The 240,439-nt window shown below is 45.4% G+C and overlaps 6 protein-coding genes and 1 long non-coding RNA gene across 35 annotated transcripts; 1 reads left to right on the top strand and 6 right to left on the bottom strand.

Moving 5' to 3' along the window:
• Positions 1–41,739: 41,739 nt before the first annotated feature.
• REP15 (RAB15 effector protein) lies at positions 41,740–43,535 on the bottom strand. Its single transcript, XM_039721574.1, is given in 4 exon segments — positions 41,740–43,134; positions 43,137–43,237; positions 43,239–43,396; positions 43,398–43,535. Coding segments are annotated over 4 exon segments (732 nt in total). The 3' UTR covers positions 41,740–42,799.
• Positions 43,536–44,305: 770 nt separating this feature from the next.
• Positions 44,306–149,843, bottom strand: PPFIBP1 (PPFIA binding protein 1). 22 transcript variants are annotated; one of them, XM_039721425.1, is made up of 31 exons: positions 149,702–149,788; positions 140,033–140,094; positions 92,511–92,671; positions 90,442–90,647; positions 79,735–79,821; positions 78,312–78,425; positions 77,636–77,767; positions 72,220–72,312; positions 71,652–71,744; positions 69,757–69,871; positions 68,529–68,561; positions 67,178–67,239; positions 66,383–66,467; positions 65,106–65,260; positions 64,027–64,157; positions 62,704–62,757; positions 62,020–62,080; positions 60,930–60,959; positions 58,695–58,869; positions 57,333–57,365; positions 55,000–55,135; positions 54,589–54,717; positions 53,890–54,040; positions 52,551–52,662; positions 52,319–52,407; positions 50,409–50,531; positions 49,501–49,626; positions 48,494–48,682; positions 47,797–47,976; positions 47,129–47,194; positions 44,306–46,661 (listed from the first exon to the last, which is right to left on the bottom strand). In XM_039721425.1, the coding sequence occupies exons 3-31, from the start codon at positions 92,572–92,574 to the stop codon at positions 46,575–46,577; spliced, it is 3,111 nt and encodes a 1,036-aa protein (XP_039577359.1). In that variant the 5' UTR covers positions 92,575–92,671; positions 140,033–140,094; positions 149,702–149,788; the 3' UTR covers positions 44,306–46,574. The 22 variants fall into 22 exon arrangements, with proteins under 22 accessions (XP_039577359.1, XP_039577388.1, XP_039577342.1 ...); XM_039721454.1 differs by having other exon boundaries at positions 92,511–92,602; positions 149,702–149,780; XM_039721408.1 differs by lacking the exon at positions 140,033–140,094 and having other exon boundaries at positions 149,702–149,843.
• Positions 149,844–170,911: 21,068 nt separating this feature from the next.
• On the bottom strand, positions 170,912–187,291 carry LOC120507493 (NADH-cytochrome b5 reductase 3-like). 2 transcript variants are annotated; one of them, XM_039720238.1, is made up of 9 exons: positions 187,137–187,291; positions 183,635–183,766; positions 180,518–180,590; positions 178,349–178,455; positions 177,448–177,577; positions 176,515–176,598; positions 176,311–176,396; positions 173,924–174,023; positions 170,912–172,892 (listed from the first exon to the last, which is right to left on the bottom strand). In XM_039720238.1, the coding sequence occupies exons 1-9, from the start codon at positions 187,155–187,157 to the stop codon at positions 172,720–172,722; spliced, it is 906 nt and encodes a 301-aa protein (XP_039576172.1). In that variant the 5' UTR covers positions 187,158–187,291; the 3' UTR covers positions 170,912–172,719. The 2 variants fall into 2 exon arrangements, with proteins under 2 accessions (XP_039576172.1, XP_039576181.1); XM_039720247.1 differs by lacking the exons at positions 170,912–172,892; positions 173,924–174,023 and adding an exon at positions 175,393–175,977.
• An 8,581-nt stretch (positions 187,292–195,872) lies between these two features.
• LOC120507726 lies at positions 195,873–198,645 on the bottom strand. Of its 3 annotated transcripts, none has more exons than XR_005628835.1 (3): positions 197,559–198,645; positions 196,749–196,949; positions 195,873–196,009 (listed from the first exon to the last, which is right to left on the bottom strand). It is a non-coding gene; the product is annotated as an uncharacterized LOC120507726 (long non-coding RNA). The 3 variants fall into 3 exon arrangements; XR_005628833.1 differs by having other exon boundaries at positions 195,892–196,013; XR_005628834.1 differs by having other exon boundaries at positions 195,908–196,046.
• Positions 196,043–201,794, top strand: LOC120507720 (poly(U)-specific endoribonuclease-like). The gene is given in 7 exon segments (XM_039720738.1): positions 196,043–196,580; positions 198,088–198,166; positions 198,169–198,195; positions 199,784–199,905; positions 199,990–200,104; positions 200,723–200,874; positions 201,300–201,794. Coding segments are annotated over 7 exon segments (1,092 nt in total). The 5' UTR covers positions 196,043–196,454; the 3' UTR covers positions 201,771–201,794.
• Positions 200,609–222,515, bottom strand: LOC120507714 (lactosylceramide 4-alpha-galactosyltransferase-like). The gene is made up of 3 exons (XM_039720723.1): positions 222,454–222,515; positions 208,596–208,705; positions 200,609–206,941 (listed from the first exon to the last, which is right to left on the bottom strand). The coding sequence occupies exon 3, from the start codon at positions 206,936–206,938 to the stop codon at positions 205,811–205,813; it is 1,128 nt and encodes a 375-aa protein (XP_039576657.1). The 5' UTR covers positions 206,939–206,941; positions 208,596–208,705; positions 222,454–222,515; the 3' UTR covers positions 200,609–205,810.
• LOC120507702 (lactosylceramide 4-alpha-galactosyltransferase-like) lies at positions 212,011–232,376 on the bottom strand. Of its 5 annotated transcripts, none has more exons than XM_039720670.1 (4): positions 232,289–232,362; positions 225,507–225,637; positions 222,454–222,571; positions 212,011–216,065 (listed from the first exon to the last, which is right to left on the bottom strand). In XM_039720670.1, the coding sequence occupies exons 3-4, from the start codon at positions 222,520–222,522 to the stop codon at positions 214,944–214,946; spliced, it is 1,191 nt and encodes a 396-aa protein (XP_039576604.1). In that variant the 5' UTR covers positions 222,523–222,571; positions 225,507–225,637; positions 232,289–232,362; the 3' UTR covers positions 212,011–214,943. The 5 variants fall into 5 exon arrangements, with proteins under 5 accessions (XP_039576604.1, XP_039576625.1, XP_039576615.1 ...); XM_039720691.1 differs by having other exon boundaries at positions 232,193–232,312; XM_039720681.1 differs by lacking the exon at positions 232,289–232,362 and adding an exon at positions 231,937–232,069.
• Positions 232,377–240,439: the final 8,063 nt, after the last annotated feature.

Here is a 240,439-nt window from a genome sequence, read left to right as displayed (position 1 = left end):
GCTGGCACAGTTTCTGCTTGCTAGACACACTGGAAAAGGTTTTTGCTGAGATGTAGAAGATGAGAAATGCGGAATACAGAGACACGGAGCTGTCCAAAGTTAAGGGCAGCTGCCAGGCATCTTTTGGCAGAAGGAGCGCCCCGGAGAGCACTGCAACCGGCACCGTAATCTCTGCGTGAAGAGCTGCTTCCCTTCTGTCCAGGAAACATGAAACACCATCCTGGTTCCTGATGTCCGTTTGCAGCAGGCAGGTGGCACTTAAAATCCAGCCACAGTTGCTTGGGGTGTCACCTTCTTCTCAGAGGCATCCCGATATTTTCGGATTTTCTGCCGGGAAACAGTCACTCTGTGGCACTGGTCGTTGGACACAAATGACGTCATTTTTCACTGGGAAACAAAACATACCAAGCCAGGTTCCTGATGTCAATTTGCAGGAGGGTCTTGGCAATGTCAAGACTCACAATTGCTGACAGTGGCACCTTGCATCCAGGAGACATCCTGAGACATTTGGAATTTCATCAGGCACCGATCCTCTCTGGGCCACTGGCCCCTGGACACAAAAGTTGGCTGTTTTCAGTGGGAAATGAAGAGCCCAGATTCCTGTTTTCAGTTTGCAGGAGGCACTTGGCGCTGTCCAACTAGCCATAGTTGCTGATGGTGGCCCCTTGCGTCTAAGAGGCATCCTGTGAGATTTAGAATTACAACAGGCAGCTGCCCACTCAGTGCCACTGGTCCCTGGACACGAAGGCTGTCCCTTTTCCCTGGGAAAGGAAACTCACTAGCCCAAGTTCCTGATGTCCGTTTACAGGAGGCACTTGGCACTATCAAAGTAGCCACAGTTGACTCTGGTGTCACCTTAAGTCCGGGAGGAATCCTGCAACGTTTGGAATTTCAGCAGCCACCAATCCTCTCTGGGCCACTGGCCAATAGCTAAAAACGAGGGCCCATTCACCCGGGAAATGAAACTGACCAGCCCTTTTTTGTGAAGTTTTGGAGTATTTGGAATACTCCAAATACTTGGAGTTTTGGTATATTTCGGTTCCTTTTGGCTGGTTTGGAAATATTTTGCCCGTATTTTTAAAATGTTTTTATTTGTGTTTATTATTTTTTGTCAAGTTTTTTCATGTTTTGATCAGTTTTGGCTGGTTTTCTAGTATTTTGGGGTGTTTTTTCCGAATGTTTTGATCACTTTTGGCCGGTTCTAAAGTATTTTGTCTGGTGTTTAGATTGTTGTAGTTTGTTTTGATTTATTTTTCTTATATTTTGGTGGGTTCTTGGAAATGTTTGGTTCATTTTTGCGTATTTTTAATTATTTTAGCGGGTTTTTGGAATGTTTTGATTTGTTTTGATTTGTTTTTACAATATTTCGGCTGGGTTAGGAAATTTTGATTACTTTTGATTTGTTTTACAATATTTTGTCTGGGGTTGCGAGTTTTTTGGTTTGTTTTGATTTGTTTTTACAATATTTCGGCTGGGTTAGGAAATTTTGATTACTTTTGATTTGTTTTACAATATTTTGGCTGGTGTTGCGAGTTTTTTGGTTTGTTTTGATTTGTTTTTATGCTGTTTTGGCAAGCTTTTTGAAATATTTGGATCAGTTCTGGCTGATTTTCTAGTATTTTGGCATCTCTTCAGTATGTTTTGAACCGTTTTGGCAGGTTTTAACATATTTTGGCAGGTTTTTAGAATATTTTGTTTGGTTTTCCTATGTCTTTATTATGTTTTGGAGGGATTTTAGAATGTTTACATTACTTTGGGCGGGTTTTTAGAATTTTTTTGTTGGTTTTGATTTGTTTTTGTTATGTTTAGTCAGGTTTTTGGTGTGTTTGGATTAGTTTTGGTGGGCTTTATCATGTTTTGGCGGGTTTTTTGAATGTTTTGTTTACTTCTGACTAATTTCATAATATTTTGGCAGGTTTTTGGAATGTTTTGGTTGGTTTTGATTTGTTTTTGTTATGTTAGAAAGCTGCGGACACAGTCCGGGTGTTGTGCCGCTTCACTCTTCGCATCCTAGAAGGTACCGCGCTCTCCGTCTCTCGGATGCCATCCAGCGGCTATTCGCGCAGAGAGCACTGTGCCGGTCACTGTGCGCTCCGGGGCTCTCTTTCTGCCGAAAGACGCCTGGCAGCGGCACTTACTTCGGACAGCTCCGTATCTCCGTATTCTGCATTTCTTGTCTTCTAAATCACAGGAAAATGCTTTTGCACTCTGTCTAGCAAGGAGAAACTGTGCCAGCACAGTATACATCCCCGCACTTGTGTTCTCAATTCCCGAGTTCGACGCATCTCAGAAACTAAAGGGAAGAGCAATGTTATCTATGGTGGGCTAAGGTTTTTGCTGTGTTTGGATTAGTTTTGGTGGTCTTTATCATGTTTTGGTGGGTTTTTGAATGATTTGTTCACTTCTGACTAATTTTATAATATTTTGTCAGGTTTTCGGGATGTTTTGATCAGTTTTCGGGGAGTTCTAAAATAGTTTGGCTAGTTTTTTGTTAATTGTTTAGATTTGTTTTATGTTTTGGCCAGTTTTTTGAATGTTTTGATCATTTCTGGCTGGTTTTATAGTATTTTTTGTTATCTTTTCAATATATTTTTAATCAGTTTTGGAGGATTTTAAAATATTTTAGCAGGTTTTTGGAATGTCTTGATATATTTTGATTCGTTTTTATTATGTTTTGGTGGGTTTTCGGAATATTTTGGTGGGGGTTTAGAATGTTTTGTATTCTCTTGAGTTGTTTTGATTGTCTTGGCAGGTCTTTACTTGTTTTGACAATGTTTTGTCGAGTTTTTTGAATGTTTTGATCAATTCTGGCTGTTTTGATAATATTTAGTCATATTTTGGAATGTTTTGGCTTTTTTAGATTTGTTTTTATTATGTTTATTTGGGTTTTTGGTGTGTTTGGGTTAGTTTTGGTGGGCTTTATCATGTGTTGGCTGGTATTTATTATTGTTTGGCTGGGTTTTAGAATGTGTTGATTACTTTTGACGGGTTTTGAAAGATTTTTGTTGGTTTTTAGAATGTTTTGGTTTGTTTAGATTTGTTTTTATGATGCTTTGGCTAGTTTTTTGAATGTTTTGATCAGTTCTGGCTGTTTTTATAATATTTTGGCATCTTTTCAGAATGTTTTGATCTGTCTTGGCAGATTCTAAACTATTTTGTGTGGTGTTTGGAATGTTTTGGTTGATTTTCATTTGTTCTTATTATGTTTTGGCTGGTTTTCGGTATATTTTGGTGGGGTTTTTAGAATGCTTTGGTTGGTTTTCATTTGTTTTTAATATGGTTTGGAGGGTTTTAGAATATTTTGATTCATTTAGGCAAGTTTAAAAATATTTTGGTGGGTTTGGCCTCTTAAATTCACATTAACATTCGAATGGATGGTATTCTTGGACAACTTTTCTGTGTTTGCTGCTGGTTCTACTCCAGCTTACAGCAGATAACCCTGGTCTTCCCTTTAGGCTGAGAGATGCCGAAAAATGGGGAACTTTAAAACACAAGTCGGGGGACATATACTGTGCTGGCGCAGTTTCTGCTTGCTAGACACAGTGGAAAAGCTTTTTGCTGAGATGCAGAAGACGAGAAATGCAGAATACGGAGACACGGAGCTGTCCGAAGTTAAGGGCAGCTGCCAGGCATCTTTTGGCAGAAGGAGCGCCCCGGAGCGCACTGCAACCGGCACCGTAATCTCTGCGTGAAGAGCCGCTTCTCTTCTGTCCAGGAAACATAAAACACCATCCCTGGTTCCTGATGTCCGTTTGCAGCAGGCACTTGGCACTTAAAATCCAGCCACAGTTGCTTGGGGTGTCACCTTCTTCTCGGAGGCATCCCGCGATTTTCGGATTTTCTGCAGGGAAACAGCCACTCTGTGGCACTGGTCGTTGGACACAAATGACGTCACTTTTCACTGGGAAACAAAACATACCAGGCCAGGTTACAGATGTCAATTTGCAGGAGGCTCTTGGCACTGTCAACACTCACAGTTGCTGACACTGATGTCAGTTTACAGGAGACGCTTGGCACTGTCAAGCCAGCCACAGTTGCATTTGTTGCATCCTTGCATATGGGACCCATCCTGTGACGTTTGGAATTTCAGCAGGCACCCGGCCTCTCCGGGCCACTGGCCCATGGACACAAAGGCTGGCCCTTTACCCTGGGAAAAGAAACTGACCAACCCGTTTGCAGGAGGCACTTGGCACTGTCAATCCAGCCACAATTGCATGTCATTGCACATTACGTCTGGGAGGCATCCTGCAATGTTCGCAATTTCTACAGGGAAACGGCCACTCTAGGGCACTGGTCATTGGACAAAAACAACCGCCCTTTTCACAGGGAAACAAAATCCACACGCTTAGATTCCTGATGTCAGTTTGCAGGAGGCACTTGACACTGTCAAACCACTCACAGTTGCTGATGTTGGCACCTTGCCTCTGGAAGGCATCCTGTGACGTTTGGAATTTCAGCCGGCAGCAGGCCACTCACGGCCACTGAACCCTGCTTAAGAACGCCGGCACTTTTCCCTGGGAAACAAAACTCATGAGCCTACGTTCCTGATGTCAGTTTGTTGAAGGCACTTGGCACTGTCAGTTCAGCCACAGTTGCTGATTGTGGCACTGTGCGTCTGGGAGACATCCTGCGACGTTTGGAATTTCAGCAGCCAAAAGGCCACTCCATGCCACTGGCCCATGGACACGAACGCTGGCCCTTTTCCCAGCGAAATGTAACTCAAAAGGCCAAGTTCCTGATGTCAGTTAACAGGAGGACTTGGCACTGTCACACCAGCCACAGATGCATTTGGAGGCAGCTTGTGTCTGGGAGGCATCCTGCGACGTTGGGAATTTCAGAAGGCAGCAGGCCACTAGGGGCCACCTGAACCGGGACATGAACAATGGCCTTTTTCTGTGAGAACCAAAACTCAGCAGGCCAGGTTCCTGATGTCCCTTTGCAGGAGGCACTTGGCACTGTCAATCCAGCCACAATTGCATGTCATTGCACATTACGTCTGGGAGGCATCCTGCAATGTTCGCAATTTCTACAGGGAAACGGCCACTCTAGGGCACTGGTCATTGGACAAAAACAACCGCCCTTTTCACAGGGAAACAAAATCCACACGCTTAGATTCCTGATGTCAGTTTGCAGGAGGCACTTGACACTGTCAAACCACTCACAGTTGCTGATGTTGGCACCTTGCCTCTGGAAGGCATCCTGTGACGTTTGGAAGTTCAGCCAGCAGCAGGCCACTCACGGCCACTGAACCCTGCTTAAGAACGCCGGCACTTTTCCCTGGGAAACAAAACTCACGAGCCTACGTTCCTGATGTCAGTTTGTGGGAGGCACTTGGCACTGTCATACCAGCCACAGCTGTCTGCGATGGCACCTTGCGTCTGCGAGGCATCCTGAGATGTTCGGTATTTCAGCAGGCAGCTGGCCGCTCTGCACGACAGGACACTATACAGGAATGATGGCCATTTCCCTTAGGAACAAAACTCACCAGGCCTGATTTCTGATGTCAGTTTCCAGGAGGCACTCGGCACTGTCCAACCAGCCTCAGTTGACTGTGGTGGCCTCTTGCGTCTGGGAAGCATCCTGAGACATTCAGAAGTTCAAAATGCAGCCGGCCACTCCGGACCACCGCCACATGGACACGAACGGTGGCCTTTCCCCAGAGAAACAAAACTCACCAGGCCAGGTTCCTGAAGTCCGTTTGCAGGAGGCACTTGGCACTGTCAAACCAGCCATACTTGCCTCTGGTGGAACATTACGTCTGGTAGGCATCCTGAGATGAGCGGAATTTCAGCTGGCCCCCGGCGACTGCAGGCCGCCGGAACCTGGACAGGAGCAATGGCCTTTCCCCGGAGAAGCAAAACTCAGCAGGCCAGGTTCCTGATATCAGTTTGCAGGAGGCACTGGGCACTGTGAGACAAGCCACAGGTGCCTGTGGTGGCGCTCTGATTCTGGGAGGCATCCTGAGATGTTTGGAATTTTAAGAGACGCCCGGCCATGCCGGGCTACCTCAACCTGGACACGAACGATGGCCTTTTTCTGACAGAAAGAAATCTCAGCAGGCCAGGCTCCTGATGTCAGTTTGCAGGAGGCATGTGTCACTGTCAAATCTGCCACAGTTGCCTGTTGTGGAGCCTTCCTTCTAGGATGTATATTGAGACGTTCGGAATTACGGCACGCAGCGGCCACTGCTGGCTACAGGAGAAGAACAATGGCTTTTACTCTGAGAAACAGAACTCACCAGGCCAGGTTCCTGATGTCAGTTTGCAGGAGGCACTTGGCACTGTCCAACCAGCCACGGTTGCCAGTGGTGACGCCTTACTTCTGGGAGGTATATGGAGACATTCGGAATTTCAACACACAGTCAGCCACTGCGGGAGACCGGAACCTGGCCAGGAACGATGGCATTTCCCCAGAGAAACAGAACTCAGCAGGCCAGGTTCCTGATGTCAAGTTTGGGGGAGGCACTTGGCACTTTCAAGCCAGCCACATTTACCTCTGGCGGCACCTTGTTTCTGGGAGGCATCCTGAGATATTTGGAATTTTAAGAGGCACCAGGCCACGCTGGGCCACCTGAACTGGGACGGGAACAATGGCATTTTTCTGTGAGAAATAAAACTCAGCAGGCGAGGTTCATGATGTCCGTTTGCAGAAGGCACTTGGCACTCTCAAACCAGCCATAGTTGCCTGTGCTGGCATCTTGCTTCAGGGAGGCATCCTGAGACATTTGGAAGTTCAAAATCCACACGGCCACTACGGGCCACCGGAAGCTGGACACGGTCTATGTCCTTTTCTCTGAGAAACAAAACTCAGCAGACCAGGGTCCTGATGTCAGTTTGCAGGAGGCACTTGGCACTGTCAAAGCAGTCACAGTTGCCTCTGATGGCACCTTGCTTCTGGGAGGTATATGGAGACTTTGGGAATTTCAGCACACAGCCGGCCACTGCAGAAGACCGGAACCTGGCCAGGAACGAGGGCCTTTCCCCAGAGAAACAAAACTCACCAAGCCAGGTTCCTGACGTCATTTTGCCAGAGGCACTTGGCACTTTCAAGCCAGCCACACTTGCCTCTGGCGGCACCTTGCTTCCTTAAGGCATCCTGAGATGTTCGGAATTTTAAGAGACACCAGGCCACGCTGGGCCACCGGAACCTGGACACCATCAATGGCCTTTTTCAGTGAGAAACAAAACTCCGCAGGCCAGGGTCCTGATGTCCGTTTGCAGGAGGCACTTGGCACTCTCAAACCAGCCACATTTGCCCGTGGTGGCATCTGGCTTCCGCAAGGTATCCGGAGACGTGCGGAATTTCGGCAGGCAGCTTGCCGCCCCGGGCCACGGGAATCAGCAGGCCACGTTCCTGATGTCAGTTTGCGGGAGGCACTTGCCACTGTCAAATCAGCCACACTTGCCTCTGGTGGAACGTTGCCTCTGGTAGGCGTCCCGAGATGAGCGGAATTTCAGCTGGCACCCAGCCACACAGGGCCACCAGAAACCGTACATAAATAATGGCCTTTCCCCAGAGTAGAAAAACTCAGCAGGCCAGGTTCCTGATGTCCGTTTGCAGGAGGCACTTGCTACTGTGAAATCCGCCACAGGTGCATCTGGTGGAGCCTTGCAACTTGAAAGCATCCTGAGACATGCTGAATTTCAGTAGACAGCTTGCCATGCCGGGCAACGGGAACCAGGACACCAACAATGGCCTTTCCTATGAGAAACAAAACTCACCAGACCAGGTTCGTGATGTCCGTTTGCTGCAGGCACTTGGCACTATCAAATCAACCACACTTGCCTGTGATGGCGCCTTGCATCTGAAAGCATCCAAAGATGTTTGGAATTTCAGCAGGCAGCCGGCCATCTGGGACTGTGGTCCTAGACAGGAATGATGGCCTTTCCCCAGACAAACAAAACTCAGCAGGCCAGGTTCCTGATGTCCGTTTGCAGGAGGCACTTGGCACTATCAAATCAACCACACTTTCCTGTGATGGCACCTTGCGTCTGGGAAGCATCCAAAGATGTTTGGAATTTCAGCAGGCAGCCGGCCATCTGGGACTGTGGTCCTAGGCTTTTGCTCTGAGAAACAAAACTCACCAGGCCAGGTTCCTGATGTCCGTTTGCAGGAGGCACTTGGCACTGTCAAACCAGCCACACTTGGCTCTGGTGACACCTTGCATGTGAGAGGTGTATTGAGATGAGTGGAATTCCAGCAGGCAGTTGGCTGCTTCAGGCCACAGGATCCTGGGGAAGAAAGATAGCCGTTTCTCTGCGAAAAAAATCTCACAAGGCCAGGTTCCTGATGTCACTTTGCAGGAGGCACTTGGCACTGTCAAACCAGCCACTGTTGCCTAAGGAGGCATCTTGCTTCTAGGAGGCATCCTGAGCCATTTGGAATTCCAGCAGACACCTGGCCACTTTGGGCCAGAGGGTCCTGGACAAGAACATTGGCCTTTCTCCTTGGAAACAAAACTCAACAGGCCAGGTTCCTGATGTCACTTTGCAGGAGGCACTTGGAACTCTCAAACCAGCCACAGTGGACTATGGTGGCCCCTTGCATGTGAGATGTATATTGAGATGTGTGGAACTCCAGCAGGCAGTTGGCTGCTTCAGGCCACAGGATTCTGGACAAAAAGTTAGCCGTTTCTCTGCGAAACAGAAGTCACCAGGCCAGGTTCCTGATGTCAGTTTGCAGGAGGCACTTGGCACTGTCAAACCAGCCATAGTTTCCTATGGTGGCACCTTGCGTTTGGGAGGCATCCTGAGGCATTCAAAATGCCAGCAAACGCATGGCCACTTCGGTCCAGAGGGTCCTGGACAAAAACATTGGCCTTTCCCCTTGGAAACAAAACTCACCAGGCCAGGTTCCTGATGTCAGTTTGCAGGAGGCACTTGGCACTGTCAAACCAGCCATAGTTTCCTATGGTGGCACCTTGCGTTTGAGAGGTGTATTGAGATGAGTGGAATTCCAGAAGGCAGTTGGATGCTTCTGGCTAAAGGATCCGGGGCAAATGTTAGCCGTTTCTCTGCGAAACAAAAGTCACCAGGCCAGGATCCTGATGTCAGTTTCCAGGAGGCACTTGGCACTGTCAAACCACCCATAGTTGCCTATGGTGGCACCTTGCGTCTGGGAGGCTTCCTGAGACATTCAGAATGCCAGCAGACACATGGCCTCTGGCCACCGGGCCCTGGACAAAAACAATGGCCTTTCCCCTGAGAAACAAAAGTCACCAGGCCAGGTTCCTGATGTCACTTTGCAGGAGGTACTTGGCACCGTCAGACCATCCACAGTTGCCTAATGAGGCACCGTGCGTCTGGGAGGCCTTCTACGACTTTTGCCAGGTTCCTGATGTGAGTTTGCAGTTGGCACTTGGCACTGTGAAAACAGGCACTGTTGCCTATGGTGGCACCTTGCATGTGATAGGTATATTGAGATGTGTGGAACTGCAGCAAGCAGTTGGCTGCTTCTGGCAACAGGATCCTGGACAAAAATTTCTCCGTTTCCCTGCGAAACAAATCTCACAAGGCCAGGGTCCCAGGGTTTGCAGGAGGCACTTGGCACTGTCAAACCAGGCACTGTTGCCTAATGAGGCACCTTGCTTCTGGGAGGCATCCTGAGACATTCGGAATGCCAGCAGACACATGGCCACTTCGGGCCAGAGGGCCCTGGACAAGAACCTTGGCCTTTCCCCTTGGAAACAAAAGTCACCAGGCCAGGTTCCTGATATCAATTTCCAGGAGGCACGTGGCACTGTCAAACCAGACACACTTGCCACTGGTGGCACCTTGCATCTGGGAGGCATCCTGAGACATTCAGAATGCCAGCAGACACATGGCCACGTTGCGCCAGATGGTCCTGGACAAGAACATTGGCCTTGCCCCTTGGAAACAAAACTCACCAAGCCAGGTTTGTGGTGTCACTTTGCAGGAGGACCTTGGCACTGTCAAACCAGCCACTGATGCCTATGGAGGCACCTTGCGTCTGGGAGGCCTCATGAGACATTTGGAATTTCAGCACACAGCCGGCCTCTTCGGGCCACAGGAACTGGGAAAAGAACGATGGCCTTTTCCCAGAGAAACAAAAGTCACCAGCCCAGGTTCCTGATGTCAGTTTCCTGGAGGCACTTGGCACTGTCAAACCAGCCACAGGAGCCTATGGTGGATTCTTCCATGTGAGAGGTATATTGAGATGTGTGGAATTGCAGCAGGCAGTTGGCTGCTTCAGGCGACAGGATCTAGGGCAAAATTTAGCCGTTTCTCTGCGAAACAAAAGTCACCACGCCAGGTTCCTGATGTCAGTTTGCAGGAGGCACTTGACACTGTCAAACCAGCCACACTTGCCACTTGTAGCATGTTTCGTCTTGGAGGCATCCTGAGACGTTCTGAAATTAGAGCAGACACCTGGCCACTTCGTGCCAGAGGGTCCTGGACAAGAACATTGGCCTTTCCCCGTGGAAACAAAACTGACCAAGCCAGGTTCGTGGTGTCAGTTTGCAAAAGGACCTTGGCACTGTCAAACTAGCCACTGTTGCCAGTGGTGGCATCTTCCATGTGAGCGATATATTGAGATGCGTGGAATTCCAGCAGGCAGTTGGCTGCTTCAGGCCACAGGATCCAGGGCAAAATTTAGCCGTTTCTCTGCGAAACAAATCTCAACAGGCCAGGTTCCTGATGTCAGTTTACTGGAGGCATTTGGCACTGTCAAACCAGCCACTGTTGCCTATGGTGCCACCTTTCATGTGATAGGTATATTGTTGAGATGAGTGGAATTCCAGCAGGCAGTTGGCTGCGTCCGGCCACAGGATCCTGGACAAAATGTTAGCCGTTTCTCTGTGAAACAAAACTCACCAGGCCAGGTTCCTGATGTCAGTTTCCTGGAGGCACTTGGCACTTTTAAACCAGCCACAGGTGCGTATGGTGGATTCTTCCATGTGAGAGGTATATTGAGGTGTGTGGAATTGCAGCAAGCAGTTGGCTGCTTCAGGCCATAGGATCCAGGGCAAAATTTAGGCGTTTCTCTGCGAAACAAAAGTCATAAGGCCAGGTTCCTGATGTCACTTTGCAGGAGGCACTTGGCACTGTCAAACCAGCCACTGTTGCCTAATGAGGCACCTTGCGTCAGGGAGGCATCCTGAGACATTCAGAATGCCAGCAGACACATGGCCACTTTGGGCCACCGGGCCCTGGACAAGAACATTGGCCTTTCCCCTTGGAAACAAAACTCACCAAGGCAGGTTCCTGGTGTCACTTTGCAGGAGGACCTTGGCACTGTCAAACCAGCAACTGTTGCTTATGGAGGCACCATGCGTCTGGGAGGCCTCATGAGACATTTGGAATTTCAGCACATAGCCAGCCTCTTCGGGCCACAGGAACTGGGAAAAGAATGATGGCCTTTTCCCAGAGAAAGAAAACTCACCAGGCCAGGTTCCTGATGTCAGTTTCCTGGAGGCACTTGGCACTGTCAAACCAGCCACTGTTGCCTAATGAGGCACCTTGCGTCAGGGAGGCATCGTGAGGACGTATATTGAGATGTGTGGAATTCCAATAGGCAGTTGGAGGCTTCTGGCAACAGGATCCTGGACAAAAAGTTCTCCGTTTCCCTGCGAAACAAAACTAACCAGGCCAGGTTCCTGATGTCACTTTGCGGGAGGCACTTGGCACTGTCAAACCAGGCACTGTTGCCTAATGAGGTACCTTGCGTCTGGGAGGCATCCTGAGCCATTTGGAATTCCAGCAGACACATGGCCACTTCGGGCCAGAGGGCCCTGGACAAGAATATTGGCCTTTCCCCTTGGAAACAAAAGTCACCAGGCCAGGTTCCTGATGTCAGTTTCCAGGAGGCACTTGGCACTGTCAAACCAGCCACTGTTGCCTAATGAGGTCCCTTGCGTCTGGGAGGCATCCTGAGCCATTTGGAATTCCAGCAGACACATGGCCACTTCGGGCCAGAGGGCCCTGGACAAGAATATTGGCCTTTCCCCTTGGAAACAAAAGTCACCAGGCCAGGTTCCTGATGTCAGTTTCCAGGAGGCACTTGGCACTGTCAAACCAGCCACTGTTGCCTAATGAGGTCCCTTGCGTCTGGGAGGCATCCTGAGCCATTTGGAATTCCAGCAGACACATGGCCACTTCGGGCCAGAGGGCCCTGGACAAGAATATTGGCCTTTCCCCTTGGAAACAAAAGTCACCAGGCCAGGTTCCTGATGTCAGTTTCCAGGAGGCACTTGGCACTGTCAAACCAGCCACTGTTGCCTAATGAGGTCCCTTGCGTCTGGGAGGCATCCTGAGCCATTTGGAATTCCAGCAGACACATGGCCACTTCGGGCCAGAGGGCCCTGGACAAGAATATTGGCCTTTCCCCTTGGAAACAAAAGTCACCAGGCCAGGTTCCTGATGTCAGTTTCCAGGAGGCACTTGGCACTGTCAAACCAGCCACTGTTGCCTAATGAGGTCCCTTGCGTCTGGGAGGCATCCTGAGCCATTTGGAATTCCAGCAGACACATGGCCACTTCGGGCCAGAGGGCCCTGGACAAGAATATTGGCCTTTCCCCTTGGAAACAAAAGTCACCAGGCCAGGTTCCTGATGTCAGTTTCCAGGAGGCACTTGGCACTGTCAAACCAGCCACTGTTGCCTAATGAGGTCCCTTGCGTCTGGGAGGCATCCTGAGCCATTTGGAATTCCAGCAGACACATGGCCACTTCGGGCCAGAGGGCCCTGGACAAGAATATTGGCCTTTCCCCTTGGAAACAAAAGTCACCAGGCCAGGTTCCTGATGTCAGTTTCCAGGAGGCACTTGGCACTGTCAAACCAGCCACTGTTGCCTAATGAGGTCCCTTGCGTCTGGGAGGCATCCTGAGCCATTTGGAATTCCAGCAGACACATGGCCACTTCGGGCCAGAGGGCCCTGGACAAGAATATTGGCCTTTCCCCTTGGAAACAAAAGTCACCAGGCCAGGTTCCTGATGTCAGTTTCCAGGAGGCACTTGGCACTGTCAAACCAGCCACTGTTGCCTAATGAGGCACGGTGCGTCTGGGAGGCATGCTAAGACATTTGGGAATTCCAGCACACAGCCGGCCACTTCGGGCACGATGGCCTTTTCCCAGAGAAAGTAAACTCGCCAGGCAAGGTTACTGATGTCAGTTTGCAGGAGGCACTTGGCACTGTCAAACCAGCCACTGTTGCCTAATGAGGCACCGTGCGTCTGGGAGGCATGCTAAGACATTTGGGAATTCCAGCACACAGCCGGCCACTTCGGGCCACTGGACCCAGGAAAAGAACGATGGCCTTTTCCCAGAGAAAGTAAACTCACCAGGCAAGGTTACTGATGTCAGTTTGCAGGAGGCACTTGGCACTGTCAAACCAGCCACTGTTGTCTAATGAGGCATCTTGCTTCTAGGAGGCATCCTGAGACGTTCCGAATTCCAGGAGACACATGGCCACTTCGGGCCAGAGGGTCCTGGACAAGAACATTGGTCTTTCCCCTTGGAAACAAAACTCACCAGGTCAGGTTCCTGATGTCAATTTCCAGGAGGCACTTGGCACTGTGAAACCACTCACAGTTGCCTCTGGTGGCACTTTGCATCTGGGAGCCATCCTGTGACCTTTGGAATTTCAGAAGGTAAAGGGCCACTCTGTGCTACTGGGCCCTGGAGACGAACTCTGGCCCTTTTCCCTATGAAACAAAACTCACGAGCCGAGATTCGTGATGTCCGTTTGCAGGAGGCACTTGGCACTGTAAAAAGAGCCACAATTGCCTCTGGTGGCACCTTGCGTCTGGAAGGCATCCTGAGACATTCGGAATTTCAGCAGGCACCCGGCCTCACCCGGCCACTGGTGCATGGACACAAACCCTGGCCCTGTTGTCCAGGAAATGAAACTCAGCAGCCCAGGTTCCTGATGTAAGTTTGCAGGAGGCACTTGTCACTGTCAAACCAGACACAGTTGCCAGTCATGGCACCTTGCATCTGGGAGGCATCCTGTGACGTTCGTAATTTCAGCAGGCAGCCGACCATTCCTAGTCATTGGCACCTGGATTTAAACTCTGGTCCTTTTCCCTGGGAAACGAAACTCTCCAGGCCACGTTCCTGATGTCACTTTGTAGGAAGCCCTTGGCACTGTCAAAACATCTAGGTGGTATTGCATTTTATTTAAATGGTATGCTCTGTCTCACCCCTCTAAAAGTTATTGTCTAGCCTAAGCCTGTGGTCCTGCCCTGAAGCATCCCGTATCTGTAATCCCATTGGCACAAATCTGATTCCACACCCACTTTCAATCTGCCTTATAAAATGTGTGAGCAAAACCAGTCGCTCTCTTAGCCTTTCCTCCCTCTTAGCCTTCCTACCGTCTTGGCCCTTCCCTCCCCTAGGCTCCCCCTCCTTCCCCCTCCCCTTCCCCCTTTTTCCCTCAGTAACCATGCTGTTCCCGGGGATGGGACCCCCAATAAACCCTAATTTAATCAGCACCCTCAGAATCCGTGTGGAGTCTCCTTGCCTGCCTGCTGCTGCCAGTTTTCTCACAGCCTAGGGGGCCCTCCGGTGACTCCCTGGGGTGCCTCCTCCCAAAAGAAACTGTGACAAATGGCGCCCAATGTCCGGCAAGTACACCGACAGCCCTGAGACGAAAATGGACTGTGCCAGCACAGCGCAGAACCCCGCAGAACACCGCTTCCCTGCCACCTTTGACACTGTGGGGCGGCCCCTCCTCCACCACCCAGAGGCCCCGTGAGACATCGTGCCTCCATTCTGCCGGCATCAGCCCGCTGCTGCTGCGTGGAGCGCACCCGGCCCGCCGCTTGCGGCTCTGTCACCGTGTGGTCGCCACGCGGCCGCTCGGAGCCCGCTCACCCGGAGCCGCCGCCGCGTCAGGGCTGACCCCCCACTCCCTGCCCGGAGGTGGCGGGGGGAGGGGTGGCCGCAGAGCGGTCGGGTCGTGTGGATTGCCAAGCCCCAGCAGCCGATGCCCTGGACCACAGCAGTGGCGAAAGAAGGAACCCAAGCCCACCCGTTTCCTCAGGGGAGCCACCAGACCATCAAAATGCAGTTATCAGCTTTGTCCGAGCCCTGCATCTCTCCAAAACTGTATTCCCCAGTTCTGTGACCTCCTGTCATGGTCTTTCTCTCCCCTCGCTGCTCCTTCTTCCTAATTCCATCCCTAACCTGCCCTCCCCTTAACAAACCCTCGGGAATCCACTCCATCCTTCTAAACCCAACACTGCAGCCACATGACTAAGCTTCAACATTTCACTGAATTGAAAATTCTACTTTATTATCTCCTTCCCCTGTTATTCCAAAAGCAGGATAATATCCTTCTCTGCAATCCGTACCCCTTTTTTCCTTATTTTGGGTAGATCACCAGGAGCAAACCACTTGAAGGCGGAGGGTACCCCCAAAAGGTTTTTCTTTCGCAGAGTTCCCCGGCTCCCCGTAACCTCCCCAGCTCCCAATCCCTACCCACTTGTTCTAGCTGAAAAGAGGGTTTCAGCTAGAACTTTTATCCTAAAACCCTCTAACCTTTTTATCATTCTTATCCAATACCTGTCCTCCCTCCACTTCCTTCCTGTCCCCATGAAGTAGTTTTTACAATTATGCTTTTCTAGTTTGTGTGTGTTCATATTGCAGATTGTCCTGTTTTCAGTATTAGAAAGCAGGGGCCTGTCAGGTCACAAGGGTAGATCCGACGAGAAGCAGTTTTGGATTGTTTCTTTAATAGCGAGGGTTCAGACAGTATTAGACTGATGAATCAAAATCGTTGTTGGGTTTATGCTGTCCTCAGTAGGTTCTGAGGGTGACTGACAACCTAAAATGATGTCTAGGAAAGTATTTTGATGGTTTTTGTGGTGAATGCTCCCTGAGTATAAGTTGTAGCTGGAGCCAAATTTCTTTTTTTTCTTTTTGTTTTTCTTTTAATGACCTAAAACCAGGGGTCTTCTGGGTTAAACTGGTTGGAAGGTGAAAACCCTGAGAGAGGGAGCAAAGTCAGCGCCTCAGCCTAAACTGGGGACTGTGGTGGTCCGAAAAGCCAGTTGGAAAAGGTAAGACACCATTGGACCAGTCACGCTGAAAAGGCCAATCCTAGAGTGGCCTTCCAAAGGTTGAAATTTGGCATGGTGTGCAGGATGGCTGCCAGTTCCAAGCTGCTAGCATGGCCAATTTGGGCTGCTTTGACAGTGCCATGTGCCTCCTGCAAAGGGACATCAGGAACCTGGGCTGTGGAGTTTTGTTTCCCAGGGAAACAGTCCATCATTCGTGTTCAGTGGCCTCTGTTCTAGAGTGGCAGGCTGCCTGCAGAAAGCCAGCATCGTAGAGGATGCCTCTCAGACCCAAACTGCCAGCACTGCCAACTGTGGCTGCTTTGATAGTGCCAATTGCCTCCTGCGAACTGACATCAGGAACCTGGGCTGCTGAGTTTGGTTTCCAAGGGAAAAAAGCCAGCATTGATGTTAAACTTCAGCTGGCCTAGAGTGGTCTTCCAAAGGTTGAAATTTGGCATAGTGTGCAGGATGGCTCCCAGGTCCAAGCTGCCAGAACGGCCACCATGGGCTGCTTTGACAGTGTTAAGTGCCTTTTGCCAACTGACATCAGCAACCTGGGCTGGTGACTGTGGTGTCTCAGGGATTAGGGATGGTGTTCAGTACAGGGGCCTGTGGTCAGGCGTGGCTGGCTGCATGCTGATATTTAGCATTGCACAGAATGCCTCCCAGACTAACGCTGCCACCGCTGACAATTCAGGCTGCTTTGAGAGTGCCAAGTGCCTTCTGCAAACTTGCATCTGAAATCTGGTCTGGTGAGTTTGGTTTCCCAGGGAAACAGTCCGGAGCTTGTGTTCAGGTGCCGGTGGTCCGGCATGGCTGGCTGCCTGCAGAAATTCATCCATGCACAGGATGCCTCTCAGACCCAAGCTGCCAGCACTGCCAACTCAGACTGCTTTGATAGTGCCAAATGCCTTTTGCAAACTGATGCTAGGAACCTGGGCTGTTGAGTTTGGTTTCCCTGGGAAAGAGTCCAGAGCTTTTGTTCAAGTGCCAGTGGTCTGGCATGGCTGGCTGCATGCTGAAATTCATCCATGCACAGGATGCCTCTCAGATCCAAGCTGCCACCACTGCCACCTCAGGCTGCTTTGACAGTGCCAACTGCCTCCTGCAAAGTGACATCAGGCACCTGGGCTGCTGAGTGTTGATTCTCAGGGAAAATGGGTGGCATTTCTGTTCAGGGGCCTGTGGTCCAAAGGGGCTGGCTGCATTCTGAAATTCCACATTGGGCAGGATGCCTCCCAGACCCACCTGCCACCAGTGCCAACTGTGGCTGCTTTGACAGTGCCAAATGCCTCCTGCATAGTGACCTCAGAAACCTGGGCTGCTGAGTTTGGTTTCCAAGGGAAAAGGCCAGTCTTGATGTTAAATTTCAGCAGGCCCAGAGTGGCCAGCTGAAGGTCGAAATTTGGCATTGTGTGCAGGATGGCTCCCCTATCCAAGCTGCTACCACTGCCAAATATGGCTGCTTTGACAGTGCGAAGTGCCTCCTGCACAGTGACATCAGGAACCTGGGCTGCTGAGTTTGGTTTCCAAGGAAAAAATGCCGGTGTTAGCTTTTAGGGGCCTGAGGGTCGCAGTAGAGAGCTGCCTACTGAAATTCAGCATTGTGCAAAGGATATCTCCCAGACCCCAACTGCCACCACTGACAACTTGGGCTCCGTTGACAATGCCAAGTGCCTCCTGCAAAGTGACATCAGGCACCTGGGCTGCTGAGTGTTGGTTCGCAGGGAAAATGGCTGGCATTTCTGTTTAGGGGCCTGTGGTCCAAAGGGGCTGGCTGCATTCTGAAATTCCGCATTGGGCAGGATGCCTCCCAGACCCACCTGCCACCAGTGCCTCGCAGGAGGCAATTGGCACTATCAAAGCAGCCCGAGTTGGCAGTGCTGGCAGCTTGGGTCTGAGAGGCATCCTCTAAAATGCGGGATTTCTGCAGGCAGCCTGCCACTCTAGAACAGAGGCCTCTGCACATGAATGATGGACTGTTTCCCTAGGAAACAAAACTCCACAGCCCAGGTTCCTGATGTCCCTTTTAGGCTTTGAGATGCAAAGAATTGGTGAACTCCTACGGCAGGGTCAGGGGAGGTCTGCTGGGCTGGCACAGTATCTCCTTGCCAGACTTAGTGGAAAAGCTTTTCACTGAGAGGCAGACTGAATACGGAGATGCGGAGCTGTCTGAAGGTAAGTGTCGCTGCCGGGCGTCTTTCAGCAGAAGCGGCGTCCCGGAGCGCACCGCGACTGGCACAGAGATCTCTGCACGAAGAAGCCGCTTCTTCGCATCCGAAGGACGGAGAGCGCGGCAGCTTCCAGGAGGCAAAGAACGAAGCCACGAAACACCCGGACTGTGTGTGCAGCTTTCTTACAGCAAGAGGATGGCGCCCTGCTCCTCGCTTGCCTCTTAACTTCGCATTAGCATTCCAATGGTGGGTATACTTGGACAACTTTTCTGTGCCTGCTGCTAGGTCTGTTGCAGCCCTACGGAGAAAATCATGCTCTTTCCTTTTAGGCTTTGAGATGCAAAGAACTGGTGAACTCCTATGGCAAGGTCGGGGCATGTGTGCTGTGCTGGCACATTTTCTCCTTGCTAGACGTAGTCGAAAAGCTTTTCGCTAAGACGCATTCTGCAAGAGACGCAGAATACCGAGATAGGGAGCTGTCTGAAGGTCAGTGCCGCTGCTGCGCGTCTTTTGGCAGAAGCAGGGTCCCGGAGCGCTCTGTGACCGGCATGGAGATCTGTGTGCGAAGAAGAAGCTGCTTCGTCGCATGTGGAACACAGAGAGCGCAGCAGCTTCCAGGAGGCGCAGGACGAAGCCACGCAACTCCCAGGCTGTGTGCGCAGCTTTCTTAGTGCTAAAGGAAGGTGGCCTGCTGCTTGCCTGCCCTTTAAATTCGCCATAGCTTTCGAACGGAATGTATCCTTGGACAACATTTCTGTGCTTGCTGCTAGTTCTGCTGCAGCCTTCCATGGATAATCTTGCTCTCCCCTTTAGGCTCTGAGCTGCAAAGAACTTGTGAAATCCTAGGGCAAGGTCGGGGGACGTGTGCTGTGCTGGCACAGTTTCTCCTTGCTAGACTTAGTGGAAAAGCTTTTCACTGAGACGCAGACGGCAAGAGACACTGAATACAGAGATGCGGAGCTGTCTAAAGGTAAGTGCCTCTGCTGGGCTTTTTTCGGCAGAAGCGGCGTCCTGGAGCGCAATGTGACCTTCACAGAGATCTGTGCGCGAAGAAGCCGCTTCTTCGCAAGCGGATGACGGAGACCACTGCGGCTTCCGAGAGGGAAGAACGGAGCCGCGTAACACCCGGACTGTGTGAGCAGCTTTCTTACTGCAAGAGGATGGTGCCCTGCTCCTCGCCTTCCTCTTAACATCGCATTAGCATTAAAATGGAGGGTATACTTGGACAACTTTTCTGTGCTTCCTGCTATGTCTGCTGCAGCCCTACAAAGAAAATTTTGCTCTTTCTTTTTAGGCTTTGAGATGCAAAGAATTGGTGAGCTCCTAGGGCAGGGTCGGGGGACGTGTGCTTTGCTGGCACAGTATCTTCTTGCCAGACTTAGTGGAAATGCTTTTCGCTGAGAGGCAGGCGGCAAGAGACACTGAATACGAAAATGTGGAGCTGTCCGAAGGTAAGTGTCGCTGCCGGGCGTCTTTCAGCAGAAGTGGCGTCCCGGAGCGCACTGCGACCGGCAGGGAGATCTGTGCGTGAAGAAACCGCTTCTTCACATCCGAAGGACGGAGAGTGCGGCAGCTTCCAGGAGGAGAAGAACGAAGCCGTGCAACACCCGGACTGTGTGAGCAGCTTTCTTACAGCAAGAGGATGGCGCCCTGCTCCTCGCTTGCCTCTTAACTTCGCATTAGCAATCAAATGGAAGGTATACTTGGACAATTTTTCTGTGCTTCCTGCTATGTCCACTGCAGCCCTACACAGAAAATTTTGCTCTTTCCTTTTAGGCTTTGAGATGCAAAGAATTGGTGAGCTCCTAGGGCAAGGTCGCGGGAGGTGTGCTGTGCTCGCACAGTTTCTTCTTGCTAGACTTAGGGGAAAAGCTTTTCGCTGAGAGGCAGACGGCAAGAGATGCTGAACACGGAGGTGAGGAGGTGTCCAATGCTGAGTGCCGCTGCCGGGCGTCTTTCAGCAGAAGCGGCGTCCCGGAGCTCACCGCGACCGGCACAGATACCTGTGCGTGAAGAAGCCGCTTCTTTGCATCCGGAACAAACAGAGTGAGGCAGCTATCAGGAGGCCAAGAACCAAGCCACACAACACCCGGACTGTGTGCGCAGCTTTCTTAGTGCTAGAGGAAGGTGGTCTGCCGCTCAGCCTGCCTCTTAACTTCGCATTAGCATTCCAGTGGAAGGTAATCTTGGACCATTTTTCTGCATTTCCTGCTAGTTCTGTGGAGCCCTCAGGGGATAATCTTGCTCTTCCTTTTAGGGTCTGAAATACCAAGAAATTCTGAACTCCTTGGGCATGGTCGGGGGACGTGGGCTGAGCAGGCACAGTTTCTCATTCCTAGACATGTTGGAAAAGCTTTTCTTTAAGACACAGACGGCAAGAGAAGCAGAATACGGAGATAGGGAGCTGTCCAACGATAAGTGCGGCTGCTGGTCATCTTTTAGCAGAAGTGGTGCATTGGAGCACACCGCTACCAGAACGGAGATCTGTGTGCGAAGTAGCCGCTTCGTCGCATCCGGATAACAGAGAGCATGGCGCCTCGCATGAGGTGAACAACGAAGCCACAAAACACCCAGATTGTGTGTGAAGCTTTCTTACTGCAAGAGGAATCTGGCCTGCCACTCGCCTCCCTCTTAAATTCTCATTAGCATTCCAATGGAAGGTATTCTTGGACAAATTTTCTGTGCTTACTGCTAGTTCTGCTGCAGCCCTCCGTGGATAATCTTGCTCTTCTCTTTTAGCTCTGAGATGCCAAGAACTTCTGAACTCCTAGGGTGACGTTGGGGGACGTGTGCTGTGCTGGCACAGTTTCTCCTTGCTAGACGTAGTGGAAAAGAGTTTCACTGCGACGAAGACGGCAAGAGATGCAGAATACCAAGATCGGCAGCTGTCCAAAGGTAAGTGCCGCTGCTGGGAGTCTTTCACAATAAGCGGCGTATAGGAGTACATCGCCACCAACACGGAGATGTGTGCGAAGAAACAGCTTCTTCACATCCGGAACACAGAGAGTGAGGCAGCTTCCAGGAGGCCAAGAACAATGCCGCGCAACACCCAGACTGTGTGCACAGCTTTCTTAGTTCTACAGGAAAGCGGCCTGCCCCTCGCCTGCCTCTTACATTTGCATCAGCATTCCAATGGAAGGTATTCTTGGACAACTTTTCTGTGCTTGCTGCTAGTTCTGCTGCAGCCCTCTGGGGATGATCTTGCTCTTCCCTTTAGGCTCTGAGATGCAAAGAACTTGTGAACTCCTAGGGCAACTTTGGGGGACTTGTTCTGTGCTGGCACAGTTTCTCCTTGTTAGACGTAGTGGAAAAGCTTTTCCCTAAGACGCACATGCAGGAGACGCAGAATACTGAGATACGCATCTGTCCAAAGGTCAGTGCCGCTGCAGGGCGTCTTTCAGCAGAAGCAGGGTCCAGGAGTGCACTCTGACAGGCACGGAGATCTGTGTGCGAGGAATCCGCTTCGTCACATCTGGACGATGGAGAGCATGGCAGCTTGTGTGTGGTGAACAAAGAAGCTGCACAACACCCGGATTGTGTGCGTGGCTTTCTTACAGCAAGTGGACGGTGGCCTGCTGCTCGCCTGCCTCTTAAATTCACATCATCATTCCAATCGAAGGTATTCTTGGACAACTTCTCTGTGCTTCCTGCTAATTCTGCTGCAGGCTTCCATGGGTAATCTTGCTCTTCCCTTTAGGCTCTGAGATGCAAAGTTCTTGTGAACTCCTAGGGCAAGGTTGGGGAACATTTGCTGTGCTGGCACAGTTTCTCCTGCTAGATGTAGTGGAAAAGCTTTACACTAAGACGCATTCTGCAAGTGACGCAGAATACCGAGATAGGGAGCTGTCCGGAGATCAGTGCCGCTGCTGGGCGTCTTTCGTCAGAAGCAGGGTCCCAGAGTGCACTCTGACAGGCACGGAGATCTGTGTGCGAGGAATCCGCTTCGTCGGATCTGGATGACGGAGAGTGCAGCAGCTTGTATGAAGTGAACAACGAAGCCGCACAACACCCGGACTGTGTGCGCAGCTTTCTTACAGCAAGTGGACGGTGGCCTGCTGCTCGCCTGCCTCTTAAATTCACATCATCATTCCAATGGAAGGTATTCTTGGACAACTTCTGTGTGCTTCCTGCTAATTCTGCTGCACCCCTCCGTGGATAATCTTGCTCCTTCTTTAGGCTCTGAGATGCAAAAACATGTGAATTCCTAGGGCAGCTTTGGGGGACTTGTGCTGTGCTGGCACAGTTTCTCCTTGCTAGACGTATTGGAAAAGCTTTTCGTTAAGACACATATTGGAAGAGACGCAGAATACCGAGATGCGGAGCTCTCCGAAGGTCAGTGCTGCTGCTGGGCATCTCTCAGCCAAAGCCCTGCCCTGGAGCACACCACGACCGGCATGCATATCTGTGTGCGAAGAAACAGCTTCTTCGCATCCGGACGAACGGAGAGTGGCGGCCCATTCCAGGAAGCCAGGAACGAAACCGCGCAACACCTAGACTGTGTGCGCAGCTTTCTTAGTGCTAGAGGAAGGTGGCCTGCCGCTCACCTGCCTCTTAAATCCGCATTAGCATTCCAATGGAAGGTATTCTTGGACAACTTTTCTGTGCTTGTTGCTAATTCTGCTGCAGCCCTCCATGGATAAGGCTCTGAGCTGCAAAGAACTTGTGAACTCCTAGGGCAAGACTGGGGGACGTGTGCTGTGCTGGCACAGGTCCTCCTTGCAAGACATAGTGGAAAAGCATTTCAGTTAGATGCAGACTGCAAGAGACGCAGAATACCGAGATAGGGAGCTGTCTGAAGGTAAGTTCTGCTGCTGCGCATCTTTCGTCAGTAGCGTCGCCTCGGAGCGCTCTGCGACCGGCACGAAGATCTGTGGGTGAATAAGCTGTGGCACAGAAGAGGAGAAATAGTATTCATTTAACACATAGATTGCCAGGTTTCCATGACAATGTGTCGCATTCCCATCCTTTCCACCTTTGAGGTGGTACATGAGCTAACTTGATTTCCTTTGTTATTTGTTTGACCACTTTTCCATTGCTTTGCATGCAGCAGTTTGAATAATTTCGTTTTCCACAAACTCCTCCTTTTGCTAATATATAATCATATAACATCCAATGCTTTCTTCATTTGAGTGTATTGGTCATCAAGAAGGTCAAGAGCCGTAGGTGTCTGGTTGGTTATTATTTCAAAGGCAGCCTGTAACCTAAATATCCCATTCAAATTATGATTGGGTTCTCTGGCACCTCATACTAATTCATAAGCATTCCAAGCGACTGGTCCATAGAGCGGTATCATTTTTTCTGGTGGCCATTCATCTTTTCCCCATTTTGGGATGCTCCCTCCAGTCAGAGCTGCATCAGTTGATTGCTTTCACTAAATAAATCATCATAGATTTTGATTCCTAAGTGATTTCCCTGAACTTGTTGTAGGTCTAATATGCCCCATATAACATCCCTGAGCAGTTTGGAGGTAAGCTGCGAAACTCATGTTGGCTGCAATTCCAGTGGTGTCTTTTCAAAGCCCATGTTCTGTTAGCAAAGGGGCCTTTCTACCCTCTGTCATTAATTGGTGAGTCAAAAGACTGCTCATTTCCAGGCCTTAGCAGTCCTCCAACAGTAGTTACCCCACCCGAAGCATTACAATGTTTTTGCACAATTTCCAAGCTCCCCTCCAGGATTCCTAGCTACATTTATGCCTGCAATTTGTTTGCTTGGATTTGGAGAAGAACTCACTAAAAACGGCTCAAGTTTCATTCCGGTGTTGACATTTCCACTGATAATCATAAACAACATGGGTTCTACTTATGGAACTTTCCCAGATGCAGCTAAAAAATAGGTGGTCAAAAAAACCCTTGTCCCTCCCCACTGCTTTATAGCCTTCAAAATCTTTTTGGTAATGATGGTAGGAACACCTCAGCCAGCTACCATTAGTGAGCTTCAAAGGCATTTGATTGTGTTTGCTTGATGTTTGGAATAACTGCAAGGAGGGTAATTGGGAGTCCAAACCAAGTTGTTTAAACCCAAAGATAAAGTTAAATCAGAAACTCTTTTCCTATGTAGACACCCCCTGTCCTATTTAGGCAATAAGTGCCTGATTCAGAAGAATGAAGTCACCATGGACTTCCTTCTTTGTCCCCAAATCCTGTCCCATTGTGGACAGCAGTTTTATCCAACCCACTATAAGCACACGTACCTTCGGTTAAAACAATGCTTGCTTATTTTGAATACAATACCTGTTTGTAAGCCTTAAAACACAATGCACAGAGCTCCATTATTAAGCTTAGAACTTCCTAATATCTTGCTAGATATACCTTTCTGCAGATTAGGGAGTTATTCTAGACAAGTGTTAATATACAGACCATTGTTCCATTTGTCCTTACTTTTCTACTTTTTGCATAATTTTTCTGCTAACTGCTTTATGACTACTGCTTAGCTCTAATCACAGTTCTGCTGTCTCTGAGGCCTGCCTTTCACAGCTTTCCCACACACATTATGGTTGAAAGAAACACATTCCCACCTCTTTTCCACTTACCCCCAGAAAAATTAAAGAACTTCTTGACAATTTTTCCTTGTAAGGGATAAAATTCAAAGTGGATGGAGAGGCCGCTATGTCTCCTCCCATTCTGGACCCACCGTATATGTTATCAAGGGCTCCAGTGTAGTGGAGTCTCTGGTATAACAGGAACCCCTGACACCCCTAACAATCCATCTCCATTTATCACTGGACTTGATCCTCCTGAGGATGTAGTTGTTTCTGCAGGAAATCTTGCTTTCAGTGTCCTGGCAGATAGTACACTGATTCCTTCCAAGACACTGCTTGGGTGGTCCTTGTTACATAGGAAAACTAAACATGTATGCTGCTAGCATGCGCGAAATGCTGAATCAGACTATTTTGAGAGTGGGACATAGCAAGAGAACTGAAAGAGCAATCACAAGCTTAAGACCTGATTGTGACAATCGTGTAGAGTTTTGGGGTGCTCCAGCATGAATAATAGCATGATTCCTTACTCCAGCTGTTGCTGCTGCTCAAGCTTTGGCTACGCTTAATAAGTTGGGATGCTGGACGGTCAAACAACTAAATGTAACTTCAACAATGCTTGCTTATTTTGAATACAATACCTGTTTGTAAGCCTTAAAACACAATGCACAGAGCTCCATTATTAAGCTTAGAACTTCCTAATATCTTGCTAGATATACCTTTCTGCAGATTAGGGAGTTATTCTAGACAAGTGTTAATATACAGACCATTGTTCCATTTGTCCTTACTTTTCTACTTTTTGCATAATTTTTCTGCTAACTGCTTTATGACTACTGCTTAGCTCTAATCACAGTTCTGCTGTCTCTGAGGCCTGCCTTTCACAGCTTTCCCACACACATTATGGTTGAAAGAAACACATTCCCACCTCTTTTCCACTTACCCCCAGAAAAATTAAAGAACTTCTTGACAATTTTTCCTTGTAAGGGATAAAATTCAAAGTGGATGGAGAGGCCGCTATGTCTCCTCCCATTCTGGACCCACCGTATATGTTATCAAGGGCTCCAGTGTAGTGGAGTCTCTGGTATAACAGGAACCCCTGACACCCCTAACAATCCATCTCCATTTATCACTGGACTTGATCCTCCTGAGGATGTAGTTGTTTCTGCAGGAAATCTTGCTTTCAGTGTCCTGGCAGATAGTACACTGATTCCTTCCAAGACACTGCTTGGGTGGTCCTTGTTACATAGGAAAACTAAACATGTATGCTGCTAGCATGCGCGAAATGCTGAATCAGACTATTTTGAGAGTGGGACATAGCAAGAGAACTGAAAGAGCAATCACAAGCTTAAGACCTGATTGTGACAATCGTGTAGAGTTTTGGGGTGCTCCAGCATGAATAATAGCATGATTCCTTACTCCAGCTGTTGCTGCTGCTCAAGCTTTGGCTACGCTTAATAAGTTGGGATGCTGGACGGTCAAACAACTAAATGTAACTTCAGCTATTTTAAATCAGGTGCTCACTGATGTAGATAGCATTAGACATGGCACACTGCAAAATAGAGCTGCTATTGATTTGTTGTTAGCACATGGGCATGAGTGTGAAGAATGTGTTGTATGAAACTCTCTGATCATTCTGCATCTATTCACAAGAAACTCAAACAACTAGAAGATAACATGAAGAAATTGATTGCGAATGACTGGGGTTTGGATGAATGGTTTTAGGGAAGGGGAATAAGTGGATGTTTGAAAGATATCGTAAAGGGAGCTTTGTTACTATTAGTAGTCATTATTATATTGCTTTGTGTTATTCCATGCATAATGAAATTGGAGAGCCATTTGGTAGAAAATATGGTGGAAAGAGTCTGGCTGATGCAAGAAGAAGGGAGAGTTGTAGCAATGTATCTGAACCACTTAGATTACTGTGTGCACCAGCCATCCAGCTTGTAATTGTTCTTATCAGAATTTTCTCAGGACCCTCTGGAATTCATCAAGGTTACTAAGACATAAGCTGTGCTAAAATAACAAAGAAGAAGCTGAGAAACCAAATTCCAAGGCCACAAGAATTCGATAACAGAGGGGCAGCAAAGCACCTGAACTGTAACCAAATGCATATTTTGAAAGGTGCACGCAGAACGCGTGGACAAGACAAAGGCACCAATAAGAAATGCGTTATAGGGCTCGCTTCAGGTGGGTTTTGGGGTGTCCCCAGCAGGCTGCCACAGGGACCAGATAGTGCAGTCCTGTTCAGCACAGCCTGTCTGAGTTCCCTGGCAGCTCCCAGGTGCAGGCAACCTTAGCAAGTTCAGCTATTAAGTGATTTCAGCTCTTTAATGATTATTAGCTCATTAGGTGATTTCTGCTCTTCAGCTTGCTAAGTGCCTTTGGCAGACACAGGGAGAGGAGAAGCACTGTGTGAAGTTCCACAGAGATGTCCTTTATTGATCTTCTGCAAAGGTCTCAGGCACAGCATCTTCTGACAAACTGGGCAAAAGTAGCTCTTTATGTAGGGTACAGGGGTTTTAGAAATTGTCCAATAGTAAGGGTCAAAAGGAAAGTGACCTATAGTCTTACAGAGAGATAAGCAAGGGTCCGAAGGCAGGGAGAAAGGGGCTTCTAAGGTCCAGTCACCATGATTTAGTATTTCCTGTCTTAGACTGCAGAACACCAGGGAGGCCTTGCAGGCCCTGTGCCTGCTACAATGTGTGCAGAGAGTTAGAATGTATAAGTGCATCATGTAAACAATAAATGGCTTCTGCATAATCATGTTGATCAGTTGTCCAGGAGTTCTGATTTTCCCACAAGTGATACTTATTAAAAGGGCTTCAATTTTAATGATAGAGTTACTGTCTATATGATGATTATTGGGAATAGTTCTTTAAAATCCTTCCCTTGCTGACATCAGTAAGTTTCATCTTTTCTTGATTGTACTGACGGCTATACATTAGTTATGAATATAAGGGAATGAGTTTTAGGGATATGTTGCAAGTAAGCAGATTGGTGGCTCTAGTTCTATTTCCATTGTCTAAAAAGAACTCCAATTATTTTTTGGACCTTTCATAGACCTCTGACTAGATTAGCATTTGTCTTTGATTTACCCCATAAATTTTAGGCTACTAGGCTTGACCAATGAGTGGAAAAGGGAAAGTCACAGAGCTTAGGTGGTTCCTGTGTCAGCAACTGCTCAGTAGCAGGGAGATTTCTGTCCTCAGGTTTGTTACTTCAGCTACCAGATTATGCTCACTCCAAAAGAAGATGAGAAGATTGCTTCCCTAAAAATGGTGAAATAAATCTTCCTGCTATTTGTGACTTTTTGTATTAGTGGATTTTGTACTAATGGAGTTTGTTACAGAAAGTTTGATTAAATTGCATGCACCTGGTCTTGGGGGAAACAGAGTATTCTTTAGGCAATAGCATGTAGGCTTTTATCAAACTGAGATTGCCTTAATGGACCAGACCCTTAAAACACAATAATTCCTGCTAGTTCCAATTCCGTTTTTAGGCTCAACAAACCGAATGGTAAACCTGCACCAGTAGAGAGGGAAATTTACTTGGACTTTCCCCTTTTCAGACGGAACATAATTAAAAAGTTTCATCAGAATCAGAGCAGTCTGTAAAACAAGAAGAGCATCATGAAAAGAGGCTAATCCTATTCTCTTAGTATTACTCTTTGTGATTGGACTTGAATGAAATTTGTCAAATCTGTGTTCCTGGGTATCACATCAGTAACAGGTACTTCAGCTGCTGTACTTCTCCTAAAGCTAAGAATAGAATCCAAATAATCATGACTCCATGGTCACAATTCACACTATGATGCTGCTAGGTGAAAAAGGAGTGGAAGGTGCACCCGTAAATTAACTCGAATGGCCTGTCTAAATCAGCAGTCACTGATTTCCTGTAGGCTTGAACAGGTCAGTTGCCCATGTTTTTCTTGGGATTCTTTTAATCTTTCCCCGTTAGTTCAGCCTCTGCTCTCAATCCTTTGCTGACATTTGAAGTATCTTGATAGCCTGGAAATCTGTTGTCTTTATTTATCACGTCATTATTCCCTTCAAAGGGTTGTTTGCCTCAAGTCTCATTTTTGCTGATTTTCTGCTAGTTCATTGTCAGATGGCAGCAGGTGTTTTGTCATAGCAAATACACAATCCTATAGCTTGCTTTTCTTTTTATTCTGCCTGTCTAGAAAATGGAATGACTGAACATCTCCGACAGGATTTTCTCTCCACAGTATTTTTTACTTGAAGGGCAGATGCAAATCATCTACCTAATCTCTTGGCACTGAAAAAACTAGTGGTTTGCTGTTGCATATAGATATAACCTTACAAAAGGAAGGCCTTGTAAAACCATGGCTGAGGCCTGTTACTTTGGCTAAGTAAAAAAGGACTATGGGAAGTGACATCTCTGAATTAGAGGTAGATAAACAAGTTCTATAACCATCATATGTTTGCAGCATGTTGTATGGTTGTTGTTTTAATTATTCGTGGTATGGCTTAAAGCTATGTAACTGATAAAGGCCTGACTTCTTCAAAAGCCTGATTTTTGCAGTAAAAACAGCTCTCCTTTGTACCTGCCTGGGGATTCTGTGTCACTACGAACCCTCACTCCCAGTTTGCCAAGGAGATGATCAGTAGGAATGTTGCAGAGCTGCTATGTGCATATTAATGGAATGGCAGTGAAGTGGTTGGTGGACATTTCTGGGGTTTAGTACAATGCTGCTGCATTGGTGCCAGTTTAGTCTGTTTTCTGTCAGTGGCATTTCTGTCTATAAGTACACTGCCCAGAGTCTTTCTAGCATTTGATGCCATTTCCTTACTGTCATTTTAATGCCTTTGTCCAATTTAAAGGATGACACAGTATTTACATTTTGAAGATCCCTATTAGGAAACACTATGCCAGAGTAGTCATTGCTCCCTTTTCTTTTGTGTCATTTGTAATTTTCATGGACTCATTTCAAATTTCTGTTAATGTCAATAAGAATACTGAGACTACTTAACAGGGTTGATGCTCTCAGCTGCTTTCTTCTTTCATACTGCTTCATCTGTATGTGACTTAAGGGCCTCGTTTTGTCATCTGCATTTTGCTGTGGTTTGCTAAAAACTGGCATACACTGGCAACTCACAACTTGTATGTTGGGATTTCAAGGGCTTTGATGGGCTCCTTTCTGAGATTTCCATGCACTGGACTTTCACATTCACAAAGACTTCATCTTCTATAGGTCGTATTTCAGTATTTAATACTCTTTCCTGGAATGTAGGCAATATACCAGCAAGTACTAAATTCCTTGCAAGCCCTGTCTTCCTGAAGGACCATTTAAAAAGATTGCTTTTCTCCTCTGACTAATCTGCCAGTATTTGGATGGAGAATTTTGTACCTTAAGTGAACCTCTTAGAATGCATCTCATCACAGGTAATATCTCAGCTTTCTTGAAATACTCACTCCTTTGGATCCTAACTCCATTCGGAGTGCATTTAAGATTTTTTTTTACTGAAGCCATTCAACAATGCCTCTTCTCTTATAAAACGTGATGCGCAAGATAAAGATGGATCCCCATGAAAGGTTATACACATATAAAGGTTAATTGTAAGAATGGTGGCTCCCTCCTGCAGTTACATTTGTAACTGAATTGATATTCTAAAGCTAAATATTCCAGGCCTGTGAACACAAAAGGAAGTCTCTGTCTTTTGCAATAATTACCCCGGGAGAATTTGTGTTAATTTTGATTTCCACAGTGTTAGCCCTGTTGCAGAAAAAAAGTAGATTGTACTGTCTTCTTGTGTGCTGTCTTCTTGTGCTCTCATTCCCTCCTCTCTGCTTTGCATGCCCTAGTTAATCCACCAGTGTGATTCATTTGGTATCATCTCCTAGTGCAAATTCTGCATAGTTTCATGTACTTACAAATGCCAGTTGCCAAGGAGCATAACCTTTCAAGGGGAAAAGAATTGTAGGGCTGGGCAACTTCAGGTGTTGAAACTGTGAGTGGTCAAAGTCATGCAATATTAAAGTAACAGAACAGATCAGTTGATACAGGACTTTCAGCTGGACACCTCTGAGAATAGCAGCTTGTCAGCAGTGACACAGCGATCTTTCTAGCTGTATTCCAGAAAGAGAAAAGGGATGCCTTTGTTTAGTTAAGACTGGGTCAAAGACATGGTCCTGCTCTAGAAAGAGATGAGAAGGTTTCTGCAGTCTTAGTCATCTCTACTGCTTGTGATTGCTATACAAAACCAGTGGGAAGTTTTCTGAAGGTAGTCCTAAAGCTGGCAATACAGACAGCTTAGAACTGAACACTTGCTGCAGTGCTTCCATGGTGATAACAGAATGGACTTAAAAAATTAAAAAGGGCAAACAAAGCAGTTGGAAGGAAAAGAACATTAACTACTATTCTATTCTTCTAATATATCCTTCTTTAAATCATCATTTTCATGCAGCTTCATGGCTTGAGTTGGTATCCCTGAAAAGGAATCTGAGACAGAGTAAGCTTTTTAAATGAGTAGATGTGACAAATGCAGGCCAAGTTTCCTTTTTCTTACATCAAATATGAGTTATGCTTGAGCTAGCCTTTGCTTAAGGTACTTAGTTCACACAAAGAATTTTACTCATGATTGAGTAAATTTTGCTGTCACTCAGAATTTTATTGTCATGATTGTCATTAAAACTTTTCAAGGAAAGCTATGAATAGCAATGTTTGTATAAAAATAGTGTTTTATCTCCTGTATTTGTGTGAAGCAGGTAAGCCTTTTTCTCTCACCAGTGTTGCTTAACCTTTTATGTCATATCCCTCTTCATATCCATATTGTGCTTAAGGGTTATTAATCTACTTTAGAATTGGCAAGTGGAATAAGACTACTTTTTCTTTTTGAAAGCTAATGTAATTTGACCTACTTACAGCAAATAATTCATCAATTATAAGTCCCCAGCTAGCATCTATTACACATATTCTATCCTCCTAAACAAGTAACAAAAGCACCCTCCAATAATTTACTTTTTTTAAGCACAAAAAATGCTTCCCTCCTTTGCAATTGGCAACTTTAAAATGAATGACATATCTGCAGCATTTTAACATGCGCCATATTTAGCCAAGTAATTCAAAACAAATAAAAAGTAGTCCCTTCAATTTGGAAATACTTTTAAATTGTTTTGAATATACAAAACATACCTTTACCTTACACATTATATGCAGATTTAATTGCTGTGAAAGCAACTCAAATGTTTCTGGTTTGGATAGCACAGTTTTCCACAGTCTTCCACAATTGTTCTTGGCATAGTTTTATACTTACATGACCATTAGGACACTCGAAGGTACTTCTAAGGTACTGTAGTAAGCAGAGAAGGAAGAGAGGTTGTGCCTTATTTCTGGCTTCCTTTGGTTGTTGGGGTTTTTTTTTGTTTTTTTGGTTTTTTTTTTTGTTTTTTTTTGGTGGGTTTTTTGTTTGTTTTTGTTTTGTTTTGTTTTGTTTTCTTCCTCTTGCTTTTTTTCATGTCACTTTTCTAGACACCATGATTTAGATTTGCAGTTTACTAAGGTATGTTTTTTGTCTGGAATTCTTGCAAATTTTGAAAGGAATCCAACCTGTAAATATGCATTTTTTTATGATTTGCTAGCTATATATAAAATCTTCCTGCTGTTCTAAAATGCTTTTATTTGATATGCATTTTTATCACCATTCAAATTGAAAGAGAACAGTTCCTATATTCACTTCTTTTGTACTGGATTCAGTTCAATGTGTGCTAACGGTGCAAAAAAGTCCTGCTGGAAGAAAGGATCTGCATACAAATTGACCAAGACACGTGGTACAAAGGTCTTGTAAAGGCTCAAAGTTTCTCTACCTTTCTGGCAGTCTGTCTTCACAACCAGACTTGATGAGGTATTTCACTAGCATTTATTTGACACAAAGTGATAGCAAAGCAAGCAAAATGTAGCAGCAAAAGAAGATAGCAGCAAAATGTACATTATCCCCTCTGTTATTTATCATTGTCTAAACAATTTTTTTCTTGCCATTTTACATAAAATACCTTAGTAGAGCTGAAGACTGGAAAAATGCAACTCTGTTCTGGATTCATTAAAACCAAAGCTATCAGAATTGCCCAGCATGATGCTGGGAACTCCTAGCTGGTTTCAGTGAGCTGTCTGGAGAACTGCATTTTTGGTGTCACCTTCAAACAGCTCAGTGTGCCAGGACAGAAAGCTTTCACTGACCTGTCCCCTTGCTTTTTCCTTGCAACCTTCTATTTTCAGAGCATGCACTGAGGCATTGCACTTTGCTTCTCAGCTGAGTGTATTGTCATATTGCTGGAGTCCCACACATCCATCTCCTTCTCACACAAACTGCTTCTGTTAAAACATGCTGCTGCTATGTGCTTTCCTGCTCAGCTATTGTCACAATCCGCCCTATCAGCAGGGAGTCGTGATGGTTTGTTTTACTGATCTCAGAGTGCAAAACACAACACGGAAAGGGGATTGCAGAATGAATCAAAACAAATGCACCTTTATTGAATGACCACAGCAAATGCGTTAAAGGAATTGGGGAAAGGGAAAAAATAGGGAAAGAGAGGGAGAAAGGGGGTATAGCTACCAAACATAGAAAGACAAAGTCCTTGTAGTCCAGTCAATGGAGTTCGCCTAGTCACATCGGGGAGATCTTGAAAATACTGGTTAACTCAAGGTTCTATTATAGTCCATTGCTGAGCAGGGGGGGAGCAGATCTTGAAATCATTGAGGGGGATCAGATAAAATAAAGAATAAGTCTATTGAAATCACTGAGGGGGAATAAAGGTATTGGAGATGGGTACAGACAGTCCATGTTCTCAGCAGGATAAGTCAGTATCAGCAGTGAGCGGGACCCATTGTTTCAGGACTGGTTTCTATGGGAAACCAGTCTAGGTCCAGCGAACACATCTGCAGGCAACACTTAGCAGGCATCTTGCTTCAGTCAGGCCAGCACCCCTGTATCAGAGTTAAGGGGGTCTCAGTCCTTGGGAGGGGGCTTCTCCCATCTCAGTCCATCCATCGCAGTGGTTAAAAAGCAGATGAAGGGTCTTCCATGGGGGGACCATGAAACGTTACCCCAGAAAAGTCCAACCAGGCCAAACGGTGAGGAAATTCCTGGGCTATTATCGTGAAGCAGGCGCAAGCAGGTAGCACAAGTCGCCCACCCTCTTTTACCATTCTATCTCTTTTTCTCTATATTTCCTCTACATTTCTTTTCTTCTGCACTTCTTTTTCTCTATACCTCTCCTTTCTCCCCTCCCTGGCTTCTCCCCCCCCCAACACCCCTCACTCCTCCCACAGCTGTGTCCCCCTGCCATGCCCCTGGTTTATCTGCTGGTGGGCAACCATGGGACTGGTTTTGGCCAGTAGCATCTGTCTCTCAAGGGGCAGCTTTGTGAATATGAGAAGCCCCAGGGCAGAGAAACCCATGCTGATGGGGAGAGAGCCACATTCCTCTGTGCATTCCCACAGCCCTCACTTCCTCCTTACCCACTGGGGGTGGAACTGGGCTTTATGTGCTGAACTTAAAAAGCAACTGATTTTTTCTAGTTCTCATTCCTCCCTTGTTTGTCTAACACCCCGGGGTGTCTCTTTAATCAGTATCTTTTCAGGTTAGGGTGAGAAGCAAAAAGGGTACAAGCAGGTACGGGACTACGCTCCCATCCTTAGACGTCACTTAAGTCACTTGTTGGCTCGTGATTTTAGGGGTTTTTCTTGTAAAATCTGTAAAAATTCGGGGCGCAGTGCATTTCTCATCTGCATACTGGCTCTGATGTCACTCCTATTCTGGGTCTGTCTCCATGTCCGTCCCTGGCAAGCAGTGAGCATCAGGGAAACAATGGTTAATCACCGGCCATTAACGGGTAATTAAGGAGCCCCTCTCCGGCAGCGAAACCAAAGAGGTCTGACTGGTCTGACTTGTTTCTAACTCTGAAACTCAAAAAAAAAAAAATAAAAAAAATACAACTTTCTATTCATAACACCTCCTCCTTCCACTGTTCCTTTCCCCCAACCAAACCCAGATCCCCCCTGCTCCCCTTCCTACCCATCTCCACCCTCCTGCCTTCAATTCTTCCATTCCTACCTCCACTCTTCCTTCCCCCCTCACCCCGGCTCCTCCCGTCCCTTCTCCATGATACCTTCCCCCCCACACACCATCCTCCTCCTTCCCCCCAACCTACCTTCAATCCTCCCCTCCTTCCTCCACCCTGCCTTCCCCCCAGCCCCCTGCCCTGATGCCCCGACCTCTCCCACCTGCCCTCTGTCCTTGTCACCCTTCCATCAACCACCCCCTCTGCCCCGCTACTCCCATTCTCCATTCCCCGTTCTCCTTTCCCCACAGCCGTGGAGCTTGGGGTGCCGGAGTACAAAGTCCAGAAGGCCAGAGCCCTCACTGCCCTTGCTGGACTTCCCCCGACATGGGGCCTGACCCACTCAGTGGGTCTGCCTGTTAAGGATATAGTTAGTAACTCATGCAGATAAAATATATATATAGTTGTATAGAATATATGAAGCAAACCGACTGTACATAGGGAAAGGGGAGGGGAAGAATTTCATTCTCAGGATGGCGAAACCGTGGCAGACTTGCAAGGAGACACCATGACATTTACATACGAAGGAAACCTCCGCTGCACAGATGGGCATTCATGGAGGCATGTGTCCAGCAACACCCAGACGTGATATCCATCTGAGATAATTGGAGCCATCAACACCTGCCGTCTGAATACCAGATTCCGGGAATTGGGGAAACGCATTGTTCAATTCCCGGATCAATTCCAATTCCCGGACGAAGGCTTTGTGCAGCCCGGACTGAAGAAAAGACCCAACTTGAATATGAAGAACGCTAAAAAGAGACAAAGGGACTCTGCCGCGGACAAAATAAGAACTGCAGCCTCGGAACAACCAGTGTAGACGAAGGGGGATTTGGTGGGCTAGATACCAGATCTACGTCCACCCAGCCTATCTCCTGGGGGTGTTGCGCTGTCCGTTTGATTGTCGGCTGTCGGGACTGCAATACGGTCACAAATAAATTCCTTATTTTATTAGAATTGGGCATATATCATTTTTACCTATAACATGCCCATACTGGTCTAATACACCGCCCGACACTGCCAGGGTTGCGGCTTTCCCAACATCACACTGGGGGGTCGTGGGGTTAGGAAGGTCCCCCTCCGGAGTAGGGGTTTCGGGGGCCCTCCTGCCCTTCCAGGCTTCACCCTCTCCTCTGGACTCCCACCTCCGGATGGAGGGTGGGGGGGAAGCAGAAGGGGTCACGTAACTCTGCAACGTGAATACACATTAAAAAATAGGCAGAAAAACGAACAGCCCCCCCTATTCTGCCACCCCACCCGGCCCCCTCCCTCCCCCCGGGCCCCTGTCTGGAGCAAGGGGGTCCCCAGCAGGGGGCCAGGGCGGAGCCCATCCACCAGAGAGGCAGGTCCGGGGGAGGGCAACGCCTGCAGGAGGGAAGGCCCCTCCTCCTCCGGAGGGAGCCCTCCCTAACTGCCGGGGTCGGCTGTGATTTGTCTCTGCCCCAGCACGGGAAAAGGTGGTTCTGGGCAGGCCGCGCTCTCGAAGAAGGAGTCTGGACTCTTGCTTTTGGTCTTCAGTTGCGTTTATTGTTCCTTATCTACAAAGTTTTTCTGTCTGTCCAGCCGAGGTCTGATCAGCAAGACAGCCAAGGGCACTCTCTCCCGCCCACGGGGGTGGTTGTCTCTTTTATAGTAAAAACTACTCCGGCAGCCCGAGGCCCGCGGCTGTGGGAAAGAGGGAGAGGGAAGGACGGGGAGGGGAGATGTGGGGAGGGTGAGGAGGGATAGAGAGGGGGGGTCGGGGTGAGGAGGGAAGCGGGAGGGGAAGGGAAAGGCCAGCTGGGGGGAAGACGGAGGGTGGACAGAAGAGGGGAAGAGGAGGCTAGAAGGGGACAGCGGGACAGGGACAGCAGAGGAAGGAATGATGGGGTCGGGTCTGGGCGGAGAGAAGGGAAGGGTTTCGGGGTGAGAGGGGAAGGGGAGAAAGGAGCAGAAAGAAAAGGAATACGGGGAGAAGGAATGAGGGGTAGAGGGGGGGACAGGAAGGGAGGCCGAAGCCCCCGGGCTTCATCTGCGGAGCCCGCACAGGAAGCTGCGACCCACACCGTGCTCTGAGCGAGCAAATGGCGGGCGAAACGATTTCCGGGAATTAAATGACGTCGGCCCCGCCCCGCGCACCTGATCCGGGCTCGGCCCCACCCTCGAAGCAACAGCCCCGCCTGACCCCGCCCCGGCTCCACCCCGGCCCCGCCTCACGGAGCCCCGGCTCCACTCCGGTATGGCCCGTCGCTAACGGCTCCGCGCTCTCGCACGTGGGCCGAACCGGGGCTGGGACCGGCAGTAGGACAGGGACTTCGGGTCCGGGTCCTGCCCGTGTTCGCTGGGAGTCCCGGGGCCGGAGGACCGGAGCAAGACTGGAGCTGAGATGGGGACCGGGCTCGCCGCGGGCCCGAGGAGCCGCTCCGGGACGGACCCCGCAGAGCTGGGGGAATTTGTTTTGAATTTTTTATCCAGCCTAGACAGGTAATTCTCATGGGGAAACCCCAAAAATAAAAGAGTATGGGGTCGGGGGACGGGGGGTCGGGACACGGCCAGTGTTCTGCTTTAAATTAAAAACCCATTGGGAAAAATAAATTTGTGGAACAGCTCGTTTCCTGTCCTGGACCGGCTTCTGTGTGATCGGCTGTGATTCCAGCTGCTCCCATGGGATTTTAAGCCTGTGAGTCTCTAATGAAGTGTCAAGTGCTGAGCACGACAGAAGATAATGGGAAAACACTCGGGATCAGGCAGTGTCGCAAAGAGCTGGCAGTGCCCAGCATTCCTGGCTGGAATTTGGAGGTGACAGCCCCCACTTCCATAGTGTTCCTGTGTCTCTGGCACTGCTCTTCATCCCTGCCCAGGGTTTGGAGGCTCCAGCACAGCCCCCCCAGCACATCCTGCTGCTTCCTGAAGTTCCTTTTAACCAGGATCATTTTTTGGGGGGTTGGGGCACCCAAACCCAGCAGAATTTGCTTTAACCAGTTTTGGGGGATCTCCCCGCCCCTCTCCTCTCCTTCCTCACTGAATTCCCACTGCCAAATCCCAGCCTGAGGCTCAGCTCCCTGTTCCCTCGATCCCTCTGAGGAACTGGACTTGGATTTCCCAATCCAGCAGGGTAGAAATGCTGTTTCTCCTCACTGTGTATCTTGATTGCAGTAACTACTTATGAAATAACTCAAAGCAATTCAGAGAATGAAGAGACAATAAAGAAGAGCTGCCAGCTCCAACCAAGGGCTGCCCAGCCCCCTTCTCAATGATTTGCTTTAATTAACCAATGCAAATGAACCAATACAAATCACATTGATACGGTTTTATTCTTTTTAATCAAATTATAAATACTGCAGAATATAAAAGAATACTTTTAACACCAAAACTCTTCTAGGAGATACACAGGGCAGGGCTGCACTGCATCCCCAAAGTGACAACTGGGAGAACCGGGAGAAAAGAAAATCCAGACTGACATTCCTGGGAGATTGGTGCAGCTTCTGCCAGCCAGAACAATCCTTGGTCTGAGCACACACCTGCAGGATGTCATCAGTAGCCTCCTGGGCCTTTTCATTAAAAGCAGATTTCCACACATAATTAATGAAATACAGAAAATTAAATGGAAACAAAAAGGAGCAGCTCCCTCAGGACAGCAGGCTGCAGCATCCAAAATAAAATTAACAGAAAGATTAGGGATTGGGACCATCCCAAATTCTCCTTGTGAGATACCACAGGCTTTGCTCTATAAATCACCACTTCTCTCGATGGACAAACCCTTCAGCTTTGCTTCCAGTTTATCGAGTTCCCAACTGTGACCATCGAGAACAGTGGAAAGGCTGTCCAGCTTGGCACAGCTTCTCAGGGCAGTGGTGGAGGCCTCATTCCTGGAGGGATTTAAAGCTGTGTGGATGTGGCACCTGGGAACATGGGGCAGTGGTGGCCTCAGCAGCACCGGGTATGGTGGTTGCGAGGGTCCCAGGATGAGGGAAGAGATGAATCTGACTCCATATTCTTAAAAGGCTGATTTATTATATTTTATTATAAGAAATGATGTACTAGAACTATACTAAACTATAGAGAAAGGGATACATCAGAAGGCTAGAAAAGAATGAATAATAAAAACTCGTGACTTCTCAGAGAGTCCAACACAGCTGGCTTTTTGATTGGTCATTAAGTAAAAACAATTCACATGCTGGATAAACAATCTCCATATTGCATTCCAAAGCAGCAAAACACTATCTGAGGCTTCTCAGGTTCTCAGGAGAAACATCCTGGGCAAAGAGGATTTTTCAGAAAATATCATGGGGACAACTGGGGAATGGTTGGGCACCGTGATCTCAGAGGGCTTCTCCAGCCTGAAGGATTCCACGATTCCAAGGTCACCCTGTACACGGCCAGCACAGACACACCTATGCCTGCTGCAAGCATAATTTCTCTTCCTCTCCTTCGCTTGGCTGCCAAACATTCCCTGGCAGCAGGGAACACAGGAGCAGTCCTTGCTGTGGGAGAAGCCAGCAGGATTAGATCCAATTCCCTTCAGAAAGAGCTGACAGGATCCAGCCAGTCTGTCCCCAGCTGCTCAGGAAGCTCCCAGTCCCTTCCAGTAGCAAGAGAGAGAAATCACCTCATGCCAAGGGACAATGACACGAGAGCTGTGGGGAGACAGTGGGAGAGGGAGCAACAGCAGAGATGGGAGAGGAGCAACAGCAGAGCTTTGCAAAGGGAATACCTGCCAGATCAACCTCCAGGACCTGTGGAAAACATTTTCCAGCTGAGCTGTGGGTCCATGTACTCCTGTCTTCCACTCACTGACCTTTCAGCCACAGCCAGAAGCTGCTCTGGATGGAAGGTCCCCTCTGTGTCCATGGATGTGGCTTTTCTCTCACTGAGCCCATGGTCTATGGGGAGCTAAAGGAGAAGAAAAGGATTGAACAGGGAATAAAGTATCCATAAGTACAGCAGATATGGCCACATGCCCTCACTGAGGTCATATGACATTGCGATTAAATTCCCTTTTAGCTGGGAAAAGCAAGAGGAAAAAGAGGAAACATTCCTGGTCTCTTAGTTCGGAGTGCCAGCTATTGCCGGCGGCTACCCACCGGGCTGATGCCCAGCAGGGAGTGCTGGAAGCCGGGATAGCTCAGCGGGAGCTCAGGCAACCTAGGCAAGCTATAGTGATTTTCAGCTCTCAGTGATTATCAGCTCTCAGTGATTTCCAGCTCTTTAGCTTGCTAGGTACCGCAGCAGCAGACGCAGGGAGAGAGAGGAGAAGTGCTATATGAGGTTCCGCAGGGTTCTTTCATTCGGGTGTTCCGCGAAGGTTCCCATTGACAGCTCTTCTACCGAACCCGGCAGAATCAGGGGTTTTTTATACCCTACAGGGGTTTTGAAAACTGTCCAATAGTAAGGGTCAGGGGAAAGTGACCTATGGGCTTACAGAGAGATAAGCAGGGTCCGAAGGAGGAAGAGAGGGGCTGCTAGGGTCCAGTCATGCTGACTTGGCATTTCCTAGCTTTTAGGCCTCTGACCGCCAAGGCCTCGCAGGCCCTGAGCCTGCTACACTGGTCCCCATCCCTGACACCTTCCCTTTGCTGTGCCTGTCACCCTGGAGTGCCAGGAAAACAGGGAATGGTTTCCCACTGACTCAGGGCAGGGACAGATGGCATCTTGGGAAGAAATTCTTTCCTGTGAGGGGCCTGAGGCACAGGATGTCCAGAGAAGCTGGGGCTGCCCCTGGATCTCTGGCAGTGTCCAAGGTCAGGCCGGACTGGGCTTGGAGCAACCTGGGATAGTGGAAGGTGTCCCTACCCCTGGCAGGGAGTGGAGCAGGATGAGCTTTTAAGGTCCCTTCCACCCCAAGCCATTCCAGCATCCCACGGCTCCAGCTCTGGCGGGGCCCTGCCGGAGCCAGCAGCGCCTGCTGGGTCCCCCAGCCCGCAGTCTGAAGTTCCCCACGTTCCCTGCCCGGGGTCCCCTCCCAGTGCCCAATTCCAGCTGCTTCCCCAGCTCTCCCTCTCGACACATCCCTGGGGCTGTGTTGGCCCTTTCCGATCCTCTGCCCTGAGCTGACACCCTTTGCTTTGCCACCCCAGGGGCCACCCCAGCGATCGCTCCCGCTGGAATATCCCCCCACGCTGGGTGTGTGGCTGCTGGAAGCTGGGAGGTGCCTCAGGGTTGGGTTTTTGGAAGGACGATGGAGATTTAGCACCTATTGCAAGCGCTTGAGGGACTGCACATGTTTGTACAAAAATGCTGATTTGTGCCCAGGGCTGCCTAAACACCCATCCTGAAGAATCCCAGGGCTTCTTCCTTCTTTCTCCACCACCATTCAGTTAAACTGCAACCTCTGGGAGATGGAAGGCTCCCACAGAGAAATGGAGGATTGCAGGGAGAGCAGAGTTCATCTAATCCCACTTGACCTCTGGTTCTTCAGCTCCTCCACGTAGATCCCTCAAAGGCCCAGGAGCTGGGGACCCAGAGCAGCGGGAGCCGGGGCTGGCAGGACTCTGCTGGATGCTCCTCGTGGTTCAGCCCTGTTTGCAGCTGAGAGCAGGCAGGGGATGGACACGGGGCTGGCAGGCAGGTGCTGTGCCCCGGCAGGACTTAATCAGCATCTCCAGTCACCTCCTGCTCCTTGGGGTGTCCCGAGGTGCCCTCACAACCCAGAACAAACACCCAAGCTGGGAGCTACCACCCCATGGATCCCTGCCTTTGGGAGAGCCCATTTCCAAAGGTTGGAAATGGGATTGTTTTTAAACAGTCCTGTTTCAGGACTGAAAGGTCACCCTCCTTCAAACTCAGCTATGTTTGTGACTCAGCAAAAATGTCACAGTTCTCTGTGTTTGTTTTTATTTCAGTTCCCCTTTCAGATTTCCTGCCTCTGCCATGGAATGCTGCAAACACTCCTGGCACTGATGCCTCAGCCTCTTTAGGCTCTTTTTTTAATGGCTCTTTAAGTAACAGCCTCTGATTCTCAGCTCTCACAGCTTCCCCCATCTTACAACTTGAACAGTAAATAGTGAAAGATGAATGTGTTTTCAGTATTATTTTTATTCTGTTAAATGACTGAATTTATATGAAGATTAGTGGCAGATGAGTTTTGGACTGACAAGACTATTCAGACAGCTATAACCAAAGTGAGTTTACCAGTTTAAATATGGATCAGGTTGTCCTTCACTAGTTAAAGCAAGTAATTATAACTCTATAACCCCAAAGCCTTAGTACAGTATAAGCTGAAGGAAATAGAATAAATCAAGCCCATAAATACCATCAGCTGCTAAGCTAGTGAAAAAATTTTCCAAGTGACATAATCATGCCTCCTCCAGATTTGCTCTCTGCTGTGAATGGTCAGGGGTTGCCTCTGTTGCTATGAAAAGGTCCCACCTACATCAGGCCTGGTTTTTGTCCCTGTGGCTTGATTTTTCCCAAGTGTTCTTGAACACCTGCCCCTGGCTTTTGCCACATCTTGCCCTGACACAGCCACTCAGTGAGAAAAGCTTTGAAGTTGGCTCCAGCCCTGCCTTTTGTTCACAGCTCCAAGGCCCTGTGGAGCCTGGCACCAATTAGGCAGCAGGTAATTAATAAGTCTCTCTCAGAGAAAGAGAAATTTCTGGCACTGGGAAGGGCTTTTCCTCTTAACTGAAACCAGCTCACTGGTATTGTCCTTCACACTCATAGCAACTCTTCTGACAAGCACCAGCACATTTCCATTATTACAGACTCACCCTCCTAGGACAGAAAAAAAGTCTGCCACACTGCAAACAAAGACTCTCAGTCAAATTCACCAGGACCTCCCCAGAGCTCTGGCTGATAAAGCTTTCAGCAGCTCCAGCCAAAACTTAATGTCTGGCGAACAAAATGTTCTGGGAAAACTTTGTGCCTTCTATAAATGCATTTTTCTGCCAGATCCATCCTGTTTGTTTTAAAATCTGGAGAGGCTGACTCAGCCTGGCTTCTACAGGAGCTAAGAGAACATGATGGATTGAGGGGAAGGTGGAGGGAATGGAGTGTGGGGAGGGGAGACAGAGGGGCAGAGCTGAGCCTCACTTGGCCCCTGCTGCTGCACGGAGCTGCTGCTCCTGCCCAGCTGCTCACACAAAGTTTAAGTACACATTGCCCACATCCTTCAGCCTGTTTTTGGTGTCCAGGCAATTTTCCAGCATGTCTTTTGTGGGCAGGGAGCTGTCAGTGCTGGTGGCAAATTGCCGCGGGGCATTCCTGCCCAACAGGTGGCATTTTTGCTCCTCCTTGGCAACTCTGTTCAGCAAGACTCCTCAGATGTCCTTGGGCGTCCCTGGCATGCCAAACATGCTGAACAAGCCCAGGCAGTCCTGTCCCACCAGGCGGCAGAACTTGGCCAGCTTCTCAAACCTGCTCGTGTTCTGGAAGCACTCATTGACCAGACCAGCCTCCCGGCAGCAATCCTTGGCAAGGCTGTCACTATGGAAAGCTCAGCCGGCTGCAAAGCGTGCATGGGGATCTGCATCTTGATCTGTTTGTCGGAACCCCACAGAGTCCAGATCCAGTCCAAACAGGGAGGACTGCTGCTTGGTCATTTTGCTGGTCATGATCTGCTCTGCCATCACCTTTCCCACGCAGAAGACGATGAAGTTGACCAGGAAGATCTCGCTCAGTGTGTTCGTGGCTGGCTGAAATTTGCTTTGAGGATCCACGAAACCCAGATAGTCCCTTCAGCCTTTGAGATGCATAGAACACACCTTGGCTGAAGACTTCACAGATGACCAGCATTTCAGCCTTGTTCTCCTGGTTGTCCTACTGGGAGACCTTCTGGCCCATTTTCTCTGCCAGAGGAGGTTGTTTCCACATGTAGACTGCCTCAGGGACAAACCTTTATTTTCTAGCAAAGGCTCTGCAGGTGCTGGGCTCAGCCAGACCTATTCAGCTGCACATGGATACCTGCAGCCTTCCCAGTGAAGGTGATGGCAGAACTGAGCTCTGTGCGCCCACAGGGCAGCCGGGCTTTCTCCTGGGTGTGTTTCTCCACAGCTGACTGAGCAGTGACAAGCCCAACAGGTCCCATAGCTTTCACACTTAGTGAATTCATCTGTGCTTGTTTTCCTTATTGTTAATTTTGGCACTATTTCTTTGGCTGATGTTATCTCATTCCAGTATGATCTTATCTCCTTGGATCTCCTTTTTAGGACTATTGCACAGAAACCAGGTTTTTTGCACAGGGTGTTGCCTGGAGATAAAACCACCTTCTTCTTTTTATGTCCAGAGAAGGGAGATTAACACTTGGGACCAGAGAGAGTCTCTTTCACAGCAAGAAGGGACAGAACACCCTGGGAGGGCTCCATCTGGAGAACACATACTGAGCAATGATCATGTAACTTCTCACCACACCAAACCCAAGATGGTTCAAATCTGGACCCCAGAAATAACTAAAAAGTCTTGATATAGTTGATTTCTTAGCTGTTAGTCGAGCCCTGCTGCAGACACTACTGACAAACTAATTAATGAGTCAACAAAAAAATGTGTAATTTTGCCCCTTCCATGGGGCAAGAACAAGCTTCCATAGAAAATTAAAAGGAAAAAAAAAAGAGGATGTGAAAAAGGAAACCAGCTTCCAGAAACACTTGGCATTTTCCACAGACTTTACTGGATTTCACATGGTAATACACAGCAGTTACAATGTCCTCTCCAAAGAGGCAACAATTAAACACCTCGATGGTATGGACAGTGTGCACACAAACACCAAACACCTAAAAACCTCCTGACTTCATCGCCTCTCTCGTGTCTCCACCCTGTAAGAGAACCAGGGCCCAGATGGTAGCTCTGAGGGGATGACCTGGCTGCCAGCAAAGTGTTGTTTGGAGCAGAATGCTGCTTACACTGCACTTCAATAAATGATCATAAATGATCACTGCCCTCACTAATAACACTCTAGATAAACTGGAGAGTGTTTGTGGCTATTTCAGGACACAGTATTGTGTCACTGGCTCCCTTTTCCCCGGCTGTGAATTCCCAGTCCTGTCCAGCAGCCAGTGACTAGTGAGAGCCATCCAGAGGAATATTTTTGTTTGGAAGCCTGTACCACATTTCCCAATGCTTCCACAGGGTTTTATGTTCAACTTCCTCGTAAATAATAACAATATTGCAGAATATTCACAAAAAGGGAGGCCTGAATCCACATCCCAAGTACCCTAAACCTTCCCACATTAAATTTTGCATCTTGGTACATCAATACTCACCTACACTGCACATTCTTCAAAAGTCCTTACATTATTCATACATTATTCTAAAGCTGGAATATGCCTCTGATCCAACAGGAGCTCCCTGAAAATCCTAGGAAGAACCTTTCTTCCTTTCCTAGCTTTTTTAACAGTGTTTCAGAAACACCCCTGAAGTCAGCACAAACCCCAAATCCCCTGCATGACACCAGGAATGATTTCACTTCCAGTAAGGAGAGTGACAAAACAAGCGACAAAAATTTGGCAAAGCAACACCACTGCAAGGAACAATTCCAGCTGGACTTTTGTTTGCCTTTTATAGAGCAAAGCAGCTTCATGCCATTGTGCTAAAATACATGCAACATTCAACCCCATACAAATGACCACTAGAATAAAAAGTTACTTTTGTTTGTGTGCTTGCTTTTGGCTAGGACACCTTGCAATACTAGAAGTCTGACACAAGATTCCCACTGGCTAGTTAGGAATTTTAAAACCTGATGATCCTCAAGAGCAGAGGAGCTGTGCTTTAAGAAGGTAAAATGATGAGCAACACATTTGATATCTGAATTTTGGAGGAGATGTCTCACCTTAGGCTTAATAACATGAAATAATATCTTTCCTATACATTTCTCTATATAACTATTTTTCTTGCAACTACACCATCTTCGTGTTAGTCACAGCACAGAAATATCCCTTCCATATGCAGGGAGTACTTTCAACTTTAAGGATTTTTTTTTAAATCATGGAAGTGTTAATAACCTTGTTGAACGCACTAACTACTGCTGCTGGGGACAAGAAAGAAGAAGACATTTTAAAATGTGCAGTTCCTGGATGAGTCACTGCTAGAAAAAACATGCTTTAGAATAGTTTCATCTCAAATGGAAAATCATTAAACTATACACTCAGTAAAAAGCAATGAAAGCAAACAGTTCCAAAGGTCAGCCTGCCTTTCCCAGTAACCAGCTGGTATGCAAACTGGCATAATTTTTTTACAATCTTCTCCCCTTCCCTCGCACACTTTCAACTTTCCATCACTCTATCTCACAAAATTTAAATTTTTGCTTTTATATGTACTTCATAGACTTATTTTTTCTATTTTTTCTACTTTTTTAATAAAACAGTATAAAAATAGGAGCAACAGTCAAGAGCTACCAGGGAGCTTACAGAGGGCACGGATGACTAAAATCCTACATTGGATAGGGCTGAACTGGTGTTTGTGCCAAAGAAAAGCACTTAGAAAAGAGAAGTAACTTCTATTTTTCAGCTGTGAGCGCAGAGAGAGCTGATGTGTGCTATCTACAGACGCAACACCTTCACCTAACACATTCTGTTCTTTTCAAACAGTACAAAGGATTATCTGAGGCCAGGAATAAGCAAAAGGAGCACTAGCATACCACATCAATTTCAACACAACACTCTGAAACATATTACCAGTTTGTACATTAAATAGAGTTAAAACAATTACCATTCACCAGTGTCTGGGTGGTTTTTATGGCAACTTAAGTAGGCACATTGATTTTCTCCTTTTCTCTTTAAAATTCTTCACCCCTCACTGTTACTTCTAACAAACAGAAGCAAGAGCAATGTAAAGAACATGATCTTCTGCCCATCATATGGAACAGGGATGTCCTTGCATGCAGGAGAATGAGCCTTTGTCAGTGCCTGGTGGTGACTGTCACACGTTGGAGTCCTCATCTGTTATACTGGTGCTAGGAGAGCGAGTGGCAAAGTCTTTGAACATTTCATCTTCCTTCAGCATGTGCTGGAAAGGGAAGGAGGAAAGAGTCAAGGTTTCTCAAAACTGGAGTCAGTCACCTGTCCTGTGCTGGGCAGCAAACACTGCCTGCCAGTCACTGCTTTGTTCTGCTGAGGGAGGTTTTCACCCACCCTGTTGCAAAACCAGTTCACTGCTGTCTGCTGGCCCCAGTGGCTAGGGCTTTCCACCCAGAAAATGCAGCCTGACTCCCAGCTGGAAACGCCCTGACCATGGGCAATGGGGCTGTGTCCTCTGCCCTCCCTGGTGTGTGGGGAGCCAGCACAGGCCACCAAACCTACCCACCAGGATGGATAGGTACCTTCCTGAACCATTTGGGTTTTTTGTGCCCTCTGTCCCTGCAGGAGACCCAAAGGACCTCACTGACACTGTTTAACGTGAATGACTGCCAAGGGGTTCGCACCCATCGCACAGAAACAGAGACCTTACTGCACAGACCTCATTCACAGACTTACTGTCAGGTTGTTGATGCCTTCAGAAAATGCTCCTATTTGCCTCACCGTCCCTTCTGAATCTTCCATCTATAAAAACCAAAATGAATAATGAATTAATAACAACTTATTTGTATCATAGAGTGGAATCACAGAATGGACTGGGTTGGAAAAGACCTTAAAAATCATCTCAGCTTCCACTATCCCAGGTTGCTCCAAGCTCTGTCCATCGTGGCCTTGGACACTGGCAGGGATGGGGCAGCCACAGCTTCTCTAGGCAACCTGTGCCAGGGCCTCACAACCCTCACAGAGAAGAACATTCTTCTAATATCCCAAACCTCCTGAGATCCAAACCCACTCTCTGTCAGTGTGAAACCACTCCACCTTGTCCTGCAAGGACAGAGTGACAATTAAGTGCAGCACACAATTTACTGATTACACCTGAGATGTTCAGACCAAGGGAGAGGCACGGGCTGTCAGCAGGGGAGAGTTACTCCAGAACAGGCCCTAAAGGTGATGCATTCACAGCTTCAACCTCCTTGGAAGCAGACCCTTTTATCACTAATGCAGTGTGACAGCAAGAGGTCAGGGCCTTCACGGGCCAAAGCAAAAGGAAGACTTCCCTGGGAAATGGAAGGTTTTCCCACCAAACCTGACAGCTCAAAGACACAGAATTGTTAGAAGTGGCTTACCTGCTCTAGCTTGTCCAAATCATCATCATCATATACTCGGATATCCAGGCCAGGCTTAAAGCCCTTCTTCGATGCACTCCCAGATGCCCGCCCTAGCTCCATAGAACACACATACTCCTCTACATCATCCTGCTTCTTCTTCCTCAGGTTCCCAAAATTGCTGAAGGTAAGTTTCTTTGGCTTAAAAGTGAAGAGAAATTTTCCAAGGAGTTAGAGAATCAGCAAAGAACAGGCCTACTCGTTCCCTTGTTTCCATGACAAAGGGTCAAAACACCAATGCTCTAGTACACAGATCTTCTGAATTTCATTTCAATGGCATCTGAAAGGAGAATGTGCTCTCTCATTCTACCACTCTTAAGACACCACCATTTAAACGATCCCAAATGAGGTGAAAATTTCACATTAAACCATGAGTCTGTAAACAGTAAGGGACAGTCTCCCTCCCAAACATCTCTCAGTACAGACAGAAGGACAACATGAGTGCTACCTCTTGTATCTGCAAGAGGCTGAAAAGAGGCCTGTTCTTGGTAGACACAAGTGTCAGCTCCAGATCTCCCAGATCCTGCTCTCATACTTCTTTCCTTAGGAACCAACCCCTTTTATCAGACCTTACTGATGCACTCTCCCAGCATGGATAAAACCGGAGATCCAAATGCTTCCCTGGAACCTCCCACCCCTCCCAGAACAAGTGGTCTACCTTGACTTTGGCAGTTGCTGTCAGGAGGACGTAGTCTGGGGACTCCATGGCTTCACGCTTCTGCTGCTGGGCCTCCTGCCCCACCAGGAGGTTGAAATGAGTGGCCAAGTGCCGCCTCAGCAGCGTCTTGTTGGGTGGGATGTTCAGGATCTGGGCCATGGTTTCTACATTGAAACGGGGCTCCAAAACCTGGGAATCCAATCACAGAGAATCCAGCTGAAGCCAGTACTGTCTGATGAGATCTCAAGGGCATCCAGGCCTATCTTGGTCACTCCCTAAGGCTGCTTCAGGATTTTTGTTTGTATTTTAGAGGAAATATACAACAAAGGAGGAGGAAAGAATGTTAGCTAATTAAGGATTCCTAAAATACTACCTCCAGGCTTTCCTTCTGGAGTTATAAATAGGAACAATAGGCAGGTAAGAAGAAATGAACAGATAAATCCACCCTTAACTGAAGTACTGTGTGAAGCTGCCACAAAATGTTCACCCAGTATCATCTTCCAATTCTGAAAAAGGTAGCCAGAGGAATCATGGAAAATAAACAGACACAGAATGTCTGGAGCAGGGATATAACTCCTAATCACCACAACAAACTTCTGCAGATATAAGTCTCTTGTCTGGAGTATGTGATGCTAGAGCAATTAAAAACAATCCTGGTTTGATGGTGTAATCCCAAATTTTATAAAGGTAACAAGCTTCCCCCACAAAAGAAAACCATACCCAGGTTAGGAAGGCAGAAAGTGGCTGTTCCAACAGCATGGCAGCACTGTAGGACAGGAGTTGGAGAATGCCATACCAAAATAGAATTGTGAGGGGAATAGAGTGTATTAAACCACACTACTTCCCCTCGAGACATTCATATCCTTTAAACCATAAGGTAAGAAACTTCTTATTAAGCAGAATAAGCAGAAAAGGCATGTGCAGCAAAGAAAATGTCAGAACATTGACCTAGTGGTTCCCAGATATCTTTTTTTTCCTAAAATGGAAGAAGCCACCCAAAAGCTCACCATCAGCCCCCCGTGCACTCCGCTGCCCCGCAGGTTGGGCGCGTACTCTGCCAGATCCACAGAGCGCAGCCACTCCATCACACGGTGGTTGGTCCACTGGGTGACCTCAGAAGGTGTCACATTATTCTGCCAACAGAAGGGACAGGCAGGTAAGGAGACATCCCAAATCAGCTGAATCCTAGCCCCAATCTTTACTGAAACATACTTCTCCTGCCCTTAAGGAATACAATCCTACTTTGCACTTGAGAAAAGAATCTCTTTCTGGATTGCTACCTCACAGCAAGAGCAGTGTAGGGATGGGTCTGGGCAGGGGTGTGTCAGGTCATTTGATTATTGTGCTGTGCACTAGGGTTATTTGCCATTTCTACCAGTAGAGCTGAAAATTCAGCTGGTTCCATGAGATGCTGCGCTGTTCTTGCAAATACACATTGTGGATCTAAATCCAAGAGTCTGGGTTGCTCTATCATCCATTGCCCTATCCAGCATTTGCTGCTTCCAAAACAGATGGCAGTCTCCTGTCTGGTAATGGAGCCAAGCTCCTTTTACACAGAAAATTTTGACTCAACCATCAGTTTTCTAGAGAGTTGCACAAGACTTATGGCAAGAGTGCACCGAATTCAAGATTATTTGTTTTCCAGACAGCACATCAGACACTGGGCCAAAACAGCCAGGTGTTGGCTTGGAGGAGAAGCGGGAGACTTGGAAAGGGGGACATGAGTTTGGGGTCATGGCAGGTAGAGAAAAGTAAGTGATGTCAGAGCTTGAGGTTAAAAGAACAACATGAGAAACAGGAAACTAAAAATGAAGCAGAATGAGGAGACAGGAGGAGAGAGCAGAGCAGGAGTAATCAAACACCAGGGATAAAGCCCTAGAGGACTCCTCTTCACAGCTTCCTCGTAAAGCAGTACCTCATCAGATGGCCTCCTGCGCAGGCAGTTGGGCTCAAAGTTGTTTATTCTCAAAACCTGAATGGCTCTTTTGATGCTGAGGTGGTGAAGGACACTGATGACCTTCAAGGAGAGCAGATCATCCTGTCAAAGAGCAAGAGGGAGTTAATAAACAGAGACATACTTATTCATGGGAGCAGCATCCTCCTGGAGGGGACTGCCTTAGCCTCTGGCTTAAAATGGCAAATCTGACACATCTGGGGGAAGATTTTAATATGTCAGAGAGATTATTTATACCAAACCATTGTCCCAAAATAAAAACTTCCTGTGTTGCACTGCACTACCTCTTGGGGAATGTTTTTCACACAGGGTACAGAGCTTAGTACAAGAAACATGGAGGGAAAAAGGGTGAGATGACACATCCTCAGTGACAGGTTAAGAGCCAGGAGAGCACCAACACACTACACTAGACTCAGCTGGCATTTAATCCTGCCAGAAATTACCTCAAATGTCCAGTGAGAAGTTTAACTGAAAAAATAAATTACCCTGAAAACTGGGACATTCTCTATGGTTAGAATAAAAAAGAGAGAAGAAGAAAGTGTCTCAAAGTCCAAGTGTAATTTGGCTAACTTAAATTTATGCACCCTTGTTCCAGGGTTATCCTGGCTTAATCTTTCAGTTTTACTTATAAGTTATGAGCACTGGAATCTATTTTGTCAGATATTTAAGACAAGATTCTTTGCTTACCCAAACATCCCACTGCGTTCACCTAACTTTGTGATGAATCTGACAGTAGGTTACTATGTCATGGTTTGCTATTTCATTTATTATAAAATAATAAATGTTCCTTATTATTTATTTTGAGTCGGAGTAACTTCAAAAGATCATAAGTATTAGTTTAATATTTTGCATATTCTGTTTGGTTATTTACGGTGAATCTGTTGTCATAATCTGATGGTTAAACTTGCTCTAAAAATATCCCCAGTGATCTAGAGTTACAGGGCAGTGACAATGGTAGTAAAGTCTTCCAACACAACGTCAAACTTAATGGAGGCTGCTGGCATCACACCTCCCAGGGTCAAGAAGGAGAAGATAATAATAAGGAGAAGAAATAATCTTATAATAAAATAAAATTGCAAACCATTACATAAAACCTATGCAAAACACATGCAAGTGTGGCATGAAAAGGTAACTCATGGTTCATGAGACAGCAGGGCTGTGATTGATTTCTTCTTTGTTGTGCAGAAAGAATTAATATTAGCAATGTTCAATTTGCATTTCTGTCCCTAGAGAAAGAAAGTCTTATCTCATCTTACCTGAGCCCTTACACAGAGGAAACCTGACTGGCAGTGAAGTGGGGAGAGGGGAGGTGATGCCTGTGCTAAGCACTTTGAAATGCAAAAGCTGTTAAGTGTAGCCTGCTTTCAAACAAGCTGGCTCTCAGAACTGCAATTTTCTTCAAAGGAAATTGCTTGGGTTTTCTTCACCTAAGCATCCATGTAAGAAAGCAAGCAAGCTGATAGAATACTTGCTAACTGAAGAAAAAGATTCCACCTGCTTCCATTAATTAATAACAATATGAACAACAAAAGCATAAATGGCAACCACAGCATTTGCACACCTTTGTGTACAAAAGCCCTGCCTCAGCACACCAGTGTCACACACAGCTGTTAAGCTCAGGATTGTCCATTTCTCATGCATGAGTCCAAATTCTTGCATACTGTGTTTGCTCTTCCACCGGAATCTAGTAGCTCTAGAGATGAAAAGAACTTAGGAAATGTTTGCAGGTGAGCCATTAGTATCTGATTTCTATAGGTTACAGCTATTGGCATGAACACAGGACACTCGTTAGGGTTTAAAGGGGTCATTTGAACACTGAGAAGCCAAGAACATGGAAAGGATGTCAGGAGAGGAAGAAACCATTTACTCACCACAGTCATGTAATGGAGCATGCGGCCATCCACCTTCCCCCCATCAAACTGGGTCTTATACTGGGGCAGGCCAATGTCATCCAGCCACCCTAGGGCAGGACAGACACTCCTGTTAAGAGTGGCAGCCACATTACCCAGCACCACTTACTGCGCCCATCCTCAGTGCCCCAAATTAGTCATGGTTAAGGACCCCTATCCAAAGCTACTGCTTCAGCATGTAGTAAAATCTTACTGGTAACCCAGTGGTAATCCAATTTTCCATGGTTGTTCTCCTCTTCAGATCCCAGTGCCTGCAGAGCAAGCTGGAGCTTCTTCCGATGCAAAGGGTGCTTTATCCCAAGCTCCTGTGAAAGGAGGAAAGGCAGTAAATCTAGAGACAATACTGTTTTATTCCTCACTCTGCTGAGTGACAAAGGGTTTCTGAGAGTCACACTTTCACAGCATTGCTGGTGACCTGGCAGGTGCATTTTCTTTTTGCTGAATTTCAGTGTTGTTTTAGCAGACATTCAGCACTGGGAAAGGCGCACTTACTGGGGTGGATTAGTTTCAAAGTGTGACAGATTAATTTAAGGAGTGGTGGATTCTAAACTGCATTAAAATGTTGGCTACAATATTTTCATACCAGGTTAAAAAAATTCCCACAATATAATAAAAATGTTAGCATTCAAAAATACTTGCTAGGATTAATTAATCCTCTCCCACTTAGGTAGATGAAGTTAAAATAATTATTTAGTTAAGAGCATAGGAATGTCCCAGGAATTACTGAAATTTATGAATGTTTCCAAATGTGTAACATAATTTCGCAGTTTAGTTGCAAGTGCAGCCATTCCAGGACCTCTTTAATCCCATTTCACTTTCAGGAGTGCCTTGTGATTAATGTTACCTCTGATAGCACTATTATAAGCCATTATGTTCATAATACACTTCTCTTATTCAGCTGTAGTCTAACTACACAGTTGAGAAAACAGGCTTACTATTTGGTGAAGAGAGTGATTTTTTTAAAAGCTGAAAATTCCAACTTTATCAAATACTATGGATTACAAGTTTAAATTGAATAAATTTCTTCTTTGTTTCTCATTTTTAAAATCAGACAAGCAATTCTGCAACAATTAGAGACTGATCAACCTGTGTGTAACAAATCCTCCTTCCTCTTTGTATAAAGTGGACAGAAAACAATCAGAACAAAACAGCACTGTTTTACACCCTTCTCACATAGGCATAAAATAACTGTAGCATATATGGGTGCTAATGAAGCAGGGCTACAAACCTATATATAATGAGGCAGTCTCACATATATATTTTGAGAGGGTGCTACAGTCAATTGATGTGTCCAAGCTTAATAAAGTTAAATCACATATTTCTAATTATTAGCTTCATTACAGAGCATTAAATTTCTACAAAACTTCAGCTAAAAAAAATTGATTTGGCATCACTGCAGGTGACAGTATTTTGAAAACTCATCTAGTTTACATTTTTTACCAGGTGCACTTTACAGACCTGATTTACATGCACAGAAATGGTGATTTTTTTTGATACCTTTATTTGAAAGGGGTGTTTCTGGTATTCCTCACCTTTTCCAGATCCTGCTGAGAAGCCTGCAGAAGTGTTTGCCCAGACAATATCCAGTGCCTGCCATTACTGATGTAGGAGCCAAGCCCTTGGTCCTGGAGCCAGTTGCAAACCTGCTCCTTGGTCCACTTAGCAAATGGCATGTCCAGCTCACTGCAGGAGATGTTACCCAAAATAGACTGATAAATCCTGTGCTTGCAATCTCCTGTTCTCATAAATAATGAGAAAGCCAAAAGCTAAGCCTAATTCACACCTTGTGGCAGCTGGGACAACCTCTGAGGGGGAACCATCAGCACGAAAAAGTGCTGGCACTGCTGATCTGTTGCCACTGTCACAATAGCCATCTCTGCTGCCTAGCATGGCTACAGCTCTGGAGTGAGACTGGAATGTTTCACTTTCTCCTTTACTCCCTGAAAGTGCAGCAGGAAAGGCACAGAAGGAGTATCTGTCAGTGTCACATGAGGGTTCACACGCTGCCTCATGGCCCCATCCTGCAAAGGCGAGAGCTTAACAGCAGGACCCCACCACCCAGCCCACCTCAGCCCTGCAGGGACCCTCTCTCAGAGGAGGAAGCGGCCTTGTTTTGCCCAGTCAGGAGAGGGGATGTTTCATTTTGGCACTGCCCTTCTCCTCTGGGCCCTGTGCTTGGCTGGAGCTGCTGGGACCCAAGCACTGACACGTTGGCCACACTTGTGCCTGACCTGTGGGACTGCCCCAGGTCCCGAGACCAGCCCAGGCGGGGCCCTGCAGTTGCTCTTGTCCCTCCTCTTTTGAACTCTGTCTCAGACATGTCATCTGGGTTGAAGGTGGTGGACTGACTTCTTTTAAGCCTAAAGAAAGAAAGCAAGCACATTCACATTTGGCTAAGGAAAAGGCATGTTGCTGCTGCCACTGCAACCAACACAGGCAAGATCTCCCCCAGGGCTTGCAGACCCTCTTCTATCTGTTACCCAATCCACTGTTACCTCTCCCAAATACCACATGGGCTGCTGCTCTTGGGATATTAAACCACAGAGCCACACACTGGCAGAGGAGAAAGGAAGGTATGTCCACAGCAAACCCCTGCCCAAGCCCCAGCTCTGGAGAATGGTCATCTCTCATCTTTTACTTACCTTCCAAACAACTTCTTGATTCCTCTGGCCTTTTTCCTGGAATCTGGAGAAGGTGGTGTCATCTGCAAACTATCTTTTGGGCAAGGGGGCAAGCCAGCCAGATCCAAGTGGTCTGCAGATCCCTTCTCCGTTTCAGCTGTTAGAAAACAAAAGTTTTGTCAAGACCCTCTTGTGCAGGACTGTACAGACATGCTCCTGACCTTGGGAATGACTCCTGCTAAATTACTGACAGCCACCATGTCAATAAAATGGGGCAAAGAGGGATGGGAAAATCTATGAGAAATGCCACATGTTCCTCCTTCATGAGCCTGGCTGGTAGTACTCGGCAATGCTTCGCTTCAGTTAAGCGCCTTGCACCCAAGGTGGGAAAATCCACCTCATGAATCAAGCAGTGACTTAAATCCCAAATTTACTCTCCCTCAGGGAGTGCTCCTATAGTGCTTTCACAGACAGAGCCAAGGCACATGGGTACCCAGAAACAATTCAGTGCAGTGGCAGGGAACTAAACCAGGAGTCTCCAAAGCACAGAAAGCCAAGTAACTTCCCTGAAGATATCCATCCTGTAGTACTTAATTCCCTGGCCAGGAAATTCCAGCAACAAAACTCCTGCCCCAGAAGGAGGGCTCTCTTCCTCCCACTTCTTCAAATTGTGGAATATTTTGTTCCTCCTCAGAGGAACACCATGGAGTTTAGGCTCTGCCTGAACTGTATCTTCTGGGTGAACAAAACAACTCTGATCAGATACTCTCAACATTACCACCTACTCTAAAAGCATTAAATCCTTGATCTGTAGCTGTTTTCCATCACTACAAACCTGAGGGCTCTTGTCCCCAAAGGGGAAGTTGCCACAAAAGCTAAACTATTAAAGAAAAAGACAATTTAAACATAATTTAAAAAGAAAACTAATAGAATTGCAGTATCTACTAGACTACATAAGCAGAAATGTGCTAGCAAGTGCCAGATAGCTGAATAAAACTACTATGCCAGTTGCTTGCTGGGGAAGTGAGAGCACGAGCTTATTCAGCTGAAGCCGCTGTGGCAAGGCAGTCAGGCCTGGAATGACTTGCAACATCTTTTAATATAGCTCTGTAATTAAATGACCATCACTTGTGTTTTAAATGGACTTTCAGACTTCCATGAGAAAAGTAAGCAATGCATCAAGGCAGAGCTTATATTGCTAGGACATGTGGTCTCAAGCCACAGAGTTAATGCTGAGATGGCCACAAAAGGGCTGTGACCAGCAACAAACTGTAGGCTTTGCCAGTGTATCCTTCTGCTGGGCAAACTTTAGATGGTTCAGCCAGAACACCTATCAACATGTCCCATTTTCCACCTTGTCAAACCTTGCAGTGAAGCAACAAGGTCGAAAGACCATTTCCAGGCACTTTGATTTGGCCACTATTGAGCACAGGGATGTTGCCAATGACAAAGACAGTATTAACATCAAACCAGGCTGTGGCATTCGTAATTTTTGCTTTACCTGTAGAAGGTAAAGTGAAAAAATCCCAAACCATGGAAATGGCATTCTGGAGAGAGAACACTAGGACAAGGTTGGGTGCATTAGTAGCAGAGATTTGCAGGAATTGTGTGTTTGCTCCTCATACCCGGCTCCTTTTCATGCATTGATACAACCCTGAAGAACAGGTAACATTTAGGGGGCCATGTGAGAAAAAGAGAGGGTCCAGAGCACTTGGTCTCTTTGCCACCCCATGTGGTTGTACCACCACCCCACTCACATAGCTTGGCTTCCTAAGGCAGGTCTCACCTGTCCTTGCCAGAACCATCCAGAGAATGCTCACATCACAAGAATGGCTCTTATTTACTGTGTGAACAGCTCCTTCCCCATCTGCCCCAATTATTTCTCATTTGTTTTACTGAATCATAAACACAACTACATCTAGAAGACAAATTACACATGCCTTCCCTCAGAACTCCCATAAATGAATGTCTGGGAAATTCAGCTCATTCCCTACTTCACCACCCTTTAAACTCCTCTAGTGGATCCAGGGCAGGTGGCAGCACTAAGGTAACTACTAAGCATCACCAGTTCTCACCTGGTACCTCGGTCTGTGGTAACTTTGTGCTCAAAGTCACAGCAAAATTCTCTGCAAATTGACCCGCAATCTCTCATTAGTAGCAGCTACTCAGGAACAGCACAGCTGACTTCTAGCAGAGGGCAGATGTTATGTGAAAACTCCTTTTAGTGATGGGCAGAAGCTCTGATGCAGAGCTCTGGTGCCTGGCTGTGGTTTGGGAAGTGTGTGGCCACAACCAGCTGTTAGCAGCAGTCAGGGCACAGGGCTGGCACAGGCAGATATGCAGGATTACTGTACCTAAAGTAGGTGCACTGGCACTTCGAGTGCGATCTTCAGATATCCACACAAGGCACAAACCCACACGCAGCACAACAGGAGAGAACACGCAGAGGCACAAGGTCAAACACAATTCAAAACTCATGGCAACACAGTAGGGACAAAAGGAGGCAGGGACGGGAGACACAAGCACCACACAAATGCTGAATTCACATGGGATTAGGAGCACCAAGTCACTGGGAAACTCCCTTTCACAACAAAGGAGTGGAGCAGAGTTCTGTGGTGGGGAGGGAAAAATGGCACCGCAGTCACTTCAGTGCAAGGAAGTCATCTGCTCCAGGACCCACTGCTCCTGTGAAGTGGCAAATACCTGGAGAGCAGCTTTACAGATGGGGGCACTGAAATCTGGGTAACATAAATAACTTACTCAAAGTCATGGCACCCTGATTTACATGGCACATCTTCCAGTCCTTCACAACAGCCACAAGTACTGTGTTTTGTTAGACAAATCAATTTCAGGACAATACAGGGGATAACACAAAAGCAAAGATGAAATAAACCAAAGTGAACAGTCTAACCCTCAGAATAGGGTAAGCTAGCAACTCCCCAGGCTGTATGTCACAGGCAAATATGGACAGCATATCATCAATGTGTAGGTATGTTACTTGTTTTGAACAAAAATCTAAAATTCTCTTGGAGTAAGTAACAAAGCAGAAGCTATCCCCCTTCAGGCTTCTGAAATAGAGAGCTAAATTCCTGAATCTCATGCAAGAGAAAAACAAAAACCTCAGATGTCTGGCAGTAGATCTGATGCAGGGATTCACTGGATGCTTGAACTGGATCAGTGGAAAGACTGTTAGAGCGCAGCAGTAAATGCAAGTAGAATTCCAATTAGCGGCAACAGTAACTTCTGCATTAAGCAGAACATTTTGTTTCTTCGTCATATGCAAATGTCACCAAATGACAATACCAAAATAACCCCTCCACCAACACTACAGGTAAAACTTGAGTTTGAATGACTTTCCTAGACTGAGTGCTGCTGTCCTATTTCTGTATATCTGAAAATCAGATATACAGGACTCGGGGGAAAAAAAGCCCACAAATCCCACGTGTGAACTACTGCCAGACAGCATTTCATGCAGCAGCAAGCCCCTACAAGGCCCAGGGGAGATACCACAGCAGAGTCTGAACCACATCAAGTATTTTCTTACATCAATAATTTTCTTTTCTTGCTGTTTAATATTTTCCAAACATTCTACTATCAGAAGTGCCACCAAGTCACAGTGAGACTAAGGCTGGCTTTTCTGCTTCTTAAGGCAGTTACAGCTCTTGTTAAGATGCTTCAAAATGCACAGAATCTGAATGCAGAGGCAGCGTACCTACCCAGATTCGGGGCACTTGCAGTCCTCTTGTTATTTTTTATCTTGAAAAAGCCTCGGCCAAAGGAAGATCTGGCTTTGCGGGTGCCAAAACTGTCTTCGTCACCTGTGCCACTGTGAGAAGGAGACTTGGGAGGGAGGGTTGCAAAATTATTGCCTTCCATAGGAGGTTTAACCTGCTTGAATTAGGGAAATAAAAAGTCTATATAAGGGAATTGCAGAAGGCCTTTTGAGAGCCTACAAAGTGTCTGCTGGCAGGTAATCTGGGAAGTCCTTCTCATCTGTCAGCACAAGAATACAAAATGTAAAAACCATAATGAAAAACATAAACAAGATCTTCATTTGAATACATTGTCCTGGTTTGGGCTGGGATGGAGTTAACTTTTTCTTAGTTCAACACTGTGTACAGGTTCAGTGCTGTGTTTTGGATTTAGTAGGGAATAACACTGGGATGTTTGGGTTGTTGCTGAGCCCTGAGTTAAGGACCTTCCATTTTCCCATGCTCTGTCAGCAGAGGAAGTGCACAAGAAGCGGGGATGCACCATGTCCAGAATAGCTGACCTGAACTACCAAAGAAATATTCCACACCACAGAATTCCACGCCCAGTATATAAGCTGGGAGGGTTACTGGGAAGCGGAGCCAATCGGGGGCGTTACTGGGAAGGGGAGCCAATCAAATTTTGTAGATGGGCTGCATATTGGTCAGTGGGGGTGAGCAGTAGTATTGTGGTGCATCACTTGTCTTTTTTGGGTTTACTCTCTGTCTTCCTCTCCCTATTATTATTATTACTACTACTATTAGATGATGATGATTTTACTTTGTTTCAATTATTAAACTGTTTGTACCTAAACCCCTAAGTTTCTTTTTTTTTTTTTTTTTTTTTTTTTTCCTCCCCTCAATCGGGGGCGTTACTGGGAAGGGGAGCCAATCAAATTTTGTAGATGGGCTGCATATTGGTCAGTGGGGGTGAGCAGTAGTATTGTGGTGCATCACTTGTCTTTTTTGGGTTTACTCTCTGTCTTCCTCTCCCTATTATTATTATTACTACTACTATTAGATGATGATGATTTTACTTTGTTTCAATTATTAAACTGTTTGTACCTAAACCCCTAAGTTTCTTTTTTTTTTTTTTTTTTTTTTTTTTTTTTTTTTTTTTTTTTGTTGATTCTCCTCCCCATCCCACTGGGGCAGGGAGGGGGTCTTTTGCTGTCAGCTGGGATTGAACCCTGACATATGTTCAGGATCCAGGATTACTATCACTACCTGCTAAGAGTAAATTGTGCTCTTTAAGATGTTCCTCAATTTCTGTAAGGCTGACTTAAAAGTATGGAAAAGGTAAAAATTAAGTTCTGCAAGGCTTTGAACTTCTCCAGCTTTCCAGAGTCTCTGTCTCACCCACTGGCAGCTGTAGGGGTAATAAGTGGGAAGCAGAGAGACAACATCCCTCAGTACATTGGTTCTCTGCCAAGTGTCAGAGAGCTCTGTCTGTCATTGTTCTGCAATTTCTTAATTAATGGATTAATTACTGTATCCACTGCCAAAGCAAAGAGGAAATTTCAGATCAAGCAAGCAGTTTAAATGCCAAGAGAGATATCAGACACTCCAGTTAGCCAATTTAAAGCAGTACTTTAACTTTGCCAGCTGTTTCACTGTCTCTTTGAAAGAAGGAAGCAAAACTATTCACAGCTCAAATACGATCCTTAGGTTTTTGCTGAATCAATAGAGCATTCATCCTATGAGTGGTATCTGAAGTCTGTCACCTCCGCTCAGGTGTTTGTAGAGGTAAGAACTGTAAGATGCGGCCTTAAGGTAACACAGGGTGACTGTTCTGCAATGACAGGCTTTTCAGAAACACACTTGCTACTCACAGAAAACAATTCAGAAACCCAAATGTTTTTTAAGAGACACTAATTGAAGATAATTACAGAGTCGGTAAAATGCTTAATGGTTAGTTTTGCTAATTATGTAGTGGGGGAAAAACATTAGCGTAGCTGGTAAACTTATGCCCAATTGGACTGGAAGATAATCCATGTGTGAGGAGGCAAGGAGGTGCTGAACACTGAGCAATGCCACCAATGGTGAAAGCCACCAGAGACTCCTCCCTGTCCTGTCTGCAGGACTTCCATTTCCCCACTGGAACTGTGTGTGACAATTCCACACCTCCCAGCCTGCCAACACCTCCTCTCTGCCCATGTTTCTCCGAGGACACACATCACCACACACACACACACACATTACCTCTGCTGGCTTCTGTGCACAGTCTCTGTCCTGTTTGGGAAAGATTAAGGCATTTAAAAAGTCATGTTTTATAGCCAGTAATCAATTCATTATGGTTACTCCCAGTTAAGTTCTGACAGAAATACCCTTCCCTGACTGTTCCTTTTCCCCAAAATAAATCTCTTCAGAGCTGTATTTCACACAGATTAAGCCTTGCTTGCTTTGAGGTCAGTGAGCTGACATGGAAAGAGAGTTGCTTTGGTTCACTTTGAGAAGGATTAGCTGTGCACATGATTAGTGACACACAGAATATTAAGGCACTCACAGGCAGAGATGCCTGAGAGGACCCGGAGCAGGGAGCAGACAGGGTAGAAGCCAAGTAGATGAAACACCCACAGCCTCTACTCCTGTCTGTCCAAACAAACAAAAAACCCATTAACTCCAGCTCTTATCAGATTCTGGTGACATTTTCAGTCCTGTCAGCCTCCCCGCTACACTGCAAGGTACAGGAGGTATCAGGGAATCCAGGAGCTTCCTGCAGTTCGGGCTGTCACAAAAGAGTACCTGAATTGCACTGATTTGATTGCATTGCCAGAGATTAGCTGCTTTTGGTCACTTCCACAGGAACCTAAACTGAAGCTATCCCCAGACATCCAACAGCTCAGTATTTTGTTTCTGACTACCTAAAACATACAGTCAACCCAGACTGTATTTTACAATGCATTAATTACATGGCCTGTCAAAATTATTCACCTTAGACACAGGTAGGAAGTGGTAGTGGTAGTTATTTTTTTCTTGTCTTAAATCAGAAAGGCATATCCAATAAAAAAATCCCACCTCATTCTCTGGGCAAAAACACAGCAAGACAGTCTCAGGTAAAAGCCTCATACAAAAAGGAAAAAAAACCAGCACTTGTGTTTTCAAGCACAGCTTTTCTTCTTTAATAGAATGTGAAAGATGTCATATATGTGTGACCACTGTCAGCACATGCCACAAGGAGCCCTGCTCTGACTCAAAATTTCTCAGAAGGCAACACAACACCCACAGGGTCACAATAGAGATGTCACACCTATGTGCAAGGAGATGGGAGGAAGTAAGAGATCAAACCTACCCCTTCAGATGCCTCCTTCCTCAAACTGCTCAGACTGCTGGACTTCTGCAGTGTGGAAATTCTGAAACAATAACATAAAAACCAAGCTCAGTTATTAGAATTAAACTTGCTAAGATAAAGACACTCAAAGAAATCAGCTTTAAAGACAGCATTATAATACATGATGAGATATACTAAACCAAATGATATTTTGAATTAAGATGCAATAATCAGTGCAGCAAATTCAGTAATCAGAGCCCATGGAATTTAATGAGATACCGTAAGAACTTCCACACTGGAATAACTGCTGCTTTAGGGAATATGGATATGTGGCAGAAACGAAAATTATTTTCTCATTGTAGTCAGCTGATCACCTTCCCCCCACTACCAAAAGAAAAAAGCAAATCATGTGTGCATGTGCTGTGGAAAACTATAAATTTCAACATATATTGACAGTCTACCACCAAATTAGAGATGCTTCACAGTGTAACAGGAAGTACCATGTGCCCAGATAAAGCATTGGAAAATAATGATCATAAAAGCATGAGACATAAGCAGAAATCTACAATCACCAAATATCATCTTGACTAAAATTAACTGACCTATTTACATATGTATGTAAAATAAGGGGGGTGCTTTGTGGGGGTTCAAGTTGACCATCACATTTAAATCTGTCCCCTGAACAGATCTGATTATGGCACTTACACTGGACTATCACATAGATGAGTCTCAGGGGAAGAACCTGTTGATCTTCCTTCACTGTAAAGCAAAAAAGATATGAAAAAAGGCTGAGACACTTCAGCTCTTAAGATACTAACACACAGCAAATTTTCCCTGCTATGGTCGCAAGTCTTGTAAAAGCTAAAGGACAAAGGCGAGCTCAAGAGCCTCAGGAAAGACAACTGTCACTGTAAGATGATGACAATACTGATGATTGAACTGAACTATTCAGCTTCAATAAATACAGAGATTCCAGCAGGGTCTGCAGCAGTACAAGGAGTGGAGGTCACCATCTCCTGGTCACCACCCACGGCAGGGAGCACTTTGCTGGAGTTTAGTGCTCGCTTTGGATTTTGCCAAGAGGAGACACAGGTGAAATCCCTGCTGGTGATGGCTCAAGCTGCATGAGGAACATGCGCAGCACAAACTGAGCAAAGCTGGGCTTCTGGACAGGATTCTTTCCTCAACTGGAACTGGAAAAATCACACATCAAATTGAGCTTGCACTTTTGCTTCACATTGAGATTGATGATTGTTTCAAGTCAACAACATCTCCTTGCCTCTGGATTCTTAGTATTTGATACTTCTTAAGATAATGCCAGGGATTTGGACCCAGAAGAAAAAAACCCAAGCACAGTCTTTGTTGAGCTGTGAGTGCTTTTCTGTACTCCCTGCATTGCCAGTGCAGGTCTGCAGGGACTGGGTTTCCTCCCAGGACAAGGAGGGTGCAGGATTAGAAATGCTGATGAAAGGTGACAGCCACTCCTCACCCAGCAGCTGCCATTGGTTATAAGCACGGGGACCCCTGGGTGCTACAGCTCAGCCACAGCCCCAGAGAGCAGCCACACATCCCTTGGGTTTCCTCCTCTCCTCCGGTTAGAGCTGGAAGCTCTTTTGTTCTGGCAGTGCCCTACAACCATCTTTAGCAGCTGTGGAAAATGTCTGAGCACAAATCACCAACGTGGTCAGAGCCAGCCAGACTTCCATGATGCAAACATAGACAAAAATAATGATTCTGTGACCTTCATATATTAGATCAGCTTCCCTCTCCCTCTGTTCATTCCTTGTGAAGCAGCTGGTACAGACCATGAGTGCTGCTACAACAGCAACCAAACCAGCCCTTGCTTACTCAGGATTTAATCAATGCATTTCAGGAACATTAGCTTGGTTTGCTGCAGCTAGCCAAGGGACTCCTAGCCTTGTTTAACTGGCTAATGACTTGATAATTCAGTGACTGACAGATTATTGCTCTCCTTAAATGTCATAGAATATTGGATTTACAACTGAAAAAACATGGAACCCATAATACCTCATTTCACTTGCAGGATCTGGCCTAGGGTGTGTTTTCAGTCTCTCTGCAACAGTTTCTGAGCTCTTGGATGCTGATGAAAAGGAAGGCATTGAAATCTGTAAAATGCTTGCATGGATCTGTAAGGAATTCTGAAAAGAAGGAAGAATATGTGTTACAATCTTCTGAGCTGAAATTAAGCAATCATAAATAAAAAGAGTAACAGATAAATCATGAAGAAAAGGATCTGAAATAAGGTTTCAAAAGTGATTTTTTTTTCCTTATTCTAATAGAATGATTTACCACTTGAAAAATGGCACTGCAGATAAAACATTAATCATTGCACAGCTAAGCTACAGCATAGACAACAATCTCACAAGTCTCCCAAGGCTGCCTGCTACATCTGTCTCTACCACAGACACCATGAAAAGTAGTCCACTTTTCAGGTTTAATCCTGTCTTCAGACACTCAGAGAATACAAAAAAGATGTTAAACCTTTAATTTAATTTCATTTTCTTCAGAGTGTGTTCTTGCTGTTTAAGTAAGTCAAGACCCTGCTCCGACTCAGAGTTTAGAGAAGAGCTCTATAGTTTTTGTACTGGAAAATCTCATTATAAAAATCAGAGATTGAACCACAACCTATGTATCATTTAACTAAATGGATGCCATTATGATTGCATCCACTTAAATATGACAAGATGTATTTAGTAAGTCCTAACATATTTACTTCAGGTTTGTGCCAAAGTATATGTAGCTCCTAAAGCAGCTATGTTTGATAAGAAAAATAACTTCTTATGACTTAATTATGACTAACAGAAAAAGTAATTTAGATCTGTTCTCACAATAAATACAGCTATTTCTGTCTCCTGATCCCATCTGAGGATTAAGAAAAATAAGTTTAATTGAAATTCCTCAGCAGCTTTCACAAGAAAACTACTTTCCCCAAAAGGCTATGAGACACTACAAAAAACTGTGAAACCCAGAAAAAAGTAGTTTCAGAAATTTGAGTTTTGTCATCTACAATATGAATCCAGCACAAGCAGCGTTTTCAAGGAACGATGGTATTAAATAAAGCAAAAAAAACCCCGGAACCAACCTACCTCTTCATGAATGCTCACGTTGAACCTATCATGGATTGGAGATGCTGTTACTGGTGTTGGGGATAGGCTTTTCTCCGGGTCAGTCAGACTTGGTGTGTCTGATAAACCCACAGATACAGACCCTGAATTCAAGTCTTCACTTTCAGTTTCCTTGCCTGAAGGGAGAGAACACAAAAACCCGTTGGTTTCACAGCCCTCACTCCCAAAGAAGCTGCAGCCAGTGTGCTCAGTTATGGGCCAAAACTGGAAGGATTTGATTGCTGGGTGTTTTTAGTTTTGAGAAAGGGAGCCACAGCCAAGTGTCATTTCCCAATTCAACCATCACGACACAGCAGGGTTGGAACAGAGGGAGGTCAAAAAGTCCAGCAAACACCCTCAGGGTATTTAGTGGCACCAGTTTCAACAAGCTGAATAAACTGGAGTACTTAATTCCTGTCTGTTCTGGAATTTTGTTCTAAATACTTTGTTTCCCTTATTTACTAAGGAAAAGTAAGAAGGTCCGGTCTCCCTGAAACTTAAGATGTCTCTGTGGTATCTTCAAGGTACCCTGAGGAAAAATGCAGCCCACTGCTCAGAGCCTATCACCACCCTGGAAGTGACTACATCAGGTCTGCAGCCTGCCACAAACTGAGTATGTCTCATTTAGGTAGTACTGAAGCCCACATCAGTGTTGGCATCCTCTGCTTCTTCCACCCTGGATGCTCCTGAACTGCCTCAGTGCTACCAAGAGGCTTGGACTGGTTCTGAAAGATAACCAATACTTTCTAAAAGGTGAGCAGAAATCCAGTGTTTGTTGCCAAAGACCTGAGGCAAGCACAAACCAAAGTCTGCTCACAGCAAAATCCTCTCTTGCCCTCTCTCTTTGTCACTGCCTGAAATCTCTGTCCATGCTCCATGAAGTGACCATGGAGCAGAGATCCCAGAGAATCAAGGTCTGTTCTAACACCCTCCTGTGCCTGAAGCCACAGCACTGCAAGAAAGGGCAATACCTATTTAAAAAATGCTTCCTCTCCAACAATCAGCATTGTGTGAACCCAACACAACAAAAACACATTTTGCTTCCTCACTCTTGCTGGGCTGTTGACAACCTTCACCCTCTCTGAAAGGGTCTGGAAACCCCCACCAGTCTTAGAACATATGCAACGGGCCATTACATATTGTGATACAGATATAGCTTCTGCTTCAGTCACATGGTTAAGCTCACCACTATAACACACCTGGAGTTTAAATGAGTAGCATTTTTTTTGGTTTTTTTTTGGTTTTCGGTTGTACTATACCTTTTTTACCTTGAGCCAGTATCACCATGTCTTGGACTTTCTTGTACCTATTCAGAGATTGCCGAAGCTCTTCTATCTTCCGATCCTAAAATAAAAGGAAATTGTGACTGTACTTCCTCCCCCAGAAATAAGAAGTACAAATACTAGATCCTTTCGTTTAACTGGCTATGAGACTAAAAGAAATAGGAAGTGTGGATGGGACAGGACTCAGAATGCTGAGAGGCTTTGAAATATCAAAAGTTGTATTTAGAAAAAACTATCATATGGTTAATCATCAGAACTGTCTCAGCCTTGAAAGTGGATTTCAGCTCCCTTATTAAGTCAAAGGTAGAGCATAATAAATTTGACATGTACTAAGGATTTAGGGCTTTGGTGATCGAAATGCACATGCATATGAAAGCATAAAAACCATGTATGAAACTAATTCATACTTCACAGAAAAGCCCTTTTGGAAATGCAGCCTGTGATCTGGCACTTGTACAGAGATCTTTACATTTGCAGAACACAGTGCAAATTAACCACACTGAATTCAACAGAGTAAGGACTCTGAACAGATCCTGTGCACATGCACAGAGCTCATAAATGCTCATAGCCCCTGAAAGGCACTGCAGTGCTTCTGACTGCAGAAAATCATAGATTTGTACAAACCTTGTACAAATTTTTCTGACGGCAAAAATCATTGATTCTTACAAATTTGGTTTTTAGTTGAATTGTGAAAAGCTCACACGTGAAGGTTTTCTTAGAGATTTAAATCAATCTGATGAATGATTACTGAAAAAATAATGACTTTGCTACCTTCTCTTCATTTGCTGCCATTAGAGATTCTACCGCCTTCTTCATTTTCTGTACCTCTATATCTAAAAACACAATAGAGTTCTCCAAGTCAATTTAAATAAGACAGTGTAAGGAAGTAAGAAAAACAAAAAATCTAGAAGCAACTCAGTAATATCTGAAAGTAGATTTACATAGTTACAGACAAAACATAAGCCACTTAAATTCTTTTTTAGATGCAAACACAAAGAAGGAAGCTATTTTTCTTCAAAATCTCTGCTCTGACATTTTTATCAAGGAAATTATGAAATCCAGGAAATTTCCTTCCTCCCCCCACACCTCTCCAAGCCTTATAAGAATGAAAAACTGAAAAGCAAAACTACTGCTTGACTTTCACTAGCTCCATCTTTAAAATAACCAAATATCTGCAAAACAAGAAGTTCAAAATAAACAATATACTACATTTGGAATGCAATAAAACACATCCTCAGTATAACAGTCAATGACCACCCCAAACAGCATGTCTCAAGTCCACTCAACAAAGCCAGGGGATTAATGGATGTGATGAAGGAAGCATTGTGCAGTGATGCTCAGCCCTAATCGAGCATGGATGGAGCAACGAACAGGAGACAGTGGAATGACACAAGTGTTTGCTGTGATGAGCAGTCATGCTGGAATATTATGTGGCAGTTCAGGCCTGGGAAAGGTTCCTAACATAGACAACAGTGCTTCATCTATAATCCTTATTTAACAAGAAGTATAAATAGTATGTTCTGGAGGAGTTCTGGGCTAGGAATTCAAAAAGAATGGAAATAATCTCAATTTTTTTCCTAAATATGTACTTTGCATGAATGGCGTAAAAGTCAAATTTCACTACAAATGTAGGCAGGTAGCCAAACTCACAGGCAAAAAAGCCCTGTTTCAACTTCCTAAAAATTAATGGAAAGCAAACAGAGCAGGAAAAACATTCTCCTCCTTAATGAAATACAAGAAAAGAGGCAGCCTGGCTGGCTTTCTAGATGAAAGACATTTAGACATATCAGGCTAAACCAGCACCTGATCCAGTTCCAGTGATTTTCCCTCAGTTATGCTGGCTGAAAATCTGGTCTGCTCGATTGCAACTGCATTGCAATTGCTTTGTGAGCCTTCCCGAGACCCAATCTTCCTTTATCTATACGATTTTCTTCAGAAAACTTTGTGTTTCAAGTGTGAAACTCACCGTTGCTCTCAAGCTTTACTCTAAGTGTAACTAAGGGTTATAGATTATGCAACCTAACAATGTTTGTTAAAGAAGTTTTGCAAATACATGCAGAAAGCTATTCTGGAAAGCACTTCTGGAATGCAAATAGTCATGGAAAGACACCAGGAACCTTACTTTTATCTTTGAGCTTCTTCTTACAATTTTCATCTGTGTGGGGAAAACCCATTGGATTGGAAATTAGCATTAAGGTTATGACATGAAATCACTTTTAAGACATTATTGATACTTTATGAGTCAACTCTTCCTCACTTCATTCAGCTAATGAGGCAGATAATTTGTTATCTGGAAACGGCATTTTTTAATATCAGTGCAAGATAGATAAAACATATTTCATCACAGCAAAAGATCTTCTGCTGAGCTACACTGAAAACCATAAAGCTGAGGACCAGAGGGTAATGAGAGTTCAAGTAGTTCCCCAGGGAAAAAAAGCCTGCTATAAGTAGTCATGAAGAATGAAGTCAGACCCTGCTCACATTTAAATGTTCTTTTAAAAAATGGAATCACAGTTCATTGTGATCACTTTTAGTGATCTTAGTCAGTGGTTTTGAAAACACCATTTCATGAAATAAAATGTGACAATCTACACACAGCATATTCCTCCTCAGATCAGGGGAGGAGACTAATCTCTTGTGCATTTTTTTTCTAAAAAGCATACCTTAAAAGCACAATCTTAAAATCAGCAACAACTATCAGTAAGATATATTTAGAATTGAAATTGCATCAGGTAAAAAAAGTCTGTGGAAAATTTCTGTGATTTTTAATTAAAAATGTCTGGGTTTAAATAAGTCCCCAATCTAAGATTCCCACAAATAAATACTAACAGTTTCTTCTTTACAAGCTAATAAAAGAATTACCCAGCATGTAAAATTGTTGTGCTTATTCAAGCCTAATTAAGGTTTAGACTTTATGAGCACACAAATCCAGAATCAATCCTTGATTTCACCTACTTACAGCTAGGTCAAGATTATACTTTGGTCTGCAGTATGGCTTTTCCCCTTCCTTACCAGGAAGTTTCCTTTTCAACACAATGTTTTTGGAGCATTTGTAGAAATTAGTTAAAAAATTTCTCAGCCAGTATAAACTGTATATTTTGAGGCCCCATGCAAGCCATATAAGGAGCTAATTAGAGAATTTCTTGGTGTTGTTTAAATTTGACCAAGATCTTGCTGTGACAGAAAGTTTAGCACTTGCATCATCAACACCCTCTAAATATGTTTAAAGAGGTAAACTCAAGACAAAGTTCAGGAAAATTCAGGCTTTTATCACTTATTTACTGTATAAGGAAACATGACCTCAGGTAAAGTGATTTAGAGGACATGGTGAGAGTCTCCTTTTTTCTTACCTCTGTCCAGTATTTCAATCCCTTCTACTTTCAGCTGGGAAACCAGTTTTTCGTGCAACCTTTTCACCTCAGCTTCCTTCTGCTCTAGTTTGCCTTTCAGAGCTGACAGCTCATCCTGTAAAGACACAGAGCCACTCAGTGACAGCTTCCACAGGCAGCTGAGATGTTTCCACAACTCCCTCCTAGGAAGCACAATGGACAGGTCCTCAGCTGGTGGAAGTGACTGAGAGCCCCTGACATTTAACACTGCCTGAGGGTGCACCAAAGTGACTTTGAACACCCCAACAGACTTCTGAGCCCACAACAGAGCAAAATCAGGGGGTCTGTGGTCTGAAATTGTTGGTTTTGTGTATAATTGGAAAGAAACTTTGCATCAAAATTTAAAGACGAAAGAGCAAAAGGTGGAAAAACACCAAACATTTTTCTTATTTGTTTAACCTTGCAGAGATAGAAAAAACACAGGTGAAAAGGCTGAATGCTAACATTTCCATACATTTTTTTTTGTATTTATAGGGCATGTTGCATGTTTGAAGCTGAAAAATTCCGAAGCTGTGCTTATACCAGGCTGAGGACAGTTTCAGAATTAACTACTGCTTCTGTGGAAGAAAAATCAATCACAACACCAGCAAGCACATGGACACATACTGGAAAGCAGTTCAGACAAAAACGTGGTACCTCTGCCACAGTTTGGGTTTGCTGATCATGCATTAGGAAAGAAAGCTTGGAGCTGAGATTCTTGGGAATAAGACAGATGGCGTTTGGGGGAGTTGGGGTGTATTAGAAAAATGCTGTCAAGTTTTAACTTAGATCTAATCATCTGCACTAGCAAGTGACTGGCACAGATCCATGCATTTAACTTTTTTAAATTTGAGTCAAATCCCACCCAGTTTAGTAACAACTTTCTTTGATGTCCGAGTATATCTTGTACAACAGCATCATCAAGACAGGACCCCCACTGCAACTGCACCCAACACTGAAAATTTAATTTGTTCAGTTTGTAAACAAAGCAAAACAAGGCAAGACTCATTATTTTGGCACTTACAGCTTCTAAAAGACGTTTCAAATCCTTAATGGAATAAACCAAACTAGAATACTGTGGCTTAGGTATTTTCCTGAACTACCCTCAGACAATCTGTTGCAAATTACATAGTGACATTTGCAACCCAAACTATGGGGCAGCTACAGAATTTCCTGAAATTGGTTCCTGTTTGCTCTAAAGCATCATTTAAAAAAATAGATCAATTTTAAAACTGTCAAGAAATCAAAGCTTTTTCCACAACAGTGGTTGGGGAATAACTACAATTCCCCAGTGCTCCAAGTTAGCACTGATTATGATGGGATTTCTGCTAGTGTAGGATCCATGCTACTCCAAAACAAGATAATTTCTTGGTCACTTGAGAAGCTGCTGTTATATCCACAGGCAACTAGAGCTGCATGTGGTTGTCAATGTGCATTTCTTTTCCTGAATTAGAAGTACGATATGCAAATTTACACGTGGGAGAAGGGACAGTATAAAAGAGTCACTATTTCCCAGACAGTTTTCCTGAATACATTTTCTCTAAAAGGGTGATAAAAAGTTCTGTTTGAATAATGGATGTAAGCTACAGACAAGGCAATCTTCCCTTGGAAGGGGGAATGATTTTAACCCACGTCTAATGCCATTATGTGTAACTTACGCAAGGTTCAGAAGGAAAATCCTCTCCCCTGCGTTATAAAAACTGTTTACAAGGAATATCTACAGGAAGAGCTTTCCAAATCTAAGGAGGAAGGGCACACTGCATAACAACACACAGCAATTAATGAAGAACAGAGCATGACAGCACAATGCAGGAGCAGCAAAGGGTGGAACATGGAGGACTCAAAACAGGCCCAGCATTACCCAAAAACTACCACACCTTTAGCATCTGGCTTTTTTGCTCCATCCGCTGCTTTTCATACTGCATCTGACCCACTTTGATTTTCATGCTAGAAAGTTTGGCCATTAAAGACTGGTAACAGAGACAGAAGAGTGAAAGGAAACTAAAGGTAGAAAGGAGACAAGGCTAAATGGCAAAGAGAAGTTAGACACTTAGAGAAACAGGCTGCTAGAAGTACTTAGGTGAATGCTTTCACTTCAGAAGTGGTTTTTTTTTAGCACATTTAGGAGGAAATAAATGCTATTTGGCATACACCATACATACTGCAACCGATATTTCTTGACACACATGAAAAACAAAGGTCTAAACAGGTAATAAATTTATTGTTTACAGCATGGTATGTTACCCTTCATAAAAAACAATGCTCAAACTGAAAACCACAGCACAAAATTTGGGAATAGCCACTGCTGCTAACTGACAACCATGAAACCCCAGGATCTGAGAGTGCTCAGGATTTTGCAGGGTGAAGGCAAGGATTAGGGAAAAGAGTGAATTCCTAAAGCCTGATTTACATCTATCTCTGCCTCTTCCCTTCAGCCTCACTTACTTTGGTTGTTTTCAGTTTTTTTTCATACTGCAGTCTTTCATTGTCCATTTCTCCCACCCTCAAGCGCAATTCATTTATTTCCTGGATCAAATCCTGAGTGGAGGGAAAAAGACAACCAGAAACAGCAAAGAACTTCAGTAAACAAAACAGAAGAATAGCTATGACTGTAACAACAAGAAAAGCAGGCATAAAAGGAACTCAGTACACAAAACCACACCACCCAAATCGATGACTAAGTCAGGCAACTCAGAGCTTCCTAAATATCCAGGGACCGAGTTTCTCAGTCTGTGTTACTGCACCAGATGTAAGAGGGCAGAGGACTAAGGGAGACATAAATTCATGAACTGAAGTTGTGTTCGCTGTGCCGGGGGCCAGGAAAATCCTGCTTCTCTGTTCAGCTGCTGGAGCCCAATACTAAGGATGGGCAATGGAAAACAGTGGCAGACATCCTTCAACATGCAGCAGCCACATCGTCCCCTCTGCAGTCCCTCCTGTCCCAGGCTCACCAGCCATCACCTGCTTTTTCAAAATAAGAAGTGATTACACTGTAAAAATGCAAGTTTCCATCACTTAAAAGAGCCCTCTCACTGAGGGCTGAACAGAGGAACCATGACTGGTTTCTACAAGAAAAGTCATCTGTGTTTAAGCATCAATGGCACCACTACATCTGCGCTTTCCAAATTCAGCCTGGCTTGGAATAAACTCTGAACCATCACAAACTCACATCTGAGCTCTTTAGGAGACCAGCTCCACCTCCTGGCTATCCTGATGGATCCTGCCAGGTTTGGGGGTCAGACTTGAGTGCCCCCAGCTCCCTTGGTCAAACAAACCCTGAGTCTGACTGCTCCACCAAGCCTCCTCATCCTCTAAGTCAGAGAATGGTTTGGGTTGGGAGGGGCCTTAAAACCCATCTTGTTCGACCCCCTGCCATGGGCAGGGACACCTTCCATTGTCCCAGGTTGCTCAGAGCCCTGTCCAACGTGGCCTTGGACACTTCCAGGGATAGGGTAGCCACATGTGAAATACAAAGCTGTGTTTCGTGTCAGGTACATACAGGCAACCTGTGTATCTGTGATTGTGATATGTATGGAAACTGACCATGAGACAGTTATAAAGACAATTCTAATAAATAACTGAGGAAGTAAAGCATGGAAGAAGGCCTTTGAACCTATCCTTTATTTGCAATTAACCTTTATAAGTCTTAAGTTGATTTAGGAGCATTCGAATTAAAGCTTTAAGGATGGTGCTGTTTGACAAGAACTTTCTGCTTCTAGCTAAAAAGAGTTTTGCAATAATAACCTTTTGAAGTATAATTTTAGAATATTACTTGTAGTAAGGATCTTTGAAACTATAGCTTTAGAATATATAAAAAGGAAACATTATCTCGATGCCTTAACAAAATATTGAAAAGCAGCTTGAAAAAGGAAGATGAACATCAACTCAAGGATTGATATTTTGACCAAGGGAAGCTGGACATCACTGTTATGAGATTTATAGTCCTTGCAATTAAAAAGTGAACCCGCATCTAGAATCTGGACCTCACCAGCTGGGAGACTTCTTTCTTCTTTCAGAAGCTGGACCCCACCATCTGGGGATACTCCTTTCTGGGATACATTCTGAGAAAAACTAAATCACAATAGTGTATAGAATTGTGACGTAAAAATTGAGAATGGAAACTGCTGAGAAAGCTTATGAGTACCCCTATAAATATCTGTAAGCCCCAACTATCGGTGTGCAGTTGGAGAGAAAATTTCCCCCACTGTACACAGCGCTGTATTGCTCATACTTTACCATCTTAAGTAATAAATTGATTGCTACTTGAATATTGGCCTAGTCAAGCTTCTCATTTATAACACACAGCTTCTCTGAAAAACCTGTGCCAGGACCTCAGCACCCTCAAATAAAAATTTTTATGGTCCTTATGTTTGCTTTCCTTCCTTCATCTGAAGCAAACCCTATCCATTGGGTTACATCCAATGATTACCATGTACATCCAAGCTGTACATTAAGCTAATAGCACTAAGCACAGTTTCTCAGAGCTAATACTACAATTAACAGAGATTTATATTTATAAATTAACAAGCCAGAAGCTGACATTTAGAAGGTATTCATGGGTCCCTGGTAACACCTGCCTTTCAGCCCCACACCACACCTCCTAAGCTTACAAACCTCTGGTTATTATTTTGTGTTTAATAAACCGGATGCTAAGAGAGCAGCATCTGTATTTCTTCAGAAAGATCCAAGTTCAATTCTCAGAACTACAAGGAAAATGAAAATACTGAACATGTTAATGTTTTTAGTAATTACTGCTTTTAATCTATGACTTTCTAATTCAGGTACACCTGAAATTCCTCAACAATTGATTTGTTTGGGGCTTTTCTCTCCTGCAGCATGATCCAATGTCTAAATATGCTGGGTTGAACTCACTGCTGAGGCTGTTCTCCACGTATTTGTCTCTTGAACTACATGACTTTTAAAATACTCAGTGTCACACAGAAAACAGAACAATCTTGCAACCAGATTGGAGGTGATGGTGGATAAATCACAAAGAATTCCCTGTGAGTGAGCCAGTTTTAGCCTCTGGCTGCTGCTTCAAAGGCCCAGTCTGGCTACGGACTCCTTCCCAAATAAACTCCCTCGCAGGGTATTTCCTTACATAAACTCAACCCAACTCAGACCACCTGCGCTCCTCAAGGAAAATAATGCTAGCGTCTGCTGAGAAAGTGGAAATACTGGAATAATCCAAAGAACAGAACAACTAGAATCTCTATTAAGTACACAATTAGCTTTGAAAAAGCTGTGCGTTTGTGAACATCTAGACAGAAAATCCTAGAGCACAAAGATCTAGTGAGGCATCTGTTTAGACAAAGAATAGGGAATATGAGTAACCAACCAAGCTGGAATGGGAAGTTGCGATGACAGACATAGGAACAAATGGATAATATGAAGGATTTAATCAGAATGGTAATTCTGTAGAAGACAGTAGCTGCACAAGTTGTCAGACATCAATTTTTTTCTTTTCCCTAAATAAAACCAGAAGCAATATTTACAGTTTTGCTTTCCCAGTCTGGGTATGAATCTTTTTCCATTTCAATCACTCCACATAAATGCCCTAACATGTTTTAGGGTGAAATATTTAAAATATTCATTTAAATACTCAGCTCTTCTAAAATAATTGATATACAGCAATATAATTAGATCAACACTGAATAAAATATTGCGTACTTCTTAGTAAGTACTGCCTCCAAAATATCTCTTAGAGATTCTGTAAGGGCTGAGACCCTCCAACTAATTAGACATCCATATTTTCACTGAACTAAATGGAAATTAAGACATAATATCCCTTCCAGCATTTACACCTAAGCATTTTTACAGCTATAAAGTGTTGAAATAAAGAAGAAACAATATAATAATATATATGACACTAAAATACATCATTCTGGATTTCAAATGAAGGAAGAAACATTTTAGTAATAGTTAATTAGTTCTGGCATAAATATCCTTGATATAAATCCATACAGTCCCTAATTACAGTAACTACAATTTAAATAAAATGTAGGTGATTTTTATCAAAGGCATTTAGTGTCTTTCAAAGTATTTAAAAGAGGAAGGTCTTCATAGAGGATAAGCCTCTTGCACAGAGATTACAGATTTGCAGTTTGTGGTGTATTCCCCACATTGTAACCATTTTTCTGGGAACCTGCGGCTTCATGTCCACCTTCCTGGTATGCTGAGCTGTGCTATGAAGTAATGGAGAGACTGCAGTTCAGGGGGGAAACAAAGAAAGAGGGAGACCAGGAGAACTCTACAATATTCAGTAAAAATAAGGGCAGAAATAGAGAAAGCAAATCAGTCAAAGCCCAGTCACTCTTTGTTAGCAGTTCTGAAAAGCAGAAGAAACTACAGGGTGTTTGCAAATGAAGATTCAACAGAACCCAGGTCAGAAAGCACCTGCTCCCTGTGGTCATCTGGACCAAACCTTGCTTCCCCACAGCCATTTACTGCTGGTGCCAGCTCGTTTATCCCTCATTTGGGCTGCTTAGAGTAAGTGTCAGCACACAGAGAGTAATTTGCTGTGTGCTGTAATTCATGAAAGAGCTGAGCTCTGCGTAGGCAGAGTCCCAGAAGAGTTGTGAGAGCAGCCAGCTCTTACACACACTTCCCATGGGTGCAGGAGACCTTCAGTGATTCCCTCCACTATTTCCCCTGCCAATTTCTCCAGCAATGCCATGCACAGAGCTTGTCTGCACTACCAAATCAGCTGCTTTGAAGGCAGTGCTCTGATACTGCCACATAACATCTGTTACCAACTAGAGGCAAAGGTAACAGGAAGCGACAGGAATCCATCCCAGAGCTTGGCAGCACCCAAGGAAATGTGCTGCACTGCAGGAATGAACACTGCTGTCACTACCTAAAGAAACACTTCCAAATCTGAAAGTGATACAAGGCATTAGTTTTCAACCTGTGGCTTTCTTTGGGTCTGCAGATTACTTCAGACAGGCACAAAGACCAATCCAAAAGCAAGACTGACTTTTGGTTTTGTGCTTGCAATACAAGTGAGGAATGGTGCTTTACTGGAAACTGAGCAGTTGGGAAACCACTGGCAGAAGTGCAAAGGGCAATTTGTGTCCTGTCATGACAATATGGCTTCTTTCCTTCTAGAAATGAATGACACCTGGAACATCCACAATCATAACAAACACTTGACATTTCAGCTCATTTATGAATCCAGAACTGGAAATTTTGTTCTGCTTCATAGGCAGGCTCTGAGATATTTCTGATATGGGCTCCATCATCCTGTCAGGACAGCTTAGCTGATACTTGGAGTTCCCTGTGTTTGCCCACCTGCTTTGAGCATTTCTGGCTTGCAACATGAGTGAGTTTGAGCTGCATACACCTGCAGCACGGAGTGAAATGCCACAGGAGAGCACTGCCAGGGATGGCAGCTCCACCTGGCGCTGTTCCCAGGCTCCCATAAGGCTGGGCTCTGAAGTCAGGCTTCCCAAGAGCCCCACAGCAAGTTAGCTCACTCTCTGCTAGCAACCCCAGAAGTTCTGTTCCTGGGCAGTGTCTTTGCACATGGCTGCTTTTTGTACTTGCCTTAGACATGCCTTACTCAGAAGGTGACAGTTTTATGTGGGGTCAGGAGAGTGCAGTATGTTAATTTTCTTAAAGTCCAGCCTAAATCCAATCCTCCTGAGACCTAACAGCCAGAACCAAAAACTGCCTTTGGAAATCTTTCTTTGTAAAACCAGAATTTAACAAAGAGGACACTTTTTGCTTCAAAACGAACATGTTCTAACCTTAAAGATTAGTTCCCCTTCTTGCCTGACACAAAAAAAATCCCAGAAAATGTGAAGGTGAAGGTGAAGACACCTCACAGCTTTCACAGTTTATCCTGTCAGGGTTTACTCACCTCTGTGTCTCTGAATCTGTCCTCATAATCCAATCTATCCTTCTCTACAGATGTAAGCTTTAATTTCAGAGTGGAAATCTCTGCCATAAGATCCAGCTTCTGAGTTTCAAGGGTTGTTCTGCTTAGAAGCTCCTGATTCAAGACAAAGAGGAAGAGAATGGAATTATTTACCCAAGGGGAAGAGACCAGCAATTTATTTTGACAGCCAAAGGTCTCCTTCATGGGGAATAGCATCACCCTCATTCTTGTACTACGTGAAACCCTGAGACACAGTTATTATCCATCTGACAGATTCCAGGCACCTAGGATGCATCTGGGATCACAGGGGCACTAACATGCGCTGGCTGCCAGGACAAGAAAAAAGCCTGTCTGTTATCACAGTCGCTCTGCGCAGAAAGGAGCTGTGAGGGGAATCCACCCATCCTGCCAGAGGCTTTCATCTAAGGCTCTTGGAAGTTCAGTGGGGAAGGACTCAAAGGAGGGCAGAACTGGATTCCTGCATTAAGCAGTACAGTCATTACTAAGTAGAAAGACTTTAAAGCCAATATGGTAGAAAATGATCCCTTAGTTAAGAGACATCAAAGGATTCAACACCTTGAAGGGCACTGCTCCCACCAAAGTTTGTTAAGACAGAAGGAAGGCAAGACAGCAAGACAGACATGGAGCTGTGAAATACCTGCTGCAGCATCTCCTCCGTGGCATTTAGCTTCTCCCTGTGCTCCTCCAGGCAGAATTCCAGATCCCGGATCTTTTCTCCCTGGGCCTCCACCTGGTCTGTAAGCACACTTACCTGGACAGCAGGAAAAAAGGGATACATGTTTAACACCTTGCACCTGTGCCATATGTGTCAGCTGAAGAACTGCAGGTGAACAACACTGCTGGTTGGGCCAAAGATTACCTGGGACAATGGCGGGGGCGGGGGGGTGGGAGGAGGAGGAGAAGAAAGGAAGAAAGGAGAAGAGGAAGAAGAAGAAGAGGAAGAAGAAGAAGAGGAAGAAGAGGAAGAGAAAGAAGAAGAAGAGGAGGAAGAGGAAGAAGAGCAGAGGAAGAGGAGGAGCAGAGCTCTGCAGTGGACACATCACTTGGCAAAGAAAACAGAGAGGAGGGAAGGCGCTCCCCTCACACTTACTAGAATTTCAGTCAAAGTTCTGGCAGACACATTGCAATTCTGCAACTCCCCTCCTCACTGGAGGTTTTCACAAGGGTTGGCTGCCGCATTTTACTGCCAATAAGTATGCCTTTGATGTGACAAGACATTAACTCAACCCATTAGCTCCTACCTTAAGCACCACATAAACCTCCCTACTTATAATTTATTCTCCTTCCCAAGTGATTGTACACAGTGTACCATAACAAGCACTTCCCCCTTTTCAGAACAATAAAAGCAAAGAAGGTTAAAACACACAGCCAGGGGCTGGGTAAGACCAAGACAACACTTTTAAGATAGCAGACAGATTCTCATTTTACCTTTTCTGAATTGATTTTTTCATTTTCAACAGGCTCTTCCTGCAGTACTGCTGGGAAAGAGGGTGAGCTCAGTGCTGTCACAGCCCCAAAGTTGGGTTTACATCAGGGGATAGACCTGTGCAGTGCAAGGGGTGCCAGGTATTCTGGCTCCAACAGCAAGAGGAAGCCAGCAGTCAGAGTAGCCAGGGCTGACCCCGTCCAGCCCAGCAGCAGGTGAGCAGGACCACCAAGGAGCTGCTTGTCTCCTTCTGCTGGCTAGCCAGTCCTGCAGCTTTTGTTACCTTTCCTAAGGACAGGACAACTGTCTCCTGATACAGACATCATGTGAATGGCCCTGGGGAATGGTGATCTTAAGGATACACATGGATGTATGTAGGTGGCTGCTCTGCAGACCAGCTCTGCTAACCAAATTCAAAGAAAACAGATATACAGACAGAAAGACCTTTAGATTTTTCCTGCAATCTAAATTCACACCTTTCTCTAATCTGGGTTAATTCTCACATACCAGCAAGTCCTTTGAACACTGTCTAAGACATCACAACTCCAAATAAATTCTCAGAGGTTTTACCACATACTTTCAGACAGTCTCATGAATTCAAGAGCAGAAAAAAATAATTTGGATGACAACTCACTTGCAGAACAAGAGATTCCTTATCATTTTCCAGACGAGCCAGCCTTTCTTGATAGACATCTCCATTCCCAGATATGTGTCCATTAGTCTGGAAAAGACACAAATATTGCATAGTCAGCCATTGTGCCACATTATCATCCAATGTTATCAAAACACTTTATGAGAGCATTTTTAGTCTGACAGTTTAAGAACATGTTTGAAATATTCTCCAGCCCTCTAAGAGTTACAAATCAAATAAACAAAGGACGCATGACCGCCATTCAGGAGAGAATTCTTAAGGGGCTTAAAGATGAGAAAGGAAGAGCCTTCTGGTGACTCAGTTCTGCAAAATTCACCTACTGTGCATTCAGCATTTTGCTAACAAAACTTGGATTCATTGCTACACCATGCTAAGCCATACTTGCAAAGAGACAAATACCCTGAGACATTCAGCAAGTGAATAAAGCCAAACATACAATCTACAAAATGTGTATTATGCTTCTCTCAAGTCACACACAGTCAGAGACATCCTTTTACATCAGACACATTCTACGGGGTATGGGTAAACGTCTGCACTCTAAACACAGCTCTTTGTAAAACTGCCTGAGGCTAGAGAGAAACAAGAATACATGTTAATGCTATCAGAGAGTTCAGAGGAATCAGCAACTTTCTTCTTAATAACTTCAATTCTCTTGAGCAGCAGAAAGGATTTTGTTCTATCCATATTCAAACATGTCTCAAAGCACTTCATGATCCAGGCCACAATCACATCTTGGCTCAGAAAATGAAGCCTTGTTCCCATCATGGCATAAATCGCTTAGAGGAGTCTGAGAAGCTGCTCTGAAATCCAGGGCACTTAGCAGAGACACCCAACAACGTTGAGGAGCCCTAATTTATTCCTGAATGTGTAATGAAAAGAAATTGTGTGACTGATCCTTGTGCTCCCATGAGCCTGCAGCACAACCCTGCCTTGAGAGGCCGTCACCACTCAGGAGGTCCAAGCCTCCAGCTCCTGCTTTGAATCTCCCCTGATTACAGAGGATACCTCAGGAAACCTCCTGGCTAAAACTCCTCTAAATTACATGTCTGGCCTTGGGTGGTGGTAGAAACTGCCTTATTTGAGCCTGAAACAATAGAACTCCCTTCAGCATCACTTAAAAGATCTGACATAAAGCAAACAAGAGGAGGTAAAAGTGTCTGACCTCACCTCAGTGCTCTCAAGAAACCAGGCTGCGTCCTGGCAAGTCTTAAATCACTGAGCAGTATCAAAAGTGTCTCACAAACATGAAATTTCACTTGGTGACCATAATATCTCCCCCGAAATTTGCTCCGGCAGACTAAGAAAGGATGCTCTCTAGTAATTTGTACCAGTACCTCATCACAATGATATAACTTATTGAAATTTTTAGCAGCACAATACTAAGCCACCTGTCCACCCAGACACAAAACCCCAGGGCAAAATTCCTCTAAACTTCTGAGTTTGCCACATCTTCCCCCTGACCTCTACCAGAATTTAGCTCATGCCATTCAAGATCAGTGAGATCTTCCATTTTGTAACACTTCAATTTAGGTGAAAGAATTCAAAATGAAATAAACCTTTTAGCTGTTCAACCAGTAGATTATGCTTTGGATTTTGTCACCTGAGTTGTTTGTGAAAACAGAACTGAGGTTTTTGTCTACTTTTGCTTCTCTGCAGCTCTCATGTCCTTTAAGAGCTCCAGAACATCTCAAGCACTTACTCAGTCTGCATAAGAACAGCATCTATATTTTGTAATACACAATGCATTTATCAGTCCGGTGCATGTATCTGATGTGGGAAAGTGGTATCCAACCCTCACCACAGGCAGCAGAGCTGCAAAGACACTCTTCCATACTGCTGGGGCTAACATGGAATTCCTTGCCAAAGCACAGACTTGACTCCCTGCCTCCCAACCACCACATCAACACCTGAACCACTGACCCTCCTGATAGCTCCAGTCAGCTTAACCAGACACAAATGAACTAAAACCAAGACTGCAGGAGGAAAATGTGGGGAGGACAGTCTTGGTTTCACAGCACGATTAAAATGTCTGTGAAAACCAACAAGGTGTGAAAGCAGAACATTAGTCATTGTGCACAGCATCTTGCCAAGACACCTTTGTTGTTAAACTCCGCTCACATTTCTCAGAAAAAATCTGCTTGGTTCAGCACACCAGCCTTGCCTTTAGAGTAGGAGTGTTGGGAGAGGTAGAGTTCAGGTTGCCGCTGCGCCCTGCCATTACAAAGACATGATGGGAACCCCAAGGAGGACAAGTGAAATGGCTGTTCTCCCACAAAACAAAAATTAATACTAATAGAATCACAGACTCCTTAAGGCTGGAAAATACCTCTAAAATCATCAAGCCCAACCATGAACCCAGAACCTCTACCATGTTCGCCACTAAACCATGTTCTCAAATGCCATATCCACACATTTTTAAAATCCCTCCAGGGAGGATGACTCTACCACGTCCCTGGACAGCCTATTCCAATTTTTAATAATTCCTTCAGGAAAGAAACTTTTCATAATATCTGACCTAATCCCACCACGGCACAACTAGAGGCCATTTCCTCTCATCCTGTCAAACACTTAGGGCAGTTCATCTATTCTCTGGGAGAAACCTTGCAGAGATGTCTTGGTTTTGCAAGCTGTGTGTACTGGGTGCAAAGAACTCTTTTCTGGGTATTGCCAGTAATATTTTCTAAAATCTGCATGAAACCAGACCTCCTGTAGCACACCAAACCCAGAAAATTCTGTGTACAACACAAGAGTGCTTGCTTTTTGCCTGAAGTAACTTCTATATAATACTTGTGACTGACTCTTAATTTGAGGTATGAAAAGGCTAGAAAGCCCCTGACTTTGGTTTCAGTGGAGAAAATGATGATAGTTGAAGAATGGATGATAGAGAAAGACCTTAGCAGCTATTTCCAAGAGCAGCAGCCTAAGCACTGCTTACAGTGGTGCACAGACCCAGGACCTGCAGGCACTGGACACATGACACCTTCCCAGATATTTGCTCTGGACTGTCTTCACGGGTAAAAAGTTGATTCCTGGCATGATCTTCTTCCCAGAGAGATGAGCAAAGAAGAAGGGAGATGAAATATATGAGAAGAACAGAGCAATAATGATAGTGAGCAGGACTGAAGAGAAATGGAGCGGGAATATGTTCAAACACTGGATTTAGGAAAGTAGTGCATCAGGAGATGGGGTGGAAGGAGCCCCAGTGGGAAGGAATGGGCTTCAGGGAGGTCTGAAAAATGCCAGGAGACCTGGTGTGTCCAAAACCTGGGTAAGCACACAGTGTGTCCCTCCAGAGCACTTCTCCACCAGGGAATCTGCATCCTCCCCTGCGACTGAGCCCAGCATTCACCCTGCAGAGCAACAGCTCCTCTTTGGGAGAGGAGGGGGAGGGAAAGAAATGAAACAGCAAGAGAAGCAAAAAAGAAAAGCAAATATTTAATTGAACAGCAACTGCAAGCATATTTAGGGCATTTGGTAGTTCTGGATCCAGTTTGTATCATTTAAATCTATAAAGCATTAACATACTTTACTAGCTGTGTAAGAAAGGCTTTCCATTTCCCGAAGAAGGTTCTTTTCATCAGTAACTTAAAACCTATCTTCAGTTAAGCAGCTAGATTTTGCTTGTGTTTTCAATGTTAGTGATTAATTGCAGAACACTATATGGGAAGAGAATGCAGATTTACCAATAGTGATTTTAATCCTAAAAACAAAAGAACAGTTGTCATAATGCCACTGAGGCTTCACAGAAGTCTGAGGTCAAGCATTTACTTAAAATGCCTTGTAAGATCAGACCCAGTGCACTTATAAACTCTGCAACATCAATACACAGTTAATTTGTTAAACACGTGTGAAAAGCTTTGTCTGTAATCATCTAAGTGTAAAAATCCATGCTGCTCTGGAGGGAATTACTCCTGTGGCAAGTACAAGCATCACCAAACTTCCACAGCTTGCCTGCCTTCAGTCTTTAAACCCTTTACCCTGGAAATGAGTTAGAATTCTAAACCACAGAAGGTTTCTAGTGGCTGCTGGTTTAAACCTAACAATAAAAAAAAAAAAAAATTAAAAAAACCAGTTTCCTCTCAGTTGCTGAATTCTCCTTTCAAAAATAAACCTCATTTTTAGCTTACCACAGCTGATACCCTCATTTTCCTTCATTTTCTCTTCTGCTTTGGAGATGAAATAAGCAGCACAAATCACACTGCTCTTGCTGTATGTGTAAGTTTGATTTGTAAGAAGGAACTGCAACTCCACAGCATCATTTCCCTGTACAGCAGATTGCACTGACTGTTTTGACCACCACAGTCAAGTCAACAGTTGGGCAAGTGAGCCTTTCTCAACACCTCTTTCCTGACCATCAATACATATTACCTATGCTCAGTTAAACAAAGCTGCTGCTTGTTCCCTCATCTTTAGAGCCCCTTGCAAGAAGGTTCCTCCAGTCTCAGCTTCCTCAGTATCAACTGGTGTGCCTTGGGCAGAGCCTCTGGGTTTCTCAAGACAAGCACCACTACCTGTGATACAGACCTGTAGCAGACTTTGTCAGCATCAATCCCATCCCAAGTTCATACTGGTCACACTCTCTGAGCTGGCGTGTAACCAGTTTATGTGGGAGCCCACCTCTGCCCTCCCAAACCAGCCTCTCCTGCACTTCCCGCTTCCCTCCTCAAAATACTTGGAGCCCTTTCCACATACTCCAGCAGCAGACCTACTGCAAAGCTTTTCCTAAAGTTTGCAGGTTACTTCCTCCCCAGAGAATAAGAAGGGGAAAAATAAAAACAACCATACACCCACTCAAAGTCCCCCACATGATATTTTAAAAAATAGAAGTGAATTCTGAAAGAAAAGCAGCTGAACACAGCCCTTCACTTTGAGGCATTTACCTGAAACATTTTGTAAGCATAAATAACACATTGCTGAGCAGTGAAGATGCAATCTTTCCACAATATTCCGTTTCCTCAACAGCAGCCCAGCTGGTGCCTGGTGCAGAAGAAGGATGAGAGGCTCATTCCCAGCGTTGCCCAGCTATGACTTCTCATCGGGAGAAATGCAGGAGCCAGCACAGGCAGAGATCTCCTTACCTTATTTAGCCAGATGCAGTGCCCGTGAATGTCCCAGCTATACTCCATGCTGGTCATGACTGTTTTCATGCATTCACGGACGGACGCCAGAAGCCGAGGCTGAGGGCTCCGGGCTCCTCTGAGCCGAGGTTAGTTGACAGCAGGTCCCCTTGCCCAGCCGAGGATGGAGGCGAGCGGAGGGGAAGACGTGGGAAGCAGCAGCGCTCCTCAGGCGGAGCAAGCAGCTCTGGGGAATTAACACATCAAAGCCCGGCACGCAACTTCTCCAATCCGGCACATACAGGAGGGGGATGCAGGCAGGGAGGTGCAAAGCAGCATAAACCCGACCGGGAGCAAGGACAGCCCCACGAAGGTGGCACCCGGCCACCTCCACCCTCGCTCTTGTCACCAGCACAGCTCCCTCCTCCGGACCCTCCTGGAAAGTATCCGACCCAACAGCACAGGAGAAAAGAGCAATTCCCACCCCTTCACCTGAGCACAAAGTAAACAGGAGGGGCCTTCCTAGTAATTAGAAAAGCTGCAGGAACGCATGCAATTAATTCACGTGTACACGCCAAGAAAAAATGGAAGAGTTGACTCAGCTGTCCCAGGTCTCACAAGTGGCTTGTCCCAAGTTTATGTCATACTTCAGAGTGATGTAAGAAGCAACAATAACAACGAACCTCTGTCCTCGGGTTCAGGTTTCAATTGACCCACTACCAGCAGCAGCATGACAAATTCTTAGTATTTCTGACCACAGAGCCCAGCTCTGAGGGTCCTGTGATTAGCTCAAAAACCAGTTTTATTATTATAATGAAATGTCTACAACTACCATTGATAGAGAAAATCTCAAAACCATGAATGCTGAATAACTCAGGAGATATCAGGAGAACAAAGGACATGCAGAAGCTGTGCTTTTTAAGCCAAACTGATTAATTTTGGATGGGGAATGGTGATTTTTGATGGGTTGTTCTTACTGCCAAAGAACTCATCCCTGATGCCTGAAGATGCAACAGCAAGGCATACCATAAATGAGCCCATATTATCTTCCAGCATTAAAAACACACCAATCTGGATGATCACCTTTAGCAAGAAGTAGGGTTCTGTGTTTCCAGAAACTTGGGTGGTGCATCTCTCAGAGACAAAATGCATTGCCAGTAGGGAATGGATGATGACAGGCTGACACAATATCACAAGATACTTCCATACTGCAACTCGAGGAGAGATCTCAAACTGTTTGGTGGTAACACCCTGGTGCCACACATTAGCATAGGACCTTTTTATACACAAACTCAACATAAGCAGAAGCTGAATCAAATGACTGCACTGCACACCCACACCAGGATAATCAAACAACAAACTTGAGTTTGAAGACAAGATTTATTTTTTCCCCATGAATAAGAGATGATTTCTGGCTAACCAAACCACATCCTCCACTTGGGAATCACCCTCTTGCTCAAATAGGTCAGTGTAAGATTACAAAGCTATGTCTATCCAGCAAGGAAAATTCCTCTCTGAAAGCTAATATTCCGTCATATTAACTCATTACTCCCAGCTACTCTCTGGAACAACCAACTTAAAGGAAAAATGTCAAAATCTGAATCTGGTCTTTGAGGCAGCAGCAACACATTGGACTGCAGGAGGCACGATGGATACCTCAGCTCAATCATCATCCTGAGATGAGCTGAAAATGTTCTGTGGCTGGACTTGATCATGATCTTAAAGGTCTTTTCCAACCTTAATGATTCTATGATTCTACATGATTCAACAAGCCTTTGGAGGACATAAAGTTTTGCTTGACCCTAAAGTCAATTTCAGAAATTCACTTATGGAGTGAAAATAATTATTAAAATATGCCTTATAATATACATATTTAAATTCAGAAAGTCACTTCCAAAGCTGCACTTGCTGTGGGTTTTAAAGAAAAAATCTTATGTTATCCTGGCTGTTTCACTTCAGGAGCACATACTTTAAAGAGGAGAAGGCACACACGAGGACCCATATACATGTTCAGATGAGAAGCATGGGAAAAATGGCTCTGAGGTGTGGGAAGGCACTGTCCACCCACTCCTACCCTTCACTCTTCTTTTTAACAAAACATAGTTGGTTTCCTCTTTCTGGGAAAGTAGTTGCATAAGATGTATTTTTTAGAAATGCAAAAAATCCCCCAACCACTTTCAAGAAAAGTAATAACCAGAAGGAAGACTGTCTCTTGTTTGTTTCAACTGAAGAAAAACTGGAGCAATGCTCACAGTTGGGAGCAAGGTTTGTGAGAATTACTCTTCAAGAGATGGATCTATCAGCTTTCAGCTGGACACAACAAAGCTGCCTTGGTCTTGCAAAATGTGGAGTTTTGTTTAAAATGGTTTTGTTACTGGTGCTGATGTTAGAGATTACTCACACACTGCCTGTACTGAAGCCAGAAGCTCCATTTTCACAGAGTACAGCACATGCCTTATTACGGCGCACATTGAAATACACCAAACATTTCTCCTAACCAAGAGTATTCTGAAAAAACTCCAGAACTCTGGAATTGCTATGATCTGGCCACGGATTTCAGGGGCTTGGCTCCCAGTGAAAGCATGGAGTCCAAACATGTTTGAGCTCAGAAAGGTCTCAGTCCCTTTTCAGACTTGGAACAAATGGTCTCTTTTGTATTTTCACCAACGACATTCACCATTTGCACATGGAGATGTGAGCAGGGTTTCAGCAGCAGAGGCCAGTTTGAGCTGCAACGCCATGTTACAGTGAAACTGACTTCTTTGTGCAGCAGAGAGCTACACGTACAACTTTTCCCAGCCCGCCTTGGGGACCATATGATGGTTTCTGTTGGAAGAGCTGTGCCAGATGTCCAGGCACTGTACGTATACTCTGGTGTCACATGGCCATCTGGCACCCACTTGTTAAAAACAAAAAGCAGCACAGACTGTTTTAACCCACTGGCCCTTTTTGAGTGATTGCACACTGAGAGGAGCAGAAAGGAAGAGGCATGGCAGCCCATTCTGGTATGGCAGGAGTGAATGCTCTACCCTATTTCACAGAAACTTTGGGTGACTGCTGTCATCCCCTTTTGCCAATGTGGGCACCAGTGGTTTGGCTGCAGGAGGCAGGAGAGGATTTTTTTCCTGTGACACACTGTCTGGCAGCAGCAAACACTATTTTTCTTTTCCTCTGAGACACAAAAGGCTTGCTTACAGCCCCACATGGGATGTCACACACCAGTTCCAGCATCCTAGGTGATGCACCTTCATGTATGGAGGATTAAACTAGTTTCAAACAAAGAAGATGTCTGCCCTTCGTCTCTAAGGAGGGGCATAGCTGCAAAAAACTTTCCTGCAAATCATCCAGACACTTCATATGACACCTCCCTGCTCAGGAACTGGTGACATCGGTGACACCTGGAAATCCTGTGGCTGTAGCACACTGTAAGTGGAATGATAAGTTTTTCCTACCAGGGGCTTTAAGGATGACAGAAAATACAGGGTAATAATTTGAAGCAGACTAAGGAGTAATTGAGGCATAGATGGAATAGCAATTTTCTGCAATCTTTGGTACTCACAACCCCTGCACATCTTTTCCAGTGGTTGGGAGGCACTAAACTGAATGGTACAGCAGAGCCCTTCCTCTTCCACATAGCCCTTGGATGCAATAAAAACCCACTGCTGTCTCATTGCCATTAGGTGATCCACACTGTGTGAGTCTGAAGGGCCCCATTCCAGACCCTACCAGACAGGCACCCCTAAATCACACATCTGCCATCACAAGAGTCTCCACCTCATTAATCTCAGCAGTCACTGCAGCCTCAGCCATGCTGCTGGGCCCCATTACTCCAGAATAACCTGCAGGAAATCAGCACCACTAAACATGGCCTACAGATGACTGTGAACACCATGAGAGATAACAGTTTCCAAGACTGTTTATTTGGTGTACTTTTTGTTTATCAAGGCCAGAGTTGCATGAAACCTGTTATGTCCACTGAGAGCAGTGAGCAGTTACAGCAATGTTCACAGCTGTACGTTAGACAGACAGAGAATGCTGATGTTAGCAGGAACTCTGCCCATTTTAAAGATCTGACTTCAATGTCACTCCTGCCTCTTCCTCCTGATCTCAGCATTGGCTGCTACACTTTGACAGTGGAGGCAAGATCCAAATCCCACTGGAGGCAGTGGGAGAGCTTCCATGTGGTTCATTAACTTTCAAGCATTTCCAAATGAGTAGTTCAAAGCAAAGACTTAAAAAAAGGAAAAAGAAGGCTCTTCCTTCAGATCTTTCTGCAAGGGCTACAGAAGCCAGTCCAAGGTGCCCATCTGTCCCTGCATTGCTGTGCTCATCCTCCATGACAGCAGATGGCACAAAGGGTTGCCCAGCACCAGCCGCAGCAAACATGGCCCTGCACCCGGCAGTCCTCTGGGCTGCGACTGAGTGTTGAGATCAAGCCATTTGTCGAGATAGAAATGCCTTCTGCAAGACCAGCCATGACTCCAGGGAGACTGAGTCTTTCCCAGGGCATGCAGTGGCCATCCTGGCAAGGGAGCAGGCGATGGTGGCTGTCTGTCCCCACAGCAGCAGCACATGGAACACAGAGCCACCACAGTCCTCCCGCAGCCCCAGCCTTCACCAGGGCTGGACCCCAATTTCAGCAGCACGGTGTGACCTTGGCCAACACCCAGCGTGTGACACACAGGACCTGGCCACGGCTGCAAGACAGATTTGACAGATTATGCGGCAGTGCCCACTCACTGCTGTCACTATGACAGCTGCAATGAGGCTGGCTGAAAAACCAAAGTGTGGCCTCTGGCAGCAACTCCTGACTTCCACTGCTGGAGCTTCCCCAAAACCTGCACACACCTGGACCTCCGCAACACAAACCCTGCCACACACAAGCACAAGGATTATTCCTTGGCCCTTGGTGGCTTGGAAGTCACCAATCACAGGGCATCTGGAGGCAAACCCAGCAGCTTCTTCAAAAATGATGCTGTTTTAACTCACCCTTTGGTAAGTACAATATTTTTTTTCCCAGAGCAGTCTTTGGGTAACCTACACTAGGATAATTGTTGATTCTTTTGGGAAAACCAAGTCTTGGGAAAATAACTGCCTTCTCAGTTATATTTCTGTGTATTTTTAAAGTAAGGTGACAAAAACTGGCCAATTTACAAACAGAGAAAATAGAAGTTTGGTTTGGTATCCAGATTGAAGGGATGCAGAGCTTACACCATTCCCTTATGTTATAAATCAGGTGAGGAAGCTCTGTAATAACACTGATCCCCATGGGGAATAAAAACCACTGTCAAAAATGCTTTTTACTGAAAAGTATTCAAAACCACTTATTTTCCCCCACCTAAACATCTGATTCTTAAAAAAAAAAAGGTCTTTCCCCAGCCCTCTGAGATGAAACTGCAGTTACCAAGTATTGTTTGCCCCCTAGATTGAGGCACATCAAAGACAGCAAAGGCCAACCCACTGCAAGAGGCATTTGAGCAACAGCTTTTCCAAGACTCCACAGCAGTATCTCAAAAACAAAATCTCTTCCCTGATATCCACTCTAAGCTTTATGAATAGCTGTGTGAAACAGAGCCAGTCTACCCAACACCCCAAATGAGCCTGGTAGAGGTAAAACAAGGTGAGACTGTACCATTTGACTTTGGAGCCATTCGATGAGAGCCTCTGCTGTGGAGTCCGGGACCTGGGAGCGCAGCCCCTCCCTCTCGTCTGCTTCCATCATCTCCAGCAAGCCCCGCAAGTCCTCCACAAGGTGTAGCGCCCGCAGGCCCCCCATGAATGGGGAGGTGGGGGACTGGCAGTCAAAGATGCCATTGGAGTACTCCAGTGCCTTGGAACCTGCAGGGAGCAAAATCACAAGGGGTCAGGCACAGGACGAGGATTGGGTGCACCCCGAAGCTGGGAAAGGGCAGGGGTTGTTCCTGGCAGGGTTTATCCCAGCCAAATTCAGCACTGGTGCTTGGGGAGGGAAGCTCCAGCAGGAACAAGGTGGGCTGGTCCTCAGAGAATGGGAATGCCACAACCTGCTGATGGGGTTGAGGCGTGGACTGGGCTCCTGCTCCCTGGGATGAATTCCCAAGGTAGAAGGTGCTGCCAGGGATGGAACACACTCTGCCAATGTCCTGAGACACCCTGTAGGCACTGAATGATCCAAGTCACATTCCAGTGATGGTGTCCAGAGGAAACCATGCCCTGCATTTTCCACGTAGGAGTATGTTATGCTGCTCCAAGGTACTGGAAAATTTTTAAAATAATAAAAAAGATGAAGATAAATTAAAAGACCAAATCACTTCTGCACGGGAATAAATTTTAAACCCAGCAATTTGACACAGTAGCACTGACATTTGCATGTTAATAAAGAGAAAAATATCTCATTTGCATAAACTCACAGGATGCATATTTGACCTACATTAGAAGGTGCTATATATTAAGTTAGAAAGGCAACTATGAATTTAGGATTAAGGGTGATATAAGTCAACCTAGCTAATTCCAACCATAATTCCAGTACACTGATTTGTGACCTTAATTCTGTAATACCTCGACACAATGAGACGTGTTCATGACAGACCTTCATTTATGCTGTCAACTTTTAGAAACTACAAGGATATGCCATATATGCACTTCCATGAACTTTCATTCACCCCATGTGGCAAGCCACAAAAATCCAAGTATTCTGCTAAATTCCCACTGAAAACAATAAAGAGAAAAATAACCTCAACAGCACATGAGCTGATATCCCTTTGTTGTAATATTCCTTTATAGATCTATTCACAGACATGGGTAAATGAAGTCTGTGGTGACTTAAATCTTCCAACATCACATTTTGTTTTTATATTAAACCTCATCCTGCCATAACCAACTTGGGCTCTTGGAAACACAAATACATGATCGGATCTAAATACCAGTGTCTACTTATGGAAATTACTGAAGTCACAGCTTACATGTATTTTTAGAGACCATCATGATCAAACTGAATCCCCTTTACATTTGTTCCTGCTATGTGTCCTTAATATCTTTAGGCAGAGACGAGTCATTGCTCTAACAAAGCACACACTGTATGATTATTTTTTCCCTAAGGAAAATTGCTTAAGTGGAACTACTAAAAATTTTATAACTGTGTTGTTACACTTGCAACGGCATTTTTGACTGCTGACTTCTTGATCTTTCCCTCCTATGTGTTGGATATTTATATTATTTTCTAACTCATTAGACTCAGCTTAAAAGCAGAGGTTGTGTTCTTTGCAATGCCTCTCCCTGGGCAACTTACAATTTACAGGTACTTATAAAAAATTCTAATGTTCAAGGCAGTTCCAAAATTTGGACCCAAAGCATTCCAATTTTGAAAATATAAAAAAAAAAAAAGAAAAAAAAATTCAATTAATGTTTTAACTCTTCTGAGTTGAGGGAAGTTCAGAGTAGCCACTATTGTCCTTGACTCTCCTCATGCTCCATGCAGGAGCTGAACTGCATCACTCAGCCATTTCCAGCAGCCCTCTGAGAGAGGGTAGAAGAAAACCCAATCCATGGAGTCTATGAGAGTCTGTGCAATCCCTCCACTTTGGTTACTTGTTAACTCTAAGCTAGAATGGAAGGCACCAAAAGCAATTCCCAGCATATTCCCTTCTCTGTCTGAAACTCTGTCCTCCAGTAGGAGGAAGGAGGACCCAAAAAAGCAAAATAAACACCTGCCCAAGTGTTTACCTGCTATAATGCCATCCATCTGCTCCAGGGCCGCAGCGAGCATGTCACTTGCATCACTCATCATCTTCTCTCTTCTCAGGACCAATCACCAGCTATACCAAAAGGAGCAGTAAAATGTCAATGGTGTGAGTTGGTCCAGAGCCTCAAGCCTGCAATTTAATCTGCAAAAGAGAATTTAATTTCATTGCATGTTCTCTGAATTCAGGCATGACTGTTGACAGATCAGAAAGCAGATCTGGGTCATTTGCTGGCCACAATAAAACCCTTAGGCATGGACTGAGATCGAGGAATCAAAGCACCAACCTGATGACCCAGTTTCAAGTGGCCCATGGCCTGCTCTGCCCACAGGTCCGTGCCACTGACAGGGCATCCCACAGAACACCTCAGAAATCCCACATGGCACTTCCAGAAAACTCATAGAGAAGACACAGGCCTTCTATCACTAAAGGGAGCTGCAACTCAGCAACAAAACACCTGTGTGTCTGCTGTAATTTTCTCCCCAAGCAATAGAAAAAGAGAACTGACCACTTGTCTGAGATTTCTGGATGTCTGACAATCCAGAAGTTCCTGGCATGGAACTGTCTGCCTACAGGCAGGATCTCTCAGATGCCCACAGCTCACTGGATGAGCATGAGTGCCTGGACTATCCCTGCTCTGAGTTTAGCAGATTCACATCATAACAACACAATCTGATCTGACTCTCCCACTTCTACAAGCCAGAAGTGGTCCCCAAAGGAGTATTTCCAGCAGGCTGGAAAAACAAGCCAGCACAACATGCTGCCTGTAGGTGAGCTAGTAAACCAGAAATCCTGATGGGCTACAAGTTAATTTAAGCAGGTGCTTAGTAGCCTGGCTGAAGTGGAGCTGCAGGGGTCAGAGGCATTCCCAATCCCTCCAGCCCACCGCAACAGACGCACAAAACATCAACATGGCCCAGATTGCCTTGGCTTTAATCTGATACACATAAGATGAATTCTGCTATAAATACAGCTAGGGAACAAAGCTAAACAAACACCAGGAAGGAAAACTCGCTTTAACCTTCGCATGCCCTGCCATTTGGTTTTCGTATTAGGCCACACCACTGCTGACATTTGCTCCAACATGAGCAATTAAGAAAGTTGTTCACGGTATCTCTGGCATAAAGTCTGGAAAAGAGTCTACTAAAAAGCAAATCTAAACAAAAATCCCTGTTATAAACTGATTTTTCCCTCCTACGAGTCACCTTATTGGTCTGACCCAGATGGGAGGTGGCTCTTATTAGAAGCTGCCAGCTGGCTTTGCTGAAACATTATCCTTAAAATGCCAACAAACATTTCATCTTCCACAACAACATTTTTATTACATGAAGTAGGTCCAAACCCTAAGGTAACCTTTGAACAACAGCACAAAGACTGCTACGCTTTTGGCAAACGCCTGGTTTTACTATGTGGTTGTCAGAGACAGAAAAACCAAGAGAACTTTAAACAGTCAAAATACCTGTAAGTGAAGATGTTGCAAATCTTAAAAAGTGCAGTAGTATTGTAACTGAAGACTTTCAGCCTTCAAGGAGGAAGCCCCCAGTTTTAAACACAATGTAAACATTCAGCTTCAATCAGTGTAAGACCTACCAGAATATGCAGATCCTACAAGACAACTGATTCTGTGTCTCCACATCTGATAAAAATGAGCAGAAAATGCAGTTTTTGCACACACATTCACTTGGACAACACTGAAGACAGTCTCCTTTTTTAGCTGCTTAAGATTTTCTGGCTCTAATATCAGGTCCTGCTCAAATATGGGAGTCTATGAAGGCAGGGTGTGAACAATCTGCTGTGGATTTCCCCCCAAGGGCAAAGAATACAGAGAAAGCCTGGGGCTTCTACAGTCCCAGGCAAAACACCGATTCCTCACAGCTCTAAGTGGGAAAAGACCAACAGCATAAAGCAACCACAAAGCCACAGAAGCCAATCAGTGTTTGGCAATCAGAAGTGTACATGAGCTTTTCAAAGTGCTTTTTTTCAAAGTGCTTTTCAAACACCTCATAGGGCTAGTGAAGAATACAGAGCCAGGCTCTTCTCAGAGGTGCCCAGTGACATGGCAAGAGGCAATGGGCACATGTGAAAACACAGGGAGTTCACCTTAGAATTAAAAAGGGGAGAGGAAAAAAAAGCCTAAATAAGAATAAATCATTTTAAAAAGCTTTTTTACTATGAGAATAGCAAGTAATAGAAAGGGTTGCCCTTTTGGGGTCTCCAACCCTGGAGCTACTCACAGCCCAACTGGACCCTACATGGCACAGCTTGTCCTGGGTGTTATGAATAAAAAGGTTATCAATTTTTTTTAAGGTTGCAAAGTTAAACAAGTTGAACCAATTGCTGTTAAATTGAAGGTTACCTGCATGTTGCAGCCACCTATTGTTAAGAGTTATTCTTCAATTACAGGTTATTAGCCATTGTCCCACTTGATGCTTGCCAGGGGTGACACCAGACCCCCCGCAGGTAGCAGGGGGGGAGTGACATCAGAGCTAGTATGCAGATGAGAATGCATTTCACCAGATTTTGTAACGTTCCAGGAAAAAAACCCCTAAAAACAATGAGCCAACATGGAATTAAGAGACCTAAGTGATGTCTAAAGATGAGGAACTTAATCCAGTATCTGCTAAGATCCTTTTACTTCTCACCCTAACCTCAAAAGGTCTTAACTAGAAAGAGGACCTGGAATGTTAGACCGAAAAAGTGGAATTTCCTACTCTCCCGTGAGGACAGAACTACAAGACAACTGATTCTGTGTCTCCACATCTGATAAAAATGAGCAGAAAATGCAGTTTTTGCACACACATTCACTTGGACAACACTGAAGACAGTCTCCTTTTTTAGCTGCTTAAGATTTTCTGGCTCTAATATCAGGTCCTGCTCAAATATGGGAGTCTATGAAGGCAGGGTGTGAACAATCTGCTGTGGATTTCCCCCCAAGGGCAAAGAATACAGAGAAAGCCTGGGGCTTCTACAGTCCCAGGCAAAACACCGATTCCTCACAGCTCTAAGTGGGAAAAGACCAACAGCATAAAGCAACCACAAAGCCACAGAAGCCAATCAGTGTTTGGCAATCAGAAGTGTACATGAGCTTTTCAAAGTGCTTTTTTTCAAAGTGCTTTTCAAACACCTCATAGGGCTAGTGAAGAATACAGAGCCAGGCTCTTCTCAGAGGTGCCCAGTGACATGGCAAGAGGCAATGGGCACATGTGAAAACACAGGGAGTTCACCTTAGAATTAAAAAGGGGAGAGGAAAAAAAAGCCTAAATAAGAATAAATCATTTTAAAAAGCTTTTTTACTATGAGAATAGCAAGTAATAGAAAGGGTTGCCCTTTTGGGGTCTCCAACCCTGGAGCTACTCACAGCCCAACTGGACCCTACATGGCACAGCTTGTCCTGGGTGTTATGAATAAAAAGGTTATCAATTTTTTTTAAGGTTGCAAAGTTAAACAAGTTGAACCAATTGCTGTTAAATTGAAGGTTACCTGCATGTTGCAGCCACCTATTGTTAAGAGTTATTCTTCAATTACAGGTTATTAGCCATTGTCCCACTTGATGCTTGCCAGGGGTGACACCAGACCCCCCGCAGGTAGCAGGGGGGGAGTGACATCAGAGCTAGTATGCAGATGAGAATGCATTTCACCAGATTTTGTAACGTTCCAGGAAAAAAACCCCTAAAAACAATGAGCCAACATGGAATTAAGAGACCTAAGTGATGTCTAAAGATGAGGAACTTAATCCAGTATCTGCTAAGATCCTTTTACTTCTCACCCTAACCTCAAAAGGTCTTAACTAGAAAGAGGACCTGGAATGTTAGACCGAAAAAGTGGAATTTCCTACTCTCCCGTGAGGACAGAAGCCCCAGCTCTGCCTGCAGACCAGCAGACACAGCTGCATCATCCTCCTCCTCTGTGCCACTCCCGGGAGCAACAGCGGCATGGGTGTGACCCATCGATTTCTCCCCACCTGAGCTGATTCTTTTCCATAAAGGCATTAAGAAGGAGAAAGATCTCCTGCCCCATTTATTTCAACAGCACACCCCTTGATTCTTACCTTCTGGCTAGGAAATGCATGAACTGGGGACAAGTTCTGTTAATCTGTACAACTACAACTGCTAATTTGTACAACTACAACTGCTAATTTGTACAACTACAACTGCTAATTTGTACTTGCACAATATAGTCATTGCTTGTAGTCACAGAAAAATCACTATCCTTGCACTTCATCCAGGTGCAACCACCTCTGATGTCTGCCAAAAGCACTCCTTGCTTTCCTAAACAAGGGTTTTTTCCATGGTTGTCAAAAATCCCTAAGGCAGCCCTACTGAAGGGAGCAGACAGTGGTATCAACAAAATCCAAGAGACTTCCAGGTTACCTGCCTCTGACTCCAAGGAAAGACACATCAGTTTGCACAGAGCTTCCTCCACTGCTACTCCCAAAGGAGCTGCACTGCTGAGAGCAGCAGGGAGAAATTTTAAGATAAAACTTACTGAAGCAAGACCCTGCAAACACTCAGACTTCCAAAAACTCTTCCACCACCCACAGAGCATCTGCTTAGCAGCCTGACCAAGCCCACAGCTGAGAAACTTGGAGAGGTGAAATGAAAAAGAACAAAAAGCCCCCAAGCTGAACAGTTGGGGATGACAAAATAAAATCCCATTTCCCTGGTTATTTGGTCCTAAAAGTGGCCACTGAAAACCAGCCTGGAACAGCACATCCTGCTCTGGCCATCTTCCCCGCACAGTGGAGCACATCCACCAGTCAGGAAGTAAAATTACTGTAACAGAAAAATAACATTGGAATTATCCTTCCCAAGCAAAGGCATAGAATTATTTTTGGTCTTTGCACAACTATCACCAACATGCATGGAGGGAGTGGGCAGAGGGCAAAGAGGACCTCTATACACCAGCGGAGCAAAGGACCAAACTTTCATGGGCTAGAGGAAAGAAAGAGGACAACAGTAAAACACCAGCAGATTAATGCCTGTGCCTCCTGAAGGGCACCCTCTGACTTCACAAACTTTGAAAAAAGCCTCAGCTGTCCACTGATGCAGCAGAGGTTTTCCAATATGTATATTCCACTCTTCCCTCTTTACGGCTTTGGTCTAATACAAATAAAACCTAAGAGAAAACTCAAGGCTTTGGGGTTTTTTTCTTGGCAGTGATTAAGGAAAACCACACAGATAACATGAACAAAAATCCATCTTGGAGGAGTGCAGTGGAGCTCCTTAGGAAAATAATGCATGGCAAGCAGTTTCACCTCCCTTCATCCACAAAAGCAGGAAGGGGAAAAAGCATAATTTTAACACAGATTGATCTATGGCATGGCAGATAAATGAGATATCAAGGCGCACACAGGAGACAGAGAAGCAGATGCATGAAATCCACCCCTGATATAACATCACTGACGACACACCTGAGAGGCAAGTACTGACAGTGCCCTGCCTGACAGACAAATTAAAATAAGTTTTCTCTTGCTTTCCAAGAAAATGACAACACTTACCTTCCCGCGTGCACAACCAGTGCCAGGTGGGGTGTGGGGGGCTGTTTGTACAGAGGCAGATCCCCCTTTTAGAGCTCCCAGCTGAATACCCTGCTCATGCCGACAAGAACAAGCATCGCTTCATCAAGCCTGTATTTACAAGCCACCATTAAAAAACCCAAAATTAAAATACAAATGCAGCTCTCTACACTATCATTTATGATTAATCTTCTTACTAGCTGGCACTTCTACCCCATCTCTGGCTGTAACAGAGAAAATATAATGTGGTCTTACTTGTTTAATGTCCCTTCCTCTGGTTCAAATGCACCAGCCAGTTGCTAGGGCTGTGCTGTTCACTTTTCAGTAGGTGGAGATTTTTTTATTTTTATTTTTGAATGACATACAAACCCTCTGGCTACAGTGCTGGTGAAGACGTATTCCAAACAGCTTACAGAGAAAACAAAACGCTGCCCTGCAAATAAACACGAGGAAAGCTGGGGAAAAAAACTCAAAAAGAGGCTCTATGAATGGAACTGCAGTTTGTTGGATGCAAACCAGAAAGCTGCCTGGATATGGATTTCAAAATCTGGTATTTAATTAAGATGGCAGACTTCAAAAAGAAGATAAAAAGTGCTTAAGCATTTTACATATGTAGGAAATGGTAGTTTTCCCATCCAGAGGCTGCCTCTTTCCTAGATCAAACAGCACACACAGAGGCATCGAGGGCCAACATCTTCGAGCCTTTTTTTTTTTGTTATTTTGGGGGTGGTCTCATTCTGCATCTCCACCTGCAAAACACACCACACTTTAAAGCCCAGAGGTTCACAGAGTTAAAGGGAATCAGCTGCCTGCTGGCAGGTCAGGAGGCCCAGAGGACACACCATGCCCTGGATGTCACTGCAGAGCTCTGAGGAAGGGAGGGCTGGCCTTTTGTCCCACTTGCCTTCCTCTTCGTGCACATGGGCTGCAAATGCTCAGCGCAGGGAAATAAAGCATCAGCTACAGATTATTTTTATGACATGATTCAGTAAGACAGATGACTTAAGTTTCCCAGCTCTCCCATTCACACATAACACTACTTAAGCCAGGAAATTATGATACACAGAAATTAAAAACCTTGATTAGGGCTTGTTTCTGAGGGCTATTGAGAGTAAAAGAGGACCCCCAAGAGCTGGCTGTCACCCCAGAGTAGCCTACCATGAAAGTAAACTGAAAAAGCTAAGAAGCTGCAGTCATCTTTTCTGGGGAGAATGGAGGGAAAGAACCTGTTCCACAGCAAAAGTACGACGCTAAATGCCGTCAAAATCCATGTCCTGCCTTCTTAGTGCTATATGGACCAGACGACGGCAGGAGAGATCTAAAGCAACATCTGAATTCATCTCTCATGCCTCACTACACTAAAACAACACATCCTTAGCAATTAACTTTACAAAATAAAGCTCTATTTAATGAAGACAAAGGTCATTTCAGACACATCTATTTCTGCTTTTCCTGGCAGGTCAGAAGAGAAATACAAACACCCGGAGACTTATTTACAAAATACATTTCACTCACAATTGCAAACAGTTTCAAATTACTTCAATCCAAATCCCTGGCACAGTTTCTCATGGGATGTTTTGAAGAAGCTCAACTACAGTGTCATCAGTCAGTAGTAGTTTACTAATGAATATATTTTGGTAATTTATACTACGAGTCATTAACATTTCTTTTAATGTAAATGACAACTCCATTTCATTCCTTCCAGGCCTGGAAGAAGAAACTAAAAAAGAAAATGGATGCTAGCTGAATACATTGCTCTGAGATGTTTTGAAAGAAAAGAACAAATTAAATGTTAAAAGTCAAGTTAGGAAATGCTGGAAATACCTCAATGGGAATAATATAAAGAAATATCTTCATTTGAGGCAGGGATGGGAATCTAGTAAGGTCCCAGATATGCTTTTAGCCAAGTAATTCAGACATTGTCCCCCTTACCCAAGGTCATCAGGTGGAGCCAGGTGTATCCATAACATTATTATGGATAAAAACAACCCAAATGTTGGCAAAGGCTTAGTTTAAACTGATTATGTCTATTTACTTTTATAACTAAAATTATTTTTTAATTTGCTGAGCTGTAGTCAATGACATCAAAGCAACACTGCTCTCCTATATACGCAGGACTACAAACAAAGCAACAAATGTCCCTTTGTTCCCTAAGTCTAGATCCTTTGTTCCCTGAATTTCCTTATTTCTTTATTATACACAAATGCTATTTATTTCCTTTAACTGATAAAAATGAGTGGAAGCACACTAAGGATAAAAGCCCATCCCATAAGTACGCAAGAAATGTGTTGAGATAAAAGGTTTCAAGCTGTAGAAATTACTTTAAAGTACTTTAAGAGGACAAAACACAGAAGTCTTTTCAAAATAGAAATGTTTATACCTGGGAAAAACTTACATCAAATCACACAACTTTTACTACAAACCAGCTGAGTCGCATTCTGCACTTTGCCTTAACATTTGTTAAACACTCTGGTCATAAATCAAAAGCTCAGCCTCAACAAGATAAGCATCCTTGAGATCCTTTGACAGAGATGAATACAGAGCGAACAGTTTATGTAAACACCCAAAGTCTCTGAGTCAAGGTTTATGGCTTAGACGCATATCCACTTACAAAACAAACCCTTTATTTAGTTCTCCAGTACTGAAATCACTCTGGTTGCTTATCTCTGCTACCCTACTTCAGCAGCTCTTTTGTTGTTGTTGTTGTTGCAACTGAAAAGGAAATTTAGAAACCCAGGTTTTACACTGGCAGGTGATGTTGTTCTGTGGGCTCTGAGTGTTGTGACAGAGAGGCGGCTCCTCACCTGCACAGCAGCTCTGTGATGCTAATACCTGTTTGCACACCCTCGTCAGACTCACTTTTACTCTTTTTCACAAAAGCAATCCAAGGTCAAATGAAGCCTTGTTAAAAAACAAGACAAAACAAAAACCACCCTCCACAGACCACTTCAAGCTGTTCCTGTTTTACTGGTTAACTGTTTAATAGTCTTCAGCTTCTCACCTCAGAGAGCCTGAGAACCAGTACATTATTTTCTCACTTGTTTTCCTTGGGTCCACTGATTAGAAAAACAAATTAGATATGTTTCCCTGACTCCAAGACTGCTAATTCAAGCAAGAAAATGCCTAACATTCCCCAGCAACATGTTACTGACATACTGTGGCCACACAGGCTACTAAACAAAAAGGGCACTGTTGGGTGAGAGGCCAAAGGTAGTTCTCAAAAATACCTTAAAACACACCTAGTCCTGAGCACTGATCCACATTTAGATCCCATTTCATTCCTTGTGCCACTTTCTTCCAATGAGCTCCATCCAAAGGTCAAATTCACAAGCCTCCAGATTTGAAAGGATTTGACACTAGATTTTGGACCTTCATGTCTAAGAGTTTCCAGATGCACACTTTCAGAGCTGACACCCCATAAAGCAGAGGTAGAGGGCACCACCCATAAAAAGTCCATAAATAAATAAAATACATTTAGTCTGAACAGTGTTTTAATGTGTCTGCAGAAAACAACAAAAAATCCAATGCCTTGTAATTTTACAGCATCAACTGTTACAAATGGAAAATCTGTGTATGTATTGCATCTTTCCCCTTCTATCTGCCTCTGATTTTGCTGTGTTAAGATTTCCTTTTCAGGAGTGATATGTAAAACAAGAGTGTGATATCTGAAGCACATGTTTGTGTGTGAGGATACTTTTGTTTTTCAAAGACTTGTGATCTCTGAGAACTTGAGGCTGCCACTACCACCACTGCACCACTGCCACAACATGATTTACCATCTCAACTCTCCTGGCATTTTAAGAATGACGCAGGGTAAAATTCATTGTGGTTAAGGAATCTTTTTTTTGCCATGTAATAGAATGGGACTGAATTTTAATGAGTAAAAAATACGGGGAAAGTGAAAACCAATGAATTGTAGGCTAACTTTCCCTCAGATTTTCTCTTCTTCTCCTCAAAAACTTGTGGACTTCATCTTCTCCCAAACTGGAGCCCTTTGCCAAAAACTCACACTGGAGCTTTGCCAACAGCCTTTGTTTAGGTAGCACAATTGGGAGTCTGAGAGAGTCCACATCAAGACAAGCTGCTTTAGGCAGCACATGGACTTTAATCACTATTAAAAACGGACATTCTACCTTTGACATTCCTGAAATACTCAAAGGGGGTTCAAAACAGACTTTGAATTTTGCATTAGTTCTCAGCTTCGAAAAGGGACAAGTGGTTCATGGGCAAAACACTCTGAAAAGTGTGTTTATTCTCCCCAAACAGTTACCTCTGACATTTGATAACTGTGGAGTGTGTTATCCCACTGCCAGCCAGAGCTGCCACAGACCCTGCAGAGCAAGGCACTGCCCGGCTGCACTGCAGTGGGATACCTCTAGCACAGGAAGTGTGGCTCTGTGGGGATGCACTCCCTCATCTCCTTAGGACCATCCTCTCCTTGCTCTGGGACACAGCCTGTGCTGACTGCCCAGCTCCAGAGTCTCTCATTGATGTTAGGGTGACGAAGAGGCACACACAGAGAGGGCATTTTCCCACCGTGGCCCTTCCCACACTTTCTCTCAATACTTCTCTTCCCCACATCCCTTCTCCAATCCCTAGGGAAAGCACAGTTCCAGGGATTTCAGTAATGCTGAAGAAAGCAAAGTTTTTTATTATTTTTTTATTTTCAGCCAGGGAGCAGAGCACTGTTGATTTTGTCTTGCTTTTTCAACACCAAAGTCCCAGTGTCAAGAGATGGAGGACAAAAGCTGCGTGCTCTCAGCTCCAAGAGAGGGCCTTTCTCTTCTGAATGCTGCACTGGTCAGTAGCAAGCAAACAAATCCTCAAACCCCCACTACCACTACAGTGCAGCTTTAAGGAACCATGCTGCCCCCACCACTGCTTGGCTGGGGAGCTGTGTGTCCTGCCTACCCTTGTGCCAGCTTTGCACCTCAGCACAGAAGCAATTTAGCAGCCAGGAGACAGGAATCAGCTCTTCTGCTGCTCATTCCTTTCTCCTGAAAGCCTACAGATGGCTCTTGGGGGTAGAAATGTTGTCCTCTCCATCCTCCTCTTGTACAAATGACACCTCCTCACCATCTCTTGCAGAAAGATGGTTTCAGTCTTGGTGCCCTGCAGCTTCCAGCATCACCCAAGGCTAAAAAACTCAGTGAAGCAGGGGCTGAACTGTGCTTGGGGCTCAAAGTTCACAAGACAGACATCAGTGCTAGGGGAATGGAAACAATGCTGGGGTGGGCTGGAGAGTTACATGGGTAAAGATAATACATTCATGGTTGATACTGAAGGGTAGGAGGGCTTCACCAGCAAGGCAGAGGGAGGAAGCAGATCAGCAGCAAGCCAGAGCTGTGGCCTCTGCAGGAACAGAGCTTTAAACGCAACTGGGCCCAGCCCTACACTCTCCTCTTTCTCCTGCAGCAGGAAGAGGAGAGAAACTGGGGAAAAAAAAGACCAGAAGAGAAGAAAGTGTCTTGTTACTGCTGCTTCCCCTGTAAGAGAGAAAGATCTGGGAATGAAAGGGAGCAGCCACTGTCCATTCAATGGCCAAACCTCTGGGCATATGTAGGAGGGAAAAATATCCCATCCCTCACCCCATCAACAAGATGAGCAGAAAGTGGCTTTGCAGCTGTGGAAGATGCAGTCCATGGGATGAAGACAAATCATAGCACTCAGAAAATTAAGACATGCTTGCATCAAGAGATGTCTGATAGCCAGTTGGGGCAGAAATGCAGCTTCTGTGGGATAACAAGGTACTGAGACTGGAGTTATTCGCTACAGGCATTCTAAGCGTGAAACAATTTTTTTTTTTTATTACATAGAACAATGAAAAATGCCTGTTTCTTTAGATACAGCAATAAACTGTGGTTTATTACTGACCCTACAAATAGTGGGCTGCCTTTAGCAGACAGGGCTGTAACACATTAAAATGGAGAAGAAGATAACTTGTAAGAGCAGTTTACAAGAAAATTTACAGCCCAATTGCAGCAGTTCAGTGTGAATACACCTATAAATCACCTGGTATGGGTATCCAGAGCAGTCCAACTGAAGCAAGGGGCTACAAAGCTTTCTTTGTAGGCACAGGATCAGCAGCGGATGGGTTAGCACAGAGCACCAGTCGGGCCATGATCCAGGTCAACAAGTCTGAAGCAAACTTAGGTGTGACTAAATCCCACGACAACAATAATCTAAAAATACTATCAGGTGCAAGAGCTGAACTGCCCCTCTCCATTATTAAATATTTGCCACATGTTTAAGTCAGTCAGGTTTACAGACTCTTGGAAAGCCAGTTTTACCCCTCAAACTCTCTCAAAACTCAAGGTCTTCCAGAGGAGTCATTCCACCAGGATATTAGTTTTCATAAAGAAAGAAAACATTATTGAGGCACATGGTTGCTGAAGGAAGTTTTGTGATCTATGAATATCCTGAAAGTTTGAACACAGAAAGGCCCTTATTTGACATTAAATATAGCAAGGCATAGAAGGGAAGGAAGGCACGGGGAAGCAAGATCACCTGACTTTTTTTAAGTCTGTAATAAAAAAAATCTGACTGTTGAACTGTTTCCTTTCCCTCAACCTACAGATCTAATTAAAATAAACATTCAAAAACAATATTAAAAAATTAATAATATTCTAAGATGTTTTAATTAAAACACTGAATAAATTCAAAGATATTTTTATGACATAGAAAGACCAAAAGCAACCTCACTGTTGTTTCAAAGTTGTACTGTGAGAAAGTGGTTCTTGTGTAACTTCATATTTTTCTAACTTTCAACAGTTTCACTGTAAGAAATAATAGCAAGGACGGAACAATACATCTAAGACTAAAAGCTCCCAAGCCCATTATTTACACACATCTAATTAGCTCCTCCTGTGCACATACACAGACATCCCCACCTTGAGCACTGGGAACTGCTAATATAACTCCTGCAATTAAAAACTTCAATGCCAGAATCCTTGTCTGCCAAAAGGAAAAACAACAACCACTCTCCTCCAGCACAGCTGGGCATGTTTGTACAGGAGTGGATGAACCCTAAAACAAAGCTCAGCTCCAAGATCTGAACTCTCCCAAAGTTCAAGGAATTTATTAGAAACCTGTAGTCCAGCACCACAGACCACCTTGGACTCCAGCAGAGCAGCCAATGCAAATCAGAAGTTTGGGGGGTTTACACACTGTGGTTTTGTTCAGCCATACCAGAGACCTCTGCTGATCATGGGATAACAGCGCTGAACAAGTCTCACTCAGCAACAGCTTTTACTTTGGTTTCCCCCTCAGAGACCATGTTAACTTTTGTTGTGTCAGGGACACTGGCAGTGCAGACAGATGGGTGAAGAACAACTTGCCTGCCACCATGTGAAAGCAAAACTAGCACACAATAGTTCAAGGACAGCATTCATAAAGGCTTGGATATATTAATGACCCTCAGTATTTCCATACAAATCTTCCTCTCAATAATCTCAAAATAAAGCTTCAAAAACCTTGAGGCATCAGATACACTTAAAATGTTACATTTCTTTGAAGTACTTTTCCCTTTGTATTTTGACCACACTTCAAAGTTTTCCTACTTACATACAAATCAAATTAGACATCTGACGCTAAAAGAAGCAGACACTGAGTGTTTCACACTTTCCCAGCCTTTGGGGGTGGTGGGGCAAGACTCAGTCTTGTAGAAAGAAAAGTATATATTAACCATAGGCTGATTTTCACTATACTAGCTGGCCAAGGAGGAGTTCTTCCTGTATCAAAGGTCTAAGAGAACCAGGGTACACCTCCAGCCCCCACCTGTGGCTGAAGAACCTGGTCCCAAAGAACAACACAAGTTTAACCTGTAGGACTCAAACTGACTTGCTGCCATCAAGAAGGAATTTGTGATTAATAGAAGCTCCCAGTGCATGAAGGCAACAGGAGGGAGGAAGCTGGGACAAAACCAAGGTACACCAGCATTGGCAAAGCCCTTATGTGTTTTAATTGGGGTGAGCTGATTGTCTTCAATGGTTTTCTTAAGAGGCAAAGGGAAAAACTCAACCCAACTCCCAAACATTGCCAAAGTTGCCACGGAAACTGATAGGGAGTGGCTGGCAAGATGCACCAGGTTTTGTGCTTCCATCGAAGACCTTTTTGGAGCCATTGAAATAAAAGAGTGATCCTAGAACTGTCCTCTACTACCATGCCAAAAAAACCCACAGGAAACAAACCAATCAGAAAAATGCAAAACCCCACCCCAAAGAACAGAAGTACACAAATCATTGCATTTTCTCATCATGAACTACCAGCTTCCTCAGCAACCACATGAACATCTGGGGCCAAATCCTTTGCGGTATACAAGGAGACACTGGAATTACCTGGAGATAATCTTGCATGTTCTCAAGCACTAAATGAGTTTTAAAATGTTGGTTCTTGCTTCATACATAACAGATCTATACAAGTAACTATTTAAAACTATTGCCTCCTGTGCTTCCCATTTTGGGGCTGAGTATTTTCCCATGGGTTTACTGAACCATCACTGGAGAGACAGTTTCAGGCAGGTTATATTTACCTATGAAGGACTAAAGACATTTTTCCCTGGCTAAAGTTAGGAAGGGATCTTACACTAACCCTGCTGAACATAAAAAAGCACGGAGACAAGTCTAGTTTGGGCTTGCAGAAGACCCTGGGGATGCCAAGGCCTCAGCCATGATTATCTTGCTGTTTGAAATGGGAAAAGTAAATCCAAAACTGGCACAACGGTTTGCTTCACATATACAACAGAACTACAGTTACATCCCTGTTTAGGAAAATAAACATCACTTATTTCAGGGGGGAATTGTCATACATCTTCACAGAGGATATGTGTCAGTACAGCTCCTCTCAGGGACAGCTCAACGTTTATTTACCACTCCATGGAAACAGGCTGCAGCAGGGGCATTTTAGCAGCTCTGCATGCTGCCACTTCAGTCACTGGACAGAAATGGAGACAGCTCTACATCACAAGCACATTGAACTGCTCAGAGAAAAATCCATTGCTGCACCCACCACTTCAGCAGTGCTACAAAACCCCTTCAGTTGCCATCCTCCTTACAGTACAAAACTGCCACTTATCCACATGGATTCATCCACTTCAAGATTTTGCTGGTAAGACACAGCAAAACCACAGACCATGGTGGTTTACCTCAGAGAAGTTCAGGTCTTGTTGATAAACTCTGTTATTTTTGCAAATTAATTCCTATCATAGAACCAGAGAATGGTTTGGGATGGAAGGGATGTTAAAGATCATCTTGTTTCACCCCCCTGCCATGATCAGGGACAACATCCACTATCCCACGTTGTTCAGAGCCCCATCCAGCCTGGCCTTGGACGCTGCCAGGGCTGGGGCAGCCACAGTTTCTCTGGGCAACCTGTGCCAGGGCTTCCCCCACCCTCACAGGGAAGATTTTTTTTTTTCAATATCCCATTATAAACCTCCTATCTATCAGTGTGAAGCCACTCCCCCTTGTCCTGTCACTCCAGGCCCTTGTCAAGAGTCTCTCTCCATCTTTCCTGTGAGCTCTCTTCAGGCACTAGAAGGCCACACTGAGGCCACCCCAAAGCCTTCTCTTCTCCAGGCTGAACAATCCAAATTCTTTCAGCCTTTCCTCCCTGCAGAGCTGCTCCATCCCTCTGATCCTCTTGGTGTCCCTGCTCTGGCCTGGCTCCAGCAGCTCCCCGTCCTTCCTGTGCTGGGTCCAGGGCTGGATGCAGCCCTGTATTGTATCTGCAGGGTGCCCTGATGAAGGAAGGAATGATGAATCTGACTCCATGTTCTCAGAAGGCTAACTTATGATTTTATGATACTATATTATATTAGACGAATACAGAAAGGATACTTACAGAAGGCTAAAAAGATAATAATGAAAACTTGGGACTCACGCCAGAGTCCCGACATAGCTTGGCACTGATTGGCCAATGAGTGAAAACAACTCACACCAGAACTCAATGAAACAATCACTTGTGGATAAACAATCTCTAAACACATTCCATATGTGCAAAACAGAGGAGAAGCAAATGAGATAAAAAATTGTTTTCCTTTTTCTCTGAGGCTTCTCAGCTTCCCAGGAGAAAAATCCTGGGCAAACGGAATTTTCAGAAAATGTGAATGTGACAGCCCTGCAGGGGGGTCTCAGTAGAGCGAGGCAGAGGGGCATCCCTGCTGCCCTGGATGCAGCCCAGGATGCATCCCTTAACATGAATGTGCTCCCTCCTGGTACACTACAGCTTTGGAAGTACTGAAATACATTGGAAATCTTGCACTACTGAAATGTTATTTAGTGTGTTTCAGACAATGATCTCTTCTCTCTGGTGACCAGGGACAAGACCTGAGGGAGCAGTACAGACCTGTGTCATGAAGTTTAGACTGGGGCTTTTACAAGCACACACAGAAAAAGGAGGGGAAAAAATGTCAGAACAGGTATCTCTGAGTGATAACATGCAGAGATCTCTGGCAGAGGAAGTATCCAAGTCATGCTTTTGGATTTTGGGATTTGTTTTTTGCCCTTTATTAAAACTTTTGGCAGTTCTATGTTTCTGTTTCCTGCAAAAGTCTCAATGATCATAAATGCATTTAGGCCTCTCCCAGTATTTTAATGAAATATCAGTTCCTGCTCCTCTACTTGACTTGCAGGCGAAATCTGCCATTTTAAGGAGATAATCATAAGCAGCTTTCTGAGAAATGTCAAGAATTCTAGATTGCTATTTCTGTGCTCTGGTTTGGGGTGGATTTTTTTTTCCTCTCCCCTAATATTCTATTTAAATTGTCCTTAAAAAGAAAATGGAGTATTACCCAAGATGTAGCAGCATGATGTGCAGTATTTTACAGATTGCAAGATCTTAATCCATATTTTCAGCTAATTAAAAACCTTCCAAAAAGTAGGGGTTTAATTCCCTGTCACATTATTGTGTCTCAAGAATCAAGACTTAGGAAAGCAACATGAAAAAGACAATTATTTCCATGGCATCCTGTTTTTCTAAACTAAGCCTCAGTATCAATGAAACAAGAGCTGCTGTCCAGTCACACTCATAACCATTGATGAAGAGTGGAAGGAAGTGATTTAGCACAAGTGTGTGCACTTGGCAGGGAAGAAAGAGGTGTGAGTAAGGTACCTGGGATGTCTCCAAAGGCAGCCTGTTTGAGTACACAGGTAATGAAGTCAGCCTGATCTGATCATGCACCTGAGGGGCTTGAGGAGGAGACATTTACCACCGGCTTTACAGTGAGTGACCAGAGACTTGTGACCAGAGTGCAGTGCCCTGGCTTCCTGGGCTGCTCAGGGAACTTGCAGGGGGAAGGAGGAAAACAAACAGATCATGGGACAGAGGACTTCTTCAGGCCTGAAACCAATACTGAGAAGCCAGACCATGGCCAGACAGCTGCAAACCTCCTTCCAGCTAGAGGAAACAATTCCACATGGTTGCTGGTGAGTTCCCATGCCACAGGCACTCCTCAGGCTGTACTCAGCAGTGGTTCTGGCAACTGAGACCACCTGCTATGTACTCACACAGCACCTCAACCTGTGGTAACCCTGGCCAAGAGGCTCTCCTGGTACTGCAGCACTGTGGGCCAAGGTAGGAAACTTCCATCTTAGTCAATTTTTAACTTGTACACAGCAGTGTGCCAATAATATGCTGTAAAACAGCCATTATTTTCCCAATTCCAGCTGCCAAACTCAAGAGAGCTAACCTGACTGAAGACAGACATGAAGGTGAAGTAAACTGGGCATTAAATCAAAGGAAACAGCTTAGCTAAACCAGTCACCCTGAAGGGCTTAGGTTAAAAGTTGCTCACCTGAGCTGGGGCTCCTGTTTCTCTGGTCTTCATGGCTATTTTAAGGGATGAGCCTACCCAGGTAGAGCACACATTCAACTTAGTGCAAAATTCTTAACAGTGGGAACTTCTCACTTGTAGGAACTTTGCACCAGTGAGGAAAAAAGACAGCATTCCATGTAGCAATAGCATCCAGGAATCTGAAGCATGGCTCCATATTTCTGCTAAAGCCAAGCTCAGTGCAAGTGGATATTCAACTTGTGCTTGAGCAATTTTTATCTCATAGACAATCAACACTATACCCCTCTGCTGATTTTAAACCACTCATTTCAAATCCTTTACAACTGGCCATGGTACTGGGGAGAGAAGAGTCAACTGATTTCTCACTGACACTAGAACTGTAGTAGTGTTCTTTTGAAGTCAGAAAATACCAAGTAACAACAGAAACAGAGGAACACACCCAGCATGCATGTCAGAATGCACAGGGCACCACAAGGACGTCAGTGGTATCTCTGCATCAGCTGTTTGTTCCCTGGAAACCTCCTGTCCAAGAACTGTGACCCAGCCTGGTGGTCCTTTGCTTGCAAGATCTGACAAGATCCCAAGATGCCGGTGTGGCTGCAGGCCAGCAAGCTGGTGCTCCAAAGAGCCACACGCAAATGTCTACTGAGGGTAACATGACCACACATGCTCCCTCTCCTGCTGTAATGCCAGCAAGGCTCCAAACTCCTCCTGGACAACACAGGAGATAAAGCAGCTCTGTCCTAGTGCTCCCCGCGTGGATCACAGCACTCGCTACGGCTGTCACAACACTGTGAATTATACACACCCTTAACAGCACAAACCTCAGAGCTGTCTCCGTGTTCTGTGGCAGCAGAGATTAACACATGTTGACAACTGATCAGATAGAGGAAGCATTAGAGGAGATAGACACAGCCCATTACTGCTGTTTGTTGTGTACCTACACGGTTTCTCGCTGTCAGAACTGACTGCACTCATAGTTTCTCCTGATGTAGCAATGTTGTTGGGCTTCCCTTTCCCATCCTCCCAACAGGCAGCTATTTCAGTTGCTCAAAGCAGTGCTGCACCTACCTTTAGCGACAGGGGGATGGATAATCACTGGCTGACAATGTCCTGCTAACTAGAAAACACAACATCACACCCAGGCACCAGGAAACCCCTTGGCATGAGGCATCTGATCCAGGTGAGCGCTTGCATGAACTATCCGGAGGACACAGTACCACATTTGTGCTGGACTGTGCACATCACTCCTCTCAATTCCATTCTGTGAATGGCAGCACAGCTGCAAAGAAGGTCCCCAAGGGTAATTACAAGATAGGCTACAGAGGAGTGGGAACATTCAAGTTCACAGCATGCAAATGTGTTAAGTTTATAAAAGACACACTCCTTGATCAAAAAATATGAGAAGAGAAGGTTTCATACAGATCTCATAGCAGCCTTCTAGTATCTGAAGGGGGCCTACAAGGAAGCTGAAGAGGAAGTCTTCATTAGGAACTGGAGTGACAGATAAGGGGGAATGGCTTCACACTGAGAGGAGGTTTAGATTAGATATTAAGAAACAATTGTTCCCTGCAAGAGTGATGAGGCCCTGGCACAGATTGCCTAGAGAAGCTGTGGCTGCTCCTGGATCCCTGAAAGTGCCTACAACCAGGCTGGACAGGGCTCTGAGCAACCCATGATAGTGGAAGATGTCCCTGCCCATGGCAGGGGGCTGGAACTGGATGGCCTTTCATGTCTTTTCAAACCCAAACCATTCTATGATTCTAGAAATTCCATTAGTGCCCAAAATCTCAAAGGGAAGCAATAAAACACTAGGGTATTGTGGTGCTTTGAAGGACAGGGTGCAAAAGGGCAACAGCCAGGACAAGGGCAAGGGAGGAACGATGGAAATCTCTGCTGAGGTCTTGGAGCAAAATGCAACCAAATCCACAGAGATTCCTGCAAGCACTTGCAAGCTGTCAATCTGCTCTGTTGCCAGACTATTCTGGGGCTGAAACACTGACAGTCAACAAAGCTATTCCTCAGACAGGGATGCAGAGGAATAGCTATCCACCTATCAGAGCTTCATCTCCTGTTGGGAGCTGGGAACAGATACTAGGAGACAGAGCTGCTGGAAGCTCAGCTTTGGTATTCCTGGCAATGCTGCAGCACCTGATGAGATACACCACCCTATTTTCTGTCCTCACAGGAACAGACAGCTGTTCACTGCCCAGATGGCAGAACCAGGATGGCTGCTTTACTACTGCCATCCCCCAGTGTCCGTCAGGCACAGTGACACCGGGGGCACGTCAAAGCCTCGGCTGCTCAGCATCCAGCCAAGCAGGCAAACCAGCCAAAACGCTCCTGGCACTGAGCCCTGAGAGTCAAGTCAGGAATGATTGTCCAGTCCCACAGCAGAGTTGAACTTTCCAAATATTTTGAACAGCTCCTTATCAGCAAAGCAGCTTTGCACCAGCTCAGCATTTCACAGTGTTTATAACCTGGTCCGCTTAAATTGGATTGACAGCCAAGCAGAACCACAGCCTGAAACAGCAACAGTCGCTCTGTCGGCACAGGAGCTTTCCAGCAAGATCCACCCAGCCTGAGATCAGCAAGTTGCACAAGCCCACATTTGATGTCAAGCGTGTTTCTAATGCCACTGAAGTCAAAGCTGCTGAGAACATGCTTAACACTGGATTCCTGTTTGACCAAGTGACCAAAACAGGACCTCAAAATACAGATCCTGGCAGCTTTGCAATCTGTAGGTGCTATCAGTAATAAATAGCAGCCCTCTCCTCACCTTGACAGACTTCAGACCATCTGCCAGACATAGCCTCTGCCACAAACACAACATGAGCAAATTTCCACAAAGATCCTGATCATTGTTGTGACAATCTATCTTCCTTCTCCACTTAGAGACACCACCAGAGCACAGCTCTGGGGGTGTGTGTGGCTGCGTGTGTGTCTGGGACCACAAGAAGCACTGAAGTTCCAAAACTCACACCAAGTCAGCAACAAAGACATGTTCACTTCCAACACGGATCCTGCTCCACATCACTCTGGTTCAGTGTGACAGCACCATCACATAGAAAGGTAACTTCTTTACCAAGATACTTCAAGGCAAAATTTACTTAGGGTTACACAGAGCCATTGTTACTGCATACAGAACACAAACTAAAAATCACTCAACGAATCAGGGCAAACAAGTGCTGGTCTGTTGCACTGACGGAGCTCACAGGATGGGAGAACAGGCTGTGTCTGGGAAAGGCAATGAGCCACAGAAAGCCTCCACCAAACTAAGTTCACCCATCTGCCCAGTGCTCAGACAGCACCTGAGCTAAAAGTTAACAGCCTATGCCTCTCATGGTGTAGATGGGGACATCCTGCAGTATTACCACCCTTAGTGTATCAGGGACTGACTTTATTAGCCACTGATGCCTATATGACTATTGGTTACACTGGTGTTACTTAAGAACAATTGCTAAGGGCACAAGAATAACTGTTGGCTTGGAAGGTGGTCCAGACATTAGAGATCTTGGATGATGCCCACCTGCCACAGTAAGTATGATTCCACTCCCAAACTCTCATCTTATCCCAGCCAGCGCTGCTCACTGTAGGTCTTAGAAGAATAATTTCATCTACCTCAAACAGGGTGTTGGAGGGCATCAGCCTAAATCCCTACTGCTTAATGCACTTCCAGTTAGTGGGCACTGACCTCCTCAGGGTGTGGAAAGAAGGGTGTTTCCCAGCTACCCTATTATACACCTCAGAAGCGGTATACCACAGGAGGATCAGGCCTTTGGAATATGGCAATTGTTTTGCCATCCTAGGGAAACAGACAGAATTCTCTGGCCTTACCATTACACTAAATACTAGATGAGTCAACTGCCCTCATGAGGTAAGGCTATTTCCTACTTTCTTCCAGTAACTCAGATTTGTCTATGTCCTATTTTTGGTTTCTAAATTAAGAATATTGCTCATTACCAGATTATATGGCATTTATTCTGAGGAGCAAGAGATACTGATGCAGCTAGAGATTCAATATAAACACCCTGTGGATGTAAGGCATGACATTTATATACTAGATTAATAAGCACTAAGAGGAATTTCTGATGTAGGACACATGACCCTCTCCTCATTTCAAAAGCAATTATTTTAATACCACAGTTTCAAAGTGTGACGTGTCCTTGGAAACAGTGGCAGACAGAGAGCTTTAACAAAAACCTTCCAAATCCTGGAAGGACAATTTCAGATGCATCTCTGATTTTGAGATAAGAACATCTGGAGTGAGTGTGTGGGTGGGCCCAGCAGATAAGCAGGCTGAGCCAAACACCAATATAATGCAGAGTGGGTCTGAGCCTCCCTTAGAAAGAGGGGAAAGACTGGACACAGAGTTCCTGCTCCAGCCCACCTCCAGCTACATGCAGTTCCTCCCCCACTGCTGTCACTGTCAGGTTTCTGGAGTGCTCTCACTGCTTGGAGTGGCCCTTGCCTTTCACAACTTGTCACCTCTCCCTTGATATTTTCCAGATACCTCAGCCTGGAAGCCACTTCCTTGCTCATTTTAGAGGGCCAGCTTACAGCTGGAATCCCCAAAGAGAACACAGCCAGGCTCCTTAGTTATCACTTGTCAGACTTGGGCTGCACCACCTCAGCCTTTCAAACACAAGAGAAATTGGGAGCTCACCAATTTGCAGTGAGGAGAGCTGAAATTCCTCTTAGTTTTCCACTGAAGACCTTAGTGCTTTCTGACAGTAGTTTGATGCCCTAGGGGGGAAGAAAAAAAAATAGCAGCCCCATCCAACCCTCCCCAGGCAATCACTTTCCAGCCACTTGGCCCCCTCCTCTTAATTTCAAATACCTAAGGAACACCCAGAGATCCTAAAAGATCTCAACAAAATTCCTTGGGTATCAGCATGATCTGGGCAATTTGCCCTGGGCCTGTTCTTGGAGGTGCTCACCACTTTTGGATGCAATACCTCAAAAAATTTCAGAACACAAAATTAAAGCAAACACAACAGAACAACCCCAGATGCACATGCAGCTCCCCACATGCTGAGCTGCTGACATTTTTCCTAAGCAGCTGAAATCAAAATCTAGTGAGAAAAGCTACCAGACAACAAAGGAGAGACACCAAGACCCCACCACAAGTACTCATACCCTGCAGGCAAGGCATGAAAGCCTTCACCAGTTGCTCTGCACTCACTCCTGCAAAGTCCAGGTCCCAACTCAGCCCTGAGGGCTTCCCAAGCCCAACAAAGGAAAAACATCCGGACTCATGAAAAGCCACATTCAGATCCTTAAAAAGTCAGCAGACAAGGAATCAGTAATTTGGGTGTCATGAGAAGCAGAGGATGAAACCAGAGGCCTGGGAGCATAGAGTGGTTCAGGACAGCTCTGCCCAGCACTGGGAAGGAGCATGCACAAATGAGGTATCAGCCATATAAGAAAGTCAAAGAAAAATTAAAATACAAATACTGTCTATGATGCCTTGGTGCTGCTGTCCATCACTGAAGGTCTCATCTAAGGCATCAGGATATCTGTCCTACCCATCAGAAACAGAAAACTAAATATGATCTTGGAACTAAATCTTGAGCTCCTAAAAAAGTTTTGCATCCCCAAAAAGAGCACATGGCTGGTGCTTTCTCCACTGCCTTCACTAGCATGGTATGCCCAGAATAAAGCTGTGTTAAGGCAAGAAAAGCTTTTTGCCAAAAAGCTTATCAAACAAGGCATCTGAAGCCAGTCAGAAGGTGGCCAGGGAACCTCTGAGAGCCTGCAGAGAAGCAGCCACGAGATTTTCCTAAGGAAGATGAAGGAATTCTTCATGTGATTTCCATGCTCCTCTGCATCTAGCAGATTATCTATTCTCCCCAAGAGGTCTAAACTGTCCTAACACTCTGCAGTGCTCCAAAGCAACTTTGTAAAAAACCAGAATTTCTGGGGGAAAAAAAAAAAAAAAAAAAAAAGAAGTTTTAACTAACTTCTGCCAAGTAGGCAACAAAATTGTTACCATGACTTCCTCTGTAACAGAGTGACTAATTCCATAGTTTACTGCCTACAGCACTCACCTTTTCTACATGCCATGCAATGCATTTGGGAATTAAGCAGCTGTAAATCAAGGCCTATAGCCTAGTGCAGTTGTATGAAATTATTTCTGCAAATGACATCATTCCAGACACCACTCTGAGCCAACAACTTCCACTACATGTTATGAATAGAAAGTTGTATTTTTTTTTAAGTTTCAGAGTTAAAAAAAAACAAGTCAAACCGGTCAGACTTCTTTGGGTGTGCTGCCAAAGAAAAAGTTCTTAATTACCTGTTAATGGCCGGTGATTAACTATTGTTCCTCTGATGCTGGCCGTTTGCCAAGAAGATACCAAGAGAAAACAAGCCAAGGACTCCACGACTCTCCCGTGAGGACAGAGTCCCCAGTTCTGTCTGCAGACCAGTGGACAAAGCTGCATCATCCTCCTTCTTCGTGCCACGCCTGGGAGCAACCGCGGTGTGGGCGCAACCCGTCGATTTCTCCCCACCTGAGCGGATTCTTCTTAATAAAGAAGAATTATATATATTAAAATAAAAAGGAGAAAGATCTCCTGCCCATTTATTTCACTACAGTTCCTGGGAGGGGGAAAAAAATGTTAGCATGGCACATGGTGGATGAAACAACAAAGATCAGCTTCTGTGTATTGACACAGTTCCCATTTTGAGGCTCACTTTTCCCGTCTTAGTCTCAGATGAAAACAAGATGGGGAAAAAATATTCCCAAATAATACAGAAAAGGTCTCCCCTGCCTCTGGTTTGAGAGGAAAGAGGAGGGGAGGAGCAGAGAGATCCCCCAAGACAGCAGTGAGTGACACCCCACAAACCTAACCCCATTAACCTGCTGCTTCACCTTTATAAAACTTCAGACAATTCCTCACACACCTCCAACCACTCACTGAGAAGGGACAACCACATCAGTCAGTGAGAAAACTTATTTAGGGATACAAAAACAAACCATAAAAAAACACCACTAGAAAATGCACTTAAGTAAGTAATGAAGAAGGCTAAGAAAGATCATAACATTTCCCTTTGTGTTTCTTTTGCTCTAGTAGAAGTCAGGAAGGTAGGAACTCAAATTGACCTTGTTTCTCTTTCCATGGCCTAAGCTCACTTGACTTTTTGTTCACTTTGTCCATCTGCAGAACACAGGAAACTCTAATGAGAAGGTACTACACAATGTTATAGGACTTATTCAACCTGTAGCCACAAAGTTCTTTGAAGATGCAAAGTGCCAAGCATTATTACTAGATAAAGAAATTATGTATTTTCTCCCCCAAGCTATACAGAGGAAGAAAAAAGCCATGCCAACAGCCAACTGTATTCCTAATGAGATGCAATACTCAAAAAGTAGGGCACTTTAAAACAGACTGGACAATCTTTTTCCAGCTCACAAAAATTATTCCCAATACATAAATCTCAGAGGATTATAAATGGAAGCAAAGAAACTTAGCTTTAGAGAAGATTTCTGCAAACAAAATAAGCTTGTCTAAATAAACAGGGAAAATGTACATTTTCGGTCTTAAAGAGAGCAAAAAGAGTTTTTCAAAGAACAAGGGAAGAACTGAAATTGGGTTTGCAAGCTTTGTGAGGGATAAATTTATGTTTTTTGAATAGAAAGCAGTTTCCAGGACTGGGAAAGTCAATAAAATAAGAACCGGATGGGAGGGAGGCAGGAAGATGCTGTGTGCAGCAGGAGGGGTCACATGCTGGACAAACAGGGCAGGCTGCTCAGTGTTTATAGATAAATACATCCCCCACTCTGCAGAGGTTCTGTATTACAGAGCCACCGTCAGAACTGTGGGTGAGCAGAACTTTAAGTTACATTAAGGTTACCCAAACCACATCACATAAAGTGTAAGGAGCAAAAGCACAATAAAATACTTATTTTCTGCAAGCAGCAATATTTCCTCTGAAAAGAAGGGGAGGAAAAAGACACCAGAAAAATCCCATCACAGTTTGCCTGGGGACCCTCCCCTGCCCCAGCCATGGGCAGTGCTGCACCTCCTATAAATATGCAGAGCAGCCACAGGCTCTGGGGAAATGTTTGAAATTATTACTATTTTGAGTACAATTTAGTTTAGCACAACTATTAAAAGCCCAAGAAAAGCTGTGTGTGGGCTGGGCCCTGCAGAACAAGCCATCAAGTGCCAATAAATGGAATACATAGAAGTAGCCTTCGCTTCTTTCCCTCCTGTATTCAATGCAACATTGAGGGCCGGAAACCCAACAAAAACTGATTTTTGCCTCTTGCACACAGGCACTGTAAGAGGGTGGACTGGATACTATTTCAGTGCTGCATGTCTCAGCTTTAGACACACCAAAAATCTGCTGCCACTGAGCACAGACCTAACTCAGAACTGGTGGAGGAGGGTGAAGACACACCTGCAAACCTGCAGGATTTTGCTAAGAAAGAGCAGGAGCTGCAGGGTGTACAACTGACTGGCTACACGAACTTAGCCAGGTTTCTGTGCCTTCATGGCACCACACTGAAGCAGCTGTTTCTGCTAAGGCTTATTTTAAAAGCCTTATTTAGTTTTTCTGGATTATTTATACATGTGGCCTTACTGCAGGGCAAGGCTGAACTGGCAGCAGTATATTTAACATGGAGCTAGCCAAGGAGGGAAGATGGAAATCCATGCTGTTATGGATAAATAGAGGCCGTGGGCAGAAACTCTACTCTGAGCACTTTGGTGTATTCTATGTGATGAGACTGGAGATCAGACATCTGTGCTGAACTTGTGGTAACCCAGCAAAGAAGCCCATGTTCCTCTCCATCTGGGAGAAGCAGCCAGCAGCCCCAAACCCATTCCCTGCCCCTGTCTGTCAGTGCTGAGTCAGGCACGGGAATTTCCTGCCACCTCGTTAGGAGAGGCTCTTATTTATCTGTTTAATGGGGAAAGCAAGCAGCAGCTGAAGAAATCAGGCTTTTCAGACTGATTGCTGAAGGCAACAGGTCTGACTCCTCCAAATGCCAGTCCTGGAGCCACAGGAATGGAGAAGGGAGGACTGAGCACCTGCTACTACAGTCCTGCATGGGCATGGATACACACACCCCCTCCCAGGGAGCAGGAGCACCAGTGACAGGGAAAACCAGGCAGATTTATGTTATGTTACCAGGCCTTCTGCTGCTCCTGGGTAGGGGGAATCAGCACAGCATCTGGGGAGCAAGGAGGGAGAGACTTCCAGCAAAGGCGAGACATTTACACAGTGATGCCAGCAGATTGAAAGTCTCCAAACACACATCCAGCAGAACATGGCTGCTAGCCAGCATCAAACTTTTAACCATGTTTTTACATGGATTCAAATGATGGATGCAAATCCAGCTGGAGTGTAATCCCATCAAGCCTGATAAGCAGTGATAAAACTGACCAAATGTGACCAGGACGGGAGACAACAGGTGGCAACCACTTCCAGCGCCAGCAGACCTCTGATTAAAAACCTGGGTACTAAAAGCTTTTGGCAGTGGAGTTTAGGGCTTCTGACAAACAAGGAGCAACAACACCCACTTCTTTCTAAGTCTAGTGCAAGACCTTGGGCAGCTGTGAATCCCAGAGAGAGCTCATACACAGTGATTTAGGGTGGGAAGCGTTGGAGAGCCACGAAGAAGCACTCCAAGGGCTATGGAAAGGGTAAGGGAGTAAAATAAGAGAAATGGTATTTTAAATGAGACACCAGTCCTCATATCCTGTAGGACTGGGAGCCCAGCTGTGGAGTTATGGGATGCGCACATCCCAGCCAAGGGTTGCACAGATCAAGTGCTCACTCAGCAATCTGACCCAGCTCTCCAGCTGGAATTTAGGAAGCTAAATCATACCATAATATCCAAAACAAAGTAGATGAGGGAAAACCATTCCCAAAACAAGACTGCCAGCTCTGACATGCACTAGGCTACTTGGATCAAATCAGTCTAGACCAAATGCAAAATGCTGCTCCTTGAAGCCAACAGAATTGGGACATTTCCAAAGGATCTCACAACACATACTCTGTTTTGCTGAATGCATTTTCTCATAAACTTGCCCCAGTAATCTGAAAGCCCTTGGTAGTTTCTCTGCACATTGCAATAGACCTGCTGAGTGAGACTCACTGCACATGCACAGCTGCATCGCTCAGTCACAGCATGTCCAGGGGGATCTTGTGCTGGAGCCGAACCCTCCAAACTGGGGTGCACTGGTACTACTTGAACCCTTCACATGCCACAGAACAGGTCATTTCAGTTTTGCTTCTTGGATAATCCAAATATACTTCATTACTCTGGCACAGTCCACACGTTAGCCCTAAATCTATTGTCATTAAAAACAGTTTCCACAATTCTCTGACAGTAAACAACAGCTTAGACTGTGTTAAGTAAGGACCATCCTTTAAAAGATGCAAAACCAATGGATATCCGCAGAAACAGACTGACATTCTTTTACAACGCTTACTGGAAGTCATATACAGCATCATTTTAATGATATTTGAAATGAAAGCCCAAAGGAGCTGTTGTGTAAGATATCAAAAAGCAAAAAAAAAAAGCAGCAGATAGTAGATAATAGATATCAGCAATGCAGTGGGTTTAGATTACCCACTCAGAAGAACAGACTTAGTGTTGATCTCCACTGTCACTCTTGAGCAAGTACCACTGATCCATATAAACATCCAACACTGAGAAAAAGAGAAATAGAGATTTGGATTAATCACTCAAAGCCTGAGATGACTTAACAGTGATATCTTGTAGAAGTTTATTACCAAGTGACACAGGATACAGGAAGCATTGTGAATTACATACATAACAGCATTTTAAAAAAGCTAATACCAAGAGATTAAAGGATGACAAATTATGTACAAAAAGGAAATTAGCTTGTTAATTCCAAATAATTCCCAGCAACATTATTTCTTAGTATCTCTACATTACACAGTTGGCCTGTGCCTGCCCTTGACCTCCCCAGCTGATCACACACATATAGCACAAAACAAAGGCGAATAATGCCTAGCAAGGCTTCCTTCTCACTACTGCGACAAAAACAGACCCCAAACAAGCACCCAAGGTTGCTGAACATTTGAAAATCATGGTGTGAAGTAAAGCCAGTGGAAGTCAGAGCAGCCTATAGCACTGAACCAACACCACAACTCACTCCCAACAACTATTCCTGAGTCTCTTTACTGTGATTATTTTGGTAAATCAAAGATGTTCTCTGTTCCTGTGGTTTGACAGGAAGTTTTAGTCTCAGATACTCCCATCTACAGACTGTGGACAAAAGAGGAGCTATTTGGTATGGGAAATCTTACAGAACTGTTACAGGAGAAGGTTCTGGGTAGGCTTTGAATCTGAAATGCAAATGGGAAGTTTGGGGAATAAAACTTCATGCTAATAACTAAAAACTTCCAAACCTATGCAGTTACATGAGTTCCCATTAGAAGAGGCTTAAGAATAAGTGACTCAAACACAAATGCTCAGTGAAATATGGTTGGTAGAAGGATGGAAACAACCAGGAACACCCCAGTGTACCCCCACCTGCAACACTTCACTGGCACACTGAGATACTGCTCTCCAAACAAAAAATCATGACAAGAGCAAGAGCAGGAGTTTAAGACAAACAAGTAACATGACTGGAAAGCAAAGAATCAGCTGAAAAATGTAAGAATAAAGTAAAGGCACACTGACTAACTAGTCGTTGACTTGTGGCAACAAACTGCAAACATCCAGAGGTTGTAAACTGGAAGAGAGAGAATTCAGCCCTTGTATGACTGGGAGGGAAAAATCCCCAAACATTTTCAGGGCTATATAGTAAAAAGCTACAATAGACTATCTCATAGCACACAAATGATTAGGTGCTTGTTACTTCTCAGAACAGTTTTTTTAGAGTAGATTGAACAAAACCACCAGGGGAAAAAAATGACAGAGAACCAAGCAGGACATAGGAGTCTGTGCAAGCAGACTCTGTCACAGGGCTGGGGCTCCAGGCTACTGCAACAGAGTAATTATGTACAGAGCCCTGTGCAACACAGCGAAAAAACATCTGCCAAATGGAAAAATACACAAAATGTGGTAGGCAGGGGGAAAAAAATATTTGATGTTTCTATAAAGGGCACTGCAGAATGTCATGTATAAAACTGCAAAGCCAGGGAAAAGAAGTTAGTTAACAGTATTATTTTAAGCCTGCCTAAAGTAATATGAAGGGCCGAAATGGAAAACCTATAATTAGATGGAGCTTCTCCCTTTCATTACAAATATCGGACTGGAGCTGAGGCTCCCAGATTGACAGGACCTTTGGGATTGCTGTTGCCTGGGCTGCCAGGACACGCAGGCAGTAGTTAGGCAGGGGGAAGGAGACGTGGAGCACAGCGGCCATAGGATTCTGCAGCTGCATCTTTGCTGTGTGGGACTGGCCACCTTTGCCCGTCACAGATGACCTGGCCCTCCTGCTGCAGTCACAGTGCTGCCCAACTGTCTCAGCATCCTCTGCAGCACAGGGAAGCCCCAGCAGAACCTGAGGCTGTTCAGAACCAAACTCCCTGCTGCAGTATTGCAATTTATTTAAATGGTATGCTCTGTCTCACCCCTCCAAGATATATGATATATCCCAAGCCTGTGGTCCTGCCCTGAACCATCATGTATCTGTAATCCAATTAGCACAAGTCTGATTGCATGCCCATTTTCATTCTCCCTCTCAACCGTACGAGAGAGACCAGTTGCTCTTAGCCTTTTCCCTTCTCTTAGCCTTCCTCCCCTCTTGCCCCTTCCCTCCCCTAGGCTCCCCCTTCTTCCCCCTCCCCCTTCACCCCTTTTCCCTCAGTAACTATGCTGTTCCTGGGGACGGGACCCCAAATAAATTCTCATCTAATTAGCACCCTCAGAAGCCTTGTGGAGTCTCCTTGCCTGCCTGCTGCTGCCAGCGAACTCACAGCCTAGGGGGCCCTCCAGGGACACCCCGAGGTGCACCCCCCCCCAAAACGAATCGCAACACCCTGCCAGGTCCGTCTCCCTCCACCATTGCAGGAGACTCACACTCCCCACGAGGGTTAATCTCCAGACTGATTTGCTACTCCCAGCACGGGTGGCAGCACTACAGCTACTCCCAAGCCTCTCCACCACCACTATTTTGGTAAATCAAAGATGTTCTTTGTTACCATGGTTTGACAGCAAGTTTAGTAATTTCCTTCTTGACACAGTCAGAGCTACACGCTCAGCCCACACCTCGGGCAAGCTGTACAGCCACTGGCTAACTGATGAGGAAGGGAATGTGTCCCTGCATTCCTCAAAAGGGATCTAATTGCCTCAGACCCTGGCAACACAAGGATTCAGTTTGTTCCCAAGGCTGCTACGGAAGTGGGCTTCATTTCCCATTGCCCCATGTCCTTCCTTCCTCAAACTCAATTTAATTTTGACTAATGAACTTCTGGTGCTGGTTTTGGCTGGGATAGAGTTAATTTTCTTCATGGCAGGTAGCATGGGCTAAATTTTGGATTTGTGCTGCAAACAGTGGGGATAAGATAGGGATGGCTTAGTTACTACCAAGCAGGGCTTGAACAGAGCCAAGGCCTTTCTGCCTCTCACCTCACCCCATTGAGGGGCTGGGGGTGCACAGGGAGTTGAGAGGGGACACAGCTGGGACTGTTGAGCCCAACTGACCAAAGGGGCACTCCAGACCTTATGGGATCATGCTCGCTATATGAAGCTGGGGAAGGATGTTCAGAGTGCTGGCATTTGCCTTTTCAAGTAACTGCTACTTGTGATGGGGCCCTGCTCTTCTGGGGATGACTGAACTCCTGCCTGCCCATGGAAAGTTGTCAATGAATTCCTTGCTTTGCTTGTGTGCACAGCTTTTGCTCTCTTGGTCCCAACCAACAACCTTTGTCACTTCTACCCTTCCAGTTCTCTCCTTGATCTCACCAGGAAAGGAGTGAATAAGTGACTTTTTGGGGTTTAGCTGCTGGTTGGGGTTAAACCCCAACACTACCCTAGCAGACATCCTCTAACCCCAAGCTAAAGAAAGCCCTCTTGCACACCCTCACCTCTGAAGACTGTTTACAAAAATATTTCCTATAGCACTGGCTGTAATGTTCATCCCAGCATTTCTCCAACCTGAACAGGGCCCATGACACACAGATCCAGGGGCTTCACCTCATGCTCTGCATTGGGATGCCAGGAAAAGTCTGGAGTTCAGGACAATGAGTGAAAACTGGGACTTGTTGGGACTTCTGGAAAAGGGTGGGGCTTTTTCTGGTTTAACTGCAAAGGTAAATTACCATCCAAGAACAAGAGCTGAGAGAATAGCCATGTCACACACAGACCTGACCTGAGAGAACACCGGTGGCCAGGGGCTCTCCAGCCTTGACAGCAAGACCAAAGCCCTCCATCAAGTTCAATCAAAGTTCACTTCCGGTATGAAGAAAACAACCTCCCAGAAAACCATACTCATAACCAAGAGGCAGTTGTTACGAATGATCATTTTACATGAGCAGGATTAGGCAAATCAGGTGAGAGTTAATTGGGTTTTAGCTTTCACAGAGAGAACATCACAAAGTATAAACACCGTGGGGGAACCTCACCAGTATCCTCAGGAAAGAAAGGTGCACGATATGGTTTTCTTTTTCTTTTCCAGACTCCAATTTCTTAACCAGGAAGAAAATGCAAATTCTAATCCCAAAATCTTGCATGTTCAGCAGTAATATTTTGCCTTGCCAATCAAATGTTTTCTGCAATAGCCACCCATTTCTTTTTTGAATCCAAGATGCACAACTGCATGCGATTAATCACACACTGTGTGAATTTAAACAGGACACAGCCTTGTGCTCAGAGACCTGAAAAAAATCACATGTTGCACTGTGTTTAGGGGCACAGCTTAACAAGAAAGGTGCAGTGAAATAAATGGGCAGGAGATCTTTCTCCTTTTTAATGCCTTTATTAAGAAGAATCAGCTCAGGTGGGGAGAAATCGACGGGTTGCGCCCTCACCGCTGTTGCTCCCAAGCGTGGCACGAAGAAGGAGGATGATGCAGTTTTGTCCGCTGGTCTGCAGACAGAACTGGGGACTCTGTCCTCCCGGGAGAGTAGTTGAGTCCTTTTTTTGTTTGTTTACAAACCCGGGGGGTCTCTTTAATCAGTTTCTTTTCAGGTTAGGGTGAGAAATAAAAAGATTCAAGCAGGTACGGGACAATGCTCCCATCCTTAAGACGTCACTTTAAGTCACTTTGTTGGCTCGTGATTTTAGGGGTTTTTCTTATAAAAACTGTAAAACTGTAAAAATCCAGGGTGCACTGCGTTTCTTATTTGCATGTTGTCTCTGGTGTCACTGCCCATTGTCTTTACCCTGGAGGGTTTCCCTTGGTATCTTCTTGGCATACGGCTAGCATCAGGGAAACAATCAGTTAATCACCCGCCATTAACTGGTGATTAAGGGCTTTTCTTCGGCAGGGAACCTAAAGGAGTCTGACTCGGTCTGGCTTGGTTTTTTTAACTCTGAAACTTAAAAAAAATTACAATTTTCTATTCATAACATGCAGCACTATTTCTTTGCTTTGTGACTCCTAGAAGCTTTGTTTCAGGAACATTTCCAGAAGAATGCAAGAGCACTGCAAGCAAATAGTCTGATTCATGTCTGTTCTTTATGAGATAAAAATAAAGATATGTTTTGCCTAATCATTTCTGATCAAGAAAAGCAGGGCTTTGAGATACAAGATCTGAAAGAGCCCCTCCTCTCTACTGACAGCCAAAAAATTACTCTAACATGGGACCCGGGTAGTCACAGCACAATTCAGATTACTGCTCCTTCCCACACACTTGCCTCATGTCCGTCTGTTTGTGCTTCAATTAAAAAGCTACTATGACATTCTTCCTACGTTTTAAAAAGAAATTTCCACAGGCAACAGGATTCAAAATTACTAAGGAAAAATTATTAACATATAGAATTCGAAGGAAGTCACTGATGCAATCTGATTTGTGTTCAACTAATCAAACAGTTGAAAAGGTGGGAGGAGGATTTAAAGCCAAGAAGCAAAGCAAGCAAGAGCAACTAACAGTTTGAATGCTCTGGAGAGTTAATGGTTTTCCATGGAAAAAGCCATTGACACGTGTCTTACACTAATGGCAATATTTTTTGTGAAAGGCCTTTGGGCAAAGGCTGGTTTGAATCTGAATGGAAGCAATCAGGACTGCAGCTTGAATGATTTCCTCACATCTGTATACAGCATCCATCCATGACAAATATCACCCACCAACACAGCCTCCTTCACCTTTAAGTCACCCTGTCCAAGGTTGCATTTTTCCGTCCCTGCAGACCATGTAGCAGACACCTTATTTATGCTGGGACGGGCTAGCTGCACTCAGACAAATTAGACAAGAACAAAAAACATATATGTTTGAGCCCTTATCTTTATTTTTGATTTCTGCAAGGCCACAGACATTTTGACACAGACAAAAATCACACAGCATCCACAGTAACCAGGCAGTCTGGTTTTGGGTCTTACTGCACCCACAGCTGAAACTCAAAGCTTATGCATTTACAAGTGCCAGCCTCGAGCTTAAACAAAAAGTTTTGATCCCAGGGGGGCTGACACAACTGAACAAAACTAACCACATAATTAACTCCAGTGACCCAACTAGCTGATAGCTCACACATTTCCTACCACATTTGAACAATGTACATGCACAGAAGTCACTGGATCCATACAGCAGCACTGGAGGATACAGACAAACAATATAGCAAATCACCACAGCAAAGAAACATTTTCTGGAAGCGTAATAAAATAGTCTGAATCCTCTCATGAGTCAGAGATGAATAACACAAGATAGACCATTCAATGAAGTACTCGTAAGACCAGCAGCAAGAACAAACTGCAGAAGGTTTAAATAAAAGCTTTCAAATCACTGATTTATCAGATATTAAGTGAAACTAGACATGATTTACACAAAGAAAAAATATGACTCATCTATGACTAATTTTATATTAATCACTGTGTCCATCTCTGGAGTGCCACTGCATGCAGTTTCTGTCAGCTAGTGCTTTGTTTTAATTCTACAAGCCAAAGCAACAAATTACACAGTTCACCATCTGTGAAAACACAGATGTTAGTTGATGGAAGATGCAGAACTGTCTGAAAAATATGGAAGACTGCTTCATTCATTTAACTGAAGATCTCATGCCCCAAAGCCTATGTTATTGAAGCAGGGTGATGATAAGTCTGTGGAATCAGATATGAGAGAATGACAGATCTGAGAGCACCAAGTGCTGGTGCTGTCAGTGTTCTCCCCTCACAGTTGTCTCACTTTTGCTGACACTGAGGTGACTAAAGCCATGGATCCTGTTAATCAGACAGCAGACCAAAGCAGCAGAGGCTGCAAGAGCTCTGTTAGAGGAGACTGCATTTTCTTTAGGCCAAGATATCACAGTGAAGCACTGCTATCACTAAATGAACACAGAAAGATTATCAGTGTTTTCTCTCTCAGGCACCAGTTTGGTTTTATTCTACTACGTATGCAAAAGAGCCAGGAAAAGCCTCCAAAAGTTGATCCCTTCAACCCTGGCACACTCCATCAAATGCAAAAGGCACTGCTCTATCAGTGGTGTTCATCTCCTAAACCTCACTGGTGTTGCCACACTGCTTTCTGTCTTACTTCTCTACTCTGCCCAAAATAAGCACAAGATATTCCTTGAAAAAAAAGGCATCAGGCTCTCACATAAGGTTTCCCATAACACTTTCCAGGAACACGCCTGCCCTTCAATTACCCTTAATTGTTCTGGGCATTCTTCACATTTGCAGCAATACTTTGATATTCCTCAAAGGAACTTAAACAGCTCCAATCACCACAAGCTTACAGGACCCTGTTACTGAAGCACACACAGCCCAATTCTGTGTTTCCAGAGCTGGGAAGTGAGGAGGAAGGGTTGCAAGAAGCAAAACCCAAAAGCGCTTACCAAGAAAAAGAACAAAATTATATCCTTTTGCTGCTGTCAAGAGGAGGCAGCCAAAGGATTAGAGTTTAAAATCCTAGAAATTAGAATCAACTTAACTAGATGTTTTGCCAACTTCACAAATAAGTTTTATTACCTGTATTTTGCTTTCTCTCCATGCAGACACCTGGGCTGTTTTGGCACTTTCAAGTTGGTTACATGCTAATACACACACACACAACAGGTTTCAGCTGTTGTGCACTGCAAATGATCCTGAAAATACCATTTCTACTAATCATATTGTTCCACACAGTTTTAAAGCTCATGATTGCAGAATAAAACCCTCAGCACATATTTCTGGCCTGAATTATTAAGGAAATTAGGCTTATGTGGTAGTGTTGTTTGCCAATCCTCACCCTATTAAATTTTCAATATGCTTGTCAGTTTTGACCACATTTGGCTGAAGACAAAGAAATCCAAACAGGTGTCACATTCCTACACCTTTGGGGAAAATTATTGTGCAGGTAGGGAAGACACATCCATATTCGCCTCTCACAGGATCAGATTCTGCTGCAGGAACTCAGCAATTCCCTCCTTTGGCTGGCCCATCAGCTGCACCATCAGCAACCTCGGGGCAAGTCCCACAGCCACCAGTGGCAAATATAGTTAGTCCCAATTACTCATTTTATTTAGGAATCTGCTTTATAACAAACCTATTACAGCACTTTAGTTAAGAAACAAACAAGGATGTTGCCACCAATATTAAAAACCGTTTCACTGTTTCATTCTCAGAGGAAAAACTTCATCAGCTTTCAGTCTGCCCTTTTTTAAACAGGTCACTGTCTTGCAACAACAGAAAAAGCAGCTTTTCACTCAGAGAAAATAGCATTGAGGCAGTTCATGAAGCAGAAAAGATGCAGGCAGAGTACAAGACTCAGGGCCTAAACAAGATGCAAAATCATGTTCCACTTCTAGACCACCACTCCAAGTGCATACCAATTACACAGCAAGTTAAAAAGTCACCAGCAGCAGCTTCCCCCCAAGCTTTCCAGGGTCATAATATGCAAAACCACATCCACCATTTGTCAGAGGGCACTTTAGCCAGCCTGCAGACAGGAAGACAGCCACAACAGCTCCACTGCTCCTGCAAACGCCTCAGGTCAGGATCAACACGTGCCCTGATGGCAGCATGAAGAAAATGCTGGTCCTGCCAGGAGCTCTTTGATGAGAGCATCTCTCTCCAGTTGGGATAGTCTGGCTCCACTTATTAATAGCAAGTGCTGGCATCCACAGCCCAGGGCTCTAAGCCAAGCACTGCACTGTGTCAGGAGCAAGGTGGTAAGGTTTATGGAAAAGAGGTTCCAAACACTGGGCCTGGGAACAAGACAGAGCCTGGGCAGAAAAGTAAAGGTACCCCACAAAAACAATCAATTAATTTCTACCAACAAAATTCATTGTACCACATTCTGAAACAGAGTCAGATGGGGATATCAAGGCCAGGCTAGGTGGGGCTCTGGGCAACCTGGGATAGTGAGAGATGTCCTTGCCCACAACAGGGGGTTGGAACTGGGTGATCTTTGAGGCCTCTTCAAACCCAAACCAGTCTATGATTGTGTATCTGACCCCAGAAAACAGCAGCTTCACCTATGAGCTTTCCACTCAGCTTAGTCCAATAAACTCTCCTACTTCATCCACTCAGTTTCCACTCTCATGGAAAAACAAGCCCTAGCCACCATAGCAGCCAAGCAGAAACCAGCTCAGTGAGAGCCACTTTCATATTTCACATGAAATGTGGATAAGTAACTATTTCATACTTAACTGGTTGGTCTGTTTTGTGGAACAGCAGTTGCTTCTTTAAGGAAAGAGGTGAACTTTAGACTCCAAAATGAAAGGTCAGATGTGAAAGAACTACTTAGAAGATGCTGAGGGTAAACAAGTGCACCATTAAGTATTTGTTGTGTTATATCTTCATTTAGACATCACCTAATAACCATCTTTCCCACAAGGAAGAGCTAATATTAGAAGCAGGATACATCTCACCCAAGGATGCTTCTATTAAACATCCCACAAACAGATGTTCCTAGAATCCAACAATTCAACCAAACAGATTTTTAACTGCTCTGTAAAATTTGGGAGACAGCAAAAAATACTTCAGTATCACCTAAACTGATTATTTTCCAAGAGGGAAACTGGGGAAGGGACCATTGTCAGGAGAGGTAGTGGAGCACAGGGAGATCCATTCCCTGTGCTGAAGGGCTGGGTGAAACCTAAGCCCCTCACTGGAAGGCTGCAGGGTCTGTCCCTTTGAGCCATACCCAGGAGTACGTGCTGCTGTCCCATGGAGGGGATGGTGGAAGTAATGGAGATGGGAGAAGGTCTTTCCAAGAGGTCTTTTCTGGGCAAAAGACTCTCACCTCCTGCAATCCAAACCCACCCTCATTACTGTACACAGTCATTTAGTCTCATTAGAGACCCCTCCACACACAACATGAGAGACTGATTCAATGATTTGGTTTCTGTCTCAGTTCCTTTTAACTTGAAATTTCCTCTAAGAATCCCACAAAACTTATGAGGGGAGGAAATAGCCTTCCATATTTGACTAAACAGTAAAACACAGCTCCTGCTTTATCTACAGGGCAAGTCATCACTTGCAAAAACACTGCAACAACTTTGATTTCTATGAAACCCCTTAGCTGCTGAGCTGCAACACAACTTTCACTTCCCACACATTCTTTGTTTACTATCCTTAGGTACCTAGCATCTCTCTAACCCAGCAAAGACAAGGTCTAGGACACATTGAACTGGCACCCTCTTCTAAATGTGGGGCTCTGCAGGTCAAGACAAGCAATAAAACAGGACTACATCAATGCAGTGTTCTACAGATAAACCAGGTCTAGATGAAGCAGGAGAACACAAGAAATGAAGTGTAGGGACGATAAGGACAAATTGGGAAGATCTGTATGAGCTGTGTGTGCAGCAGAGCACAACTTGCCACATGGAGATACCTGCTACCTCTCTTCTGCAGAGAAGGCATCTCAAGCACAAGGGTTCCCAACATGCAACACCACATTGTTTTTTAATTCAGGATTTCCCCCCCCTGCTCTTCATGCAAGCTAGGGACCTGCAGGATGAGATCACCTCCTGCAAGATGGAATTATGGAAAGAGCTTCCTGCAGGTCTCATTAAACCCGAGTAATCCTCAGAGACATGGCAGCAATGCAGCTGGTGATAATGCATTTCCCCTTTCTGCTTTCATCACTGATTATTACTCATTAGGGCACTTATAATCTTTATACAGAGCTCTTTTATGTAGCCTAATTTGCTAAGAAGTAATCACTCACCTCCTCCTCTGGTAATACAAAAGAGGGCTGTAAAGTTATTTCATTTGCTGTTTCTTCCATGGCTCTCCTTTCCAGAAGTTTCTTTCTGATGTTCAGTCTGAAGCCAGATACATTTGGTCATTAGAAAATGTCTGAGACAAGCCCTACGTTTTACCCAGTTTTGTGTGGAAAAGATGAGTAATTTAGGAAGCTTTACATCCCTGAGTTTACTTTGAGATGCTTGCCAAAAGAAATCCATGAACTTCCTTCTTAAAAAAAAAAACAAAACACCACTGCAGCACTGAAGAATTCAACTCTCCAGGCAGAGCAGGGTAAATGGAGTTTACCTAATGCTCAAAATGAGCACAGGACAGGAGAGCAGGACAGACACCAGCACCACACACCACAGGAGAGTGATGCACTTCTGTGTTTGCCCAGAGCTGTGGCTCCAGAATTACTGCCTGGTGATCACACCACAGCATGCTCTGGCTTCTGGCTTTGTGTTCAGGGCTCTGATGCCAAACAGCACATCTCTTCACCTCATTGTTCCAGGCTTCCCTCAGGGAAAGCAACAAAAGACAGCCTAAACCCAGAGCTGCTATTCTGTGTTAGATTCCAGTCCTGTGCATGCAATCCAGACTTTAAAGACCCATCTCACTATAGCTTTTCCAACAGTTCTTGGACAATAAATATGCTGGATGCTGAAAAGGTCACTGCTGAAATTGTTCTGATATAATGCACTGTGTTGCACTGACTACCACTCCCTACAAGTTTATTGAAAACAGGGAATACAGATTTCCAGCCTTCCCTGTAATCCAAGAGTGTTCACCACAGATGATTTTGCTTCTGGATGAGTCCAAGTCCTCTCTGAGCCCTCAAAATTTCCGTAAACACTCACCAAGGAAGAGAAAATGAATGACTGGATGGCAGCACCTCATGACCCACAAACCTCAAAGTTTTACCTGTTTAAAACTATGCATGCCAAGCAAAGGAATAGGCTGTAGTTACAAACTCCAAACAGCAAAAATAGTACTATTTAAGACAAAAGGGACAAAATGTTTTTTTTAAGAGTAGAACAATTCAGGCAGTTGGTATTTGCAAAAGTCTCCTTCTACACACCTCTATGCTTCTGTTTCCAGTCTTTCCATACGGCAATGAATTTTGTGTAATTACTAGCTAGATACCGAGAAATTTAATTGTACTGTATTAATAATAGAGATTTTGACTTCCTATCCAAAGGCTCTACTACTTTAATTAAACTTGTACGTTTTACCCTTGTTTAGCTTATGCAAATCCAACACTGTGAAGTTGGCTGTAATAAATCCAGAGGTAATACTAGAGCCCCCATAAAAGGATGCTGATACAGAATTCAAAACAAACTTTGTTAGTACAGACAAAACCTAACAAACACACCAGAGCATGGGATATGGTTTTGAAGACTGAATTTTGCCCAATCCATCCTCAGTGTGTTTTCAAAGGGTCAATGAACCACTATAAGTCTCCTCAACTCCTTGGTTAAACCAAACACCAAAGTTTTCCATTAGATTAGCAGCAGATGGAGGATTGCAGCTGATTTCCCACATGGCAGCCATGCAAACCACAGGAACCAAGTGAGGTATGATCCGACAGCACTGTAAAGTCAAGAAGGGAAGATAGTATTGAAAAAGATAAGGAGAGTCTGCTAATCCAGGCCATTCTCTCTGTCTGAACATAAAGGAACCAGGTTTGATTCAAAGGGCACTTTTTACAAAGTCATAGCACTGACTTAATGGAGCAGCATCTAAATATCCATTTCCTTGAGCCAAGGCTGGATTAGTCACAGAAAGCCAAGTTCTGATGTTTACACTTGCATGTCATGAAAGCAGAGGGAGAAGGCGCCAGAGTAGGGCTAAACCAATGTTTTCCAAGTTCTTTCATGTCAGTCACAGATCCTTTACAGTCAGTGTTGTGGAGATGCAGTCTAGTCCCAAACCCTGAGGGAGCATGATCCAGACATGCATGTGCCCACTGATTCAGCAGCAGGAGCTCTCTGCTCCCCCAAACAGCTGCAATTACCCCCAAGATGATGTCAAAGGGCAGGGTGGGGTGGGAAAAGGAAGGAAGTATGGCCACCTGAGAGCCCTCCCCAAGGATGCTGCCCTTAACCTGGGCTGCAAGGAGAGGTTATCCCCATGGCCCACTGCCCTCCTGCTCCAGACTGCCTGGCCAGGGGGGAAGAAGGGCTGTGCTGCGGGCAAGCACATCTGGCAGGCAGCTCCAGTGGGGTGAGATTGCTCTGGGATAGATGAGACAGCAGGGAACTCTACTGCAACCCCTCACCAGTTGTCCCTTCTGCCTTTGCTCAATCTAAATTTGATGGAACTGATCATTTGGGTGAGGGCAGATATCAAAGCAAACTTAAAGCCTCATGTGGCACTATAGTTGCACTGGCTAAGAGCCAACTTTGGCAAAGCACGGGGCTTTCTGGAAAGCGGAGCCAGGAAAACAACAAGTAAAAGGCCATGTGATTGTTGCCACTGATTCTTCTCAGTAGCCATTTCATTACCTCACTATCTTCCTAACTAATAAAGATCAAACTGTATTTTTGGTTATTTTAGATATATAGTTTCTCTTAAAGGTATTCTTAAGAAGAAGCAAAAAGGAGACTTATTTGCCTTACAGATTACCATGGCAAACTTAGTTCAGAATTAAAAAAAAAAGTAAATCATTATTTCCCCAGCCTCCTTAAAAAGGGAGAGAACTGTGAACAAGAAGCCAAGATTATTAGCAGGCAGAAGAAAAAAAAAACAAACCAAATTGAAGAACAAGATAAATAAGAGCCTTTGTTCCCAGGAAATCCTTTTAAAGAATTGAGGAGACTCCAAGCAATGCAGCTGTACTTCCTGTGACCTGCAGCACTCGTTTGCGAACACTGGGAAGGTCACAGCCTGGGGACAGCTCAGTACAGCCACGCTGCACACACCGAGAGCTCAGCACAGGAACCCCTCACACCAGCTGGAACATCCTGGGCTGCAGGGGCAGGGAACCACACAGCTTTAGAGCTGTCTTGCAAATGGGAACCTGCTCAGGTCACACGTGGTAGCAGGATTCTCTCAGGACTCAGAGCTGGGGCTGCTCAGCCCTTAGAAAAGGCAGCTCCAGGGAGACCTTAAAGCACCTTCTGGGACTACAAGAGAGTGACTTTTGACAAGGACACGGCAAGGGGGAATGGCTTTAAACTGAAAGAATATGGGGTTACATTAGAAATTAGGAGGAAATTGTTCCCTGTGAGGGGACTGAGCCCCTGGCACAGGCTGCCCATGGAAGGCTGTCCCATCCCTGAAAGTGTCCAAGGCCAGGATGGACAGGGCTTGGAGCAACCTTGGAGACAGGGATAGTGGAAGGTGTCCACTTGGCAGGAGGGTTGGAACTGGGTGTTGTTTAAGATCCCTTCTAACCTAGGCCATTCTATGACTTCTCTAGAGCAGAGTAGGCAGCAGCAGGAGACACCAAATCTCTTTAACAACAGCCAGTAAATAAAACACCAGCTGGATAGACACACACCAACCTCGCTCCCAGGGTTGGGTATTTGTAAGAGAAATATCACTATGTGATAAATTCAGTTCACTATGAACCATGCTGCATTAGCAGGCTTCTTGCAAGGAAAAGCATTTGGAAATGATACAAGCACCTATCCACACAATACACTTTATAAAGCACACACAGCCCCAGGAACATCACTTCTTGTATTATTGACCGGCAGAGTCACTACTGAGGCAAGACGGACTTTGAACAGCAGTGCAGCAGGAGGGGAGAGTACAGGCAATTGGAACGACAGAACAGGAATGCTAAACTGCTGCAGGACTTAGATAAACAGACTGATTACCAGAGAGTTTGTCTACATGAAGAACTAACTCCAGCACTGTCCCCGACTTGCCCTCCCATCCACATCTTGAATTATAGCACAACACTTAACTTCAATTGACAGGAGACACAGGCAAATGCTTGATTAAGCACATTTAAGCAGTGCCTACACACCACTGCAGGCAACCAACACTCAGGGACTCCAAAACTCTCCACGTATTCCCCCAATATTTTCAACACAACTCCATCATACCCTGTGGACAAACTCAGAAAGCAACACAACATTTGTACACATATTTTTATATATTTGTTTTAAAAGTTTAGTGCTGCATTTAATTAAAACAGAGTTCTCAGACCCCTTGGCATCCTTAAAAGCACACCTACTGCTATCCAGAGCAGCATTCTTCCTTCTAAGGATGCCCAAGATTGTTCATGTTTGATTCATTTGAGAGGGACCAGCTCCACCAGGACACACAGCTGAGAACACCTCTCCTCAGCCGCTCACTACAGGAAGAGTGGCCAGACAATCATTCAGTATTTTGGGCACACAAGCCCTTCACTGCCAGCAGGAGTCAAGTTCAATATATATGGGTGAGATCACTAGATCTTAACTCAGTTCTGAAGGACATCAGCATTAAAAAAATGGGAGGAGAGGTTGCCTGTCCCTGAGGAACAGGAGGGGGAGGCAACAGTTATGCTTGCCTATAGCAAGGAGGCATTCAACCCCAACTGAGACCCCTTGAGCTGGAACTCAGCCGAAGCCGAAATAATAGCCCTTCTGCTCACAAAACCACCCCTGAATTTTGGTTGTAAACAAGCTGTCTGGAACACAGTTTTAAACTCATTTAAAATACAGTGAGGGGGAAATTTCCTGCTTCTCAACACTCAGAGAAGATATTAAAGCAATGTTTTCTTCATTCCTGCTTTGCCTGGGTTTCATTACTCATTTTCCAGCTTTCTTCAAAACTGACAAGTTTTAAAGTGCAGGTGTTTTATGTGCAATTTTTTACTTTGTCCCTGCACAGGATGTCATTAGAAGTACGCAATATTTAAGCACTGCATATGCACAGATATGAAGATTTTGCTTTTACCTTGATTAAGTATTTGCTTTGTTTCTTTAAATCACGCAGCTTGTGTCTTTTACAGGAAATTAAATTACTTTTAATAATCATAACAGCTTTCCAGCAATTCAATTTGCAAAATGACAGACCAGCATTCTGCATCACAGAAAGCAGTCTATCAAGCTGTTTTGACAGCAGATCTTGTTCAAAGCCTTGTCCAGAAATGTAACAATACCTCCTACTATTCCAGGCCCGTAGTGACAGAAAACAGTTATGAACACACAGCCAAGCAAAGGCTCTCTCTTCACAACACTAAAATCTGGAAATCTCTCTCTCTCTCTCTCTACCAGCTATGGCCCAGCTAAGTAAGTTGCAGCCAGGATCAGCTCTGTGAAGACAAATTTATACCAACCTGCTTTATTCTGTTTTCCTGGAAACAAAGCCAGCTCTGCATTTGCCAGAGGCCCCAGCCTTGCGTAGGAGGGAGTCTGGCACTTCCACTCCCAAAACCTGCACGAGGTCTTGGCAGGGACTCCTCAGCACAGGAGGATGCACATAAGAGGAAGAGATGCAGGGAAAGACAGCATCAAGGTATGGAAAGACTTGAAACCACCAAGTAGCTCAGGGGGAAAGGTTGCTACGTGTGTGTGAGGAAATGCCCCTACCAAACCCATAAAACATGGCCAGGGCCAGCAGCCCAAACCACAGGGAAGGAGGTCTTGCTGTGACACACTGACCTCTTCACATGCCACTTGACTGGCAGTGCCTCCCCAAAAAGTGTTGCTTCTGCTCAGACACGACTTCTGTCTGCCCTCATACAGCGCAGAGGCTTCAAGAAGCCAGACAAAAGCCCTGATAGCTGGAAAGCACTGAAAATAAGGAAGGCAACTTATCCCAGCCTCAAAGGCAATGAGTGGTGGAGTTAAGAGCTCAGTCTGGCCCCATCCACACAGAAGCAGCTCCAGCATGAGCACAACTGGCTTTTCAGCAAACGCTGAAACATGAAGCATACTCCAAACAAATATTCCTCACGGCAGAAGAAAAACAAAGATGCATCAAGTGAGAATTATGGGACAACTACTTTCACTCTCGGGTTCAGGAGCTTTAGCCTATTTTTAGTAAAATGCCTTTGCAGATGCCAAAATAACATCTCTCCCCCTCTGTACATACACAGCTGAACACGAACCCCCACAGTCTGGCTGGCAGCATCTGCATTCAGCTTCACAGATGTGAACTGCAAGAGGAAGTGTAGAAGGGAAGCCTCTTCTTTGGAATTTCAAACACAAGTAGTTAATATGGTCCAAGTGCCAAGCAGGTGCCAAGTGACAGGTGGTGCTGTAAACCTTCCAGAGAAGCACAGTTCAAGGCCAGAACAAACCCATCTGCACAATTACACTAGTCCACCTCTTGTCTCTACTGCTCCTAGCACACCTTCCTGAACACTTTTTGTTCTTTGAGAGGCCTAAAAATCTCATTGGGAGAAATCTGTCCACTCCAAAGACACAAGCCAGCAAAGCCCCATGCCTCTGGGAGCTGTCTCTGGCTCCATCCAGGGAAAATCATTCCAGCCTACAATGGCTCCTTAATGCCACTACTGTTGGGATGTCCAAAACACCCTCACCACAGTGCTTGGAAAAGGGGGCTAGGGCCAGAGACAGTCCCAGCAACATGTTTTCACACTGTCCTGGGGAATGCCAAGCTTCCCATTGAGAGTCTGGTCATTAATCAACCTCCAGCATTTCCTGAGCCTCACCAGAGGCTCCGCAACAAGAACAAGGCTGTCACCCACTCACTGGAAAGCTGCCCTAACCAGACTGCTCTCCCCTGCCTTCCACATCCCAGCCACATGCTCCATGGCTGCGGAGCACCAGGAGGAAGCTGGCATACAGACTAGCATACAAAATCCCATCATGTAGGCAAAGTAGCGCCAGTTTGGCCCACACTGGCAGGACACACAGCCTAACTTCTCCCTCCTCCACAGGGAGAAGTTTGCAGGTCCACAGATTCATTTTGAGCAGCCCCACAGATTTTATTACTTTAGTTCATCTCCACTCCTCCTTCAGCACTCCTCTGCCTCCCTGTACCCACAGTTCCCTCCCAAAAATCTGCCTCATTTCCTACAAATGCCTACACAGTGAGCTTGGTGTACTGGCTTGTCTCAAAACCTCATCAGGCCTCAAACAGGGACAGCCAACTTTCAGAGGAGGATTCACGCTTTATTTTTCATAGTCTCAAAGCTATACTACATGTTGAGGCTGTGCTGTAACCTCCTGTTTAACAGAGAACTGCTAACTGTTTAATTTGGATTAATTTCATGTATGGCTTCTATCAGACCCAGCAGAACTTCTGGCTGCCCTCATGCTTCTGTATAAACACCAACAGAATCCAGGCATGAGGACCTGATACCAAAGGAAAATGTCTGCCTCAAAACTCTGCAGCACAGGCAAGACAGGAAGGATTGAAGGAAGGACACCACAAATTACAGCACTCTGAATTTCCCTGCGTGCCTGTGGGAGGGCAGGGACATGCACTGAGAAGATGGACCCTATGGCAGGTGGCACTGCCCGCTTCAAAAGCTAGCAGGGTCTCCTGCTCTGAGCAGCTCAGGTGGGGCTCTCACCACCCAACAAGCCCTGTCCAGTCCCCCTACACTCTCTGGGGGCCCTGCTTCCTTGCCCAAGGACTTCAGCAGCAGAAACCCCACCATCCCTTCGGTACCAGGGTGTCCTCCTCTCTTCCCCAGACATACTCCTAACAGCTTGCCCAGACAAAAGGGACATCAGGAAAGGCATCTCTATTTAGACCATCACTGGGTCTCCATCCCCAACCACCTCTCTCTTCCAAAAACATGTGGCAAGTAAAAGAATGCAAAGTGGAACTCTGACTAGATGCAGAAATAGTACTTTCACTGGCTCCAGGAGGTTTTTAATGGAAAGCACTCCTATTTCTCACTCTGCTTGCAGCGAGTAACACCTCACCCACAAATGGCTCCACAGCCTAGGGCAAAGAGCCCACAAAGTAAGGCTCAGAGGGAAGGTGATAAGACCCCATTCCTTCCTTTTAACACAGACAAACAGAGACATATCCCCTGTTCTGCTCCTAAATGCACGCTCTGCAGGAGCTACATGAACACAGCTGGATCTGAGAACAGAAAAGTTGTTCCTCACCATGTGCAACAGCAAAGCCAGGTCTAATTACCACAGCCATAGGAAAATTATATAGAACATTTTTTTGTAAGAAGAGAAATTAACTGCAATATCACAGCCAAATTCCAATTTAGCATCAGCAGTCCATCTGGTACACTGCCCTAAACAATGGGTGGCTAATCCCAAACTACCGCACGTGCTATAACTAAAACAGGTAGCTTCCCTACCTGTTTTAGTTATAGAATGAGCTGAGTAGGGAGGGACTCACAAGAATCACCAAAGTCCAATTCCTGGTCTGCACAGGACAGCCCCAAGAATGCCCCCCTGCACCTGAGGTTGTTGTCCAAATGCTCCTGGAGTTCTGGCAGCCTTGAGACCGTGATCACTCCCTGGAGAGCCTGTTCAGTGCCCCACTGCCCTCTGGGGGAAGAACCTTTTCCCAATATCCACCCTAACCCTCCCCTGACACAGCTCCAGCTGTTTCCTGGGTCCTGTCCCTGGTCACACAGAGCAGAGATCAGGGCCTGCCCCTCCCTTTCCCCTCGTGAGGAAGCTGCAGAACTGCTGTGAGCTGTGACCTCAGTCTGCTCTTCTCCAGCTGAACAGACCAAGTGCCCTCAGCTGCTTCTCATGTGGCTTCTCTTCCAGGCCCTTCACCATCTTCAAAACCCTACTTTGGACATTGCTTCAAATCCTTCTTATGTTGTGGCTCTCAAAACTGCAGAGTCCTTCCCCTCTGAAAGAGGCACAGAGATACACCAGCATACCAAGGCAAGCCCCTACAGAAATATCCCCTAGTTTCAACTCCTTTTGCATGTCCAGGTGCTCCACAGTCAGCTCAGCCCTGCCTAAACAGGGCAGGCCCAACTCTGCCGCCTGTTTTTCTGCTGCCATTGCCCAGAGTAAGGCATGCACACACACCGAACACAATACCTCTGTTCTGACAACAGCATGTCCACACCAGCAACAGGTCCCACCAGGAGCAAAATCACCGCCTAGGACAGCATAGGAAAGAGTGTCAGCCAGCTTCTCTGCACAGAAACACAACAGGTGTCTCTCACACCTGTTGCAAGAAAGCCAAATACACAGCAACTGCAGTTTTTGTCCATCATAACTCTGTGGTATTTTCACTGGTGAATGAATAAATCATCATTTACAGCAAAAGCAAGATTTCCAGTTGGAGGCTATTTACTTTCACCTCCATCACAGCAGCCCTGGCAAGCCAGATGATGTGCAAGCCAAGCAGCAAGTGCTCGCATGCTGGGAACTGTTCAAACAGGAATAATTCAATCTTTTTGTAGCCTCACCCTGGCTAATTTGCCAAAAGCTGTCTCTTTTCAGATGCTACATGAAACACGAGGAAAGAAAAAAGCTGGATTAAGCTGGTCCATTTACAATCAGTTAATCTACAGAGTTCAGGTCAGTTCATTTTCTATATAAAACAAATTCATTTTTTCAGCATCACAGGGTTTAAAGAACAAAAATTTATTGCAGTAACCAAACATTGCTCCCCGGACAAGCTTGCAGCAATTACTTAACTAATGCAAATGATTTGCAGTCTGTGTGCAAGGCATGCATGGGATAATTCCAGGGCACCCTCTTCCACCAGCATTTTACAAGTACTTTTTAGGTAGCTATGGAGATGTTACAGCCTTTTACATTTTGCTGTCATAACTAGACAGCTAATGATTTCTTAGCAAAATTCCTTGGAAAAGTGGGGAAGGGAGGAGGAGTTTCAAGCACCATGAGGTCTGAGAGCAACAAGAAGAAAATTTCACAACAGTTTTCAGATGGAGACATCAGCCCAGAGGCTCCGTGCAAAAGATAGCCTTGAACCTGGTCCTGCTTTGGTACTTCTGCAAAAAAGGAGGTAAACCTACCCACATGTCACAAGGATTGTCTTCCAACAAGCTCCAAAAGGATAAACATTTCCAGCTACCACTGCCATCACCCTGTAGAAAAGGAGGCCCTCCCCTAGGCCAGGCTGTGTTTTTGCTCCAACACAAATCTCTCTGGAGGCATGGAGGGCCTCTATCCTCATAGTCATGCTGGGCTACAAGATGTTTCCCTCTCCCTGTGAGCAGGTTACATGAAAGTCTTAGCAGGCACTAAGCTTTGTGATGGACAGGATGAACAACTCTGCATTTCACTCTCCTTCCAACAACAGCCCAAGAGCTTGCTGTGAGTTCAGCACTACTGGTCCTCAGCAGCTGATTCTGCCAAAATGATGCCAAGAGAAATGCCTTTCATCTTATTGACCCTTCAAGAGAAATCATTCCTGCATATGCAGATTTAAGACTGCACACCATGACAAGAGGAGACATAGAGAAGTCTGAAACATGAGATACCAACCTGAAGAACCCTGTGTCAGATAAGGATGTGCAAATAATCATGGATTTAGGTCTCACTCAGAAACTAATGAGAACAACAGATCAGGCTCTGAACAGATACTTCCCTTTGGATAAAACAGAAAGTCTGTTAAATTAAAACATTTTTCTTAAATTCACTTTAGACCCAGCCACAACAATGGCACCAGAATCTGTAGAATTATCTCTACCACAAGCTGCAGGAAGTTTACCAGCACCACCCTGAACATAAATCTCAATCTTCTCATCTCCATGCTGTGTTTACAGCCTCATGACTGCTCACCAAAAGGACACAACCTCTACTGCAAATGGAAAGAGAGCAAGATGCTGCCACTGCAGAACAAACCCATGAGTGCTCTGTCCACCTAATGGCCATCCAGAAATGCAGCAGCATCTTAAGTGCTGCTTTTTTAACTCTTGTGAAGTCTTGAAAGGCAGGAAGAATTAACCATCCTCTAAGCTACCCAAGAAGCTAACTGAGGACAGGCAATGCCATGGGGAAGCCCCAGGACTCACCCCATCTCGAAGCCAGCTGCCCCCAGATGTCTCCACCACCCCAACACTGCCAGTAGCATCCCAGAATTAGAGAAGTACCACAAATCTGGTCACACCAGCCACCAGCTGCCAGCAACAAGCCATGAGATTGCAGTGTCCCTGCACCATGGGACACAGTTCCAGCCTCAACCACTGCTGCTGGATGGCTGCATGCCCCCACCAGGGCACCGGGGAGGGAGGGGGGCACATCTGCACCCCAAACCCAGCCACAGTCCTCCCCTCAACCAAAGCAGGGCACACACCTCCCTAGGATCCTTCACCAACACAGGCTCCAGTCCTCCCAAGGAGAGGGGCAGGGAATGGTGCAACTCCCCCACAGCATCCAAATTCCTGCTGCACACCCTACAAATATTCCAGAAAATTCAGTTCTGTCCAGCACCATCAGAGATTACAGTGGCCCTGCTCAGCACAGGAGGTCCAACACCAGCTCCACCATGAGTGTGGAAACCTCTGAGAAGATGCTTCTGGTTATGAGCTGTTAGTTACATGTTTCACATCAAAGAGAAGATAGACATCAAGGTAAGTCACTCCACACTCCTTCTGGAGAAGAAAACAAACAATAAACAAAAAAAAAAGTGATATAGAAAAAAAAATCCAGCCTTTCTTTATAAAAATACAGAAACCAAATTTTTAGAACAAATTTAAGCTCAGGCAAGAAATATAAATATGCATTTCTGAACTTTGCCCTGTGATGTTTCCTTTACAAACATAACAAATTAAAAGTGTGTCACAAATTAAGCCAGCTTTGGTTAAGTGGAGGGGGAAAAATGCTGATGGCTCTGAGATCCAACTGACAAGCCTCTTCAAGTCTACTCTGATACAAAATCAACTCCCCAGGGATATAAATTAAGAGTAAAGAAATATTTTTCTTGGCTTAATCCTGGTTTGGAAGCAGGAGACAGAGGATACTACAACAAAGCCAGCACCTGAATCCACCGGGAGCTACCCAGGTGCCACAAGCCTTTCCTGAAGACCAGGTGCTCAACACACCCACCTCTTCTTCAGCAAGAGCATGGAGCACCTTGCTTTGCCTGAGGAGGATAAAATTTCTGTCTGGCTCTTCCAAAGGAAGCTCTGTGTACCATCCCTCCCCCACTCCTGAACAAAAAGTCTGCCAGAGATGCTTCCAGTGCATGAGGGAGAGCAAAAAAGTTGAGCATCAAGGCTATCAAACCACCACCTCCCACATGTTTTCCTGCTTGGAATGCAGGTCCCAGCACCAGGAATGTTCCTTACTCCCACACAACCACAGCCTCACCCTTGCCTGCCCCAGAATCCTGCACACAGCAGCTCTCAGAAACAGCACACTCCCCCTGAGGACAAAAATGAATCCATCCTACTTTTAGCACAGGTCTAGAACTTAAACCAGGAGAACAGAGGAGATGGATGCTTCGAAGACACAAGGAAATGTTCCAAAATCATGCAAAACACAACCACACAACCGACATCTTGAGTACACGCTCATCCTCACACTAGAAAATCCCAAGGTATTTGCTCCCTTTCCGTGTCTCCACAGCACTTGCTCCATAGGAGCAGCCCACCTGATCCAAGCCAGAGAACAGACTCTGACAGTCTCCATATGGCCAAAGGGATTTTTACCAACCCATAGCAGCTGTGTAAGGATATGGCAAAGCTGCACAGAAGCCAAGATCACAAGGGCTACAACCACATGAGATCATAACTATTTTTGGAAACACAACAGCAGCTCAGGGTATTTTTACAAAAAAGATACTCTTCTCACCTGCACTTCAAGACAGACATTAATTAGCAGCACTACACTCTGCAGAACCTTAATTTGATCCTACAAACATCTTCACATGCCAACCTCATGACACCCAAAAACACGGAGACCAGCCTCCAAACAGAATGCAGGTTCTTCTCCCCATTCCTTACACTATGCATGACTTGGACAAGTCTAAACAGCCAATTTCCTCCAACAGTCCTCACACCTTTCCCATGTTTCACAAAGGCTGTATTTCTGTCAAAATGTCTTATCTGGCTGTAGCTAGGGAGTACACACACTCCAGAGAGAAAATGTGAAGTCAAGATTCAGCAAAACAGCCTTTCTGGAACACTCTCAACTCTTTGGACAGACTAGCCCATAAACCACAAAGCTGTGAGAGAATCAGACCCCCATGGCTATGCCTGCTGACAGAGCAGATGGACAGTTGTGTGCACAGTTGCCACAACACCAAGGAAAGGAACTGCCCTCCCTCGTCCCCAAAACAGATCCTGGTGCTGATTGGGTAAATGCATTTGTGTTCTTGTTTCTGTCCTCCATAATAGAGCACAACAAGGGAAAGATTTGAGAACGAAGAGGTTAGGGGATTGGTTGTTTGGCAGTTTGTATACTTTTACAGTTACTTTTACAGTTATTTTTCTGTTACCAACCATAAACTGTGTGTGTTGTATCTCCCTTCACTACCACTATGAACTATCTGGGGTTAATTCTACAATGACATACATAATATATCTTGGTTTTCCCTATGCTTTTGCTTCAGAACTGATCAGTCTGAAGACAAGGCAGGGAAGACCAGACCATTATACTTTCCTCTTATTTTGCCATATCTGTAACAAAGCAAGAAAGCAAAGTTCTTCTCCCAAATCCATCACATTTGGAGCCATGTTGGATTTAAAAAATGCTGATTCACACTAGTGGTTATCCGATTTTTCCCATCTGTGACACAATTCAACAGCTGTCTGGCAGCACAGAAAACTTTGGAGTTCAGATGCTGCAGCAGCTGGCTCCAGTCTCAGCCTTCACTTCTCCACTAATATTTAGGGGAAAAGCCTATAAAGAGAGATGCAAGTGCAAACTAACTTTTGCATCAGCACACCTGACCTCGGAGCCTTTTGTGCACAGGTACCATTTGGCAAGGGGATTTTATTCATGCAAGACTTACAACACTGTGCCTGCTGGAACAGGGATTACCATCAAAATGTAAGCAAAGGGCTGCTTAAAGTCACTGGGTTTGTTATTTTTATCTCCCCTCAAACACCACAAGCCAGAAACTGTTGAAGTGGCCTCTGGTGCTGTTCCTTGACACAACTTGCACTGCTTAATGAGTCAGAGGCACAGAAGGGAACACGAGCATCCTCACCTTACCACAAACAATTCCTCCCAGGCAGCAGCTCTGTCAACACAAAGGGACCAAGCACTCCATGGCAAGAGCTCACAGGATTCACAGCCAGCAGATACATTGGTTTGGCAAGGCTGGACTACACAGCCCAACATTTCCCAAGTTCTCCACATGCCTCGTCCATTGCGTTGCTCCAGGCTGGAGCAGAGTGGCTGCAAAGTGTCCAGCAGAAAAGGACCTGGAGGTGCTGGTCAACAGCAGCTGAACATCATCCAACACCTGCTCAGGTGGGCAAGAAGGCTGCTGGGCTGGGTCAGCAATGGTGTGGCCAGGAAGACCAGGGCAGTGACTGTCCCTCTGTCATGGGCACTGGGGAGGCCTCACCCCAAGTGCTGTGTCCAGTTCTGGGCCTGGCATGCAAGATGGATTGAGGTTTGAAGTCCCCATCCAAGGAGGTATCCAAGCAAGGACTGGTTGTGGCACTCAGTACTCTGGGCTGGGTGACAAGGTGGGTATTGGTCAAAGGTTGGGCTCATTGACCTTGGAGGTCTTTTCCAACCTAACAAAAGCTGTGATTCTGTGATTAACAATAAAGATGACCCTGGCAGGGGCAGAGAATATAAAGGCTTTGCCTACAATGGGCTGCAAAACTTGTATCTAAATATAGTTCTACTGAGTAAAGACATCAGCTTTTTACACAATTGGTTTATCTTAGCCTTTTAACAGAAACAGAAGGACAGCCAATGGAAAAAGGAGACAGCTTTAACCCAGCACACTTTCCTCATGTACTGCAGGAGTCACAGAAAAACAAAGTGGTCTGGAAGCTAAAGGACACCAGAAAATTGTACGTACCCATAGCAAGAGCAATACACAGCCTGAGCAAGCAACTGTGAATCCAGTGAGATGACTGAATCATTAATTGAAAATTCCATCCTTTAAGCACAAATAAAGTACTATTTTGGCAGCAAGCACTACTAGAAAAGTAACTAACAGCCACTGTCTTCAGTATGAGCTGAGTCAATACACAGGTCAATTTGTGAGCAAGAGAAAGGGGGAATAAAAAGGAGAGAATATAAAAATGCATCATTCCCTGCATCTCAAGGTATGTTCCCAGCTAAGAACCCTACCTAGGGAGAGAGAGATCCAAAACAAAGATTCCACAACAGACCACTGAGAGGTGTCAGAACTTATCGTGATCTCTGCTGAAGTCACCTCAAAATGGAAACACACAACAAGTGCAGGTAACAAACATGGCAAGAGAAACACTGACCTCTAAGATGACCAGGTTTTCATTCTGGATTAGTTGCTAACGTTTCCAAATGCAGAGAGAGAGATGTAATCTCTGGGGAGTAGTACAGAGCCTTTTCTGCATGATGCAAAGGTTAATGGTTGCAACCCAGACATCTCCAAAGGGCTACCTGTGACTTCTGAAGCTGTCATTAAATGATCACCCTGTCTTCACTCAGCCAGGGTGGGAATTTACAGTAAATGTTAAATAAACATGTGGGCATAAACATCAGCAGTAAGCATGAGGCAAAGAAACAGTAGTTCACCTTTCCTGGGCTGGATTCAAAAGCAAAGTCACTAATGGGATCACTAATGGGATTTCACAATTACTAATGGGGGAAGGGGTTCACTATTCAGCCTAAGTATAGGAAGGTATTAAATAGTTTTACCTATGAAGATATTAAGTGGTTTTATGTATCCTCAATGCACAGCTGCATGTACATGTTCCACACAAGAGAAATGTATACAATAAAACTTGCCTGAACCTTCCAATAAACCTGTTCCTTGCTTCTGTAAGTTTAGAGATGTGGTTTGGCCAGGCAGAAATGGGTCAGATCATAATTGCACACTTTAAAGCAGCCACATAACTTCAGTTTTGCTTTGAAGCCCTGATAATCACCAAGGTAAGTACAAGAAGAAGCTATCTCAGATATACTAACCTAACTTGCACATCACCATTTAGCAGCTGAGGCAAAAGTTACTAGCACCTCCTTGAGGAAGGACATGAAAATTCAGCAGTGGGGCAGGAGCTTTACTAACCACCCCTAACACCACAGGATATTTTATCAACCACCTAAATCCTGCCTAATATTTCGTTCCTACCTTCTCTATTGAAAACAACTGCAAAACAGCAGACTCCCCAGGGATATGTTTTTGGAACATCTGTCCCAGATTTGGGATTTGGTCCCCTCTGTGCTCCCTCCACCTTCCCAGAAAAAAACACACAAAGCACAACAAAGAAAACCAGTCAGATCCTCAAAGGAGTTCACAGCAACTTCCTTGTGCTTAGCAAGCCAAAGGCCCGGTTTTATGCAATTGCAGCACTGACAAGAAAGTGACTAAACCTTTGCTGGCTTCAAAGATCTTCAGGGGAAGGATTTCCACTTCACTGGAAGTGTTTCTTTAGGTGGGGAAAGAAACATCAGAGAAGTCCCACTTGCATGGACTAAAGAGATTTAACCTCCTAAAGGACACTGCACTGAGCACCTCCTCACACACAGCTCTGCCTGTCCTCAGGCCACCCTGAGCTGGCCAGTCAGTAGTGACCAGACTTTGTCCTGCTCATCACCAGGGACCAATGGGACCAGCCAGGCCGGCAGCACCACCTGGGAACCTCAGCCTCCTGGGAATGGCTGTCATTTCAGGAATGTTAACAATTACCCTCCTGTTGCCAGGGTCACAGGCAAAGCCTCCCCATGCACCTCCACAGACATTTCCAGTGACACCCCTCTCCTTCCTGCAGTGTGTGTCACACTGCCCTGGCAGCACAACCCAGAAAGGAAATAGGACTCACATCTAAGTAGGAAAAAAGATGGAATTCACCATGGTTCCTGCCCCATGGTACAGCCCTGCCTTCAAGTCACTCCACCCTGCATGTCAGGGACAAAGCAGACCCTGGATCTGCTGCAGACACAAGTGCTCCGGACAAACCAACTTCAACATTCCTCAGCACAACTCTTACACCCAGATGCAGCAAATGGATGAAATCCCAGGGCTCAAGGCAGGAGATGGGCTGCCGAAGAGGGAACCTGCTCCTCAGGGCCCCCCTCACAGCCGGGCAAACAGGTGAGGCTCCTGTTGCCTTCAGGGAGGAGAGGAACACCAACTTCATCCTCCTGGCATGGGAACATCAATCCTCATGTGTGAGCACCATAGCACACCACTGACAGCCACTGTCACTGCCAGCAGCTGATCTCTGATACAGCTTTTCAAGAAGCTGTGCTAAATCCAAAACTCCACTGGGACGGGTATTTAGCTAAAGCAGGGAGTGCTCTTGCTCTTCATTTCTTAGTGATCTGATGAAGTTAAGAGACCAAAATCCTTGCTACACTTGAAACAGAGAGTTGAAGCAGATTTCTGTTTTTCTACTTTCTAGAACACCTCCCAAACCAACCTGCCATGCTGCCTCACTGAGAGCACCTACTCTTACATCCTTCACAAACGTAAATCCTCAACATACAGCTGCTCCCTTTAAGAGAGGCAATAAATGCCGAGCTGACATTCTGGGACATCTTCCCCAAAGCTCCACGGTGTAAGCATGGAGAATATTTCCACTCCTGACCCATTTCAGCTGTTTACTTTTTGGAATGCAGCTACACTTGTATTGCTCAATGTGCTGCTGGTGCAATCACACAGAGCCTACACACGGTACTGCTGGCAGTGGCTGTGCTCGGGCCAGAATGAGGAGAGCCTGCAGTCTCTGTAGGCTCAGGCACAGCCAAACCCAGCCTGAAACTTCCTTGTGCTCCTCACTCACACGACGGAGCACACACATGTTATAGCACAGCCAAGCATCGAACATTTCCTCCCCAGAAACAGCCAAAGAGGTGAAAAGCAGCTTTTTATAGTTCCAGCTGCAGCCAGCCACGGTGTGAGCAAGCACAGCTATTTCAGCTGGTAGAAGTCACGGCTCGAACAGAAACAGACCTCGAAAAAGTAATTACAGGATGTAAGAACTCCAGGCCTTAAATCAAACCACATTTGTTAGCTCTAGATAAAACTCATAACTGCACCTTCACAGCATCAGTGCCTGAAGCGTCCTACTAGAGCCTGAAAAGATGAAACCGGACAAGGCCAACCTCTCCCCAGAACTTCCCGAAAAGTTACGTCAGATCCAGCACAGAAAGTCGGGAGTGCTGAAAGCACTGGGAGACGGCAGGGGGACAGTGACATGCCGGGGGGACCATGGACACGCAGGAGGAGCAGGGGGCTGGGACACGGCACGGGGACAGGGACACGAAGCGGGGACAGAGGCTGGCGGGATGTGGCGGGGCACGGGGACAGGGACAGGAAGCGGGGACAGAGACTGGCGGGATGTGGAAGGGCACGGGGACAGGGACACGAAGCGGGGACAGAGACTGGCGGGATGTGGTGGCGCAGCAGCCCCCCGGCCCCCCCCGTTGTCCCTCGCTCCGGGCACACGCGGCGCTCCCGTCCACGGGCGGCCCCGGCCCCGCTGCCGGGGCCCCGGGCCTTGGCGGCGGCAGAGGAGGAGCCGCCGGAGCAGGGCACGGCGGGGCTCATCTCGCCGGGACACCAAGTTGCCGCAGTCGTTTCCGAGCGGTCTCGGAGCCGAACCCGCGAGCTTCCCTTACCTGCGGCCGAAACGCGCAGAGCCCTCCGGGGCGGCCGCGCCTCCGCCGGCTCCGGGCAGCCCCCACCGCCGTCCCGCCCGCGCCGCTCCGCTCGGTGCCCGCCCCGCTCCGCCCCACTCCGCCGGCGGCCCCGGGACCGGCCCCGAGCCGCTGCTCTGCCCCGCCCGGCCGAGGCACCGCCCGCCGCGGCTGCCGGGGCTGGCCATGAGGGAGCCGGCGGGGGGTGGTGCGAGTGTTCGAGTTGCCAGTGCCCCTCACGGGTAATCACAGCATCGCTGGGGCTGTACGAGATCTCAGAGATCATGGAGCACAGCATGTGACTGAACAGTACGGCGCGAACCTCACCCTGGTACCAAGCGACACGTCCAGGCTTAAACACCCACAGGAACCGTGACTCTGCCAGCTCCCTTGGAGCAGCCCAGGATGCTCTGCCTGGGACCCGGCCTTCCCTGCCCACCTCGGGATCCCGACGAATGTCCCCGGTCTGCGCTGCGCTGAAGCGGCCCGAGATCACTCCTCGGCAAGGGAAGGGGTCTGGCCGCAGCCCCCGAGAGCGAGCCCGGTGCTGCAGCTGGCAGGAGGCAGCACCGCAGCACTGAGTGACACCCCGGTTAAATCTGCAGTGCGCCCATGCCAGCGCTTTGCCTCAGTGCTGAGGATAAACATGGTGCAAGTTTTAATACAGTGATCCTTGCTACATTTGCACGAGCATTACTCTCATTTATACAGAGTAAGGGGCTCAGTGCACTCAATCAACAGCCTCGCAGCCACGCCAAAAACCAGCCTTGGCTTTACCAGCTCCATGGCAGAAAGGCTCCTTCAGGAGTGGAGCCATACAAGTAACAGACCAAGAGGTTCAGCCAACTAACTCTCAGTTTTGTTTGGAGTTGACTCAAAGCTCTTCCTCCCATCCCTTCTCCAAGAGCTGGGTAAGAGAAAACAAAATGTTTTGTTCATGGAAAAGACAATTTGCTTGTGCTCTGTTTCCGACCATAACATACAGAGAAGTGGAAGTTTACATTCAAAATGGGAAAAGTATTGGTGACATGTTGAAAGCATTAAACATTTTGAATTCCTAGCAAAAGTGGGAAGGTATAATTTGCTTTTTGAGCACAGTTTGCAAAGAGGACAAGACAATCCAAACCACTTTTTTTTTTCTGGCAAGTTACCAGCCTGTCACATTGTCCACACAGTTCCAGTGTGTTTCAGGTTAAACAGCAGGACTAAATTTCAGACTATGAGAAGAGAAAGGCAATTTTAAAATACCTGGGTTTCTTTGGTATCTTCTATTTCTAGTACCTCTGTTTCAAAACTTTGGTGTCTACCTATGGTTCTGATGCTCTGCAGCAGGTCTTTTGGCCCATTTTCCTCAAATTTTCATCAATTCTGCAGCAAATCTTACCAGTTTGCTGTCAGCTGATGGGTGAGTGCTGATCACACTCCAGGTCACACCAGGCTGAATCACAGGGATCCCATTCCAGCACTCCATCCTTCCTGAAATGGCTGGGCTTGGACTTGCCCAAGAACAAGCACTCAGAACAAATATGGATCTGCTATTCTTCAGCCTTTGTTTTTTTGAACTGAATTTTCTGTTGATTGCATTTTTTGCACTTTGAATTTTTAATTCAGAAAGTGAAGATGTTTATTAAAAAACCTAATGCAGAAGGGTTTTATTTGTCAGGATGGCATGAGAGAGATCTCTGAAAACAAATCTTAGCAGAGAGAACATTTCAAACAACTGTTTGGATTCTTTCATCAAAGAAAATACCTTTGCAAGTTAAGACAAATCTCTGATAAAGCTTTCTGCTGTGCTGATCTCTCATCTCCCAGAATAGCGTAGACCTTTTTGCTCCAGGCTGGTTTACAAGGAATGGTTGATTTTCTCCACCTTTGTGAAAATGCAGCAGCCTCTGAGACGGCAAACAACTTACTGGTCCCTCCTGTGCAGGCTTGGGGAGCTTACAAGGAGTAAGAGCATTTTTCAGCATTGCTCATTCCATGAGGAGGTGAAGGAAAAGAGCTTTTCCCTCACTGCACTGGGAACACACACCATCTCCATGGTAACAAATCAATAAATGGCATTAAGCCCAGAATTTTGAGAGCTGTCAGAAGCATTTTGAAGGAGCCATGTGCACTTTCTAACAGGATTTTCTTTGGGCGGTACATCCCATCTCCCACACACTCACAGCCAGGAGTAATGTCCTAGTGCAGTTAATTTTCAGGGTCAGTGGGGTGAGCAGATGAGCTCCAAGATCCCTATTACAAAACAGGTGATTTTAAGAAAAAATTCTTCACCTATTCAGGGCCAGGTGAGGCCCTGGCACAGGGTACCCAGAGAAGCTGTGGCTGCCCCATCCCTGGAAGTGTCCAAGGCCAGGCTGGCTGGGGCTCTGAGCAACCTGGGATAGTGGAAGGTGTCCCTGCCTATGGTAGGGGGTGGGAACTGGATGATCCTTGAGGTGGCTTCCAACTCAACCCATTCTATAATTCTGTGATTCTATCAGTGCTAGCTCATGAGGAAGGCACTGAAAGACAATTACAAGCCATGTACATCACAGCCAATTCTTAAGAACTTTTTGTAAATAAATTCAGCATTTTGTTGGGCCCCAAAGGTTTTCCTTTAGATCAAACCTGTTCCCCAAAATACAATAGCTGAAAGAGATGAGGGATCTCCTTCCCAAAGAACAATGGTTTCCCACCCGGGCTGTGCATGGCTTTCACTTCAGGACAGCTCAGAAAGTGGACTCAGTGACTCCTTTTTTTTTTTTTTTTTTTTTTTTTTTTTTTTTTTTTTCTCCCAGCCAGCTATTAACCCCACAGCTAAGCCAGGGTGTTTTCAGGTCAGGGCTCCACCACTGACTCTCCTGGCACAGTTGTATCGTCAGGGCTGTGCTAAGATCCTCTGAAGGCAGAGCTATGCCAGCAAAAGCACCTTGTACAGATGGAGGTATAAGCAGAGAAAATGGTGCTTTTGTCCTGAGAGCATCTTTCACATGAGGGAGCTGGAATTCACTCTCTCAGCAGCAGTACAGTTTTACTGTTAGAAGCCATTACCTTGGAAATATTTGCTCTTCTGACCAAGTATTGTAGCTGGGCTGTAGAAGTTGTCCTGGTTTTCATAATCTAGAGCAGCTGAAGTATAAAATGCTCCCAAACTGTACCCCCAAAACAGGCAAATGTCTGACCTCAGCTGTTCCATCCCTGGCTCTTCCCACAGTGTTTAAAAATATGAGGAAAAGCCCCGCACACTGAAGCTGCTGCTAAACTGATGGAAGAGATGCTGTCCTGTCTTGGCTCTGCTGCAAAGTTTCTGGTCTAAAGTTTCTCTGTCCTGAAGTTTCTGGTTTCAACTCCCCAAAAAGCAGAAAGTCGTTTAAGAAGTGACCAATCTGCCCCAGCACTTGGGACCCTTCTGGGTGCCCAGTTTCAGATGATCAGTCTTGTGTATTTGATCTGGAATGATGTGTAATTAACCCCTGAAAATCAAGAAAAAGCAAACTCCAGTTCCTTTTCCAGTAGACAAGGAAGATTTCCATAAAATTTCACATACCTATGAGGGTGAAAATGTAATTAGCTGGAGAAACCTCTCCAGCATGAACCTCAGAGATGTGTCAGTGTGGATCTGGAAATCACAAAGAGCAGTGTTACAAATCAGAAGATGCTGCATATTTTGTGTAAAATGTAAGCAAGAGAAAACCTCTTGACATGAGCAGGAATCACATCAGGGTCAGTTGGAGGAATCCATACCATAGCAATAGCACAGCTGCTTGAAAAGATTGGGTGTTCCAGACCAATGTCTTCCCATTACTCTGAATCGTTGTAATCAAAAGCAGGACAGGAAAGGTTACACTTTGAGAAAGTTTTACATTCTTAAATTTCTGCAGGTCTACCAAACATTTTTTTCCTCTCCCTGGAGGTCTCCCACTCACTAATTTGGGTATAAATGCACCTTAACTGGGCTGAAATCTTCATTAGCTTCACATACGTGTACCTGTTACAGCATTCTCTCAATTTCAGTATCAGCAGATAATTGTTGCTCACACTAAGGAGAGGATTTCTGGTATAGTCAGTATTTGATGGAGCTGAAGAGAAGCCCTTTGCGTAAGTGTTTAACTTCTAACACCGGATAAAATGTTTAGCAGAGGAGTCAGGAACTGGCATAGAGGTGCCAGCAGTAACTTTTCCCACACACTGGAATGTCCCAGATAAGCACCTCTCCACTGAAATGCACACACACGGCTGCCACAGCAAGGCACATACCCGAGTCTGTGAAGCACAGCAAAGTGTTATCAGAGCAAAGCAGGCGTGCTGGATGCAGCAGGATATAACAACCCTACCAGAGACTCTCTTTGTAGCATCTGCCTAATCTGGAGGAGACCTGCCTTCTAGCCACAGCCAAACTCATCCCTTGAACAAGCACATTGTTAATCACAGCTGACCTCACTGCCACCATTCATCCATGCCTGGCTGTTGATGACATCCTACACCTAAGCTTTGCTCTCCAGCCACCAGGATAACTCTCAGTTTTCACTGCCCACTAGTTCTGAGCACATATTTCTTTCATTCCTTTCAAAACTTTCCACATCCCATTGCCTGGGGAATTGTGTGAATATTTTCCTGAATTTTCTCAGATACCCAAGCACATCTCCTGGCTTGTTCTTGGCATCAACTTTGAGCTGGTAATGAAGAACCACTTGAAGTGCTGCTCAAGGTGATCTTTGCACAATCCTGACAGAACCAGGCTGACAGGCACTCCCCAAATCGCCCCAGCACCGGGACAGCCATGAAGCACCTCTCTGAGGGGAATCTCAAACAGTGCGAGGCTGTGATGCTGCAGAGCAGCCGAAGGGTTTGTTCCCCCCGAGCATTCCCTGCAGGAGCAGCCATGCTGAGTGCAGATGTCGCATGCTGCAACAACCGCAGCCACTCTGTGCAGCTCACACAATGAAGCAGTGTCAGAGCCGGCTCGGCCAGCCAGGCCCTGGGCTCGGGCTTTAAGTGGCCTCGGGGAATGGGAAAACAACGCGCTTCAGACATTCCTAAAATATTTGGGCTGAGAGGCTGTGGAGGAAGGCGACAGCATCCTGCCCAGATGGGAGCAGGGACTGCGTTTTCTTCCCATCTCCAAGAGATGCATTCACATTGTTTGTTCCTGGACTGACCTCTCTGGAAATGCCTTTTGCTGGTGACTCACTGAGGTGGGAAGCCAAACCAGGCTCCCCAGCTGAGTCAATCAGGTGGCAGGACCCAAGAAAGTTAATCACTTGAGATTACTGGAATCTTCTGCTCTGGAGAGACAAGAAGTGATAAGGAAAGTCTTAGGGGCTGACTGGAGTAGTCACTGAGCTGTCTCACTGTAGCAGTCATCAGGGTGCTTGCCATGCTCTGAGCAAAGAGACAGCCAGCCAGAAAATAGGGATTATTTTGTCCTGAAAGAAGAGACAAACATGTAAAATACAGCTCCAAGGGAGCACAAAGAAATGGTTATCATCAATTTAGGTACTATTGGTTTTGATCTCCCCGTCTCTCTCTCTCTCTCCCCCTCTCCACAGAAGTGGAGAATAAAACTTTCATTCATGGAAGATATCTATTTTTTAGGTAGAAAAGACATAAAAATTATCTTTATTCTCCACTTCACTTGTGAGCCCTGTCTTTTTGTGTTAAGGATAAGTAGAAGAAGAAACAAAGGGATTTTGTTTAAGTGGGGAGTAAGTAATGTCTGAGTGAGTATGGCTGATAGGAATAGTTTATAACTAGAACTTTACTAAGGCTATAAAAATAAAATATTTACATTCTATACCTAAATCAAATTACTTGAGGACCATGCATGAGACAAACAACGGGGTAAAAACTAAAATTACCCTTCAGCCTTCCTGCTGGAAGGTGTGCAGGATGACTGAATTTCAGTTGTCTGCCTGTGAATTGGAGAAATAGTTGCCTCTTCCCGTTGCAAAAATGCCTGAATATCTCACTGAAGTCATTACACAGTTGAAATCTGGATGTCACCAAATCACAGAATGGTTTGGGTTGGAAGGGACCTTAAAGCCCATCCAGTTTGAGCCCCCTGCCATGGGCAGGGACACCTTCGACTATCCCAGGTTGCTCAGATCCCCATCCAGCCTGGCCTGAAACACTTCCAGGGATGGAGCATCCACAACTTCTCCAGGAAACCTGTGCCAGGGCCTCACCACCCTCACAGTGAAGAGTTTCTTCTTTTAGATTTTTTAGATTGCACTTATTCAACAATGTCCCTGTTAAAGCTGGTCAAACATTCTAACTTCCACCCCTGACAAAGAATTGATTTTAACATTTTGAGAGAAACAGAGCAATGCATTTCAGATGAAGAGATGGATATTTAGGATTTTCATGAAAGCAAATATTCCAAGAACAGTAGCTAAGCAAAATAATAAGAAAATCACAATATAAACATTGAGCTATTTCATGGGAATGCATGTGTTCATCCACAGATTAGCCTGGAAAAGGTGATGGAGACCAAGTTAGGAGTTGAAGGCTAGGACAAAGAGCACAGGAGTTCTGCCAGGCTGCAGGGTCTCTCTGTCTTGTTCAGCTGTACCTTCTGCACCCATTTAATGTGTCCTGCTGCCACTGCAGCTCCTGCACAGGGACAAGAACAGCCTGGATGCAACACATGTTGTGAGTGATAAAAGTTCAAACTCGTGCAGCAGAAAAAGGAAGGCACAGGAAGCAGGCGAGCACAACATAAGGGCAGATAAGCAAACATGCACCTCAGATGAGATTCATGCAAACATGCACCTTAGATGAGATTAATGACATCCCGAGTCTGACCTTACTGAGGATGGGAGCCACACCTCCTCTGGCAGCTTGCTTCACGGCAATGCCTGCAGCGATCACGTCTGCTTGGCTAAATGCATCCCGCCAAACTTTACAAGCCCTATCAGCTCATTAATGCCCAATTTGCTAATGCACAGGCACGAGGGATCCTGCATGAGCGGTCCTATGGTGTTTTGTCTTCCTGCCAAAAGCTCCTGAGAACTTCTTTAAAGAGACAGTGGTAAGAGTGCACCAAGCAGGTTTCACCAAGGCCTCCGGGAGCAGAAGGTCTGCTTCAGTTTCAGAGAACAGCCATGTGCATCTTCTAGTAAAGCAGCTTTGGTTCCTAAAAGAATAGTTTTCTCTTACAAAGGTTCTTTAAAGAAGTTTCAAATGTAAGTGATCAAAGTCAGTGCTGAGGGTATTTTTTTTCTAATCCTGGGTTCTGGAAATAACTATTGCAGCATTTCCAAATAATTTAGTTTCCACTTCCCCTTACTCAGATTAATTCTTGTGTACTTTCATACAGCACTGCTATATTTGTACACAAACCACCTGAAAATAATAATAAAAAAAAAAGGCGGGAAATTACTGTATGAGGCCTTTAATTTATACACAAATCACATGCAGGGGACATTAAAAGATGTTTTAGTCGATCTCAGGCATCTGAGGAATGATATTTTCCCTTTTAAGATAAAACAAGTCAGAAGTAATCATTATCTTCCGGCAAGTGTTTTTCAAACACAAATGTCCTCTTTCATGTTTGGGAATCAGGGGTTTAGACTGGATGATTTTTAAAAATCTTGTTTTCTTTTAAAGCATATGTCTATATTTTTACATATACAGAAGTAAACACTTAAGCTGGATTCATAATAATTAAATAGCATACTTAACATAACATACATAACATAACATACATAACAAATAGCCTATTTAAAATAAAGTGTGAAATTTTTACATTGAGTATAAAAGGTAAGTTTAGTATGTATATTTTAAAATTAAATTTAGGGTGAAAATAATGAGCATTTGCTACTAAAGTTTTAAAGAACATAAAATCAGCCCAGCTGATGGAATTACCATCTGAACATCTGGAAGAAGAATTGGCTGCAGTGAACCAGCTTTTGATAAAGGGATTTTTCTACACGTGCAGAAAGGATATTGGAGCTGAAAAAGCTGAATAATCTGAAACAGAAATAATTCAAAGCTGAGAACTAACTGGAGCCTACCCACGAAAAGCTTGTGTTCCTGGCTGAATGGTGAATGAAGGCAGGGAATGGAAGTGCCACCTCTCCTCAGGATTAGGTCTTGAGGGGTACTGACCAGCAGCAAGCATTTTGATTCAACACCTCTAAATGGTCTGTCTAAATCAGCTATGCTTTATGAAAAAGATACAGTGATGAGCTTTGCATGGTTTCTTCTGCAGACAGCATGCCTGTAATGGTCTGCCAGGTTAGTCAATATAATTAATAAATAAACATTTATAAACAGGCATGTCCCTGCAGGGGACAAACTGAACTCCCCCTCTCCTGCAAACACAGGAGATCATGGGAATGTTCCAGTAACACAGGACAAACTATGTTGTGTTTCTTATTGATAAAGTATGATGGATAAAGGACTTAAAAATCACAGGTCCTTCCTGTCCCCTATTGTCACTCAGCCAACAGAATCCCTATAGGCTGCAACAATCAGTGTGGGCCTCCACAGTGAGCTACCAAAGCTGCACTAAGTGTGTAGGGGCATTTTAAAATTCAACATGTCTTTTTTGGCATGTAGGAAGACATTAAGGCAAGCTGCCCTCCTTCTTCCCATAAAAATGATGCAGCTGATTGCTCCTGCATTAACAAGCTGGGAAACACACATCAAAGGAGAGCTGGAGACTGACATGGGCCCCAAGTGATTTCAACCAACATGGGTTTCAGGCAGTTTCAAATATTTGTCTCATCCAACCCAAAAGCAGCCATGGCATTCCCAAAAAGGGGGTGTCAAAAGTGAGATCTTGCTCTGCTCAGAGCTCACATCCCCTTCTCTGCCCCAGGTCTCAAGACTGATCAACCTGGAATTTGCTTTCCTTGTGAAGGCAGCTGGCACAAGTGCCGTGCAGGCCTGCCGGCAGCTTTTGGAGTGTCACAGGGGGAAGTAATATCTGTAAATAATGATCTGAACTTCCAGCATAAATACAGTGTTATTGTGAAATGGCTGAATGAGATTCCATGGGCTATTGCTGTGGGGAGGATGAGAATGAGAGGAAGGAGCTTGGAAGGAAGCCAGCAGGGGGGACAAGCATAACACACTTCCAGACTGGGAGGGGTTGTGCTCATGTGCACCTCAGATGGACACACACCCTTTCCAGGGACTCCAGGACTGTGGGAAAAGTTGGTTTACATGTCCTGATGTCCCTCACCAGGCCTGGGCCAGGGGCAGCAGCTCCTCCAGCAGGGCAGGATAAGGAGGGGGTTGAGCACACAAAGATAATGTATCTTTGAACAAAACCCAGAAAGAAGAGATGCCAAGAGACAAAATGGCAACCTCCAGTCATATTATGCTTGTCTTTCCCCTCCATCCCTTGTTGTAGGTATTTGTCTTAGATTTGAAACCTACACAAGCAGCTTCTGAAGGCAAGAACCTACAGGTGAAGGACATCAGAGTGCCTCTGTCTTGGTGAGGTAAATACCATGCTGGTGCAGGAGGAACAAGAATATCTCTGTGACAGCTGAAATTTCCATCTGCACTCTGTTTCATGAGGGCTGGTATCATTTATTTGTTGGTGCCCTGCAGCAGATCTGCCTCTCTGCTTGAATGCTCCCACTTCACAAAAAAAAAGGCCCCTCCAGCTTTCTAGACCAGCTCTGTAGCTGGCAGGAGGGGGAAATGGCAAGCTAGCACAGAATGATATTTTAAAAGAGAAGCATTACCCAGTAGAGCAGGCAGATCTGCAGGGGATATTTCTGAACTGGAGCTAGGACAAATTCTGGAATAACATTTCCCTGCATGTGCACTGGTGCCCTCACTAGGGATTTACCTGTCTCTGTGGCCATCCCTGTCTGTCACTTAAATGAGAGGTTCCCCGTGGTGACAATACCAGCCCAGATGCTGAGGAATACAATGCCACTGCTGTGATTTTTCTGGCTCTGTGGCCTGGGGAGCAGGTGCAGCCCCAGGGAGGATCTCCCTCTGAGACATTTGGATTCCTTGCATATTCCCAGTTTCTGCTACACACACCATGGTGAATCTTCTGTTCCCACTTACTTTCTGGTAATGAGGACCACCATCTGGTCTAATCTGAGCTCTGCCTGGTGGATATGTTCTGGAGGACTCTTTCAAGGGCAGCACTGCTCAGCACAGTGACTGACAAGGCACTGACAAGGCACAAACAAGGCACTGGAAGTCCCGACTTCAGAAATCTCCTTTAGTAAAAGCTGGGATTTTTGAAAGAATCCCTTAATCCAAGATATATAGTAGCTGTCTGGACAGTAATAGCTGATGAGGAAGAATGGAGAAGAGACAACTGAGATGGGATATTACCAATATGTCCAAATATTTTGAGGGTGTGTGTCAAGAAGAGGGGAACAGGCTCTTTTCAGTGGTGCCCAGTGATAAGACAAAGGGCAATGGGCACAAACTTGAACACAGAAAGTTCCATTTGAACATGAGGAAAAATTTTTTACTATGCGGGTGACAGAGCACTGGAAAAGGCTGTCCAGAGAGAGTGTAGAATCTCTTTCTCTAGAGACATTTAAAACTCATCTGGATGTGATCCTCTGCAACCTGCTCCAAGTGAACCTGCTTGAGCAGGGGGCTTGGACTGGGTGATCTCCAGAGGTCCCTTCCAGCTCCATCTGTTCTGTGATCAAGGCCAGGAGCAAAACAGAGGTTAGTTCCATCCCCCTGAGAGAAATGTGCAGAATCAGGTATTTCTACATATGACTTTCTCCAAGAGATTTCAAGCATCTCTCAGCCTGAGAGAGGTTTGAATTGATTGTTACATCAATGTACACTTTGCACACCACAGGGAACGTGCTAAAATCACTTGAAGGAACAATTACAAGTAAAAGCCCGGCAACGACCCAGGTACGCCTGCAAGAAGGGTGCTTTGACCACACAATTCTTTGTAGCGGGACGCTGAAACCTCTGTGTTCTGTACTAACATGGGGGGACAGCAAATCTACAGCTGCTATTGGCACTCTGCTGCATTACAGAATTCATCTTCTGTGCATCATTACTTGGGGATTGTTATAAGTAAAAATAAAAATTGACTCAATCGTAATGAAATAAAAACAAAAAAATTTATTCACGACTGTATTACAGTCCCGACAGCCACCAAAAAAAAAATGACAGCGCAGATCCCGGGATACAGGCTGGGTGGACGCAGATCCGGCCTCTATCGCACCGAATGCCCCTTCATCCACACTTGCTGCTTCGCAGGGACAATTCTTATACTTGCCCACGGCTGAGTCTCTTTGTCTCCTTTCGAAGTTTATCATATTCATGTTGGTTCCTTTCTTCACTCGAAGCTGCACAAAACCCTGTCTCGGAAGAGATTGATGTTCCTTCCCCGATTCCCAGAATCCTGTATTCATATGGCAGGTGCTGATGGTCCTGGTTATCTGGGATGTGTTCATCTTCATGTATCTTCATCATCACTGGGTGTCCTCTGGTACATGACACCATGAACGACCATATCCTGTGCAGCCGAGTTTCCTTCATACGTTAATGCCGCGTTTCTCCCCCACCCCCGTCAGCCAGCCGTGGTCTCGTCATCCTAGGATTACACCTTGGTCCCCCCCTTTAATACCATATTTAATACATATACCTATATTTCATAGGCACGAATTTCTATCATATCCCTAACAGGGATGAATATTCAGCTATAGAGAAGACAACTGGGTGGGCTATTGTGAGACAGGAAATCCTATAGATAGCACAAGCTCATCTCCACATGCCATTTTCTCCAAAAACCTTCAAAAGTCAAGTCACAGTAAGAACTCAGACTTACTGTCAATCTGATGAGTTTTAAATATAAACAGCAATTGATGTAACAGTGGTGCAGGGCCAATGTGTGCACAACTTCTTATTTTCTTCAGATGATCACAGATCAGTTCCATATGCTGGTTTTCTAGTCAGCAGCTGTGTCCCAGCTATTGATTAATTTTAATTAATTAAAGCTGAAAAAGGGTGTCACTGCTTGCAAGTTCAGCTTCTCAGGCTCAAGTTTGGTTCATCGTGCTTATTTTGCTTTTCAGGAAGAGCTACCAACAAAATCATTACTGTGAGGCTGCAGCAGCATTCCTTGTCAGGAAAGGAGAGCCAGCTGCAGGAAACAACTGACTTCTCCAGGCCTTGAAGTCCAGCCACTCCACTGTTCTGTGATACTGCTCATTTTTTTTTTCTCCTAATGGTACACCAATTCATTAACAAATTGACAAGAACTTTCCATCTCATACCTGGGCTACAGCACAAGCTGTGACACTGATTTCCTTATAGCATTAACTGTCTGCTCTGTACATTGCTCAGGCAGCCTCAGCTTGACTGTAATTACATCTGGCAATTATTAATTCCCCATATGTGCAGCCTTCCCAGGTAGGATAAGCCTTCCCTCAGCTTTGAGCACTTTATGATTGTTCTTACTATAACAGTGAATAGATTCTTCTCAAGGAAAGACTTTTGAAGAGTGGAGTGCTTTAGGCTGTCTTTTCACAGGTGGGAAACAGAGATAATGTATGAAGACCAAAGGTCACCCAGGATGCAAAGCTGAAGGACTAAACACAGAGATCCCAACACCAGGCTTGTTGTTTAAAATGCGCAATGGCTGAACTCAATATCCATGTATATGTGATGCAAGACAGAATAAAAATAGCAGTGGAAAGAGCTCCCTCCATTTTCCTTTTCTTTCATGGGTTTATAACAGCATCTACACCAACACCCATCCTTGAATGCATAGTGTGCCCATGGAGCCTGCTCCAGCTCCTTGTGAGGCTGAGGAACAGCTCTTAGTAGCCATTATGAGACAAATGATCTTGTAGACACTAATTTTAAAGCACTGAAGTTCATCCATCTCCCCAGCCACTGCCAAGAAGCAAAGCTAGTGCAGTCAGAACAGTTCCCTCATGGCCCATACCTAGTCATGGGACTTTATGAGAAATAGAGCTTTGCATGGTTGGTGGTTTCAGCCTTATCATGCCAATGAAAATAGCAAATAGGTTCTTGATGTTAGCTCCAGGGTCCTGGTTTTCAAACAAAAATCTGAGGAATCCCAGTCCCAAGAGTTTTCTTACCTTGTTTTGTCTCAGCTCAGCATTTTTCTTTCCTGCCTGCTCTCAGAAGCTCCAGTGGAAGGGATTACCCTTTACCTGGAGAGTCTCAGAACCAAGAATTACAAATTACTCCTCTGCACAGCACCCATTGACTACCAACCTGCTACATAAGTGAGGATCCAAACCAGCATCGTTATTTATTATTATTTCACATATATTATATATGAATATATATAATATATATATGAATACATATATATGTAATATGTTATTATTTAATATAATATTTCAGCATTAGTAACAGATTAAGAAGCAAAGACCTCCCTTTCCCAAAGTCTAGGTGAACCCCACATCACTGGGATTCAGTGAGCTCCAAATAGCAGAGACACCCATACTATCTTAGCAGGGTTTCAGATTTGATGGCCTAATTCCTGTACCCAGCACTACACTCATTTAAGTGGTGTTGTTCTGCCACAGCACTGACAAATCACCCCAAATGAAAAGCCAGATAATGAGATTTTGCAGATTCTCATTATAAAGACTAAGTAGAAACCCATTGGAATCCTCCTTATTTCAGAAGGCAGATGAGGTGAGACACTGAGGTACCACTGCTACACCACTCAGTGAAGCTGGGGGTAGGACAACACTCAGACATTAAAGTGTCAGTCTTGTTGAGTTTGTGTCTGTTTTAATTTGGACTCATCGTTACACCAAGACTTACTGCATACGGAATAACATAGGTACGTGCAAGTAGTTGGAGAGCAGATATATTTCTCAAGTGTGAGAGGGCCAGACCCTCACTTCTCATGGAATTCTGGTCAGAGGTAGCACGTCACTTCATTAAACACTGAAAATACAAGCCAAGGGATGGTACTAAACTAATCCTTTTCCACAGAAAGGCTTGAGGAATGTGTGGAGCAATCCCAGCTGGGTGACTCAAATCCCAACCCACCATTAGTCTGAATTTTCCTCACAATTCACATGTACATAGAGATGTCACCAATTTGGGAAATCCACCAACTTCAGCAGCCAGTAATCAGTTTCCATTCTGTGGAGAGCCTCATTCCTCTTCATGAACAGGAGTGTGCTGTCTTCCTCGGTCTCCTTCTAGCCCCAGGCATCTTTCCTTTATTCCTACACACAGTGACACTTTCCACAGGCAAGACTAGAAGACTTTTTTTTTTTCTTTTTTTTTTTTTTTTTTTTAGTTTGTGGGCTTTGGGAAAGTAAATTCATCACTAAATATGCCCAGCAAGGATAAGAATGGCTGTAACAAGGAGAACCAATAGGCAAAGTTAAAGATCTGGAAGCAGTATCCCAAGTTGACAGAAGAGGAGGCACATCTGCTCAGTGAAGTTTGCAGCTATTTTTGTGTGGCTTTGCTTAAGCTAAATGATGGCTGAATCCACATGTTTATTCCAGGCTTTGCTCTGCAGCTAAGTTTCCTATTTCCATAGGAGAAACTCTGCTCAGCTCACCATTAATATTTGTCCTGGAATTTCAGCAAAAAGCCCTTGAACTCCCAAGTGTTGTCTCTGATGCAGAAAGAACTCAGCAATTCATTAGTGTTTGCATGTTCTTAAGAAAATATTACGAATATTTTCCTAATGTTAACGATCCTGTGTGTTTCTTGGAGAAATATTTCATCTAAAATTGTTGTGTTAAAAATCAAAGTAGGCTTGAAGCTGAGGTGCAGATCACTGCTATTTAAGTTTTCTATAATTTTACAAATATCTCAATATAGTTAAGATGCTATAAGCATTTGCTAAAAAATGATATTTTTTTTTGCCTGTGGTTCCACCTGTTTTTCTTACTTTGTCTATATTTTAACTTTCAGTGCAGAATTAGTATGCTGCCACGAGTCTCCACTTAGCCACCAACTACTGCAGCAATTTCATTACAGAGTTTAATTTTACCATGTACATTCCAAGTATAAATATTTATTTAAACATGGGGATAACTCCAACAGAGCTAGTCCAGAATAAAAGCTACTTATGTTAAAATATCTGCCATATTAAGCTTCTAGGCGATGTTTACACCATCCTGAGAGTGCTGTGTGGAGAATCCCAAGCTGGATCTGGAGATAAGTGGTGGGAGAGAAGCCAGTTCGGTTCGTCTGGTGGGCTTTGATCCTGTAACTGGATTATTCCTGGGATTCACTGGTGTGCTGATGGTGCTGTACTGTGCCACACACAAAGAGCCTGGTTTAAACCAGACCTGGGCTTTCTCAAAACAGTGCTGCAAGGCATTATCACATCATTAGCAGCATCAGGAAAGCAGGGATCTTTCTGCAAGAAAATGCTCCATAATTTAAAAAATAAACAACATCCTTCCATTCACAGTAGGTAATTTTAAAGTACTTGTTTATAAAAAAATATTGGTTATACCATTTCCAGCTCTACGAAATAAATGATGTGAAATGTGAACTAATTTCATTGTTTTGACACAAACTTCTTGTCCAAATGCTGGTTTTGAGTCTGACTTGTTCTCTGAGCCATTACCTGTGGCACTGACCTTGAGTGCAGTATGTGAGCATTGCTACAATTTTTTTTTTTTTGCTTGTTCATTATTAACAGCTGTACATGACTTTAACCTCTCGGTTCCTAAGAAGCTTAACATTTAGAAAGTTTGGATTATTAAGAGATGCATTACTGGCCTACAAGTGACAAAGTAAGTTCTGCTACAATGATCTCATCTGCAGCCTGTGTGAATTAAATATATATTAAAATATATACAGTTGTATATGTCTAAATGCCCAAAAATCTGTGCCATGATGACTGCAAAGGAAAAACAAGGGAAAAAATACAGCCTGTCTGCAGAGACGGTTTACACCCAACCAATTTTTCTACCTTGAACTTCAGTTTTAACAGCTACCTTGCAATTATTCTTAATATTGATCTCGGCCATGCTGAAGGCAAAGACTCTCCCTGAGTGCAGTGGGGTCAAGTTTGCCCTCAGTTTTTGTTAGTATAAATTAATTACAATGTAAAAGTTCACTTGGGATGTACTGAAACTCTTGTAAATTCTGGTCTGCATTCTCAGTGAAACTCAACTTTCAGAGGAAACAAAAGCTCATCCTCCATTTGAAGTTGAAGGGTTTAAAGATGTTTCCCAGGTTTTTTAATGACAAGGAAATGTGTAATCATACATTGTATACAAGATTAAACTGGGCATTTCACAGAATTACAGATGACAGTGCCATAACATTTTTTGCCCATCAGTGACCAAATGAAATTACCTATGAAGGCCTGATCACTACGGGAAAAAGACAATCTGGCTATCCCATACCTACATCTGTAACCTATTCTTAGAATTACAGAATCATTTAGGTTAGAAAAGACCTTCAAGATTTTTCAGTCCAACTGCAAACCTAACTCCGCCAAGTCCACCACATGCGTATGTGCCACATCCAGAAACACCTGATGAACTGGTTTAGGACTACTGGAACAGGTTCGAAATTCTGTGCTGTGAAAAGCATCCTGCCATAAGACTGAAATGTCTGAACTCTGAATTTTTAAAGATGCACTCTTTAAACCTGTGAGAATCACAGAATGACCTGAGTTGGACAGGATCTTAAAGCCCATCCAGTTCCAATCCCATGCCATGGGCAGGGATACCTTCCACTACCCCAGGCTGCTCAGAGCCCCATCCAGCCTGGCCTTGGACACTTCCAGGGATGGGACAGTCACAGCAATCCTGTAATAGTAAGTAGGAAAATAATCCCTTCCAGCTGCTGTCAGGAATCCTTTTTGTAGGAGCTGCAGGGGGTCAGGACAGTCGGGACAAACGCAGACGAGCTATCTCTCAAGCTAGGTCTTGGGACTTGCGGTTTATTGCAGAGGGTGTGGGTGCAGGGGCCCTGCTTGGAGCTGCCAGCCGCAGCTCGGAGCAGGCCACAAAGAGAGAGGTAAAGAGAGTGGTAGAGAGAGAGAATGAAGAGAATGAATGCAAGAGTGTGGTAAAGAAAGGATTAAGAGAATGCAGAGAGAATGAATGAATGGTTCCTGTTACAATACAATAAATCTTCTTCTGTGTTGAATATTCTAATTCTTACTAACCAATCTAATACAAGATACAAATCCTACAGCATTTACATAAAGCCTATAAGAATCATTACATTACCATACTGTGTTACATTTTAAATCCTAAAAACTACTCTTTGGACCCCTTCTGCTAAGCTAGTGGGGTCTGCTCTGACCCTTAGACCTGTCTGCAAGCAGAGGGTATTGTTTCATGAAATGGGGATTACCTTCAGCCGGCCATACCATTGTTTTCCAGTTGTTCAGTAACTAAGGTATCTCAAAGCTTACTTTCATTTCAAGCTTGCTTATAGTTTCCATATTCTCAAAATCTTTTGCCAGGCAATCATATTTGTAAGGCTTTCCTGTTTCATCTTCCCCAACACCTTTTCACCATTTAAAAAGTTACCAACCCTTATTACCAAATCTGGAATACCAGAAAAATGCCCATGATGAAAAAGTTTACCAGAATGAGTAAATACTTCATTTAAACGCAGCACAGATGGAGAGAGAGAGAAGCATAAACAAGTCATCCCCTTTTGCTTTATCCCAAAGGAGCTGAGGGAGCAGCAATCCACACACTCATACAAGTATCTTGCTTGCTGATGGAATAGAATTGTATTTTAGATTATTTACGTAAGTAGCTGTCCTGACTTTCTGCCACCCGCCCCCCTCCCCCACTTTTTTTTGGTGGAAAACTTATGTTTCTTGCAGCTGCATCTGGAGTTTCATTCCATTTGAGCTTCCTGCTTATCTGAAAGCTCACACATCATGGGAGTGTTTCCCATGGCTATTTACCAAAGCAACTGTAAGAATCCTGTAATAATGACCTTTGATCTCTGACATACACAACACTTGTCTTTATATTGGAAACTTCACATTCCTTACAGAACTTCGATACAAAATATAGAAAAATTACCACAGGAGACTAAATACATTGTTTTGTTTTTTTTTAAAAAAACAATCCAGGAGCAGGCAGTAAATTACTGGAATAAACCACAAGCGAGGCAGCCCTGAAAATTGTTGTGATTTAAAAAGTTCTAAAGCTGGGAGTTCATAAAGGAGCACTGTCATAAAGACCTAAGTGGTCATAAGTAACAGAGAGACAGAAGATAAGAAACAACTCTTTGCTGGCTCCTCCAGCTCCACAAGCAGCAATCCGTAAATCAAACAGAAATCTGCAAATTGAACTTGCAGGAGCCCAAAAGAGGAGAGGCAACTCCTCCTCCTGCAACAATTTTCCAAGGAGTCAGCCTGTGTCCATTGCTGCCCCCAGCATAAGGGGCATCCTGAACACCAGAGGGGCTGGAACACAAATTCCATGGAGAATAAAGTGCAGGCAGCCCAGCGCTGTTCAGAGGAAACCTTTAGAAGCCAATTGTAGCTTGCTGAAACAACACTAAGCTCACCTGGCTTTTTGTTTGATAAGGGATTCATCATCTCTTCAATTATACTGAAAACAGTATCTGATACTGGAACTGCATTTGCAGATTAAAAGAAAAAAAAAAGTATTCTTAAAATTCCTGAAGACCTGGCAAATTAAATGTATACAAAGCACAAGGGAAGAGGAGGGGCAGACACTGATCTTTCCCCTCTGGTGACCAGTGACAAGACCTAAGGGAATGGAGTTGTGCATATATCTGTAGGGGACAGAATGAATATTTTGGGGGAAAAATAAGGAACTCTGTAGTGGACAGGTAGGGAAAATTTTGGAGGCAATACTCCCAGAGTAGAGAATTAACACTTCCAGAGAAAGATGAAGTATGAGTAGTGGGCATGTAGGGAAAGTTGTGGGGATAAATCTTGAGAAAAGCTCCATTAAATAAATACTTTGAAGTAAAAATGAGGGAATCAGTGGTAGAAAAGTAGGGGAACTTTTTCTTTCTAGGTTGTGGATAATCAGGGAAAATATTTGGGATAAAGAAATGAAGGGCATGAGGGAAGATTAATGTTCCCATGGGAATGCTTTATGGATGTGCAGTTTCTGAACTGCACAAATAGAGTCAGGCTCCCACAGAAATCTTCCAAAGCTGGAAGGGACAAGGAAGAAAATGCCTTTCTTCCTTGAGTGGTGTGAGAAGTGTGATTAGTGCTTTCTCCCAGATCTGGACACTGCTGGGGTTGGAATGACTTAAAAAAATGCATTGTCCCTCTCTTGTTTCCATCCCAGGACTAAGTTGGTGCTCCCTAAGTGGCTGCAGCTCTCTGGATGTGGAGGGAGAAGGTCTCTACTGGAGAGTGGGAGAAATGTCCCTGCTGGTTGATGGTTCCTCGGTGGGCAGAAAATTCTGATCTTGGCAAGATGGGTTTGAGTATTGAAGCAATCCTACCCCCCCCTTTTCAATGAGTTGTTTTAATTAGTCAGCAGCAGGGACCACTTTTAGCCAGCTTTAGTAGGGGTCTTGCCAGATTTCCAAGTCTTGTAAGGCAGGAGATTGACTTGGCTTCAGAACTAAACACTCCTGAGTAATTTTCTAGTAACATCTCCATGTTTGACAGCTGATCCCTGTGCTGAAAGGATCTCTCTTTCTTCCCTTCAGACAATTCCAAGGCTCACTGCTCCCAGTCCCTAGTCTGGATCTTTTCATGGAGTATCCCATGGGGTACAAATTTTGTAGTTAATTATTCTGAGCCCTGCCTAGTTCTAATTCCAAAGGATTTGGTGTATGCCTTACTTGACTGCAGTCTGGTTCCAGCTCTGTTCTTCCTGCTTCTGCTGCTTTCCATTTCCCAGGAATTCCACCAACAGAGTGACAGTGTTTTCCAACTCCTCCAGGATACCCTCTGTGGGGTTTGGGAAGAATATTAAAACCTGGGCCCCCAGGGCTTTACTATCAGGAACTACATCCCTGGATTTGTTCATTTTCTATTATTATCTCTTCCCAACAAAGCACTGGGCATCCCACCCAGGGATATAGAAATGGATGTTATAACCACTGGTTACCTCTCTGGAATGTCAGAGCTTGGAAAGAAGGGCAGCTGGGGCTTTTCCTGGTGGTACCCGTGAGGTGTATTTTACCTAAGAGCCCCTTCCCATGTCTTCCCCTGTATCCACCAAAAATTCACCTGTTCATTCCCCAGCTGCTTCCTCCCTCTTTTCCTTTATCCAACAGAATTTTAACAGGTGAATATTCCCCTCTGGAATAGCACTTTTCATTCCAAACCTAATAAATAATTTCCTTTGACCTTCATTATTAGGATTTCACCAAGAGCTGGTAGATGGAAAATGATCCTCTCCTGGCCCCTGCTGGATTCTTGGAGCAGGGATTCTTTCCCTCCCTCCCCTGCCCCCTTTCAGGCTTTGTTCCACAGCTTTTGCTTCCAATCCTTGGATCCTTTCCCTCACTCCAGGAGCTCCCCAGCAGTTCCACATCCTCTTTTCTCCCATTCTGATAATTTCTCCAGGAATGGATCTGTGCATTTCAATTCCCTTCTCTTTCCTCCAACAGTTCCCACCAATCCAGACCTAAAGCTGACACAAGAAATGCTTGGTGCCCACAAATCCAAATTCAGATTTTGCCATCCCGAAACCAGCAACTCTGAACACACAATCTTGGAAAATTTGCATTAATTCAAACATAACATTTAGGACACACTAAATACTTCAATATGCCCAAGAAACATCCTCTTGCCTTCAACTCCCAGAGGTTTTTGCTTTGAACTCCCATGGCTTTGGGGATCAAGGGATTTCCCTACAAAAATCTGTGCAGTGCACGCTCGAATGCCTGATCCTGTGAATCCAAGGAGTGTTAAAAGCTTAGTCCAACCATAAATTTTTGCCAAATATCCCCCAAACCCCTGGGATAACAGAACCCTCTGGTACTGCATTTTTAGCGTGGAAAGCCAGGAATTACTTTACTATCCTACCTCCTTTTTAATGAGCTGTATCAATTAGTCATCAGCAGGGACCACACTTAGCCAGCTTTAGTTAAGATTCATAGTTTTCTTGTTGTTTTGATCATGAAATTGCCAAAACCTTAAGTTTGGTAAATTAAACCTGAAAATTTAAAATGAACAAATCCTGAGGGAACTGGGGATTCGATATCTTGGATCTTATGGCCCTTCAAGGACATGTTAGATTTACCCACTGATTTTGGTGCCAAGGGAAACTCTAAGTTAAGAATAATCAAAATATGAACCAGTTCTCATGAAATTCAGCTTTTCAGAACTTTATTCAGGATAAAAAAGGATGAGAAAGACCTTGGCAAATACAATAAAATAAAAAAAATCAATGCATATCCCACAGTGATACAGCAGCAAGACCACTTCTCTCATATTTCTGCTTTTTGCCTTCCAAGAAAGGGACTAAAACTTGAAAAATTAAGTAGTATTTCAACTTTGGAGCATTATATTAAAGAACAAGTTTCAGAAACACACATCAAAAACTCAAGACTTGAGGCAAATGTCAAATTAATAAAATTAATAACAGTACGATCTAGTTGAGGTTCCTTAAGTTGACTGTAGTATCTTTGCTTTTAATTCTTGCTGAAAAATGAACCTTTTAAATACACAGTACCCACCTCTTGTAGCAGCACAAAAGAAAACACAGTGAGCTATAACCTCGAATTCCTACCCAGTTTTTAAAAATTGCTATTGTACACTGACACCTGTAGCTACCTCAGCACCCACAGTACTTCATACATGACTAAATACCCTTCCAGTCACTCTGATGTCATCACCAGAACAACGTTTTTAGTTTCCCAGACTCCTTGCAGGACACCTCTAACCTCAGCAGCATCTCTGCTGGTCAGAAGCACAAAGCTGGGCATGTAAGATGCCTGCAGTCTCCTAAAAGCTAGATAAAAGTCTGCTGCAAAAAAAGGATATTAAAAAATAAGAATTTAAGCTGTAGTAAACAGCTTCTAGGAAACACTTTTAGACTCAGTGAGACACTTGAATTTGCTGTTAGTTTGGTGATTTAAGGCTGTCCCCATGCATCCTTCCCATGCAAACCCTGGGGAGCTTTGCCTGATAAGAGACATGGAGATGATCAGGTGCTACTGCACCCAGAGCAGGGCTGCCTGCCAAAACCCCCTGGCAATGAAACCTGGACTCCCTCCAGCCCAAATCCACCTCTGAGAAACAATTAACAAGAAAATCTCATCCACTTTTCACCCAGCATTTTCTTTCACTGCACAGGGCATGCAGAAGAACTGCTTTTGTACTCCTATGTCATTGCCCAGTTCTTAGGAGTAAATACAAAATTAAGAATTTTTTTCAGTATCCCACACATTATCAAGCAAAAAATTCAAGGTACTTGTAGAACAGTACCCAAAGCCACTTTCTGTAGTTTCTTTCATTGCCCAGGGATAAGAACTGTGATCAGATGAAGACGTGTTTGCTCAACACTTAAGAGAGGCTATTCCAAAATACAAAGGAAACCAATGTTTTATCACTGCCTACTGCTCTGTTTTGATTATGAGGCAGCTGCAACACCTTCAGCCATAAACGGTTCACTGGTATCCTTCAACTCAACATGCATCTTTAAACTGATGTTGCAAAGGTTATGGATACAAGGGAAATACTTCTGGCCCTCAGATTAAGGATTACAATTTGGCATAAACAAGAATAATCCAACACTTGTCATTGTTTTTATAGTTCATACTGAATAAGATACTGGGTATGCACAGTGTTAGGAAGTAGGATATCACTGCCACTTGATTACAGAACTAAGAAAAAGCATAAGTGAGTGTATGCTGCCCTGAGCAGCTGCACTGTCCTCCCTGAACATGGAGCACACAACACAGAGCACGAGGCATCACCACCTCTCCACACACAGGTTTAGCAGTTACGTGTCTTACTTGCCAGATAGTCTGAAAATATGAAGCATTTTTAATGTAAATGTATTTTCCCAGCACTGCGCATCAGCCACCACTGTAACTTTGTCCTGTTCCCCATTAAATGTTTGGGGTTTTCTTCCTCCCTTCTACACAAGATCCCTGAATAACAGTCATCTTTAGAAGGAGAACCTCATATCCTTGTCATAGCCTAGTTTGTCCAGGTTGGGAATGCAAGCATACTGGATCATTGGAGGAGGTCCACACATGAGGATCAGAACATCATTCTGAGGTGGGGGCAGGTGGTCTCTGATCATCTCTTGGTTCACAAATCCTTGGCTGTAATCCCAATCTGTTAGAGGAAAATGAAAGTAGGGGATGGGAATGAGGTAAAAAGGAGGAAAGGAGAGATACAAATCACTTTAGAAAGAAGAAATCCTGCTGATGAAGTTGTTCCCAGTTGGAAAATTTACAGTGAGAGTCGGTTTTACTGGGATTGAGGTTAATCATCACATCCCCAGCCCCGGATACAGAACAAACTTGTGCTGCTGCTGACCCAAACTTTTGGGCATCATAAGACTGACACTTTTTTTTTTATCACAGTTTTGGTCAGACTTCACATATGACAGTGAAAGTCTGCAGAATAGTCTTGAGGAGGTCCAAGGAGGAACTTCTATCCCAACTGCTAAGATCAGTTCACAACTTCCCCAAAGAAGAATGGCAATCAAAAATTCCAGGAAAACACTCATTGCAGTGGATGACACAACAGAAACAGAGCCTTCCGTCTGTGTACCAGAGGTGTATTCTTGGTCACAAGGAAGAGGAGGCATATACGGCTTTTTGTCCTCTGCCCCAAGCTCCCACTGAATAGGAGTGTGAATCTATCCTGATGTGGGTGGGCATTACAAGGAATGGTAAGAAAGGAAAGCCACAAGAAATGACACTGTTTAGCCTTCTCTCCCTCAAGCTTGTTCAGCAAGCTCAGGCAGGCATCTGTGCTCATGAACTAGACAGTGTCTCTGGCACTGCAGCTGCCTCAGGGCAGGCTCCAAACACAAGGATAACACATTGTATTTATGTCTGTGGTAAAGGAGAAAAGAAGGTCACTCTCCACAGGAGACAATGGTAAATATGCAGGTGTAGCCATGGGAGGAACACTGCACTGCCACTGGCCTGACGTGAGCTTTGGAAACACTTCTCTGCTCACACCGGAGCCTGTGTGCATCCCTGTGTGGAGAATGATGCTACTCAGACATTCACTAAGCAATGAATTCACTACGAAATTAATCATGAAGCTCAGAAATACACCCATGATATAGCATGTCTCCTGTAAAGCACATTAATGCTCCCAAGTTTCACAAGAAGTGCCACTCCGGGTCTTACTTTCAGGCGCTGTGTCCAGCGTGTACCAACACTTGAAGCGACCAGGATTCTGAGCCTGGATCTCATCGAGCTCAGAACGCAACAGGATATCCTTCTCAGTCTGCAGGACAAGAAAAACAGTGATCACATCCTGCATGTGAGTGCAGCCCTCAGATAGCCACATAGCAGCAGCTACTTGCACAGCCCTGAGAGATGGAAGAGATGATTCCATTCCATTTTAAAGGCTGAAGAGGCCAAACCCAAGTTACTTCCACGCCTAGCCTGTGGCAGAGCTAATAGAAGGCTCATAACTTTCCCAAATCCTGACCATGCAACACCTTCCCACTAAAAATGAAACTAAGCAGAACCATCACTTAATTAGGGAATCAGAAGAATAAAGCCCCTTTTAGCACTATCATGTCATAAAACTAATCACAACTGCACAGAAATATCTCCCTACCCTGTCATACTCTGCCATCCAGACAGGGAAATGCCAGGGCTTTTTTCACCTTTGTCAATACAAGTGCCATCAGCACTGCCATACGGAGACTGCTTGGCTTTTAAAAAGCATGTGGAATAAACAACCAAAAGGATATCAAGTTCTAGTTGGAACAACAAACATTACTCAGGGTATCAAGTTTGGCTCCTCCCTGATGCAGCATCACTGAAGGCCAAAGGAAAGCCTTATTTCCCTAAGAGCAGCTGCAGTCTGGGCAGGAAGGAAAAGGGCCGGGACTGAAAGTGTTGCCAGCCCCTGCAGCCATAGCAATTTGGCACAGAGGTCACCACTAAGTCTGTAACTGTGGGGACAAGGAGGAATGTGCAGCAGCTATTCCAGAGAAGGTGCTATTCCTGCATCTGCAGCTGTAGGTGCTCCAGAAAAACTCCTGCTGGCTCTGGCCAACTCAAAGTGTGCCACCCAGAAGCACAGTAGGAGTCCATGTACATTGTTTTAAACACTAAAATATTTTTAAAAACTGCTCCCTATTTGTGGGGTTACTGTGTGCAAGGACTCTTTAAAGCCAGGGACTGATGTTTCCATAGTCTGTTGCTAACAGGCAGGGAACTGTTCCCCAGTCTCTCCCTCCCAGAGGCAGTGGGCTTCCCATGCTACTACAGCAACTCCAGCCCTGTGTTAGCCATTCTGAATCATTCCTAGCAAATCCTGCCCCTCCTGCCCTGATACCGCTGCACTTTATGCCAAATCCAAGGGCTCCAGCCAGCGGCAGAGAGTACTGGCAGGGTTCCTCAGAACAGGGAATCTCAGCACTTGGATCATAGCTCTTGGGCAGAAAAACCTCAAGTTATAATTCAGATATCACAGAACTGCCTGGGCTGGAAGGGACCTTGAAGCCCATTCAGTTCCACACCCCAGGTTGCTCAGAGCCCCTTCCAACCTGGTCTTGGACACCGCCAGGGAACTAGGGGCAGCCACAGCTTCTCTGAATAACCTGTGCCAGGACCTCACAGGGAACAATTTCTTCCTCATATCCAATCTAAACCTCCTCTCTGTCAGTGTGAAGCCATTCCCCCTTGTCCTGTCACTCCAGGCCCTTGTCAAGAGTCCCTCTCCATCTTTCTTGTAGGCATAGATACGGCACAAATGAATGAACACGCACTGAATATGAGAAGAAAAACAGAGGAGAGCCTAAAGAAGCTAAAAACCACAAGCATGAAGTGAAGCTCACCACAAACAATGACTCAATCCAAACACAAATATTCATTAGAGGGAGAAATTAAAAAGCAGAAAGTCACAGTAGAAGAACATCAGGCCAAGAAGGGGGTACTGCCCAGCAGCACACCAACAATTTGGGTTTTCCAAGAAATCTCTCTTCCAAGGATTCCATGGATGAGAGCTTCCCTCTGGCCAGCATGCAGGATGCCACGCCTCAAGGAGCAAGAGAAGCAGTCAAAAACTGACAGAAGGCTGGAAATAAAAGCAGACAGCCAAGAAGAATCATAGCTTTGGAACTGAGGGAGCTGCTGAAGACCACCGTTAGTTTTAGCCTCACCCAACATGTCTTCAGACAGAAAGATTCCACAAACACTGCTGCAAAGCTGGGGAGTTGAAATTGCTGGAGGAGACAAATGTCCACCCATTTAATGTTTCCACTAAGAAAGACAGCTCTGAAAGTCTGCCCGAAACATTACAACTTGTACAAAGGAATGCAGGGCTTTAACATTCATAAACTGGATTAGAAACAGAGCGATGAGTCACAGGAAGGCAAACATTAGCAATCCCTTCTGTAGTAATACTAAACCCTCAATTTATCACAGTATTTTTATATGGGAGGTTTCCAACACTTCAGTTCACTTCTCCCCTCAGGGTTTGTATTTGTGATTTCATTCGCTGAGTGGAGTCCTGTTAGGTAAGTAAAACTACAAACAGAAAAAAATGACAAAATTACCTGATTAGCAAACAGCAACTGGCAAGTGGTGGGGTCATCTTTGTCCTTTATGATTGCTCGAATGATCTGCAGCATAGGTGTTATCCCTGGGGGAGAGAGGCAGGCCAGTGATGTGAGGAGTAAAATAAGGGAGAAGTGGGAAAATGTAAGCAAATGCATCTACCAGTTGTCAGAAACCACAGGTGAATCCTTACAGATACCTACCAGTCCCCCCTGCAATCATCCCCACGTATTTCACTGTCTTGGTAACTGGTTCAGCTTTCTTTTCTGGCCGAATATCAAACTTGCCTGAAGAGAGAAAAAGAGATGGAAAACACTGAAGCAAGCAGGAAGCACCTCCTGTTATCCCTTTACAGCACATCCTGCTAAATTGACTTTGTTTCAGCCCTGCCACCCTTCCCTCCCAGGGAACAGAAAAGGTGAAAATGTCCTGAATTAGAGCAATCCTGAAAGAGGATTTTAAGATGTGTGGTGGTAACATCAGACACTGACATGGGTTATGATTATCCCTGATCACAGCCTGCATACACACCACCTGTATTTCAATTTGCTCACATTCCATACCCCCAGTGACATTCACAAGCCCAGATTCTGGAAACAGTTCTACACTAAGGAATTGATCTGCCCAGAGAGTTTATTTCCCCAGAGCAAATTATTTTAAATTAAAACATAAAATATGCAGCATGGGTTTTTTTTTCATTTTTCTCTTTTGGAGCCAACACAACAGAGAGTCTGAAACTCCCCAAAATGTTGGGCTGTATTCACAGCTCTCTTCATCCAGGATAACATGAATGCTACATACACAGCTCTGAAAAACTACGTGTTGGAGCTCTGCTTCACATGAAACTACCAGAAGGTTTTTATGACACATTTGTGACTGAGTTATACTAACAGAAGGTATTTTACATTGACATAAAAGCAATGCCTACTCAAAGTTCATTTTTACTTGGGAAATTAGCAGTGGACAGTGCAAATACCCAGTGTTTTTGTCATTGTATAAACTGTGCCCGTATAAGCATGGAAAAAACTCATCCCTTACTTGGGAACAGCATCAATAAAAAAGCACTTCTACAGTAATAAGACATTTTTCCTGTACTGTTTACTCTGGGTAAATTCTATATTCCAAACCAGCCTTGCCTTTTCCTTTGTACACAAGGAGGCCACTTGGTCCTCTGAAGTCAATGGTGTCCCCTATTTTCAAGCTGTCCAAGTATTGAGACATCTTCCCCCCATCAGGAAACTTGGGATGGACACCTCTGAAGTAGACCTGTTAAAAACAGTAACAAAGCAATTCAGTCTCACAGCTCAGAGAAGAGTATTTGCCCTTCAAATTTTTAGGTACAAATACTCCTCATGCAAACACAATTACTCCATAAAGAAATGCAATGTCTGAATGGCAAAGATCAAAATGCCACTCCTGCCCCAATTTTTGACAGAGACTGATGATTTCTCCACTGCAGTTCTGCAACACAGAAAATATTAATAATCAACACAATTTACACCCAAGTTCAAAAAGGGCTAGAAAAAACCATAAATATTTTGATTCCAAAGAGCAAAATTCTAAGAGGAAACCCAGTGCAGATATTAGTATTCTAAATTCCTAACAGCTTTAAATGATAGGTAGTCTAGCTACCAAGAGGCAAAACAAAGGTACATCATCACAAGAGTTAAAATCACATTCTTACCAATTAAATTCATCATTCCTACTTCCTGGATCAGTAATTATAATGATCATCACTCTCTGATTATAATGACCAAATTCCATTAGCTTCAGAAGCAGCTGCCCATTCAGGCAAGGTAAACTCCTTATTCCAGAAGGATTAAAAAGCATATGAACATCTGCAGGTCTACACAGAGGGTGGAAATGATGCAGCATCTCACAAGACACCCTCACTAATGAAGTGCCTGCAGAATGCCATGTGGACTGTAGGTAATGGCACATTCCTGAAGAGAAGCCAGCACACCAAACTTCACATAAAGGCACTGTAAAGGTGGCTCAGAAGTTGTCCAGCCTGGGAACAGAGCATGACATTCTCACCTTGACAACAAGATCCACAAAGCCCTTGTCATCATCACTGGAAACTGGAGTGTAAGGTCTGACAACCAGAGCTCCATCAATCCGTGCAGACAGGTAGATGTGCTGCCCTATTGCAGGGAAAAAAACCCAAAAACTAATTTTCTTTCAAAAGATTTTTCTTTCAGTGGATGTGCTGAAATGCAGCGTCAAAGCTCTAACTACCTTATTTTTGGGTATCACTTCTTTTCTTATTTTCCTAACACTGCCAGAATTGTTAGCCATGCACAGATCTACTTTGAAGGACAGACAACTCCACTGTTAATTCTGTGTGTCAATCATAACTTCATGCATTTGCATTTACCAAAGCCTGAACTGCACCCCAGATCTTTCAAAAGATGGGATTTGTCTCTCCTATACAGGCAAATAAAAGGGACACAGGAGGGGAGAACTGTCAAATGCTGTTCACACATCTTTTTTAATGTATTAGCTGTCAACTGCCACAGTTTAGTTAAAACTGAGTTTGTAACTGTTCTTGCTTTGACCACAGACCCCTCACATCTTCCAGGAGCTCTCCAGCTGCCTTTGCTAAGGCTGCCTAGACACAAAGCACTTTTCTAACCCAGCTATACCTCCAGCTTAACATGTGAATGCAGCAACCATGTTTCCATCTGTCACACATCCTCAAAGCTCTCTACAACAGTTTCTCTTCTCAATGTCTACATATTTTTTTCTGAAAAAAACAATAAAATAACTAACTTCTATGGAAGGTGTTCCTATAAATTTCCACTATTCTGAAGACACCTAAGTGAAGATTACCCAGGAGGGGAGGGAGAGGTTTTGAATTTTGGGGTTTTTTTCACCATTAGGTCAACAGAGCAAAGCATCTCCAATGATGGCACAGCACCTCTGCCTGTTACGGGAACATGGCAGAGGGGATTTTTACCAGGAGCTGGTTTGAAAATTATCATAATGACCATATTACATTAGCTCCAGAAGGAGCTGACCCTTCAGGCATGCTTCATTCCTTACTTCAGAAGGATTACAAAGTGCTAGGTGAAGGAAGATGTGCTACCTGGTGACCCGGGGAACAAGCAACCATAACTCACCCAAAGCTGTACATGGACATAATATTCCAGTAACCCTCCCAGCAAAGCCTACAGACATCCTGCTAGGGCAGACCTGGAGGGAGCTGCAGCAGGGAGCTCCTGTTCCTTCTCTAGGGCAGAAGTGGCTGCAGGCACAGACCCACAGAACCCTGATGACCCCTACAGACTGCCAGCCTGGACAGCGGGGCTGCTGCTGGGGCACACCTCACAAGAACTGGTACAAAGCAGAAAAGGTGCCCCTCCCAGAGAGAAAATGTGCCTTATGCTCTTGCCTGTTAGAGCTTTACCCCACCCTGACAGGACCTAAGTTGGCACCCTCTCCATGGGGCCACATATAACCCTCTCCCTCAGAATGAAGCTTTCAGTGGTTCAATGTCCATTTTGGGCAAGCCAGGGAAAGGAGCTTTGCTTTCATGGCTACTAAAAAGATCAAGAGATTTTTAACATCCCAAAGAAGATTGAACTTAACACCTGGAAAAGGTGCTGACAACAACCACAAAGCACAGGAGCCACAGATCACTGCAGTAGCTTGTTAAAGCCAAAGTTCTATTAAACACAAGTCACAACTAAATGCTCTTTATACAAGCAGGAGGAAACAATGGCACAAAGCAGTTATGGAAGGCACCACACCACGTGGCAGGGCCTTTGGAAACAGCTACCCCTGGGTGATTCACTAGTTCAATGAAATTCAGAAATTAGTAGATCATCTGGTAAACCACGTGTGTTACAGGAGAAGTGGATGAGAGTGGTGCCTCAGGGCACAGAAAGGGACTGGAGGGATTCAGCCCCATAGGAATAAGCATACTGGAAAGCTGAGACTGGAAAAGACAAGTGAAGACCTGTGTTTGTTCCTCCACTTTCCACAGAAACAAGCTGGATGTTTACTCATATACACTGCATTTCAGAGCCTGCAGATAACTCACAGCACAAGGATAATCTTGCAGACCTCTCAGTAACAGCCCCAGCCACATGAGCAGTACTCCAAATACAAAACACAGGGAAAAAAAGCCCCACAAAACCTTTATAATTAATAATTAAGTGTAATTAATACAAGCAACACTTGCATTAATCATAGACAACGTACCTAGAGGCAGACCCAGAACGTGCTCCATGGAAGGGAGAGCAAATCGAAATCTCCTTGTGTCATGACTAACTTCCTGAAAGAGGAAAATCAGAACAGTCAGTTCTGTTGTTGGGATTTAAAGTTTGTGATTCCACTTCTATAACAAGACAAGTCTGGCATCCTGCAGGATTAAGAATTAATGACACTTAAAGATACTTGTGTGCAGATTAAGACTAAGTGATAACTTTCTAAATATTATGGACATCCGCACTGCCTTCTGTGAGAAGGCCACAAGACATTAATTAATTAGTTCTTCAATTCTCATTTCAAGTTTAAATATGCAGGAGTTCAAGGTCAAAGTAGTCTGATTTTCATCTCTCAAAATCAGATTAATTAACCATTTCAATGGAAGTAGCAATCAGGTTCCTTTTGCTGTGGTAAGGTCCTTAAAATATTTTCCCTGTAAAAACTGAATTAATCCATAAATGAAGTTGAAAAGAGCACTGAATTAATCCATAAATGAAGTTGAAAAGAGCACTGTGTTTAGATATGAACAAAATTATGACAATATATCCAGTCCTGCTGGGATAATTATTCTAATCTTTACTAGGAAAGTCACACCTTTAATAAAATTTTGGCAGTAACTGAACACCATTTCTTGTATTATGTAAATTCTATGTTTCAAAAATCAGGTCATATTCATAGGAATGGAAAACAGCAAAAAAAATAAAGAGAGAAAGAAACATCATACAGCTTAGTGCCTCATCCAGTGAATTTCTGTTTTTAAGGGTTTTGTAACCCTTATTTTGTTTGCCTGTTTTTAAAGTAACCAATAGAGACAAATTTCTTCCTCACAGTTTGTCTCATCTTCCCTTGCTATGGTTATACTGACGAAATTTTCCTCACAGTACCTCATTTTAAGGCAAATTCTGAAGAAGAAAGGAATTAATCGGCAATCTCAAAAGGGCTTCTCTGTACTTATGTCTATTCAGGAGCAGTAAATGCCACTGCAAATTCCTTTAGAAAGACAACTAATGTGGACTTAACACTGCTGCTGTTTCTGTACGGAGATTTCAGCACTGTATGGAAATCACTGGATTTTGCCAATAATGCTGCATTTTTATTATGCTGTCTTTATACAGAAAGAACAAAGCTCTGAATTCTCACTTAATCACCTCACCAATTATAGTCGAGAGAGTTTAGCTGAAGGTGAATAACACAAGTATTTTGGTGCATCCTGAGGCAATTGTGAGAAACTAAGAGGCTCAGGGAATCCCCAACACCAAGATCAGCACGCCTCTGCCTCTCTCTGTCACACAACCAGGACACCCCATCACCCCGCAAGGTGTCATCAAGGCTGGATTACAGACAGCCTTGGATCAGGATGCACTTCCAGCACGAGGTCATTCCCCTTGGGCACTGCCCTAAGCACCTGGAAGCCTTTGGCCACACACTTCTGTCTCAAACTGCAGTGCACGCAAGTCTTCCACCCTTGCCAAATGCAAAGCCGGAGAACAGATTTTGCAGGCTGGTGCTTTGCAGAAGCCACTGAAAGGCAACAAATTAATTACGCACACCATTATAAAACCAACCAGCCAATCTGAAGTTGTTAGCTTTTTTTAAGGCATTAACTAAATTAGCACACCTAACTATATAAAGATTTTTCTTATGCTATGCACTAGGAAGCAGCCTCAAGACTCCTACTTCTCTGTTCAAGAGACAGGTGTGGCAGACTTAATTTGGACACATCACACAATCATAGAAGGATTTGGGTGGAAGGGACATTAAAGATCACCAAGTTTATCCCCCTGCCATGGGCAGAGATACCTTCCACTAGCCCAGCTTGCTCAGAGACCCATCTGGATTTGGACACTTCAGGGATCCAGGGACAGCCACAGCTTCTCTGGGCAACCTGTGCCAGGGCCTCAGCACTCTCACAGGGAAGAATTTCTTCCCGATATCCAATCTAAACCTGCTCTCTGCCAGTGTGAAGCCATTCCCCCTTGTCCTGTCACTCCAGGCTCTTGTCAAGAGTCTCTCTCCATCTTTCCTGTGGGTTCCCTTCAGGCACTGCAAGGCCACAATTATGTCACCCCAAAGGCTTCTCCAGGCTGACCAATCCCAATTCCCTCAGCCTTTCCTGACCTCATGAGAAATAAGGAGTCTGTAATAACAGTGTGGTTGCAGTACATCTGGGAAATAAATTCAGCAAGTACACCTGGGAAATAAATTCAGCAATGCAGCCCAACCCAAGACACAGGGAAGCTCTCAGTTCCCACAAACCCAGGATTCAAAATGACAGTATTTTTTTTGTTTCCTTTGACAGAACCAGTGAAAGCCAAGCTATCAGTGCACCCTCTAAGTCTCAAACAAAGCCCTGTTCCAGTCCAAAATCTTCTGATAAATTTCTGAATAGTCACAGCCTTAAAAAGTCAACACTAAAAATATCATCAGGTGTGACTTTACACCTGAGAAGCCAAGATTTATCCCTCACACTTTTGATGGCGGGTTTATCCAATAGTAACCTAGACTTTTCAACTTTGGTGGCTTTGTCTCACTTCCCGCAAGCTTAGCTACCAGTTTCTGATGGCAAAATGCACCCCTGAAATCATGACCTTCCTCTGGTATCCCACTTGAGCAAGCATTTAATTTTGTAACAGGAGGCTTTACTTTTAACAGAGAGTAGAGAAGCTGAGACAGCTTGGGTACTGTCAGGACTGCATGACTTAAACACACTTTTCTTCCTGTAAAACATTACAGTATATCAATCCAGCAACAGGAACCAGCATCAACATAGTTCTGGCAGCTGTTGTTGAATGCCACTGACCATGAAAAAGCTGCCTGCTCTGCCTGACAGCATGACTTGTGTCCCTTAGCCCAGTCAGTGGTGCACAGTTTGGGAATTTTTGCTGACACACGTCACTGTAAGTTTGATCATTTCCAAGCAGTATTCTCCACTCTAAGCTATTTGGAAACAAGCTGCTTGCAGAACTGCAAGTTATACCACACAAAGATCTTTTAGAAAGAAGTCCTTTCCTCAAGACAAAAGCATTCACCCTGTTGGGACATCACCCAAGACTTCAGAAGCTGTAAGCACTCATGGAGAGCGGTCATGCTCAGCACTGCATGTGCACCTACCTCCTTATCGATCAGCCTCAGTGCATACTTCACTTCTGGATCCTTGAGGGTAATTGCAGGCTGGGGATTCCTGAAGAGCCTCATGAAGGTGGTGTAGATCAGCCATATTGGGTATGTCACAACCTGATGCAACTGCAGCAGCACAGAAACAGCATTAGACACGTGAGCAGAATGAGTTATTTGGGTGACAGGGAATAGAGTACTATGCCATGGCACTACTAACCACCAAAAAGAACGTGTTTATTTGAGCAGGAAAAGGAAGTATTATTAAAAAAAATCCCAAACCCACAGATTTGCATTATGAAGACCTGGCATCACTCCTGTCTTGAGGTACTTGCACACCAGCACAGCGCTGCCCTGCTGGCAGCTGGGCACAAAGTGAGGCTGTCACAGCTCCATATCCCCAGGTGCCCTGACAGGGAGGCTGAACCCCATCTCCAGCATGCACACAGACACATGTATCACACATATCCAAATACACACAGAATATCCTGAGTTGAGAGAAGCCCATCAGGATCATCCAGTCCAACCCCACACAGGACACCCCAATAACCACTGAGAACGTTGTCCAAATGTTCCTTGTGCTGTCAGGCTTGGGGCTGAGACGATTCCCTGGGGAGTTCCACTGCCCAACCACCCTTTGGGGGAAGAACCTTTTCCTAATAGCCAGCCTAAACCTGTGGCAGACCACACTGATCAACATAGCCAGACACACACAAACAGCCCTGATGGGCTCATCCTATTCCCGTCCCCACCGATCGTGATGAAGGTCCATGACTGGGAATTCCACAACACACACCTGTATGATGTGGATCTCCCAGCAGCTGGCTTTGCCGTGGCAGAGTGGTGTGCCCACTCCCCAGCTGCTGCCATCTGGACACAGGGGCCACTGTTGCACAGACCCCTTCACAGGCCACCCCACGTGCTGCAGACACCCCATAATTTGGGGTCTCGCACTTGAGCACAGACCCTGTTCTCTTTCACGCAGCTGAGCAGTGCTTTGCCAGCCATGCCACGCTGCTGCTGGGGGCTAGCACCATGCACACACCCTCCAGCTCAGAGTTTGGGTACAGGCACTGGCATTTCCACCACCACAGACCTGTGCATGCAGAGCAGCACCCCTCCTTGGGAAAGCAGCTAAGCTGCAGGACACAGCCAAGGGACAGTCCCTCTTGTGCCTTTACCATCATTTTCCCCACCTCTGAAGCGCTATAAGACAGGAACAGATTATGCTCTGACACCACACAACCCTCTTCACATTGCGGCAGGAGAATAAACTGCACAACTACTTAGAAAAATCCTCTTTGACTCAGTAATTTATTATTCAACACTTCAACAAAGGAGAGGGGAAAAGCATGACGATAGCAAAAATAGAAAAAATTAGCTCAAAATTCTGCCTGCTTAGATTTCACTTTCATTTTATTTTCAAGGGACCTGCATAATATTTTAGAATGACATTTGTGCAAATGTGGCAGTCCCTCAGGAGGCTATGAAAACTTTCTACACTGTTAATATTAATTTCTACACTGTTAATATTAAAACTGTGGGACAGCATAAATTCCCTCTTCTTAAAGTGCTGCTGCGCAGGTTTAAAATGTATCATCACTGTGTACAGTGGGCACACCGTGCCATACACACACTGCACTTTTCACTTTTATTTGGGAATACTGAAATAGCTCCACACAGGTTGTTTCTGAAGAAGCTAAAGTTCACAGAAAAATTATTCCTTAACTCTCAAAGATCCATCAGATTACTGCACCTCTGGGAAGAAATTTTGGTATTGAGTCACAAAAAAAGGGCAGAGGGAGGGAAATTGTTCAAGGTGACAGAGCAGCAAGTAAACTCCTTAATGAGAAATTAACACGTGAGTGAGGTCTGGAAGCAATAGCAAGCTGACTGTGCAGCAGGTGTTTCAAATGAGACATTAATAAGGTAAAACAGTTTCATTTCCAAATGTAGCTAACTCAAATGAACAAAAAAATAGAACTGCTGTTGTCAGGCAACGAGAAATAATTTTAACACAGCATTAACCTCATGGAAAGCCATCTGTTATTCGTGGTCAATTAGTGCAAAAGTCTCATGGGATTTGGCCTGGAAAGGCACAGCACACCCCCTAATTCAGAAAGCTATTTTAGTCCCTTACTCAGATCTATCACTAGGTGGGCAGAAAAAAGGGGAAGAACTGAAGGCTGAATGATTACAAAACGCCATGCTTGCTAAGACAAGCATTCTCTGAGTTAAAAGCAGCCTATATACTCTCACCACAGGGCAGACCAAGATATAAAGGAAGATAACTGCGCAACATCAGGTCTCCAGCAGCAGAGAGCAACAGGCTGACCACAGGGCCTGGGAATCACCAAATGGGGACCTTGTGACTCATCACTTCCAGCTGCACAAATCTTTGTGAACAGACAAGGCAGAATGAGTAAAAGAGCAAGAATTTTTATTAATGGAGAAAGGCCTCTGTGCGATAACAAAGAGAAAAGCCATGGAGACTGCAGTGCCGGGGTGTGGTGAGCACAGCACAGTCCAACACACAAGCTCAGAGCTCGACACCCCAGCACTGCCCTGCCCTACAAACACAAAAACCAAACCCTGCTTTGGCATGAGACACATTGTACCCTCGGCTTCAAACACCCTGGTTTAGAAGGAATGGCAGCTAACAGATTCTTCTCATCTGTTTCAGAAACCAACGAGAAAATAACAGGATTTCTTCACTTCTGCAGCTGTAGCCTCATCTCCCCTGTTCAATGCACCTTATGAGCAGCTGTACCCAAACGAACACATGTTGAATCCAGCTCAATCCTGTCCTCTCACAAACCCGAAGAAAAGACTGTTTGAGCACCGGAGCAAAGAACCATAACAGGCAGCTGAGAAATGAGGGTAATGATGCGGGGCAGAGCTGACAGCGCTGCAGACCCACTCCTCAGCAAGCACGGTCATCGTGGGATGGTTTGTGTTGGAAGCGACTTTAAAAATCATCTCGTTCCAACACCGCGGGCAGGGACACCCTCCACCATGCCAAGCTGCTCAGAGCCCCAACCTGGCGCTGGACGCTGCCAGGGATGGGGCAGCAACAACTCCGGGTAATCGGTGCCAGGGCCACAACACGCTCACAGGGAAGAATTTCTTCCTCACAGCCACTCGAAACTTACAGTCTGAAATTACTCCGACGGGGAAAACACCACAAGCGTCCAGAGGCCCCAGCAATAACAACAGTAACAAGAACAGATCCGCGAAGCTGGGAGGACAAAACGCCCCGGCCAGACGGCCAGCACAGGCACCAACACCGCCCAGGGCGCGGCAGCTTCGGGACGGCCCCAGAGCCGCAGGGACACCGCGGGGCTCCCGGCACCGCGCGGCCCCCGAGCAGCGGGGAACAGCGAAAGGCAACGGAGACACGAGTGGACACCCCGGGACACCGCCCCGCCCCGGAGCGCTGCGGACGGAGCCGGGACTGTGCAGGAAAGGACCCAGCTCCCGACCGCCCCCCTGCACTCACCACGCTAAGCTGTGCCCCCATCGCTGCCCCGACACACCGCGGTCACCGCCCTGCTCCGTCCCGGAACGTCACACTCCGCGATGAACCGCGCCGGCCCCGCTCCGCCCCGTGACGACATACACAGTGCGCACCACGCGCCGCCCCGTGTCGTGACGTCATGCTCTGCGATGAGCTGCGCCTGTCCCGCTCCGCCCCGTGACGTCACACACCGCGCTGGTCTGCGCCCCGCGCCGTCTCGTGACGCCCCGCCCCGCCCCGCCCCGTTATGCCCGCGGGGTGATCTGGATCTGTGTGAGGGCAGCGCACCCCCAGCGCCCTTCTGCGCTTTGTTAACTGCCTCAATAATCACAGACTGCCATTTAAGGGATTCTCAAGATCCACCCCTTCTGCCATGGGCAGGGACACCTTTCACTATCCCAGCTTGCTCACAGCCCCATCTGGACTTGGACACTTCAGGGATCCAGGGACAGCCACAGCTTCTCTGGGCAACCTGTGCCAGGGCCCCTCCACCCTCACAGGGAACAATTTCTGCCCAATATCCAATCCAAATCTTTTCTCTGTTGGTGTGAAGCCGTTGCTCCTTGTCCTGTCACTCCAGGCTCTTGTCAAGAGTCTCTCTCCATCTTTCCTGTGGGCTCCCTTCAAGCACACGAAGGCCACCACAATGAGGTCACCCCAAAACTTCTCCAGGCTGAATAATCCCTTTTATCTCAGCTTAAAGGATTAATTAATGACTATGCTTTTCCAAAAAGCACCTGAACTGAGCTGTGCAATAAAACACGGTTTCAGCCAGGCTCCCTTAAATTTTGATTTACACCAGTGAGTGAAAATTAGTGACTAATAACCACATGTGTCTTTGTGTCTGTGCTAAACATGAAACACTTCAAATCTCTTTAATTAATACATCTTCACATATTATGTCCTCACAACATGCCTTCAATGATTCCTAGACAGTTTCTCCTTACAAAATCAAGAAAGGTGTATGCTTGGCAGTCCTAAAAACAAAATAATTTTTAAAAAATGTCCTCCCTTATCCCCTAGGCTCATGCAGAGGTGCTGAGCCCCTGTGTGCCCAAGCAGATATTTTCCTTCATCCTCATGATTTGCTGAATGTGCAGCTGGCTTATCTAGCTGTGAGAACATAAGTCCATCATAATTAATTTATTAAACTTGAGAATTAGCACTGGGAAGTGAAAGAATATTAACAGACCAACTTAATGCTAAGAAGGTCGTACCTCAGTCCAGGTATGCACATTTAACAGCAGGCATGGAGTTATTTATTCCTGTTTTTTCTATGACAAGAACATGCCTGGCTCTGTAATCCTCATAGTTTTTTCTTTCAGGATGACAGCTGCTGCACCAGAAACTCCCCGGTAAATGCAGGGACTGTAACACCACTGGCTACAGAGAAGGACTCCAGGACTGAGAGGCTGAGGCTTGGGGAAGGGAGATAACTGAGACAGGCACAGGGATCCTGGAGTTTGTTGGGAAAAAATCTGGCAGGAGAGGCTCCAACTTGAATATTAATATTTAAGGAAGGGTTGAGACCTCAGTGTACCCATGCTCTGCTTTCACTGTGCTCTGACCTGGCTGGCTTCCAAGTGACCAGCCCAGGCTGAGTCTCCACTGCTTTTCAGTGTGGATCAGCTTGTGGGGACTTGGCAGCAATAGCCAAAACTCCAAGGGAATGTCCAGCATCCTCAGTGTCTCATAAACTTTGCTCTTTCCATGTAAAATGTGACTCAAAGACCTGCTCTGCCTTTTCCTGAGAAAGGACTGAGTGTGCTGTAGATCTGCAGGATGCTTGTTCTAGCTGGCTACTTTTACTCAGTCTTCCTGAGTGAGCCTGTCCAGCCCAAATGTGCCCTTTGTGCTGGTGTGAGCCTTGCCTGCTTTGGTCTGGAAGCCTGTAAAATTCAATGTTCTCACTCACACCTCTCTAGATTAACCAAAGAGGTTTAAATAACTCTTTCTCCCCTCAGGGAAGTGTAAGAACCAGACTAGAGGTGACAAACCAACACTTATCCGTTGGCCACCTTGACTGGAAAAGTAAAATATTTAAGCCAGAAATGCACAGAGATGCCTATGTGCTTTAGAAACATGTTTTATTCCCAGGATTTCCTTGATCCTTTATGTTGGCAAAGGTCAGCATCTGATGCTTTAGGTGATGGTTTTGTCAGGCAGAACTTCTAGAAGTTTTTTGCCCCACTCCTTTGGAAATGCTGGCTACGTGTGAGTGAGACAGCACCAAACACTCCCGCCATTCCCTTAGGACAGAAAAAGAGGAACAGAGCACAGAGGCAGGATGGCCTCAACTCTTGCACAAAAACCACGTCTGCTGCTCTGTGCAATGGGTTTGACAAAGCACTGGCTGGGCTCTGCTGCAGAGGAAGCCAATACCTATAATAACACCCATGTAGACACCAATGCTGCTCTCTGCACACTCTCTTTTTCTGTGTTAGACCCGGGAATGACCCAGATTCTGTGCTGATCTAATTTGCCTTTGATCAGTGTTTAGTTTCTGTCAGCAAACACACTCTTTCACTCTCCTCAGGATCTCTGAATTTTTCTTATATCAGTGTCCAAATCAAAAGACAAAAATTTTAAAATACATACAAGTACACAGTTGTGAAATTGCTGGTGATGCTACTGAGCTGTAATTTTATTAAAGATTAACTTAAAATCATTGAGTCCAGTGATGCTGCTGCTTGAAAATGAAAATTCCTTGGGCTCTTTCTCCTAAAGTGAATAAAGAAGTTGCATTTCTTTAATAGACAGAATATGTCCACTGGCTTTTGTATTTTAAATGAAACCACAGTTGATAAACTGGTGCAGTTGACAAATCCAGGGCACTAGATTTTTGTCATTTAGCTTTTTTACCCTGAGCTGCAATAAATACTAACCAAACATGTAAAGAAAATTTCTGTTAAAATTACGGATATTCAGTTTTGAGATACTTTAATTTCCCCTACCAGTATCAGAAGGAAGCTTCACTTTTAAGTGTTTTAAGTGGGCTGCCTGTCTTGTTCCCTATGCAATTTTGTGTGTCTTCATCACCAGTGGCTTTATTTAGCCCTAAATTGATTCTTTGAAGGGGTTCATGGACCAGAGGTGCAGAACCACTTGTATGACTGTTAGCTAGCATCAAGCCATTCTGGCTTCTCTATATGCATATATCTAGTTTAGACCTAAAGTGATGCTTTTCAGAAATTAATTATAATGAAGAAGAAGATGTCACAAGTACCAACCAAACAACAATAAGCTTTAAACCATCTGAAGGCTGATTTAGGCACATAATAAATGCAAGCTTCCCAGGACAGGCACCAGCAACTGCCACCACTTGCTTCCAGTGGCACATGCAAAGTTCTGCCTTTCTAAAACATTTCCTGTTTATAACACCTCCTAATATTCACAAGATCACACTTAGCAGTTTCAGCTGTAAATAGAGATGCATTTTTTGGATTTTTTTCCTTCACCATCTTTGATTTTTTGATCTCAGTTTAATTATCATCTTCCCTTCTACTGTTAAATAATAACTGGACACAGAATAACAGGACTAGAATGTCCCATCCATTTCAAGGTTTTTAGACTTGTAGTGCTTCTTTCTGGGCTAAAACTTCATCCAGAGACATAAAATCCATTTGGCAAATAATCCATGATGCAAGATAAGGTGAGACAGGAGCCTGCTACGGGTGCCTCTGACTTCCTAGTGTGAGTGTTCCTGCACTGAGAATGGTGTGAGTTGTGGTGCTGTCCTCAGATTCTTGTAGGAATTGGCACCTCCTGCCTCTCCTGTGCCTTCCTGCCAGGCTGAATGACAGTCCTCAGCAGGCAAGAGGAGTGGAAGGAGAGCACATCTCGTGCCTTGGACTGCAGGAGGATTGCTGAGCTTCTGGCTGCCTTCTCCCTGCTCAGAGTATTTCCCAAGAGAAAAACTTCTTCCCAGCATGGCAAGTGGGTAAGAGACAATCATACTAATTCTCTTCTAACAGGCAGGGTAGGGGAGGTGGGATATATTTTTCTGTAAAAGGGTGAATATTACATGACATGCAGCACAGCAAGAACCCTCTTCCTCTTTCTGTTCTGTTTTACTGACTCACTGCAATGAAAAACATTGGTGATGCTACTGAACCACTAGCTTAAAATGAAGGTGATGCTAAAATCAGATTGTGCTTCAATATAGCTGGTAACTCAGAATGAGTTCTTCAAACATCAGCTGCCTGCCCAGGACCTTGACAGATTGTTCCACTCTCATGTTTGCCCATTGTCATTGCCTTTTCCTTTCCACATACATAACCTGCCTTATGTATCTTTTGGTATTTTAATGTACCAAATATAAATACCAGCTTTACATGAAAAAAAAAAACCACTGGACTCAAATAGAAGACATAGACACTGGCATAAGATGAAAATCTAGAGAATTGTTTCTATCTTCTGTTAGCCATAAAAGCTGTTGCATGTATTTCACAACACTTGAACCAAGTTTTTTAAATTATTGGAAACTTCTTGTAAATGGCTGCTCATCAGGTATTCCAAATCCTTTTCTTCTCTATGTAAAGGTTAAAGGCTGTATAAAATTGCATTGAAAGGATGATCTCTAAAAGTAAATTTACTTTGCAGAAAGTGTTCAGTTAGACCTTTCAATCAGGCCTGCAGGCTTCATGTGACCCATTTGAAATACCTGTTCTTGCTCTAACACTGTTGACTTATTTGCCGCATTATTTGCCACTGACCTTTAATTTTTTCCATGTCTTCAATAATTTCTGATTTATAGCAATAAAGGCTTCTTCTTGGAGCATTGTTTTGGGTAGAATGAAATGGAGATGTTAAATTCTTTGGCTTTAAACACACTGCTGGTGCATCAATTGCTATTGCAAAGAGCCTCCCCCAGGTTTTCTCAGCTCTTAAAAGTGCAGACTGAGTGTTGTTACTGGAGTGGTGCTTTGCTCACATAAGGACATCCAAGCAAGGCTTGAACTGAACAAAATCCAATTGCCAGACTTCTCGCACAGACATAATTAATTCTATGTGAAAGCATAAATCTAACAATGCAGAGCTTCCACACAGGGAAGGGATTGAGAATTGATTATAAAAATCTCTGCTTTGAGTCACCCATGCCATTATGTTGAAAACCAGGGAAAAAATACACAATACCATTTTCCAGGACAACCTTACCTACATGCTGGTATGTCATGGATTTGCATGAAGGTGTTGGGCATCTTCTCATTTAAGTTGTCTCACTTTGCCTGTGTAAGCTAAGTTTATGTCCCTTTTTAAAGAGATACCATCCAGAAAGAGTTTTTGTAAGATGACTGTATAAATTACTTGACAAGTTTCTTGCTTTGGCAAGGATATATATTTTTTAGTCTTCAGTTACAGCATTAACAACTGCTCTCTTTGTTTGGAAACTAAAGGGACAACAAAAAGGAGAGGAAAAGCCCATGATGATATTGTGGTAGAACCTAGCAGAGATAAAGGACAGTAAAGGCTTTTACTTGGTAAAATTCAGTTATTTCAGTTTTGGGACAAGTTTCCTGAATGGAGAAATATGTTTAGTAGAAGTATATTTATTGAACAAAAATAAGTTTTGAAATCTGTAGGTATACTCCTATTGTAAACCTCTCCTGAGTAGACACCTTGAGCTCATGTGATATTTCATAATATTTCTAAAGGAGGAAAGGTCAAACTGTGCTTTATAAACACAAGACAAATCTGCTAAGAGCAGACTGAGAGCAAGTGGGTATTAAAGAGATGATAGATCTGTCCATGATAGGTGACTGTTACCAAAATATACACATACTAAAAGATACATATATAAAATACTGTACCTGTGGAACAAAATATTATAATAAAACCCAAGTCACACTCTCCGTAATGTTCCACATACCTGGATGTTCAGCAGGCAGCAGACTTCTCTTCACCAGCAGTAGTTCCTTCCAAAGTAAAAACTCCATTAAATATAGTGTGATGGTTCTCAAACAGGATAAACTGATACAGAGGAGCAGACTGTAGGAGGGTCCAGAATGCAGCACAAAAGTGATCCAATAAAATTAGGGCACTCCAAGGTAAAGGCTTGAAGTTTGAAAAGCATCTCCAGTACTGTTTTATGAGTTCACCAGTCCTGTCCTTGGGCTTTCATCTGAGCTGCTGAAGTGAACAGTCTTCTGTTTGGTGTTGGTTTGTAGGCTCTTTCAAGAAGGGCTTGCTCTTTGTAAGACTCCAGAAAGAATATGGAAGCATGGCCGGCAGGAAATAAAACTGCTGCTGAGGCAGCTCCCAGGGACATTGAACAGAGGCCTCTTTTGGGCTGCCCAGTCAATGCTGACAATGCCCCACAAGCCGCACTTACTGTACAAGCAGAGGCTGGGTTTTGGGTAAAGGCTGAATGAAGCTCCTCTGTATCAGCCTCCTTCTTCTTCACTGTGAGATCCATACAAGTACCTGTTCCAAGCATAAATCTTCCTTCACATTCCTGTTTAACCCTGGAAACGAACATGTCCTTTGGCTCCTACACACTAGATTTTTTAATCTTTTCTTCAGGTATTGACATGTGTTCAAGCCCAGTTAATAATTCAAGTGATCTTTTAGATTTCCCATCCACAGCTATCCCAAAGTACCAGAGAACCAGAGGAAAAATGGACTGTGCTTCCAGTGTCACTCAGGAACACAGCGGCTCAGATCCACAGCTGCAGCAGGCTGAGGTATGGCAGCTGCCGTAGTTACAGTTATCTGCCCTGCCCTTGTGTCTTTGCCACAATCTTTGTTTGCTCTTCCTGCTAGAGAGCATGGAATTTGCCACTGGCAGGAGGATGCAGCGAGTTATCTCTATCCTGGGCAGAACAGAAGGAGAAGACGTAACACTAATCAGAGGTTCAGAGCTGGGCTTGAACGTGCCTTGGTTCAGGCTGGGAAAACCAGTTATTAAAATCATGGCAGGTTGCCCCAACAGCTTTTTGAAAGAAATATTAATTGTTGACAGATTGCTGTACTTTCTTTCTTTTCTTGCAAACCTCTCTTTTGGAGGAGAATAAAAAATTATCAAGCGGTTCTTCTCTGGGCTTTGATGCATGTGCTTGTTTGTAACTGATTTATTCTGTCAGTTAATTAAAGATTAATCCACCCCTCTTTTTCTTCACTCTGTTGTCCTGATCCCCTCTTAGTGTGGACATAATGTACTTGAAACTGGAGCTACCTCTGGGCACTTCATCACAATAACCACCTGTCATGGTTTGACACTGGCCAAATATCAGGCACCCACAAGAATCATTCCCTCACCCTCTCCTACCACAGCTGGGCAGAGGAGAGAAAAAAAATGAACAAAGGGTTCATGAGCTGAGAAAAGGACCATGAGAAAACACTCCAAGGCCAAAACAGGCTCAACTTAGAAGTGCAAAGGGAATTTATTACTAACAGAGTCAGAGGAAGATAATGAGAAGCAAAATAAGCCATTAAAACACACTTTCCCCCCAAGCCCCTCCCTCCTTCCCACCAACAGTGCAGGGAGACAGGGTATGGGGGTTTTTGGTTAGTTCATTCTTGCTTTGACTGCACCCCCTGGTGCGAGGACACGAGGCTTGACTCCATGTTGATCAGAAGGCTGATTTATTATGATATATATTATACTAAAATACTACATTACAACTATACTAAAAAGAACAGAGAGAAAGAGATCAGAAGGCTACAAAGACAAGAATAGAACAGGAATGAATAACAAAAATCCTGTGACTGCTCACAGCCTTGGCACAGGTGGCTGTGATTGGTCACTGATTGAAAACAATCCACATGGACCAATGGAAGATTCACCTGTGGCACTCCACAGCAGCAGATAGTTATTGTTTACATTTCTTTCCTGAGGCCCTCAGCTCCTCAGGACAGGAAAAATCCTAGCAGAGGCTTTTTCACTAAAAATCCTGGCAACAGTTCATCACCCAAGATCTGCTGCTCAGGAAGAGGAGTCCTTCCCCTGTGAGACTGTGGGGTTCCTTCCCGTGGGAGACAGTTCTCGGTGAACTTCTCCAGTGTGGGTCTACAATCTCACCAGCAGCAGTCCTCCCAAAACTGCTGCACTATGAGTCTCTCTTTCCATGGGGTGCACTCCTCCAAGGACAGGCTGTTCCAGCTTAGGAGCAAGGGCTCCCTGTCTCCAGTGGGTCTTCCATTGAATCACAGCCTCCTCCAGGCATCCACCAGCTTCAGTGTGGGCACCTCCCCCACAGGCTGTGGGTGAATCTCTGCATCCCTGTGGATCCCCATGCACTGCAGGGGCACAGCTGCTTCACCATGATCTCACCACGGCCTGCAGAGGAATCTCGGCTCTGGTGCCTGGAGCACCTCCTCCCCGGCTTCTGCACTGACCTTGGTGTCACCATGTTGTTTCCCTCACATATTCTCTCTTGCTCCTCTTCTTTGGCTAGGAGGAGAACTGTGCCAAATTTATGTTGATTTTCTTCTTAAATCTGTTATCACAGAGGCCTTACCATCACCTCCGAATGGCCCAGCCTTGGCCAGCAGCATGTCCATCTTCAGAGTCACCAGGAATTGGCTCTGCTGGACACAGTGGAAGATCCCAGCAGCTTCTCACAGAAGTCACATCTCTGCCCCCCCAGCTACCAAAAACCAGGCCATGCAAAACCAACACACAACCCTACCTTAATTTTGTTGATGAATAGACAAACTTCTGAAAACTGTACACTATTATGCAGGGCAAAACTCCATTAAAAATTAGGGAAGGAGAAACTTGCATAGGTATGTGCATCAGAGATCAGTGCTTGAGGGATTATTATTGTATGCAGAGCCTTACTTACCCTTTGTCACCATTACCTTTATGCTGGAATAATCCTTTCCATGGCAAAGGAAAATATTCTGTGTGGAATCTTGCTTGAAGGAAGAAGGGAAGAGTTTATAAGATTGCTGCAAGAGAAGCATCATAGAGAGAATTTTTTCCTTCCTGTTCTGTTGCAGTGTTGCTGCATTCTGGGAACAATCTCCCGCTTGCCTCTGATTTGTGCACAGAATCCTTGAGAATGAAACACCACCATCTTCCTTTTTATTTCATTGCATGGAAAACCACAGGAACTTACCAACAAGAACTTTGTTGTCTGACAATCTAAGGGAAGACTTGGGTTTCCCTACAGGTTACCTGCATTCTTTAAAAAGGAATGTGGACCATAAATAATGTGGTTTTTACAGCGGCACTGACAGGAAGGTGTGGAGAGAAAGAGAAATTTGATGCCAGGCTGATATCCAGAACATGGAGAGTCATTAGAAGACTCTAGGAGTGACGCAGAAATAACAGCATGTACTTGTTTTGTGCCTTACATGTATTCCTCTATATTTCTTGTCAGGAAGGCCTTAAATCGTGAACTTTCTAAGTTTTTCAATGAGATGTGGGATGCAGATGTTCACCACCTTAGGCCTGGGAAAGACTACACAACTGATGTGCAGGTAACCAATTGCCAAGTCAGGATTAAGGGTAGTGTGGTGCTGCAGGAAAAGGTGCCTGCAAAAGTGCCTTTTGCTTAAAAAGTTGCCTGTGCTTTGTCATGTCCAATGGGGAAAGCATCCCTTTTAGGAGAGGGAATAGTACAGAGAACACAAATGGTTCATACTTACCTGGACTTTGGTTACAAGTGGTGTCTCTCAGGTGTCTGTCTTGGGTCCTGTAATATTTCATCTCTCTTTCTGTGAGCTGGAGGAGGAACTAGCATGCAACCCTTCCAGTTTTGCAGATGACAGCAAACTGTGGTGATGAAGTTGGTATGCTCAGATGCAGGGCTTCTCTTCCACTGGACACAGGCAGGCTGGAGGAATATGCTAAGGAAGGAACATGAAATTCAACAAAGACAAAGGAACAGGATACCCAGAGAAGCTGTGAAATCTCCATCTCTGGAGATTTTCAAGACCCCAAAAGATGACACCCTGAGAAACAGTCTGAATTCAGTGTTAACCACACTTTGAGCAGCACTACAAATGTTCTGCCCCCCCCCATGTGTTTCAGTGTGTGAATGACAGCTTGTGGTATGGTCTGGGTGACTTGCAGCAAGGGAGAAAGGGAGATAGGTCCCAAGTCATTCTTAGGGGAATAAGGGGGGAATTTGAGAAATTCCTGGGTTTCTTTGGGAGAGCAGGGAGTAGCAGAGGAGGGTGGGTGAAGATTTCAGGACTTGCTTCCAGTCCCAGGGAAATGTGAGGGAGGAGTGAGAGATTTCATAAGAAGCCATTTCAGTCCTTGCTAGCTCAGTGCAGTAAAAACATGACCATGTGTTTTGGCCACAAAATTGGCCAGAATATTCACAATCCAGTTTTGTACTCACACAAGAACTCACTTTATTCTGATGTTACTCAAACACTTTATTCCAATGCTGGTTCATATTATAGCAGATAATTTCCTGTTGCTGATAAACTGGAAATAGCGGTACCTACCTCAAGCCAAAATGTGTGTGGGCAAAACTTCTCCCATATGGTTTCTCTATTTGTCAGAACAAGGCTCTAGGTACCTCTTGCCCATGTTAACAAGCTGCTACTCATCTTCTATCTTCTTTCCTTGAGAATGCCCTTTATGAAATAGAAATTTGAAAATTATCAGGAAAGCCTCCTTAAAATTGCAGAGACAGAAGGTACCCAAATCTCCTTTTTATTTATTTGTGGTGGGAGGGAGCCCTTGCTTTACATTACTTCTGTTTACCATTTGTGATTTACATAGTATAATAGCACAGCTGGTTACTGAGCAGAACTGAATTATCACATGGGCCATTACAATAATCTCTGAGGGAACAGAGTTTGCCTTTTTTCTTTATGCTGGCAGTTCTGTAATATTGTCTCTCATTTCATAGGAAGACAATTCCTAGCAAAGAATCCTGGTAGCATTATGGGGTTTGGTTTGATTATCACAAAGGCAGGCACTGTCTCCTCTAAGGACATCTTACTCCTTGTTTTCCTCCATTTTTGCTAGGGAAAAGCAGGTCCAGCACAGCAAAGTGACAGCGCTGTCCAGGACAATGCAGCCAGACATCTGTTTCACAATGTAAGCAAAGCCTGAGGAGCATAAATACTTTTGAAAGTGAGACCCGTTCTTCTGTTAATGGTAGATGTAATATTAAAAAAATCTGTGGTTTTGACATGTTTGCCTAAAATGTAACATTGTATATAATTTGGATGGTGGTGAGGATCATCAGACTGCAGGTGATTTGAAGGGAGTTTTTGTAACAGTTGCTTGGAGATTACCTGTACGTGAGCCTCAGGAGGAACATCCTTTTGTGCTCCAGGCAAAATCTGAATTATCTGTCTCTTCCACTACAAAGTAAAAGGGATGGCACTTACCAGCTGGAGAAGTGGCCCAAGGGAATCTCACAGGGTTCAACAAGACCAAGTGTTGGTGCTGCACCTGCATCAGAACAGCCCCTGGCATGAATCCAGGCTGGGACGAGCAGATGGAGCAGCCCTGGCAGAAGGACTTGGGGGTGCTGTGGGTGAGAGCTGGCCCTGCCCCAACCCAGAACCCCCCTGTGCTGGGCTGTACCCAGAGCCCCAGGGCAGCAGGGCAGGGGGGATTCTGCCTCTCTGCCCCACTCTGCTGAGTGCCCCCTGCAGGGCTGCATCCAGCCCTGGGGCCAGCACAGGAAGGACAGGGAGCTGCTGGAGCCAGGCCAGAGCAGGGACACCAAGGGGATCAGAGGGATGGAGCAGCTCTGCTGGGAGGAAAGGCTGAGGGAAGTGGGATTGTTCAGCCTGGAGAAGGGAAGGCTTTGGGGTGACCTCATTGTGGCCTTTCAGTGCCTGAAGGGAACCCACAGGAAAGATGGAGAGAGACTCTTGACAAAGGCCTGGAGTAGCAGCATGAGAGGGAATGGCTTCACACTGACAGAGAAAAGAAACAAATTCTTCTCTATGAGGGCAGTTTGGACAATGGTGAATAGTTTGTTCAGAGAAGCTGTGGCTGCCCCAGCCCTGGCAGTGTCCAAGGCCAGGCTGGATGGGGCTCTTAGCAACATGGGATAGTGGACGGTGTCCCTGACCATGACAGGGAGTTTGAACTGGATGATCTTTAAGGTCTCTTCCAATCCAAACCATTCTATGATTCTATGCATTGAAAAAGACACCAGATTCATCTTTGCTCCTTTACTCACAACTTTCAAGCCCTTTCAGAAAGTACCAGACCCACAGCTAGGTCTTGCATTTCTGTTGGGGGCTATACTTCAGCCATGTCTGTGAATGTATGTTTCCTTTCCTAATTTTTCTCAAGCTCAAGACATCTGATATAGGTTTATGCTCTATTATTCCTCTACTGAAATAATGCCCACAAAACCTTGTGCCAGCATAGCTAAAGGTCCTAAGCTTCTGTCTATAATTGTGGTGGGCAGATGTGATTTGTTTTGGTAGAAGATCATTATTACTTCAGCACTTAGCTCCATAAGGAAGCTCAGTAGCTGTTTATCTTTAAAAAGGACTATAAAAAGTACAGCAGTGATCTGGCCTTGTGTCACCTTGAGGCCTACACTTAACAGTATACCTGAGAGTAGAATCTGATACATAAAGGAATGGCTTTCTCTAAGGGCTGTCAAGGCATACTCTATGGTGACTTTTTATGGTGGCATTCTAATATCTGGATCAGGCATATGACCAGACTGAAAATTTCTCTTTTTCTGCAGCCTTTATTTCCTTATTGAACAACTATGAGGCATCAACTGGTGTAGCAGAAGTAGTGACTCCAGAAGAAATAGTTGAAAACAATTGTTTCCTTGATGCTATCTTAGCAACAGAAGTCATGAGAGTGAGTAACACAGATCTTTTTTGTCACTGAAAACACTGATTTAAAAAGTAAACTGTATATATATCTTGGTTTTCTACCCTTCAGCTAGCTCATGATCATCTGCTGAAAAAAAACCTAGCAAGGCCAAACCTTGCTGATTTCAAACATCAGCTTTATGACATCTGGTTCCAGCTCTATGCCAGGAAAGGAGGAGACAGGTATGTTTGATGGGTGTGGGCACTGATAATCTCTGTGCTATTCTGATTTAGGTAAATGTAAGCCTGAGTGCCCTCTGCTGCATATAGAGCTGGAAGACTGCTTCAGAATAGCTTCAGAATGATGGAGAGTGGGTTTAGATTGGATATGAGGAAGAAAATCTTCCCTGTGAGGGTGGTGAGGCCCTGGCACAGGTTTCAAACATCAGCTTTATGACATCTGGTTCCAGCTCTATGCCAGGAAAGGAGGAGACAGGTATGTTTGATGGGTGTGGGCACTGATAATCTCTGTGCTGCTGGAAGACTGCTTCAGAATAGCTTCAGAATGATGGGAGAGTGGGTTTAGATTGGATATGAGGAAGAAAATCTTCCCTGTGAGGGTGGTGACGCCCTGGCACAGGTTGCCCAGAGAAGCTGTGGCTGCCCCATCCCTGGACATGTTCAAGGTCAGGCTGGATGGAGCTTGGAGCAACCTGGGATAGTGGAAGGTGTCTCTGCCCATGGCAGGGGGTTGGAATGAGATGGGCTTTAACATCCCTTCCAAACCAAACCATTCTATGGCTCTATAAAACATATAAAATACCTATATATTCTTTTTTTTTCTTTTCTTCTTCGTTACATACCTGATTCTTGTGGTTTTGAACATGTTTTTGTTGGAGAAACAAGGCATGGTAAAGAGATCTTAAGTTTGCACAACTGGGTGCAATTTTACCTTCAGGAAAAGCGCAATCAGATTGACTACAAGGGATACGTATCTCAGAAGAACAAAACCAGGGTAAGAACAAGCCTTTGGGAACATTTGCAAGTAAAACAAATGGATCCAGAGATAAAAGTTGCAATGAAAGAAGTGTAATAGTGCAATCATAGGCTCAGTGTTTTGAACAGCAATAAGTATATACAGTACATAACTGTATATAAGAAGAATGAATAATGGCATGTCTTCCAGTTTCTTTTTTTGCAAAAACTATTTTAAAAAGTAGTGCTGGTGTTTACAGAATTGCAACACTGCTGAGACTTAGTTGGGATAAATGGTCATGTATGCTCCAGAGGTCAGGGAAAAGATAGTGCCCAGCTATAGCACCCAGGCACACCAAGGATGACTAAATCTTACAAAGCTCTCAAAAATCTGGAATCAGAAATTCTATCTGTCCAGTCACAGCTGTGTTGGAGATTATTCTGTTGTTTCATTTGTGCTTTCAGCCTGATAGAGATGACCAAGTTTTGAGCATCCAGTTCAGCTGGAAGGGTTCAGTCAAGCCAGTCAGAAGCACCTTTATTTGTGTCAGCCTGGAGTTTGAATTTGCCCTTTACACAGTCATTTTCCTGCTGTCTGAAGAAAGAGTCACACATGAAACAGTGAAGATAGATGAGTACAAGCTACAAATGGTTGTCTAGTGCCACGGGCACCACATTGGAACAGCATATCCAGTACTGCTCAGTTGTACCACATATTGGAACAGCATATCCAGTACTGCTCAGTTGTTCCACATATTGGAACAGCATATCCAGGACTTCTCAGCACCACTTGTGAAGATTAGTGGAGTGAGCAGGAAACTTTGTTTTTTAAATCAAGGGAAAGGAGGAGTGGTGGAGAGAGGAGGAATAGATGGGAGGTGGACAGGACCAGACAGCAAAGTTAATATGTTGTTTTATACAACTAATTTCAAGTGACTCAGTCTCTTTCGGTCTGCAATGGAGTGTTTAATAAGTAGTGTGCTGTGACACTGTCTGAGAAACTATTAAACATACTCCTGCTCACATTAAATTTACATCTAAATTAGATCAGTCTTCCCTTATGCATGATAGCACTGTAATTTTCAGCAAATAATGGCATTTAAGAAAAGGTTAAAATCTATATTAGACTTAATATTTCTCTTATTTTTTAGTCACTGCATATCTAAAAAAGCAATGACCACACTTTGCTTACACTTTACCTTCCAGACAGAAACTCTGATTTGGCACAGGCAGAACTCCAGGATGTTTTAGTCTCCTCTTCTCATTCCATAAGAGGTTAAAATGCATTATTTACAATACAATGACTTGGACACACAGAGAACACATTTAGGTGGGGAGATGTGGTCATATGTGTCCATATGTGCACAGCAGGCCTTAAAATATTTTCTGTTTCTTTGACAAAATTTTCATATACTCCCTATGTATTCCTGAAACACCTGGATGACAGCTTCATGCTACAGGTACTAAGAGGGCTGGCTTGGAAAGATTCCCTCCCTCCTTGATTTGTTGCTTGTCAACAGAGAGGATCTTGTGAACCTCTTGAGTAGAGATTGGTGGCTGTCTTGGCCACAGTGACCATGAAACCATTGAGTTTAAAATCTCTGGTGACAGGAGGAAGAGTGCCAAAAAAACTTCAACCCTGGACACGGGAAGAAGTGACTTCAGGCTGCTCAGGGAACCAGTGAGTAAAGTCCCCTGTTGTAGTGGTTTTGGTTCATCAATTTGAGATTTTTGGGATCTTGAATTTGAGATTTTGAGGAAAAAAATTGAGCGTTTTTTTCTCAAAATTTGAGATTTTGAGATTTAAGAATTGATTTGAGAACCAACACACCTGGGAAAATGCTTCTGAAGGTCCTGGGGTCCATCAGTGCTGTGGTCACATTTTAGGCACCAGCTCCTGAGGGCACAAGAACAGGTAATTCCTAAAAATTGGAAATCAAGCAGATGAGGCAGAAGGCCACTTTGGCTGAACAGGAATCTTCTTTTGGAGATAAGGTAAAAAAGGAAGGGGTATGCCCAGTGGAGGCAAGGTCAGGTGATGTGGAAGGAATATGGAGATGCTGCTTTCTGCTGTTGGGGGAGAACTTGTTTGGCCAAAGCTCCACTGCAGTTGTAGCCACCAGAAATGTGGGGGACAATAAAAAGAGGGTTTAAAAATACATTAATGGCAAAAGGCAGTGCTGAAATGACATCAGCCCATTACAGGATGAGGATGGTCACCTCACAAATAGCGCCCTGGATAAGGTAGAGATGTTTAATGCTTTCTTTGCCTCTGTCTTGAACATGGATGATGGACTAAGGAGGTCCCAGCACCCTCAGCTAGAGGACTGTGACTATGAGAATGATAAACACTGAGTTAACCCTGAAGGTGTGAGGGATCTGCTGCTACAGATGGATCCCTGTAGGTCTATGGGGTATGAAGGGATTAATGGGAGAATACATAAAGAGCTGGCTGATATCATCATGAGGCGTCTTTTGATAATTTTTGAACAGTCTTCAGAATCTGGAGAGGTCCCAGTTTTCAAAGAGGGCAAGAAGGATGACCCTGGAAGCTACAGGCCTGTCAATCTAACTCCAGTGCCTGGTAAAATTAAGGAGATGACGATGATTATTCTGGGAGGTAGTGAAAAACACCTGAAGGATGTTGGTCACACAGTCATTGGTCACAGCCAGCACATCTCCATGAGAGGAAAGTCCTGCTTTTCAAAATTAATTTCCTTTTATGCTAAGGTAACCCATCTGACATTGCATCCAAATCACAGAAGAAGCCGTGGCACCGGTCACCCATGCGCTCTGATCCCCCTTCGCTTTCAGCATGTGCACCAGGAGGGACCACGTCCCAACTCAGCTGCTGGCAGGCAGGATTGCAGTTCGGCCACTGGCTGGGATCCCGGATCGCCACAAGCAGCCGATAAATGTGGACCCATGTCTAAGGATCGAGGCAAAGGAAGAAGGAAGGGCTTTTTGCTTGTTTCTCCAAGCTGCCTTTATTCTTTCCCTCAACAGGCGCAGCGCCAGGGCTGCAGCGCCATGCAGGAGCAGGCAAGACGTGGGAGCGCTGTGGCTCAAAGGGGGACAGTGGCAAAAGACCATGAAACAGAGAAAAGCAGTGGCTTTTATGGGGGGAGGTGGAATCCCAGGAGGAGACCATCTGGCTAGTTAGGAGGGGTCTGGGGTTACAAACGTAAACGTAACTTGGAGCAGGAAAATCAGATACCAATGGCAGAAAGGAAAAATCATAACTGACAGCAAGTTCTCTGGATAAAGGGGTGTAACAAATCATGACAGACAATCCACAGGGGTAGGATTTTTGAGGATAGACGGGAAAATCTGGAATTATGATAACTGCCATGGTGAGACAGGGGGTAAACAACTTTATACAGAGACTAAACAAATTCTTCAAACCCCCACTGCTGTAGGCAGGGAGAGATCAAATATCTTCAAATCCCCACTGCCACACCCACCCAGTTAATAAAAAAAACATCAATAGATGTAATCTTTTTGGATTTCAGTAAAGCTTTGGATATAATCTCAGTGTGCAGTCCACAGCTGGATAAACACATTGTGTGATGGATGAGCAACTTGCTCACGGGTCAAGCACAAAGAATGACAGTGCCTGGGTGACAGCAGACTGGCAGCCTGTCACTTGTGGGGTACCACAGGGCACTGTCTTAGGCCCCATTGTCTTAAAAATCCTCGTAAAGAGCTTGAATACAGGACAGCAAGGGATACTAAGTAAGCTTGCAGATGATAAAAACTGGGAGGAGCTGTGGAGCTGTTGACTCCCTCTAGGGTGAAGAGGCCCTGCACAGAGGCCTGGACAAATGACAGGGCTGGACAATCACCAGTGGTGTGAAGTTAACAAAGGCAAGGGCTGAATTCTGCACCTGGGATGGGTCAGCCCTGGAAGTACAGACACACTGGGAATGAAAGACTGGAGAGCAGTGTTGTGGAAAGAGAGCTGGGGGTTAATGGCCAGTTGGGCATGGGCCAGCAGTGCCCTGGCAGCCAGGAGGGACAGCCCTGTCCTGGGGCACCAGGCCCAGCATCACCGGCCAGGCCAGGGAGGGGATTGTCCCACTCTGCTCTGGGGGGGGGGCGGCCACAGCTTGAATATTGTGTGTGGTTTTGGGTGCCACAATATAAGAAAGATCTAGAGCTGTTTGAGAGTTTCCAAAGTAGGGTTTTGGAGATGGTGAAGGGCCTGGAGGGGAAGCCACACAAGGAGCAGCTGAGGGCACTTGGTCTGTACAGCTGGAGAAGAGCAGACTGAAGTCACAGATCACAGCAGTTCTGCAGCTTCCTCACAAGGGGAAAAGGAGGGGCAGGACCTGATCTCTGCTCTGTGTGACCAAGAACAGGACCCAAGGGAACGGCTGGAGCTGTGTCAGGGGATGGTTAAAGTGGATATCAGGGAAAGGTTCTTCCCCCAGAAGGTGGTGGGGCACTGAACAGGCTCCCCGGGGAAGGCTCACAGTCCCAAGAATGACATTCTCGTGCACAGGGCAGGATTGAGGGAGTGTGCTGTCCCCAGCCAAAGCCAGGGGTTGGACACATGACGGCTGTGAGTCCCTTCCAACACAGAATATTCTCTGAAAATTTCAAATGCCACAGAGAGCAAAGCAGGGATTCCTACAGCTGTTGAAACATCACAAGGGGCTGCTCAGGCTGGGCGTCACCGGAGGAGCCATTGGAGAACACCAAGAGAGGACCAGCTGAGGGATGCTGATGAATGGGTTCAATCTTCCCTGCAGTGACAAGTCTTGTGGAGGACAGCAAGAGAGGCTGAAGTCAGGTACTGCTGTAAATTTGAAACACAAAGGATCTGAGGCAGATATCAGGAATATCAGGTACAAAACCACAGAGCTGTCACACAGAACACCTGCTCTGCGGACTAGAAACCAACTCTGGGGAAGGTCAAAGGCACTCGGTTTCCTTCAGCCTGGGGAACATCCCTGCAGCCATGGGCCCCCAGGTCACACTGCACGCTTTGACAACTCTTCAGAGTCCTGTTTCATCTTTGCATAGGTGGCAGGGCAGAACTGGGAATAGAGCTGAGCCAGCAGAGCCTGGGAGGGGATCTCTAACTTGGTCCCGTGGCTCAGTTTGTTCCATATGTGCACTGCATAGGTGTTCTTAAGGAGTTTCTGAAGCTCCGAGGCACTGACTGCCTCAAACAACTTCTTCCAGTCCTGCCAGGGAATAGGATAAACAACTTCTCGGGCAAGAGCACTCACACCTTTGCAGCTCATGCTCTTGATAGTCCGGATGGAGCACCACTTCTTGAAGACACGAGTTAGGAGCTCTGGGCCCTGGTGCCCCCAGACCCAGCCATTGTAGTCCTCCACAAAGTCCCTCATGCAAAGTTCCATGAACTTGTGCTTAGCTTTAAAGGATAGAAAGGCTCCATTCAGTACACCGTCACCCTGAATGCCAAGGGCATTGGTGAGGTTCTGCAAGTTCTTAAGCACAATGAAGTCTGTATCCAGGTAGATGCCACCAAATTTCCACATGAGGACAATTCTGCAGGCGTCAGAGAGGACCGGTAAAAAATAAGGCTCCCAGTGCCGCAGAGGCCATAAGTACCACCCTTTCAGAGGCGTTCCAGAAAAGAGCTCTGTCAAGTCCAGGGGCTGGATTTCCACGTTGGGGAAGCAGCTCAGCAAGGAGAAAGCCCAGTGCTTGGGCAAGGAGGCGTTCCTTTTGGCCACGCCTTTCATGAGCACCATGACCCTTGATGTGGGGTGTGTCCTGGCCGCTGACTCCACAGAGCACGAGAACAGGTAACCTGGGGCAGTTTGCTCCGAGGTCTCCACAAAAAACACCTTTCCTGTGGAAGGTCCACCAGCAATGTCAAGGGGAGAAGGCACGTAGTGAGCACAGCTGATCTCAGCAGACAAGCTGTAGGTGGGGCCGCTGCTCTTTGGGTCCTCCCAGCTGCCCCAGTACAACTTGTGGTAGGCAAAGGATACGAACACAAAGATGAGGATAAACAGGGCACAGAGCCTGTGGCTCAGCACCACCCTGGTCACTTTTAGGAGGCAGCTGGGCGTCCTAAGCATTCTCTCTCCAGCCAGAGCCTGCTCTCCCGAGACAGCTGTCATGATCTGAAGGGAAGGAAAAAGAGAGAAAACTTTACAGATGAGGCAGCAGAATATGAGCCTTCCTTCATAGGTGTGTGTCCCACCTTCATAGCAATGCACAACAAACTCTGGGAACACCATTAGAGAACTCATCTGTCACCCTCTAGAAATTCAGGTCACTGTCAACACGAGACACGTATGCAAAGCCCTGGCAGGAGGAAATAGGAATGGTCCTTATGACCATTCCTGGAGCTCTGTCAACAGACACTGTGTGGACCTGCTGCCCACTGACAGCTGGTTATTATGAGGGGAGTTGTTTTCTTCTGATACACAACGTGTCCTTCCCCCAAACCAAACACAAGCCTCAGTCTTCCAGTTGTTGAGCTGGCAGTTACTGCCTTTCCAAACCAATCACCTGCTCCTGCAGAGAGCCTGGCCCATTGTTCATGGCAGCATAGCCTAGCAGGATGGATGGAGGTTGGGAAAGGAATGGATGCAGGGCAGCTCTGGCAGCAGATGCAGACAATAAGGTCAAGAAATGCCGTTGTAAAGGGAGTTCCAAGGCTGCTTCCCAACCCTGCACAGGCCACTCTGGCTCTGCCTTGCTCAGTTCTCTCAGTGGATCCTGCTGGTGCACAGGCAATCCCTCCACTCTCCTGCCCTTACTTCCTTGCTTCTTCTGGCAAAAAGGAGAGATGGAGTTGAAGAGGTTATTAGCAAGGCAGCAACAAACAGATAAGTCAGTCTAGCTCCATCCTCAGCATTAGCATCAGCATTGCTGCCCTTGTCTCTCCTTAAATCGAGGGGCAGCAGAAGCAGCATCTCCTGTGCCCACCACTGGGCCCCAAAGGTCAACAGGGAAGAGCACATGAAGGAGCAGTGAGGAAGGTTGTGGCTTTTAGGACCAGGGGAAATGGTCTCAAGTTGTGCCAAGGGAGGTCAGAGTGGACATTACTCAGAATTTTACTCCCTGGAAGAGTTACCAGGCATTGGCACAGGCTGCCCAAGAAGGCAGTGGAGCCATTTAACAGACAGATAGGTGTGGCAGTTAGGGACTTGGTTTAGTGGTGGACTTGGCAGAGTGGGCTTTGGGGTGGGACTCAAGCATCTCAATGGTCTTTTCCATCCTAAAGGATTCCATCATTTCACCTGCCTCCCTGACCTCCATATCCAAAGCCCCACTCCCCAGGAAAAAAGGGTCAGGAAACAGGAAAAGCTTTAATCCAGCAGCTGTAACCAAAGTGGCAGGGAACAACGACAAAGCACCCAGGTGGCACGGTCCCATTTGTCATTGCTCCCTGATCACTGTGCCTGGGTCATACATGGAGCTTCCCCTGTGGCCAAAAACTACTTGTCAGCTACACTGGGAGGCATCCAAATGTCAGAGCATGGAGCCACCAGGGACTGGGGGACAGAGGAGAGGCAGCCAATACACAAATGATCAGCTCTGGATCCCCAGAAAGTTTTCTCCTCCTGCACAGAAATGGCAGCACATGCTGCCAGTGCTACAGGCAGCCAAAGCCAGCCCACTCTGCCTTTTACAGACCCCTTTACATTCCCCAGCCTCCACACACCACAGCTGGGTTAACCCTGTAAATACTTTTTAAAGCTGTAGACAGCAAAGAGGCACAGACTAGGCAGAAGAGAGCTGGTGCAGTAGAGAAGGCACAAAACTCACCTGTCCCTGCTGTCAAGACACCACAGAATTCCCTGCTCTGCTGAAAGGATGTTTCAGAAATTAAAGTCTGTGAGGATGACCACAACTCTATGGTCTGACACCTCCTTCTTCTGAAAAGGAACGGTAAGAGACGGAGTCCGAACATAAGGAGAAAAGAAAAGGGGAGGGTGCAACATCATTTATGTAACCAGTAACAGATGCAAAGGTCACAGATGTACCGTGAACAAACCAGTTAGTTAAAAAGTAATAAAGAAAAAGGAGGAAATTGAAAACCCATTGTTGCTAGACTTTGAGCTTTAGACTGCTGGGAAAATGGCTCGATTTGTTTTCTCCTCCTTTGCTAAGAATTCCCAGCCCTCACACTGCTGCTGGGGCTGCCATGATAACTGAGTGTCATGGTTTCACACTGGTGCATGCCAGTGCCCCCATGAAAATATATTCTCCTTAGTGACTGCTGTGAGATATAACCAGAAATAGAGCAAAGCAGGGTACAACTTAGGAATAAAGAAAAAAAAAAACTTTATTAACTATAATATATAAAAAGGAAGAGACACAGAACTCAGAATGAAAACCTTCTAAACCATTCCTCCTCCTTCCCCCAGTTTCCACCACAACATAAAATAAGACCTTAGATTTTCAATCCAGTCACCACCTCTCAGATAATCAACTCTCAATCCATCACCACCCCTCAGGTAATCAACTTTCAGTTCATCAAGGAGAGAGGAGTCTGTCTTGTACCATAGGCTTCCCCCAGAAACACAATTGAAACCTCTTGTGTTTCCATGTCACTTGTGGCACTGCTCAGAGAACATCTGCCCTCATGACTTCTTCCTTCCATGTCCAGTGCTCTCACCACTGCACATGGACCAGAACTGCTTTTAGGGTTCCCCTTTTAAGGATGCTCCACCCAATTCCAAAAAAGCAACAGTCTCTCACTTTTGGAACACCAGTCGTCCCCAAATTCACCCCCTGGGGCCAAGGTGTCTCAAGATCAGAGATCTCATTCTTCACTGAAGACACAGGGCATCACCACACCCTCCTCAGCTGTCTCTGTTCATGCTACTGCTTCCCACAGCATCACTGCACTCTCTTGGCTCCAAGGCATTGCCTCCCCCTAAATGCACTGTGTCACAGGAAAAATGGGTGTGTCCATGGCTATACAAGAAGAGTCCAGCCAAAGGCCACTCGATCATCTCCTCCCACCTAGGATTCTTCTCAACTTCTTCTGACATCTTCCACTTGCACAAACTTGCATCACACTTGGCCATTTCCTCCTGTTTCATCTATCTCTCTCTCTCTTCTAATCTAGATCCAGGAGGATCAGTATTTGTAAGGTTTGCATTATCCCAGAAAAGGGTTAAAATCTTGGGGTCTGCCTGCCCAGAACTCCCATGGCTGATAGGAAACTTCTCGTGCTGCAACCCCCTTCTTCTTGGCCTGGCCGTGCTGCCAGCACATGATAATAGATTTCAAGGTAGCACGGATCCAGAAGCGCTTTCTTGCTCTCTACCCCAGGGGGGCTGCCCGATGCCTCTCAGGGCTCCTCCACCCTTCCATCCTGCAAGGCCTTCACCTCCCTTTTCTGCCCAAGGCTCCGGCCTACCTCACCCCGGCCACATGGCTTCCCTCCCCCAGCCAGCCCCAGCTGGGCAGGGGAGCTCTGAGCTCCTTCACTGACCAGAACCAAGAGAGTTCCCCTGGGCGTTCTCTGCTTTTTAACACACTGTGTCCTCAGAGGCGGTCCATGTCTTCAGAGGCCACACAAGGTGCCAATATTCAAATGTGACCACTGATTGGTTTTGACCACAACTTCCTAAAAAACTCTGTCCTTCACAACCTAGAACACTGAGCTGAGCCTTCCATAGAGCTGCCTGCTCCCACCCCAAGCCCTAAGTACAGAATGCCCCCTTGGAAACATGCTCTTTTGACCAAATGCTTTACTTGTTCATTAGGGAATACTCCCTCATATGCCAGGGACCTCACTGAAGGACTTTGCCACATTCAGGTGTCCCTCATTCTATGACAGTTCCCCTTTGCCCCTGTGATCAAGGGTGGCTGACCTTTCCTTGCATGAGACATGGCTGGCACATTCATAAAATCCCTCCTTTGTCAGTACAGCCACTAAATTTAGGGTCTACTGCAATTCCTCTTCAGCTGCCTGAAACAAATATTGCTCTGTAGTGTCCCAGACCCCTCTCCTCTCCCCAAATCCTTCCATGCGGAGCAGCACCATGGATGGACTCATGACAACCCTTGTCCCAGCACAGGGACTCCACAACCACTCTGGGCAACCTGATCCAGTGTTTCACCACCCTTCCTTTCGTTCTAACTTGCCACACTTCAAGGAGTGCCCATTGTGACTCCTGCCATCTCTGCATTGAACAGAGGAGAGTCTCACTTGTGTCCTCCACCCACCCACCTTCAGCCAGGTGTTTGTACACCCTGACCAGACAGCCCAGCCTGCTCTAGTCCAAGAAAGGTCAGCAGAGCTCTCCCAGCCTCTCCTCCTGCACCGTGTGCTCCAGTCTCCTTCTCACCTTAGTGGCCCTTTGCTGGACTTGCCCCAGTATGGACACGCCTCCCTCATCCTGGGATTCCAGAACCAGCCCTCCAGGTGTGTCTCACCAGTGCTGAGTGGTGGGCAAGGATTTGCATTTGGGGTAGATGGATGACCCCACATCATCCACTGCCTACAACCTCAGTGACATCTTCAACTTACCAGGTGTCTGCTGGAATCCCACCCAGCAGACAGGAGACACTCCGGGAGGTTTCTGGAGCGTGTGGAAGAGAACTTGCTGACACAGCTGGCAGGCAAGCCCACCAGAGGCAGTGTCCCAGGGGATCTGCTGTTTACAAACAGGGGAGCACCGGTGGGAGATGAGGTTGCCTGAGGCCATCTTGGGTACAGTGACCATGACATGATTTGATTTCAGTTCTCAGTGAAGGGAGGGAAGAAGGAGGAAGGGGGTCAGCAAAACAACTACCTTGGATTTGTGGAGGTCAGGCTTTGGTCTGTTAAGACCACAGATTGAGAGAATCACTTAGGAGGCCATCCTGAGGGGCCAAGGAGCCCAGGAAGGTGGACGTTCCTCAGGAAGAAGGTCATAGAGGTGGAGGAGGAGCCCATTGCAATGTGCCATAAGCTGGTTCAGGGAAGGCTGGCCTGGAAGACTGGCAAGCTTCCACTGGGACTTGGGGAAGAACAGAGAGTTGAGCAGCTCTGGAAAAAGGGTCAGGCATCTCAGGAAGACTACAAGGATGTTATGTCATGATGTTAATCAGAGAGGAAACTAGAAAGGTAAAAGTCAATCTGGCCACCAGCATAAAAGTTAAGAAAAAGTGCTTTTCCAAATGCATTAATAACAAAAAGAGGCCAAGGAGATTCTCCATCCTTTATTGCATGCTGGGGTGGGAACACAACCTCCAGGGATGAGGAAAAAGGCTGAGGTACACAATGCCTTCTTGACCTCAGCCTTTAACCAAAAGCCCAGTTACCCTCTGCACATCCAGACCCCTGAGCTACAAGACAGAAACAGGGAGCAGAACAAAGTCCCCACACTGCAGGAGGAAGTTGTAAGTGAGCTGCTGTGCTGCCCAGACATGCACAAGTCTATGGAGATGCCATCCTTCTGCTGGAAGCTGGTGAAGGAGCCCACAAAGCTCCATTCTCCATCGTTTGTCAGCAGTCCTGGTGAACTAGAGAGCTCCTGGCTGACAGGAGGTTGGTCAGGGTGACACCCCTCTATGAGAAGGCTTGGAAGGACAACTGGGAGAACCAGAGGCCCGTCAGCCTGACCTCGGTGGCAGGGAAGGGTATGGAACAGATTACCTAAAGTACAATGACATGATGTGTGCTGCACTACTGGGGCATCAGGCCTAGCCAGCAGGAGTTCAAGCACATCCTACTAGACTGACCCAACCTCTTTCTATGAATACCCAATGGATGGGGAAAGGCTGTGGAGGTTGTGTACCTGGGCCTTCAGTAAAGCCTTGATCACTGCTCCCACAGCGCTCTCCTGGAGAGCATTGTCCTTGCAGCCCATGGATTTAACAGGTTCCCTGTTTGCTGGGAATAAACTGCCTGGATGGCTGGGCCCAGAGAGTAGTGGTGGAATTAATCCAGCTGGCAGCAGGTCACGGGTGCTGTGCCCCAGGGCCCAGTGTCAGAGCCAGTCCTGTTTCATATCCTTGAGGCTGAACAAGATATTAAGTGCTGGCTACTGCCCCTGGGTCACAACCCCCAGCAGCTCCAGGCTGGGGAGGAGTGGCTGGGAAGAGCCCAGCAGGAAAGGGCCTGGGCCTGCAACTCCACAGTGCATGCCCAGGTGGGCAAGAAGGCCAATGGCTGCTGGGCTGGGTCAGCAATGGTGAGGCCAGCAGGACCAGGGTAGTGACTGTCCCCCTGTCATGGGTACTGGGGAGGTGTCACCCCAGTGAGGCCACCTCCTGTCCTGGTTTTGGCACTGCAAGATGGACATTGAGGGGCTGGAGTGTGTCCAGAGGAGGGAATGGAGCTGGGCAAGGGGCTGGAGCACAAGTCTGATGAGGAGCAGCTGAGGGAGCTGGGGTGTTTAACCTGGACGAAAAGGAGGCTCAGGAGAGCCCTGTTGCTCTCCACACCTCCCAGAAAGGAGGCTGCAGCCAGGTGGGGGTCAGGCTCTGCTCCCAGGGGATCCAAGGGACAGGATGAGGGGAAATCAATAGAATGGCCTGAGCTGGAAGGGACGCTAAAGATCATCTTGTTCCACCCCTCCTGCTGTGGCGAAGGACACCTTCCACTATTCCAGGTTGCTCTGATCCCTGTCCAACCTGGTCTTGGACACTTCCAGGGATCCAGGGACAGCCACAGCTGCTAGTGGCAACCTGTGTCTGGGCCTCACCACCCTCACAGGCAAGAATTTCTTCCTCATTATCCAACCTAAACCTGCTCTCTCTGAGTGTGAAGCCATTCCCTCTCGTCCTGCCACTCCAGGCCCTTGTCAAGAGTCTCTCTGCATCTTTCCTTTAAGCTCCCTTCAGACACTGGAAGGCGACACTGAGGTCACACCCCAAAGCCTTCTCTTCTCCAGGCTGAACACTCCCACTTCCCTCAGCCTTTCCTCCCAGCAGAGCTGCTCCATCCCTCTGATGCCCTTGGTGTCCCTGCTCTGGCCTGGCTCCAGCAGCTCCCTTCCTGTGCTGGGATCCCAGAGCTGAATGCAGAACTCCCTGCACCATGGTAGGTTCAGTTGGATACAAGAATTTCAGAGTGCTTAAGAACTGTGTGCCACAGGCTCCCAAGGGAAGTGGTGGAGTCACTATGCCTGGAAGTGTTCCAAAAAATAAGTACACATGGCACTTTGGGATAAAAGGCCTGTGGGTATGGTGATACTGAATTGAAGGTTGGACTCCCTGATCTTAGAGGTCTTTTCCAAAATTCATGTACTTCTGATTTTTTATTTTTGTTCCTGGGGACACCGCTCTGAGTCCTGCATCTGGTCCTTCTGTTGATGTGGACATGTTGCCTTCTGGACTTCCACATTGTGTTCAGTATTCCAATGAAAAGGATGTAATCCTCCCCACAGAACTGCAGAAGCAGGAAATGCTGAGCCCCTTCAGAGTGTGACAATGGTTGCTTAGATGTTGGTATCCTACAAGAACTACTTCAGCAGAGCAAGGATATTCATAACTTCTGCTCCTCAAAGATCTGCTTTTGTCTATTTATTTTCCAGAGGAGTCTGAGACAAGTCATCCCACTGCTGTGGATTTAAAAACAGTAGGGAGCATCAGTGGAACTTTTCACACTGCAGAAGTTTACAACAACTTCACACTGAGACACACTGGGATCTAAACTCTTTTCTGCTTCTTAAAGTAAATTTCATATACTCATCATGTGTTTCCCCACATGTAAGGATCTTTGCCTGCCAGGGAATTCTGTTCCAAGCCCCAGCAATCTGTGCCCTTTGGCACTGCCTGGTAGTCATTCACAAATTCAAAAATGCCACAGAGAGCAAAGCAGGGATTCCTACAGCTGTTGAAACATCACAAGGGGCTGCTCAGGCTGGGCGTCACCGGAGGAGCCATTGGAGAACACCAAGAGAGGACCAGCTGAGGGATGCTGATGAATGGGTTCAATCTTCCCTGCAGTGACAAGTCTTGTGGAGGACAGCAAGAGAGGCTGAAGTCAGGTACTGCTGTAAATTTGAAACACAAAGGATCTGAGGCAGATATCAGGAATATCAGGTACAAAACCACAGAGCTGTCACACAGAACACCTGCTCTGCGGACTAGAAACCAACTCTGGGGAAGGTCAAAGGCACTCGGTTTCCTTCAGCCTGGGGAACATCCCTGCAGCCATGGGCCCCCAGGTCACACTGCACGCTTTGACAACTCTTCAGAGTCCTGTTTCATCTTTGCATAGGTGGCAGGGCAGAACTGGGAATAGAGCTGAGCCAGCAGAGCCTGGGAGGGGATCTCTAACTTGGTCCCGTGGCTCAGTTTGTTCCATATGTGCACTGCATAGGTGTTCTTAAGGAGTTTCTGAAGCTCCGAGGCACTGACTGCCTCAAACAACTTCTTCCAGTCCTGCCAGGGAATAGGATAAACAACTTCTCGGGCAAGAGCACTCACACCTTTGCAGCTCATGCTCTTGATAGTCCGGATGGAGCACCACTTCTTGAAGACACGAGTTAGGAGCTCTGGGCCCTGGTGCCCCCAGACCCAGCCATTGTAGTCCTCCACAAAGTCCCTCATGCAAAGTTCCATGAACTTGTGCTTAGCTTTAAAGGATAGAAAGGCTCCATTCAGTACACCGTCACCCTGAATGCCAAGGGCATTGGTGAGGTTCTGCAAGTTCTTAAGCACAATGAAGTCTGTATCCAGGTAGATGCCACCAAATTTCCACATGAGGACAATTCTGCAGGCGTCAGAGAGGACCGGTAAAAAATGAGGTTCCTGCTGCCGCTGAGGCTGCAGGAACCACTGTGCCAGAGGTGTTCCAGAAAAGAGCTCTGTCAAGTCCAGGGGCTGGATTTCCACGTTGGGGAAGCAGCTCAGCAAGGAGAAAGCCCAGTGCTTGGGCAAGGAGGCGTTCCTTTTGGCCACGCCTTTCATGAGCACCATGACCCTTGATGTGGGGTGTGTCCTGGCCGCTGACTCCACAGAGCACGAGAACAGGTAACCTGGGGCAGTTTGCTCCGAGGTCTCCACAAAAAACACCTTTCCTGTGGAAGGTCCACCAGCAATGTCAAGGGGAGAAGGCACGTAGTGAGCACAGCTGATCTCAGCAGACAAGCTGTAGGTGGGGCCGCTGCTCTTTGGGTCCTCCCAGCTGCCCCAGTACAACTTGTGGTAGGCAAAGGATACGAACACAAAGATGAGGATAAACAGGGCACAGAGCCTGTGGCTCAGCACCACCCTGGTCACTTTTAGGAGGCAGCTGGGCGTCCTAAGCATTCTCTCTCCAGCCAGAGCCCGCTCTCCCGAGACAGCCTGAAGGGAAGGAAAGAAAAAACCTGACAGATGAGGCAGCAGAATATGAGCCTTCCTTCATAGGTGTGTGTCCCACCTACATAGCGATGCACAACAAACTCTGGGAACACCATTCGAGAACTCATCTGTCACCCTCTAGAATTTCCAGTCATTCTGAACATGAAACATATGCAAATAACTCTGGGAGGAGGAACCCAAACAAACCATGAACAGGACAGGGAACTCAGCTGGCACAATCGCATTTGTCATTTCTCCCTTGATCACTGCACCTGGATCACATATGGAACTTCTCATGGCTTCTTAGAGGCACTGGGAGGCATCGTAATGGAAGGCACTGGGACTTGGGGGACAGAGGAGAGGCAGCCAATACACAAATGATCAGCTCTGGATTGTGGTAAAGTTTTCTCCTCCCACACAGAAATGCCAGCATGTGCTGCTAGTGCTAGAGGAAGCAAAACCCAGCTCACCCTGCCTTTTACAGACCCCTTTACATTCACCACCCTCCACACACTACAGCTGGGTTAACCCTGTAAATAATTTTTTGAACTATAGCAGACAAACAAGCACAGACATGGTGGGACAGAACTGGTGCAGTAGAGAAGGCACAAAACTCACCTGTCCCTGCTGTCAAGACACCACAGAATTCCCTGCTCTGCTGAAAGGATGTTTCAGAAATTAAAGTCTGTGAGGATGACTGCAGCTCTATGGTGTGGCACTTGCTTTTTATGAAGAGGAACAGTGAGCACAATGAGGAAAAAAAGGGTAGGATGCGACATCATTTATCCATAATGAGCAGTTGATACAAAGGTCACACAGATATACCGTGAACAAACCAGTTAGTTAAAAAGTAATTAAACAATAAAAAAAAAAAAGGAGGAAATTGAAACCCCACTGTTGCTTTGAGCTTTAGACTGGTGGGAAAATGGCTCGATTTGTTTTCTCTTGCTTTGTTAAGAATTCCCAGCCCTCACGCTGCTGCTGGGGCTGCCATGATAACTAAGCTGAGCCTTCCATAGAGCTGCCTGCTCCCACCCCAAGCCCTAAGTACAGAATGCCCCCTTGGAAACATGCTCTTTTGACCAAATGCTTTACTTGTTCATTAGGGAATACTCCCTCATATGCCAGGGACCTCACTGAAGGACTTTGCCACATTCAGGTGTCCCTCATTCTATGACAGTTCCCCTTTGCCCCTGTGATCAAGGGTGGCTGACCTTTCCTTGCATGAGACATGGCTGGCACATTCATAAAATCCCTCCTTTGTCAGTACAGCCACTAAATTTAGGGTCTACTGCAATTCCTCTTCAGCTGCCTGAAACAAATATTGCTCTGTAGTGTCCCAGACCCCTCTCCTCTCCCCAAATCCTTCCATGCGGAGCAGCACCATGGATGGACTCATGACAACCCTTGTCCCAGCACAGGGACTCCACAACCACTCTGGGCAACCTGATCCAGTGTTTCACCACCCTTCCTTTCGTTCTAACTTGCCACACTTCAAGGAGTGCCCATTGTGACTCCTGCCATCTCTGCATTGAACAGAGGAGAGTCTCACTTGTGTCCTCCACCCACCCACCTTCAGCCAGGTGTTTGTACACCCTGACCAGACAGCCCAGCCTGCTCTAGTCCAAGAAAGGTCAGCAGAGCTCTCCCAGCCTCTCCTCCTGCACCGTGTGCTCCAGTCTCCTTCTCACCTTAGTGGCCCTTTGCTGGACTTGCCCCAGTATGGACACGCCTCCCTCATCCTGGGATTCCAGAACCAGCCCTCCAGGTGTGTCTCACCAGTGCTGAGTGGTGGGCAAAGATCACCCCCCATGAACTTGCAGGCCATGCTCTATAGGCTGTGAGGGCATCTGGTTGTTGAGAGCTTTGTAACAAGCTGGCTCCGAGCTAAAGCTCACAGTGAGATTAATTTGACAAAGATAGAGAATGAGGGGAGTTGCCATTCCAATTAAACTGTGTCCTTGGCCCACGGATGAAGAAATACACAGAGACAGGTGGTGGAGCGGGACAGCCTGGGAAAGTAATAAGTAGTTATACCAAAACAGCACGTAGATAGCTGATAACTAATTAGCCAATGGTGAGCTGGGATTTTGCACTATGCATGAGCTAATTAAAAGGTGTATAATAATCGGTGATTCGGGAATAAAGACGAGACTTGTCGATCATCATATGGTGAGCAAGTCTTCCTTCTCCATCATCTGGTGGCTCCTGGTCAGCTTGGTGGTCCAGGGGACCACAGGCCCTTTTCTGCCCAGGTGCTTTCCATCAAAATGCTGCCTATGATTTTCATGGCCTTGCTTATTAAATTTACAAGCTAAGTTAACTAATACAAGGTTTGAATATGCAAACAAAAAATGTGTCCAAACAAAAATTGCAAAATGCAAAGAGACACCTCACTGCACAATGTAAACCCTAATATAAAAATATCATCAAGGATGCCTTGTTCCAAGCACAAAAGGGATAAAACAAAGGAAACAGATGCAGGACTGCCACCACAGATTATCTTGTAACTTTACCATGTAAAGACTGCCACCAGTCTGCTGCTGATGGATCTGCACATGCTCATGCCTACTTTTAGCCCATCCTGCCCTGAGGAAAGTGATTTCCTGCCCTACATGACTAACAGTGCTTCACTGACATTTCCTTGGTAGCAAAATTACAGACAGCAAAAAAGGGAAACAACCCAAACGAGATGATAATTGAACAACTGACTGATGGTACAACATCAATTGTCCATGAAGCCAACTTACATGAAGCAAAAAAAGCATCCTGCATTCCTGCAATCCTTAACTTTTCAAACAGTAGATATTCAGAAGTCCCTGAAACCTGGAAAGTCATTTCTAATAAGAAAAAAACTTCATTACTGAGTGATATTCTTATAAAACATCATATGATTTATATGACAGTTGAAATAGTGATAACAAATGGAAGAAATGAACTCTAAAAATTCTTTAGGATCATGCATTTGTGATGTCAGAGAACAAAATGTTACATTCTCACTTTTGCACTGAAAGCAATTAGGATTGTTTTTACATAATTACATTAGAATTGTGTAATTCTCAGAGTATGAATTCTGCAGAAGTTCACAAAACCTCCAGGCCTAAATCTTACTGTATCAAGTAAAACTAAGTGTTTTAGCCAGAGGTGATCAGATGATTACAGGAAAACTACAGTTGTCCATATGACAGAAGTGCAAGTGTTGTTTCAAAGACAGAATATAAATGGAGTATCTCAATAAGGACTTCACTATTGTTTCCCTTCTAGGATTCAACTGATACAGCTTATACCCAGGTAATTAGGAGATTTAGCCTATGAAGCTGGATAGGCCTGCAAATTAACAGAAAATTACAGGAAAAAGGGTGCAAAGGGATGATCTAACTATTAGCAAATATATGTGTATCTACAGATACATGATATACTATAAACTAAAATGGATTTGCAGTGTAATTCTTTGTTGTACCTTGGAACATGCAGAGAAACTATTTAGAGATGGTTTTGCATGTTGGGCAAGATGCTTTGGTTGATCCCAACAATTTCACACAATAGCTGGGCTCTCTTGTGGCCAAGTCAACCGTCATTCCGGCAGTTCTGGGCACTAAAAATATTCTTCTGGGTTTAGGGAAAGTACTGCTGGGGTAGCAAAGCAGAGTGGCAGCTCTTGCAGCAAGGGATACAGCACTGAAAGAGTCTAGCCTGGGGCTGGCTGGAGGATCTGGTAGAGATCAGCCAGAATTTGTCATGAGCATCCAGTCTTCATGGGCTAAACGAAAGTACACTGTGGTATACCTTAATTACCTTCTTTGTTTTATTACTGCTTGTTGTTGTGTATTTTTATCAAGACTTCAACTACTTCATGGCATTAAACTATAAAAGCTATGTTTAAATGTACATCCAGCACAAACACAGCAACACAGGTTAGCCTTGCAAAAAGTGTTTATGGCAGCCTCTGTTGTCTTCAGGGGAACTAACCAAATACCCTTTAGTTTAGTGATGTCCTTTCAAGCAAATGTGTGGACATAGGAACTGCAAAACACCTGAGGGGGTGTTTGTAAATTTACTACAAATTTGGTAGCAAAAAGCAGAGAGGAGGGGAAAAGGTCCAGCAGACCTTTGCATACCTAGGTAGCTGCTGAGGGTCTGGAACAATAAATATCACACATCACAAGCAGCCTGATACAAGTATTTTAGGGACCCACCAGAAAACAGCTGAAGATCTGAGTTTTCTCCAGATTTACATTACTAATGAGAGTAGAAGAAGTGAGATTTGACACTAATAGCATTTAGTAAGTAATTAATCAGGCTGCTAGGCATAAAAACACAGAGTGGTGTCCAACAGGGATGCATCCACCAGCAAATTCCCCTAGTATTTAGGGCAATTACTTTTTAGCATTTTACCAAGGGCTTTAGAGCTCCTTCTCCTGAACCCAGAGAGGACAGCAGACCAAGCACGTGTGAATGTTTGAGGTAAGAGGAGAGCACATATTGTAAATGTAGTATATTAGACCAATAAAATACTGCAGCTGAAGGCAGAGGACATTTAAGGCACCTGTCTCTTAACTGCATCTTCTGTATGTATCATGACTTCACCTTTTCAGAATGAACCCTGCAATATCCAATTCACTCAGAGTGGGTTTAGAACTATGTTTTCTCCTGACATAAAAGAAAGTGTACACACCCTCTTTTATAGCTGTAATGAAGTGCTGGATAGATACCCTGTGGGATAAGATGCATTGAAAGCAAGCCAGAGCAAAGAGCAGGAGAATGAGATTAGCAACTTTCTACAAAAAAAACCCAAAACCAAAACAACAACAACCAAAACCAAAACACAAAACCACAAAAAAAAACCCCAAAACCAAAACAACAACAACCAAAAACAAAACACAAAACCACAAAAAAAACCCCAAACAAACAAACAAAAAACCAAAAACAAAAAAACAAAACAAAAAAAAAACAAAACAAAACAAAAAAAAACCAAAACCAAACGAAAAAAAAAAAAAAACCCCAAAAAGATTGTGGAAAGTAATGACGTGGCAGTTTTGATAGCTGCTGATTCCCAGATCACTGTACACAAAGCAGCCACAGATATGATGGCATCTCACTGAGGCTGTCCAGAAAAAGTATCTACAGGCTCTGTTATTTGCAACAGAGTTATCAATGAGGTACCTAAGCAAAGGCCACAAACAGAAAATCAGATAGCCAGACATGGCAATGTCATTACATTTCAATCAGCCTCCCTGAATACAATAAGGAGTAGCCCTAGATGAAGGGAAAATGGTCAGTACTGCTGTTATACTTAAACAGTCAGAAATTTGTAGGATCAGGTTTGTTAAGCAGGACCTTCCTCTTATGAACATGTGCTGGCTGGGCCTGACCACTTGGTTGGTCACACACAGTATGATCTGTTCCACAGCCTTCCTTGGTACCAAGGTCAGGCTCATGGGCTTGCGGCTCTCCGGATCCTCCTTTCAGCCTTCTTGTAGATGGATATCACATTGGCTGACCCTCAGTCTTCTGGGACTTCCCCAGTTCACCAGGGCTGCAGTAAATTATGAAGAGCACCTCCATGAGCTTGTCCACCAGATCCTTCAGTCCCCTTGAGTGGATCCCAACTGGCTCCACAGATTGTGCAGTTTTAAGTGGAACATCAGGTCACTGTTTCCTCCTGGATTACAGGGGTGTTATCCTGTCCCTATCTCCCAGCTCAGGGGGCCTGACACCCTGATAATAACTAGCCTTTCAGTTAGACTGAAGCAAAGAAAGCATCAAGTACCTCAGCCTTTTCCTCATCCTTGGTGGCAATGTAATAAAGGATGGAGAATCACATGTAATCCCCTCACATGTAATAAAGAATGGAGAGTGTCCTTGGCTCTGTGTTATTAATATATTTGGAAAAAATAAATATGCTATCTCTTGTGACACTTGCCAAATGAAATTCTAGCTGGGCCTTTGGCCTTTCTGACTTTCTTCCTGCATAACATAATGACACTCTTGTAATCTTCCTGAGCCATTTGTCCCTTCTCCCAAACTGGTAAATATTTTTTTCCCCTTGAGTTCAAGCAAAAGCTCCCTGTTCATCCAGGCCAGTTTTCTTCCCTGCTGGCTTGTCTTATGGCACATTGGGCTGGCCTGTTCCTGTGCCTTTCAGATGTTGTTCTTGAGGAATGCCCAGTGTCCCTCAAAACTGCCTCCCAAGGGACTGCCTCAACCCTGAGCAGGCCAAAGCCTGGAAATCCAAAGAAGAAGTTTCGTGACTCCATTCCATACTTCTTCAAGAATTGAAAACTCTCATTTCAAGACCACTATGCCTAAGACAGACTCCAACCACTACATCTCCCGCCAACCCTTCTCTGTTCACAAACAGCAGGGCCCAGCATCCCCAAATTCCTCTTACCTGTAGCCAGATGCAGAAATTAATTCTGAATTGTTTCAAAGTGATCTCTGAACTCCCTTTCAGTCTCATTCCCTACCGACCTTCTGCCCCACTAGCAGGCTTCATGTTCCTTCTGCAACTGGAAAAAAAAAAGAATTAATAATATTGGTAGCTTTACTACCTTTTGGAAATTGTTTTCAAACAGTGTTTCTATAGTCTCATGGTGTTGCCATATTTAACTTGCCAGACTTCATGTGCCTACTTAATTTTCCATCTGGTGATAGATGCCATTTTGAAGAGTGCTTTATACTTCTTGTACCTCTGCCAGCATATTACAGGATGCTGTTTGGCTTCATCATTATACACAAGTTTAAATGTCAAGATCTCAGCTTGTGCTGTAATGGCAGGGTGCAGCTGAGTGACTTCCTTCTGCAGTTCTCTCTTCTGGACTCTGCCTGTTCATCTGATTTCCAGGAATGGTTATAAAGCAAAAACCAGAGACCACAAGCCAAGTGAACAAGGGAATGGTCACAATCACTTGAGAGAGATAACCCTGAAGTATCTATAAAGGGATGATGTTCATAAATGGCATGTCCAAACAAAGCATGGGGAGAGCTCTACTTCCCCTCTTCTCTCCTGATGAAGAAAAATCAGCCCTAGGCAGAGCTCAGTCCTCAGCATATATCAGATTAAGACAGTAAACAGCACTTTCCCACAAGAATCTTTGCACCATGGCTTCCAAGAGAAGGGACGACAAAACAAAGAGGAGAAGAAAAAAGGGGAAAATAACCCTATGGTGCATTACCCCTTACTGTGTGTCCTGGATGCCCCCAACACAAGAGCTCCTGGTACAGGAGAGCTCTTAGGCAGCACAGAGAAAATAACCATCCTTCAGTCACTTCCCAGGAAACCAGATTCAGGATTACCTTCCTGATCCTTCCATGCTCCTCTTCTGCTGCACTAGCCAGTTCTGCATCTCCAGCCCCACCCCTGGCTTCCCCCTTGAGGCACAGTACCCACGTATCAGCTAACCTTGATGAGCCCAAGGACAACAGACATGGCATGAAATAAGCTGTATAAACACACAGTTTCATTGAAGGGCACTGCCATCAGTGTGGCAACACTTTTCTCAGAAGTGCCTGGCTCTTAATAAAGTTAAAAATCCAGAAATAATTCATAAGGAACATATTCTTTGAAGAAAGAGATAAAGTTGTCTGAAAGATGCAGAACATTTTAGTGTCTCCTCTGCTTTAATCCCTGTTTGTCTTTTGGTAAAAGTTTGCTCAATACAATTCAACAATTAAAAAAATTCTGTCAGACAAACCAGAAATGTGCATAGTGTAACAGATTATGCCTCCTGAAGAAAGCTATGGGTTAGCTCGATAACAGAATTTTCCATTTCAGATTAATTGCTCTTCAGTTGAAAACAAGACGAAAACTCTCTGCTGAGAATTTTTTTCTCTCATTTTCTTTCCCCCTCTATTGAACAAAAGCCTTATTGTTCTACGACTTTTCCAAGACACCTTCAGCCTCTCAGACCGGCCACTTTGGAATGTTTCTACACTACTTGACACATCACCTGGCCAGCAGCCCAGGGAGCAGCCACCTCCCAGTCAGTTGCGCTTCCCTTGGGACCCTCTGTTTTCCTTGGGACTCTGAAAGGGTAACACACACTTTCTGCGCATACAGCTGCAAGAAACAGCAAGACCCCACCATCCTGTCCTTAACAGCTTCCACCCTTTCTTCAAAATCTTCAAGCAGAGGCAGAGTGTGCTGCTCTGACCAGCTGTGGTTTTGGTGTGCAATGGGCTGGGTTTGTCTAGTTTGGAGCTGGTTGGAACCAGCTGGAATCATGGCCCCTTTCCACACAGGTGAGCCCTGCAGCCCCAGCCCCCCAAACCCTGTCGGTTCTACCTCATATAGAGTACTTTGCAATGTTTAAATACAGACAAGTCCCTAGGTCATTTTTTCTTCCTGTAAGGATGAAACTTGGATTTGAATGTTGGATTTCCAGCTGGTGAGCTGCTCTTCACTACCTTGTGCAAAAAAAACCTGGTTATAAAAGAAATTAGGTGGTGAGGGTTACTGACTTCCTGAATTACTCATATAGTTATTTCCCTTCCCTTTGTGGTAACATCCGTTTCTAAAAACTACCCGTCCAATTCTTTAGAAATTTTTTAAAGAAGGAAGATGAATGCTCCTAAGTGCCCTGTCATCATTTGCTGACTTGAATGCAAAGGACTTGCTAACAATTTATTGATGGCTTGCCATCCCGTATTTTATTATTTGCTTAAACCTGGTAAGAGCTTATCCCAAGCAGCTCTTTAGCATGCACCAAAGGGCTCTCTACCAGTTACACAGGAAGATAGGGACATCCTAGCACTGCCACACACCTGTGAAGACTTCCCAGAAAGCAAAGCTTTGTGTCGCAACTAAACCAACCTAAGAAGTTGCCAACAAAGGGAGGATTACCTCAGTAATCTGAGGCAGAAAACTTTGCCTACAAAATAAATATGAAGCCTTCGTGAGCTTTTGGTTTCCACAGAACAGCTCGACTGAAGCACAGCTGTGAGGGACAGTAGTTAAGAGCACTTCTCCCTCACAAAGAGCAAGGAGATAGCGATGATCCGGTTTGGTTTTTTTAAAAGACACTCCATGGCTTAACAGGAGAGAAAGACAGAAGTATCTCAGGCAGTAAATAGGCACAGCAGGTTCCAACAGCTGTTTCAGCAACAGGGGTGAAAGCAGCAGGGAAACCACAGGGTCCTCTGGGGTACTGCAAACACCCCTGAAGCCAGAGAAAAAGCTCCATTTCTTCCCATCGTGTCTGATGAAGTCATCAGAAGCAACACAACAGCTGATGGTGGTGCACCCCTGAGATTCCACCCAGCAGTTTCGGTGGAGGAAATAACGCAAGAGGAAGGATCACAAGCCCAATGCAAACATGCATCTGTGTTTGCCTGAAATTCACTCCTGTTTTTATCTTAGCAGTGCTTTGTGACTGCCTAAAAAGTAAAGCAAACATCAACAAGAAATTTCCTGGTCCTGTCAAAAGGAGGGACTTTAGGACTTACCTGGGACAACACAGAGATGACTTGGGAACAAAGAGGTATCACAGCAACCAGAGACAAGAGACAGGTCTTCCCTTACTGAAACCAGGCTGCGCTTCCCATGGGGCCAGGGACTGGCCTGTTGAGTGCTTTTTCTGTGGCACACAGAGAAAGGAATAAACTTGTTTGGTTTTTTACAGTCCCTTTCACGTGGCACTTGCTGTGCAGGACTATGTGCCACATCCCAGCAGCAATCCCAAGAGGCACAAAGCAGTTCTCACACTGTCAGAGCTCCATCCCGTTCCAGCCCCAATGGTTGGTTACCCACAGCTACAGCAATGTGCTGTTGGCTCAGCAAGGCACAGAACATCCATCCCAGAGTTTCCAGAGGCAGACAGTGCTGCAACCCCCTCCAGGTGATACAAGACAAGTTTAGAGCATTTCCACACAGGTCAGGTGAAACACTGGCTTTAAATGCTTTGTTAAATATGGTCCTTGATATTGAGTCCAGGATATTTTCCCAGATTTACATTAGAAAAGATCCAGAGTCTTTTTCCTGTTGTTTCATGGAGAAGGTCAAATCCATGATTCCGTTCCTACCTGCCAACAGGTTTCGCCCTTGCTTTTGTTTTTCCCAGAAGGCCAAGATTTTTTCTTTTTAAAACTTTTCCTTTAAAAGCCAATGGAAACATTAAATCACAAGAAAATAAACAAAATCTTAAAAGCTCAAACTAGAATCAAAGCACAATTGTCAAGGCAGACTTTTACATAACATTCGGCACACCAAAATGAAACATACTGATCGTGTATCTAGAGCTAAGGCAATTTAGAAATAACCAGTGGGTGTAATCCCCAACAAATACATTTGGCATCAAGGCACAATTCTTCCCAAGAGTATTTCTGAGATTCACATTCTCCAAACCTCACAGAAAAGGAAAACACAATTCTTATCACTTGCTGTGCCTGTGTTGTGCCAAAATAGAATGCAATATGGAAATTGTTTATCCAAAGTGAGGATGTTTTGTTTCCTTGGGCTATTAGGGCCAAGAGTGTGTTGGACTGTCACGACAGTCACGAGAGTCCAGAGATGAGTGCAGTTCTGTGCAGTTGTCTGCAGAGTGAGTGTGTGGCAGATTCTGTATAGATGAAATGTGTATAATATAATAAAGTGATTAATTAGCCTTCAGATAAGACGGAGTGAGCTGCATCATTCTCTCCCCTTCATCGGGGGTCGCCTTTGCTTCTATAGGCACCCTTAAGTGAAATTAAAAAAAAAAGGCTGCTGAAAATTTACATAAATCAGTCCCTAGTTTTTCAGAGCAGCTACAGACAGGCATTTTCTTCCTTTTGAGCACAATGAAAAATTCAAGACTGCAAAGCTTTCATCAAGAACAAATTAGAAAAAACCCTCCTAGAACTACAGACTGCACAAATTGTCAAAGCAAAGCATGTGGGTTCTTTCCTTCCAAAGACCACAGACAAAAGTGCCCTGCACTGCACCTTCTGCTTCTACCCCCTTTGCTCTTTCCAGTCCAGCATGTTTGCCTCAAGCAGAAATAGGAACTGATACTCTGAATTGCTACCCTGCGCTCTGGAGAGCTGTGGTTCAGGCTGTTCTCTAGGAATATTCAGAATGGGGCAGTGTGCAGCAGAGAGATGGGCTCAGAACTCATGTTTGGATCTGTGCTTCTCTCCTCCTGTCCCAGTACTACAGACTGCCTGGGAACAGCTGCAGGTCAGTCTGTGTAAAACCATTGCCTCAATCACAGCCTAAGGGGGAATCATAGGGCCTTTCCCAAGGCTGCACCATGTGCTGTCCTTACCACAATTCAAATGCCTTGACTTTTTACACAGCATGCACCTCAGTTATAGTTTCCTGCTCCTTGAGGAATACCCAAACATATGGAACATGGAATACCAATATTGATATTAGGCCAATATGTATTGGCCCGATACCAATACATATGGAACACCAAGAGCTAATGCAATTGGTTCTGTTCACTTCTGCACACTCCATAAAAATATCCCATTTGCACTTAGCTCAAACAGGGCATATCAGGATCACTGGTGACCTCCCTGAATGCATCCTTTTAAAATTCCTTACTGTTCATGCTCCACATGGCACTTACACAGAGAATTCACCTGCCTGATCAAGAGCAGAGATTTCTAACACTGAAATTTTGACTGTCTGCTCAAATGAATACAGGGCTAAACTACTGGAGGGAACAGCTGGAGCTGTACCAAGACAGGGTTAAGGTGGATTTTGGGAAAGGCTTCTTCACCCAGAGGGTATAGGGGCACTGACCAGTCTCCCCAGTGATTTGGTCACAGCACAAGCCTGAGAGAGTTCAAGGAGCATTTGGACAATGCTCTCAGCCAAGGGTGGGATTGTTGGGGTGTCCTGGCCAAGGCCAGGGGTTGGACTCAATGATCCTTGTGGGTTCCTTCCTTTAGGAACTCAGCTTATTCTGTGATTCTACTCAAACAGAGAAGCCTCATTTCTGCCCTGCAGCTTTCCCAAAGCTCTCCAGGGAGTGGTGCAGGTATGAGCTGCCCCCTGGGGCCAGGCCACCAAGGTGTGGAGCTGTAGGACCCTCTGGTGACATCTACTCCTCACTATTCAGGGATACTTGGGATTACCCAAAAAGCCCCAGGAAGACTAATTTTCTTAACTTTACAAAATGCTTTTGTTAGTCTTAATATCACTTGTTGAAATGCAAGATTCTGCATGTCCTTGCAAGGATCTTATATGATCTTGACTGCTTCTTAAGTGAAGGTTCATAAACACAAAAAAAACCACCACAGCTTGATGCTTTCCTCAGACTCCTGTGCCTATTTCATGAATGGAGAAGTAAGATTTACCAGACACAACAGTATAACAGCAAAGCCCCAGCAGCAGGTACTAAACAGCCAGCCAGCCCTCCCTGTTGCAGAACACAGCATGCCAATGATGGGGGAGCTGAAACCTGCCTCCCAGCTCAAAAAGGCCTGCAGCAACCTGAAGTCCACCCCTCATTTTCTTTGTTCTGAACCTTCATCCACCCCCTTCAGGATGGGCTGTGGCGCCCTCACTTCCTCATGGTAGTTGCATAATTCCCAAACACTGTTCTGCTCAACACCTTCCTCCCCACTCTGCCACAGCCCTTGAGCTCAGAACAGGAGACACTGGGGAACAGCAGATATTGAAGGATGGTTTCAGGAATCAGAGATGACCACCAACCCACAAATCCTGAGCTGTGAGGCAGGACAGATGATGGAATTGCACAACAGGGGAGAAAGCTCTGGTATCTCGCTTTCCACCCAAAGAACACAGGATAATAATTCTCAGCACCCTGTCAAGAAAAGTTTCCCTACACCTTTTTTGAGTCTTCTTTAACTGAAAGGAGCAGCTTTGTACCTCACAGTTTTTAGTTTTCAGAAAGCAACTACCTAAACCTCTCATCAATACTTGAAGGGATGGCAGAATTTGGCTGTGTGAAGCTGTTGTAAAGGGCAAAGAGACAAAAGGAGAGATGCAAGCAGTGGGCGAGCTGGGAAACTGATAACAGCTCCATGCCACCAACAGCTTCCAAAAAGTAGTTTCCTGTTACTGGGTTTCTGTAGGAAGCCATGCAGGCTCTTGTGTGCTGGGGTATAAAATTTAAGACTAAACACTGTCTTAACCCTCACAGCTCAAGAGAATACTGGCACATGGCTGGAAAAGGAGCTGCCCTTTGGTGGCACATCTGAGGAGACCATAAGAACACAGGAGCCGGAACTCCACCTGATCAGGAATTGGAAAAAAAAATCTGTTAATTCACAGTATCACTGTTAACTACAAGGAAAGATGGTCTAACAGCGGACTACATACGGATTTAGGAGACCTCTGTTTATTTTGCTGCTCTGGAATATGTTTCTTACAGACTAAGGAGCAGGTCACTTAGAACTGAAGCAGGAAGTGTCACCTCTGATTTGAAATTATACTGAAGTCAATGTCTAAATTTCTTCAAGGATCTCAGGGGTTGTTTTTCTGTCTCACAACTTTCCTCCTATGAGTGCTGAGGAGGTACTTTCCTATCTGACGGCGCAACTGCAAGGTTGAACTTATTAAAGGTTGGGAGGCACTAACCTTGCATAGACAGGAGGTGTTATGCAATTGTACAAAGAAGAGTGTGAACATTTTTCTTTCTAGGAGAAAAAATTAAATAAACATGACTTAATTGTTTGCTGACAGGGGAGTGGTTGGTACACAATGCCATAATCTGAAGTTCCACTACACCTCATGTAACCTGTTGGGTGGAGTTCCCAGCCCCAATTTAAGATTATTATTAAAGTCAGTGAAGACAGGAAAAAAATCAATTACAAGAAGTGAGTTGGTAGAGTATCACCCGATTCCCAGTGAAAACATCACACAAAAGAAGATCTGTAAATCTGTTCTGGAACCTGAATAACCCAGCAGCTTGAGGTGTTTTAGTGTTAATTTGATCAGGCGTAAAACACACCCCCTTGATGAGAGCAGAGAAAGGAACCACAAATCCAGAAGACACGGTCCAAGTGTTTTGACAAACCTGGGAAGCATAACCCTTAGGGAGCTGAATAATAGCACAGCTACAGTGATTTACTGGGGGGCTGCCAGTGGAGACGAGTGTCCCCAGTCTCTCCTGCCATCACATACTGTAACTTGATCCAAACCACCAGGGCGCTGACAGCAAGGCACATCCAGCACATGGGTATCCTGCTCCTCTGGTCTCACCTCTACACAGGGAACAGGCATGCCTGCATGGCTTCTCATGGTGACTGTGACTGGCACAAAGGCTTCTCTCTATACTAGAGATCAAATGAAATTAAAGCAAGATGGAAGAATTACTCGTAATCACCTTGTGCCAAAATATCTGCTGATAAAAAAGCCAAGGTGAGAGCTGATTGCTGCTAAAGGAAGTGGCCCCACTCCTCTGAGCCTGCTGTGACCAGCCTTGCTAAAGTGGCAAAGGACTGCTTCTGCTGAAGGTTTGAATGTTCTTCCTTGTGGCACAGACACCAGTGAGACAGACAAAAACATTGGCACAAAAATGTTTTACAGCAGGCTTGCAGGAGGCTTCATCCTTCTGGTGTCACTGAACTTCAGTGCATGGTAACTTGGCACAATGAGGCCCCTGAACAAGAAAAACTTTGTTAGAGCCACATTTAAAAAAAACCCCAAACCAACAAAACCTTAATTAGAGCCGTAGAGTTTGGATGGAGAGAGCAAATGCCTTGAGAGTCAGTAGAAATCCCACAGGAAGGAAACCTTGAGGCGCAGGGAGAGCTGCTCCATGAACTGCACACCCAAAGCTAAACCTGGCAGGCAGACTGCTTCTCACTCAATTCCACACACTCCTGCCCTCAAGGGTAATGGCCATTTGCGTGTTGCCAAACAGGGCACACAAACAAGAGAAGGGCATTCACATGTGCCTCACCAGTCAGTGTTTCCTCCTACAGAGCCACTGACTCGAGATGCTGCTGGGATTGCTACAAAACCTAAATGCAGGAGTATTTGAGTTTCTTGAGATTACTTCCTCTGGCTTCCATTGCAACAAACTCCATGGAAAACTGCAAAACCATCGGTTTCTTCAGAGTTAAGAAACATCCAGTCTATTCTGACCATCCTCTCACGCATTAGAAGGCAATATGTTCACTTAACCAGGATGGTTCATTTTTAGCCAAAGCTTCTAAACTCGTCTTCTTTCAGCAGCATTAATAGTTTTAGGTTACTACAGTTACAAGAGTTCTGTATTTTTTCTTTTTATGCTCTCTTCTCCCTCTCCTACAGTACTATTGTGAAGCTCCATCTTTCCTCCTCAGACATTATCCCTGTCCAGACTCCGACGTTTTCCAGAGCACGTCTGCCCGGGAGCACGGCAGCCAACTGCACCCTCCCTGCCCACCAGTTCTGATGTCTTTCCACCCTTTCAGCCAAGCCAGACCTCTTAGCCACCGCTGGCAGAGAGAAATTCCGTTTTTCTTCCTCCCAGCTGACCCCTTCCTCTTCGTCCTCCCACTACTGCCATCCTCCCAGACCTTCCAGCGTCCCACCAGCGCTCCTGGGGCAGGATGGAACCCTTGCAGCCTGCGGCACAGGCGGGCACGGCGTGCAAGTTGCCGCCCTCAGTCGCCCCTTCGCCACTGCCCCCGACAGCGCTGCCCGCGCCACACAAACCTCACAGAGGCATGGGAAACCCAAGAGGGGCTGCTCTCCACACCCCACGGCCGAAACGCTGCCGTCCCTCCGAGAGGGAGCTCTGAGAGCTGCCCCGCAGAGCCCCGGCGGTCGCACGGAGCTGGCCTGGCGCTGCCGGGGTCCCGCTGCCGCTCCGGCAGCACGGCCGCTCCGATCCGCGCACCCGCCACCCTGCAAAAACGCCCCTTTCCCCGAGCGGGACACGAGGGCCAAGCCGCCCAGCCCTGGTCCAGCCGAGCCCCGCAGCCCCGGGCTCACCTCGCTGAGAGGTGCGCTCCCACCGCCGGGCGGGACCGAGATGTTCTTCCCGGGGCCGCCCCTCAGGTAAGGTCAGGTCAGGTTGGGTCGGGTCGGGAGTGACCCGTCCCCTCCCCGAGGCCCGGAGCGGCGGCGGCGCCCCGCGGAAAGGCCCCGCCCCCGGCGCTGCCTCTTTCAGCTGGGCTCTCTGGGACCTTGAATTCCCACTGTACCTTAGGACTTTAAATTGTCCTAAGGATTTTTTTTTTCCCCTCACCTCACTCTCTCCTTTCTCACTTCCAGGAGTCCGTGCTCTACCGCGCAGCCAGCGTGGTAGAGCACAAACCAAAACTACGTCCCAGCGCAGTTGTACCTGTGTTGTGTCGCTCGAGTGGCGATGCGTGGCATGATGACCCACCCTAGCCAGAGACATCCCGACACGAGGAGCCGCTAATTACGGACTGGAGGAGGAGCAATGGGAGGCGGAGACTTCCCACACCTGTTGACGCCAAGGGAGATCATATACAAAGAGGACGTGAGTCACTAAAGATGGGAAACGGAAATTTGTGGTTAAAAAAAAAAAAAAAAAAAAAAAAAAAAAAAAAAAAGGCAGCCCGTACCTGAGCTGCTGACGTGTTGCAAAGCAGGTTTCAAACGTACCCTCAAGCAGGAGGAACTTTTCTGTTAAATTCCTGGCAATGATTGTTTAACAAGTTCTTAATGAGCGTGAACAGAGAAGGGAAATTTGGCCTTTCATTTAGAAAAGCACCGTTGACTGCTAGGCTACTGTAGGGTGGAGTAAATTGCACTCGAAGGTCACCAGAGATTTTGCGAAGAAGGTTAGGTGATCTAATAAAAAATAGTTTAAACAGAGATATTCCTACCTGGAGCAAGAGTTGAACACGAGTTCTTTAGAGATGCCTTCCAGCCCCGCGTTTTGATTCCCACGACATTTATGTGTTACTAAGATGTTACAAATGTTGCAGCTGTGACCAACCTTTCCACCACAGAAATACTTATATTGCTGCAAACAAAAACGCTTTCCCAACAATCAAGTAAACTGAAATTGCTTCTCCCCACCAAGAATGTGTGGAAAAGAAATTTCTTTTATCAGAACAGGTCTTAATCAAATTTTAAGTTAAAAGATACTTCAAAATATTTTTTGTCTGTGCAGCTGAGCAGAATTTAAATTAATGAGAGAGTTGCTGCTACTGAAGGTGTCAGTGCTCATCCTCCTTGGAGCATCCTGCTTGAATACCATTCCTTGCCTGGTCCCTGGATGGGAGCAGCCCTTGGATGCAGAGGGAGGCAAGATGGGGTTTGTGAAGCCTATGGGAGCATCCAGGAGGCGGCAGGTGGATTGTGGGGGCTCGTAGGGCAAATACAGTATCTGCAGCACTGCCACAGACAGACACCCTGTGGGAAGGTGACAAAGTAGAGAAGGAGGGCCTGCAGGCTAGACCTGTCTCCATAAGAGTTCCAGAGCCAGCATTTATGTCCCCTGGGACTACTGCAGCAGGGATGGTAAAATCTTAGTTTCTGGACATGGAGATATATCCAACCAGTAGAATTCAGATCACCCGTGTGCCTCCAGGCTGTTTTACCATCAGTTCCTGAAGCTTGAAGAGGGGGGCAGTAATCCAAGGATGCCATCCACACCACTCATAGGTCTGGGCTGGGGTATGCGGGGTCTCAGGGAGCCAAGTCGGGTCGTAGGAAGCAAATAATCTACCCCAAGTCCCCATGGAGAGCATAACAAAGTGTAAATCACTCTCCCAAAGCACCCAGCAGAGCAGTAGCATCATCACCTCTAAGCTAGTTCGACAGCTGCAAATCGCCTGAATAAAATAGTTTCCAAGCTTTGGGTCCAGTTTTGGTTTGAGGAGCAGTTTCCTATGTTATCTGTCAGCCGGTGAGGCGACTCCGGTGTGACCTGGGAGAGGAAAGCTACTGGGGAGGGGTTGCTGTGACAATAGAGGTGGCTCGTTCTCGTCCCTGCCTCAAATAAGCCAACGAGCTGCTGGCCAGGGCTGAGCCCTGCGGCTGGAAAGCTCCCACAGAATTTACTCCTGTGGAAGCAGCGAAGTCCTAGCACTGCTCCCCCAGCCGGGCACAAGTGAAGGGCTCGGGGAAGGTGGGAAGGCAGAAGGGCACGGCATGGCTAGCACCCAGCGATCCTGCGACAGGAGAGAGGGCTGGGGACACGGCAGGGGGGGACATGCCAAGGGCTGCCTGCACACAGCCCAAGGGGATGGAAGGAAAGCAGGCAGGCAGCCAGCAGGGTCTCCCAGATATGACAAGTGTTGAGCTCTAGCAGGATCAGTCTCCCAGATGTTTTACCTACGATTTCCTTCGAGGACCGGTTCAGCCCAGATATTCACAGAACTGCACATTTATCAGTGTGGTAAATGGGTATAACCAAGGGCACGATCCTGCCCTTGGGGCCGTTTGCTCCTGCCTGAGGGCAGTCTCCTGCAGGCACAGGGGGTCTGGTGCAGCACTTCTCCTGCCTTTCCATCCAACAGCTCCTCACGGGGTCATGTCAGGGAGTGGCTTGTCCTGGGGTGCTGCAGGTGGTGACTCTGGCTGGGCTGAAGGACACTCACACCTCCTCTCCTCCCTCATGCTTCTCAGCCTTAGCTGTTGTCTTGTGGTCTATTGTGACTTTGCTTTTAGCCAAACAGAAGCTTTCCATCCTTTTGGAAAAGCAGATGAAACCCTGTTGTGATGCTGCCAGCAGCCCTTGTCTGGTGTTCTCCTGCCAGGAGCCAGATTGCAGACTGAGATCCTTAAAACACCACAAATTTGGAATACCACAAAAATGGCATTTTTTGTGCCATAGTATTCCCAGTCAGCCTCAATGGGATTGACACTGGAGTGTGTTCCCATTCACAGTTTTTTTTGATCAAGTTTCTGTGAAAGAAGAATAAAAGGAGTGGCTTTGCTTGCAGACACTCACACCTTGGAATGAAGTTCCTGAGCCTCTAATAAGAGGTGGGGGTTTTTTTGTTTTTCTTTTTTTTTGTTTTGTTTTGTTTTGGTTTTTTTGGTTTTGTTTGTTTGTTTGTTTGTTTGTTTTTTAAAGAAGTTGGCAGAAACAAAGAAATCTTTTTAGAGGCATTAGGACATTACAACATTTATTGACTAGTGTGCACCAACCCTGGTTTATGCACTCTGATACACTTATACACTTTGCCAGTTTAGTCAAGTGTGATAATAAACATCATGTCCAGCAAGTGGATTAATAATGGAGATGTGAGAGACATTGGAGCACTGAGGGAAATTGGAACAGCGGTACCTTCAGAGAGAAGGCAGGATGGCTGTTACATAATTTAAACCCAAAGTGAGGTGTTCTACCACAGACAAAAGGCCAGCAGCCCCCTGCTCTGCACAATAATGGCCTAGCAGGTCTCTGCTTCAGCTTTCTCCCCATGCCAAGAATCCCTAAGAGCAACTCCCCTGTAACTACAGCTGGCAGCAGGGAGACCAGGAAACATTTGAGTACATGACAATGAAGTACTTGTTTGTCCCTTTCTGTAGGAGCCTGAGATTGCAAAAGCTTTCCCTGGCCCAAGCCCAAAGTTAGAGAGTACTGAATTAATCATCACCACCAAATTGGTTGGATCATATTGTAAAATGTCATGCTGATTGTATAAAATAATTTTAATTTCTATCACATATAAATAGATTTAACCATATTCAAAATTCAAATGCCATTTCAAAAGGAGTATTTGTTTTGTGTTGGAGGGAAAATGTTTGCATAGAAAATGTCAATTTTGTAAAATTTTTGTGTATTTTTAATTCACCTCACCATATTTCCTTTTAGTGTCAATACTCACTAAAAGTCACTTCTTCCTACCAGAACCCCAGTTTGAAAGAAATACCAGAAAGCCCGGAATCACTGGAAAAATCCCAAAGTAACTCCACCAATTACAGCAATGGACGAATTTCATAGCTACTAATAAGAACCCAGATCTGTAACGCTGTGGTCAGTAAGAGCTGCCGGTTCCCATAAATCAGGTGGTTCTGATTCAGGTACCAAGATCAAGTTACAAACGCCCAGTGTTTGACTGCCCCCACCCCTCTGTTTACATTTACTTTTAAACATTTGTTTATTGTCAGACTGATGTTACCATTCATGGCTATAAAGTGCCATTTTCCTGAAGAAAGGGAAGCAACTGCAGCATTTCCCAGATCTGGTGCAGCATGAGACAAAATGCTCTGTGCTTCACACTTAACCCACCGTGGGGTGTGGAGGTGAATAAGGCAGCGAGGACACCCTAAACCCAACTGGCCACTGTGTTACACACAAATAAAGGTAATTTTAAACCTTTTTTTCCTTCTTTGGTCCTTAAGGATATTTGTTATATTACAGCACTTCATGACTCTTCAGATGTGAATCACTCTTTACTCAGAGGCCATTTGGAAGTAAAATACATTTAGGACTATAAACAGATGTGAAAATCCATTTTCAGAAAACATGCCTGGCTCGTTATTGATGCAGGGCTGCTCTTCCAAAGTGCTAATGCAAGAAAGAGGATGGTCTAGTCTGAGTGCTGGAGATTGGCAGAGCTGGACATTTTAATTTAAATGTTTTCTCTTGAAGGAGGTGAACCATTTTGATATGAAACCTGTACTAGTTTGAAAGCACTGTGTGTCCGAGATTGCAAGGTAATGTGTGTATTCTATATGCCATTTGTTAGAGGTGTGGCAGTTATCTTCTTTTAATTGAGCAGTTTTCTTTATCTCTTCCACAAACCAATCCTCCCTCCAGGAGATATTTTCTGTTAATGAGCCATTGAGTGTCACTGCATGGCCGATAAAAATTACAGCATCCTATTGTGAGATGCTCTGTCCAAAGAGAAGAGCCAAGCATTCCTAACTGGATATAATCTGATATTTTGGAACATCAGGACAGCCTTTCCCACTGGATTCCCAGAGAAAGACCAGGCCCATCTATGCCATCACTAGATCTTCAGAGGAAGACTACCCCCTTCTACAGGATCACTGCTCCAAGAGAACCACATCTGCTACTCCAGGAGGACTGCAGCCACGATTTCAATTGGACTGCTACCAACACCCTGACCCACAGGGTGTCAGGTTTGTATTCTGACTCTGTCAGTGTTGTTTTGTATTACTGCATTGTTTATTTTATTTTTATTTTCTTTCCTAATAAATAACTGTTATTCCTGCTCCCATATCTTGACTGAGAGACCTCTTAATTTCAAAATTATAACAATTCAGAGGGAGAGGGTTGACATTTTCCAGTTCAGGGGAGACTACTGCCTTCCCTAGCATTCACCTCTCTTTTCAAACCAAGACAGTGTGGCTGTCTGAGATTTCTGAGCCACCAAAACTAGCTTGTGAAACAGGCAAAAATCCTCAGGTAGAGGAATAAGAATGGGTACATTACATGCTCGTTAGCTGGATCACAACAATCATTTAACAGAGGTTTTTTTCTTACTTTCTGTGTTGCAAGGGGTTTCGTGTTTGTCTGGTTGAATTCCAGCAGACCTGTCTGGTTTTGCTGTTGGTGGCATCCCACTTAAGTCCTGCTTAGGTCCGAGCTGGTCTGGCTGGACAGAGCTCCAGAGGCCAGAGCCCAAATCTCAAGGATTAGCAGATACTTAAGCACTGACCTTGCCAGGTGCTAGAGATGCTTTATGAGCCAAAAATCCCACAACACTTATGCAAAGCAGAAACAATTCATCCCCAGGGAAATTTATTCCCCTCTGGGATGGGGCATGAGAGAAGGATCAACAAACCCACCAAAACACCAGGGAAAAACAGGTCCATGGAAGATTTTCACTCCACCTGAGACAAACCAATGCCAGCACACAGTTTGGAGTGAGTATTTAACTGGTGAAATAGAGTTCTTTTCTTCACACTCAGAACTGCCAATGATTACTGTGGTTTTCCCAGTTTCCACCAGGCTGTGGGTGGCTGAGTTAATTACGGAACAGTTTCTGCAGCTATCCTCTCCTTAAAGCTTAATGGTCTTTCAACAGCCCCAACACCCTTCCTGGGCATTGTGTCAGATTAAATGTTGTTTGATTTCCATTTGAAAAGCAGAACTGGTAGCACGGCTGTAATATTTGTAGTTACCTCTAATCATTCATCCCTAGCCACTTCTGGACTGATAAGGAAAGAGGGGCGGGTAGGAAAACCAGAGCGGTTTCCGTAGTAGCCATGGAGTCACTAAACATAGCCGGGCTCTCAGCCCTGACCAGTGTGTAAGGTGTATGTTCACTTGCCAGCAGGCAGGGCTGCCTTAAACCCACAGGAGGGAAAACACCCTGCCTACACCAGCTGGGTAATCCAGGATTAGGGATTAATCCCACTGCCATGACCAGGAAGTACAGACAGCAGAGACAGGCAGTTCGTTTTCCTGGCTGAAGAACCTGGAGCAGGTGCAGCCTTTGGGCTGGTGGAGGAGACTCCTGCTGAGGGGACCTGTGGCTGTGCCCTGCCCTGTGACACTGCAGTGACCATGTTTTCCCTGAAGCGGCTTAGGGCTTGCCCACTTCAGGCGGCTCCTCTGAGAGCTGCAGCAGTTGGGAGCTTCCATCAACGATGCACAGTTTTGCTTTCCCTGGCTCCAGAGAGAAAATAACAGCCAATCTGGAGTAGGTGAACCAAAATAAAACTGAGTTAAAATTAAGTGAAGCTAAAGGCAGCAGAGCTGTGCACAGTGGTAGTGGTGATTTGGGGGTGGTCAGTGGGCAGGCCACTCTTGTGAGTGTTGTGCGCAGGTGAAGTCCAGAGGATCTTCCCCAAGCTGTGGTTTCCATTTCCAAGGGAAGCACAGAAACCCACGCCCTCACCAGGCTTCCATCAAATGGCCCTAAGGTGGCAAATGCCAGGATGAGCAAGGGCCACAGCTCCGATTTTGTCTTAGATGCAGCACCTGGCCTTGGGAACAGTAACAGCAGAGACTTCCCTGCAGTGCATCAGCACTGACAGCCCAGATCTCCTGCCTGGAACCATCCCTTGCTAAGGGCAGTGCCCATGTGCCAGCCTCTTTCCAGGCCCTGTACTCTGTGAGAAAAGGCAGCTAAAAAAGGCAGCTCCAGCTCCTTCCAAAGTGGCTGAGCTGGGAATACTCCTGGTGTGGATAGCAGGCAGCTGCAGCATGGCCAGGTTAGTCTCTCTCAGTGCATCCTCCCCCTGTCCTCCCTGCTCACTGAACACTTCCAGGGCTGCTCTTCTCCAACCAGAAACACGACCGGCATGGTGTTTTACAGCCCTTCTGCTCTGTTCAGCTCCAGGGCCAGTGCTGTGGCCAGGCACTGCTTGCTGCCCAAGGCTGGTGCTCCTGCCCAGGCCACAGCCACCCCACTGCTTCTACAGCTGGAAATGGCCCTGCCAGCGCCCCTGGGGAGGGAAAACCATCCAAAGACCACGGTGGTGGTGCTGCTACACAGGTAACCACGAGAGCACTGGGATAAAAAATGACACAGAGACCTGCAGGGAGCGAGGCTTTGCCAAGGGCAGGGCGCAGGATCCAGAAGCTGCCCCAGCAGCTGCCCTCACACACAGGTTACCTGCTGCCAACCCCTTCTGTTTGCCCCTGGGAAGCAGCTCCCAAAAGAGCAGGGAATTAAAGCAAACAGGAACTGACCTGGGGCAGCCTCTCAACATGCCAGGCTGTGAACTATGAAGCTCCAAAGAGGCTTCCCAGTGTTCTCCCTGGAGTGGCTGCCAGCATGTCAGGAGCAGGAACCAGTGCTCTCAGCTGTCACAGTCACTGAGCCCAGAGGTGCCCTTACAGGCTCCACTAATCTGTAAAAATAACAGTGGAGACCCGCCCTGCCCTCCTAGGGCCTTGAGGACACCTGAGACATTTCAGGCACAGGGGCATCTTCAGTTCCCAGCTGTTAGCTTCCAAATTTTGGACATTGAGGATTTCTCTCAGGCACTGATGGCTCAGTAGTGAATGCAGGTTTGCGTCCCAGCTGGAGGTCTTAGAGGTGTGATCTCAGCCACCCAGAGGCATTTACTTGTTTCCCCCTATTGGCTCACCTTCTGTTTTTTCCCCCAATAAATCAAGCAATCAATGGGATAATTACAGTACAAAAGAATGTATGTTTGGGTTTGCACAATATGTTTGGTTAATCTGGCCAGGGTTTGGCCTGAGTGCCCCGAGTTCCTGTGGTTAGCACAAAGCTGCTGCACACCTGCACAGTGCATCTGGCTAATTCTGCTTGTTCTTTTCCACTCCAGAACCCAGCTTTCCTCCCTGCTCCAACAGGATTCTGTGGGGCAACACCACCCAAAGGAGTCTGCTCAGGGAGTTGATCCGGTTGCTCTGTACCCTGCTGAGCCCTGCAAGAACACCTCCTCAGCATCCCTGTGTGTCCAGAGGGTATCCCAGGTGCGGGGATAGGGCATCTCATTGCACACATCTTGGCCCTGCACAGGACACTGCCCCTCTACCCTTCCCAGAGCTCCCAGCTCCAGCTGTCCCCTCTGTCCCACCCTGCAGGAATGTCACAGGGCTGCTGGGCAAAGCAGCCAAGGAGTC

The sequence above is a fragment of the Passer montanus genome, unplaced genomic scaffold (assembly GCF_014805655.1).
Source record: "Passer montanus isolate IOZ18808 unplaced genomic scaffold, ASM1480565v1 scaffold106, whole genome shotgun sequence".
NCBI classification, from domain to species: domain Eukaryota; kingdom Metazoa; phylum Chordata; class Aves; order Passeriformes; family Passeridae; genus Passer; species Passer montanus.
This window is presented reverse-complemented; position numbering and strand designations above follow the sequence as displayed.

Excerpts from the sequence above, each read along its gene's own strand:
- PPFIBP1 (XM_039721408.1), bottom strand. The coding sequence starts at position 92,574 with ATGATGAGTGATGCAAGTGACATGCTCGCTGCGGCCCTGGAGCAGATG. Across the intron at positions 64,158-65,105 it reads ACGTGAGCATTCATGAAGAG|AATTCCTTACAGATCCATGC; the intron begins GTAGGTTGGTTC and ends CCTTCTTTTCAG. Across the intron at positions 62,758-64,026 it reads GATCCTGCAAGTGAAATGAG|TGAAGGAAGATCAACAGGTT; the intron begins GTATTATGGGTT and ends TTTGCTTTACAG.
- LOC120507493 (XM_039720238.1), bottom strand. The coding sequence starts at position 187,157 with ATGGGGGCACAGCTTAGCGTG. Across the intron at positions 183,767-187,136 it reads TGGGGGCACAGCTTAGCGTG|TTGCATCAGGTTGTGACATA; the intron begins GTGAGTGCAGGG and ends GTGCTGCTGCAG. Across the intron at positions 178,456-180,517 it reads CGTTCTGGGTCTGCCTCTAG|GGCAGCACATCTACCTGTCT; the intron begins GTACGTTGTCTA and ends TCCCTGCAATAG.
- LOC120507714 (XM_039720723.1), bottom strand. The coding sequence starts at position 206,938 with ATGACAGCTGTCTCGGGAGAGCAGGCTCTGGCTGGAGAGAGAATGCTT.
- LOC120507702 (XM_039720700.1), bottom strand. The coding sequence starts at position 222,522 with ATGAGACTGAAAGGGAGTTCAGAGATCACTTTGAAACAATTCAGAATT. Across the intron at positions 216,066-222,453 it reads ATTTCTGCATCTGGCTACAG|GCTGTCTCGGGAGAGCGGGC; the intron begins GTAAGAGGAATT and ends CCTTCCCTTCAG.